We start from the raw sequence: 288,358 nt of genomic DNA, 5'->3' as shown, positions 1-288,358 counted from the left end.
CTGATTTTAGTGCTAAAACTTATATGTTCCTTTCCACAGGTTCCCCGGGGGCAATCCTTGGGTCCTGGAAGCGGTCAGAGCCGTCAATGATCCATTTTATTTTCGTACTTCGCTTCCTGATCGATAACCATGAATGAAGAGCTGTCGAATGGCTGGTTTTGGTGCTAAAACTAAAATGTCCCCTTCCACAGGTTTCTCGGAGCCAATCCGTAGATCCTGGAATCGGTCAGAGCCGTCAATGGACCATTTTATAATCATACTTTGCTTCCTGATCGAAAACCATGAAAAAAGAGCCGTCGAACGACCGGTTTTGGTGGTAAAACTAAAATGTCCCCTTCCACAGGTTCCCCGGGGGCAATCCTTGGGTCCTGGAAGCGGTCAGAGCCGTCAATCTTCTTCTTCTTATTGGCATTACATCCCCACAATGGGACAGAGCCGCCTCGCAGCTTAGTGCTCATTAGGCACTTCCACAGTTATTAACTGCGAGGTTTCTAAGCCAGGTTACCATTTTTGCATTCGTATATCATGAGGCTAGCACGATGATACTTGTATGCCCAGGGAAGTCGAGACAATTTCCAATCCGAAAATTGCCTAGACCAGCACCGGGAATCGAACCCAGCCACCCTCAGCATGGTCTTGCTTTGTAGCCGCGCGTCTTACCGCACGGCTAAGGAGGGCCCCTAAGAGCCGTCAATGATCCATTTTATTTTCGTACTTCGCTTCCTGATCGATAACCATGAATGAAGAGCTGTCGAATGGCTGGTTTTGGTGCTAAAACTAAAATGTCCCCTTCCACAGGTTCCCCGGGCCAATCCGTAGATCCTGGAAGCGGTCAGAGCCGACAATGGACCATTTTATATTTATACTTCGCTTCCTGATCGAAAACCATGAAAAAAGAGCCGTCGAACGACCGGTTTTGGTGGTAAAACTAAAATGTCCCCATCAACAGGTTCCCCAGGGGCAATCCTTGGGTCCTGGAAGTGGTCAGAGCCGTCAATGATCCATTTTATTTTCGTACTTCGCTTCCTGATCGATAACCATGAATGAAGAGCTGTCGAATGGCTGGTTTTGGTGCTAAAACTAAAATGTCCCCTTCCACATGTTCCCCGGGGCCAATACGTAGATCAAGAAAGCGGTCAGAGCCATCAATGGACCATTTTATATTCATACTTCGCTTCCTGATCCAAAACCATGAAAAAAGAACCGACGAACGACTGGTTTTGGTGGTAAAACTAAAATGTCACCTTCCACAGGTTCCCCGGGGCCAATCCGTAGGTCCTGGAAGCGGTCAGAACCGTAAATTGACCATTTTCTATTCATACTTCGCTTCCTGATCGAAAACCATGAAAAAAGAGCCGTCGAATAACTGATTTTGGTGGTAAAACTAAAATGTCGTCTTCAACAGGTTCCCCGGGGCCAATCCGTAGATCCTGGAAGCGGTCAGAGCCGTCAATGGATCATTTTATATTCATACTTCGCTTCCTGATCGAAAACCATGAAAAAAGAGCCGTCGAATGACTGATTTTGGTGCTAAGACTTAAATGTCCCCATTCACAGGTTCCCCGGGGACATCCCAGCGACTCCAGGATACGTTTATTCAATTGATTTTTCATTCTGGACACAGTAGAGCCCTTCTAGAATAAAATCATAGTGGCCGATCTATCAAAAAGCGAGATTCAAATGAAGTTGTGGCCTGACCCCTTTGATAAGTATCGATCGGAACCGATTTTAAAGAAATGGCCATATCTCACTTGATTCTGGTCCGATTCCAAATCTCAATATATGGTTCCAATCAGCAAGAGCCCTACTTCATTTGTGGTTACTAATATTATTCAATTTTTACCCACAACTTCTCCTAATATCCACCTCAAATTTACGGTTTTGAACCTACCTCCGAAAAACCCGGAATATCTCCGGAATCCGGTGGCCATAGTCAGTTCCATGGACATACCGTCAAACTGCATTAATTTTCTAGTTCAGGCATGCCTGAATTGTCAAAATCGGATGATAACTAAGATAGTTACAACACATCTAATTTTACCCTAAATTTGCCTATCCTAATTATTTTGTCCATCCCCTGTACATAGCTTCTTCGACAATCACCAGAAAACGGATTTCAATCATTTCCCTTCTACCATAAGTATAAATTATCTAAGCTATAATAAACTATATCGTAGCTATCCCGAACTGTCTAAACATCTATCATGAACATAAACACCGTTTTTATCTCTACAAACATTTCTTTAATAAATAGGTTCCATAGCAGTCGCTAGAGCCGGAAGCGGTCAACAAGCCGCTCTATACTCTCCTCCTCTATCTTCTATTCTCTCACAAGTTTACTACCCTGAAACTGAACTGTTTCGGACCCCTTATGGGTCTGAATCAGAGGACGGGACGCTCGAGCCTACCAGTCAGTAGATGGAAAGGTCCGTTGTGATAAAGGGTCTATCACAAGCCTCGGATAACCTGGAATAAGTTTTCCACGAGTCGAGTTCACATTGATTTCATTAGTTCTATATATTAATCGTCACGTTGAAAATTAAGCCAGCAGTGTAAACGTATTGCCTAATGTCATACAACGTAGATTGGCCACGGCCCGGGGATACGTTGAGTATAACAAGAATATTTACCTTTCCCTCAAAATTTTTTATTCGCTCAATCGATTCTTTATTTAAGGTCAACTCTCCGAAAGAACCCGTTTTAAAATTTAATACAAAAAAAAATAAATATATAGCCCTTTCGTCACACTTCGGTGTACGAGAAAGCCAAAATATCAAATGAATATAAATCGACCTTCGAATTTACAGAGAACCACTCACTGGTATTTGTCATACTTCCCTTTACTATTTACCATACTATTTTTAGCCAAACATTTTAGTTACCTATCCTATTGTCTATTTTATCCCGCCAGCCCTCTATGTAAAATTTATATGAATTTATCTTGTTTCAGAAAAATCCTGTTAAGTCGAGCCACTGCGGAGTAGAAAAAAAGAGAAGCCCTGTAGAACGCGATCGACATCGTAATAGAAGCAGTTCACGCGATCGCTATGAAAGCAAGCGTAATGACAGAGACAAGGATAGACGTGATCGTGATCGCTTGCCGCGGCATCATCGAGACTACGATGACAAGGACAAGGATCGGCGGGATAGATATTCCAGTCGAGGTAGCGCGAGTGGTTACAAGAATGATAGACGAGATAGACGGGACAAGTACGACAGGCACGATCGAAAGGATCGTGACCGCAGTCGCGACCGCAAGGATAAACGGAACTACGATAGAGATCGTAATTACAGAAGATCTTCTTCGCGTGACAGAAAACGCAAATCAAGTGATGATAAGTCAAGAAGATCTCGATCTAGGAGCAAATCTGCACCCAAGATACCTGTATCACCTATTAGTACAGCACCACCCCCACTCATCACGAACACATTACCCACCGGATTTAGTCCCAATGTAAGACCTCCGCCAATTAATCCGGCTTTAATCCCTCCTTTAATGGCCATTAATGTCGGACCAATCGAATTGCCCTCTCGACCGACCACGAGCAGCGAATTGTCGAGCGAGCAACAAAACGATCTCTCTCGTATCTCGTTGATTCGCAGCAAAGCAGCTCAACTGGAGAAGATGGGAATCGATGTTTTACAGCAAAGCAAGAAAGCAGCGGATAGTGTTCCGTTACCTTCGTACTACAATCCAGGCATCGTAAATCCGGTTCGGTACGCCGACCAAGTACAAAAACGAAAACTACTTTGGGGAAACAAGACGGCCGAAAGTAAGGATGTGTCGTCCAACATTAGCAAGTGGGAGCAGGCAAAATTCTCTCAAGATAAAGATGGTAAAATGGCCTCCAAGTTTTTGCGCCTGATGGGTGTTAAGGATCCTCATAAAACTGCAACGGCAGACGATGTCAAACCGGGAACCAGCACCTCTGGAGACAGCATCAATAAGCAGGAAGAACTGTTCTCAACCATGGAACAGCAGTACGAAGTAGCTCGGCAGGTGACGCACACAATGCGTGGCGTTGGCCTTGGGTTTGGTTCGCAACCTCGGACCTTTTGAAGCGTTGAGTGTCGAATGATAGGCATACACAGCTTTGTCTTGTTTCTTTAGCGTTTCATAACCTAAATAGAAATCTTGCGCCAAAATCGTTAAAACGATGCAGGTTTGAAATAATAAGTTTATGAAATCCTGCTGCTAAACCTAGGAATCTTATGTGATAGTGGCGGCATATTTGAGTAGTGTTGTGCATTAGTAGCCACTATTCAGTAATAAGACATGTACCATTGCAAAATGAACATTTACACATGCAATATTGATGTAAAGGTGAAGTTTTCGAAAAATAGATGCATGATTACTGCACTGAATTTTACATAACAAAAATGTAACTATCCGAAATGGATACAAAATAAAACTTAAACAAACCTACAGTACCTACGTTTGAATTTAAAATCCGATTTTTTCAGTTACATATTTCCTCCACCACAATCTATGATTCTTCACTCTCGTCTCGTCTCGTCGTGCTGCCTGTAACCGCATATGTATATCCGTTCCGATGAGTAATTTGCCAACAATGTTTCAAGCAGAAAATACTGGAAATTATTTAGTGCTACTGTTTGCCTACGACGCATCCTTTCTGTCGATTTTTCGGCGCAGTTTGGTTGGAGAAAAGGGGACTTCTTTTGAGAAAACCTGCCTGAAAATGTGATAAAAAATTTCTTTTCCACCTAAACCGGAGATACGCCTAGAGTCTACGGGAAAGTAGTAGCGGATGAAATTTTAAGCCACTTTGCCAAAGACACCTCTTATAGCCTATTCAGATACGAATTTATTGACATGATAAAAAGTATCTTGATGCCAAAGTTAACTCATTTTGTATTCATTTCATTTCTTATTTTCAATTATCATCTCAAATAGGGGAACCCGGGGCAAAAAGGACACCCTTTGATTTCTCTGTAAAATATAATATCATCGATGACTTCTGAACCTTCTTCACAGTCTTATAATGTAATATTCATCATATTTTGTATTGAAAGTGATGATTAAAGCTAAAAATTGCCAAAAAAAATCCTTCTTGGATCTGGTCAAAAATTATAATAATGACATTACACAAAATAAGGATTTTTGAAGGGCATTTTATATTTTTTAGGGTTATTTGGAGTTAAAACCAAATTTACAGTAATTACAAATACAGCAACAGTTCGCTAACTGGGCGCATTTTAACTGGACTGTTTTTGCCTTTTTAACTGGGCGTTCGCTAACTGTAAAACACGATCACAACATTTTATTTATTTATCATCAGACTAAGGTCGGAGTGGCCTGTGCTGCACATAAAAGACTTCTCCATTCAGCTCGGTTCATGGCTGCACTTCGCCAACCACGCAGTCTGCGGAGGGTCCGCAAGTCGTCCTCCACCTGATCGATCCACCTTGCCCGCTGTGCACCTCGCCTTCTTGTTCCCGTCGGATCGTTGTCGAGAACCATTTTCACCGGATTACTGTCCGACATTCTGGCTACGTGCCCGGCCCACCGCAGTCTTCCGATTTTCGCGGTGTGAACGATGGATGGTTCTCCCAACAGCTGATGCAACTCGTGGTTCATTCGCCTCCTCCACGTACCGTCCGCCATCTGCACCCCACCATAGATGGTACGCAGCACTTTCCTTTTGAAAACTCCGAGTGCGCGTTGGTCCTCCACGAGCATCGTCCAGGTCTCGTGTCCGTAGGGAACTACCGGTCTTATAAGCGTTTTGTAGATAGTCAGTTTGGTACGGCGGCGAACTCTATTCGATCGACGCGTCTTGCGGAGTCCAAAGTACGTACGATTTCCAGCCACTATGCGTCTCCGAATTTCTCTGCTGGTATCGTTATCGGCGGTCACCAGTGAGCCCAAGTACACGAATTCTTCAACCACCTCGATTTCGTCACCACCGATAGTATATGACTTCGACATTATTTATAGACCTTCACATAAACGGATTTTTGTTCGAGGTTTCCCTTAGAACAGGAAGTTCCTAAGGAATTAGATGCAGAGGTCATTAAAAGCATCAATTTTAGTAAACATGTTCCTATTGATTATAAAGCTATTGCTGAGAGTACACAAAAGGATGAATTCCTACAAGAGATCAAAGGGTTTATGCTCAAGGGGTGGCTAAGCGCTTCAGCAAAGTTTTTGCAAACCAGCAAGATTTGGAGTCAGTCGACGATTGTCTACTGTACAAAGACAGAGTTATTGTTCCAAAAAACGAACAGTGGGTAATGTCTGTGACATAACCGCTAAGTGGACGTAGGACTTGACTTGACAATGCCTTTAAGATACATAATATGTCCAAATTTCTCACATCAACTATTTTGGATACATAATCGTCGTTGCATACCATTCCTTGGCAAAATCTTCTCATCAAACCGACACAGAAATCAAATCTACCTCGAACAAGAATCATCAAAAAAAAAATTCAGGAAGTATCTGTCCAGTCACGAAATATTAGCCTCGACAGTGGCAACCTTCCCAATGAAGGACTGCCTGAAATAAAACACAAGTTGGCTCAGCAGGGGATGTAGACTGTATCTCAGCCCTTCCACTGAAGAGCCTTCTAATCCGTGCGATAACGACTGAAGGAGAACATTATTTTTAACTCTTAGAGCCTTGAAAAGGCTGTTTGCTCCAGCTAAGTGCAAAAGTAAGAAAACGATCTTTTCAAATAACCGCGAATTTCTAGTGATGGTATAAAAAGACTGAATGCTCTGCGAGCGAATGCATTTTTCTTTTATACCTTATTTTGAATCTTCTCGTCTTCTCAATTGGTGGGCCAATCAGCTAGTGTCTTGTATCCCGCTTCTTTGTCAGCCAAAGCGTCATCATCATCAACGCGTTCGAGAAGGGCTTCTTCTTTTTTACGCTTGTTGCTCGCTGCTGGCGTCTATTTCCTAACGGGACTTTTCGCTAGATACAGGTCAATAAGCCGGGCAAGCGAGCTTAGAATTGCAGTTCAGGTGGGAAGTAGGGACACGGCAGGTATTTTCGTCTGTTCGTCATAGTCTGGAAAACCAATAAAAGAGACGCTTTTTTGTGAAACTCATACGTACCAAATCGTAGGCTCAGGAGAAACGTTCTGCTATAGTGGAGTTCTAGCAAATGTACGTTGCTTTCGTTGGTTTTAGCCCTACGACGATGGACGGAAATACCTGCCGTGTCCCTACGTGTTCTTTTCTGAGACAACATTGTTAGTAGTAGAAGGAAGGAAACACTCGGACATGGGATTTCGGGTGATAAGATTTAGAATTGGTAACATGGGACGATCATTCAGTCACGTTCGCTTTGTGTGCGGTCAGTATCAAACAATGTTTATCTACATATTTTTTTATCAATGCCAAAAAATCCAACATTTGATGAAAAATCGATTGAGAGTTTATTAATGTTTGAGCTGTTATCGGTGTTTTTATCCAAATAAGATTATGTGAAAGATTTGGACATCTTATGAATCTTTAAAGGCATGGTCAAGCGAAGTCCTTCGCCCACTTCATGATTAAATCAGAAAAATTATCCACTGTTAGTTTTGACGCTATTTATGAAAATCACGCATAAAATTTTATCTCTAGAATATTGGATTTGGCACCCAAGTACAATTTCTATCCCGAAAGGTATTGAAAGCATTGATATTGATCTCTATTATTGGCTCTCTGAAGAACCGTTTGTTTTTTGGACATACATGCTGCATCATGTGGCTTTTTTTTCAGCCTGTCTCCGCTCAGCACCGATGCCGGCCGGTCTCGGCTCGACTCTGCTGCTGCTGCCGGTATCTGCTCAGCATTGCTACTTTGTCGGGTCTGTAGGGTGGACTGATGATGTACTGGCTAGGTTTCGGCTGATGATGATAGCTTCGATGGTGTCGAGCCGAAAAAGCGGTCGGTGTAGACTTCATTCCCTGCTAAAAGGTGTGAGTGCTGTTCAATCGATGATGCGGTTGCTTCGCTTGTCCCGGTCAGAATGAAAGGAAAAAATCGCGTTGCGCTATTTTATGGCTATGGTTCATTTTATGTTATTGATTTTAAGCGTGTACCCATTCAAAAAACTCTCTGTCTCTCTTCTCATCTAATTCTGTTCGCTTCTCTTTATCTTCCACTATCGTTCTATTCTCCTATCACGTGCTTAATTGTGCAGTGTGGGCATTCACTTCATAGGGATCGGCTAATAAGCAAATAGCCTCTCACCGCCACGCATCACCAATCAAAATTGGGAGCAGGCAAAACCAAAAGATTCTTCACCAAGCTTGGGAAATTTACTTTCGCATGCGTTTACTTACGGACCATTTGTATTCTTGTTGCCGTTGTACTCTACAACGGGGACGCTGCTGTTGGTTGCTTGCCGGACGATGCTGTTGACCGGTCGACGAAGCGTGCACGCTTAAAATCAATAACACAGAGATATGTTTGCTTCACATAAAACGGACCCAATGCAGAACAACACCTAGATGAGCGACAGTTACACAGCCACAAAAATAGCTCGTGTGGTTTTATTGAAGCTTGGATTTCAATATTTTCAACAGTATTTGGTTCCTCATGAAACAAGGAATCTGTACAAACGTTTACATGTTAAAAACTCAAAGGTGCAGCCCAATCAGGTTGTACGCAGAGGTGGCCAAGATGAATACAGTACTAGGTGCTTCAATCTGCCAAGTTTGTGGAAGAGAAGAAGGCGGGGGTGAAAAATTCATTTTCAGTGCAAAACGAAAACAAACCGGCTGGCTCTCCCATACTAAAATCCAAGATGGCTGAATCATGAATTTGGTAGATTGGAACACCTAGAGGTGTATTCATCTTGATGGTGACGTAGGACTACGTAGCTATTCGAAATTGATGGTATTTGCCATAATAATTTGTGTCGTTTTATTAACATTGAGCAAACTCCTCGGAGGCCAACTGAATCAAGAAGTCGAATAGTTGTTCCCAGTTGGATGGACTTTGAGTCTCTAACCGTGGAATTAACATGACTCATCCACTCATCCAACATGACTCATCCGCTAAGGCCACTCGACTGACTTTCAGTCGGGGACATCACATCCTTACTTTGCCACGTACGCTTACATCGCGGGCGAAAACCAAACGTTGCAAATAAATATATTTGCGTTTGGTTTCACGCCACTTCTGATTCTGCTTATTTCTCCTTTATTTCGGCCATTTTTGAGGACGGTGTCTTCCAAAAAGGTCTTTATACAAGAAGGTTGATCCGACAATCCGATATGAACTTTCTTCAAAGTGCAAAACTCAATAGTAAATAGCAAATTTGATAGCGCGGCGGAGGGAGATGATGCAATTAATTTGAACGGATGGAATCATTAACAGCAACCAAGCTACCACGCTAAACCCGATGCCGCCGAAACAATCCATTTACTCAATTAGGGTAAAGTGCCCAATAGTGGACCCTCCGGACATTTTTTCATTATTACAGCACAATGGAAACATTTTGCAATGAAATTCCATCGGGAGAACCTACCTTACTGTCCTATGATTTGATTACATGCATTGAAAATGCTATGGAAAGTAAAATTAGTTGATTTTTTACAATTCTATAAAAAATAAACACGAGGGTGTCCATTATAAGAATATTTTGGGGGGTCCATAATAGCACATAACATATAGGCATGTTGGCCGTGGAATGTGGTCCTTCGATTATTTTGGAACGCTAGCGAACCTAGCGGTGGAAGTCAAGCTTTACTGAACAACGCACATAAGACAGAGTAGCATCGCATGCTTTGCTTTCTCTTTCTGTCGCCCTGTATATACCGGAGTGCCGTTCGTCGATTGTTGATACACAAAGAGCCTACTTTGAAGTTTGTTCTATGATGTCTATCTGTTTTGTGATAATAGGGAAGAAGAACGTCCCGAAACGAAACATGAAAATCAAATGAAGTGTCGACTATAGGGAAGCAATTTCCTATTATGGACCCCCAGGGGGTCTACTATAGGGCAAACTTAGTCCGACTTTACAATGTTAATTTCAAAGAATAACGTCGAGTATTTGAGCGTTTTATGTATGTATCGTGAAGAGGAGATGCAAAGCTTGATATTAGATATCACGCAAAATTATAAATTTGAAAATTTCCACTCCATATGCCAGGAAGAGCCAAGTTTCGCTACTAGTGGGTCCACTATTGGGCATTTTACCCTAACTCTTTCTTTCCATAAAATGCTGGTCTTGAGAAGAACCAATTTTCTTTTCCCAATGCGTCTTTCCAATAACTAACTGCATCCAAACGCTTGTCAGTACCTTGCGTTGAAATTGTCCGACCGCCACTTGATGATTTTTCGCTAAACCCATTTGGAATCAATTTTCAGCATTGCCACTGCTACCCACGCCTTCGTGCTGCTGTATCCATCCGCTCCACTGCATCAAATTTTGTTGAACCACTCATTCCGCTCTTTCCGCGAAATCCCGATCAAAATGGCTCGCGCGCGCCGGAAAGCAGCTTTCTTATATTCAATAAATTAAGCCCGTTAGACCCGCCCCTTAGGGGCCCTCCTTAGCCGTGCAGTAAGACGCGCGGCTACAAAGCAAGACCATGCTGAGGGTGGCTGGGTTCGATTAAAAAAAACAGCTGGCTAGCGGGACGTGTTTTTTCCTCTCGCATTTTTGACGTAGAACTACGTCTGTCTTTTCTATATTGGGGTACACTTTACGATTGCAAAAAATTGAAAAACGTCACGAAAATATGATAGACTTTGATCGTTAATATCTCAGCCGTTTCTCCATGGATTTCCAATTTTCTTGGACCATTCGATCAAGGATGAGTCAACGCTTCATACCCGATGTACACTGAAGTCGTTTTTTACGCGGTTATTTTTACAGACATCGCTTTTTATGCGATTTTTTTCATTCGAATTTCTGGATTTCCGCGGTTCATTCAGACATATTTTGGGATTTACGCGTTATTTTACGTTGTTTTAATTTACGCGGCCCATTTCCTCCGCGTAAAAACTGACTCTAGTGTGTTATAATATCTATGTATGATAATATTTATTATTAAAAACTTGCTAACAGTTTAGCACTCGGTTTCGGTGAATCAGTCAATCTCGTAAGTGCATCGCAAACTTCTTCTTCCATAGCACTACATTCCAACTGAAACTTGGCCTGCTTTTCAACTATTCTATTAGCAATCTATTAGCATTTCTTTAGTTATTAACTGAAAGCTTCTTATGTCCGCCATTGCAGGGCTTTTAGCTGGTGCAGTTCGTTTCTGCTAACTTAAACGTGCGTTTTCGCTCGAAAGCTTGGGGCGTTTGACGCCAGCTTCTTGCTTACGTATATTGATGCGAATAGAGGAGCTCGGAATCTTCGGATATACCCCGTTAGGCATAAGTACGTTAGGAATAAATACGTTGGGCATAATTATGTTAGGCATGATGGACGTCAGGCATAACATACATTATGCCTAACGTCTGAACGCGAATCTTCTTCGCTGCTGCAGTGAATGCGTTCTGGTAAACTTTCTTTGGCTCGTTTTTGCTGATTCTTAGGTGTCTGCAGGAGTAAACGCTAAGTCCGACGCAACTCACGTGAAGGAATAATAATTATTATCAATAAACTGTCAAACTTCTTTGTCGCGACTCCGACTTCCTGCATAGAATGACCACCAAACGCCGTTGACAGCCCAGCTTTCGCGATGGGCTTTTTTTTGTAATGAGCCACCAGGGGCTTAGACAGACTTAGTGACGGGTGCTTAGTCTCTGTTCCAGTTTGCGTCGGCGAAGGTTGCAGTTGTACACTATCAGCCAGTGTTGTGCTTTTCAAATTTTAAACCAAATGTAATTAAATGTAATACCAATTTAATGTCAGCAATGAAGTTCAATCGGATGTTTGGCATTGTGTTTTGGTGTTATGTAGGAAAATAAGTTCAAAAGTAGCATTTACCAATGCTTCGAATCGAGATACAATTATCGAACGATTCTTACTCTCTAACGAGTTCTTATCAATTGATAACTTGAATATGACGAAATAAAGATCTCTAACACACGTGTTTACTCAACGATAGCTTTATTCAGAATGATAAAAAGGCGGGTAACAGAGTTTCAAGAATGGTGCATATAAAAGGTAGGACAATTTGACATTCGGATTACACTCTAAAACAAACTCAATCAACTATTATTATTTACGCTGCTGTCTGTTTCACAACACCCCCTCTCAGACCAAGCGTGAAGCAATGTTTCTTGAAACAGCTAGCTGGAAGGCTCTTGGTGAACATATCTGCAACCTGCTCCTGCGTCGGTATGTACTGCACTCGTATTTCACCAGATTGAATACACTCACGGATAGGGTGGTATCGTATATCCAAATGCTTCAATCTTTTCTGGTCACATGGTTCGTTGGCGATGTGGATACACGACTGGTTGTCTTCATATAGCTTTGTAGGATTGCGGCAATCGATTCCTAGATTCTTCAATATATTTCTTGTCCATATTGCATCACAGGCGGCGTTACTTAGCGACACGTACTCCGCCTCTGTAGATGACAATGCGACGGTCGTCTGCTTCCTTGTAGTCCACAGTATTGAATTCCCAAACACCTGGAACAAACTTCCGGATGTTGATCTGCGGTCATTGATGTCGCTTCCCCAATCGGCATCGGCGTATCCAACTAGAGGCTCCGGGTTCTCATTGCGTCTGTAGACCTTCGTTCCTTGTAGGTAGCGCAGTGCCCTTTTTAAATGTGTCCAGTGAGTGTCTGTTGCACGGCTTTGGAAACGACTGAGGAAATTTACCGCTGAACTGATATCGGGGCGCGACGAAAGCATGAGGTATGTTAAACATCCGACAAGCTCCCGATATGGATGCTGCGTCACCGGATCTGACATGTTCTTCTCCAACTTGAGGTTGACTTCCAAAGGTGTGGACACCGGTCTACAATTATTCATACCGAATCGCTTCAACAAGGCGCTGATGTACTGAGTCTGGTTTATAGTCAATGTGCCTTTTTCCAAGTTTCTCTCAACTTTCAAACCAAGGAAATGGTTGAGTTCATTCATGTCATCCATTTCAAACTCTTGGGTTAAGCTACGTTTGATCTCTTTCAGTTCGTCCAATGAACTAGTTGCCAAAATAATGTCATCGACATACAAAATCAGATAGGAGACCAAACCATTTTGATTACGAACGTACAGGCAGCTGTCGTGTTGAGAACGATTGAACCCAAGATGTAGCATAAATTTATTAAATATTTCGTTCCAGCTACGAGGTGCCTGTTTTAACCCGCACAGAGATTTGTTTAGCCTACATACTTTTCTCCCCCTCTCAAATCCTGCAGGTAGGCGCATGAAAACGGTTTCAGAGAGGTTACCGTTTAAAAATGCAGTACGCACGTCCATTTGATGTACGTGAAGGAGGGGCACTCCTTAGCCGTGCGGTAAGATGCGCGGCTACAAAGCAAGACCATGCTGAGGGTGGCTGGGTTCGATTCCCGGTGCCGGTCTAGATAATTTTCGGCTTGGAAATTGTCTCGACTTCCCTGGGAATAAAAGGTATCATCGTGCTAGCCTCATGATATACGCATGCAGAAATGGTAACTTGGCTTAGAAACCTCGCGGTTAATAACTGTGGAAGTGCTTAATGAACACTAAGCTGCGAGGCGGCAATGTCCCAGTGGGGGATGTAATGCCAACGAAGAAGAAGAAGAAGGTTCTTTTGAACAGCCACCGCTAATAAAGTACGCACAGTACTTATGCGAACAACTGGTGCGTACGTTTCTTGGTAATCAAAACCATGGCGTTGGGAGCAGCCTTTTGCCACTAAACGGGCCTTGTATCTATCAATACTTCCATCGGCTTGTATTTGATTTTAAATACCCACTTACTTGGAATGACACGCTTCCCAGCAGGAAGGTCCACAAGGTCCCACGTGTGGTTCTTTTCCAACGACTGCATCTCGTCCTTGATCGCCATTTTCCATTCTTCCCAATCCTCTCGCTTACGCAATTCTTCAATGTTGTCCGGCAACTCTTCCACGTAGTTTTCAGCATTCAACGCGAATGCTACGCACACTTCATATTCTGAAAGATGTTTCGGAGGCCTGCGTTGTCGATCACTTCTTCTCAATGGTTCACTTTCTTCCTCCGCACTTTCGTATTCTTCATGTTGATCTTGTTCTTCCTCAGAGTCTTGATCACTTCGGTTCTTCGTTTCGTCCACGACTTCAAACCTTTGTCCAGATTCCGGTTCCGGTAGGCGGTCGGAAACCAAATTATCGTTCGTGTACACTTCCGGGTGAATGCTTCGCTTCACTGGAAGCTCTTCTACCACAACATCACGACAAACTATAACTTTTCGCTGTTCCGGGTCCCACGCACGGTAACCGTGAAAACCATAACCGATCAAATAGCACACGCGACTTTTGACGTCCAATTTGGAACGTTTTTCTTTCGGGATATGACAAAACATTTTGCTTCCGAACACTCGTAGTCTTGATACATTTGGCTTCCGTCCGTACCACATTTCATACGGCGTTTTCATAACCGCTAGCGCACCAGTCGGGGTCCGATTAATGACGTGAACCGCCGCCTGTACCGCTTCCGACCACAACATTCGATTAATGCCCGATTCATCCAACATTGCACGCGCGCGTTCGAGAATCGTTCTGTTCATATGCTCCGCAACACCGTTTTGTTGCGGCGTATAAATACACTTGGTTCCATTACGATTCCTGATTCACTGCAATACGTCATCAGTTCTTCGTTTATATACTCGGTTCCGTTGTCACTACGAAGTCTCGCGATCTTCCGCTCAAAATGTGCAGTAGCCATCGCGGCATACTTTTTGAACGCACTTACCACATCACTTTTTGCTTTTAGCACGTACACTGCCGTAAAGTGCGTGTAATCGTCTATAAATGTCACAAAAATCTTCTTTGCGTCCCAAGACTCCGGCTTGAACGGACCACATACGTCCGTGTGAATTAACTCCAAGGGACGAGACGAACGAGCTCTAACACACTCATCGAAAGGTAGCTTCGACTGCTTACCCATCATACACGGTTCACAGATTTTCACATTGTCAGTAGCTTGCAAATTTCCTTCGATCCCTTCGATCATATCATTTCGGATCAGTTTCATTAGGCCAGACTTACCAATGTGACCGAACCTACGATGCCATAATGAAAGTCGACTTTCTGAATCACCGATCATGGCAGAAGACACTTTCATAACATCCACTTTAGCTCGTACAATCGACCCTTTCGTTCCGCAGTACACAACACTTTTCCGTTCTTCATGATTCGCGCACTATCTCTTCCGAAAACCACCTCCATTCCGCGTTCCGCAATCTTTTTTTACGGAGAACAAGTTGGTATACAAGCCAGGAACAAACAAAACGTCGTACACTGTGCAGCATAGCTGCTTCCCGTTCACCGTTGCACTCATTTTGACGTCGCCGACTGTGCGACTAACCAGTGACACACTCGACTTAGCAATATTTATCACTGTCGGTACTCCCGAGTTTCGCATATTTATGAGACAGCTTCTGTCATTTACCATGTGCTCCGAAGCACCGCTGTCGAGCACCCAACGAAAATCACTACCAGCACTATGTAAAGCATCTTGTTCTAGGCTCGCGACAAAAGCGATATCATCGTTTTCCACTTCAGCCCTGTGCGCTCCAGGCCTATTCTTCTTCTTCACTTGTTTGCGATCATTACATTCTCGATCCGGCCATTTATTTTCAGGACAGTCCACTCGCTTATGACCCGGTTTTCCGCATGAATGACACTTGAATGGGAACTTAGACCCTCTTCCGACAAAAGCCGTTCCCGGATCCAAAACTTTTGAATTTCCACTTAACTGCCGTTCACTGAGCAGTCTCGATTTAACAAAATCCATAGAGCACTGTTGCACCGGAAGCGTTTCCAGTACGGTAATCAACTGTTCGTACGACTTTGGCATTGATTGCAGCAAGAAAAATACCAGAACCGGCTCATCAAACTTAATGTTTGCCGATTCCAACTCCCGCACAACTTTCTCAAACGACAAAATGTGCTCTTCCATAGAACGACCATCACTGTACTTTGCACCGGTCAACTGCTTCAACAAGAAAAACACTCCCGAAACACCTTTTTGCTCGAATGTTTGCTTCAGCACTGCCCAAATAGCCTTTGGTGACGTTTTTCCACGAATATATTCCAGTTGTGAATCCGCAATTTTGTGAATTAACACCGATTTACACTTTGCGTCTTCTTTCTTCCGTTTTTCTCGCTTATCTTCTTTTCCGCTTTCACTGCCGCAGAATCAGTCGGATCATCCGGATAAAACACTTCCTCTTCTAGTCGCTTTTTCGATACAATGCAACAACCCCAACTCTTCCAGGTATGCCTGCATACGAAAGCTCCACGTCGAGTAATTTCTACCGTCGAACAAATACACTCGCTGTGTACGTTCATCTTCCATTTTGCCGAACGAAAACAAAATGGCGTCGTAATCAGCAAATACTACCGTCGAACCGTTTCCACCGAAAATTTTCGCCCGCGTTCTTGATTCCACTTGCGACCGAAAGCACTTTTATTTTCCGCTACTTTTTCGCGCATCGATTTTCCAATCGAAAAGATTATGGAAAAATTCTCGTGACTGAGGCCATAACCTGACGAAATAAAGATCTCTAACACACGTGTTTACTCAACGATAGCTTTATTCAGAATGATAAAAAGGCGGGTAACAGAGTTTCAAGAATGGTGCACATAAAAGGTAGGACAATTTGACATTCGGCTTACACTCTAAAACAAACTCAATCAACTATTATTATTGTCGGCGTAGCACCAACTTAGAATTCGGAAGTCGGGACTTCCAAACCGAACTTTCTTCCGAAGTTTTATCTGTCAAACTAATTGATGCGTTGTATAGTGCATCTTTAGGCGAATCCAGCGCACTATATCCGAAGTTGGGAAAGTTGCCTGTATCTGGAGAAAAATCCAACTTCGGTATAAAAAGCGGTATAAATTTATTCCGGATACACAATATTTACGCTGCTGTCTGTTTCACAACAGAATATGTGAACGCTTTGATCGTGAACGTGTTGTTCATCCTCGATTATTTGAAAATTTTATTTTTATCTTCCTTTTCAAATGTTGGTCCAAAAATTATAAACATCACCGCAGTTTTCGTAATGCTCACTCAATCTCAGCTCATAGGATAAAAAACAAAAGCAGATTGAAAAACGCTTGGTTTGGTCTCATCGCATAGAATAGTCGAAAACCTGTACATTACATACAGCTACGTAGTTCAACGTCACCTTTGCGTACAACCCGATTGGGCTGCACCTTTGAGTTTTTCCAAGTGTTTTTTCTCGTTCGTTCGCTGTTTACGTTTTCGCTTCGTCGCGTTGGCGTTATTTTCTCCCGGACCCGTCATGGGAGACTCGGTGGCCGATTCTAAAAGTGCCTAAGCGCACAGCTCTTGGAGGCGCGGGTAACCCCTCCAAGCAGCTTTTGCAGAGTAACGTGTTCTCGCCGTTGCAGCTTGATGACGCCGGCAATCCGCCGAAAAAGAGGAAGAAGCAGGAATCTCAGCTGCCGCAGGTGCAACCGGAGTGGAAGGAGAAGTGCCCGCCCGTGTTTGTGAAGGACGTCCGCCGGATTTACGCCCAAAAATTCGCCAACTGATCGCTAAGGGGCTGAAATGTACTTTACGGCTCTGCAGCGAGGGCGTGAAAGTGATGCCGGCAAACAAGGAACATCATCAATCCGTCGTGGAGTTCCTCGAGGTCCACAAGTATGAATACTACACTCATGACCACTCCGGCACGAAGCCGCTGAAAGTTGTGGATTGAAACCGGTGGCCGTGCACAAGATCGCTCGTCACGACAAGACGAGGAGATATCGCGACCAGCTTTACCTGGTCCACCTGGAGCACGGCTCCACCACGTGGAAGAACCTGAAGCTGGTCGGCGTTATAAATTACACCGTCGTTAACTGGGAGCGATATCGGCTAGTGCACCGCGACGTCACGCAGTGCACCAACTGCTTCAATTTCGGGCACGGCACCAGGTACTGCCGCATGAAGCCGCGCTGCAACAAATGTGGCGAGCTCCATCCGACCGATGAGTGCGACAAGATGGAGGTTGCTGATCCCTAATGCACCAACTGTGGCGACAAGCATCGGGCTACAACCAAGGACTGTCCAAAGCGGGCGGCGTTTTTGGAAATCAGGAAGAGGCCTCCACCAGGTCCCTGCCGAAAAAGAACCGAGTTCCTGCTCTCAACGAGGTGAACTTTCCGGCATCCCGGCTCCCCGGCGAGCGATACCAATTCTTTCACCTTTGCAGCCACACAAACGGCTGGCGGCTGCTGCAGCATCAGTTCAAGCTCCAACACCATCCACCAGCGAATGGCCCCCGCTTCCTCCCCCTGGATTCCGTCGTCAGGATAATAAGCCCTTCCGGCCGAGGGAGACCCACCGCTCTACACATCGGAGCAGCTAGTTCCGATTTTCACCCAACTGGCAACGCGACTACGCGGTTGCAAAACTCGCTTCGACCAGATCTTCACCCTGGGCATGTTCGTCATTGAAAATGGCTGCTAGGGTGGGTCTGGTCAATTGGAACGCTTGCTCACTAAAGTGCAAAATCATCGAGCTCAGCGATTTCCTTCAGGAGAAGGAGATTGACGCGGCTTTCATCACCGAAACCCACCTGAAGCCCGAGGTAAGTGTAACAATTCCGGGTTTTAGGCTGGTGAGGTTCGATCGAACAAGCTCCAGAGGGGGAGGAGTGGCAATCGACTTGCAAAGCAACATCGCCTGCCGCTTGCTGCCGGACTTCAAGATCAAACTCATCGAAGCCGTCAGAGTGGAAGTCACCACTTCCGTCGGAGTCGTCACTCTCATCGTGGCTTATTGTCCCACACAAGCCAAAGTCAACGATGGCACGTCGGCCGAGCTACGAAGGGATATAGTCAAGCTCACTCGGCGGCAGGGGCAGTTCATCATCGCCGGAGACCTGAACGCAAAGCACCAATCGTGGGGAAACACCGTCTCCAACCGGAACGGAGTCGTCTGGTCCAACGACGAACTAGAGAGCCACTACACCTTCCTGAGCCCTGACAGCCCTACCCGGTTGACACGGTCCGGGGCCCATGCTACGCTCGACATCTACATCACGAACATGTACGATCACGTTTCCCAGCCGGTCGTCTTCCAAGAACTCAGCTCGGACCACTATTCGGTGGTGGCTGAGGTTGGAACTTCAGTAAATCGGCACGAGCTAACAAGGCGAAACTACCACCGAGTGAACTGGCAGCGGTTCCAGCAGTGCGTCGACAACTTTGTCGATTACGAGGTGCGTCCGGAGACGCCGGAAAGTATCGACCGCCAGCTGTGCGCCAGGCAATGCGAAGAGGCAATCTCGGTGGCCCGGGAGCAGCATGTCCCGAAGGCTCGGCAGGTAAGCAACTCCTTAAACATCGATACACTCACCAAAGATTTGATTCGATTGCGGAATGTCACTCGCAGGCAGTTTCAGCGTACTGGACTGCCTGAGCTTAAGGCACGCTGCAATCGAATCACAAAAATTATCAAGGCCAGAATGGTGGACTTCAAAAATAGCGACTCATCGAATAAGATCCGCACTCTCCCAGATTATGCTAAGCCGTTCTGGAAAATGACCAAAATTCTAAAATCCAAGCCTCGGCCCATTCCACCTTTGATCCCACTAGACAATAATGGCTCTAAGGATCGCTTGATAACTCCTGCAGAGAAGGTCGCTGAAATAGGTCGTCACTTCGTCAGCTCACACAATCTTGGGCAGAACATCGTCAGTCCACACGAAGCAGCCGTCAACGAGCATGCTAACAACATCCATTTGATTCCCAACGACTTCTCGGAGGAGTTGGAGAATTGACGGCCTATATCAAATCGTCGAAGAACATGAACGCCCCAGGCTTCGACAGAATCCTGAATCTCAAGCTCAAACACATGAGTGCTCCGTTCTTTGAGCACCTCTCGCTGATCTTTAATCAGTGTCTCCAGCTCAGCTACTTCCCAACGTCCTGGAAGTCAGCGAAAGTCATCCCCATCGTGAAGCCTGGGAAGGATCCTTCCTCTCCCAAAAGTTATCGACCCATCAGCCTTCTCTTAGGGTTATCCAAGCTATTCGAAAAAGCTATTCATCACCGATTACTTGAGTCTGCCGAAAATCTCAACATCTTGCTCGAGGTACAGTTTGATTTCCGACGCGGTCGGTCAACTGTACACCAACTGAGTAAGAACAAACATTACAAATTCAGCAATATAAATTCAAAATCAAATTATACATCACTTTACTAAAAAAAACTATTATTTAATTATACTATAGCATTACAAAAACAAACATATATATGTATGTGTACTAGTCTACGTTGGTTGACGAAATAAAATAAATAAAACTCAAAGGTGCAGCCCAATCGGGTTGTACGCAAAGGTGACGTTGAACTACGTAGCTGTATGTAATGTACAGGTTTTCGACTATTCTATGCGATGAGACCAAACCAAGCGTTTTTCAATCTGCTTTTGTTTTTTATCCTATGAGCTGAGATTGAGTGAGCATTACGAAAACTGCGGTGATGTATATAATTTTTGGACCAACATTTGAAAAGGAAGATAAAAATAAAATTTTCAAATAATCGAGGATGAACAACACGTTCACGATCAAAGCGTTCACATATTCTGTTGTGAAACAGACAGCAGCGTAAATAATAATAGTTGATTGAGTTTGTTTTAGAGTGTAAGCCGAATGTCAAATTGTCCTACCTTTTATGTGCACCATTCTTGAAACTCTGTTACTTACTTACTTATGGATCCTGTACACCTCCGGTGGTGCAAAGGGCCGACTTGAAAGATCTCCATCCTGAGCGATGCCCGGCTATCGCTTTAACCTGTTGCCAGGTTAGATTTCGGTCGACTTCTTTTATTTCTTTATTGAGGCTTCGCCGCCATGAGCCTCTGGGTCTGCCTCTGCTGCGATGTCCCGCTGGGTTTCCAGTCTAATGCTTGCTTACAGATTTCGTTTCCGCCCTACGTAGAGTGTGGCCGACCCAGCCCCACTTCCGATCCCGAATTTCTGTTGCTATCGGCCTCTGGTGACAACGACGATGCAGCTCGTTGTTTGAGATCCAGTTGTGAGGCCACCAGGCCCGGAATTATATACAGCAGGCATCTGTTAATGAACACCTGCAGCCGTTGAGTGTTCTCCACTGATACACACCATGTTTCGCTAGCGTATAACAGCACAGATTTCACGTTAGAGTTGAAAATTCGTATTTTGGTGCGTTCACTTATCTGCCTGTTTTTCCAGATATTTCTTAAACTCGCAAAGGCAGCCCTTGCTTTCTTGATCCGTGCGCCTATGTCGATCTTGGTACCGCCGTCTGACGCCATTTGGCTACCAAGATATTGGAAGCTTTCAACATTCTCCACTGGTTGCCCGGCTACTGTGAAACTGGAAGGAGTCACCGTGTTTACATCCAACGATTTGGTTTTGTTGACGTTGATGACTAAACCTGCCGAGGAGGAGCCGTCGGCAAGGTCCGTGAGCTTTCCCCTCCAATCAGAGCGCCGTTGCGCGAGTAGTGCAACGTCATCCGCCAATTCGAAGTCGTTTAGGTGCTCCATGGTTATAGGCTGCCATAACAGCCCGCGGTTTGGTTCACGGTCAATCGCATCTACCAGAATCTCATCGATTACGATGAGGAACAGTAACGGTGATAGAATACATCCTTGCCTCACACCAGCTACGACCCGGATAGGGTCGGACAGGACCCCATTGTGCAGCACTCTACACGAAAAGGCCTCGTACTGTGCTTCGATGAGGCCGATGATTTTCTCAGGAACTCCCTTGCGTCTCAGGGCGCCCCACATATTCTCGTGATTGAGACGGTCGAAAGCTTTTTTTTCGAATACCAAGTAAAGGGACTCTTGGAATTCGTTGACCTGCTCCAGAATGATGCGGAGCGTGACAATATGGTCCACACAGGATCTTCCGGCACGGAATCCGGCTTGCTGCCGCCGGAGAGTCGCATCGATCTTCTCCTGAATCCGGGCTAGGATAATTTTGCACAGAACTTTGAGAACGGTACACAGCAACATAATGCCTCGCCAGTTATCGCATACAGTCAGGTCACCCTTTTTGGGCACCTTCACTAAGATACCTTGCATCCAGTCGACCGGGAAAGTTGCGGTGTCCCAGATATTACGAAATAAACGATGCAGTAGTTGAGCGGATGTCATGGGGTCAGCTTTGAGCATCTCGGCTGATATGCGGTCGACCCCTGGGGCTTTATTCGATTTCATGCTTTGGATGGCTGTTTGAATCTCTAGCAGTGATGGAGCTTCGGTATTGACACGTGTTATACGTCGGATCCTAGGCAGATCATGCCGAGGTGGTGATGGCCTGGTTGGCACTTGAAAAAGTTGTTCGAAGTGCTCGAACCAGCGTTTCAGCTGGTCAGTTGGGTCGGTCAATAACTGATCATTCGTGAAACTCTGTTACCCGCCTTTTTATCATTCTGAATAAAGCTATCGTTGAGTAAACACGTGTGTTAGAGATCTTTATTTCGTCAGGTTATGGCCTCAGTCACGAGAATTTTTCCATAATCTTTTCGATTGGAAAATCGATGCGCGAAAAGTAGCGGAAAATAAAAGTGCTTTCGGTCGCAAGTGGAATCAAGAACGCGGGCGAAAATTTTTCGGTGGAAACGGTTCGGCGGTAGTATTTGCTGATTACGACGCCATTTTGTTTTCGTTCGGCAAAATGGAAGATGAACGTACACAGCGAGTGTATTTGTTCGACGGTAGAAATTACTCGACGTGGAGCTTTCGTATGCAGGCATACCTGGAAGAGTTGGGGTTGTTGCATTGTATCGAAAAGCGACTGGAAGAGGAAGTGTTTTATCCGGATGATCCGACTGATTCTGCGGCAGTGAAAGCGGAAAAAGAAGATAAGCGAGAAAAACGGAAGAAAGAAGACGCAAAGTGTAAATCGGTGTTAATTCACAAAATTGCGGATTCACAACTGGAATATATTCGTGGAAAAACGTCACCAAAGGCTATTTGGGCAGTGCTGAAGCAAACATTCGAGCAAAAAGGTGTTTCGGGAGTGTTTTTCTTGTTGAAGCAGTTGACCGGTGCAAAGTACAGTGATGGTCGTTCTATGGAAGAGCACATTTTGTCGTTTGAGAAAGTTGTGCGGAGTTGGAATCGGCAAACATTAAGTTTGATGAGCCGGTTCTGGTATTTTCTTGCTGCAATCAATGCCAAAGTCGTACGAACAGTTGATTACCGTACTGGAAACGCTTCCGGTGCAACAGTGCTCTATGGATTTTGTTAAATCGAGACTGCTCAGTGAACGGCAGTTAAGTGGAAATTCAAAAGTTTTGGATCCGGGAACGGCTTTTTGTCGGAAGAGGGTCTAAGTTCCCATTCAAGTGTCATTCATGCGGAAAACCGGGTCATAAGCGAGTGGACTGTCCTGAAAATAAATGGCCGGATCGAGAATGTAATGATCGCAAACCAGTGAAGCAGAAGAATAGGCCGGGAGCGCACCGGGCCGAAGTGGAAAACGATGAGATCGCTTTTGTCGCGAGCCTAGAACAAGATGCTTTACATAGTGCTGGTAGTGATTTTCGTTGGGTGCTCGACAGCGGTGCTTCGGAGCACATGGTAAATGACAGAAGCTGTCTCATAAATATGCGAAACTCGGGAGTACCGACAGTGATAAATATTGCTAAGTCGAGTGTGTCACTGGTTAGTCGCACAGTCGGCGACGTCAAAATGAGTGCAACGGTGAACGGGAAGCAGCTATGCTGCACAGTGTACGACGTTTTGTTTGTTCCTGGCTTGTATACCAACTTGTTCTCCGTAAAAAAAAGATTGCGGAACGCGGAATGGAGGTGGTTTTCGGAAGAGATAGTGCGCGAATCATGAAGAACGGAAAAGTGTTGTGTACTGCGGAACGAAAGGGTCGATTGTACGAGCTAAAAGTGGATGTTATGAAAGTGTCTTCTGCCATGATCGGTGATTCAGAAAGTCGACTTTCATTATGGCATCGTAGGTTCGGTCACATTGGTAAGTCTGGCCTAATGAAACTGATCCGAAATGATATGATCGAAGGGATCGAAGGAAATTTGCAAGCTACTGACAATGTAAAAATCTGTGAACCGTGTATGATGGGTAAGCAGTCGAAGCTACCTTTCGATGAGTGTGTTAGAGCTCGTTCGTCTCGTCCCTTGGAGTTAATTCACACGGACGTATGTGGTCCGTTCAAGCCGGAGTCTTGGGACGCAAAGAAGATTTTTGTGACATTTATAGACGATTACACGCACTTTACGGCAGTGTACGTGCTAAAAGCAAAAAGTGATGTGGTAAGTGCGTTCAAAAAGTATGCCGCGATGGCTACTGCACATTTTGAGCGGAAGATCGCGAGACTTCGTAGTGACAACGGAACCGAGTATATAAACGAAGAACTGATGACGTATTGCAGTGAATCAGGAATCGTAATGGAACCAAGTGTACCTTATACGCCGCAACAAAACGGTGTTGCGGAGCATATGAACAGAACGATTCTCGAACGCGCGCGTGCAATGTTGGATGAATCGGGCATTAATCGAATGTTGTGGTCGGAAGCGGTACAGGCGGCGGTTCACGTCATTAATCGGACCCCGACTGGTGCGCTAGCGGTTATGAAAACGCCGTATGAAATGTGGTACGGACGGAAGCCAAATGTATCAAGACTACGAGTGTTCGGAAGCAAAATGTTTTGTCATATCCCGAAAGAAAAACGTTCCAAATTGGACGTCAAAAGTCGCGTGTGCTATTTGATCGGTTATGGTTTTCACGGTTACCGTGCGTGGGACCCGGAACAGCGAAAAGTTATAGTTTGTCGTGATGTTGTGGTAGAAGAGCTTCCAGTGAAGCGAAGCATTCACCCGGAAGTGTACACGAACGATAATTTGGTTTCCGACCGCCTACCGGAACCGGAATCTGGACAAAGGTTTGAAGTCGTGGACGAAACGAAGAACCGAAGTGATCAAGACTCTGAGGAAGAACAAGATCAACATGAAGAATACGAAAGTGCGGAGGAAGAAAGTGAACCATTGAGAAGAAGTGATCGACAACGCAGGCCTCCGAAACATCTTTTCAGAATATGAAGTGTGCGTAGCATTCGCGTTGAATGCTGAAAACTACGTGGAAGAGTTGCCGGACAACATTGAAGAATTGCGTAAGCGAGAGGATTGGGAAGAATGGAAAATGGCGATCAAGGACGAGATGCAGTCGTTGGAAAAGAACCACACGTGGGACCTTGTGGACCTTCCTGCTGGGAAGCGTGTCATTCCAAGTAAGTGGGTATTTAAAATCAAATACAAGCCGATGGAAGTATTGATAGATACAAGGCCCGTTTAGTGGCAAAAGGCTGCTCCCAACGCCATGGTTTTGATTACCAAGAAACGTACGCACCAGTTGTTCGCATAAGTACTGTGCGTACTTTATTAGCGGTGGCTGTTCAAAAGAACCTTCTTCTTCTTCTTCGTTGGCATTACATCCCCCACTGGGACATTGCCGCCTCGCAGCTTAGTGTTCATTAAGCACTTCCACAGTTATTAACCGCGAGGTTTCTAAGCCAAGTTACCATTTCTGCATGCGTATATCATGAGGCTAGCACGATGATACTTTTATGCCCAGGGAAGTCGAGACAATTTCCAAGCCGAAAATTATCTAGACCGGCACCGGGAATCGAACCCAGCCACCCTCAGCATGGTCTTGCTTTGTAGCCGCGCATCTTACCGCACGGCTAAGGAGGGCCCCCTCCTTCACGTACATCAAATGGACGTGCGTACTGCATTTTTAAACGGTAACCTCTCTGAAACCGTTTTCATGCGCCTACCTGCAGGATTTGAGAGGGGGAGAAAAGTATGTAGGCTAAACAAATCTCTGTGCGGGTTAAAACAGGCACCTCGTAGCTGGAACGAAAGATTTAATAAATTTATGCTACATCTTGGGTTCAATCGTTCTCAACACGACAGCTGCCTGTACGTTCGTAATCAAAATGGTTTGGTCTCCTATCTGATTTTGTATGTCGATGACATTATTTTGGCAACTAGTTCATTGGACGAACTGAAAGAGATCAAACGTAGCTTAACCCAAGAGTTTGAAATGGATGACATGAATAGAACTCAACCATTTCCTTGGTTTGAAAGTTGAGAGAAACTTGGAAAAGGCACATTGACTATAAACCAGACTCAGTACATCAGCGCCTTGTTGAAGCGATTCGGTATGAATAATTGTAGACCGGTGTCCACACCTTTGGAAGTCAACCTCAAGTTGGAGAAGAACATGTCAGATCCGGTGACGCAGCATCCATATCGGGAGCTTGTCGGATGTTTAACATACCTCATGCTTTCGTCGCGCCCCGATATCAGTTCAGCGGTAAATTTCCTCAGTCGTTTCCAAAGCCGTGCAACAGACACTCACTGGACACATTTAAAAAGGGTACTGCGCTACCTACAAGGAACGAAGGACTACAGTTTGGTCTACAGACGCAATGAGAACCCGGAGTCTCTAGTTAGATACGCCGATGCCGATTGAGGAAGCGACATCAATGACCGCAGATCAACATCCGGAAGTTTGTTCCAGGTGTTTGGGAATTCAATACTGTGGACTACAAGGAAGCAGACGACCGTCGCATTGTCATCTACAGAGGCGGAGTACGTGTCGCTAAGTAACGCCGCCTGTGATGCAATATGGACAAGAAATATATTGAAGAATCTAGGAATCGATTGCCGCAATCCTACAAAGCTATATGAAGACAACCAGTCGTGTATCCACATCGCCAACGAACCATGTGACCAGAAAAGATTGAAGCATTTGGATATACGATACCACCCTATCCGTGAGTGTATTCAATCTGGTGAAATACGAGTGCAGTACATACCGACGCAGGAGCAGGTTGCAGATATGTTCACCAAGAGCCTTCCAGCTAGCTGTTTCAAGAAACATTGCTTCACGCTTGGTCTGAGAGGGGGTGTTGTGAAACAGACAGCAGCGTAAATAATAATAGTTGATTGAGTTTGTTTTAGAGTGTAATCCGAATGTCAAATTGTCCTACCTTTTATATGCACCATTCTTGAAACTCTGTTACCCGCCTTTTTATCATTCTGAATAAAGCTATCGTTGAGTAAACACGTGTGTTAGAGATCTTTATTTCGTCATATTCAAGTTATCAATTGATAAGAACTCGTTAGAGAGTAAGAATCGTTCGATAATTGTATCTCGATTCGAAGCATTGGTAAATGCTACTTTTGAACTTATTTTCCTACATAACACCAAAACACAATGCCAAACATCCGATTGAACTTCATTGCTGACATTAAATTGGTATTACATTTAATTACATTTGGTTTAAAATTTGAAAAGCACAACACTGGCTGATAGTGTACAACTGCAACCTTCGCCGACGCAAACTGGAACAGAGACTAAGCACCCGTCACTAAGTCTGTCTAAGCCCCTGGTGGCTCATTACAAAAACCCCATCGCGAAAGCTGGGCTGTCAACGGCGTTTGGTGATCATTCTATGCAGGAAGTCGGAGTACGACAAAGAAGTTTGAGAGTTTATTGATAATAATTATTATTCCTTTACGTGAGTTGGACTTAGCGTTTACTCCGGCAGACACCTACGAATCAGCAAAAACGAGCCAAAGAAAGTTTACCAGAACGCATTCACTGCAGCAGCGAAGAAGATTCGCGTCTGCGACGTTAGGCATAATGTATGTTATGCCTGACGTCCATCATGCCTAACATAATTATGCCCAACGTATTTATTCCTAACGTACTTATGCCTAACGGGGTATATCCGAAGATTCCGAGCTCCTCTATTCGCATCAATATACGTAAGCAAGAAGCTGGCGTCAAACGCCCCAAGATTTCGAGCGAAAACGCACGTTTAAGTTAGCAGAAACGAACTGCACCAGCTAAAAGCCCTGCAATGGCGGACATAAGAAGCTTTCAGTTAATAACTAAAGAAATGCTAATAGATTGCTAATAGAATAGTTGAAAAGCAGGCCAAGTTTCAGTTGGAATGTAGTGCTATGGAAGAAGAAGTTTGCGATGCACTTACGAGATTGACTGATTCACCGAAACCGAGTGCTAAACTGTTAGCAAGTTTTTAATAATAAATATTATCATACATAGATATTATAACACACTAGAGTCAGTTTTTACGCGGAGGAAGTGGGCCGCGTAAATTAAAACAACGTAAAAAGAACGCGTAAATCCAAAAATATGTCTGAATGAACCGCGAAATCCAGAAATTGAATGAAAAAAATCGCATAAAAAGCGATGTCTGTAAAAATAACCGCGTAAAAACGACTTCAGTGTACATCGGGTATGAAGCGTTGACTCTTCCTTGATCGAATGGTCCAAGAATATTGGAAATCCATTGAGAAACGGCTCAAAGTCTATCATATTTTCGTGACGTTTTTCGATTTTTTGCAATTGTAAAATGTACCCCAATGTAGAAAAGACAGACGTAGTTCTACGTCAAAACAGAATCGGATAGGCAGCCCCCACAGAAAAATGGCGATTCTCGCTTTGTTTTCACTTCTTTCGTGTTGGTTACTGCACACCTGTGTAAAACAAGTTGAAATGCATCATCACACTACTAAAAATCCACACATATTTATTGGCAAAAATCCATAGATTTAACTTATGATGTATATCAGCGTACACATAACCATTCTCCACGCGAACTACTAATAAAATATATATCCAAATAAACTTTATGTGTGGTCTCGAATTAGCAATTATATAATTTATGTGTGGTTCTATATCGATTATATTAGGGTGGAGCCATTGCAAAAATTTACAACGGCGACACGTATATCTTATATAGATATTTTTGGCAGTGCAGAGACAGTGCTCCCCGCATTTGGAGCTTTCTAAAAGAAAGCTGATTCTCCCGAATCAGTTCTCTATCATGACAGCTTGCGAAAAAAAGTCTCTAGCAGTATGCTACATATCGTATATGTATACAGAGATCATAAGTGAGAGCCTTGTTTTTTCTCTTTAGGATTCAATCCCTGTACTTGAGACATAATTAAACAATTTTCAAATCGCAGTGTTACCAGAACACCAACGGTACTCCAAACTATTCTTGAAGGTCTAGAAGACCAACAGAGTGATTGATACGTTCGTGCGCTTGTGTGTTAGTTGTAGAATCCCCATGGGACGTCAGAATATCTACGGTACTCCAAACCAGAGTTTGAGTTCAGATCTTGGAGGTCTACAAGATCAACAGAGTAATTCATAGGTTCCCGAGCTTGTTTGTTAGTTGGAGAAGTCCCATGGAACATCATTACATCACTATATGAAAAATTTAACATTCCCCGAATAGCTATGGTACTCCAAACCATTCTTGAGTTCAGATATTCAAGGTCTACAACACCAACAGAGTGATTCATAGGGTCATTCCACCACTATATGGCATTATTGCACATCGTTGTTTGCGTGTTGGCTGATTGTTCGGATTGAATGAAGTTCCATTTCACTGATTGCGCCAGTGAATTTGTGTCTTCCGACTTTTATTACATTCACAATACGGTCGACAAATTCTCTCACTTCAAATTTTGGAAAGCAGTTTACGACAGTTTTTGGACGGGAAGTGATTTAATTGGTAGTCATAATTGAAGAAAAATGTGAAACTCGCTAGTGAATAATTTTTAGGAGTGACAAAGCGGCTACAAAGCAAGACCATGCTGAGGTTGGCTGGGTTCGATTCCCGGTGCCGGTCTAGGCAATTTTCGGATTGGAAATTGTCTCGACTTCCCTGGGCATAAAAGTATCATCGTGCTAGCCTCATGATATACAAATGCAAAAATGGTAACCTGGCTTAGAAACCTCGCAGTTAATAACTGTGGAAGTGCTTAATGAACACTAAGCTGCGAGGCGGCTCTGTCCCAGTGTGGGGATGTAATGCCAATAAGAAGAAGAAGAAGAAGAAGAAGAAGAAGAGAATCTAGCAAACAGTGGGAAAAGATCAAAGGAAAAATTAAGTGGGTGTGTGTTTGATCCAAACGTTCGGAGTTAGTATGCGTTCGATGAACATACGAATGTCACCCTAGGAAAAAAAACAGTTTTCAGAGTTTTTCCAGGATTCCTCAGTAATTGTTAGTTTAGATAAGTGAAAAAATAATATGAAAATGCAATAAATATGCAATGATGGAGGTGAATCGGTAAATAGCCCCAAAATATTGAATTTAGTTCAAAACTGCATTAGTATTAGTGTGGATTCGAATAAAATCATCGTCATTATTGGATTGATTACGGTTTACAGAGCCTTCAATCATTTCAAAAATATCAAACCAAACCGAACGACGAAAAGAAGAAAAAAGTGAAACCACCTGACGATCAAAGATATACAGGAGGAATTCCCGGAGGAAGGAAAAGATATACACAGTGGGGCAACTGCAAGCAGAAGATAAACAGTGCATCGCGGGTTTGCTTAGTTCGAGCAATCGCAATCGAAACCATTTAGCAACCGATAGTATGTGTGTGACCCTAAGGGTCTGTCTCATTTGGATAGTTAAACTTAAAAGTGACAGTTCGAAAATTAGAAAATAACCCAGACATAAGAATGGCTGGTGCTACCCAGCAATTTCAATAAGACATCGATGTAAAATGATTCGATATCTGTCAAAAGTAATCTTGTTCTGCGAGCAGGGTTATTTGATAACTACCCAAGTAACCACCAAGCATTAATTATTGCATGTACATAATCACAGATCAGCATAATAAATGCTATTTGCATTAGATCAGTTTTAACAATTTAAAGATGCATTTATTCATCAACTATCAAGCAACGATACAGTAGTTCAGCATCACGAATGCAGCGATGCATTACTTATGTTTTACTTCAACATGTCAAGGTAATGAAGCATTATTTCGGTCGTAAAAGGGCCTTTTTCCACTTTAAGGCAACTTTAATGGCTGTATTATTTGCAAGCGTATATAGCTCCATGGTTACTTGGGTATTGAAATGTCACTTTTAAGTTTAATTTCAGTTTAATTCTCCAAATGAGACAGACCCTAAATGGCCGGAACGTAGTTATGACCAGAGTGTAAAACAATCGAAATTTTTTGGTGAAGTCAACCTTTCTTCATTTGTCAGTTCACTTCCAGACACATTCATAGTCGGCTCTGGACTGTCAATATTCGGTTGAATATTAGTCATTGAATAGTTATGCATATTTTACAAATTGATAAGTTATCTGAAATCTGAACACGTTTCAAATGAGTAAAGTAATTTATCACATAGAACTGAATTTGATTTTCGTCCGTGAGGCACTTTCAACGGTAAACATCAACAAAAAAATGCTAACTATATTTTATTCGGCACATGATAAGTATAGACACTATAGGTTCCATAGACGAGCGGAGGCACGGTTGAGTCATTTCGATTTTGTGTGTTTTTCCGTTTTTTCACAGTGTACCACGCGAATTTGACGTTACACGCTCCATTGCTTAGATTGCATTTGTGACGTCATGCTCGTTTGGCTACACTAACTGACAGTTCGTTTGGCTACACTCGCCTTCGCCTCAGCTCGTCTATGGAATCTATAGTGTCTATAATGATAAGCACACTCAATGACAGTCGAATTGACACGCTGATGTGTGATTCTATTAAGGTGCTTATACAATAAAGCCAGGAATCGGCCATTTTGTAAACCACGTGCTTTCACAATATGTTTTTCAAGAGCACGAGATAAAAGAACCATAACGCGTATAGGGCTGAAATAATGGTAGATCGTTTGCTTAGTTATGCTGAACAATCATTATTTGAGTTTCGGCACTGTACGAAAACTATTACGCCATTTTATAATTTTTTTTTTTGGAAATTAACGTAGATAAACGTGTGGCGAATTTGAAATTCACCACGGGCTTCATTCTATAATCACCTTAACATACGCTGAAAGCATTTTACTCAAACCCCACAGTTTCCTTCTTCTCTTATTAAAAACGCAAAAAAAATCTAGCAATGCTTGTTCCGCTCCAGGGTTATTTAAATGAGACGAAGGTGAACATCGGTTGCAATTGACCAACCGGTTAACTCAATTGAAAACTGCAAACAAAATGAACTTGACTCAACATCATGGTTTTGATACCAGAACAATGATTCAGAGTGTGGGTTCCCAAACTATGGGTCGCGAAAGATAAAACGTGATTCATACTTTCGTTGGATGATTAGAGAACAACAAATTTACGAGACCAATGGCTTTCTTTTGTTTGTCAAATACAATGGCAATTTCTTCCAAAAAACATTCCAAGTCTTACTCAAAATGCAATACAAAACTAAGCGGTGTTGAGCTTCATTACTAATAAGATTTAAGACCAACCTAATAAAAATAAGAAAATCCATGATAATCCAAATTCAATCCAAATCAAATCAAATGAAAATTCAATCCAAATCTAATTCAAATCCAATCTAAATGCAATCCAGTTCAATCCAATCTAAACTCAATCCAAATCCAATCCAAACTCAATTCAAATCGAATCCAAATCCAATCCAAATTCAATCCAAACCCAATCCAAATCCAATCCAAAATCCAATCCATATCCATATAATCCAACTTTTAGTTTCGCGTATAGTACACTGTAGGAAGTAACTAGAAGAAATATAAAAAAAATGACAATATACTTCTATGTTGAGCCATACATGAAAAATCCAATAATTTAGTGTCTAAACGATATGCTATGTTGATAATATTAATGTTAAAGTATTTCAATAGCGTAGCGCACGCCGTGATTCGTATTCGAGAGCTTAAGATACATAACTGAGCGGAGAGCGGAGAGGTGCTCCATTTCATCATGCAGGGAATACGAGAGCCTCAGTTTTGTGACGATTAGTGTTGAGAACGGACGGGTGTAAAAAAAGTGAAATAAAAAAAATACGAATTTGAAAAAAATGGAAGCCTACAATAAAAAAACAAATTTAAAGAAAAGAATGTGATTTTGAGTTTGGTGTTTTAGTGTATATGAAATGAAACCCCGACAATGGCATGGTCGGTAGAAGTTGTGCGCTCCCTGTTGACGTGCCATTTTGTGATTTTTTGTGGAAGTGGTGAAATTGGTGCAGCAGTGAAAATAGATGCACTGCCCATATCATCCATATTCCATTTGATGCTTTCGCACATTTTTCAGCGAAGTTAAGTTTATGCGACATTCGATGATACACGTAAGTTGATATTTATTAATTTATTTTATTGTGTCACGCCAGGAGAAACCATGATATTTTGGCAAGTCGTGTTTTGTTTTTCGTTCGATTTTCCGTTTTGAATAGTTGTCGAGTTGGTAGCCAATACTGAAAGTTAAACATCAGGCGGTACAAGAATAGTTATCGAATTGGTATTCTTGAATTTAGAAAATAATCAGAAATAAGTAAAAAGCGATTCATTATTTCGCGATTTGTAATGATTCTTATTATGTTATTTTGAAGTTGCAATACACTTGTATTTTCATTTGGATAAGTGTGTCATGTTTTGTAAATGGACGCGCAGTACAGGGTTGGTAAGGATTATCATTGAACATAGCCTAAATCGGAGGGCAGTTTGAGACCGCAATTTACCGCATTTTTTGTTTTTAAAATTATTGAATCACAACTGTAATATAGAACATATGTGTCTTAATTATATTATATTTGCAATAGTACTGCCCAAATATAATCGATTGGTGAGAACAGATCATATTACAGAAATCCTATCTCTGAGTGGGTAGGTGCGTCCCTGAGAGGACATGAGAGATATGTGAGGACGTTTAACAAGAATGGATTCAACTTCCGAGTTAATTCAACTTCCGAGTTGGTTGGTGCGTCTCTGTGAGGACGTTCGATCCGTGAGGATCATATGGAAGAAATCCAATCTCTGAGTGGGTTGGTGCGTCTCTAAGAGGACGTTCGATCCGGGTGGATCATGTGAGAGAAATCCAAACTCTGAGTGCTTTGGTGCGTCTCTGAGTGGACGTTCGATCCGGGTGGATCACACGTAACAAAATCCACCCTACGAGTGGGTTGGTGCGTCTATGTGAGGACGTTTAACAAGAATGGATTCTATCTAAGCTAATTAAATCTCTGAGCAACAAAATCAACAATAAATGGTTTGTGTATAGAGTTTGAAAGTGTAAACTGAGAATTTTGTTGATTTTTCTGATTTTGATGCAAGATTGATATTCAAAAGCCTGGTAAGCTCTATCCATGACTGCATGACCAAGATCAGCGACTGCCTTATGTAAAGAGTTAGAAAGTGTAAACTGAGTTGAACTGAGAATTTTGTTGATATTTTTTTGATTTTGATGCAAGATTGAACTTCAAAAACTTGGTAAGCTCTATCCATGACTGCATGACCAAGATCAGCGACTGCCTTGTGTAAAGAGTTAGAAAGTGTAAACTGAGTTGAATTGCGAATTTTGTTGATACTTTCTGGTTTTTATGCAAGATTGATATTCAAAAGCCTGGTAAGCTTTATCCATGACTGCATGACCAAGATCAGTGACTGCCTTGTGTAAAGAGTTAGAAAGTGTAAACTGAGTTGAACTGAGAATATTGTTGATACTTTTCTGATTTTGATGCAAGATTGATATTCAAAAGCCTGGTAAGCTCTGTCCATGACTGCATGACCAAGATCAGTGACTGCCTTGTGTAAAGAGTTAGAAAGTGTAAACTGAGTTGAATTGAGAATTTCGTTGATACTTTTCTGATTTTGATGCAAGATTGATATTCAAAAGTCTGGTAAGCTCTATCCATGACTGCATGACCAAGATCAGCGACTGTCTTGTGTACAGAGTTAGAAAGTGTAAACTGAGTTGAACTGAGAATATTGTTGATACTTTTCTGATTTTGATGCAAGATTGATATTCAAAAGCCTGGTAAGCTTTATCCATGACTGCATGACCAAGATCAGTGACTGCCTTGTGTAAAGAGTTAGAAAGTGTAAACTGAGTTGAACTGAGAATATTGTTGATACTTTTCTGATTTTTATGCAAGATTGATATTCAAAAGCCTGGTAGGCTCTGTCCATGACTGCATGACCAAGATCAGTGACTGCCTTGTGTTAAGAGTTAGAAAGTGTAAACAGAGTTGAATTGAGAATGTCGTTGATACTTTTCTGATTTTGATGCAAGATTGATATTCAAAAGCCTGGTAAGCTCTATCCATGACTGCATGACCAAGATCAGCGACTGCCTTGTGTAAAGAGTTAGAAAGTGTAAACTGAGTTGAACTGAGAATTTTGTTGATATTTTTCTGATTTTGATGCAAGATTGATATTCAAGAGCCTGGTAAGCCCTAAGCATGACTGCATGACCAAGATCAGCGACTGCCTTGTGTAAAGAGTTAGAAAGTGTAAACTGAGTTGAACTGAGAATTTTGTTAATACTTTTCTGATTTTGATGCAAGATTGATATTCAAGAGCCTGGTAAGCTCTATCCATGACTGCATGACCAAGATCAGCGACTGCCTTGTGTACAGAGTTAGAAAGTGTAAACTGAGTTGAACTGAGAATTTTGTTGATATTTTCTGATTTTGATGCAAGATTGATATTCAAGAGCCTGGTAAGCCCTAAGCATGACTGCATGACCAAGATCAGCGACTGCCTTGTGTAAAGAGTTAGAAAGTGTAAACTGAGTTGAACTGAGAATTTTGTTAATACTTTTCTGATTTTGATGCAAGATTGATATTCAAGAGCCTGGTAAGCTCTATCCATGACTGCATGACCAAGATCAGCGACTGTCTTGTGTACAGAGTTAGAAAGTGTAAACTGAGTTGAACTGAGAATATTGTTGATACTTTTCTGATTTTGATGCAAGATTGATATTCAAAAGCCTGGTAAGCTTTATCCATGACTGCATGACCAAGATCAGTGACTGCCTTGTGTAAAGAGTTAGAAAGTGTAAACTGAGTTGAACTGAGAATATTGTTGATACTTTTCTGATTTTTATGCAAGATTGATATTCAAAAGCCTGGTAAGCTCTGTCCATGACTGCATGACCAAGATCAGTGACTGCCTTGTGTAAAGAGTTAGAAAGTGTAAACAGAATTGAATTGAGAATGTCGTTGATACTTTTCTGATTTTGATGCAAGATTGATATTCAAAAGCCTGGTAAGCTCTATCCATGACTGCATGACCAAGATCAGCGACTGCCTTGTGTAAAGAGTTAGAAAGTGTAAACTGAGTTGAACTGAGAATTTTGTTAATACTTTTCTGATTTTGATGCAAGATTGATATTCAAGAGCCTGGTAAGCTCTATCCATGACTGCATGACCAAGATCAGCGACTGCCTTGTGTAAAGAGTTAGAAAATGTAAACTGAGAATATTGTTGATATATTTCTGAATTTGATGCAAGATTAATGTGTAGAAACTTAGGGAACTCTACCCTAGCAGCACACATGTACCACGTAGGTTACTGCAACTCATATGTGACCAGATTTGGTCACAATCAAGTTGCTGCAACCATTTATGTCTGACTTGTGCTGCTCGGGTATCCAGACTGCATACCATGATCAAATGATTCCTCATGTATACCATTAGCAGTTGGACACAATTTAATTCAACCTCCGAGTTGGTTGGTGCGTCGCTGTGAGGACGTGTTTTCCTGGAGGATCATGTGGAAGAAATCGAATCTCTGAGTGGGTTGGTGCGTCTCTAAGAAGGCGTTCGATCCGGGTGGATCATGTGAGAGAAATCCAAACTCTGAGTGGTTTGGTGCGTCTCTGAGTGGACGTTCGATCCGGGTGGATCACACGTAACAAAATCCACCCTACGAGTGGGTTGGTGCGTCTATGTGAGGAGGACGTTTAACAAGAATGGATTCTATCTAAGCTAATTAAATCTCTGAGCAACAAAATCAACAAGAAATGGTTTGTGTATAGAGTTAGAAAGTGTAAATGAGAATTTTGATGATATTTTCTGATTTTGATGCACGATTGATATTCAAAAGCCTTATAAGCTCTATCCATGACTGCATGACCAAGATCAGCGACTGCCTTGTGTACAAAATTAGAAAGTGTAAACTGAGTCGAACTGAAAATTTTGTTGATATTTTTCTGATTTTGATGCAAGATTCATATTCAAAAGCCTGGTAAGCTCTATCCATGACTGCATGACCAAGATCAGCGACTGCCTTGTGTAAGAGATAGAAAGTGTAAACTGAGTTGAACTGAGAATATTGTTGATTCTTTCCTGATTCTGCGGCAACATCGATCTTCCACAGCCCGGCGCGCTCTAGCCCTGACTGCATGACCAAGATCAGCGACTGCCTTGTGTAAAGAGTTAGAAAGTGTAAACTGAGTCGAACTGAAAATTTTGTTGATATTTTCTGATTTTGATGCAAGATTGATATTCAAAAGCCTGGTAAGCTCTATCCATGACTGCATGACCAAGATCAGCGACTGCCTTGTGTATAGAGTTAGAAAGTGTAAACTGAGAAATTTGTTGATATTTGTCTGATTTTGATGCACGATTGATATTCAAAAGCCTTATAAGCTCTATCCATGACTGCATGACCAAGATCAGCGACTGCCTTGTGTAAAGAGTTAGAAAGTGTAAACTGAGTTGAACTGAGAATATTGTTGATACTTTTCTGATTTTGATGCAAGATTGATATTCAAAAGCCTGGTAAGCTCTATCCATGACTGCATGACCAAGATCAGCGACTGCCTTGTGTAAAGAGTTAGAAAGTGTAAACTGAGTTGAATTGAGAATTTTGTCGATACTTTTCTGATTTTGATGCAAGATTGATATTCAAAAGCCTGGTAAGCTCTATCCATGACTGCATGACCAAGATCAGCGACTGCCTTGTGTACAGAGTTAGAAAGTGTAAACTGAGTTGAACTGAGAATTTTGTTAATACTTTTCTGATTTTGATGCAAGATTGATATTCAAGAGCCTGGTAAGCTCTATCCATGACTGCATGACCAAGATCAGCGACTGCCTTGTGTAAAGAGTTAGAAAGTGTAAACTGAGTTGAACTGAGAATTTTGTTGATAATTTTCTGATTTTGATGCAAGATTGATATTCAAAAGCCTGGTAAGCTCTATCCATTACTGCATGACCAAGATCAGCGACTGCCTTGTGTAAAGAGTTAGAAAGTGTAAACTGAGTTGAAATGAGAATTTTGTCGATACTTTTCTGATTTTGATGCAAGATTGATATTCAAAAGCCTGGTAAGCTCTATCCATGACTGCATGACCAAGATCAGCGACTGCCTTGTGTAAAGAGTTAGAAAGTGTAAACTGAGTTGAATTGAGAATTTCGTTGATACTTTTCTGATTTTGATGCAAGATTGATATTCAAAAGCCTGGTAAGCTCTATCCATGACTGCATGACCAAGATCAGCGACTGCCTTGTGTAAAGAGTTAGAAAGTGTAAACTGAGTCGAACTGAAAATTTTGTTAATACTTTTCTGATTTTGATGCAAGATTGATATTCAAGAGCCTGGTAAGCTCTATCCATGACTGCATGACCAAGATCAGCGACTGCCTTGTGTAAAGAGTTAGAAAATGTAAACTGAGAGAAAATTGTTGATATATTTCTGATTTTGATGCAAGATTAATGTGTAGAAACTTAGTGAACTCTATCCAGACTGCATAACATGATCAAATGATTCCTTATGTATACCATTAGCAGTTGAATACAAGTTAATTCAACCTCCGAGTTGGTTGGTGCGTCTCTGTGAGGACGTTTGATCCTTGAGGATCATTTGGAAGAAATCAATCTCTGAGTGGGTTGGTGCGTCTCTAAGAAGACGTTCGATCCGGGTGGATCATGTGAGAGAAATCCAAACTCTGAGTGGTTTGGTGCGTCTCTGAGTGGACGTTCGATCCGGGTGGATCACACGTAACAAAATCCACCCTAGGAGTGGGGTGGTGCGTCTATGGCAGGACGTTTAACAAGAATTGATTCTATCTAAGCTAATTAAATCTCTGAGCAACAAAATCAACAATAAATGGTTTGTGTATAGAGGTTAGAAAGTGTAAACTGAGAATTTTATTGATATTTTTCTGATTTTGATGCACGATTGATATTCAAAAGCCTTATAAGCTCTATCCATGACTGCATGACCAAGATCAGCGACTGCCTTGTGTACAAAATTAGAAAGTATAAACTGAGTCGAACTGAGAATTTTGTTGATATTTTTCTGATTTTGATGCAAGATTGACATTCAAAAGCTTGGTAAGCTCTATCCATGACTGCATGACCAAGATCAGCGACTGCCTTGTGTAAAGAGTTAGAAAGTGTAAACTGAGTTGAACTGAGAATATTGTTGATACTTTTCTGATTTTGATGCAAGATTGATATTCAAGAGCCTGGTAAGCCCTAATCATGACTGCATGACCAAAATCAGCGACTGCCTTGTTTAAAGAGTTAGAAACTGTAAACTGAGTTGAACTGAGAATATTGTTGATACTTTTCTGATTTTGATGCAAGATTGATATTCAAAAGCCTGGTAAGCCCTATCCATGACTGCATGACCAAGATCAGCGACTGCCTTGTGTAAAGAGTTAGAAAGTGTAAACTGAGTTGAACTTTGTCGATACTTTTCTGATTTTGTCGCAAGATTGATATTCAAAAGCCTGGTAAGCCCTATCCATGACTGCATGACCAAGATCAGCGACTGCCTTGTGTAAAGAGTTAGAAAATGTAAACTGAAAATATTGTTGATATATTTCTGATTTTGATGCAAGATTAATGTGTAGAAACTTAGTGAACTCTATCCAGACTGCATGCCGTGATCAAATGATTCCTAATGTATAGCATTAGCAGTTGAATACAAGTTAATTCAACTTCCGAGTTGGTTGGTGCGTCTCTGTGAGGACGTTTGATCCGATCCGTGAGGATCATATGGAAAATCAATCTCTGAGTGGGTTGGTGCGTCTCTAAGAGGACGTTCGATCCGGGTGGATCATGTGAGAGAAATCCAAACTCTGAGTGGTTTGGTGCGTCTCTGAGTGGACGTTCGATCCGGGTGGATCACACGTAACAAAATCCACCCTACGAGTGGGTTGGTGCGTCTATGTGAGGACGTTTAACAAGAATGGATTCTATCTAAGCTAATTAAATCTCTGAGCAACAAAATCAACAATAAATGGTTTGTGTATAGAGTTTGAAAGTGTAAACTGAAATTTTATTGATATTTTCTGATTTTGATGCACGATTGATATTCAAAACCCTTATAAGCTCTATCCATGACTGCATGACCAAGATCAGCGACTGCCTTGTGTACAAAATTAGAAAGTGTAAACTAAGTCGAACTGAGAATTTTGTTGATATTTTCTGATTTTGATGCAAGAATGACATTCAAAAAGCTTGGTAAGCTCTATCCATGACTGCATGACCAAGATCAGCGACTGCCTTGTGTACAAAAATTAGAAAGTGTAAACTGAGTCGAACTGAAAATTTTGTTGATATTTTCTGATTTTGATGCAAGATTGACATTCAAAAGCCTGGTAAGCTCTATCCATGACTGCATGACCAAGATCAGCGACTGCCTTGTGTACAGAGTTAAAAAGTGTAAACTGAGTTGAACTGAGAATTTTGTTGATACTTTTCTGATTTTGATGCAAGATTGATATTCAAAAGCTTGGTAAGCTCTGTCCATGACTGCATGACCAAGATCAGCGACTGCCTTGTGTAAAGAGTTAGAAAGTGTAAACTGAGAATATTGTTGATACTTTTCTGATTTTGATGCAAGATTGATATTCAAGAGCCTGGTAAGCCTAATCATGACTGCATGACCAAAATCAGCGACTGCCTTGTGTAAAGAGTTAGAAACTGTAAACTGACTTGAACTGAGAATTTTGTCGATACTTTTCTGATTTTGATGCAAGATTGATATTCAAAAGCCTGTTAAGCTCTATCCATGACTGCATGACCAAGATCAGCGACTGTCTTGTGTAAAGAGTTAGAAAGTGTAAACTGAGTTGAACTGAGAATATTGTTGATACTTTTCTGATTTTGATGCATTTGATGATATTCAAGAGCCTGGTAAGCCCTAATCATGACTGCATGACCAAGATCAGCGACTGTCTTGTGTAAAGAGTTAGAAAATGTAAACTGAGAATATTGTTGATATATTTCTGAATTTGATTTAAGATTAATGTGTAGAAACTTAGTGAACTCTATCCGGACTGCATACCATGATCAAATGATTCCTTATGTATACCATTAGCAGTTGAATACAAGTTAATTCAACCTCCGAGTTGGTCGGTGCGTCTCTGTGAGGACGTTTGATCCTTGAGGATCATTTGGAAGAAATCCAATCTCTGAGTGGGTTGGTGCGTCTCTAAGAAGACGTTCGATCCGGGTGGATCATGTGAGAGAAATCCAAACTCTGAGTGGTTTGGTGCGTCTCTGGTGGACGTTCGATCCGGGTGGATCACACGTAACAAAATCCACCCTACGAGTGGGTTGGTGCGTCTATGTGAGGACGTGTAACAAGAATGGATTCTATCTAAGCTAATTAAATCTCTGAGCAACAAAATCAACAATAAATGTTTTGTGTATAGAGTTAGAAAGTGTAAACTGAGAATTTTGTTGATATTTTCTGATTTTGATGCAAGATTGATATTCAAGAGCCTGGTAAGCCCTAATCATGAATGCATTACCAAGATCAGCGACTGCCTTGTGTAAAGAGTTAGAAAGTGTAAACTGAGTTGAACTGAGAATATTGTTGATACTTTTCTGATTTTGATGCAAGATTGATATTCAAAAGCCTGGTAAGCTCTATCGATGAGTGCATGACCAAGATCAGCGACTGCCTTGTGTAAAAAGAGTTAGAAAGTTGAGTTGAACTGAGAATTTTGTTGATATTTTTTTTCTGATTTTGATGCAAGATTTATATTCAAGAGCCTGGTAAGTTCTATCCATGACTGCATAACCAAGATCAGCGACTGCCTTGTGTAAAGAGTTAGAAAGTGTAAACTGAGTTGAACTGAGAATATTATTGATAATTTTCAGATTCTGATGCAAGATTGATAATTAAGAGCCTGGTTAGTTCTATACTTGATTGCATGACAATAAAGCTATAGTATTGTGTTAAAAGTTATAACATGAATGCAATGATTATTGTTATTTTTTTATTAGTTTTGACGTTTCTTTATTAAAAAAAAACATATTGTAACTTGTAGCAAGGTAAGCATCGTTCAATATTTATTTATTATATGTGATATTAACATTTTTTCTCTTTTCAGAAACAATAAAATATTATAGTTATGACGTTGATCAGGTTTTTTTTTTCTTTTAAATTATTAGTTGTCTTAGTTTGTAGAGCTTTGGGATTTTTTCATAAAATATATGATAAATTTGAAATGCTGAGAGTAGTGGAGAGGAAAGATGTAGGAAGTAACTAGAAGAAATATAAAAAAATGATAATATACTTCTATGTTGAACCATACTTGAAAAACCCAATAATATAGTGTCTAAACGATATGCTATGTTGATAATATTAATGTTAAAGTATTTCAATAGCGTAGCGCACGCCGTGATTCGTATTCGAGAGCTTAAGATACATAACTGAGCGGAGAGCGGAGAGGTGCTCCATTTCATCATGCAGGGAATACGAGAGCCTCAGTTTTGTGACGATTAGTGTTGAGAACGGACGGGTGTAAAAAAAGTGAAATAAAAAAAATACGAATTTGAAAAAAATGGAAGCCTACAATAAAAAAACAAATTTAAAGAAAAGAATGTGATTTTGAGTTTGGTGTTTTAGTGTATATGAAATGAACCAGCAACCATTTGCCATCAACTATGTAGTACTGATAGCCAATAACTCCAAACTAATCTTACGCGTAATAAATTCGAACTTCCGAATAGTTTTGTAAAATCCGGTAACCTTATAAACTTTTCAAATTCCAAGAAATCTGCTCCTACAGGTGATCCCGCTATGGCTACTAAGGCTCTGTCTCAATTGGATAATTAAAATGAAATTAAACTTAAAAGTGACATTTCAATAATTATCAAATAACCCTGCTCGCAGAGCAAGATTACTTTTGACAGATATCGAATCATTTTCCATCGATGTCCTATTGGAATTGCTGGGTAGCACCAGCCATTCTTATAACGGGGTGATTTTTTAATTTTCGAATTGTCACTTTTAAGTTTAATTCTCCAAATGAGACAGACCTAAGTCAGTAAATTTCTAGATATGTATACGTAAAGGCTATAGCCAGGAACTAATAACCCTAGTATCAGTCCCTGCTATAGTCATGATGACTCCAAAACTAAGCCTTTAATAGAAGGCTCGGAGACTCATAGTGTTATATACCAATCGACTCAGCTCGACGAATTGAAGTGATGTTTGTTTGTATGTGTATGTATATATGTGTGTATGTGTACAAAATTTTGTAGACACACTTTTTAGAACTTGGCATTGACCGAATTACTCGCAACAAGTTCCATTCGACTGAGAATCCTGTCCCATTGTTTACTATTGAAATTGGCCAGATTGGACTATGGGATCAGAAGTTATGGCCAAAATACTATTTTCAATGCGCAAAATACGCTAAAAACCACTCACTCTTATTTGTTTATTTTTTTTTGCACGAGAAAGGCATCAACACCGCTAGGTGGATTAATCAGGTTTTTTTTTTGGTAAATAAGGTAGTTTAAGATCATCATTGTTGGTGTTTTCAATAAAGAAATAAAGAAAGAAGAAGTCAAAAAAATACCCTGATTAAGGGGTGAGGGAAGGGTTTTCCGTTAAAAAAGCACGTGGTACCACTCTCTGAGAGAGACAACTGCTTTAGAATTTGCGGTAACCGGAGAACAATAGGAATTGGCAACAATTGGGAAGAAATGTATCACTCATGCAGTGGATCGGCGAGAGAACAGCAGCAACGCCAACCAAACACGCAATGAGGAGATCAAAATAAACAAACTCCAGCTGGTTTTGGAAAATGAAAACATGAGCCGTTTCTAGAACAACATTAGAAAATATCGTGAGAGGATTTCTGTACAAGGTTTCCACACAAGCTTTGAAAAGGATTTGGGTAATAACAGTGGTGCTGGTGTGAATAAGACAAATGAGACAAATAAGACAAATAATATAGATAAGACAAAGAAGACAAATCAAGTAAGTTCCTCCAGGAATTCCTCTGGAAGTTCCTACGGAAGTTCCTCCAGGAATTCTTCCGGAAGTTCCTCCAGTAGTTCCTCCAGGAATTCCTCCGGAAGTTCCTCCAGGAATTCCTCCGGAAGTTCTTTCAGGAATTCCTCTGGAAGTTCTTTCAGGAATTCCTCTGGAAGTTCCTCCAGGAATTCGTCTAGAAGTTCCTCCGGAAGTTTCTCCAGGATTTCCTCCGGAAGTTCCTCCAGGAATTTCTTTGTAAGTTCCTCCAGGAATTCCTTCGGAAGTTCCTACAGGAATTCCTTTGAATGTTCCTCTAGAAATTCCTTCGAAAGTTCCTGAAATTCATCCGAAAGTAATCCTCCGGTAATCCTTCGAATAGTTTTGTAAAATCCGGGAATTCCTTATAAACTTTCCTCCAAAGTTCCTCCGGGTGATTCCTCGGAAGTTCTCCGAGTTCCTCGGATAGTTCCTCCGAAGTTCCTCGACAGTTCCTCCGGAAGTAATCCTCGAAATAACCCTCCGGAAGTTCCTCCGGGAATTCCTCCGGAAGTTCCTCCGAGAATTCCTCCGGAATCGAATACGCGGAGGAATCGAATATCAAGCAAGGCGTTTATAATTCAATTACCCAATAGCACCGATAATGCTAAGCTATGCAATTTTGAATATCGATCACTCCAGTCGTCTTCTTTTTACCATAACATATTATTCGTAATGTATACAAATTATTGAACCCAGAAGGGTATAAATACTTCTAAGCGAATGAGAAATAAATGATTCTGATTCTGAAGCTACTGGATTACTCCAGTTAAGCATTCGACATCTTTGGAAATCAAGTGTTTTCTCTAGTGACCCTACTGGTTGACTCCAGTTAGGCAATCACTCCCAAAGAGAAAGTCCTAAGTGCCGCTCTTATGTCTCGCCGCGTGATCGAGTAAAGTGTTTTGGTGAATAATAAGTTAGCCTGGTGGATAGCACACGGGACCAGGTTAAAGGAAGTTCCTCCGGGAATTCCTCCGGAAGTTCCTCCGGGAATTCCTCCGGAAGTTCCTCCGGGAATTCCTCCGGAAGTTCCTCGCTCAGGAATTCCTCCGGAAGTTCCTGCAAGGAGATCAAAATCTCCGGAAGTTCCTCGAATTCCTCCGGAACATTCCGGGAATATCCTCCGGAAGTTCCTCCGGGAATTCCTCCGGAAGTTCCTCCGGGAATTCCTCCGGAAGTTCCTCGAATTCCTCAGGAATTCCTCGGAAGTTCCTCCGGGAATTCCTGGAAGTTCCTCGGAAGTTCCTCCGGAATTCCTTCCAGAATTCCTCCGGAGTTCCTCCAGGAATTCCTCCGGAAGTTCCTCCAAATTCCTCCGGAAGTTCCTCAGGAATTCCTCCGGAAGTTCCTCCGGAATTCCTCCGGAAGTTCCTCCAGAATTCCTCCGGAAGTTCCTCCGGGAATTCCTCCGGAAGTTCCTCCAGGAATTTCCTGTAAGTTCCTCCGGAATTCCTCGGAAGTTCCTCAGGAATTCCTCCGGAAGTTCCTCCAGGAATTCCTCGTTCCTCGAAGTTCCTCCGGAATTCCTCCGAAAGTTCCTCGGAAGTTCCTCGGAAGTTCCTCCAGGAATCCCTCTCAAAGTTCCTTCGGAAGTTCCTCGGGAATTCCTCCGGAAGTTCCTCCGGGAATTCCTCCGGAAGTTCCTCCGGGAATTCCTCCGGAAGTTCCTCGAAATTCCTCCGGAAGTTCCTCCAGAATTCCTCCGGAAGTTCCTCCGAATACCTCGGAGAATCGAATATCCTCAGGCGTTTATAATTCGAATTACCCAATAGCACCGATAATGTTCCTCAGGAATTCCTCGGAAGTTCCTCAGGAATTCACTCCGGAAGTCTTCTTTTACCATAACATATTCTCCGGAATTCACTACAAGGAATTCCTCCGGAATATCCTCCGGAATAAATGTTTCAGGATTCCTCGGAAGTTCCTCCAGTTAAGCATTCCTCGGAAGTTCCTCAAATTCCTCCGGAAGTTCCTCCGGGAATTCCTCCGGAAGTTCCTCGGAAGTTCCTCGAATTCCTCCGGAAGTTCTCCGGGAATTCCTCCGGAAGTTCCTCCGGGAATTCCTCCGGAAGTTCCTCCGGGAATTCCTCCGGAAGTACCTCCGGAATTCCTCGGAAGTTCCTCCGGGAATTCCTCCGGTAGTTCCTCCGGGAATTTCTCCGAAAGTTCCTCCGGGAATTCCTCGGAAGTTCCTCCAAATTCCTCCGGAAGTTCCTCCGGAATTCCTCCGGAATTCCCTCCGGGAATTCCTCCGGAAGTTCCTCCGGGAATTCCTCCGGAAGTTCCTCCGGGAATTCCTCGGGAAGTTCCTCCGGGAATCCTCCCGGAAGTTCCCCCGGGAATCCCTCCGGAAGTTCCTCCAAATTCCTCGGAAGTTCCTCCGAATTCCTCCGAAGTTCCTCCGGGAATTCCTCGGAAGTTCCTCCGGGAATTCCTCCGGAAGTTCCTTCCGGGAATTCCTCCGGAAGTTCCTCCAGGAATTCCTCCGGAAGTTCCTCCAGGAATTCCTCCGGAAGTTCCTCCAGGAATTCCTCGGAAGTTCCTCCGAATTCCTCCGGAAGTTCCTCCGGGAATTCCTCCGGAAGTTCCTCCGGGAATTCCTCCGGAAGTTCCTCCGGGAATTCCTCCGGAAGTTCCTCCGGGAATTCCTCCGGAAGTTCCTCCGGGAATTCCTCCGGAAATTCCTCCGGAAGTTCCTCCGGGAATTCCTCCGGAAGTTCCTCCGGGAATTCCTCCGGAAGTTCCTCCGGGAATTCCTCCGGAAGTTCCTCCGGGAATTCCTCCGGAAGTTCCTCCGGGAATTCCTCCGGAAGTTCCTCCGGGAATTCCTCCGGAAGTTCCTCCGGAAGTTCCTCAGGAATTCCTCGGAAGTTCCTCCGGGAATTCCTCGGAAGTTCCTCCGGGAATTCCTCCGGAAGTTCCTCCGGGAATTCCTCCGGAAGTTCCTCGAAATTCCTCCGGAAGTTCCTCCAGGAATTCCTCCGGAAGTTCCTCAGGAATTCCTCCAGAAGTTCCTCCGGAATTCCTCCAGAAGTTCCTTCCGGAATTCCTTCGGAAGTTCCTCCAGGAATTCCTCCGGAAGTTCCTCCAGGAATTCCTCCGGAAGTTCCTCCAGGAATTCCTCCGGAAGTTCCTCCGGTAATTTCTCCGGAAGTTCCCCCGGAAATTTCTCCGGAAGTTCCCCCGGAAATTTCTCCGGAAGTTCCCCCGGAAATTTCTCCGGAAGTTCCCCCGGGAATTCCTCCAGAAGTTCCCCCGGGAATTTCTCCAGAAGTTCCCCCGGGAATTTCTCCGGAAGTTCCCCCGGGAATTCTTCCGGAAGTTTCCCCGGGAATTCCCCCGGAAAGTTCCCCCGGGAATTCCTCCGCAAGTTCCCCCGGGAATTCCTCCGGAAGTTCCCCCCGAAATGCTTCCGGAAGTTCCCCCCGGGAATTTCTCCGGAAGTTCCCCCGGAAATTCCTCCGAGGTTCCTCCAGAATTCCTCCGGAAGTTCCTCCGGGAATTCCTCCGGAAGTTCCTCCGGAATTCCTCGGAAGTTCCTCCGGAATTCCTCCGGAAGTTCCTCCAGGAATTCCTCCGGAAGTTCCTCCAGGAATTCCTCCGGAAGTTCCTCCGGGAATTCCTCCGGAAGTTCCTCAAAATTCCTCCGGAAGTTCTCAGAATTCCTCCGGAAGTTCCTCAGAATTCCTCCGGAAGTTCCTCAGGGAATTCCTCCGGAAGTTCCTCCGGGAATTCCTCGAAGTTCCTCAGGAATTCCTCCGGAAGTTCCTCCGGAATTCCTCCGGAAGTTCCTCCGGGAATTCCTCCGGAAGTTCCTCCAGGAATTCCTCGGAAGTTCCTCCGAATTCCTCCGGAAGTTCCTCCAGAATTCCTCCGAAAGTTCCTCCGAAGTTCCTCCGGGAATTCCTCCGGAAGTTCCTCCGGGAATTCCTCCGGAAGTTCCTCCTCCGGAAGTTCCTCCAGGAATTCCTCCGGAAGTTCCTCCAAATTCCTCTGAAGTTCCTCAGGAATTCCTCCGAAGTTCCTCCGGGAATTCCTCCGGAAGTTCCTCGATTCCTCGAAGTTCCTCAGGAATTCCTCAGAATTCCTCGGAAGTTCCTCCGGGAATTCCTCCGGGAAGTTCCTCGGAAGTTCCTCCAGGGTCCTCCGGAAGTTCCTGCGGGGATTCCTCCGGAAGTTCCTCCGGGAATTCCTCCGGAAGTTCACTCCCAGGAATTCCTCGGTTCCTCCGGGAATTCCTCCGGAAGTTCCTCCGAAATTCCTCCAGAGTTCCTCCGGGAATTCCTCCGGAAGTTCCTCCGAGGAATTCCTCCGGAAGTTCCTCCGGGAATTCCTCGGAAGTTCCTCCGGGAATTCCTCCGGAAGTTCCTCCGAAATTCCTCCGGAAGTTCCTCGGGAATTCCTCGGAAGTTCCTCGAAGTTCCTCGGAGTTCACTCGAATTCCTCCGGAATTCCTCCGGAATTCCTCCGGGAATTCCTCGGAAGTTCCTCCGGGAATTCCTCCAGGAAGTTCCTCCGGGAATTCCTCCGGAAGTTCCTCCGGGAATTCCTCCGGAAGTTCCTCAGGAATTCCTCCGGAAGTTCCTCCGGGAATTCCTCCGGAAGTTCCTCCAGGAATTCCTCCGGAAGTTCCTCCGAATTCCTCCGGAAGTTCCTCCGGAATTCCTCCAGAAGTTCCTTCGATGATTCCTCCGGAAGTTCCTTCAGGAATTCCTCCAGAGTTCCTCCAGAATTCCTCGGAAGTTCCTCCGGGAGTTCCTCCGGGAATTCCTCGGGAATTCCTCCGGAAGTTCCTCCAGAATTCCTCCGGGAAGTTCACTCAGGAATTCCTCGGAAGTTCCTCGGGAATTCCTCCGGAAGTTCCTCAGGAATTCCTCCGGAAGCTCCTTCAGAATTCCTCCGGAAGTTCCTCCAGGAATTCCTCCGGAAGTTCCTCCGGGAATTCCTCCGGAAGTTCCTCCAGAATTCCTCAGGAAGTTCCTCCAGAATTCCTCCGAGTTCTCGAATTCCTCCGGACGTTCCTCCAGGAATTCCTCCGGAAGTTCCTCCGGGAATTCCTCCGGAAGTTCCTCCGGGAATTCCTCCGGAGTTCCTCCGGGAATTCCTCCGGAAGTTCCTCAGGGTCCTCCGGAAGTTCCTCGGGAATTCCTCGGAAGTTCCTCCAAGAATTCCTCCGAATTCCTCCAGGAAGTTCCTCCGGAATTCCTCGGAAGTTCCTCAGAATTTCCTCCGGAGATTCCTCCAGAATTCCTCGGAAGTTCCTCGGGAATTCCTCGGAAGTTCCTCGGGAATTCCTCCGAGCTAGAGTTCCTCGAGGAATTCCTCCAGGAAGTTCCTCGAATTCCTCCGAATTCCTCCGGGAATTCCTCGGAAGTTCCTCAGGGAATTCCTCCGGAAGTTCCTCCGGGAATTCCTCCGGAAGTTCCTCGGGAAGTTCCTCCAGGAATTCCTCGAAATTCCTCCGGAAGCTCCTCCGCGAATTCCTCCGGAAGTTCCTCCAGGAATTCCTCCGGAAGTTCCTCCGGGAAGTTCCTCCGGAAGTTCCTCCGGGAAGTTCCTCCAGGAATTCCTCCGGGAATTCCTCGATTCCTCGGAAGTTCCTCCGGGAATTCCTCCAGGAATTCACTCGAGAATTCCTCCGGAAGTTCCTCCAGGAATTCCTCCGGAAGTTCCTCCAGGAATTCCTCCGCGGAATTCCTCCTGAAGTTCCTCAGATTCCTCCAGAAGTTCCTCCAGGAATTCCTCCACAAGTTTCCTCATTCCTCGAATGTCTTCCTCCGGAGAGGAGTTCCTCCGGAAGTTCCTCTATTCCTCAGAATTCCTCGATCCTCTGAAGTTCCTCAGGAATTCCTCCAGGGGTTCCGGAAATTTCCTCAGGAATTCCTCCAGAAGTTCCTCCAGGAATTCCTTCAGAAGTTCCTCCAGGAATTCCTTTTGTGTCACGCTACACAAAGTTGACGGACTTTCTATCGCTCTCATCCGCTTCAGTAAAGGTGTGGGCCAAAGTGTCTCAAGTCTGTATTAGTCGAAAAAATAACGTTAACATTGCCACCCACAGTGGGTGGGCCGAGTGAAACGTCACGTCTGTTACGAAAAATGTACTGAGTATGCCCGACGTGACGTCACATTCGGTCATCTTTGGCAACCCACGATTTCTCTCTCAAACTCAAAAGCGCGAACGTTCGTTGAACAAATACTACTTGAGGGTTTGGACCACACCTGTAGTAAAGCACATCGGCTCTCATCACTCCTTTCCTGCGTTTACTGCAGTGCGCCACAAGAAAATAAGGTGTTGACTACCCTCTCGAAATGGTAAACTAGCCCACGGCCAAGCTGGCGGCTATTGCCACTCGCGGAAAACGGGATAATAACGTTGTAGCAATCATCGACTGGTAAACAATTACACTTAGACTATGTGGGCTACAACAGAAAGCACGTTTACTTATAAGTTACCTATAGGTCGTTTACACATACCACAGACAAACAGACGAAATACTGAAGAAATTACAATCGACCATAACATCAATGATCAATTTGAATTTAATTGATTGCGTGTTTCGCCCTGAGATGTTTCACCTACTGGATTGTTTCGTGTAACATGCTCGAAAGATGGTGGTAGAGGAGTTGAGCGATGGATTATTTTGAAAAATGTTTAAGCTATTACGTCTGTTTGTCTGTGCACGTACTATAAGGTTTGTTGACGTTTAATCATCTTTCTCTTTCAAGCGCATAGGAAAGATAGGATTTAAATATTTCCATTGTCCTTTAATATTTGCGCTTTTAAGAGAAAGATGATAAAGCGTCAGCAAGCTCTATTGGCGATTGAAGGTTGCATGAAAAAGAAGAAGTCGAATGATGATATTTGAAAAAAACAAAATGCACGGGGAAGCACACCGGATTTTTTTTTAACTCTTGTAAAAAATTCTAGGAACAATTTAATTAAAAACGGAAAGCAGTACGGTGTTGGACTTCCCTTATGCTACGTTTAGACAAGGCAAGTGAATTGAGCAAGTCGCTTGAATCGCACGCGAATGGAACGTGTAAACATCTTAATTCAATTCACTTGAACGAAAAGAAAGTTGAACATGTTCAACTTTTGGCAAATCAATTGAATTCAACTGAGTTGTTCAACTCACTTGCCCTGTCAAAACCGTAGCATTATGCTACTTTTTGACAGGGCAAAGTGAATTGAACAACTCAGTTCAATTCAATTGACATGCCAAAAGTTGAACATGTTCAACTTTCTTTTCGTTCAAGTGAATTGAATTAAGGTGTTTACCCGTTTCATTCGCGTTCGATTCAAGCGACTTGCTCAAGTCACTTGCCTTGTCTAAACGTAGCATTATACTGTGTATCAAATTTGAAATAAAATAAAATGCGTTTGTTATGCAGTAGAAGGGAAGTCCAACCTCGTACTGCTAACCGTTTTTAATTAAATTGCACCTAGAATTTTAGAGAAGAGTTTAAAAAAAGCCGGTATGCTTCCCCGTGCATTTTTTTTCAAATAGGGGTGATCCGGGCAATATGGGCCACCTAAGGAAATCGTTCCGAAAAGCGCTGAAAAGCTCAAAAAATTATCAATCAAATTTAATTGACTTATTCTAGGGAGTGTAACCTTTCATATTACGTCGATGAATGACGAAAAATGCTTTTGGAAATTGTTGGAATGCACTTTTGAAAATATATTGATTTCAATGTTGTTCCCGACTATACGGGGCAATATGAGCCACCATTTGGGGCAGTATGGACCACCCATCCAAAACGTATTTTTAGTCAAAAATTATCGTAATATGGAAGAATATGATATTCCTTCAACAGTTTGGAGTATTCCATACCAAATAAAAATAATAAACCGCAAAACAGCGGACTGAATTGGTTGCCACATTTCTATTGGTCAATGGTCATTTTTTTTATTCCGATCGCAGTAAGGCGGTGTTGTAATTTTTCCGTAATGAATCTTACATAGATGATAATATTCTTGTATTTGGTAACTGAAATTTGAACTTGTTGGCATATTAAGGCCTGATGTCTTGCTCTGTGTAGGTATGCCCATATTGCCCCATAGAGACTGGTTTTGGAAAAAAACAAATGTTATGATAAATTCAGATTTGTATCAGTACAAACATGTGTGCACAATATTCAATTATAATAGATCTTTTGATGTTGATTCATTTTTAACCTCTATTTTAATCAGTTTTGTGTCAAAACCTTATTTACAAACATCAAATCTTATAATAATTCTGCCCATGCAGCAAAAATTTTCGCTTTCAAGTGTATTTTCATGTTTGAATTTAATTTTAATGCGGTTTTCATGTTGAGGCATTCTCTTAAAGATCGTATAACTTTTACATGATAAAACTTGTCAATAAGCTCAAAATGAGGGTGGCTCATATTGCCCCGTATGTTCATATTGCCCCTACTGCCGCTATCATCCTTCGACTTCTTCTTCTTCATGCAACCTTTTTTCGCCATATATGTACTTCGTCTCAGTGTTAAGCACAAGTAAATTTGGCGGTCTCTGAGAATAGTAATTATTTCGATTTTATAGTTGCAACGGTTCTAATTTAAAAAAAAAATGAGGCGCGAAGTTATGGCGCTAGCGAAATAAGGGCGCATAACGATATTCGCATAGGGATAGCAAAAATTCAGTGGTTGCTTGAATAAATGGAGGTTTCTTTCTGAAATAGACGAGAATAAAACTATTTTAACAGTATTCATAGTCATCAATATTTAATATTGCTTCAACCAAGTCACATTTGACACGTAACAGAAGTAAACTAATAATAAGAATAAGCAGTTATTAGTGATCATGAGTAATACGACAAATAACGGGAATTACGTAATATTTAATTACAACTGATATAATAACGGTAATCTAACCAAAACAACATTTTAAAGGTGAAACGTAATAAATTCCATATTAAATAGTGGATGAAAATAATGAAACGTAATAAAAACAAAACATCCGACAAGATATAAGTATAACGAAAGTTGTGTGTACGTGAGTTTTGAGTAGTTTAAATTAAATAAAGTTTATATTTTTAAGTTTATTAATATCAAAAGGAAACGGATTCATCATTTTGACTGACTTTTACCGTTATCCAATACTTCGAAATCGGAATCTTATCGTCACTGCCAAGATGATACGCCTAATTGAATTACCATATCTATATAACTTAGTTTGCACGTTTATTTACTACATCGATTATATAGCAAAGGCCGTTTTCGCATATTTCTACCACTAATAAATCGGAATGTTTCGTCATTTACATGCACAACTGTTTTTCTACGATCATTTTAGACATTTTTCATCTGACTGATTAATCTAGTAGTTCGCTTAACACATTAATAAAGCTAATGTTGACACTAAAACGCTACAGCAAGATAACCATCTTGCATTTATTATTTAATTCGCATGAACCATCACTATGCAGTTATTAAAAGTATCATTTTTTTATATACAGAATAATAACAAATTACTTCTTATGAGAGAATGTATGGAGAATTTGATTGATGAGCTTTAAAACGAAGCGTTTAGAAATAGTATCTAGCTAGAGGAAAAAAATCATTTTTCAAAGCTTAGTATTACCTAGCTTGTTATCATCAGCATAATGCATAACAAAACTAATATACAAACGAATTAAAGGCGCACAGCAGTTGGGGTAGAAAGAACAGATCTTGGACCGTTTTCAACGGATATAGCGATATCTTCTGCGTTGGCATCCGCGATGAATGGAACGTCATCATGATTGTTGGGTGCAATCTAATTACCAGAAGGCAACGAGAAGTTGAATAATTTACCTAGAAATGCATAAAAAATAAATTAATCCTTCTAGTCATGATAGCTATAAATTTTGTGTATTAGAACAAAAGATATTTTAGTTACTAGATAAAGATTGTCGCTGTCGTCGCTGTCCGGAACATCTTTTGCTGGCGAGGATAGGGGAGCTAAATGTCAAAGATGGAAAATCCATACGATTTGACAGGTATGTACCACACATGTTTCGGACAGCAGAACAAAGGGAACAGTAGCGACAATCTTTATCTAGTAACTAAAATATCTTTTATTAAAACCCAGATTAATCCACAAAGAGTTGGTGGCGCCTTTCTCGCATTTAGTTAAGACACCAACCTTATATGGGCTTACATGGTTCGATATACCATTTTCTTCCACTGTGGGGCAAAACGTCCTACAGATGACCAACCAACGCAGAGAAGAGTTCGCTGCAGACTTCGGCACGAGTTGTCGTTACGGCGGCGCCTCCGGTCTACAGTACCACATGCTTTACATAATTCTTTGTTTGCACAGAAGAAGTGACTGACAATTTATTCGTTAGGACGAGAGAAGGAGAAGGTGAAGCTGAAGAGAAGAAAGATTATGAGATGGTTTCCTCTCTCGAAGGAAAAGGACGAACAATTCTGAATTTCATTTCAATTAGTTGTAAATCAAAATTTTAAACACATACTCCCTGACACGAATGCACCCATGGCGGTGTGAAGTGTCTCTAATAAACAAACAAACAAACAAACAACCATTTTCTTCACAACTTTTAAACGCAATGATCGTTATCAAATTCAATAGTGATCAACAAGGCTTTGTCCCCTGTTGAATAAAACTTGTTGCGAGAATATCGTTAAAGGATTACTATGAGAAAAGTTGGCAAAAGCAAAAAGGTATCATAGGGTATATGCACAAAACAGATAGGCATGATAGAATAAACTGCAATTTTCAAAGTAGGCTCTTTGCGTATCAACAATCGACGAACGGCACTCCCGTACATCCAAAGTGAAAGAAAGAGACATCGAAGCATGCGATGCTGCTCTGTCTTATGCACGTTGTTCAGTAAAGTTTGACTTCCACCGCTAGGTTCGCTAGCGTTTCAAAATCATGGAAGGACCACATTCCATGGCGAAGATGCCTATATGTTATGTGGTATATGGCTCAAACCTTGGCCTACCGCCTAATATGCTGCGGTTGAGCACAATCTTAATACTGCCGTGAATCGCATATTTGTCCCATATGAATAGGAAACCCTGCAAAGATGGGACAAATATGCAATTCACGGCAGCATATATGTACAGTCTTACCTCGATAAAACGTAACTCAATTTTAATTTTCGTTACGTTATTATTATCATTATTTTTATTTTTGACATAAAATTTGGAGGAGGGAAAAACCCCTTTGAGTAAATTCCTAATGAAATACTTCTCAAAGGGAACATCCACAAATTTCGTAACGCTTAGAGGGGGGAGGGGGGTTTGAAGGAAGTGTGACGATCCATACAAAATTTTCGGAAGCTTCATACAAAAAGTGTGACATAGGGGGGAGGGGGTGTTGAAAAAGTCCAATTTTAGCGTTACGTAATTAATGGATCTTCTCAAAAAGGCACAAAACCTCCTCATCTTTTCAAAAAAACGTTACAAATAAAAAAAAAACTAAAGGCTCATGCGGGATTCATCCATTAAGGAGCCAGATTCTTGATGAAAAACAGTAACAAGAGAAAACATCAATCATAGGGGCCTTCTTCAATGCTGCAAAGAAAATAAAAAGGAGGCAGAATCAAACAATATAACACATTTCATTTAAAAAACGAAATAGAAGTTCCAATATAGAGATGAGTGACGTTTAGCGCTCGCACACTAATGTGCAATTTGGCATGTGCACGGAAGAAATAAACTACCCAATAGTGAGTTTAATTCACCTAACCTCGAACATCCGTACGGGAAGCCAAAATTGAGTAAGGGTCTGTCTCATTTGGAGAATTAAACTTAAAAGTGACAGTTCGAAAATTAAAAAATCACCCCGTTATAAGAATGGCTGGTGCTACCCAGCAATTCCAATAGGACATCGATGGAAAATGATTCGATATCTGTCAAAAGTAATCTTGCTCTGCGAGCAGGGTTATTTGGTAATTATTGAGATGTCACTTTTAAGTTTAATTTCAGTTTAATTATCCAATTGAGTTGAGACAGAGCCTAAGTAGGGTCGAAGTAGTTTGCCTTTACTCCCATGTTAAAAAAGTACCCAACGGAAAATTTATTTACCCAAATATAAGGTTAAATCACTCAATTTCGACCTCAGGTAATAAAACTCAAAATTGGCTTCCCGTATTGAACTGGCGTCGTTGGATTGTTTGGCTCTTTTGTTGTTGACAACAAAAGAAAGAGTGGATGAAAGAGAAGAGAAAAAATAGCTCAAAAGTAAGTTTAAAAATACTCAATTTTGGGTACTTCTTTTCTTCCGTGTGTAAATACATGTTTGTTTTCCTTCTCCTCATAACCTCAAAATTGATCGGGTCATCACAATGATTGCAAAGGAGTCAAAAAATATATGGAAATATACTTATTCTAACCTATAGATAGTAGAATCTATAGATGAGCGAAAGCATGGCTGAGTTGATTTTTTTGCCCGTGCACACGCGCATATGACGTCACAGCCCTTAACGTTTCCATTGAAATCGTGACGTCATGCTCGTTTAGAGACACGTTTGACAGTTCGTTTGGAGACAGAGGATTTATCTTCGCTCATCTATATATTCCACTATAGATAGTAGAATCTATAGATGAGCGAAAGCATGGCTGAGTTGATTTTTTTGCCCGTGCACACGCGCATATGACGTCACAGCCCTTAACGTTTCCATTGAAATCGTGACGTCATGCTCGTTTGGAGACACGTTTGACAGTTCGTTTGGAGACAGAGGATTTATCTTCGCTCATCTATATATTCCACTATCTATATTCTAACCTAAACTTCGCTGAGTTGCACCATCTAGGAGTGTTTGTTTTCCTTTTATCGCCACTCACACATTTGGACTTGAGAATCTCAATAGGAAGATATTTTCTTCCTAAAATATCTCGAACCGATTTAGGTAATTGACGATCTAATTTTAATAGGGTTTCTTACCCCATTTCCGGCCTAACATGCGTACAACTGCATTAGGCCGTTTCAAATATTTAATTAACTTTTTGTCCTACTGGTCTCCGAAAGGTCAAGGGGGGGGGGATAATAAAAAATAAATAATAAAATAATAATAAAATAATCTCTCAACATCTTACTCTCATTCTCTCTCTTGGGACGGTAGAAAATGCAACGCAAACAAAAATATGCACGTTCCACGACAACGTGATGCCAGATGGTATTATTCATAATAATTTAATTTTAATTTGTTTGAGATATATTCACTCATCCAAACTTTCTCCAAACACTTGAAAACATTTTTGACATCGAGATAATTATAAATAACAGGAAAGCGTCAACGTATTAGACAGTTTTCCTATAGACGAATCCAAGTAAAAATAAGAAGAAGACACACGACGGTGTTAACTTTGACAAATCCTACAGTGCAGCATAGGAAGATCATTTTAAAATGTTTATAATAAATTATGGACAAATTGTAATTAAAATCTGATTGATGTACGATACGGAAAAAGTTTCGAAGTTTATGATAGATACATTTTTGGAAAATATACAAAAAAATGAGATAAGCTTCCAAATAAGTACCTGAGAACTTTTTCCGTATCGTACATCAATCAGATTTTAATTACAATTTGTCCAGAATTTATTATAAACATTTTAAAATGATCTTCCTATGCTGCGCTGTAGGATCTGTCAAAGTTAACACCGTCGTGTGTCTTCTTCTTGTTTTTACTTGGATTCGTTTATTAACGATGAAGGATTATCTTCATACTAAAATAAGACTCCTGACATTTCGGCAGCACTGTACGGCTAGAAGTTCTTGGGCTGAGGTGATTTTTTGTTCGGTTTGATGATACATTTTCAAATGTATTCTAAGGGCATCCTTAGTAGAGTTATAAATCGTATGGGAGTTAGGAAATGAAATTGAAACTGTAAAAATGCCATCTTCAACAGACGTTATAGTTTTAATTTAAAACTTTTAAAAATTCGAACAGTTTCGTCGGGAAATTTATAACTGGAATACTGCTCAGTTGTATTTTTGCACGAATTTGCAACAGAATTTACTCGAGTTTTATTTCATTCAAAACAATACAAGATGACGCCATCAGCTACAAAAAATACTATTTCATCGACATCATAACATTTTGACATTTGAATTGGCCTCGGAAGATTATTTTTTCGTTTTCCAGTATTAAACATGTGCAGCATATAATCACAGACAAACAGACATAACACATAGAACATTCACTCATCAAATTCATCGTCATTTCAACACTGACGACATCTGTTGATTTCAGTTAGTTGGGCAAATCACGAACCAGATGGCGGTAGTGAGCAAATGTCAAACTCGAGCAAATCCGATGCGCACGCCACTAGTGACCGATTGGCCAACTAATGGTTATTTGAATTTGCCAGTAAATCGATGAACGATGGAAATTTGACGAGTGTTATGTCTGTTTGTCTGTGATATAACTGCTACTGAAGATGCATTTCTTGTTTTATGTCTTTGACAGTTATAAAATGTAAAACTCGGGAAATAAATATAACTATAACTGTAACATTACTAAAGATGCCCATAGTGTATATAACACTATAAGTATCTGAGCCTTCTATGAAAAGTCGACTCAGATCGACGAACTGAGTAAATGTCTGTCTGTCCGTGTGTAATTTTAAACCGATTCTCTCACAACAAGTTTCATTCGACAGAGAATAAAGCGTAGTTGATAACTATTGAGTTTCATAGCGATTGCGCATTAAAAAAACCTAAATATTAAAATAGTTATTAAACATAGTAATTAAGCTATAGCGCTATAGCATTAGCATTGAGCAATTCACACAAATTCGTAGGTGGAACAAGCCAAGACTATTGTATGAGAGTAGCATCACTTTCATCCGTTACCACAGATATTGATTTTGAACTAATCACTATCTCTTAGATGGAAGCAATGAACTCTCCAATAGTCGAGATCAATCCTGGTCACGTCCTTGCGAATGCTGAGGAAGGGGAAGGATGGTTAGTTGGACACCTACTTAAGAAAGATGCAGAGAACTCTACGACCTCTAATAGGTGCCACGGGAGGTTTTGGAATTGTGTGGGAGGTTATAACAGTAGGAATCGTTTTGGTAGAACGTGAAACACAGAAAGAATTAAGATAGAAATACAAAGTAGGAAAGGGACCTGGAATTGAACCCACGACCTCCTGCTTATAAGGCAGAAGCGGTAGCCACTAGACCAACGAGCTTGTCTCACATACACGTAAAAAAATAACCTTATATGTTGTGGCAAAAAATTATTCGAAAATATTTATACTCTACATTATGCTACCTAATGAATGATCCCTTATCAAAAAGCTAATAACATTCATAAGTTAAAAGTATAAGTTTCCGAATGTATGTGACTCATTCGATGTCATTAAGCGCCTGCTTTGGAAAAAAGTATTAGAAATATTAATAATAAACAACATTAATTTTTTTACGTGTAGTAACTAAGCTATCCAGTTTTCCGCGAGCGGTAATGGCCGCCAGCTTGCCTGCGGGTTAGTCTCTGATTTGACATTTCTGGAGGTCAACTGCACCCACCACCAAGGATGTTATCGATCATTTAGGGTCTGTCTCATTTGGAGAATTAAACTTAAAAGTGACAGTTCGAAAATAAAAAAATCACCCCGTTATAAGAATGGCTGGTGCTACCCAGCAATTCCAATAGGACATCGATGGAAAATGATTCGATATCTGTCAAAAGTAATCCTGCTCTGCGAGCAGGGTTATTCGATAATTATTGAAATGTCACTTTTAAGTTTAATTTCAGTTTAATTATCCAATTGAGACAGACCCTTAGTAATTCGCGTTCGATCATTTTGTAGTTTGTCAATAACTCATTCCAGAAGCTGAATTTCAAAATGTGTTGTATGGACTTCTAGTGCGAAGGTTTTTCTACAACTCTGCCTAATGGTTCGTTGTTAGAATTCAACTAATAACGGAGTTAGAGCGCTAGTTGTAGTAACGTAAACTAAATGATTGAAATTTTGGTATCATTTAGTCTAAGTTACTGAAACTATAGTTATAACTCCGTTATTAGTGGAAGTCAAACAACGAACCCTAAGGCAGAGTTGCAGATAAACCTTCGCACTTGAAGTCCACCATACAACAAGGATGATCGATAACATCCTTGCCCACCACTCCGAGCATTCTGACCAATGTGGCATAAAAGAAGGTGTTGATTAAGTGAATTCAAGCCTTTTAATATACCACATTGATCAAAATGCTCGAACGGTGGGTGCAGTTGACCTCCAGAAATGTCAAATCAGAGACTAACCCGCAGTCAAGGTGGCGGCCATTACCGCTCGCGGAAAACTGGATAGCATGCCATAAAATCGAAAATTTAAAATCACCCTGTTATAAGCCTGGGAAAATTTAAAATCACCCTGTTATAAGAATGGCTGGTGCTACCCAACAATTCCAATAGGACATCGATGGAAAGTGATTCGATATCTGTCAAAAGTAATCTTGCTCTGCGAGCAGGGTTATTCGATAATTATGGAAATGTCACTTCTAAGGGTCTGTCTCATTTGGAGAATTAAACTTAAAAGTGACAGTTCGAAAATTAAAAAATCACCCCGTTATAAGAATGGCTGGTGCTACCAAGCAATTTCAATAGGACATCGATGGAAAATGATTCGATATCTGTCAAAAGTAATCTTGCTCTGCGAGCAGGGTTCTTCTTCTTCTTCTTCTTCTTATTGGCATTACATCCCCACACTGGGACAGAGCCGCCTCGCAGCTTAGTGTTCATTAAGCACTTCCACAGTTATTAACTGCGAGGTTTCTAAGCCAGGTTACCATTTTTGCATTTGTATATCATGAGGCTAGCACGATGATACTTTTATGCCCAGGGAAGTCGAGACAATTTCCAATCCGAAAATTGCCTAGACCGGCACCAGGAATCGAACCCAGCCACCCTCAGCATGGTCTGCTTTGTAGACGCGCGTCTTACCGCACGGCTAAGGAGGGCCCCAGGGTTATTTGATAATTATTGAAATGTCGCTTTCATGTTTAATGTCAGTTTAATTATCCAATTGAGACAGACCCTAAGTTTAATTTCAGTTTAATTATCCAATTGAGAAAGACCCTGAAGGAATGTATTCACTTGTCATAAGACAAGTTTGTACTACAGTAATATCCCGATTTTATCACCCTCTTGGTGAATTTTGTGGTGATAAAATAGGGAAAGTGAAAAAATCGGAAAAACAATTATTTCCTTTTTGCCTTTCTCATACAACATAGTTGTACCGAAAGGCTATATGATCACTCCAAGAACGAACTTTTGATAGGAGCTCCGGAGACCCATAGTGTTATATACAAATCGACTCAGCTCGACGAACTGAGGTGATGTCTGTATGTGTGTGTGTGTATACAAATGTTGTAGACACACTATTAGGAACTTAGCCTTGTTCGATTTACTTGCAACAAATTTCGACGGAGAGTCTTGCCCCATTGTTTGCTATTAAAAATTGGCCAGATCGGACTATGGGATCAGAAGTTATGCCCAAAACACGCTTAAAAATACTCATTTATATTTTTTAGAAGTTTTTGCACGAGAAAGGCACCAACACCCACCCAGCGGTCATTAATCAGAGTTTTTAATTCATTTAACAAATATTAATCAATGTATGCCTTGGAAAGGCTTAAAAATCCTTAGCAAGTACTCACAAATTATTTATAATAAACCACACTGCCCCTATTCGCATAAGCGTCCCATGTCAGTTTTCTTCAACTTGAGAAATAGCCATTGAATTTTTCAAACTCGTTTTACATGGAGAAATTAAAAAAATCTAATAAATCGATAAAACCAGCAATCTTTCTGTAAATTTGGCATAACATTCTTTATCTGTAAACATTGCTATGGAACTTTTTAAAGGACGATAATTACATTGATGTTTTGTGCGAGAGTGTATCAAAATCTAGAACGTGACTGTTATGCGAATAAATAGCAAGATGGGACAACACAAGTGGTTTTTGATTTTCAAATTTCTACAACAAAGCCCATTATTTTATCAGTTTTTCTTAAAAATAAGTTCATTTTAAGCTTATTTCTGAAGAAAAATCAAAATCGTCAAAAATCGACATGGGACTCTTATGCGAATCGCGGCAGCACAGGCGGTGAAAGTTATTTCATGAAAATCGTTGATTTTTGCGGTATTATCTACAAAACTAAAAAGAACAACTAAAACTTTCAAAAAAATTTGAGGTGAGAAAATCGGGTCGAAAACGTGACAAAATCGGGACGTGATAAAATTGGGTCGGAAGCGTGACAAAATCGTGTAGTGATAAAATCGGGTCGACACTGTATTCCATTGATTTCAACTACCGTCATCGGGGATGACAATGTGTCAAATGGGGGTGAGAATGGGTCACTGTTTCAACTACTTAGAGTGCTTGTAGAATAGATTGAATGTGTATCTGAGGGCATCTTTTGAACGATTTTGCTCTACGACCTCCAGACTGCTGGTGAGAGCGATGACCAATTCTCACCCCCAGACCCATTGTTACCACCACCGATGGCGGTACTTTATTGTACCTTTGACAGATACGTATTTCGACCTCAAGAGTAAAACCGTCTTCAGTGTCTCGTAATAAGTCGAGTCAAGTACTGGACACTGAAGACGGCCTTACTGTTGAGGTCGAAATGCGTATCTGTCAGGAAGTCATGGTATGGGTTTCATTGGTGATGAAATAAGATAATATTTTTAGAAAAACTCCATGCAGTCGGAATAATATGGAACCATAGGCATTTTTATGGGTGTTCCACGAAAGGCTAAATCACATAAGGCTAAAAACTTATAAGGCTTAACACGAAAGGCTGAAAAGTAAAAATCTCACATAAGGCTGAAATAACAAAAGGCTGAAAATTCGTGAGAAACCAATTTTAGTGGAAGAATTCACATTTGATGTTAATAGGAGCACAAACCAAAATGATTCGCTACCTTCTTGCAACTTCTTGTTGTCTTTCAATTTTTATACGGAATTCTTATTTTTTAGTCTACACAGCTCAAAAAATGTTGAGGTAACATAGAAAGGAACAAGACTTTTTTGTTCTTGGTTATTGTACATATTTGGTTTTTGATTCTTGCCAAGATTACTTTTTTATTTTTCATTCTTTATTCTTCTTTCTTCTCCCTTCTTAATTTTGCTTCTTTATTCTCCCTTCTTTCTTCCTACTTCCTTTTTCTTTTCTTTTTTCTTCTAGTTTCAATTTTCTGTTTCTTTCTTGCTTCTTCGTTCTACTTTTCTTCTTAGTTCTTCCTTCTTACTTCTGCCTTTCTTGTTCCTATTTCCTTCTTTCTTCTTCTGCCTTCCTTGTTCCTTCCTGCTTCTTTCTTTTTTCTGGTTTCTTCTTCCTTCATTTTTCTTTGTTCTTCTTCTTCCTTCTTCATTCATTCATTTTTCTTTGTTCTTCTGCTTCCTTCTTTATTCATTCCTTTTGCTTTCTTATTTCTCCTTCTTCCTTTTCCTTGTTTTTTCTTTTTCTTCCTTCTTCCTTCTTTCATTACCTTGTTTTTCCTCCCTTTCTGTCTTCTTTCCTCTACCTACTTCCTTTTCCAAATTTATTCTTCCTTATTCTTTTTTGTCTATTCTTTATTCATTCTATCTTCTTCTTTCTTCTTACTTACTTCTTTCTACATTTTCTTCCTTTTCTTTTCTTTCGTCCTTTCTTCTTCTTTCTTTTTTCCTTCTTCCTTGTCCCTTTTTTTCTACTTTCGTCCTGTTGTCTTTCTTAATTTTCCTTCCTTTTCCCTTTTTTCCTCCTTTTTTTCTTTTATCTTCTTCATTCTTGTTCCTTCTTCTTTGTTCCATCTTTCTTGTATCTTCTTGCCTCATCATTATTCCTCCTTCCATCTTTATCTTACTTTTTCCTTCTTCTTTATTCTATGTTTTTTCTTCAATCTTTCATCCTTTTTCCTTCTTCTTCCGTCTTCTCTCTCTCTCTCTTCTTCCATTTTCTTCCTCCTTTTTCCTTCTTCCTTGTTTCTTCTTGCTTCATCATTATTCCTTCTTCCATCTGTATCTTACTTTTTCCCTCGTCCTTCTTCTATGTTGTTTCTTCAATCTTTCATCTTTTTTCCGCCTTCTTTCTCTCTTCTTCCGTCTTCTTCTCCTATTTATTAGTTATTTTTATTCTCTATTCTCCATTCTTTATTCTTTATTCTTTATTATTTATTCTTTATTCGTTTATCTTTGTTTTTTACTCATTATTCACTATCCAACAAGTTGGTACAACATATCATATGGTTGGAATTCATTTCATTCCATCAATTTCAGCCTTTCGATATATTTCAGCCTTTTGAGACTTTCAGCCTTTCGGGATTTCAGCCTTTTGAGTTCAGCCTTATGAGTGTTCAGCCTTAAGTGTTTCAGCCTTTCGTAGGACACCCATTTTTATCTAGGGATTTCGGTAACTCTTAAGTCATATTTGCTTCACTAGAATTGTAATTGGGAAAATAATTGATTGCAGAAGAATGTCAGTGTTTATTGCGGATTTTGCTTCTTTTCTTATAATATATTTTAATCAATTACAGAGTATGATTGTTTGCCTTTCTCGTACATTAAGTACGAGAAAGGCTATATATTCGCTCTTAAAACAAACTTTTTTTCATTACTCTTCTACTTCCAATGGCGTTTGGTAGATGTTCGTACCAAACCTCATGAGAGTTGCATTTTGTTGACCCAACTATGTGCATAATGGAACGTACATACGGTCAAGCAGTTGAGTACACCTCTTGTTTATTAAAAAATTCATCAAGTTTTACCAACAGCGGCACGAACAATCAATTAATTCGACCAACAATATCACACACGAACGACCGAAGCGCCAACTTGAGCACCAACTATCAAAAAATATATAGGGGTTTGTGGAACTTCACAACAAATGCTTAAACATGTTCGGCGAAACTTGACTCCACCCCCAACAACTCAAACCAAAATCAAACCGTTTTAATTTTTCTCCAACCGAGCCGCCAACTGTCAAATGGTTCACGCTAACTTTCACCTACTCAGTGACTGAGTAAAATTGTATTGCCGTCTCTCTTCTTCCCACGGAAATTTTACTCAATTTCCGTCAAAAGCAGGATTACTCATAGTTTTGAGTTGTCCTGCTTTTGACGGAAATTGAGTAAAATTTCTGTGGGATAGAAAGAGAGAGCAATACAATTTTACTCAGTCACTGAGTAGGTGAAAGTTAGCGTGTTGTTCGATCAACTTCACACACGTTCAAACAAAGCAGCAACCGAAAGGTTTTCGTGGGGGCGGAATCAATGTTCGTCTGCTTGACTGGTGTGTACGTTGCAAGTGCCTCCAAATCACCAACAGACCCAATCCCAGAGCTGGATTTTCCGTGATTCGAATAGATTTGATAGTGATTTCATCCACCAACCAATCAAACCATTTGATCCTACAAGGTCTAATGCAACGTACACACCAGTCAAGCAGTTTGACGAACATTGACTCCGCCCCCAAGAAAACGCTTCGGTTGCTGCTTTGTTTGAGCGTGTGTGAAGTTGTTCGAACAACCATTTGACAGTTGGCGGCTCGGTTGGAAAAATTAAAACGGTTTGATTTTGGTTTGAGTTGTCGGGGTGGAGTCAAGGTTCGCCGAACATGTTTGAGCATTTGTAGTGAAGTTGCACAAACCCTGATATATTGCTCGAGTTGGCGCTTCGGTCGTTCGTGTGTGATATTGTTGGTCGAATAAATTGATTGTTCGTGTCGCTGTTGGTAAAACTTTATGGATGTTTGAACAAACGAGAGGTGGAGTCAATGTTATCAAATCAGCTTGACCGTGTGTACGTTCCATAATGCAACGTACACACCAGTCAAGCAGTTTGACGAACATTGACTCCGCCCCCAAGAAAACGCTTCGGTTGCTGCTTTGTTTGAGCGTGTGTGAAGTTGTTCGAACAACCATTTGACAGTTGGCGGCTCGGTTGAAAAAAAAAAGTTTGATTTTGGTTTGAGTTGTCGGGGGTGGAGTCAAGGTTCGCCGAACATGTTTGAGCATTTGTAGTGAAGTTGCACAAACCCCCATATATTTTTTGATGGTTGGTGCTCGAGTTGGTGCTTCGGTCGTTCGTGTGTGATATTGTTGGTCGAATAAATTGATTGTTCGTGTCGCTGTTGGTAAAACTTTATGGATGTTTGAATAAACGAGAGGTGGAGTCAATGTTGGTCAAACGGCTTGACCGTGTGTACGTTCCATAAAAGCCGTTTCGATTCCATATTTGGTTTTAACGGACCACACTAAGTTCGTTTGTACCGTCAAACCACCTAGCTCTGCCAGGTTAAGATTTTGGATTCCGATTGGGATTCCGGATATTTATTTTGCTTCAGATTTGCATTTCATTTAAACTACGTCTAGTGGGATCTCTAAACCATCTAAAGATTTACTCCAGAGTTGAATTTTCTTGATCGAAATAGATGCTATGGCGATTTCGGCTTTTAATCAACTCACTTCAAAGCAGCATTTTTTTAAAATGATGTTTATGATGCTGACAATCAACCTACTCACCCCAGAGTGGGATTTTATCAATCTTATCAGGTTCAGTAGTGATTCCAAATCATCGTCAGACCCACCATAAAGGTAGATTTGTCTCAATCCGAATAGGTCCCATAGTGATTCCGTACGGTTCTATACTATTCCCCAGAAAATCGTTCCCCAGAAAACCATGCCCCAGAATTCCATTTCCCATAATGTACCATTCTCCAGAAAAACAATCGCCAGAATGTACCATTCCCCAGAATGTACCGTTCCCCAGAAAACCATTCCCCAGAATGTACCGTTCCCCAGAAAAAAATGTTGACAAAAAGAAGCGACGAATTTGGTGCCGTATTTCTTTGTTTATCGATGAGATGGATATATGTACAGTGAGATGGAGATCGGGACATTTCCCCTAATTAAAATCATTTGTCTTGATGAGTTGGATGTACAATTGTCATTGTTTTAATTATTAGAAACTATAGTTACAAATACAATGTGCCTTTTGGCATAATGACCATAAGGTGCCCGCCAGAGTAAGGTTCCTGCCAGAGTAGACGCGCCTACGCGACGTCGCGCGAAAATTGCACGCAAAGGAATAACAATCAATAATAAGGAGCTGTCAAATCGTATGGACGCTTCGCTTCGCATTACACTTCGCGTCTACTCTGGCCACATCCTAATCGTGATGTGCGATGCGACGCGACGCGACTCACGCAAAAGAATAACAATTGGGTTGTTGAGAAGAGAAAAATATGAGGTTTTTTATAGTTTAACATAAGGAGCATGCTTTTCTGATCTCCAACATATTTTTATTTTGTTTGTAAACCTTTTATTTTCATTTTTGTATAGCAAACAATAAACCACTTTAATTGATAGAATGACACTAACATTCATAGAATGACACTAACATTCATAGAATGACAGTTGGCCCATGCAGCATAAGAACAAATTTTTAGTCCCATATAAATTTAAAATGCAAATTAAAAATAGTTCCGGAGCTCCAAAAAAATCTGAAAAATTTGGGTTAGGCTCAATTTTTTATGCAGATTCAGAATATGTAAAAACATGTATACCCCTAAACAACCCAATTATTATCAATGAACTGTCAAACTGCACTGTCGCGTCACGTCGCATACCAAGGTCACGTCTATTCTGGCTTAGCATAGTATATGGTCACGTCTATTCTGACTTCACCCCAAAACAGAAAAAAAAATCTTCCTATTTTGAAGCATGCCTTGATTGAGGAATCACGTCACGTCTATTCTGGCTTAACATAGTATATGGTCACGTCTATTCTGACTTCACCCCAAAACAGAAAAAAAATCTTCCTATTTTGAAGCATGCCTTGATTGAGGAATCAAACAGGGACCCACGCATTTGCCTGGAATAAGGCAATTAAGTCAATGATTCCTTCTTTTGAAACGCGCATTTTCCCTGTATATGGTGTCTTTAGGGTCTGTCTCATTTGGAGAATTAAACTGAAACTAAACTTAAAAGTGACATTTCAATAATTATCAAATAACCCTGCTCGCAGAGCAAGATTACTTTTGACAGATATCGAATCATTTTGCAACGATGTCTTATTGGAATTGCTGGGTAGCACCAGCCATTCACATGACTGGGTTATTTGCTAATTTTCGAACTGTCACTTTTAAGTTTAATTCTCCAAATGAGACAGAGCCTTAATATGTTTGTGCTACACACGCGTTTGTCCATAATAAGGCACAAGAATATAAAAATGAATGAATAATTCCTTCTTTAAAGGCACGAATATGCCCGAAATAAGGTTAACGAATGATTCCTTCTTTTAAAATGCGCATTTGCTCGGAAAAAGGGCAATGAGTGATACATTCTTTAGACTCACACATTTTCCTGAAATACGCCTTCTTTCAAATCACGCGTTTACACGGAGTATAGCAAACAAGTGGATGATGCCTTCTTTTGAAATATGAATTTACCCGCACTAATAAAAATTTACAGTTTCATTAAACGAATTAAAAAAAATACAAATACTGCCGTTACATGCATAACTGTCCCATGTTCATAGCAGAGACGTTGTTTATAGATAGAGACCCGCGCAGAGTGAAGCCGAAAGTACCAAACGAACCGTCAAACGCGGTACCAAACGAGCAAAGTAAACAAACATTACCAATCGGTGCTAAATGCGAGATAAGTATTGTAATCAACATTATAGAAAATATGAAAAAGTTTTAAAAGTTAAGTAAATTAAGCTGTTTTTAGAGTTGTTATACCAAGTTTATTATTGCCTTTCATCATATTTGTCGTTGCATTATATGGCAATGGTGCTAAACGGGGCAGGATATTTGTTTGAAGCAAACGAAATAACTGCCCATACTGAGAGTCACTTCAAGTTCTCACAAATTTGTATGTTGCCAATCGCGCAGGATATTTTTGTCTGCTGGCCGTGAAACCAGAATTGCTTTTATTCTCTCCGCGTGTCTCTATATAATAACATCGTCTCTGGTTCATAGGAATGCCCGTTTACTAGAAGCATTTGCCGGAAATAAGGTGAATTATAATTGAACGCTTCTAGAATATTATAAGGTCATTTTTTTTCAATGACTGATTTAGGCTTATAACGGGTGGCAACTAAAACATTGGAATGACTTCAATACTTTTCTATTACAATAAAAATGCTTTCACCGAAATATTACTTTATGTGAATGTTATAACATGCTGTCGAAACAGGAAGTATTGCGGCGCGCATTGTATACTTTATCAAGTGAACCAAGACCATGGGAAAAGTACATGGTCGAACATGTTTCGAAAACTGTCATAGCATTTTTTGGTCAACTAAGCTCCATTGTATGTAAAGGTAATTGTAAGGCCAAAATCACCAAGAAACTCATAAGCAGGATCAGAAGCAGTATTTCGAAATTCGATGTGGCAAAGCCTTCCAGCGGTCATGTCATACCAGCAAGACTAAGCTGCGCCGCACGGCGAACCATGGACCATATGCTAATATTCATTAGTTTAAGTTTGAAGACTAAGGGCATCTCTTTGTATAACATAATCTATTATATCGGATGTACTTCTTTGTAGTTTTTTTTCCGAGCCGTTCTTTTTATTCCAGTTTTTTAGCTGCCAAAATATTTTTTCTTCATTACAGGAATCTTTTCAAAGGTATGTAAAAAATTCTGGGATATGGTGCATTCTGGGGAATGGTTTTCGGGGAAATGTTTCATTCTGGGAAATGGTTTTCTGGGGAACGGTTTTCTAGGGAATGGTTTTCTGGGGTATGGTTTTCTGGGGAATGTTATAGAATCCTATTCCTCAGAAAACCGTTCCCCAGAAAACCATACCCCAGAAGTCCATTTCCCAGAATGTACCATTCCCCAGAAAACCAATTGCCAGAATGTACCATTCCCCAGAAAATCAATCCCCAGAATGCACTGTTCCCCAGAAAACCATTCCCCAGAATGTACCGTTCCCAAGAAAACAAAATACATATTGGCGCTTTGATGTTGCATAAAGAAAAAGAAGCAGAAAGATGATAATCGAAAAAATCTCCACGGGAAACCATACGAAGAAGTTTTTAAAAACTCTTCTCAAAAAATTCTAGAAGCAATTTAATTAAAAACGGCAAGCAGTACGGGGTTGGACTTTTTTTCTACTGTGTATTAAGTGTAATATCACAAAATAAAATTTCGAACAGTAATATTGTGTTTATTACACAGTAGAAGAAAAGTCCAACCCCGTACTGCTTACTGTTTTTAATTTAATTGCTTCTAGAATTTTTGGGAAGAGTTTTAAAAACTTCGTCGTATGGTTTCCCGTGGTGATTTTTTCGATTATCATCTTTCTGCTTCTTCTTCTTCATGCAACATCAAAGCGCCCCTAAGACGCTCTAAAATAATTAATCAATTAATCATGATTTCATTTTTTTGTTTTCTTACAAACATCATCGCAAGACCATAATTAAAATCATTTGTCTTGATGAGTTGTATGTGCAATGGCCATTGTGGTAATTATTAGAAACTCTAGTTTCAAATACAATGTGCCTTTTGGCATAATGACCATAAGGTGCTCGCCAGAGTAAGGTTCCTGTCAGAGTAGACGCGCCTACGCGACGTCGCGCGAAGATTGTACGCAAAGGAATAACAATCAATAATAAGGAGCTGTCAAATCGCATGGACGCTTCGTTTCGCATTGCATTTCGCGTCTACTCTGGCCACACCCTAATCGTGATGTGCGATGCGACGCGACGCGACTCACGCAAAGGAATAACAATTATTATCAATGAACTGTCAAACTGCACTGTCGCGTCACGTCGCATAGCATGGTCACGTCTACTCTGGCTTAGCATAGCATATGGTCATGTCTATTTTGACTTCACCCCAAAACAGAAAAAAAAAATTCTTCTTATTTTGAAGCATGCCTTGATTGAGGAATCAAATAGAGACCCACGCATTTGCCCGGAATAAGGCAATTAAGTCTTTTGACTCATACATTTGCCTGAAATACGCCTTCTTTCAAATCACGCGTTTGCACGGAGTGTAGCATACAAGTGGATGATGCCTTCTTTTGAAATATGAATTCACCCGCACTAATAAAAATTTACAGTTTTATTGAACAAAAATAAAAAAAAAAACAAATACTGCCGTTACACGCAGAACTGTCTCATGTGCATAGGAATGCCAGTTTACTAAAAGCATTTGCCGGAAATAAGGTGAATCATAATTAAACGCTTCTAGAAAAGCACACATTTAAATATAATACGGTAATTTTTTTCAATGACTGATTTAGGCTCACGATAATAATGCTTTCACCGAAATATTACTTTATGTGAATGAATCCTTACAACATGGAACATCGAAACAGGAAGTATTGCGGCGCGCATTGTACACCTTATCAAGCGAACCAAGACCATGGGAAAAGTACACGGTCGAACATTTTAAGCGTGAAAATGTTTCGAAAACTGTCATAGCATTTTCTGGTCAACTAAGTTCTATTGTATGCAAAGGTAATTGTAAGGCCAAAATCACGAAGCAACTCATAAGCAGGATCAGAAGCAGTTTTTCGGAATTCGATGTGGCAGAGCCTTCCAGCGGTCATGTCATACCAGCAAGACTATGCTGCGCCGCGCTTCGAACCATGGACCATATGCTAATATTCATTAGTCTAAGTTTGAAGACTAAGGGCAACTCTTTGTATAAAATAATATATTATATCAGATTTAACTATACTTCTTTGTAGTTTTTTCCCGAGCCGTTCTTTTTATTCCAAGTTTTTAGATGCCAAAATCTTTTTTCTTCATTGCAGGAATCTTTTTAAAGGTATGAAAAAAATTCTGGGATATGGTGCATTCTGGGGAATGGTTTTCGGGGGAATGTTTCGTTCTGGGAAATGGTTTTCTGGGGTATGGTTTTCTGGGGAATGTTATAGAATCGGTATGAAGGATCTCAAGCTAAAAAGCAATATTTCAACCATAAAATAATATTGCAAGTACACTAGCGCCGCCTATTTGTAAATTTCCTAATTATTTTTTCCGTCACATGACAGCCCATTTCCACCAGACGAACTTTGTTTAAGACGTCATATTTACAAATTTCAAATTCGTGCTATAAGAATATTTACAATGAGGAAAATTCCGTGAATCGGAATTACTTGAGTAGTCTAAAATAATGAATTCAAATATACCACCACCTAGCGGCCAAGCTCTAAACTAATCAATACCTCATGTCAAAGCACACGCCTTCCTGCATAACCTTTTTGAAAAGGTGCATGGGTAGGATTTTCACATATTAGTAATACAAGCATGAAAAATCACTGTACCCTTTTTCACGAAAACCCCTCCCCGCGATGTAACCGCCCACATATAGTCAATCTTTGGTAACGATTAAATTATCTTCTAAAACAGTTCCAAAAATTGACCAAACAATAAAAAAGTTATAGTAATTTCAATTTGACCCCAGAGCACAGCCAACGTTTTTTGAAAAAAGTACACAGTACACAGATTTTTCAAGCGAATTTGCACCTAGGAGACAGATCTCGAAGAGTTTTACCAAACTACCAAAAATTAGGAGAAGCGGTTGAAAACTAAAAAAATGGCAGCCACTCAAAGTGGCCTGGGGTCATATTGACTCCAGAGCACAGACAAAAAGTTAAACATGTTCAACTTTTGGCAAGCCAATTGAATTCAACTGAGTTGTCAACGCCTTGAAATGTTGTACAACTGTTGTACGACTCCCCCAGCTAATTTGGTTCGGTCGGGCAAAGTCGAACCGTCTATGGGTAATTGGGCATGTTGTACAAATGTTGGACAGTACAACAGACGGTCCAACTTTACTCCGACCGAACCAAATTTATTTTAACTTACCGTGAAGTACCCTAATTTCGCGCACTTAAGATCTGACAAAGTTAAAACGTTCATTAAAAAACATGTAGTGGCCATTTGGAAACATTTGCTACTGCATCACATAGTAGAAGGATTCTAGGTTCTCAAAAAATGTTACTTGCAAATTTTGCTGCTATTTAAAAAATTGGAGTATGAATCCGAGACCGTTAGATGATCCTTATTTTGCGCAAGAAAATAGGATAGTTCCTAATTTCGCGCAAAAGTGTTCCTAACTTCGCTCATGTTTGGAATTGAATATCGTTATTGGTTTGATGAAATATAATCAATTAACCAATAGAAGCATGCATCCATTGTTCAAAATATGCAGATAATGGTATCAGACAGCCGTCAGTGACCCATTCTTTAATCGAAATGGTATGTGCCTATATTTCGACCCTGGAGCTTTGCTTAGATTTTACTTCATGCATTTTAGTTGACACAAGTCATAACTCCTAAAATATCGTTTGCTTATGAAATATGTACCATATTTTAAGAAAAAAGGCATTGTGTAAGCAATGTTCAGCTGGTGTATGAAAAAGTTTAAATTTTCGAGACGTCATGAAAGAACTTCTTAAATTCCGCTATCTCTTACATAGGACATCTTCAAAATGTGTTTTATTCAAGACATTTTCAATATAATATACATTATCGAAAAAGCTGCTGTAATTTTATCTTAAGTTTAGCATCATTTTACACATCGCACATTTTAGCATCATTTCACACATCGGATTAGATAGCTATTGCAGGCACTGATCTATGAGATTTTTCAAGTCAACATGTCGGTGGTTATCCGCCTGAAAATTAGATAAAAAGCGTATGGGAATGAACTTTTCGGGTTCTATTCAGTGTGAAACTGTTCTGTGTATTATATTGCTTTTGTTTAATTAGAATGTTGCAAATGAAACTACGCAACAACAATAAACGAAATTAGGCACCATAATTACTCTCATATACCTAATTTCGTTCACAAAGCGAAAGTCTAAATAAACACAAAATACATAAAATTTTACACTTTTCAATAGTAATGACGAATAAACATATCTAACAGAGCATAATGGATACAAATATTTCCAAAAGTAGCCAGTTTTGTACAATAAAATCATTTGCTTACTCGGGTCATGTTCTTCGTCGCTGTGCTAAGCACAAGCAAATATGGCGGTCGATGGGAGGATCAAATTGAAATAATTTTATTTGGTGTACTAAACCAAGTTTGTTTTTCAAATTTTTTCGTAAAAAACATTCGACAACAATGATATTTTGTAATCCTCCAGATTTTTCAATTTTGACTGGCACCTAAAATTTGAAAAAAATAAATGATTTTATAATGCGCGAAGTTAGGGCGCGCGCGAAATTAGGGCACATCACGGTACACTCTTCTATAGGGAACAACTAAAAATTAAAAAAACCAGATTAATCCACCTAGCGGTGATGGTGCCTTTCTCGTTCGTTCAAAAGGTTTGGAAAAATCTCAAATAACACCAATATGTGGATTGGTCTTATTTTTCATATTTGTTTATATGCATAAAAAAAATTCTCACCATACGCAATGTGTTGCCAGCAAATCGGATGAGCATAAGAGCAAAAAATGGCATTTAATTTTGTAGTTTTAAAATTAGTATTTTCGCCATAACTTTTGACCCAATTGTACGATCCGGCCAAGTTTTTATAGGAAACAATGAGACAAGATTCTGCGTCGAATGCAATTTGTTGCGAGCGACCTGAGAAGCAATACATATTGCACATCAATCACAGTAACTTATATATGACCGGATTCAGTCACAATATGGTTACTGCAACCATATTTGTTGAACTTGTGTTGCTTGGGGAATAGATGAAGTCTAAGTGCTAAACAAGAGAGCTAGACTTTTTTGAACTCTTTTTCACAATAAATCTTCTATATCTATATAATAAAAATGAGTTGAGATTTCCTTCCTGACGATTTAACACGGCGAACGGGATTACCAATTTGCAAGATTTTTTCTCTAATCGATTCGTTTTGGGATCCGCAAGGTTTGGATATACAAAAAGTTGGTGATTTAATGTAAAAAATCAATAGAATATAATTTTGGGTCAGCTGTTAAGGAAAACAAAACAAATACACGGAAATTTATCTAGAGTACTGTGCTGCAAATAGTTCATTGTTACATTTGCAACACCCGGGCAAAGCTGGGTTTGTTTCGCTAGTAGTAATATAAATAGTAATAACATCTAAGCCCATAGTCCGATCTGGCCAATTTTCAATAAGAAAATATGAGACATTCTGCGTCGAATGCAATTTAATGCGAGCAAATCGGTTGAGGAAAAGTGGCTGAAAAATGAGTGAGTTTTTTTTAGCGATTTTTCCATAAAAAAATGGTATAATTTTCGATCCCATAGTCCGATATGGACAATTTTCAATAGGAAACAACGGGACAGGATTCTACGTCGAATGCAACTTGTTGTGAGCAAATCGGTTAAGGATATGTGCTCGAAAAATGAGTGAAATTTTTTACGCGAGTTTTTCGTATGAATTTGTCTTTTGGCCATAACCTTCGATTCCATAGTTCGATCTGGCCAACTTCAAATAGGAAACAATGGGACAGGATTCTGCGTCGAATGTAACTTGTTGCGAGCAAATCGGTTGAGGATAAGTGCCCGAAAAATGAGTGACATTTTTTACGCGATTTTTTCGTATGAATTTGTATTTTGGCCATAACTCTCGATCCCATAGTCCGATCTGGCCAATTTCAAATAGAAAACAATAAGACAGGATTCTGCGTCGATTGCTACCTGTTGCGAGCAAATCGGTTGAGGATAAGTGCCCGAAAAATGAGGGACATTTTTTACGCGATTTTTTCGTATGAATTTGTCTTTTGGCCATAACTTTCGATCCCATAGTCCGATCAATTCCAAATAGGAAACAATGGGACAGGATTCTGCGTTGAATGCAACTTGCTCCGAGCAAATCGGTGTAGGATAAGTGCCCGAAAAATGAGTGACATTTTTTGAGTAGCCTGCACACACACACACACACACACACACACACACACACACACACACACACACACACACACACACACACACACACACACACACACACACACACACACACACACACACACACACACACACACACACACACACACACACACACACACACACGGGTTCCGAGCCCGAGGACGGAAAGGGGTCCTCGTCAAAAGGACGATGGGCTTGGCGGCAATGGAAACGGTTTAGCTGGTCGGGGATGCAGCCCTGCCTCCCTCATTGGAGGTGGCCCCTAACCCAGCACTTCCTGGTCAACCCAGGATGTCTGTTGAGCAGATCCCCCCTCCATTGTTTAGGAAGAAAAAACACACACACACACACACACACACACATTAGGGGAGAGGGTAACTCAAGTAACCTTCTGTTACTTGGGTGGGTTTAGTGGGTCCGGCGGTTTGGCCTTCTGCCTAACGCGTCAACCCCACTCCCTGAGTGATAATTTCAGGTGTCTGTATGCAGATTTGCCTTCATCCCTCTATAAAAAAAAAAAAAAAAAAAAACACACACACACACACATGGGGGCAGCAGGGACTTTGTCCAAGGGCTTGACGACCCCTCCCCATGGCCACTGCGAGTTAGACCGGGACCATCGTCCCTAACCCCTAATCCCAAGGCGTCAAGCGACCCGTGCCGAGGGGATGCATGGCCATGTACCTGGGCACCCCCCACAGTAATTGTCCCTTACCGCGTCATGCTGGGCTCTGGCGTGGTGAACCTCTTTTCCCGAGCAACTCGTGGGATCAAAATGGAAAACCAAGACAATTCTTCAACTAGTGGTAGTAGTGTAGGCGACAACCCCTTCGCAAGAGGTGGGTTGTTCAGGTCTCCGCCTAGGAGGCCAGAGGCAATAGTCGGCAGCTCAGTGCGCAGCGCCAGCGTGGGTCACTTAACCTTCCTCTCGGCTAAAAAAACGCCGGTAGAGGTTATTGACGGCCCATGGCTTGTGGAGGCGATGAACCGCAAACGCGATGGGCTTTCGGCCTTCGAGGTGGCGACGGAACAGCTGGACGCCATCATCGACTTTGCGTCATCGAAGCATAATATCAGTAAGGACCTCAAGAGGAGCTTGCTGAAACTTCGAAAGTCGATGTTGGACGCCAAGCTGGAAACGGCGGTCGGGACGGCCAAGTGCGAACCCGTGAAATCCATGGAGTCGAGGTCTACCCAGACTAGGGCCCACGAATTCGCGGATTTGGGCAAGGTCGAATCGACCGAGGGCGTGCCAGCGAAGACGGTGTTGCCAAAGTCTACCCAGACTGAGGCTCAAGTATTCGCGGGCACGTCGGGGGTGGCTGCTCCAACGGAGCAGACACAAAAACGGGGGAGACAGTCTCCAGGGGATGAGCTCCCTGGGGGCCGTCCCAAAACGCGGAGGGTTACTACCCCGAACAAAGGTAGTGGGGCTGGGAAGCTGAACCCCGGCCAGGTACCTCCAAAACTGGGGAGGAAGGACCTGGAAAGGTCCGTCCACCCAGGAAAGACGGTGGTAGGTTACGGCAGGCTGAGAGCTCTCAGCCGCCCTAGACCAGGGAAATAGAGGGGATGACGCCTCCTGGACCTTGGTCAAGAACAAGAGGAAACCGAAGACGTCAAGGGCCGAAAAGAAGGCCCAGGCGAATGAGGGTAGCAAGAAGTCTAGGGTAGGCGCCAAGGGCGATGCCCTAGTCATCAAAATGGACGAGGCTAAGTACTCGGACGTCTTGAAGGCGATGAGGAGTGACGTCAAGCTCGGTGAACTTTGGCGCCGACGTACGTCGAATAAGACGTACCCGGATGGGCGAGATGATCCTCGAGCTAAAGCGGGGCGTCTCGCAAAAGGGCGCCGCCTACAAGAAGTTGGCGGAGGAAGTCCTAGGCGAGACGGTCAAGGTGAGGGCACTCACGACGGAGGTGAATTTAAGGGTTAAAGACCTGGACGAGATCACCGAAGTCGAAGAGCTCGTCACGGCACTGCGGCGACAGTGCGAAGTGGAGGCGTCCACCGCAGCCGTTCGGCTACGGAAAGGTCCGGCAGGGACACAGGTAGCATTGGTTCGGCTACCTGCAGCGAACGCCTCCAAGGTAGTCGAGTTAGGGAGCGTCAAGGTGGGGTGGTCGGTATGCCCTGTGGGCATATATGAGCAACCCGAAGTTTGCTTCAAGTGCCTGAACCCGGGGCACAAGCAATGGGACTGCAAAGGCCCTGACAGAAGCAAGCTCTGTCGACGCTGCGGATTGGAGGGACATAAGGCACAATGCTGCACGAACCCTCCCAACTGTTTGATCTGTTCCAGCAAAGCTGCGAACTGCAAGCACCCCATGGGGGTTCTGAAGTGCCTGGCGTTTAAGCGTGCTGCAAAATCACAGTGCAGGTAACGCAGCTAAACCTGAACCATCAGGATGCAGCCCAGCAACTGCTGTGTCAGACAGTTGCTGAATGGGGAACGGATATCGCCATCATAGCAGATCCTTACCGGGTACCCGCCAGGAACGATAATTGGGTCACCGATGGGTCTAAAATGGCGGCGATATGGACAACGGGGAAATACCCAGTCCAAGAGTTGGTGTCTTCGACACACGAGGGCTTCGTCATTGCCAAAATCAACGGGGTCTTCTTCTGCAGCTGCTATGCGCCTCCTCGATGGTCGATCGAGCAGTTCGGTCGAATGCTAGATTGTTTGACGGCTAACTTTATGGGGCGTAGGCCGGTGGTGATAGCGGGGGACTTCAACGCTTGGGCCGTGGAATGGGGAAGCCGATCAACGAACCAACGGGGGCAGATCCTGCTGGAATCACTGGCCATGTTGGATGTGGACTTGGCTAATGTCGGTACCAAAAGTACCTACAGCTGGAACGGCGCCGAGTCGATTATCGACGTTACGTTCTGGAGCCCTGGCCAAAGTAGTTCGAACTGGAGGGAAGATGATGGCTACACTCACAACGACCACCTGGCGGTTCGCTACAGTATCGACTATACGACCAGCATTCAGCGGACGGAAGAAGGGGCGAGGCCTAGTCCTCGTATGTGGAAGACATCATACTTCGACGACGAGGTGTTTAAGGAAGCGCTCCGCCGCGAGCACAATACTCGGTCTGAGCGGCGAGCAGCTGGTAACAGTACTCTCGCGTGCATGCGATGCCACCATGCCCAGGGAAAGTCCACCCTAGGAATGGGAGACCACCTGCTTACTGGTGGACTCAAGCAATTGCGAACCTGCGCCACGCCTGCCTACGGGCAAGGAGGCGGATGCAGCGAGCACGCACAGAAGAGGAGCGTGTTGAACGACGGGTGGCGTTCGTGGCTGCTAGAGCCGCTCTGAAGACTGAGATTAGATCAAGCAAAAAAGCCTGCTTCGAGGGCCTGTGTCAAAGTGCCAACGCGAATCCATGGGTGATGCCTATAGGGTCGTAATGGCAAAGACACGTGGGGCGATGGCCCCTACAGAGCGGTCTCCAGAGATGCTGGAGAGGATCATGGCGGGGCTCTTCCCACGTAACGACCCAAGTCCCTGGCCTCCCTTTGTGGAGCTGCCACGGGCCAGGGTGGCCGACGAAGGAAGAGTAACGGTGGCGGAACTTGTGGGGATTGCACAGTCCCTTAGTGTAGGTAAGGCGCCAGGACCGGATGGTATTCCGAACCTGGCCATCAAAGCGGCCATTGCCGAGGCTCCCGAGATTTTCAGATCTGTTATGCAGAGATGCCTGGACGAGGGAGTCTTCCCTGAAGCATGGAAAAGGCAGAGCTTGGTCCTATTGCCAAAAGCGGGAAAAACCACCGGGGGATCCGTCGGCATATAGACCAATATGCCTGCTTGATACGGCGGGGAAGGTGCTCGAGAAGATCATCCTCAACAGGTTGTTGATACGCATGGAGGGTGCGGATGGTCTATCGAGTAACCAGTTTGGCTTTCGAAAGGGTAAGTCGACCGTAGACGCTATCTTGTCAGTTACCAACCGCGGAGATAGCTATCCAGCGTAAGAGGAGGGGAGTTCGCTATTGTGCAGTAGTGACTCGACGTGAGGAATGCTTTCAATAGTGCCAGTTGAGCAGCTATTGCAGATGCGCCCTGCGTCTTGAATTCCTGAGAACCTGTACAAGATTCTCGGAAGCTACTTCCAGAATCGAGTACTGGTATACGACACGGAGGCGGGTCGGAAGTGCGTTGACATAACCTCAGGGGTTCCGCAAGGTTCCATACTGGGTCCGGTGTTATGGAGCGTCATGTACGACGGTGTCTTGAGGTTGAAGTTCCTGGTGGCGTGGCAATCGTCGGCTTCGCTGACGATATTACGCTGGAGGTCTACGGCGAATCGATCGAAGAGGTGGAATTGACTGCAGCCCACTCGATCGCAATTGTGGAGGAGTGGATGAGTTCCATGAAGTTATAACTGGCTCACCACAAGACTGAGGTGGTTGTTGTTAACAACCGAAAGTCGGAGCAACAAGCGGTGATAAGGGCAGGCAATTGCACGGTCACCTCTGAACGCTCCATCAAACTCTTGGGGGTAATGATCGACGATAAGCTCACCTTTGGTAGCCACGTCAATTACGCCTGCAAGCGTGCCTCCACAGCTATAGCGGCATTGTCCCGGATGATGTCCAATAGTCTGCGGTTTATGCCAGCAAGCGCAAGCTTCTGGCTAGCGTTGCTCTGTCCATACTGAGGTATGGGGGGCAGCTTGGGGCACGGCCCTGCGTATTAACTGCTACAGAACGAAGTTAGAAAGTACGTATAGGCTCATGTGCCTAAGAGTTGCGAGCGCGTACCGTACTGTGTCGCACGATGCACTTTGCGTCATCACCGGTATGATGCCTATTGACATCGTTATCGGTGAAGACATAGAGTGCTTCGAAATGCGCGGCACGAGAGGCATCCGTAGGACTGTCAGGTTGGCCTCAATGGTCAAATGGCAGCGTGCGTGGGACAGTTCCACTAAGGGTAGATGGACACATAGGTTGATACCGGAGATAGGTACGTGGGTCACGAGGCGCCATGGGGAAATCACTTTCCACCTGACCCAGGTCCTTACAGGCCATGGTTGTTTCAGACAGTATCTACACCGGTTCGGACACTCGGCCTCGCCCGAATGTCCGGTGTGCGTAGGTTTAGAGGAAACGGCGGAACACGTGTTGTTCGTGTGCCCGCGTTTTCGCACAATGCGTGACCACATGCTTGCCACATGTGGTCTGGACACTACCCCGGACAACCTAGTCCGGAGGATGTGTAAAGATGAAGTTGGCTGGAACGCCGTTTTATCGGCTATCGTCCAAATCGTCTCGGAGCTACACAGAAGGTGGCGCGTGGACTCGAGGAATGGCTAGTTCAGGCGCAAATAAGAGATGGTCCAAGGGTTCGGAGTCGGCTTCATGGGTCATACCGGTGCCCTGTGGTCGAACTCGATCCTTTTATCGAACAAGTGGCCGCGTGAAGAACAACATGGTATCGTCGCTTTCGCGGCGTCGGTCAACCGGGCGGGTTCCAAGGGCTTGACGACCCCTCCCCATGGCCACTGCGAGTCAGACCGGGACCATTGTCCCTAACCCCTAATCCCAAGGCGTCAAGCGACCCGTGCCGAGGGGATGCATGGCCAGGGGGTGAAATAATAAGCTAGGCCTTTAACGGAGCCTGTGGGGTACCTGGGCACCCTCCACAGTAATTGTCCCTTACCGCGTCATGCTGGGCTCTGGCGTGGTGGACCTCTTTTCCCGAGCAACTTGTGGGACCAAAATGGAAAACCAAGGCAATTCTTAAACTAGTGGTAGTAGTGTAGGCGACAACCCCTTCGCAAGAGGTGGGTTGTTCAGGTCTCCGCCTAGGAGGGGAGTTGCAATAGTCGGCAGCTCAGTGCGCAGCGCCAGTGTGGGTCACTTAACCTTCCTCTCGGCTAAAAAAACGCCGGCAGAGGTTATTGACGGCCCATGGCTTGTGGAGGCGATGAACCGCAAACGCGGTGGGCTTTCGGCCTTCGAGGTGGCGACGGAACAGCTGGACGCCATCATCGACTTTGCGTCATCGAAGCATAATATCAGTAAGGACCTCAAGAGGAGCTTGCAGAAACTTCGAAAGTCGATGTTGGACGCCAAGCTGGAAACGGCGGTCGGGACGGCCAAGTGCGAACCCGTGAAATCCATGGAGTCAAGGTCTACCCAGACTGAGGCCCAAGAATTCGCGGATTTGGGCAAGGTCGAATCGACCGAGGACGTGCCAGCGAAGACGGTGGTGCCAAAGTCTACCCAGACCGAGGCTCAAGTATTCGCGGGCACGTCGGGGTGGCTGCTTCAACGGAGCAGACACAAAAACGGGGGAGACAGTCTCCAGGGGATGAGCTCCCTGGGGGCCGCCCCAAAACGTGGAGGGTTACTACCCCGAACAAGGGTAGTGGGGCTGGGAAGCTGAACCCCGGCCAGGTACCTCCAAAACTGGGGAGGAAGGACCTGGAAAGGTCCGTCCACCCAGGAAAGACGGTGGTAAGGAGTTACGACAGGCTGAGTGCTCTCAGCCGCACCAGACCAGGAAAATAGAGGGGGATGACGCCTCCTGGAGCCTGGTCAAGAACAAGAGGAAACCGAAGGGCCGAAAAGAAGGCCCAGGCAAATGAGGGAAGCAAGAAGTCTAGGGTAGGCGCCAATCGCTCCAGAGGCGATGCCGTAGTCATAAAAACGGACGAGGCTAAGTACTCGGACGTCTTGAAGGCGATGAGGAGTGACGTTAAGCTCGGTGAACTCGGCGCCGACGACGTATCCGGACGGGCGAGATGATCCTTGAACTGAGGCGGGGCGTCTCGCAAAAGGGCGCCAAAGGGCCGCCAAGAAGTTGGCGGAGGAAGTCCTAGGCGAGACGGTCAAGGTGAGGGTACTCACGACGGAGGTAAATCTAAGGGTTGAAGACCTGGACGAGATCACCGACGTCGAAGAGCTCGTCACGGCACTGCGGCGACAGTGTGAAGTGGAGGCGTCCACCGCAGCCGTTCGGCTACGGAAAGGTCCAGCAGGGACACAGGTAGCATTGGTTCGGCTACCTGCAGCTGACGCCTCCAAGGTAGTCGAGTTAGGGAGCGTCAAGGTGGGGTGGTCGGTATGCCCTGTGGGCATATACGAGCAACCCGAAGTTTGCTTCAAGTGCCTGGAACCGGGGCACAAGCAATGGGACTGCAAAGGGACATAAGGACATAAGGACATAAGGGACATAAGGCACAATGCTGCACGAACCCTCCCAACTGTTTGATCTGTTCCAGCAAAGCTGCGAACAGCAAGCACCCCATGGGGGGTTCGAAGTACCCGGCGTTTAAGCGTGTTGCAAAATCACAGTGCAGGTAACGCAGCTAAACCTGAACCATCAGGATGCACCCCAGCAACTGCTGTGTCAGACAGTTGCTGAATGGGGGACGGATATCGCCATCATAGCAGATCCTTACCGGGTACCCGCCAGGAACGGTAATTGGGTCACCGATGGGTCTCAAATGGCAGCGATATGGACAACGGGGAAATACCCAGTTCAAGAGTTGGTGTCTTCGACACACGAGGGCTTCGTCATTGCCAAAATCAACGGGGTCTTCTTCTGCAGCTGCTATGCGCCTCCTCGATGGTCGATCGAGCAGTTCGGTCGAATGCTAGATTGTTTGACGGCTAACTTGATGGGGCGTAGGCCGGTGGTGATAGCGGGGACTTCAACGCTTGGGCCGTGGAATGGGGAAGCCGATCCACGAATCAACGGGGCAGATTCTGCTGGAATCACTGGCCATGTTGGATGTGGACTTGGCTAAAGTCGGTACCAAAAGTACCTACCGCTGAAACGGGGCCGAGTCGATCATCGACGTTACATTCTGGAGCCCTGGCCAAACGAGTAGTTCGAACTGGAGGGTAGATGATGGCTATACTCACAGCGACCACCTGGCGGTTCGCTACAGTATCGACTATACGACCAGCATTTAGCGGACGGAAGAAGGAGGGAGGGCTAGCCCTCGTATGTGGAAGACATCGTACTTCGACGACGAGGTGTTTAAGGAAGCGCTCCGCCGCGAGCACAATACTCTCGGTCTGAGCGGCGAGCAACTGGTAACAGTACTCTCGCGTGCATGCGATGCCACCATGCCTAGTCCACCCTAGGAATGGGAGACCACCGGCTTACTGGTGGACTCAAGCAATTGCGAACCTGCGCTGCGCCTGCCTACGGGCAAGGAGGCAGATGCAGCGAGCACGCACAGAAGAGGAGCGTGTTGAACGACGGGTGGCGTTCGTGGCTGCTAGAGCCGCTCTGAAGACTGAGATTAGATCAAGCAAAAAAGCCTGCTTCGAGGGCCTGACGCCTATAGGGTCGTAATGGCTAAGACACGTGGGGCGATGGCCCCTACAGAGCGGTCTCCAGAGATGCTGGAGAGGATCATCGCGGGGCTCTTCCCACGTCACGACCCAAGTCCCTGGCCTCCCTTTGTGGAGCTGCCAGGGTGGCCGACGAGGGAAGAGTAACTGTGGCGGAACTTGCGGGGATTGCACAGTCCCTTAGTGTAGGTAAGGCGCCAGGACCGGATGGTATTCCGAACCTGGCCATCAAAGCGGCCATTGCTGAGGCTCCCGAGATGTTCAGATCTGTCATGCAGAGATGCCTGGACGAGGGAGTCTTCCCTGAAGCATGGAAAAGGCAGAGCTTGGTCCTATTGCCAAAGGCGGGAAAACCACTGGGGGATCCGTCGGCATATAGACCAATATGCCTGCTTGATACGGCGGGGAAGGTGCTCGAGAAGATCATCCTCAACAGGTTGTTGATACGCACGGAGGGTGCGGATAGTCTATCGAGTAACCAGTTTGGCTTCCGAAAGGGTAAGTCGACCGTAGACGCTATCTTGTCGGTTACCAAATCCGCGGAGATAGCTATCCAGCGTAAGAGGAGGGGAGTTCGCTATTGTGCAGTAGTGACTCTCGACGTGAGGAATGCTTTCAATAGTGCCAGTTGGGCAGCTATTGCAGATGCGCCCTGCGTCTTGAATTTCGAGTAAGGCACTTAAGATACCATAGGCTTCCAGACCGAGTACTCGGTCTGCCCGATACATGTCTGAAGCGAGGTGTCAGCCGGACTTCACTCGACCCAGGTTATGGGTGCCCACTGTTCGACACTGGCCCCCTTGAAGCATTACTAGGGCCTGCCCCTGGTACTGAAATGTCATCGGTTCACGCAAAATTTTCTACGGTCGAATATTGGTTGCACCAGTCACATAAAGTGTCAGTTGAGACACGGCCACACACACACACACACACACACACACTGGGTGTTATGCCATATCATCATCCAGCTCAGAATCATCAGACTTCATCGCTATCATCATTGTTTCACACAGGCTTGAGTTCTGCACCATCGCAGCCTGTTGACGGGATCTTTCTGCAACCAGATTTTAACACCACTCTGGATCGACGTATTTCAGCCGAACTCGGATTGTATATAAACACTATGGGTCTCCGGGCCTTCTATAAAAAGTTTGTTTTTGGAGCGATCATATAGCCTTTACCGTATACTTAGTATACGAGAAAGGCAAAAATGCATGTCCAAACAAAAATAAAAGCCACTTTGGCATATCCATTGCTAACTATATCGTGCTGCCAAATTTACCTGAAGCATTTTCAATATGATAATAAAAACAAACTTTTTATAGAAGGCCCGGAGACCCATAGTGTTATATACCAATCGACTCAGTTCGACGAATTGAGGTGATGTCCGTGTGTGTGTGTGTGTTTTTTTTTTTTTCACAATGGTTAAAGGCCATCAAAAATCTGCGCGACAGACACCTCGAGCATCCACACTATGCTCGAAGGCGAACAGGGATGGGCTCCTCCCGACCTGCTAAAAATGTGCCTCCCGGATAAACCGGGTCCCTTATCCTCCTTGCCTCGATCCCCCCGGGACCACGGGATGCTGCGACTACTTCGGGGGGGGGGGGGCTGTGCTCATGCACTTCTTCTAAAATTCCGGCCCCTAGCTTAGGCTAGTTCGCCGACTGGCTTACTGAGATCCACTGCTACGTTGTCTCGATCCCTCGGCGGTCGTACCGCAAACTTCCTTACTCGAATCCTCCTGACTTCCCCCGGCGTCGAGGGTGGTCCACCAGTTCCGGTGAAGGAAACTTCCGCACTGATGGTGCCCCGACTACCGGCGGCTATCGCAGGGGACGCTTTCGCGCATTGCGCCGTCTTCGTCTTCGGGTTGCAGAGGTGGTCCGACAGTTCCGGTGGTGGATAACGTCCGCACTGGCGGTGCCCTACATACCCGAAGCACTTCCTTCTTCTTTCTTCTTTCTTCAGTTCTTCAGTAGGTTGGCAATTCAAGTGCCGAGGTCGGTCCAACGATTCCGGTTGGCAGAAGACTTCCGGTTCGCTGGCGCCCCGACGACCCGAAACCAAACACTGCTCACTGTGCTGGATTTCGCTCCAAACCGACGCTTATTTGCTGGTCCCTTCTCCATTGACGCTGCAGCTCTGACAGTATTTGCGTCACGACTCTGCTTACTGCATTCCACGTACCCTCATCGCGACACATTCGCTCTGCGATGTTGTCCGCCCGTAGGGCAGGCATTCCTCTACGTACTTCCGCAAACCTTGGGCAATCGAATACCACGTGTTCTGGAGTCTCCTCTATGTTGATACACGCCGGGTAGAATGGCGATGACGCATGGCCACACCGATGCAGATAGTGACGGAAACAGCCATGTCCGGAAAGGAACTGTGTGAGGTAAAAGTTCACCTCTCCATGCTCCCTATACACCCACGTCGACACATTGGGGATGAGCCGGTGGGTCCACCTTCCATTATCCGCATTGTCCCACTCCTGCTGCCACTTCACCATAGAGTCTAGTCTCACCGTCTTCCTCACATTTCTGGTATCTCTCCGTTGGTAACACTCGATATCCTCTGCTAGGGTTATGCAGATTGGAATCATCCCTGCGATAACGCAAACTGCCTCCGAGGAAATGGTTCGGTACGCACTCGCGACTCGAACGGCCATTAGGCGAAACACGCTGTTCAACTTTCTGAGGTTACGTTTCGTCTTGAGCGCAGATTTTCGGATTCGCGGATGATGTCGTTCTAACGATAACCGGAGAGTCGCTGGAAGAGGTAGAAATGCTGGTGGCGGAGACGACCGACGCAGTTGAAAACTGGATGAATGGAGTCAAACTGCAGCTTGCTCACCACAAAACAGAAGTGATGCTGGTTAGCAACTGCCGCGAGATCCAGCGGATCCAGCTTACCATAGGAGGGCACAACATACCGTCCGTGCGGGCCTTGAGGCATCTAGGAGTGATGATCGACGACCGGTTGAATTTCAACACCCATGTAGACTATTCCTGCGAAAAGGCATCTAAAATGGTCAGTGCGTTTGCAAGGATCATGCCGAACGTGGGTGGCCCTAAAAGCAGCAGTAGACGTCTTCTGGCAGCAGTAGCATCCTCGATACTGAGGTACGGAGCTCCAGCCTGTGTGTGTGTGTGTGTGTGTGTGTGTGTGTGTGTCTTTTTTTTTTCTTCCTAAACAATGGAGGGGGAATCTGCTCAACAGACATCCTGGGTTGACCAAGAAGTGCTGGGTTAGGGGCCACCTCCAATGAGGGAGGCAGGACTGCATCCCCGACCAGCTAAACCGTTTCCATTGCCGTCAAGCCCATCGTCCCTTCGGTACAACCAGAAAGTAATGCTTCAAAGGGGGGCCAGTGCATAACGCACCCTCGAGGTTAGCTGCGTGTCCTTGCAGCATCGAACATCGTGACTCGCTTTTTTAGAAAAACACCATGGTATCGTGCCAGCGCATTGTCGGCTTTCCAGGTGGCCTTACCACGCCCTATGTCCTCGGAAGGTGGGCAGGGTCGACTTCGCGCCTGCTTCCCTCTGCACGACTGGTATCAAGAATGATGATGCCGCGTGCACCCCAAATTGACCTTTCTGCGATAGGGCCTATTCGCCAGCACACAGAGGGATTTGCCGACGCGGTGCCTACGCCAGCCCCAGCCTTGACGAAGACCCCTTTCCGTCCTCGGGCTCGGAACCCGCCCGGTTGACCGACGCCGCGAAAGCGACGATACCATGTTGTTCTTCACGCGGCCACTTGTTCGATAAAAGGATCGAGTTCGACCACAGGGCACCGGTATGACCCATGAAGCCGACTCCGAACCCTTGGACCACCTCTTATTTGCGCCTGAACTTGCCATTCTCGAGTCCACGCGCCACCTTCTGTGTAGCCTGAGACGATTTGGACGATAGCCGATTCAACGGCGTTCCAGCCAACTTCATCTTTACACATCCTCCGAACTAGGTTGTCCGGGGTAGTGTCCAGACCACATGTGGCAAGCATGTGGTCACGCATTGTGCGAAAACGCGGGCACACGAACAACACGTGTTCCGCCGTTTCCTCTAAACCAACGCACACCGGACACTCGGGCGAGGCCGAGTGTCCGAACCGGTGTAGGTACTGTCTGAAGCAACCATGGCCTGTAAGGACCTGGGTCAGGTGGAAAGTGATTTCCATGGCGCCTCTTGACCCACGTACCTACCCCCGGTATCACCCTATGTGTCCATCTCCCCCTAGTGGAACTGCCCCACGCACGCTGCCATCTGACCATTGAGGCCAACCTCACAGTCCTGCGGATGCCTCTCGTGCCGCGCATTTCAAAGCACTCTATGTCTTCACCGATAACGATGTGAATAGGCATCATACCGGTGATGACGCAGAGTGCATCGTGCGACACGGTACGGTACGCGCTCGCAACTCTTAGGCACATGAGCCTATACGTACCATCTAACTTCGTTCTGTAGCAGTTAATACGCAGGGCCGTGCCCTGTTGGCCCCCCATACCTCAGTATGGACAGAGAAACGCTAGCCAGAAGCTTGCGCTTGCTGGCATAAACCGCAGAGCTATTGGACATCATCCGGGACAATGCCACTATAGCTGTGGAGGCACGCTTGCAGGCGTAATTGACGTGGCTACCAAAGGTGAGCTTTTCGTCGATTTCGGTTGTTAACAACAACCACCTCAGTCTTGTGGTGAGCCAGCTCTAACTTCCTGGAACTCATCCACTCCTCCACAATTGCGATCGAGTGGGCTGCAGTCAACTCCACCTCTTCGATCGATTCGCCGTAGACCTCCAGCGTAATATCGTCAGCGAAGCCGACGATTACCACGCCCACCGGGAACTTCAACCTCAAGACACCGTCGTACATGACGTTCCATAGCACCGGACCCAGTATGGAACCTTGCGGAACCCCTGAGGTTATGGTAACGCACTTCCGACCCGCCTCCGTGTCGTATACCAGTACTCGATTCTGGAAGTAGCTTCCGAGAATCTTGTACAGACCCGGTTTATCCGGGAGGCATAAGGGACCCGGTTTATCCGGGAGGCACATTTTTAGCAGGTCGGGAGGAGCCCATCCCTGTTCGCCTTCGAGCATAGTGTGGATGCTCGAGGTGTCTGTCGCGCAGATTTTTGATGGCCTTTAACCATTGTGGAAAAAAAACACACACACACACACACACACACACACACACACACACACACACACACACACACACACACACACACACACACACACACACACACACACACACACGGACATCACCTCAATTCGTCGAACTGAGTCGATTGGTATATAACACTATGGGTCTCCGGGCCTTCTATAAAAAGTTTGTTTTTGGAGCGATCATATAGCCTTTACCGTATACTTAGTATACGAGAAAGGCAAAAATGCATGTCCAAACAAAAATAAAAGCCACTTTGGCATATCCATTGCTAACTATATCGTGCTGCCAAATTTACCTGAAGCATTTTCAATATGATAATAAATCCTCGAATATATATATATATATATATATATATATATATATATATATATATATATATATATATATATATATATTTGTCCCATGTTTGCTGGGATTTCCTATGTACATGGGATAGTTATGCGTATAACGGCAGTATACACCTAATATGTTGACGTAATGTTGTTATTTCTAATTGTTTCAAATTCAAAAGGACATTGATTTACGCAAAAGTCGGAGTGCAGGACTGTGGATTCGTCAAGGCGAAATAAAACGAGGCCATAATTATGCAGAAAGTACTTAAATTTGGCTTATTCATTATTGACTCACCTAGCGTAGATGCGCCGAGGCCACGAACGGGGCCGGTGAGCGCCGGGGCTAACTTCTACATAATCGTACACATTTTCTTTAGTTCATTCTCGCTCTCGTCGAAATCAGCCAAATGTTCCGGAGGAATCTGTTTTCCGTCCACTTTCGGCAAGTAAGGATCATAGTCCAGATCGCGTCGTTCGTAGAACAACAAATACGCTGTACTGGGATCGATCTTTGGTCGACTGGGAATCTCCCGACAGGAGCTATCGTTGTAACAATACCACGAACCGTTTGGGTTGGCCGCGTACGAAATGTAGTGTCCACCATTTAACATTCCAGAATGGCACTAGATTGTTCGATGAAAACATTAGAAATCGTACGAGTAGAAAGTTTCAATCATACTTACTACAGCAGCATACAGTTGATATTTCAAATCGAGTCGGTCCCGCTCTGGTTTAAGGTGGTGTTTGTGGAAATCTGTAAACTGCCCATCGATGACTGGCGTTTTTGTTAAGCTAGACGAAACCAGTCGTTTTCGCTGTCCTTTGGATTTTATACTTAAACGTCCTCTACCTTTGTTGGGACTGCCATCTCCGGAAGCACCATCTTGTCGTGTTATTGTTACTGGTTGACTACCGATAACAGCTGGCGTAATACCATTGATGTCATCTTGCATATCTTTCACATCTTCTCCGTCACTGTCTTCTCTGACTTCGCCCGTTATCGAGGAGATGGATACTTCGTCACTCACCTCATCGATCATCGACATTTCTCGATCAAATTCAACAATTTCTTCGTGACAGTCGTGATTTCGGACATCGTAGGTTCCTCCTCCGTCCAAAAGTTCCTTGTGTCGTAGGATAGTTTCCTGAGGTACCGAAGCTAGGTATGGTGTAGGATCAAAATCGTCGTAAGGGAAGTTGACCACCTTTTGTGACTTGACCCATTTATTGTTCACGAAGTTGAAACGCTTCAGGTGAACAATCTACAAAACAATATTAATAGTTATTGACTGTCAATTTTATGCTGAGGACTAAAACCAAACGAAACACTTACCAACACTGGTGGAAGTTTCCAAATCTGCAATTTCTTGGTAGCAGGTTTCTTTTGCTTACAATGCGAGCAGTGATACCATTGTTCTAATTTTTCCTCCGATGTAAATGCACGAAGACAGTGGTCTAGATCAACGGGTTCAGTTTGTTGCTTTCGGCAAATAGCCACAGATTCATGTTCTGTCCATAGCTAAAAAATAAAAAAATATATATTCAATATTTCTTTTTTGTTTTGTCGAACAGGTAGAATTAAACTAACGTTGGGGGGTCGCGACCTCCTTCCATAAGATTTACATAGACTGGGGGAGGGGGGTTCGCGACCCACTATAATCTAGCTAGACTATTAGTTGGTAATATTAAAGTATTTGATTTCATCAAAATATTCCAGGAATCTCATTTCAAAGGGAATGTGATAAATAATCGAAGGTTTTCCTAAAAAAAAGTTCTGTTACAGAGAGAAAGATAAAAGTTTTTCGGGACCCGATAGTTCAGTACATTTTTTTTAAATAGTAGCGGAATGAAAGTTTAGGAGCTATATTTTTACGTAGTTTAAAGGTGGTCAAAGTGTTGACAAAGCTTGTTTTTGCCTTTCTCGTATACTAATTATACGTAAAGGCTATATGATCGCTCCAAAAACTAACTTTTTATAGAAGACCAGGGACCCATTGTGTTATATACCGATCGACGAATTGAGGTGATGTCTGTGTGCGCGTGTGTTTTTTTTTTTCTTGATAAGCAATGGAGGGGGAATCTGCTCAACAGACATCCTGGGTTGGACGTCCAGGAAGTGCGGGATTAGGGACCACCTCCATCAGCAAACGAGGGAGGCAGGACTATATCCCCGACCCGTTAAACCATTTCCATTGCCGACAAGCCCATCGTCTCTTCAATACAACCAGAAAGTAATGCTTCAAAGGGGGGGCCAGTGCACAACGCACCCTCGAGGTTAGCTGCATGTCCTTGCAGCACCGAACATCGTGACTCGCTTTTTTAGAAGAACACCATGGTATCGTGCCAGCGCATTGACGGCTTTCCAGGTGGCCTTACCACGCCCTATGACCTCGGAAGGTGGGAATGGTCGACTTCGCGCCTGCTTCCCTCTGCACGGCTGGTATCAAGAATGATGATGCGCGTGCACCCCAAATTGACCTCTCTGCGATAGGGTCAATTCGCCAACACAAGGAGGGACTTGCCGACGCGGTACCTACGCCTGCCCCAGTCTTGACGAGGACCCCTTTCCGTTCCGGACTAGGAACCCGCTCGGTTGACCGACGCCGCGAAAGCGACGATACCATGTTGTTCTTCGCGCGGCCACTTGTTCGATAAAGGGATCGAGTTCGACCAGATGGCACCGGTATGACCCATGAAGCCGACTCCGAACCCTTGGACCACCTCTTATTTGCCTGAACCAGCCGTTCCTCGAGTCCACGCGCCACCCTCTGTGTCCGAACCGGTGTAGATGCTGTCTGAAGCAACCATGGCCTGTAAGGACCTGGGTCAGGTGAAAAGTGATTTCCCCATGGCGCCTCTTGACTTGACCCACGTACCTATCTCCGGTATCAACCTATGTGTCCATCTACCCTTAGTGGAACTGTCCCACGCACGCTGCCATTTGACCATTAGAGTAGAGTGGGGCAAGAGTACGCACTAAGTTTTCAATCGATCATGTGGCCCTTATGAAGCAAGCTTCTGCATATTAAATCAATATCGATGATTCATATACTCTTCCTATATGTTACCCAGCGGAAAAAAATATTGAAATTATTGAAATTCGTTTTAGTAGAAACCTTATTGCAAGACAAGTGAAAAACGCACTCTTACCCCACCGGTGGGGTAAGAGTGCGCATCGGGTGGGGTAAGAGTACGCATTTATCCAATCATGTACTTTAAGTATATATTAACACAAATAAGAGTTAATAACATTTAATTGATATATGTGAACTTACGTATTCTGCTTCTATATCTCATATATTTTTCATGATTTAATTTGAGTATTGCAAATCAAAAAGCTTTCATGTTTTCTGCTGATTGCGCTATTCAAATTAATTCATGAAAAAATGTTACTTAGGTCCTTTTGAAAGTTGTTATCAATTTTTTATTGCACAGTTCTGTTTTCTCATTGCGTCCAGAACAGAACTGCGAAAACAGAACTGTGCAATAAAAATCCTATTCGACTAAATGCTGATGTCATATTAGAAATTTGGAGACAGTACTCGTCGATAGCAAATCCTTCCGCACGCGATGGCATATGAGCAAGTCAAACCACCTTCCTTTTGCCAGTGGAGATATATCAGCTTCCACACTGATATTCTTCCCTCCCCTTCATACGGGAGCTTGGCAGAAGGAAGGTCGTGCGATATGTGCCATCACAAATATTGCCCTCCGCTCGCTTTCAAATCGACTTCTATAAAAACATTCTTCATGCCTGCCGTATCCTAACGGAACTATCAATTCTATACTTTCGCCTCTAATGCTATCATGAACATGTACGTCCAAGTTTGGAAGATGATATTAGCATTTCCATATCATTGTAAATCGTTTAACTTCACGCAGAAGTAACACACACGAAATCATTAATTTAGTGTACTACCCTTGGTGGGGGCATCCATCAACCCAGCTGTTATTGGTCGACGGTACAGCAGCAGTGCCTTTCTGCTTTGTTCTCTCCGAGGCAGCTAAGTTGATTGCGACGAGACGGACGCAATGGGAAAACAGAACTGTGCAATAAAAATCCTATTCGACTAAATGCTGATGTCGTATTAGAAATTTGGAGACAGTACTCGATAGCAAATCCTTCCGCACGCGATGGCATATGAGCAAGTCAAACCACCTTCCTTTTGCCAGTGGAGATATATCAGCTTCCACACTGATATTCTTCCCTCCCCCTTCATACGGGAGCTTGGCAGAAGGAAGGTCGTGCGATATGTGCCATCACAAATATTGCCCTCCGCTCGCTTTCAAATCGACTTCTATAAAAAACATTCTTCATGCCTGCCGTATCCTAACGGAACTATCAATTCTATACTTTCGCCTCTAATGCTATCATGAACATGTACGTCCAAGTTTGGAAGATGATATTAGCATTTCCATATCATTGTAAATCGTTTAACTTCACGCAGAAGTAACACACACGAAATCATTAATTTAGTGTACTACCCTTGGTGGGGGCATCCATCTACCCAGCTGTTATTGGTCGACGGTACAGCAGCAGTGCCTTTCTCTGCTTTGTTCTCTCCGAGGCAGCCAAGTTGGTTGCGACGAGACGGACGCAATGAGAAAACAGAACTGTGCAATAAAAATCCTATTCGACTAAATGCTGATGTCATATTAGAAATTTGGAGACAGTACTCGTCGATAGCAAATCCTTCCGCACGCGATGGCATATGAGCAAGTCAAACCACCTTCCTTTTGCCAGTGGAGATATATCAGCTTCCACACTGATATTCTTCCCTCCCCCTTCATACGGGAGCTTGGCAGAAGGAAGGTCGTGCGATATGTGCCATCACAAATATTGCCCTCCGCTCGCTTTCAAATTGACTTCTATAAAAAACATTCTTCATGCCTGCCGTATCCTAACGGAACTATCAATTCTATACTTTCGCCTCTAATACTATCATGAACATGTACGTCCAAGTTTGGAAGATGATATTAGCATTTCCATATCATTGTAAATCAGGGGGAGAAGGTGGAGCACTGAATCCCTACCCCAACATGTGCGACATCTGGATTTGGTTCTAAACTGTAAACAACAGTGTTAATTCTCTACCACCTTTTTGTTATGGCGAGGCAATTTTTATGCACACTTTTGTTTTCGATATTTTAACAAAATTAAACACTCAATCATGCAGCATTATAACGATGTGGTATGCTTAAGATACCTGCTTGATTATAGGGACTCGAAAAAGAATTTATTTGCAGTAACTAACCGAATATAAAAATGTTCGCATTAACGATTGCGCCCTAACACCGGTTCTAAGCTTCGATGCAGAGTACACGAGCTTTGTTCGCCAGTGACAGGCGTATGAGGCCCTTGTTGTAAATCGTTTAACTTCACGCAGAAGTAACACACACGAAATCATTAATTTAATTGATGTTTAATAAACATATATTATGGAATGTTTAAAGATTACGTAACTCTTAAAGGGGGAGAGGGCCCTAGAAATGTACACTTTCATACGAAAATCCATTGTTTTTTAATATACTACAGAGGTAAAATATATAAGGTTTCGCGTGGCGTAAACAAACACGTAACGTAAAATTTGGATATTTCATCCCCCCTCTTACACTTTTTGCATGAATGAATGTATGTATTAAAAATTATATGGATCGTCATACATCTCGCAACCCCTCCAGCTAAGCGTTGTGTAATTTATGGATGTTTCTTTTGATTAAATGAAATTATCATTTAGATGAAATTGTGTTTTCGTACTATGTTAGGATTGTTAGTACTATGTTACGTACAACCGTATAACAAGTCCTGATACAATTTCATTATTTCGCTTCAGTGCTTTGTTCGCTAAGTCCTTTCTAACACCAAATTACTTCAGCTTTCTTGAGGGATTGCAAATTCGGCCGGGAATATGAAATAATAAACGAAACACTGCGTTTTACAAAGCGAATACAAAAACGTGTTTATTCATGTTCAGAAACAAAACGATAATGAAACAAATTCATTGACAACTGTCTTTTCTCTCCTTTTCTCTCCGCGCGCACCGCTGCATGGGCGCATCACTAACGATGGGGGTTGCTTCGTCGCATAGTGGTTTCAGTGCAGATATTGTCGCTCAATAAGCTTATCCTTAAAACTTGTGATAATTTTCGATTCCTGTCCTTTTTTCTTATATATCTTTACGCTTTGGAAGTAGTCTTGTTTCGGCCGGAGATACGGGTTTAACATCACTCTTGCCCCACCCGTTCCTGCGTACTTTTACCCCACAGTTCCAAAATTTATTCAAGTAATGGTTTTGACTTCTTGGAAAACCAACCGGATTGGTGTTCTGCACCATAAAGTACTCTATACAATAGGTTATCGAAATGGTATAATGTTCAACTGATTGAACGTATATATGGTAATGAAATACTAGTTGCGAAAACACAATTATTTTTAGCAAAACGACCAAAAAATTATCTAGCTTCATATCTCCTTTGTTGTTTATTCAAATCGTTCACAATTACACATGATAATAGTTGGCCAGAATACCTGTCAAACTGATGCGGTGCTGCTAGTTTATCTTTTTTATTACTTCAAAAAATCGAAAACGTACTCTTACCCCACGCGCACTCTTGCCCCACTCTACTCTAAGGCCAACCTGACAGTCCTACGGATGCCTCTCGTGCCGCGCATTTCGAAGCACTCTACTGCCGTTCTACGCATAATTGTCCCTTGTTACCATCGATGAAAAATCTCAAAATCGAGTTAATTTGTTCTACTGAAAAAATGAAGTTGTTGTTTGATGATAATAGAAGCAGAAAACCGTTTAAATAAGTAGTGATTTGTTTTATGTCCACGAAAAGTGTTGCGTACGCTCATAACATCCCAAAATTGTTCATAAAATTTTAAGATCCAATCGATTCTAAAATTCGTGGGACAAATTGACTCGGATTTGGATTTTTTCATCAAAGGTAACATTGGGACACTAAGGCGTAGAACGGCGGTCTATGTATTCACCGATAACGATGTGAATAGGCATCATACCGGTGATGACGCAAAGAGCATCGTGCCACACGGTGTGGTACGCGCTCACAACTCTTAGGCACAAGAGCCTATACGTACTTTCTAACTTCGTTCTGTACCAGTTAATACGCAGGGCCTTGCCCCAAGCTGGCCCCCATACCTCAGTATGGGTAGAGCGACACTAACCAGAAGCTTGCGCTTGCTGGCATAAACCGCAGAGTTATTAGACATAATCCGGGACAATGCCACTATAGCTGTGGAGGCACGCTTGCAGGCGTAATTGACGTGGCTACCAAAGGTGAGCTTATCGTCGATTATTACCCCCAAGAATTTGATGGAGCGTTCAGAGGTGACCGCGCAGTTGCCTGCCCTTATCACCGCTTGTTGCTCCAACTTTCGGTTGTTAACAACAACCACCTCAGTCTTGTGGTGAACCAGTTCTAACTTCCTGGAACTCATCCACTCCTCCACGAATGCGATCGAGTGGGCTGCAGTCAACTCCACCTCTTCGATCAAATTGCCGTAGACCTCCAGCGTAATATCGTCAGCGAAGCCGACGATTACCACGCCCACCAGGAACTTCAACCTCAAGACACCTTCGTACATGACGTTCCATAACACCGGACCCAGTATGGAACCTTGCGGAACCTCTGAGGTTATGTCAACGACAACGCACAGTACTCGATTCTGAAAGTAGCTTCCGAGAATCTTGCACAGGTACTCGGGAATTCCAAGACGCAGGAGCGCATCTGCAAAAGCTGCCCAACTGGCATTATTGAATGGATTCCTCACGTCGAGAGTCACTACTGCATAATAACGAACTCACCTCCTCTTACGCTGGATAGCTATCTCCGCGGATTTTGTAATCGACAAGATAGCGTCTACGGTCGACTTACCCTTTCGGAAGCCAAACTGGTTACTCAATAGGCCATCCGGACCCTCCGTGCGTATCAAAAACCTGTTGAGGATGATCTTCTCGAGCACCTTCCCTGCCGTATCAAGCAAGCATATTGGTCTATATGCCGACGAATCCCCCGGTGGATTTCCCGCCTTTGGTAATAGAACCAAGCTCTGCCTTTTCCATGCTTCAGGGAAGACTCCCTCGTCCAGGTATCTCTGCATGACAGATCTGCTGGTCGTATAGTCGATACTGTAGCGGACTGCCAGGTAATCGCTGTGAGTGTAGCAAACATCTACCCTCCAGTTTGAACTACTCGTTTGGCCAGGGCTCCAAAACGTAACGTCTATAATCGACTCGGCCCCGTTCCAGCTTAGGTACTTTTGGTACCAACATTGGCCAAATCCACATCCAACATGGCCAGTGATTCCAACAGGAGCTGCCCCCGTTGATTCGTGGAACAGCTTCCCCATTCCACGGTCCAAGCGTTGAACTCCCCCGCTATCACCACCGGTCAACGCCCCATCAAGTTAGCCGTCAATCCAGCATACAACCGAGCTGCTCGATCGACCATCGAGGAGGCGCATTGCAGCTGCAGAAGAAGACCCCGTTGACTTTGGCAATGAAGAAACCCTCGTGTGTCGAAGACACCAACTCTTGGACTGGGTATTTCCCCGTTGTCCATATCGCCGCCATTTTAGACCCATCGGTGACCCAATTACCGGCACACCGACCATCAAACCCTCACGCTCCCTAGCTTGACTACCTTGGAGGCGTCCGCTGCAGATAGCCGGACCAATGCTACCTGCTGGACCTTTCCGTAGCCGAACGGCTGCGGTGGGCGTTACCACTTCACACAGTCGCCGCAGTGCCGTGACGAGCTCTTCGACTTCGCTAATCTCGTCCAGGTCTTTAACCCTTAGATTCACCTCCGTCGTGAGTGCCCTAACCTTGACCGTCTCGCCTAGGACTTCCTCCGCCAACTTCTTGTAGGGGGCGCCCTTTTGCGAGATGCCCCGCTTCAGCTCAAGGATCATCTCACCCATCCGGGTACGTCTTATTCGACGTACGTCGGCGCCGAGTCCGTCTTGATGACTAGGGCATCGCCCTTGGTGCGATTGGCGCTTACTCTAAAATTCTTGCTACCCTCATTCGCCTGGGCCTTCTTTTCGCCCTTGACGTCTTCGGTTTCCTCTTGTTCTTTACCAGGGTCCAGGAGGCGTCATCCTCCTCTCTTTCCCTGGTCAGGGGAGGCTGAGAGCTCTCAGCCTTCCGTAACCCCTTACCACCGTCTTTCATGGGTAGACGGACCTTTCCAGGTCCTTCCTCCCCAGGTTTTGGAGGTACCTGGCCGGGGTTCAGCTTCCCAGCCCCACTACCCTTGTTCGCGTTTTGAAGCGGACCCCAGAGAGCTCATCCCCTGGAGACTGTTTCCTCCGGTTTTGTGTCACCCCGACGTGCCCACGAATACTTGAGCCTCATTGGCACCACCGTCTTCGCTGGCACGCCCTCGGTCGATTCGACCTTGCCCGAGTCCGCGAATCCTTGGGCCTCAGTCTGGGTAGACCTCGACTCCACGGATTTCACCGATTTGCACTTGGCCGTCTCGACCGCCCTCTCCAGCTTGGCGTCCAACATCAACGCCAGGTTTCAGCAAGCTCCCCTTGAGGTCCATACTGATATTATGCTTCGATGCCCAAGTAACATTTCAAGTTTTATTCCACTCTAGATTTGGTTTTCAAGATCAAATTATAAGAATAATCAATAAAACCCACTATTACATGACAGCCTTTCGATGACTGCTATAAGAGTAAAATTTGACCAAGTGGCCCATTCTCGAAAACTACTATACAGCTATAATAAGAGTATTTAGAAAACCGTTTTAAGGTACCCGCAAAAAGGGGAATTTGACTGCGGCATTGACAGTTGCTGCTTTAAAGAAAAAGAGAAAAAACTTTGCAAGTAAATAATAACAAAATGGATTTTTCATTAGAATTACGATGAGGATGACATATGAAAATATTATATTTTTTCAGGTGTTTTTTTTCGATGTACTGCCATCGAAATGAGGTGCGCGTTGGATTTTGTGGTGAAAGTTAGTGACAAACTAAGATTAGAAACATGCGCCGGCAAAACAATGTAGTTCTGGGAAATACATTGGAAATAGTTATTGCCACAGTATCGTAAATGTCCACTAAATCGATTGGAACTTAGCCCAAATTATTTATAATTTGTTAATGGTATCCGAAAAGGTGTGGTAAACGTCGTAAATATATTCCGAAAAGGAACTTCAGTGATAAATTTCACTGATTTGGAAACTCTTCTCCGTTTCCACCATATCATTGATTTCTATGAGAAAAATGTTGCTCTTATTGAACACCATTATAGACTCTTTGCAATGCAAATATACTTATTGGGGTAATTCATTTGACCACATTATGATCAAAAATTGTGGCTTTATTCGAGCGTTGAAAATTAGATTTATTATGCTCTTCAGCACAACCATGTATCTGCATATGAATTGATTAGGCATTTGACGTTTGAAGCTTTTTCAGCATATTTATGAGAGGTTTATTGATAGCAAAAGAGCGCTAATAAAACTGAGCAACTAGCTATGATGATTGCTGTCATAAATCCTCAATAAGAATTAAATAAATCCAAGAAGCGTGGACAATGTTACTTGGGTGACGCAAAGTCGATGATGGCGTCCAGCTGTTCTGTCGCCACCTCGAAGGCCGAAAGCCCATCGCGTTTGCGCTTCATCGCCCTCACAAGCTATGGGCCGTCTATAACCTCTACCGGCGTAGCCGGAGAGAAGGTTAAGTGGCCCACGCTGGCGCTGCGCACCGAGCTGCCGACTATTGCCTCTGGCCTCCTAGGTGGAGACCTGGCCAACGCACCTCTTGCGAAGGGGTTGTCGCCTACACTACCACCACTAATTGAAGAATTGACTTGGTTTTCCATTTTGATCCCACGAGTTGCTCGGAAAATGAGGTCCACCACGCCAGAGCCCAGCATGATGCGGTAAGGGACAATGTGGAGGGTGTCCAGGTACCCCACAGGCTCCCTTAATAACCTAGCTCATTATTTCACCTCCTGGCCATGCATTCCCTCGGCACGGGTCGCTTAACGCCTTGGGATTAGGGGTTCGGGACGATGATCCGCTTGGTCGCACCCCCTCACTCTAACTGATGTCAGAAGGACAACAGTGCCCAGGCTACACTACCAGCTAAGTCGATTGTCATCGGAATACCCGTGGAAGCGTGAGATTGGAACTTGTGAGGACTAGAGCTGTGCAGGTCACTCGTTCCCAGATGTCAACTCACCATTTCGCAACCCTGTGTGTGTGTGTTTTTTTACAAGGGTTTAAGGCTTAAGAAAAATCTGCACGACAGACACCTGAGCATCCACACTAAGCTCGAAGGCGAACAGGGCTGGGTTCCTACCCAACCTGCTAAAAATGAGCCTCCCGGATGAATCCGGGTCCCTAATCCTACTTGTCTCAATCTCCCTGGGACCACGGAATGCTGCGACTATTTCCCTCCAAACCAACACTTATTTGCTAATACCTTCCTCATCGACGCTGCAGCTGCAGTATTTGCGTCACGACTCTGCTTACCACATGTCCGGACAGGAACTGTGTGAGGTAAAAGTTCACCTCTCTGTCCCACTCCTGCTGCCACTTCACCATAGAGTCCACTATCACCGTCTTCCTCACATTTCTGGTATCTCTTCGTTGGCAACACTCGATATCCTCTGCTAGGGTTATGCAGATTGGAATCATCCCTGCGATAACGCAAACTGCCTCCGAGGAAATGGTTCGATACGCACTTGCAACTCGAACGGCCATTAGGCAAAACACGCTGTTCAACTTTCTACGGTTACGTTTCGTCTTGAGCGCAGCTCCCCAGGCTGGACCGCACTGACCATTTAAGCCGCCTTTTCGCAGGAATAGTCCACATGGGTATTGAAATTCAACCGGTCGTCGATCATCACACCTAGATGCCTCAAAGCCCGCACAGACGGTATGTTGTGCCCTCCTACGGTAATCTGCATCCGCTGGATCTCTCGGCAGTTGCTGACCAGCATCACTTCTGTTTTGTGGTGAGCAAGCTGCAGCTTGACTCCACTCATCCAGTTTTCAACTACGACGGTCGTTTCCGCCACCAGCATTTCTACTTTTTCCAACGACTCTCCTGTTATTGTAAGGACGACATCGTCCGCGAATCCGAAGATCTTCACGCCTTTGGGCAACTTCAGTTTTAGAACTCCGTTGTACATAATGTTCCACAGCGTTGGGCCTAGTAAGTAGGGAACCTTGCGGAACACCTGCCGTAACCCTAATCGACTTCTGCCCCGAATTCGTTTAGTAAATCAGGATCTGGTTCTGGAAGTAACTTTCAAGGATACACAAGTAGTCAGGAACCCGCATACCGCGCAGCGCTGCGGCGATGGCCTCCCAGCTGGCACTGTTAAAACCGTTTTTGACGTCAATCGTTACTACAGCGCAGAATCGATTGCCGCACCTCTTCTTCTTGGCTGCTCTCTTTGAAACTTCAATGACCGTCCTGATTGCATCCACCGTCGATCTGCCTTTTCGGAATCCGAACTGCTTTTTCGATATGCCGGTCTCACCCTCAGTGAACTGCGTCAGACTAATAAGGATAATCATTTCCAGAAGCTTCCCCAGTGTATCCAGCAGGCATATGGGCCTATACGATACTGGATTCCCCGGCAGTTTCCCTGGTTTCGGCAGCAGCACTAGTTTCTGGATCTTCCACCTATCCGGAAAGTTACCATCTACTAGGCATTTCTACAGCACCATACTGAACAAATCTGGAAACGCCAGTATCGCAGTTTTTAGAGCCACGTTTGGAATTCCATCCGGACCCGGAGCTTTCTTCATTTTCAGACCTTTCGCCACTGATGACGGCTCGTCGTTGGAGACTTGCATACCTGCAATGGTTACTCCGTCTTCATCTGCGTACGGTGTAGGCGGCCACATCGTAGAATCATGCTGCGGGAAGAGACCGTCAACGATGATCTTCAGCTTGTCAGGACACATTTCAGCTGGCGTCGCTGGACCCCTGATCCTCGCTGTTACGACCCGATCAGCGTCAGCTTCCCGGCACAACTCCTTGAAGCAGTTGGATTGGCTGACTCTAATCTCCCGTTTGAAGGCCGATCTAGTTTCACGGAAGATTATCTTACGCTCCTTTCTGACTGTTTCAGACCTTGCTCTCTGAAAGCGTCTTCTGGCTCTGAGACACGCAGCAGACTAGCAAGAGTTTCGTTCCACCAGTAATTTAGCCGCCGGTTGGCTCGTCTCCTTGGCATCGTCGCATCGCATGCCCTCGCAAAAGTTTCTGTCAGCTCATCTGTATCGAGATTTGTAGCGCCGCTGTCTGCTCCAAGTGCTTCGATAAAAAGATACTTGTCGAAGTCCTTCGTCTTCCATTTTTACCCGCTATTCCTGATCCTCGCCGTACCAGGTCCTTCCTCCCCCGGTTTTGTTGGGTTCAGCTTCCCAGCCCCACTATCCTTGTTCAGGGTAGTAACCCTCCGCGTTTTGGAGCGGCCCCCAGGGAGCTCATCCCTTGGAGACTGTCTCCCCCGTTTTTGTGTCTGCTCCGTTGGAGCAGTCATCCCCGACGTGCCCGCGAATACTTGAGCCTCAGTCTGGGTAGACTTTGGCACCACCGTCTACGCTGGCACGCCCTCGGTCGATTCGACCTTGCCCGAGTCCGCGAATCCTTGGGCCTCAGTCTGGGTAGATCTCGACTCCACGGATTTCACGGGTTTACACTTGGCCGTCCCGACCGCCCTCTCCGGCTTGGCGTCCAACATCGACTTTCGAAGTTTCAGCAAGCTCCTCTTAAGGTCCTTACTGATATTATGCTTCGATGACGCAAAGTCGATGATGGCGTCCAGCTGTTCCGTCGCCACCTCGAAGGCCGAAAGCCCATCGCGTTTGCGGTTCATCGCCCCCACAAGCCATGAGCCGTCCATAGCCTCTACCGGCGTAGCCGAGGAGAAGGTTAAGTGACCCACGCTAGCGCTGCGCACCGAGCTGCCGACTATTTCCTCTGGCCTCCTAGGCGGAACCCTGAACAACCCACCTCTTGCTAAGGGGTTGCCGCCTACACTACTACCACTAATTGAAGAACAGGGCTGGCATACTCCTCAGAGTAGTCGAAATGTGCGTGTCTTTCGCACTCCTCAAAAAGACCGGAGAGAGTGTGTTTCAATTATCGCTCATTTTTTCTCTTCCTCAACGCAATGAGGCTTCTTTGTGTTTTTACTCTGCAGCGAATGCATTTGTCAGACACGAAGAGTTGAGGATGAATGATGAAATAAACACACCATGTTCCTCAATGAGTATTGATAGAACGGTGAATCAAACGGAATAAAAGTAAACATTGCTAAAGTTAAACGTAGTTGTTGATACTATTTATGCGTAATAAGATATGGATGAAATATTTTTGCTAAAAATGATAAGATGAATGTATTACTGCTGCGTGAAGTTAAACGCTTTTTACAATTATATGGAAATGCTAATACTATCTTCCAAACTTAACTACATTATATTTTTGGTTTAGCTGTTTGGAATGTTATTCCCCCCACTGAACGTCACTTTAGGTGAACGACCACTAACCGCTTTTATCTAAATTGCTTCTAGAATTTTTGAGCGTTTTCAAAATTTCACCGTTTGCTTTCCCATGCCATTTCTTTTCAAATATCATATTTTGGCTTCTTTTTCTTCTTTATGCAACATTTGACAATGTTATACTTTTTAGCTTGGAGCGCCAAACTTCATTGAAACCCCGCCGAAATATATTTGTGTTCCAAAGTATTTCTGCGAGCATCATGGAAAACAATATAATTTTTAAGAATATAGCACCAAGTGGCACAACTTTGTTTTGGTCCAACTCTCACCGGAATAATTCTGTCACTCTTCGTCTTCGTCCTCACTCATCGTGTTGGCTTTGTTACACGATGAGGATCAGCGTCACTCTATGTGGTGTGTATTAAAGCAAATATATTATATTAACAATATGGTTCACTTCGAGCTTTTCCATATTGTAGATCCAGTTGAAAACCGAAATGAGCTCTCGCGGCAATCGCATTTTCCCCCATTTCCAGATGTCGCAACTGCATCTTGAGTAGTGCGCATCTATGCCATAGTCGTGCGCCATCATGCGCACCACTCGCGATGCAGTTGCGACATTCGGAAATGGGAGAAAATACGATTGTCGCGAGAGCTCATTTCGGTTTTTAACTGGATCTACAATACAACAAAATGGCGAACCATTTGCCGGTGATAACAACATCATCTAGCGAGCAAAAAGGAATCTAAACGTGTTTTCTTCTTGTTTATTCTAGCTAATCTTCCTGCCAATTTACAGTGACAGTCATACTGTTGAAAAGTTTTCATACGACAGTGCAGGGATGTCCATACTTTTCTGAATAAATCGATCATCAACAGATCGATTTTTTTTCTTTTACACTTTCGATAATACAGAAAAATAAATTGTGATCCGACTGCTTCAATAGTAGCTGTTCCGCATACAAGAAAATCTTGTGGGGCGTTAGAAAATATTGATTCAATTTCTTTTGGGTCGAAAATAGCAAGCATTAGCTAGTTTTTCGCAAGATTTTTTATCCATAGTTGCCAGCATCCAGGTGCTAACAGCAAAGCAATGTTTAGTTTTTAGTAAACCACCAGAAATTTGCATCACATACGGGTGTTCTCAACAGTTCTTACTTTTCTCGAAAAATGTATTTGATGTTAGTTAAGCAGGAAAGTATTCGCAACTTCACCTGCCAAATATTTTTTGCCAAATTTGTTTCATTTTAATAATATAATCAATATATGTTATCGTAATATTGATTCCAGAACTAATATTTCTAGTGCCTTTCATTTAAATGCCTAAATTTCCTTTTGAGTTGGAATTTCAGTTTTATATCTATGGATGGATGGTTTTGATGTTAACTAAATAAATGAAATCTATGGATGGGCTGCAAAATGGTGGGTTGACATCAAGTCCCTATCTCACGCTTCCACGGGTCGTCCGATGACAAAAGACCGCCAGCTAAGGGTTGTGTACTTAGCTGGTAGTGCAGCCTGGGCACTGTTGTCCTTCTGACATCAGCTAGAGTGAGAAGGTACGCCTCGAGCGTCTGTTCACCAGGAGGTGCGGCTCAAACAGCGTCTGCCTGGTACCCAGCGGCTGATTAACGAAATGCTGTATCGCATCAGCTATACCTAAGGTGGCAGCCCCATCATCGCGATGTAGGTAACGCGACCCCGGTAAGGTAGCTTACTGAAGCCTCTCAAATACCACGAAAAATGGAGATAGAAGAAAAAGAGAACGTTATTTTTGGCAACCGACCCGGCAACGAAATAAGGACTATGATTGGAAACTCGGTACCTGGAATGTCAGGACCCTAAATGAACCTGGACGAGTGAGCCTTCTGGCTCGTGAACTGCAGAAGGTTGGAGTGAACGTGGCTGCTATTCAAGAAGTCCGTTGGACTAGATCCGGAGAACGTGAATTCCGAGCCGTGGACCCCACGACCAATACTGCATTCAAGTATAACATCTATCACAGCGGCGGTGAAAAAGCAGAGCATGGAGTTGGTTTCGTAGTGATGGGCAAGCAGATGAAGCGAGTGATGCGGTGGAAACCCATTAGCGAACGAATCTGTGTGTTGAGGATACGGGGCAAATTCTTCAATTACAGCCTAATCAACGTGTACGCACCGACAAACGATAAACCCGACGACGTGAAGGACACGTTTTATGAATGTCTTGATAAAACCTATGGAGAGTGCCCAAAGCATGACGTGAAAATTGTTATCGGAGACGCTAACGCTCAGGTCGGTAGAGAGGACTTTTTCCGTCCCATAATCGGTAGGGAGAACCTTCACTCCGCTACCAATGACAACGGCCTACGGCTAGTAAATTTTGCTGCTGCCAGAGGGATGGCCATCAGTAGCACCTACTTTGCACGAAAGAACATCCGAAAGCACACCTGGAGACACCCAAATGGTGAAACTTGCAATTAGATAGACCATGTTTTGGTGGATGGGCGCCATTTCTCGGATGTTATCGATGTGCGGACATTCAGAGGTCCGAACATTGACTCTGATCACTACCTCGTTGTCAGTAAAATTCGATCACGGTTGTCAACTGTATCGAACGAAAGATCACAGCGAACGTTACAATATCCAGCGATTGTCGGCGGAAGGAGTATCGGCTGAGTACCGCCAGAAGCTCGACGAACGGATAAGTGCAATCAACGTTAGCGACAACATCAACGATCTATGGGAGTCGATCCATGGAGCGGTGAGCACAACAGCACGAGAAGTGGTAGGCACTGCACAGAGGCGACCCAGGACGGGTTGGTTCGATGTGGAGTGCCAGAGAGTGACAGACGAGAAGAACGTTGCCAGAAGCGGGAGGTTGGTGTCAGGTACCCGATCGAATAGAGATCGGTACAAGGAAGCAAGAGCAGCCGAAAAACGAACCCACCGCAGGAAGAAAAAAGAGTACGAAGAACAAGTGATTAGTGAGGCGCAGGAAAGAATGGAGCAGAACGATATGCGGAGGTTTTATGAGTCTGTCAATGGCGTGCGGAGAAAGACAGCGCCATCTCCCGTCATGTGCAACGACCAACAAGGGAATTTGCTGACAGATAAAACTGAAGTGGCTGCCAGGTGGAAGCAACACTTCGAGACTTTGTTGAATGGAGGAAGTGACGGTGCATCGGAGAACAGAATAAATATTAGCGACGATGGACAAGCTGTGGAGTCACCTACACTAGATGAGGTTAAAAAAGCTGTCAAAGAGCTGAAAAACAATAAGGCTTCGGAGAAGGACCAGCTCCCGGCTGAACTTCTCAAACATGGCAGTGAGCAGCTTTATGAAGTTCTGCACCATATTATGTCGAAAATATGGGAAGACGAGGAAATGCCTGCTAGCTGGTTGGACGGCCACATTTGCCCTCTCTTTAAGAAAGGGCACAGACTGGAGTGCGCCAATTACCGAGGAATAACCCTCTTTAATTCGGCGTACAAAATTATGTCCCGTATTCTGTTCAACAGATTGAGACCGCTTGAAGAGTCCTTCGTCGGCAAATACCAATCAGGTTTTCGTGAGTGCCGATCAACGACGGATCAAATGTTTACCCTGAGACAAATCCTTGATAAATTCCGGGAGTACAACTTGCAGACACATCATCTGTTTATTGATATCAAGGCGGCGTACGATTCAGTGAAACGGAATGAATTATGGCAAATTATGCTTGAACATGGTTTTCCGGCGAAACTGATACGGCTGATTCGTATAACGTTGGACGGATCGAAATCAAGTGTAAGGGTTGCGGATGAAATATCGACGTCATTTGTTACCTTAGATGGATTAAAGCAGGGTGATGCACTCTCGAACCTACTGTTCAATATTGCGCTCGAGGGAGCGATTAGGAGAGCTGGTGTGCAAAGAAGCGGTACCATTATCACAAAATCGCATATGCTCCTGGGATTCGCGGACGATATCGATATTATCAGAATTGATCGCCGTGCCGTGGAAGAGGCTTTTGCGCCTTTTAAGAGGGAGACAGCGAGGATTGGACTCACGATCAATACCAGCAAAACGAAGTACATGGTCGCTGGCAATCAACGTGGGTTCATTAGTGGTGGTGGTAGCGAAATAGTGCTGGATGGTGAAAAATTTGAAGTGGTAGAAGAATTTGTGTATCTTGGAACATTAGTGACGTGCGATAATGATGTTACCCGCGAGGTGAAAAGGCGTATTGCAGCTGCAAATAGGGCTTATTACGGACTTCGTAACCAGCTTAAGTCCCGTAGTCTGCAAACGAAAACAAAACTCGCGCTGTATACTACTCTGATTCTTCCGGTGGCTTTATACGGCCATGAAACATGGACGTTAAAGGAGGCTGATCGGAGAGCTCTCGGAGTGTTTGAGCGTAAGGTGCTGCGGACAATACTCGGCGGTAAACAGGAGAACAGTATCTGGCGGCGTCGCATGAATCACAAATTGTACCAGGTGTATAAAGGGCTGGATATTATTAAGCTTATACAACACGGCAGACTACGGTGGGCTGGTCACGTTGTTCGTATGCCGGAAGAACGACAAGCGAAGACAATATTTAGTAGAGAACCCGGAAGAGGCCGCAGGCTTCGTGGAAGGCCGCGTACACGATGGCGTTTTGCAGTTGAAGAGGACCTGAGGGCGCTCAATGTTCAGGGCGACTGGAAGCGATTGGCCCAGGATCGAGTCCAGTGGAGAAGGATACTCCATTCGGCGTAGGTTCATCGAAGAGCTGTAGCCCATCAAGTATCAAGTAAGTAAGTACCTATGGATGGGTTTGTATCCATGCTTTCACCGAAGGCAAAATTAATAAAAAATAGTCGAGCTTTTCTCTGCATCCTCTGCAGTGTTTTAACGGATTTGCAAGATTTTTCGCGATTAATTTGTCACAGGCCTAGCAGCTTCCCAATCATCAATTGGCAGTGAATCCAACAAGAATGTGACTAAAAATCTTGATCTTCTCCGGTATCCAAGGATGTTATCGATCATTTAGTTATATGCGTTTGATCAGTTTGTCAATAACTCATTCCATAGGCTAAATTTCAATATATGTTGGAGTAAGTTATTGACAAACTAATAAGTGATCAAACGCAGCTTACTAAATGATCTATAACATCCTTGCCGGTATTCAGTACTTTGAACATAAATTTTCCAAAACAAGATGAGTTTTCTTTTCGAACCCTGGCAGAACCAAAGAAATCTATTGATATTTCACAGAGTTATGGTCATTTGAATTTTGATAAAGTGTTGCCTCCACCCCCCCCCCCTTTTTGTTCAACTTTTGTATGGCATAATAAAGTGCAGATTTTTTTTTGCAGATAAGATAGCCATATTGATAATGAGATCAGGTCCACAGTATGGCATACCGCAACAAAAGGATGTTATAGCTTTATATTTTGACGTGGTGAACAAATTAGGCCGTTACAAATATTTAATTAACATTTTGTCCTACTGGTCTCCGAAAGGTCAAGGGGAGGGGGGATAATAAAAAATAAATATTAAAATGAAAAACCCAGATTAATCCACCTAGCAGTGATGATGCCTTTCTCGTGCATTATAAAATATATTGAAAAAATTACATTAGAAAGGTCAAAAAAGCTCTTTGGGGGAATAGATCACATTTTTTCGATCATTTTTAATATTTTTGCCTTGCCACCATTCAAAATTTTTTTTTCAAGGGGGACCTTTAGGGAAAAACAATGATTTTTCAATAATTCCGAAAAGCAATGATCGGGCCCATTTTCAAGTTCTGAAAAGTGTGCCTACAAAATTTGCACACATACACAAAAAACAGACGTCCCTTAGTTTGTCGAGCTGAGTCGATCGGTATATAACACTATGGGTCTCCGGGCCTTCTATCAAGTTTTTTTAGCAATCGGCAACGTTTAGCAACGGCGCGTTTTGAAAAATACATATGGATTAGGGTTTTTAGTACTGACCCTTTTTGGTGAGTCCCGGTACTACGGTACTGAACCCCTCAGTACCGGGAGTACCGGGAAAATACCGGTACTGGAAGATTTTTTTTCGAAAATCATTAAAATCAATAAAAATACAGAATTAAATGGTAACGATTCAAACTTTATTCACTGCTTTGTATGTATTCAACACTTGTTTTGGAGCTTGTCCTTTTCCTTGAAATATGCTTTCAAAACGCACAGCATATGCAATGTTTCGTCAGACATAAGGGATCGTATTTTAGTAGCGAAGCTTCCAGAAACAGAGAAAGCTCTTTCTGAGGGTCTGTCTCATTTGGAGAATTAAACGGAAATTAAACTTAAAAGTGACATTTCAATAATTATCAAATAACCCTGCTCGCAGAGCAAGATTACTTTTGACAGATATCGAATCATTTTGCATCGATGTCTTATTGGAATTGCTGGGTAGCACCAGCCATTCTTATGACCGGGTTTTTAGCTAATTTTCGAACTGTCACTTTTAAGTTTAATTCTCCAAATGAGACAGACCCTGAGTCTACAGAAGTAGGGCGAACTGTTGCTATTGAATCATGAAGCATTAACAAGTATTTTCCTTTCAGCTTTTTCTGAGTCGTTGTAAGTTAACTTTTGTCTTACAATCTTTACGAATCCTGGTGCAGTAATCGAACTTACAGGAACACTCTTGCCTCAAGCGGGGACGAATGGAAAAAATACTGATGAAGTGTGACGATTTTTTTGGATGTGACGATGTCGTTGCGGTTTGATTGTCTTGAGGTACGTCATCGGACGCCTGACGTTTGTCCTAACTGATTGTCGCTGTCGTCACTGGCGAAACATCTTTTGCTGGTAAGGATAGGGCACTAAATGTCAACGAAGGAATAATTAGTACGTTTTGACAGATAGGTAGCCAACATGTTTGGGGACGATAACAAAAAGAACCGCAGCGACAATCGTCCTCTATAGTTTATTACCTCTATTGTCAGGTGTTTGAAATTTTAGAAAAAAAAAATATATCTTTCTTACTAGCTGCTGCATTCAAAAATGAGGTTTTAACCATCGGAAGTTTTAACCAAAACTTTTTCCTTAGTACCGAAAATACCGGTACTTTCATTAAGCCAGTACCGGTATTTCGGTACCGAAAATTGGGCGGTATTCCCGGGAATTCCGGTACCGGTACTCCCGGTACTAAAACCCTAATATGGATTAACTTTCCAGACGCGCTGATGCGCCTATGGCACGGCAAATGCTGGGTAAAGCGTACCATTGGTACTTCGCGTACCTGAAGGAATAAAATAGACCCCATCTCGCGGTCCTTAGCCTCTTACCCAGCAACTCCTATCCCTACCTCCCCGCGGTGCTGGCCGGGATACGAGCAACCTTAGGGAAGATCGGGTAACCAACCCCGGTGGGAACTATGGTCGTATGCTGACAGGGAAGGGGGGTTTGCTCCTCTCCGGAGGTGCAAATCTTATTGAGCGTCTGTTCTCCATGTCAGGATCGGCTCACAACAGCGTCTGTTCTCCATGTTAGGGGCGGCTGATCATCGTCCGAGTGCCAGCGAGGGACTCTAAGTGAAACTGTGCACCATGGTCCACCGGAAATAAGGAGGAATGGTCCTCCGGAAATTTAGGGGTTTGGTGTCAGGCCCTGCAAGCCAGCCTTTAAAAATCATAAGCAACGAACAATCAACAAGAGAGTACGGACCGGAACCATCGGCGAAGACCACTGCGACGAAAAGGGACTAGCGATTGGAAACTCGGTTCGTGGAACTGCAAATCTCTCAACTTCATCGGGAGCACACGCATACTCGCCGATGTGCTCAAGGACCGTGGATTCGGCATCGTAGCGCTGCAGGAGGTTTGTTGGAAGGGATCAATGGTGCGAACGTTTAGAGGTAATCATACCATCTACCAGAGCTGCGGCAGCACACACGAGCTGGGAACAGCTTTCATAGTGATGGGCGATATGCAAAGGCGCGTGATCGGGTGGTGGCCGATCAACGAGAGAATGTGCAGGTTGAGGATCAAAGGCCGGTTCTTCAACTTCAGCATAATCAACGTCCATAGCCCACACTCCGGAAGCACTGATGATGATAAGGACGCATTCTACGCGCAGCTGGAACGTGAGTACGACAGCTGCCCAAGCCACGACGTCAAAATCATCATAGGAGATTTGAACGCTCAGGTTGGCCAAGAGGAGGAGTTTAGACCGACTATTGGAAAGTTCAGCGCTCACCGGCTGACGAACGAAAACGGCCTACGACTAATTGATTTCGCCGCCTCCAAGAATATGGCCATTCGCAGCACCTACTTCCAACACAGCCTCCCGTATCGGTACACCTGGAGATCGCCACTGCAGACAGAATCACAAATCGACCACGTTCTGATTGATGGACGGCACTTCTCCGACATTATCGACGTCAGGACATATCGTGGCGCTAACATCGACTCTGACCACTATCTGGTGATGGTTAAACTGCGCCCAAAACTATCCGTCATCAACAATGTTCGGTACCGACGACCGCCGCGGTACGACCTAGAGCGACTGAAGCAACCTGATGTCGCCACTGCATACGCGCAGCATCTCGAGGCAGCGTTGCCGGAAGAGGGTGAGCTCGATGGGGCCCCTCTTGAGGACTGCTGGAATACAGTCAAAGCAGCCATTAACGACGCAGCGGAGAACAACGTCGGGTATATGGGTCGAAGTCGACGGAACGATTGGTTCGACGAAGAGTGCAGACAGATTCTGGAGGAGAAGGACGCAGCGCGGGCGGTCGCGCTGCAGCAAGGTACCCGGCAGAACGTGGAACGTTATAGACGGAAGCGGAGACAGCAGACCCGCCTTTTTCAGGAGAAGAAACGCCGCCTGGAAGAAGCGGAGTGCGAGGAGATGGAACAGCTGTGCCGTTCTCAAGATACACGCAAGTTCTATCAAAAGCTCAACGCATCCCGCAAAGGCTTTGAGCCGCGAGCCGAAATGTGCCGGGATAAGGATGGGAGCATCTTGACGGACGAACGTGTGGTGATCGAAAGGTGGAAGCAGCACTACGAGGAACATCTGAATGGCGCTGAGAGTACAGGCAATGAAAGTCAAGGCAGCGGAGGAGATGACTACGTCAGTTCAGCGGACGATGGAAGCCAACCAGCCCCCACCTTGAGGGAAGTTAAGGATGCCATTCAACAGCTAAAGACCAATAAAGCAGCTGGTAAGGATGGTATCGGAGCTGAGCTCATCAAGATGGGCCCGGAAAAGCTGGCCACTTGCCTGCACAAACTGATAGTCAGAATCTGGGAAAACGAACAGCTACCGGAGGAGTGGAAGGAAGGGGTTATATGCCCCATCTACAAGAAAGGCGACAAACTGGAGTGTGAGAACTTTCGAGCGATCACCATCCTTAATGCCGCCTACAAAGTGATATCCCAGATCATCTTCCGTCGTCTGTCACCATTAGTGAACGAGTTCGTGGGAAGTTATCAAGCCGGCTTCGTTGACGGCCGCTCGACAACGGACCAGATCTTTACTGTACGGCAAATCCTTCAAAATGCCGTGAATACCAGGTCCCAACGCACCATCTGTTCGTTGATTTCAAGGCGGCATACGACAGTATAGACCGCGTAGAGCTATGGAAAATTATGGACGAGAACAGCTTCCCTGGAAAGCTTACCAGACTGATCAAAGCAACGGTGGATGGTGTGCAAAACTGTGTGAAGATCTCGGGCGAACACTCCAGTTCGTTCGAATCGCGCCGGGGACTAAGACAAGGTGATGGACTTTCGTGCCTGTTGTTCAACATTGCGCTAGAAGGTGTCATGCGGAGAGCCGGGTGTAACAGCCGGGGAACGATTTTCAACAGATCCAGTCAATTTATTTGCTTCGCGGATGACATGGACATTGTCGGCCGAACATTTGCAAAGGTGGCAGAACTGTACACCCGCCTGAAACGTGAAGCAACAAAAGTTGGACTGGTGGTGAATGCGTCAAAGACAAAGTACATGCTTGTGGGTGGAACCGAGCGCGACAGGGTCCGCCTGGGAAGCAGTGTTACGATAGACGGGGATACCTTCGAGGTTGTCGAGGAATTCGTCTACCTCGGATCCTTGCTAACGGCTGACAACAACGTTAGTCGTGAAATACGAAGGCGCATCATCTGTGGAAGTCGGGCCTACTACGGGCTCCAGAAGAAACTGCGGTCGAAAAGATTCGCCACCGCACCAAATGTGTCATGTACAAGACGTTAATAAGACCGGTAGTCCTCTACGGACATGAAACATGGACAATGCTCGAGGAGGACTTGCAAGCACTCGGAGTATTCGAGAGACGGGTGCTTAGGACCATCTTTGGCGGTGTACAAGAAGACGGTGTGTGGCGGCGAAGAATGAACCATGAGCTCGCCCAGCTCTACGGCGAACCCAGTATCCAGAAGGTAGCTAAAGCCGGAAGGGTACGATGGGCAGGGCATGTTGCAAGAATGCCGGACAGCAACCCTGCAAAGATGGTGTTCGCTTCCGATCCGGCAGGTACAAGACGACGTGGAGCGCAGCGAGCGAGATGCGCAGACCAGATGCAGAACGACTTGGCGAGCGTGGGGCGTATTCGAGGATGGAGAGATGCGGCCTCGAACCGTGTATTGTGGCGTCAAATTGTTGATTCAGTGTTATCTGTATAGATGTAGACTAAATAAATGAATGATGCGCCTACAATTGTTTTAGGGCTGATTCCCACGTAGTATTTTTTCACCAATGTAATATTAAAGTTCAATAAAACTAGTTGTATGTCATACATTGATTTTGCATCCCTTTGTGTAATAATTGTACAAGTACATTTGTGAAAATGAAACCAACAATTCACATAAATATAAATGAAAAAAAGCCGCATAATATGGAAATAAGGAGGTGTATGAAAACGAACGTTATGTTCAAATCACCCATATGCCCAAACTACACCATCATTCCACCCAAACCAACCAAACCACCCAAACCAAAAAGCAGTTAGCCTTAATGACACGCCTCTTCTTTCCTTCCAAAGCATGAAACAAAATGGCAGCAAACGTATCGAGCGCACGAGAAAGCATGTAACGTAGGTATGCGATTTTTATTTCCAACGATGAAACTTTTACAGCTGTGTTGATGCGAGCGGATAAAGTCATCGGTTTCGGGTCTCTAGCGCGTGTGTGTTCGTCCATTAGTTTTCGTGTTCCACATTTGAAGCTTTGGAAAACTTTGCTTGAGAGGTTAGCATCATCAATAAAGCACGAAAGAAGCAACACAAACATTCATGCTGTCAGTTATATACACGGTGCGAAATTCATTCACCGCATGCGGAAATGCTACACCCTTAATTTGTTTTACTCAATATTGTGCGGTTACTTGCTAAGTTTTTTTTAAACTTTATTAAAGTGTTATTCTAATCTCCAGATTATGTTCAACACCGTACTTGCTAAATGGACACGGTCGGTTAAAGTAGCTGTTCCTTAAATAGCAATCTGCGGTGTATTGTTCGAAATGAACGTTTATCAGCAATGGACTTTCTGCTGTACTATAGATCTCGCATAATTTATCAAAAGGACCTAAGTAACATTTTTTTCATGAATTAATTTGAGTACTGCAATCAACAGAACAACATGAAAGCTTCTTCTTCTTCTTATTGGCATTACATCCCCACACTGGGACAGAGCCGCCTCGCAGCTTAGTGTTCATTAAGCACTTCCACAGTTATTAACTGCGAGGTTTCTACGCCAAGTTACCATTTTTGCATTTGTATATCATGAGGCTAACACGATGATACTTTTATGCCCAGGGAAGTCGAGACAATTTCCAATCCGAAAATTGCCTAGACCGGCACCGGGAATCGAACCCAGCCACCCTCAGCATGATCTTGCTTTGTAGCCGCGCGTCTTACCTTACTTACTACACTACTAAAAATCCACACATATTTATTGGCAAAAATCCATAGATTTAACTTATGATGTATATCAGCGCACACATAACCATTCTCCACGCGAACTACTAATTAAATATATGTCCAAAAAAACTTTATGTGTGGTATCGAGTTAGTAATTATTTCATTTATGTGTGGTTCTATATCGATTATATTGAGGTGACGCTATTGCAAAAATCTATAACGGCGACACATATATCTTATATAGATATTTTTGGCAGTGTATTGATTGCAGTATTCAAATTAATTCATGAAAAAAAATGTTACTTACGTCCTTTTGAAAAGTTAAGCGAGAATTCATGAAAAAATGTTACTTAGGTCCTTTTGAAAAGTTATGCGAGAAATGTAATAAAATGCGTAAAGCCAAAATAGAACTTTTTGGGAACTTGCAAGTGTTCTGATTGTTTAAGTTGACTTTTTGTAAATTTATTGGTCAATATTTAAGAGGTGCTGTAAAAATGGGCTGAATAGATCATTTCGGTGAAAAAACGGGACAAACGCAATTGCAAAACGGGTCATATCAAAAAACCTTGGAGTGTGGAAACTTCAAATTTTATGGGCTTAATTTTCATTTTCCGTGTAAGAAGTTAGAGAAAAATTTAGAATGAATTACCGTGGAGGCACCATATTTGACGCAGTTAAGAAAATTTAAAAAAGAATCATTATTTCAAAAATAATTGTAAAATGGATTTGCCTAATTTTCTGCATAACGAGCTCTCTACTATTATAGAATGTCTACAAATAATGAAACTTCGAAATATAAGTTTATTTCTTAGTTTTTTAATCTGTTTTTATGTGGTACTTGAGGTGCCTAACTTGACGCACTAATTTTACCATGTTCCTTATTTGACGCAAAGTTGTTCCTAATTTGACGCACTTTTAAACTATGTTAAAACTCGATCAATTAAATGTCTTATTTTTTATAATATAATGACAGTGTAATATAACTTTGTACGATATAAAATAACAAGTTAATTCATTATACAAAGTGGATTTTTATTTATTTCTGTTCAGTTGTTCTGCAAGTTATATGCTATGTGGCATGTAGTTTCATTTAACCTGCACATCAAATGCTTCTCAATTAGGTGTAAGAATCATGTCAAAGCATATTTTAACGAGAGAATTAACTTTGGCATTTCATAACGTAACCAGCCTAGCGTGATCTGTTGTATTTGTAATAAAAACACCACTTTCTTTGGTAAACTGCATTTTTGAATCTATAAACTGAAGAGGATACAGAAAATGCAACTTGTATATGAACCTTTTTAGAACCACATTGAAGCTACCAATATGCAAATGTTACGTGACCAGCAGATATATCTCAAAAATATGAGCTGCCCATTTATATACATTTTTTCAATAAACTATTAACAAAAACTGAAGCTCATATAAGAAAGCCAGTCATATTTTTGTTTGATTTCATATTCAGGGTTGACCGACTAGTAGCTTGGATAGCGACAGAGTAACAAATTAAAAATGTGTTAATTTTTTTTGGCTTGTTAGAATTTCGTACGAAGAATGTAAATTGAATTATATGAGACTAATTTATTATATAATATTTTTTTGTGTGTCTTTATTAAAGAGATTTTCAGCCCTAGGCTGGCTCGTCTCCGGTATATAATATTATTTTCTCGCAAGAATTTCAAATCCAGCAAAGAAAAACTGCATAGTTACCAAACACCGTGTAAGAAAGCGTCAAAAACGCATCAAAATTGAAGACAGCATAAGGCATACTATCATGGGCTGGACACTTAGTGGAATAATCCAGTGTTGACTAATATTCTAAGTAGTAGTTGAAACTAAATGAATACATATTGCTTTTCTTGAGAGAATTATTGAGGTTTATAAACACTGCCTTGTATATTCCTCTGATAAGATTATTTAGGAACATCACAATGCATTGTGAGCCTTATTTGACGCAGAACATTTTGGGTTAAAAAATGCGTTCGAATGTTGCAATGTTCAGCTTAAAAGGGAAATCTTACTCATAATGCTCAGCTGTCGGGTGGTAGGCGTCAAATATGCTCACAAAAGTAATTTTGCGCGAAAAAATGATCATTCGATCCTTAGCATTGTGGCTAAGAAAGCGAAAATTTGACGCATTATGAGTATGACCTCCATATATTTCAATCGGGTACGTTGATTCTTCATCAATAATATGCTTTTTATGCCATTGATGCAAAGAAGAAGAGCAAATAAAGCAATTTAGCTTAATTCGTTGATATATTTTTGTCGAAAAAAAGTTTTATGAATCATGCGATATGAAAGTGCGCCAAGTTTGGACCTGCGTCAAATATGGTGCTTCCACGGTATTCAACATCATAACCTTCTATTGCATTAAGTTAGTTGTGTAAAAATACTAAACTAAAAATATTTCACTTCTCGAAGGGGCGCGAAAAAACACGCATTACGCATTTTTCGAAATAATAATATTTTAAGAATAACAAGAATCTCAGCAAGTAAAGAATATCAATAAAAAAATCATTATTATTGTGAATTTTGATATTTTAATCTGTTCTTTACTCATTAATAAAATGTAATTTTTATTTTCTCCATGAATATGGTTGGAGCATGTTAATAAATGCCAAATCTTATTAATTCACAGTCCTTTTCGATCGAAATTGATGTGAATAACGCTGAAAGTAGCCTCACTTCGCGGGAATCTTGTGTCATTGATTGTGCTTCCAAAAAAGCAATTTCGTCGCGAAAGGCAAAACAAATCCTAGCTAGCTTATATGCTGGCTTATAGCACTCTTGGAGATTTCTACCGGATTGTTTTTCAAATCGGACCGAAAATCTAATTTTCCTCAAAGGAATTCGCCCACACATATGGAATCAAAATTCGCAGACAAGCTCCTGATCTGTGAACTAGCTTTAAACTACGTGAGGATCGAAATCCGAACAAATTTTATCTTAGTTTAAAACTGCCTTAAACACGATTTTTTTTAATGTCGTCGTTGTTTTTCACAGTGGATAATTTCGGAATAGGGTGGGTGTACCAATTGTCGCCATACATAAGAACAACTATTTTTTTAAAAATAAGTAAAAGGCAGGTGGATGAACTTTATATATCAAGGGAAAGGTTTTACCTCCTGCTCCTTAGAGCAGCTGTGAAAACCACAATAAAATTTGTTATTATCTTCCAAATTAATTAATCCATAACAGGAACGCATGCACCAGTTGTGGCACTATTCTTAATTTTGGTTCCTTATTTGGCAAATCCCATTGCTTTCTTAGGGATTGGCCAAATAGGGACCACTAGTGCGACAACTGGTGCAAAGGACGTCAAAATTTAAGCAAAATCTATTTTTACAATTATGCTTTGCTTGTTTTGGAGGATATCAAAGGTGTTATCGTATCATATGAATATGCTTTATCGATATGAACTTGGTTTGCGGTGATTTGATTGGCCATTTGGCATATAAAGGACTAGTGCGACAACAGGTGCTATAGCCACAACTGGTACACCTAGCCTATTCAGAATTATTCAGAAATACTTTGAAATACTTTGTTTCGAAAAGATTTAATCAATTAAAAAATAAGTGGTACAGCAGATTTGGAATAAATAGAGTTACCTACTTCGCAAGAAAAAAAATCGAAAAAGAACTTAATCTGGAAATTAAAATGTCTGTCCCTACGCTTCATTTTATTGACCAGAATTTTAGTATACTCTTGCCTACTAAGTTATCGATTCCGTTGAATCCACTGATGAAATTGGCTAAATTTTAATGTCTTCGAAATAAGCGGAAAAAAGTCATTGAAATGAAACTATATGAAAAAATCTTCTGTTGTCATCATTATTCATTAACTATAAAAAACCTTAAGAAAAGTCGATCCATGCAAAATACATAACGGCATAAATAGCATTCTTTTAAAAGCAACACTAATAACATAACATCTCATATTTTTTATGGGTTTCGTCCACTTTCTTTTGTATTTGATTTTAGATTCTTCCCTTTAATGTTGATTTTTTTTAAATAATATTTATTTTGGAGCTCTTTGGAAGAATCAATGATAAAACGGGACAAATTGAGCATTTTTAAATTTACGACGGGACAGCACAATAAGGTCTAAAAAACGGGACTGTCCCGTTAAATACGGTACGTATGGTCAGCCTATGTAAAAAGAAAAGTGCATACTTAGTTTTTCCAAATTTGATTCAGACTATCTTTTGAAAAGGGTTAAACTTGTTTTTACTGATTTTTTCAAATGGATATTATCGAAAAACGACCCGTCCTACAAAAAAGTGTTGTATGGGTGACTATCGCAAAATCAGTCAAACTTTCTAATAAAACTTTTTGAAAAACTCAAAATTGAACCCTACACTAAAAAAAATCGATTTAAAAAATTAAAAGTCAATTTGCAAAAAAAAAACGCCCTTTTCGATTTGGACGAAATTTTGTCTCGAGATAGGTGATTATGTTCCCCACCAACCGTCCATACATCGCAAGCTGGGCACTTTGAAGGGAAAAAATTTTTCTAACAAAAACTTTTTCTTGACGGAATTGATTTTTTCAGTGTATTTAAGGGGTGGATTTAACATATGTATACACATATACTCATATTAAGTATTCCTGTACAGTCAGGTAGAGTACAATGTTTTGGTCGTTACTGGGCGCAACTAAAGAAGCTAATAATGGAATATAATATCTTTTTGAAGATATAAACCCCTTTTTAATATTACTCTTAATTTAAAAACAAACTATATTTAGTGACTAAATTAGACAATGTATCATAAAAATAGATTTGCTTGGGGTTCTATAACGATGGCTTTTATTGGTTTAGTTTCAGATGAAAATACACTGAAAATAATTCCGACAAGAAAAAGTTTTTGTTAGAAAAACTTTTTTTCCTTAAGAGTGCCCAGCTTGCGATGTATGGACGGTTGGTAGGGAACATAATCACCTATCTTGAGACAAAATTTCATTTAAATAAAAAAGGGCGTTTTTTCGCAAATCGACTTTAAAATTTTTAAACTGATTTTTTTCAGTGTAGGGCTCAATTTGGATTGTTTCCTATATTTTCACTAGAAAGTTTGACAGATTTTGCGATGGTCACCCATAGAGTAGAGTGGGGCAAGAGTGCGCGTGGGGTAAGAGTACGTTTTCGATTTTTTGAAGTAATGAAAAAAGATAAACTAGCAGCACTGCATCAGTTTGATAGGTTTTCTGGCCAACTATTATCATGTGTAATTGTAAACGATTTGAATAAACAACAAGGGAGATATGGAGTTAGATAACTTTTTGATCATTTTTCTAAAAATAATTGGATTTCCGCAACTAGTATTTCATTACCATAAATACGTTCAATCAGGTGAACATTATACCATTTCGATAACCTATTGTATAGAGTACTTTATGCTACAGAACACCAATCCGGTTGGTTTTCCAAGAAGTCAAAACCATTACTTGAAAAACTTTTGGGACTGTGGGGTAAAAGTACGCAGGAGCCGGTGGGGCAAGAGTACGCATATGAATCTTCAAGTTATGATGTCAAACCCGTATCTCGGGCCGAAATAAGACTTCTTCCAAAGCGTAAAGATCCACAACTAAGAAAAAAGGGACAGAATTTGAAATTATCACAAGTTTTTAGGATAAGTTGAAGTAATTCGGTGTTAGAAAGGACTTGGCGAACAAAGCACTGAAGCGAAATAATGAAATTGTATTAGGACTTGTTGTACACCTAAACATAGTACGAAAACACAATTTCATCTAAATGATAATTTCATTTAATCAAAAGTAGCATTCATAAATTACGCAACGTTTAACTGGGAGGGGTTGCGAGATGTGTGAGGATCCATATAATTTTTAGAGGATTCATACAAATAGTGTAAGATAGGGGGGGAGGGGTGATGAAATAGCCAAATTTTACGTTACGTGATTGGTGGACTTTCTTTAAGGAAAATGCCTTTGTATACGCCACGCGTAACCTGATATATATATTTTTACCTCTGTAGTTTTTTGTATATATGAAAAACAATGGTTTTTCGTATGACAGTGCACATTTTTAGGACCCCCTCCCCCTTTAAGAGTTACGTAATCTTTAAACATTCCCTAATATATGTCCATTAAACATCAATTAAATGTTATTAACTCTTATTTGTGTTAATATATACTTTGAGCACATGATTGGAAAAATGCGTACTCTTACCCCACCCGATGCGCATTTTTACCCCACCGGTGGGGTAAGAGTGCGTTTTTCACTTGTCTTAAAATAAGGGAAAAGAAATGGCAGAAATGACGCTTAACTTTTAAAAAGAACATATGTCACCTTTTTTTCATGAATTAATTTGTGTACTGCAATCAAAAGCTATCATATTGGTCGCAATATTAAAATTCATTCATGAAAATATGTTTCTTAGGTCATTTTGAAAAAATAAACGAGAATTTTCAGTGTATACATGAAATCTTAAAATAGGTACTTTTTAACTCATTAATGGGTTTCTATGTTTCTTTGTGAAGTTTTTTCTTCCGTGTAAGCTGTGTATTCTATGCTGTCAGTGTGCCGGAATTCGAATAAATTGTGTCTTGGGAGAACATAACCTAGAAAATCGATAGCTTATTTGTTACGAAATAATGATGTTTCATAACTCTTTGAATATTTACTATTTTTGAGACGTGCCATCATTATGAAATTCAATAGCGAACAAGAAGAAAACATTCCCCATCGAATGCAACTTGTTGTAGCAAAATCGATTCAGGTTTAGTACTAGAAAAATTGTTTAATGTTTCAATGTGCACACACATACGCACACACACACGGACACACACACGGACAGACAGACATTTGCTCAGTTTGTCGAGCTGAATCGAATGGTATATAATACTATGGGTCTACAAGCGCTCTATAAAAAGTACGTTTTGGGAGTGAAATGAAAGCCTTTCTGGTACAACTTTGTTGTACGAGAAAGGCAAAAATGTATATTTTTTGTCTTTAAAAAAGCGATACTCGGATGGCTTGTTTTCATAAGAAATTGTAGACATTTTTAAATGTAGTGCCATATTTGCGGCTACAAATCAAGATCATGCTGAGGGTGGCTGGGTTCGATTCCCGGTCCGGTCTAGGAAATTTTCGGGTTGGACATTGTCGCGATTTCTCTGGGCATAAAAGTATCATCGTGTTAGCCTCATGATATACGAATGCAAAAATGGTAACTAGACTTAGAAACCTCGCCGTTAATATATGTGGAAGTGCTTAATGAACACTAAGCCCATGTCTCAGTGGAGGATATAGCGCCAATGAAGAGAGAGAGAGCTAACCGCGATGGAAGTTGGTACTATAGGATTCTGAATGTTTTTCCGCAAACGTGACCTTTAAGTGGTCTTGTTGTGTGGGGGTTGTCGTGTCCGGAGGAGACGGCTGCATCCGAATCAGCCGTCTCCATCTACTGCTCGATCCTCAGCAGCTCGGAAGCGCTACTACTTCCCGCGAAATACATCACAAAACTGAAATCTTACTCCATTCATCTGTCACTTTCGCATCTGGCACTCATGACTAATGTATATGCCCTCTTATTCAATTCAATTTATATATTTGATGATACCCATATCAATCCCTACATCTTCCCCCTGGTCTACTCTATTACAATATATTATTATTATTATTTACTCTACTATATAATACCTAAGAACATTAATCTACTACAGAAATCAAAATATAAAATTATAAACAATATGCAACGCAAATCTTTGCTGATAAGGTCTCACTCTTAGTTTACATTTTCTAACACTGAACTCAATTCAACCACTGATCTCGGAATGTATAGAGATAGAGCTTACCAGGCCCTAGAACATCAATCTTGCATCAGAAGCAGACAAAAGTAATCAACAACATTCAAATCTGATAATTTGTATTGTTGTTTATATCTGTGAAAATAATCGGATCGTTTATTGTTTTGCAAAATCTGATTAAATTGATCACAATTAAATATCTTAAAGATAAATCGTCTAGCTCAAACCTTTGTAGGGGTATGTGGCGGGACCATCATCATCATCATCATCATCATCTCAAATCTCTCCTTACTTGTTCTCACTCTTTGTTTACATTTTCTAACACTGAACTCAAGTCAGGATAGAGCTTACCAGGCTCTAGATCATCAATCTTGCATCAAAATCAGACAAAAGTCATCTACAAAATTCTAAGCAACCCTTTCCTTACTTATTTTCACTCTTTGTTTACATTTTCTAAGACTGAACTCAAGTCATCCACTGATCTCGGAATGCAGTCATGGATAGAGCTTATCAGGCTCTAGAACATCAATCTTCAATCAAAATCGGAAAAAATATCAATAATATTCTACCTAACTCTTTGCATACATGTTCTACATAGATACCCTCTCGGGGGAATGATTGTTTACCCTATCAGGGATACCCTCTCTGGGGAATGATAGTTTTCTTCATCAAAAATACCCTCTCGGGGGGAATAATTGTTTACCCTATCAGGGATACCCTCTCGGGGGAATGATTGTTTACCCTATCAGGGATACCCTCTCGGGGAATGATTGTTTACCCTATCAGGGATACCCTCTCGGGGCAAGGATTGTTTTCTTCATCAAATATCCAGCTTTTTACGAGTCGGTGCCATAATACTTTGAATCACCCCTTTTGACACATGCTGTGTCCACTATAATATTTATAGATGGGTCTTAACCATCGGTGATTCGTTGAATTTTTTGTAAACATTATTCATTTGTCATAATTCTACTTGGACTTCGAGCACATCTTCAAAACTTGGTTTAACATTTTGTCCACCAAAATATATTATTAATTTGCACTTCTGTTAGGTATCCGATAATATAAACTTGGCTGGCGTTTGGATTAATGTTTATTGAGCTAACCTCAAGGCTTCCCTGCATTATTTTTATAATAAAGGACACGAGCGTTCTACGCCAGTGTTATATTAAATAACTATCAATGTTTTGTAAAATCTATGATTTTGGGGCTTCAAAATGTTACTCGAGTATCGCGATGCTAATTCATCTATCGCACAGATTGGTAAATGACATCATTGTTATAGTTATCTCATCTAACATACAAAGTGCCTACCTGAATGATCGTCTTGAAGCCTCGCGTCTCCAAGCTTAATTAACTGACAAAATGCAATATGCAATATGCTCTTATGTGCGATGAGTGGTCGATTAACAAAAGAATTACCGAATGAATCATCTTACACCTCAGTCGTAAGATACTAGCAATTTTGAAATAAATCACGTAATTTGAAACTTAATTAATCGTAGAATTTCAGGAGAATTAATCTTTAATTTAAGCTCGGAAGCTTCAACTATGATTAGGATTAAGATTAAAATATAAATAGCTGCAAAGGGCCTCGTCGTAAAGAGCCGACTCGGGAGTTTCGGCTTGTTCCTAGAGTCAAAGAAGACGTTTTATGGCACAGCCCAACCAGACGAGCTCTGAATTTTGAACTACAAAGTTGATACCAAAGAAATTTCGTAACCGTTTTTGACACCATTCAGCGTGGCTTTAATGCTATTCATAAAAGAAATCCCTAAAATAGAAAATTGATTAGCAAAATATATAGGTATCAAAGAAAATTAATTTCCTTGTTGTTTAAAAATAAACAACATGCAAAATCTCGATGGTAACGGGGAGATCAAAACTCTACTTCAAGGCTACCAAGATATTATTCAAATTTAAGTTCACAGCATATGTCAAATTCGATTCACCCCTTGTTAGTTTATGGCTAGCGTAAAAATCTGGATACCCTCTCTGGGGAATGATTGTTTTCTTCATCAAATGCCGAGCTTGTCATTTTGAGAGCGCCACTAATCACAATGTACCGACTTGGCCATTGTCGTGTCCGGAGCAGACGGCTGCATCCGAATCTGCCGTCTCCAGCTGCTGCTCGATCCGCAGCAGCTCGGAAGCACTACTACTTCCCGCGAAATACTGACTCCGTTCATCTGTTACTCTCGCATCTGGTACTCATGGCTAATGTATATGCCCTCTTATTCAATTCAATCTATATATTCGATTATACCCATGATACCCATCTCAATCCCTACATGGGTTATCACGCCTATCTAGAGAGTAGGAGGTTGAGGGAACGAGTCCCTCCAAGACACGATTCTTTTTCGCAAATTACATATCAAATTTGTCCATTTCGAAACATGTGCTGTGCATATACACAGCCAAGATATTTAACAAAAAAAATATATTGCACGTTAGTGCTGGTTTAAACATTGGTTTCTTTCGGCATCAGACTATTATACTGCCGTGAATCGCATATTTGTCCCATATGAATAGGAAACCCAGCAAAGATGGGACAGATATGCGATTCACGGCAGTATATGCATTATATGCTAACATATTGAGTCACGTGATTGGATAAATTTGAACCGCTAGGAGCAAAAATGCAAAAAAGTATACCAATCGACTCAGCTTGACGAACTGAGGTGATGTTATAATTTTGTAGACGCACTTTTTGGAACTTTACATTGTCCAAATTCCTCGCAACAGGTTCCATTCGTCGGGGAATTCTGTCCTGTTGTTTGAATTGAATAGATCGGACTATGGGATCGGAAGTTTGGGCCAAAATAACATTTTTGCAATTCCTGATCATAATACCTAGTTTACATTCCATCTTTGAGTGATAAAACGGCCTACTTTTCCATATCAACGAAATGGGTTCTTTGATGACTATTATGCAACTCAAATAATTTGCATAAAATCCATTATAGCACTCATTTGGGTGCTGCAATTAAAAACCAACATAAGAACAGTAGTTACATAACTATATTTCGCTGAACTAGCTTGAGTAAGTGTTCAAATAGTGTATTCTCTGCGTCACGCATTGAATGAAATAGTTTAATGGACATAGTTTAAAGGACAAATTTTCCAAATGAAGTTCATCTATCGCTTCATGGTTTGGAGAGCTGTGGTACGATAACATGGAATCTGATAGTTCTCAGTAGCAACGTGATTTATTCGCAAGAATCATCATATGGAGTAAATTAGACTGTAAAATTTTGTACTGATAGGGGCAGTAGGGGCAATATGAACATACGCTGCAATATGAGCCACCCTCTTTTTGAGCTTATTGACAAGTTTTACCATGTAAAAGTTATATGATCTTTAGGAGAATGCTCCACATATGCCTCAACGTGAAAACCGCATAAAAATTCAATTCAAACATGAAAATACACTTGAAAATGTACATTTTCGCAGCATGTGCACAATTATTATAAAATTTAAAGTTTATAAATAAGGTTTTGCCACAAAACTAATTGAAATACAGATCAATACATACATCACAATCAAAAGATCTATTATAATTGAATATTGTGCACAAATGTTTGTACTGATACAAATATGAATTTATCAAAAAAAATTTTTTTTTTCCAAAACCAGTCTCTATGGGGCAATATAGGCATACCTGCACAGAGCAAGGTATGAGGCCTGAATATGCGAACAAGTTCAAATTTCAGTTGCCAAATACAAGAATATTATCATCTATATAAGATTCATTACGGAAAAATAACAACACCGCGTTACTGCGATCGAAACAGAAAAATGACTATTGATCAGTGGAAATATGGCTATTCAAACGGTGAAGAGTGGCAAATCGGTTCGGTCCGCTGTTGTGCGGTTTAATAATTTGATTTGGTATGGAATACTCAAAACTGTTGTAGGAATATCATATTCTTCCAGATTACCACACTTTTCTTTCTCAAAAAAAAAAAAACGATTTGGATGGGTGGCCCATACTGCCCCAAATGGTGGCTCATATTGCCCCGTTTAGTCGGGAACACACATTGAAATCAATACATTTTCAAAAGTGCATTCCAACAATTTCAAAACACATTTTTCACCATTCATCGACGTAATATGAAAGGTAACACTCCCTACTATAAGTCAACTACATTTGAATGATGGTTTTTTAAAGTTTTCAGCGCTTTTCGGAACGATTTCCTTAGGTGGCCCATATTGCCCCGATCACCCCTATAACATACTGAAGCCCATTTTATGTCATTGCAAAAAATAGCGTGTGCAACTCGTTGCAAAACTCGATTTCTTCAACACTAGTAGTATTTATCCAACTCGGCAAGCCTCGTTGGATAAACGTACAACTCGTACTGAAAAAAATATCTGTTAGCAACTAGTTGCACAAACTACTATTTTACACCCAAAAGACGTTAAAAAATACTCATTTATATTTTTTAGTATTTTTTTGCACTATAAAGACACCAACACCGTTAGGTCGATTATTCAGGGTTTTCCATACTAATCTCCATATAAACCAATCGAACCCATATTTTGTACAGCTGAATGGGGTCTTAGTCTCAGGAGAAAGACAGTGTTGGCTAACGGTTGTGGCATGTAACAATGAGTGGGTTTCTATACATAAATACAACTGCGCCCCACTATGCTATCCAGCGTCACGGGTTAACGTTATTTGAATTTTGAAAAAGTTAAAAACTTACCCGTTCACGAGTGCTTTGATACCGTAGATGTAGCGCCGTTGGATCCCAATCGATGGCAATCTGTATATTGTTGGTGTTGATGGATCGTAGCGAAGGTGTGGGAGACGATTGCACACCATCTAGTGACGATGTTGTTGAGTTTCCGTACGTTTTCCGCCGGAATGTCGGTGTCTGCTCACGTGAGGAAAGATTTGGTGTTGAGTTGTTACCTACGGATATAGGTAGAAAGAATAGTTTTATATAAGGATAAGAAAAAAAGCAAGATGGCTTACTTGAATATCGCCCTGAAGAGGTTAGGCCCTGAAGAAGTGGCTCATCATTGCAAGGGATTTCACAGCCACGACAAAACCGTGACCACGGACAAAGAGCACAAATGCGACCTCCGCTGGCCACTGCTCTCAATATAAATGGAAAGTCATATCCCAAGCTATCATCACTAGAATAAATGAATTTTAATGCAAATGACACTGAAGAGATATTTTAACTGTTGTTTGACTAACCAGTCAGTTGCATGATTCGATTGATCCGGCGGTGTTGGTGGTAGAGGACTCAACAACCTTGCTACTTGTAGCCAAACTGAACAATATAGTTCCTTATTGGTCACACCCTCGTAACACGGTATTAGCAGAGGTACCCCGAACAAACCCGGTCGGGATTTATGATGTGAGAGGAAATACGTGTCTTGCCTGCTTAGTTTCCGATGAACTGCTATCAGATAGTTGCCTTTTTGTTGATGGTACATTCCGCTTACATTTCCACTGCCTGCACTCGGTGGTCGTTTAATTGCACTTAAAATGTATGAATCTCCGGATTGATGCTGTTGAGATTTGTGGGGGTGTTGCTGAAGATAGGTGTTTACGTCGGCGTATGAATTCATGGTCCCATGTCCGTTATAGATAATATCACAATCATTGCAGGGCATTTCCTGCTCGTCATGTCCTGTTGCGGATGCATTCCAACTACTGTCGACATTGTTCAACAGGTTCGTCGTCGATACAGTTTTACGGCTTTGGTCCTTGTATTGCGTGTACTGGGTGGTTTCACTGAAGATAAAGGTACTATCCGGACTGGCACTAATTTCGGGGATGTGCTGAAACATTCCGTTAAACTTATTGTTTAGTCAAATAATGTATCGTGCCACAGCATTAGTTGCTTAAGTAGAGCAAAAAATTGAACTAAAAGAACATTGTATGCCTTCAATTAAATAAGTTTCCGCAATAGCGAGCGAATTATGTAAAATTAACTAAGCGTACAACTCCCACTAGGTAGTTTTACTACTATTACGGATTAATCAATCAACTTTGTATTAGTGTATAAGCATGGTAAAAATTTCAAATGTGTGCTTCAATTTCGTCGCCGAATCGTCGGTGCTTCAATGTTTCTTTATTTATGAAATTTACAAACAATGTAAGATGGGCACGTGGTTGTGTAATTCAACCTCAATTTTCTATTTCATACTAAGCTTGTTCATCCATAGGTAACAATCGATACAAATAGGTATATGGGAGAAAAACTAAACTTATCTTATGTAATATGCATTATTTTGAAAATCTAAATAGAAAAAACAAATTAAAATTGACCACATTTTCCAAAAATCATAAGTATCAAAACGATTACAACAAAACTTTTTAATCACATCTATTTGTTGGAATACTAGATAGTTGGGCTTATTCTACGAGTCGAGTGACGTGAGGTGAGTCGATTTTAGCAATTCTCACTTGAGGTGACCATGTTGTTCAAATGGGGCACGTCAATCGAGCAATCTCACGTCACTCCACTCGTAGAATAAGCCCAAGTGTGGGACACCACCATGAATACGAAACAGGAACCGGTTAATTGTATTTGCGCTTTGGTATAGATTAAGGAGACATTGTTGTTGTTATTAGTGTTGTCCTACACTCTGTGCAAAAAAAAATTTTCGATTTTACTCCATCTAAACGATTTCATAATTTTAACTAAATAAGTGCAACAAATAAAAAGCTATTTGAATTTTCTAAACGTCATGTCAAAAAATGCACGATAGAGCCACAGGAGCACGCGCGCTGAAAATATAAACTTCAGTGAAAACACTTCAGTGTATTTTCAGTGCGCGCGCTCCTGTGACTCTGGCGTGCATTTTTTGATAGTTTGACATAACACTTAGAAAATTCAAATATCCTTCTATTAGTTGCACTTATATAATTGAGATTATAAAATTGTTTAGATGAAGTAAGCAGAATTTTTTGACCAGAGTGTAGGACAACACTGGTTGTTATAAATATTATATAGGTACCTATTGAACCGATCGGCATGGACATTTGTATGTAGAGGTTTTTGGAAACGGGGAAGGTTCTTATGGTGGTTTTGGACCCCTCCCTTTTTGGAAAGGGGGACTTCCATATACATGAAGTACAAATTTCTGCTTAAATCGAGATTTAAACTAGAAAATGGAATCCAAATTTGTCAATTTCGAATACTTAACCGTCTTCCAAATAAATTGCAAATGTAAAAAATATAGAATTAATCAATTTTAAGTGAAACGAGGTTTGCCAGTTCTGCTGGTATAGTATATTAACAATATATTTCACCTCGTGAGTCTTCATATATTAGATAATGGGCAGCACTGTCATATCCAGCAGCTAGAGCCACCCCATTCATACACTACGTTTCACAGTTGAATAATAGATAATACCCTAGAAGTAGGCAATAAATAGTGTATGTTTGCTGGAAAACCCAAATATTGTTGAGGGTGCCAACAACTGTCGCACCCTGCCGATGCCGTATTCTACCCTATCAACTTTTTTTTTTAATTTGTTCCCCTGCGGGAACAGCTGATACACGATAGTTTTATTTTTCAAAAACTGCTGATTCAGTTTTAAAAAAAAATTAAACTGTCATTGATTTTATGTTACAGAATCACTTTACCATGCCACGAAAATACAAGAAACCAACAGGAAGTCGCATGTATGCTAAATTTTCAAAGGAAACTTTAATAAAGGCAGCGGTAGAGGTAAAAAAAACAAATTGTCCATCCGGGAAGCCGCTCGGCGGTACGATTTGTCCCCAAAACAATTTTACTAAGAAAACTAAGACTTACGGTGGTCAAACGGTGTTTAATCCCCAAGAAGATTCAACACTGGTGGATGGTTTGCTGTTTGCTGCGGAGTGGGAAATGCTTTTTCAAAAAAAAAAATGATCCTAAAATAATCGTGGAAATTTGGATGGCGAAAAAAAAAGAATTATCGCGGAAAGGATCCAAGGAATAACTGATGATGCACACCTTTCTTAAACCGACATAAAGCACTTTCAAACCGACGACCTGAAAATATCAATTCATTCGTTGAAATCTTAAAAATGAGGGGAGGGGGCTCGATGGGTCTAGGCAATTTTCGTTTTGGAAATTATATCGACTTCCCTGGGCATAAAAGTATCATCGTGTTATCCTTATGATATACGAATACAAGAATGGTAACTTGGCTTAGAAACCTCACGGTTGATAACCGTGGAAGAGCTGAGTGCACACTAAGGGAAGATCCATAAAGTACGTCACGCAAAATTTGGCTATTTTCAACCCCCCCTCCCCCCTTCGTCTCACTTTTTGTATTAAACCTCTAAAATTTTTGTATGAGTCGTCACGCTGTTCGGAACCCCCCCTCCCCCCTAGAAGCGTGACGTACTTTGTGGATGGTCCCTAAGCAACGAGGCGGCAATGTCCGTCCCAGTGGGGGATGTAATGCCAATAAGAAAAAGAAGAAGAAAATTTATCTGATTATATGTCTTATCACTAATATTAGGACACATTACAAGTTTCATATACTAGTAGTATGAATAAACCTTTTAATAAAGAATTATTGAGAGAGACTTGAAAAGTGTTGCAAGTTACCCCGTTTGACAGTAATAAAAAAAAAGTTGTCCGAAATTGGTTGAGTATGAATGATATTCGGCAGTTCGCCAAATGCCACTATTCGGTGCCTCTCAGGGATTGATTATCTGAGTACATAGTGGTACATTTTGGGGTAGAATTAGTTTCAAGTATCAGCATAGTTAATCAATTATTATTCATTTATACATAAGATAATAATAATAAGACACGCCAATAAAGAATGATAAAATTAAACGCTAATCTAAAATCTACAAAACTTATATACACAACCATACCTTGAAGCACAACATATTCGGAGGCATGCAGAGTGTGTTGCCAAAGCACCGGCTTACCTTCGATGCCGCCGCTGTCGATGCGGATGCTTTACGATTGTTACTGCCAATGATGGCCGTTCCGCCAGAACCGACACCAAGTTTCGCTGGATTGTCAGGACCGGATCGACGACCAGTTATGGCTACCGTATCGTCCACTGTTGTTGACGACGAGTTGGACGACGAAGAAATTGTCGTGTTTACGGACGTGGTCGTCAAATGGTTCGGTTCTATCGATGGTAGTAGAAGAGCTTTTTATGGTGAGCGATTCAGGATATGGTTGAGCAGACGAGTGCCGTGAGGGACATGATGATGATGATGATCGAGTAAAGACCACAATTCAAGATGAGATATATAAGGCGATAGATTTTTTAGGGAAAAGAGATGGATAACAAGAAACAAAAAAATGTTATACATTAATCAGATGGTAACAAAAGTATAGGATTGTCTCTTTTGACGCAAATCAAATTATAGAATTTGTGTCAAAAAGGATAATCATCAAACATAAACAAAACAACACACAGTGGTAGTGTGAAAATAGTAGTAAGAACTATGATCAAACAATGCGAAATAATGCATTAACAATATGTATATTTCAAAAAAATTCACTAGTTGATTGTCCAGTTTGTCGTAACGCTTATGTACAGAACACCAGAGACGACTTTGCTGTTATGGTTCAATTACTTATTTGTAAAGTTACAATCAAGTAGTGAAATTAAACGCAATTGCACTAGCTCGTCTTATGGACAGAAGATGACATTAAAGGATTCTTACCTGGCGTTCGCTGAATGTCTTTTAGGCCCTTCTCGATGTTGATGGCCAATTCCGAGCCGGCCCGAGATCGTACCAGGATATTGTCGAATTTAGGTAATTCGTACACGTATAATTCACAAGCCGTACTGGGTTCTATTTTCTTCTCGTTGGCCAGGATACATCGTATTTGTGAATTGGATAACTCACAGATGAGCATCAACTCCGGATCGAGGGCGCAGAGTTCACTCAATTGATTTTTCAAATCCCAATACTTCATCTCCGAGTTCAGTCTTAAGCCGTACTTTACCGGTACAGATCCATCCAACATCATAACTAGAAAAGAAATAGGTTTATTTGTTAAACTAATACTTCACAGTTCAAAGGTAGGGGGTCGTACACTAACTACGTAAGCACTTATGGGGGAGGGGGTCTGCCATTTTCTTACACTCCATATAAATAAAAAATGATTTGTATGGGAAAAATCTTACATAACATAAGGGGAGGGGGGTTGAAAAACCCAGAAAAATTGCGTAATAATAAAATAAACGTAATAATAAAAAAACGTAATTAGTGTACGGGCCCTAGCTGCCTTAACGCTGTCATATTCATTAAATAAAACCAATGAAATTTAAGCCAAATAATGTCGAAAGTTTGATGAATATGGTGTTTATTGATATGTTTTGAAACAAGATAGAAGTAGCGTAGGTACGATGTCAGGCCATTTGGCCGAATGTCGTTTGGCCGAAAAGTTGAATTTGACCTCAGATTATGAGTAGTGAATAGTGAGTAATGAACGAAAAGTGAACTGAAAACTGAGAACAGAGAACTATGGTTTTCCATTGTCCTTCTTCATTCGCCCTTTTCCTTTCTTCCTTCACCCTCCCCCTTTTTCCTTCTTTCTTCCTTCTTCCTTCTGCCTTCTGCGTTTTTCCTTTTTCCTTCTTCCTTCGTCCTTATTTCATATTCCGTCTTCCTTATTTTTTCTTCCTTCTTATTTTTCTTACTTCTATCTTCCTTCGTCTTTCTACTTTTTCCATGTATTTCTTCTTCTGCGTTTTTTCTTTTTCCTTCTCTCTTCCTTCTTTCTTCATTATTCTTCCTTCTTGTTTTTCTTTCTTCTATCTTCCTTCTTTCTTCTTTTCTCCATCTTTTTCTTACTTCTTCCTCCTTCCTTCCTTCCTTTCTTCCTTCTACCTTCTTCCTCATTTCTTCTTCCTTCGTCCTTCTCTCTTCTTCCTTCTTCGTTCGTCCTTCTTCGTTCGTCCTTCTTCCTTCTTCCATGTTTCTTCTTCCTATTTCCTGCTTCCTTCTTCTGTCTTCCTTAATGCTTCTTCTGTCTTCCTTCTTCCTTCTTCATTATTCCTTCTCCCTTCTTCTCTTTTCCTTTTTTTCTTCTTCTTCCTTTCTCTTCTTTGTTAATTCTTCATTCAGAGATAATCTTCCTTCGTATTGCTTGCCAATCGCTATCTCACTTATCACTTATCACTTCTTGCTTCCCACTACAAACCCTTCTTGTTTCTCAACACTCACTTCACACACTTAATCAGGAACCGTATTTCAACTATTCGGCCAAACGGCATTCGGGCAAATGACCCTTTAGGCCAAATGGCATTCGGCCAAATAACCCTAAACCGAAGGGACATGGAATGGTTTTCTTTTGTCTCCTCCTTCACTGGTATCCCATTCCAGAACTGAGGGAATGACAAAGTAAAGACATAAATTACATACTATGAAAATTTTATTTATTAAGGCTCTTTAAAACGTAATCAATCCGATAACGACGATGATTTTATTCGAATCCGCACTAATACTAATGCAGTTTTGAATTAAATTAAATTTTTTGGGGCTATTTACCGACTTACCCTCCATCATTGCATATTCATGGCATTTTCATATTAATTTTTAGCTTAACTAAACTTACAATTACTTATTACTTTTTTTCCCCACTGTAGTGTTGAATATATCACTCCTAAACACTATTCACTAACATTTTTCTTTCATCCTTAACACCAATTATTTCACTTCACGTCCAAAAACTGTTGAAAACTGCCTTCAAAATTTCGAAATGAGAGGCAAATTTGTCAACCGTATTGTGAAAGTAATAAAATGCGGAAGACTAAAATCCACTAGCGCAATAAGTGAAATGGTGAGTTCGGTGAGTTCAAAAACTACGCGATGCAACTTTATTCAATTTGAACAATACAACGTATAAGCCAACAAAGGTGTGCATACACAAGAAAATAATTATCTCTTTACCGTCGCCAGATTTTTTTTATTGGAAAAATCATTGCTGTTTGTCAGATTGAACAAAAAAAAATTAAACATGTTATGTAAGCTTCTGGTAAATGCCAAGTGGTGTATAAATAATTTTAAAACTATACATACCTATGTATTAGATACACCGTGAACATGTATTATGATATAAAATAAACAACTCGGCAAGTCTGTCAACATTACGTATCAACTGGCATATTTTTAACATCCCTATTGTCATCTTCCAAACTTAGACGCACATGTTCATGATAGAATTAGAGGCGAAGGTATAGAATTGATAGTTCCGTTAGGTTACGGCAGGCATGAAGAATGTTTTTATAGAAGTCGATTTGAAAGCGAGCGGAGGGCAATATTTGTGATGGCACATATCACACGACCTTCCTTCTGCCAAGCTCCCGTATGAAGGGGGAGGGAAGAATGTGATATGTGCCATCACAAATATTGCCCTCCGCTCGCTTTCAAATCGACTTCTATAAAAACATTCTTCATGCCTGCCATATCCTAACGGAACTATCAATTCTATACTTTCGCCTCTAATTCTATCATGAACATGTGCGTCTAAGTTTGGAAGATGATATTAGCATTTCCATATCATTGTAAATCGTTTAACTTCACGTAGAAGTAACACACACAAAAATCATTAATTTAGTGTACTACCCTTGGTGGGGGCATCCATCAATTCAGCTGTTATTGGTCGACGGTACAGCAGCAGTGCCTTTCTCTGCTTTGTTCTCTCCGAGGCAGCCAAGTTGGTTGCGACGAGACGGACGCAATGAGAAAACAGAACTGTGCAATAAAATCCTATTCGACTAAATGCTGATGTCATATTAAAAATTTGGAGACAACACTCGTCGATAGAAAATCCTTCGCAAGCGATGGCATATGAGAAAATCAAACCACCTTCCTTTTGCCAGTGGAGATATATCAGCTTCCACCAATCCACACTGATATTCTTCCCTCCCCCTTCATACGGGAGCTCGGCAGAAGGAAGGTCGTGTGATATGTGCCATCACAAATATTGCCCTCCGCTCGCTTTCAAATCGACTTCTATAAAAACATTCTTCATGCCTGCCGTATCCTAACGGAACTATCAATTCTATACTTTCGCCTCTAATTCTTTCATGAACATGTGCGTCTAAGTTTGGAAGATCATTAATTTTATCCCTATAGGTCATTGCGCGCGGCAAACCTAACCTCACTATTTTGACAGGTACTGGTCCTGTTGTTTACGTTTCGGACTTAGAATTTTTTTTATTCAAATTAAATCTGCATATTGCACGATGTTGAAGACATTCTGTACATTCCGCATTCAAATATTGGTAATTATCGATAAGTTTAGGTAATTATCGATCAGAAAATCCAAAGAATCATAGAAGAATCTCAAAATTAAAATAAAGTCGTCTGTAACAAGAGGACCAGTACCTGTCAAAAGTCGTGCGTGACGTCACTGTGCAATGGAGTATTGTTTTAGGGTCTGTCTCATTTGGAGAATTAAACTTAAAAGTGACAGTTCGAAAATTAAAAAATCACCCCGTTATAAGAATGGCTGGTGCTACCCAGCAATTCCAATAGGACATCGATGGAAAATGATTCGATATCTGTCAAAAGTAATCTTGCTCTGCGAGCAGGGTTATTTGGTAATTATTGAGATGTCACTTTTAAGTTTAATTTCAGTTTAATTATCCAATTGAGACAGAGCCTTATTAGTTTTTCTTAAAGCTGATTTTATTTTATGCATACACTGTAAACTCGGCATTACTCATTAATGTGCAAAAAATACACATTTTTTGATGACATACGAAGCTGTCAAAATAATGGGTATTTTGAAATTTTGTATAATGCGTGAATTGTGCCCACTTTCATACTCCAAGCATTTACCCATTAATGGGTGAAAAATGAATTGAGCTGTTTGTGATTCCATCATCGGAAGTGACAGGCGTTATTTCATCAAGTTCTTGGTTTTACAAAACGTAAGTCAGTAAGTTATACTATCGAAAATGAACTCCCGCGGGAATTTGCCTCGACGGACTCTGCTGTGGGTATTTAAATGCTGGACAAATATCGCAGCGCTCCCACAGCGGATTTCAACACGACGACATTCAGACGTATTTGCTGGAAGCAGAGACCTAGGCGGACGGCCACTAACGAATCTGAGACTGGGCGCTTGTCTCAAATCAACCTACAGCTGCTCCTCGTATTTAAAGGATGAGGACTTTGATTGACGGCCACTCATGGATGTGGCTCTGGGGTGATCACCTCAAACCAAACTACAGTTGCTCGGTGCTCCGCGTATATGCAGCGAGCAGAATCCTTGGCGAACGGCCACTTACGGATCCGGGTCTGGGCGGCTTGCTTCAAACCAAACATGAATGAATTCACCTTGCTTCACGCTCTTTTTGAACGTTAAAAAGTGCATCAGAATCCTTGAGATATATGCTGTATATTTTAATATATACTGAATACATTGAAATAAAAATGTGAACATTCCAGGGAAAATTCCTAAATATACTTATAGATGTTTTTATTACATACAAATTCAAAGAAAACGAAAATCCAAATATTCCATCGTCGTAATGCCAAAATGGGTATTATTTACTCCTTTCTCCAGACAAAAAATTTACGATAATGAGTAAAATTTACCCTTGATTTTGACGTACAAGCCGTTTACCCATTAATGAGTAAACGCTGTTTACTCTTTTAATGAGTTGAACTATTTAACTTCATAGTGGGAACTTTTTTACCCATTAAAGAGTACTTTACTGGCACAGTGTACTTTTGGAAGAAAATCAAAATCGTTTAAAATCGACGTGGGACTCTTATGCGAATCGTGGCGGTATAGAGAAAGTATCATACACCTGTGTTCAGAATAATAGCAGCGGAGGCCGTTCATACAAAATGTTTTACTTTGACAAGCTGACCTCAACAGTAAGGTCATCTTTAGTGTCTCGTACTTGACTTGACTACGAAACACTGAAGACTGCCTTACTGTTAAGGTCGAAATAAGTATCTGTCAAAGGTCCAATAAAGTAGTGGAATTAAATGGAATAGTACAAACTCGTCTTATAACAAGTGAATTATTCCACTAAAAGCTTAAAATAACTTTCTTATGTAATTTTGTTCTCCGATGACCGATTGAGCTGATATTTTGGCAGTGAATTATGATATAAAATAAACATTTCGGCGAGTCTGGCAGCATTATGTATCAGCTGGCATATTTTTAACACACCTATTGTATATGTTGAAATTATTATATGTTCAGTATCATTTTTTCCTTACCACTCGTTAAAAAATTATACCAAATTTTCAAAATTATTGCAGGTTTTGTTTTGGAAATATCTGAGAAACAATTGGTTGAAATGTTATTAACTTGTACATATGTAGGTACCTTCTGAGAGACACTACGTAGATTAAATGAATAATATGAAATGTGGAATATGACATTTGAATTTCCCAATATCTCCAAAACAAAAACTGTTAATATTTTGAACAATTTGATCTAGTGTGTATTTTTTTAACGAGTGGTTTGATAAAAGATATTTTAGTTACTAGATAAAGATTGTCGCTGTCGTCGCTGTCCGGAACATCTTTTGCTGGCGAGGATAAGGGATCTAAATGTCAATGAAGGAAAAATACATACGATTTGACAGTTTGATACCACACATGTTTCGGACAGCAGAACAAAGGGAACCGAAGCGACAATCTTTATCTAGCAACTAAAATATCTTTTGGATTGATACTTTATATGTGAAAAAATCAACATAAGGCACAGTGGGCAAGTAGGTAAAGGAAATCGTAAGCTATCAGTAAACTGTTCGTCCTAATGACAAATATTTGTCAAGTCAGCCTGATATCCATGTCGATTTCTAATCGGTTTGATAGATGTCCAGAAAAACTTGACAACTTGTCATTATGACAAACAGTGGACTGTGGGCTGTATAGTTCTGGTTCAAGTCATAAAAGTTAAATGTAATATGTATAAAAATTCACACTACGAATCATCTATCCAATATTTATGTGCCTGCAAACAAGATTTTTGGAAAACACTTTTAGGAAAAAAAATTGTGTAGCCAAAAAATCTGTTTGATTTTTTCACTAGGGGTAAACAAAAAAATAATGTTGAAAGAGGATTTTTCAATATAAAAGTACATTTTCTGTTCATGTATTCAATGCGAACAATAATTATATTGAATAGAACATAATGGTGATCATTTGTGATGCTATTTTATACTTCACTGGGTGTGCCTCCATTAAATGGTTTTTATTTTTTAGTTGTCTTCACTTTAAGGACATAGTTGGAAGAGTACCACGATGGCAGTCAATATGGCACCGGACCTTCCACGGGTCAACCCCACACCTCCCGCACTCCTCTCCCACCAACATTCGAATGCATCGAACAGCATCGAACAAAAGTTTAATATTCAGATTACTAACCTGTTCACAGTATCTTTATGTACTTCCCGTGATAATTAACATGTTTCTTCAAAGAGTCCTATGCATTTCGGCTCTAAATATAGCATAAACCAGCAGTTGCGTGCCAATTTAACAGCCGTCCGCGGTTTGGTGGGTTATCACTGTACTCCACTTCTTCTCAAAGGGCATTGAAAAAAATAATTTTTTACACACTTCTCCGCTTATGAGCAGCCCGAAATGTTGATGGAATGCAAATTAAACTTCACTTTTTAGATTAAGTCACTTGTTTGAAGAAAACTTAATATAAACTGCAATTTTTTCCCGAAGAAAACTATTAAGAACTGATCGCGGAGCGAATGTAAACACCGGTACCGATAGCAGCAAACTAATAAACAGGGTGGTTCAAAACTGATTTTGCTCCGCCACGCTCAGTCGATTATGTTTCATATTTTGGGTGTCTTTCGCTGGTTTCGGTCGGTTTGAATAGGGGATTACCGTGCACAGGTCGTTTCAGGTTTGTATGGCAGTTGATATGGCGAGGTTGATTTTTACATTATTCTGATTGTGGCACTCCGTGATTGGGCGCTGGCGAGGGAAGACCATATGACTGGATGAAATTTGAATATTCAAGAGCTTTAACTCCAACAATGCATATTGAATGGACGTTCCAATAGTTGGGAGTCGATTTTAATCGAGGTTGCAAATCTTTAGCATGATAATAAAGCCCCAAATACAATGTCGGTGGAACAGAAACGGAAACGGCAAATTTGACAGTTAGCCCATATATTTTCTGTCAAATTTTCCGTTTCCGTTCCGCTGACATTGTGTATGTGTAATTGTGTAATTCAACAAAATAGCCAGATTTTTTCTGTGTATCTATCGCACCAGGAGCAGATACTACATACAAAAAGTGTGCCATGGGGGTGAGCGGAGTATAAAATGCTATTTCAACGGATCTTTCCTAATGAGCGTTCAGTGAAGTCTCTGGAATGTTGCTTTCAGCTATGTGGGTTCTCATTTCGCCAGCGTTTGGAGGGGAGTCGCTGTAGCCAGTTTAGTTTAGTCATAATAGTTTTCATACAAACTTGAACCGGCTTGTTCTCAATCAGTTTTTGTTCAAATCGGCTTTTGGAGGACACTCGGAGCATGGGACGGAATCAAATGAGCGTGGGTCGTTTTTTGAACCACCCTACTAATATTCTTTGTTTTTCATAAATACGACACCAATACTACTACAGTATTTGAAAGTTTGTATTGCACCAATACTTTCAAAGGTTTGTTTTGGCACTCAACCCACCTTCACCTTAAAAAATCAGTTTTTATTCTGCTATCGCACACGGCAGACGCGTTCTGGTTTGTTATCTCTCGCTAACGTGAAAACAATGAACAATACGCAGGAATCAACACTAGTAGTGGATTTCATGCGGATATGCGGATGTCAAAAGCATCCAATTGCATAACACCCGCAATCGTGTTCTTATAGGGTTGATAGACAAAAAAGTTGCTTTGCGCTATCAATTAGAACACAACTGCAAGCGATCAATTGTATGTGAAGGAAAGTCATACAAGATACCAATTTATATGGATAGTGATGCAGTAATCGTTAGAGTTCACGACCTACCCGCATGCTCAAGTATGGAGAAGTTATTTCTATTCGGAACGAGTCATGGAAGCATTACTTTCCAGGGACTCCGAACGGTGTACTAGTTCTGCGTATGACCTTACTCCAACACATTCCGTCTTTCATATCAATTGGCGAGTACACCTCTATGGTAACTTACTGTAACCAGCCGAAAATATGTCGCCGGTGTAATAAACCAGCGCATCCAAACGAAACTTGTGAACAGTCAAATGGAAATATTGCGGCAGTTCCATCAACACTTCCCTCAGAAGACACAAATCAAAATTGATCAACGCCTCCTAAAACAGCAGCAGAAGGACGACCGCAAAACGATGACGAGTGGACTGACATCGAAGACAATGCATCTAATTCATCGTCCGAATATAATGAAGTAACGAAATAACGCCGGCGGTCAAAGCGAAGCAGAGATATGGATGCAAAAAAGCTTGTACGGGTCAGTGTTTCCTCAACGCGGATCAGATGGAAATTGTTGAGAAGGTTCAACAAATTTTGGGAAATAAAAATGGGAAGGGTTGTAATACTAAGTAGTATTAGATGAATATCGGCTCTGTTAAGCTGGATGCGGCGAGTGAGCCTTAAATAAACGGAACGAAAAAAAACCTCTTTAAAATCGTTTGTGTCTACCATTATTTTCCATAGCAATTGATGCTTGGTGATAGTGTTTTTTACGCACAAAGAAATAATCCTTGAAATATTTATCAATCATAAGGGTTAATGCGGGTTATTCTTCATTAATAATTCCCTTAGGAATTCAGTCCAAGAACAACAAAAGCTAAATTTTGTCATTGCTGATTTCATCATTTTGAGGTTACCTTTGAGTTAATTTGTTTATCAAAAATGTATAATTTTAGTCTTTAAGATCTGTCTTAGGCTTTGGTCCGAGTCGCGAATTAAAAGCAAATTAAACTTAAAAATTAAAGTTGAATAATTTTCTAATAACCCTGCTCGCAGAGCAAGATTACTTTTGACAGATATTGAATTATTTTTGATAGATGTTTTGTTGGTCTTGCTGGGAAGCACCAGCCATTCTTATGACAGGGTTATTTGCTGTTAATATGTGAATGTGTGTGTGTGCTTTTGTGTGGGTGCGTGCATGTTCAAATAAATTTACAGTTTATCAAAACCTTACCTCTCCTCAATTATTCTGACGCTGCACATGTTTGAGCATTTTCATAAGCTTGATCGCAATATTAGCAAGGGCATTGCCCTTGTTAACAATCGATCAGCTCTTGCATGCACGAACACGCGCGTCTTCAGGATCTGTAGCACTTTATATACACTACACAGCCGACCACGGTCACTGCGGTTCTATTGTTCTTCTTTTAAGCGAATCACTGCACAAAAGTAGAGCGCAAAAACCAACCGCACTGAACACGCAGAGGAAATCTACCTTTTTGAACTAAAAAATAAAATTATTGAAATATTTTTTAAACTCAAATATTTTATTTTTAAAATCAAAACTGAAATATATTTAATTGAAAAATTTTCATTGTTGTTTCTACTGCAATCCAGTATAAATAAAACAATATATTCAGCCTTCGCAACCTAGCGGCTACTGAATCTCGAGCTCGTTCAGTAGCCGCTAGGTTTGCGAAGGCCGACGGAGGTCCTTCGTAGCTTAGTTGGTTAAAGCACCAGTCTAGCGTACTGTAGGGTCATGGGTTCGAGTCCCATCGAAGGGAAAGTGGTTACCTCCAATACATTTTCCAAATCAATATCTTCCACATAACGTACATATTCACATATGAGTTTTCATAACATTGTAAATTAACGTCCAAGTCGGGTGGTTTAATCCCCGGAAATAGGCAATTAACTTTGATTGAACTGATTTAAAATCTATTTTGTCTTCCCCCCCTCGGATGTTTTTTGCCAACAAATATTTTGAGGGGGCAACAAAATAAAATTCTGATAATTTTGAGGATTTTCAAAACATTCTTTAACAAATCCGAGGAGTTTTTTGATTTTTTTTTTTCATTTTGATATTTATTTTTTATTATAACCCCCCTTGACCTTTCGGAGACCAGTAGGACAAAAAGTTAATTAAATATTTGTAACGGCCTAATTGATAATCACAAGAAATTTAATATAACATTTAAAATACATTTTTGATTACAATATTTTTTTTTAATTTAAGAAAAATAATATTGAAAGCAAAAATTTTTCTTTTTGGTTTACAAATATTTTTTGTACAAACAAAAAAAATATATTGTAAATTCAACAATTTTTATTTTGAGTGCTGTTTTGAAACATTGTAGAAACAACAATATTTTTCGTCTAATCAAATCTGTTTTTTTGATGTAATTATTTTTGTTGTTTTTATACTTAATATCGTTGAGTTTAAAAAACAATTCTCTGTGTGAATAACGGTCGAGACGAGACTCGCAAAAGAGTAGATTATCCTTACTTTAAAAAACCCAATTATGTATTCGGAGTAAGGTGAATAGTGTATGATTCCTCTTGATTTTAAAAGTAAGCATTTGACCGAAATAAGGCAAAAGAGTAAATGACTCCTTCTTTAAAAGTACCCATTTGCCCCGAATACGGCAAAAGAGAAGATGGCTCCTTCCTCAAAGGTTTACATTTACCCGGAATAAGGCAAAAGAGAAGAAGACCGCCTATTTAAAAATACACATTATTCCGGAATAAGGCAAGAGTAGATAACCCCTTTTTTAAAGTACGCCCAGAATAAGGCAAAAGAGCAGATTACCCGTTTTTTAAAAGTAGGCATTAACCCGGAATAAGGCAAAAGAGTAAATAACCCCTTATTTGAAAGTATGCATTTGTCCGGAAAAAAGGCATAAGGGTAGATGACCTTTTTTTTCAAAAGTACGCATTCTCCCGAAAGAAGGCAGAAGACTACATGACTCACTCTTCGAAAGAACGCATTTGCCCGGGAAAAGTCGAAGCGTTTCTTTTCTTCGCGTACGATCGGAATAAGACAAATAAGCAGGTGATTCCATCTTTAAATAGATTATTCTAATATTCGAAGCACGCATTGTTCCGTAAAATGGCAAGAAAAGGTCACATTAGTAAATTATTTCTTCTTTCAAATCACGAATTTACTCGGAATTAGGAATTAGAAAGAGTAAATTAGTTCTTAAAACACGAAAATGCTCAGAATAAGGCACTAAATCAGATGACTTTTGTAAAGCACGCGTCTGCCTAAAGTTTTCATAATACTTTTAATTTTTATGACAAATGGTAATTATGCCATATGTTCGTTATTGCCAATCCCGGGTAGAGGTGAATAACAAACAAATAACATAACAATTGCAAATTTTGCTGTGATATTAGATTTTGTTATTCTTATGTTATTCATAAATAACATAAAATAGCATCCGAACAACAAGTTTAGTTATAATAGTAAAATTTGTCATTCATATGTTATTGTAAAAAAGCGCAGAACAACAAATGAAGAACACATTTTGCAATCATAGCAAAGTTTATTTTTCATTTATCATTTGCTTTTTCAACATCAATAATAACTGATTTTGATATTTTCTTTTCTTCGAATATTTTGCTATTGGTTTGTTATTATAATAGCAAAATGAGTTATTTATGAGTTATTTGCTAGAGCAATGTCTGTTATTATTTTTGCTATTTTAGCAACTATATCAAACAAACTAATATCATATTTTGCTATTTAGTAATTCATATATTAATAGTAAAATTTGATATTATTTTGCTGTTTTCTTCTACCCGGGATGGCCCTAAAATCATTGTTTTTTTAATATGACAAACGGTTCTTATGCCAAGTGGTCTTTATGACAAATGGTCCCTGGCTATTCAACTCGTTATGCCAAATGATATTAATCCAAACGACTTTATGTCTTGTGAGGTAGCCTCGTTGAGAGGGATTAAGGCTTTTTTAGAGGTAGCGGTAAGATCGCTGAGCAACAGAATGATTCATGACTACTAGACAACAAGAAAACATGCATCTGGTCGATCTAAGGCAAGGGGATATATTTTTCATAGACGAAGGTAGAATCACGAAAATCAGAATTTCATTAGGCTGTTTGAACTTAGACGGACATCCGTCTAAGTTAAAACAGCCCAAAGCAATTCTGCCTTTTGTGATTCCTCCTCTCGTGTTTCTGCCTTTCGTATTCCGCATTATGTGCTTTCCGCCTATGAGTATGGCAAACAGAGTATGGCAAAAGAATACTATTCAATGTGGCATTTGCCTTAATAAGGAGAAATGCGTGCCTTAAAAGAAGGAATCATCTATTAATTTGCCTTATTCCGTAGGATCTAAAACAAAAGTCATTAATGAAAAGATATTTTAGTTACTAGATAAAGATTGTCGCTGTCGTCGCTGTCCGGAACATCTTTTGCTGGCGAGGATAGGGGAGCTAAATGTCAAAGATGGAAAATCCATACGATTTGACAGGTATGTACCACACATGTTTCGGACAGCAGAACAAAGGGAACAGTAGCGACAATCTTTATCTAGTAACTAAAATATCTTTTCATTAATGATTAACCGTAAATCAGGTAGTTCCGTAAAAAGGGATTCAATCCACCAAATGGCATTCCGTATTTTGGCATACAACCATTTTCAGCATCAAAACAACTATGACTACCATTTGAAAAATGAGGAAATTGATATGAGCAGGGTTTCGACTTTTCGTTTCAATGAGACCAAAGCAAGCGTTTTTCGGGCCAAGGGAGAATCTTTTTTCGTTGTTTATGTTGAGGATCATCTTTCACCCATCAATCTTTTCTCTAGAATCAGCCTTGGAAGATAAACGAAAATCTTGCTTATTAGATGAAAATCCTTTTTCGTTTCATTACTTTTACCGCTCACTCACTTTTCGGGAGAATTATCGCAGAACAATTATAAAATTGTATGGCCGCGCCGGGATTCGAACCCAGAATAGTAACAATAATAGCTGTAGGAATGCGCTTACTCTAGCCACACCACCACGCTATCTGTATGGAAGTGATAAGTTATTTGTTCCACATAAGCTACTACCATTTGCACTTATGATGCCACGAAAGGACTCGAATGTGAAAGAAAAAGAGCAAACCAACGTTTGGCGGCAATCGAAGTGAGCGATAAATGGTTATCACTCTCCAGGCAGTTTTTCTTTTCCGAAAAGCGATTTCTTGCCGAAAATTTTCGTGAGGGAGCATCCTGTGCTCCTGAGATTGAGTGAGCATTATGAACCCTGGATATGAGGATAACGCTCATCGTCTTTATGCATGGTCTAGAGCAGATCTTGAAATGATAAAAATACACAATGCAGTTGACGGACTTGACCATGCGGTTGCCCAAAATAGATGCAAAAGAGATTTCATGAGTGAAAAAAAATATTTCCTGTTGGAGGGTGCGATATCACACATTGTATAAAATAAGAGCAATTTTATATATGGGCACTGAAATATCGACGTTTCGTAAAAGAATTTAAAATCAAACTAGAATACAAAAAAATACTCACCTAAAACTTCACAGTAGGTATAGTTCTCCACTGGCAGTGGTAAACTGAGCAAACTGAACGGATCAAACCGAACGGAATCGCGACCGCAACCCGTACAAGTCACCTTTGACTTTAGCTGACCGTAGAACAGATCCACAATAATACTTTGATTTCGCGCATGGTGTTGATTCCAAGCCTCAGCGGCAACCACAACATCCGCTCGGCCATCCGAGTCCTTCAATTCGCTGTACGGTTTTTCCATAACTCGGTTCAGATCCTCGTGAAGGGCGTCCAGTAGCCAATCCAATAGTTCCTGTGAATCGTGTTGACCTCCACCAGAAAACTGCGGGGCATGTTTGGTGACACAGAAGCGTAGTTTTAATGGTGCAATCGATCGCTGAGATGCTGTCCACACTTCTCGAAGTAGTTCGGCATACCGCATTGCAAGTTGTCCCTTAGTGCCAAGTTTATTGGCCATATTTAGTTCGAACATATGCATCCGTCTAATAAAATACTGAGTTAAGGGCTGTGTGTTGAATAGAACTTGCAGAGCTGCGTTCATAAAGCACGTGTTTCCTAAGTTATGCAGGCCGGTAGCACCCGGTGGATGTTGAGATTGGATAGAAGCAATAGTGCCACGTCGTTCCAGATTGTTATGGCTGTTGCTGTGAGCAATTGTGAGAGAGCCGAGTTCCTCAGGCCATGTAAGGTCTTTGTTACGGATTTCTAGTAGCAGCTGATCGTTATCTCCGATGGAAAGTTCTTGTAGTGTGTTATTGTCTTCTTCCAAAAGGTATGGAAATTCAGTTACACCGGTTGGGATGGGCGCCAAATGCCAGAGCCGGATATCTTCCACTCGTAGTTTTAGTCTTTGGCACAGAAATTCAGCAACTTGTTTGACAGTGGCAAGCCTACTAAATGCTGCTGTATAAGCGAGATATTTTTTTGGTGGCTGTAGAGCATTTGTAACAGATGTGCTCGAGTAGCTACCGCTCGTTAGTGCACCGTATCCGCCGGAAATATTATTCCAAGCACTGTTGTTATTCTGTTGTTGCTGAGGAGGTGGAATCTGATGACGAAGTATTCTTAAGTTTAAGGGATACAGTTCCAATTCTACATCACCTGTGTTGAGCGGTTGAATAACCTGTCTCGGTAAAGGTAGAGGGCCGCTATACCACTGGGAAAGAGCCTTCCATAGAGAATCCGGGACTAATTCGAAATCTCTATGTTGAACGAGGGTCAAGTCCCGTTTCAATCTACCACCTTCTCCCGTCAACGTAGGAATTTGTTTGTATAAAATAGGTGCAATCAAGCTTTGGTTGTCTATCATTCCGGGTGGACTACCCGGGTGTCTACCACATGAAATTCCGCTACTTCCCGAACCCAGACTAGACGAATCGCCAGTATTAAGTAAATCTCCCATGCTTTCCGTCGAGTTAGATGTAAAACTTTCATCGCATATTATTGCTTCATCAACTCCTGCTACTGAAGAAGCTGCATTGTTTCTATTAATCGCATAGCTCGATGCAATTTTACAATGTACACATGAAGAGTTCGCCGACGGTTGAATATATTGCGACCAATGATGCCACCAATCTGACGATATCAAGTACCAAAACTGACCAACTTTGTAACCCCTACGCACCTCTCGGGCCAACCAACCTTTAACAATATCACCTTCTAAATGTTTGCATTGTGGTCGTAATCCCAACACGATATGACAAACTTCAAACAGAAGATCTAGGAACGGTTGAACCAGGTTCGTGGTACTCTCTATACTCCATATCAGGAAATCCTCTTGTGTAAACTTAAACTCCGGAAATGGATCAGTAATCGCTGGACATTCTCGAACAGTTCCATTACTTCCCATGCATAGCTCTTTGGTTCGTTGATACAACTCCTCCATAATTTGCTTTCGAGTCAAGTTTTTGTAACACGACGCATTTGTTTCTTTAGCTACAAACAATAAAATGTCCACCATTTTACCAACCTCCCCAAAATTTAGAACTCCATCACGATCGATATCGAATACTTTAAAACAAAACTTGCTCCTTTCCACATTCGGTCCTCGACAAGCTGCACTCACACCGCAGCACAGCTCTTTGAAATCAATGTGACCATCGTGGTTTTCATCGAACGCTAGAAATACCCCTCCAAGTGCAGCTTTCGGAACGGGGGGGCTGATTAGTGGACCAAGTGATTCTAAGTCCAACTGCCCGGTAAATGCCAACCCTTTTAACAACCAAAATACTTTCTCCAAGTCCCCTATATCTTGCTCCTCCAAATGAGTAACTCCAGCCAAACTCTGATAAAAGGTGGGTGTTTCCAGTTCCGAGCTGAGATTGACACACGCATCCTGAAGAAGCCATTTTGATAGTACTGTCGCACCTTTGTATATTTGGATCCACGATTTGAACTGTTCGAAGGTGACCCGATCGCTTAGTCCGAACAATGCAACTGTATATTTGGGTAAGCTGTTGGTTTTGCTCACTTGATTGTTGTTGTTGTTGCTAACGATTGTGCTGTTGCTACTATTGCAAATACTACTATTGCTGGTGGTCGTCGTATTCAGTACGTTGCTTTGGTACGTGGTTTCGATTTGAATGGCCTTCAGGAAATCTTGTTTTATGATGTGAGTGCCTGGTTCATTGCAGTACAAATTCCATAGGAATCTGAAACAAAAGTAAAATTTTCTTTTTATTTTTTGATGTGCTGGGCAGTGTTGTAAAATGTCATTTGCATTCGTTTGTATAATTCTCCCAGAACTTTTTTCAACTAAATTCTGTCGCGAACTCTTACCATCTGTTCATTGATTTCAAACCAATATATGACTAAGTGGAAAGAAATGAGATGTGGCAGATAATATCTGAAGATGGCTTTCCGGAGAAACTAAATTAGCAGATAAGTGCAACGATTGATGGTTCGAAATTAGATATTTGGATTGCAGACGAAGTGTCACCCCCGTTTGTGACCTTAGATGGATTCATGCAGGGTGTCGCACTTCGTCGCAGTTCTGGCGTGCAAAGGAACTGTACTATCGTCACAGGGTCGCATATGCTCCTGGGATTTGTGGACAACATCGACCTCATTGGAATCGATCACAGGACTGTAGTGAAGGTTTTGGGAGACGATGAGAATAAGCTTAACCATTGACTTTACGTACATGGTTGCGGGTAGAGATATAGGTAGACCTAGTGGTCTTGGTGCTGAGGTAGTGCTTGATGGGAATGTTTTTTTTAGTTGAAACGCTTGTGACATGTGACCAAGACGTTTCCAGTGAAATGAAAAGACGTATTTCTGCTGCGAATAGAGCCTTCTACGGCAAACATAAACGGCTTAGTTCCCGCAACATGCAAACGGAAAGGAAATTTGCTGCGTATACAACTGTGTGGTCAACCTAAAGCGTGGTCATTCAAGAAGAAACCAGAAAGCTTTAGGGTATTTTGAGCAGAAAGTGCTGAGAACAATACTTCGTAGGAAACTAGAAAATGGTATATGACGCGGACGCATGAATCACGAGCTGCATAAAGTGTACAAAGGAGAAAATTTTGTGAGTCCCATAAAACACGGCAGACTTTAGTGCGAATGTCGGAAGGAAGAAGAGCGAAAACAATATTCAGCTTCATGCACGCTGGTTACACGCGAAGGAATCGGAACTGCGGACCCTAAACGCACGGGGAAACTAGAGGAACATCTCCAAAAACGGAGATAATGAAACTCTACAATATGCCAGGCATAGATGTATCGACGCTGTAGCCAACCAGGTATACAGGTAGATATGTCGTCGAGCTATCGAGCTCTACTCGAGCAGCGTGCGCTATCAAAATATTATCAAAATGATAGCAAATTGAGTTTTTGATATCACTCACACCTATAACATATTTTGATATAGAATTGCAGAGTACTCTAGCAAATATCATATTTTGATATTATTTTGATAACTGAAAATAATAATAGAGTCCGTATTCTATAAACCGCATGAAAACATATTTGAGGCCGTACACTTATTACGTGACAGCTTAAAGAGGGAGGAGGGGTACCAAATCCGCGAATGCAAATTTTAAACTATTAATGATTTTTGTAATTGCCTAAAATGACAAAACCTGTACATAATATATTTTTTGGATATTTGTACAACTGGGTGATTGTTCCCCGTTCTATATTTTAGGATCATACCATTTGCACTTCCATAAGGAAATAAAGAAGAATTCTAAAATGCTCCAAAGTTTCGCGCGCATGTTACTTTTTTATAATTTACAGATCGCCGACTTGAACAAAGGTATATCCTGCACTCGGTACTCATGTTCTGATCAAAGTGTTTGAACACGAGCACAGTGTTCGTGTTCAAAATTATGAGATTGTTTGATCACAGTACACTGTTCAACGCGAAGCAATTCTCTCTATCATCCGTTGCATTTGGGAAGCCAGTTCTTTGTTATTTGTTGATGAAAGTCAAAAAAAAAAAAATCTAGCTTGTTATGGCACAGACAAAGTTAAGGTGTGGTGTGATATAAACTTATTCCCAGTTGGATAATCATACGGAAATGTCTGGCAACAAAAAAAGATAAGATGCGAAGAGTCTTTAACGAAGAGGCTTTAACAATCATAAACTCTCAATTCTAACAAGTAACATGAAGCGTCGCTTGATACTCATGCATATAGCGCAGTCTTCGCGAAAGAATTGGATCTTTGTGAAGAATCAACCATGCCGAAGAACTTAGTTCAAATCGATAGGATTTTTTTTTTCGAAACCCTATGTGTCAAGATGGTAATCGCCGAAGGGTTCACTTTCAACGTTTTTGAAAAACCTGGTATTGAAGATATCTATCTATCGGAACAATATTATCGAGAAGCTGGATTGCGTAGAAGAAGGGAGGCTTTTGTTGCTCAAGGCTGATTCAGCAACTCACAGAGGCAGGAGTGTAACTGTCACGGGGCTACCCCAAATGGCATAATGCCATTTGGCATAACGAGTAGAACAGCCAGGGGTCATTTGGCATAAAGACTATTTGGCATAATAAAGAAAAATAGTCATGATTTTAGAGCCATTTGGCATACAAATTTAATTTTGATTTCCTTATATTGATATCATCTCAAATAAATTTAAACAAAATAGGAACTGAATTAGATATTTTTCTGGTATCAAGACTTATAAAAAATAACTAAATAATAACTAATCTAGTTTATAAATCTTGATATCGCATAATATGTGTTCGATCAAACGAGTAACTAAATAAGATATCAGTATTTTGATATCACTATATGATCCATGAATCAAAATAATATCAAATTGAAGTATTTTTTTCTGTTTTTGCTCGATACAGTCAATATTATAATGAAAACTCATTATGTAAACCGTAGAAAAATGCCCGATATTAAAATAAGTTTTTTTTTTGTTTTCCGTGATATCAAAAATTGTTATCACTTTGTTTATTTGGATACAATATTTAGTTCTCAACTTTTGATGTGATTACTACTAACTCGACCACAGGGTCACCAAAATTTGTTATTGCAAGTGAAAGTATCAAAATATCAAAATAAGTTTTCAGTTTGTTTTCATTCTCTGCTCGGGTACCAAATACAATTTATTGTTAAAAAAACTTTTTAGTTCAGCAATATCTTCGAAAGGTTTAATTTTATTCACGTTGAATGTTTCGTCTTACGTCTTACCTCGTTTAATTAACAGGTTGAGGGTTTGGGTAAACTCCGCTTAAGAGTTAAGCGAAGGTGAAGAAATATTTTAATGGTCTGATCATTCTGAAGCCTAAGAATCAATCGTAGCCTAACTATAATAGTATGTGTCGTGGTCAGCTATCCGATTCACTATACAGTGGTAAAGTCGCTCCTGTTTCCTGTCTATTGGTGAAAAATTACCGAGAGTGAAGCCGCTGTAATATTATTTGTACACTTGGGACGTTTTTTACACGGATGGATTTAGTCAATTTCTTGTTCTCCCTCAATTTCCTCATCATTTTAAATAGCACCAGGTTTTTCTTCGTTTTTTGTGGGGTCAACGACCCAGTGTATACCATTGTTATAATTTATGATTTTTATCACAGCTCCTCAAAGTGTTTTTTTTTTCTTTGAGCAAGGGTAAACGGAAATCTGCACCCAGACGCCTAAGGTGGTTAACTCAGGTAACGTGGAGATGGGTAAATCATGTAACTCTTACCCGTCCCAATAAAACCAAAACCCTCGCACCAGTCCTTATCCCCCAGCCCGCAATTGAGCAATACATCAGGAGGGCACTATCGAGAACGCACACGCTTATGCTAACGCATTGAAGCACACTACATCGACTTCAAGAGTGATAACCCCTGCTGCTTGTACAAGACGCCACCCTCGCTGCAGTTCCGACATGATCTGTAGAGATGCCGTGTGCACCGTATTCCATATAACTTTTTCCCGACACATCCTCTCGACGAGGTTGTCCGGGGTTGTACCTATGCCGCTGACAAGCAGCATGGCATTGCGTTCTATTTCGAATCGCGGGCATGCAAACATCATATGCTTTGCCGACTCTACCTCACCTACAAATTCTGGGCACTCCGCAGAATCTACGAAGCCAAACCAGTGTTAGGTGGAAGTTGACCTGACCATGCCACCCAATTCGATACGTCCGGAATTAGTCTGTGGGCCCAACAACCTTTGACTGCGGTGTCCCATGCTCTCTGCCATTTAAGCAACGAGGCTGCTCTCTTGACACGTCGCACTTGCAACGAACTCCTTTCATTAAAGCACTCCACATCTTCCTCTGGGAGTATGTCAATTGGCATCATCCCAGCTATAACGCACATCGCCTCATATGATATGGTGCGATATGCGCTTGCGACTCGAAGGCACATCAGCCGATGTACTCTGTCTGTATGCAGATTTGCCTTCATCCCTCTATTAGAAAAAGTTCCCTTACGTTGTATTCGGCATTTAGTGCTACGGCCCATTTTGGTGCGCCATAGCGGATGATAGACAATGCTTCCCCCGCTATCAACCTACGCACCTGACTATGTACCGCCGATCTGCTGGACATAATTCGACATAAGCATGCTTGGTAGTCATATGGCTAATGGCTACCGCTTCTGACATATACGCAGGAGGTTGTGGGCTCAATCCAAGGCCCGTTCTATTCCTCCTTCTTTGTATCTTTTCATATACCGTGATGTGCCCTAATTTCGCGCGCGCCCTAACTTTGCGCATTATAAAATCATTTATTTTTTTTCAATTTTTAGGTACCAGTCAAAATTGAAAAATCTGGAGGATTACAAAATATCATTGTTGTTGAATGTTTTTCACGAAAAAATTTGAACAACAAACTTGGTTTAGTACACCAAATAAAAATATTTCAATTTGATCCTCCCTGAGAGAGAGAAGCCAGCTCACTGACAGATCGTTTATTTACTATGTCTTCTTCTTATTTATTTGTGTGGAAACCGTGACATCAAAGTAACATTTCATAACGTCGGAAGCATCATTTTTCACTCCAATAAAAACTTGTTCGAATTAGCTGATTTTAATGATTATGAACTTCCTAACGTAGAACAAAACCTATATCTCATAATACGGGAGCATTCACATGGATAATTACGGATTCAATTCACTGTAACAGATACCGTGGACCCTCGATAATTTGAACAGTACCTCATTCAAATTAACGGGGGTCATTTTTAATTTGAACTTCTGGTTACTCTATTTGCATTAGAAAAACTGGTTTCTGGCTGCTCTCTTGGCTGGTTTGTTTTGATTCTGCATTCCGTTTCACGATGTTCCATTTTTCTTTTCTCTATTCCACGTGTTAAATGACGTTTGAACCATTTTTAATTTGAACGATGTTCAAACGAACGGGGTTCAAATTAAAAAGTGTTCAGATTAAAAGCGGTCATATTACCGGGGGTCCACGGTATAAGAAAAGTTGCGAACATAAATTGACAAATACATAATTTTGGTTACGACCATTTGAAGTTCCATCGCAGCCCCATAAAACATTTGACAGATGGAAAATTTCCTGATACACCGACGAAGTCGGGTGCCGAGGAAAACAACTGTTTTTATCTCCGACGAAATCGGGTGCCAATCCAGGTGTCGACGAAGTCAACTGTTTTATTCACCGACGTAATCGGGTGTAGTGAAAATCAACCATCATGAATGCCAACTAAATCTGTTGCTGACTAAATCATATGTATGGACAACCTATTTAGTCGGGTGGCTCTTAGACATTATTTAGATCGACGTATCAATCGATGGATCAAGTAGAATAATAGTTGATAAATTACGTTTGTTTAGTGGTATTGTTTACAAGTGAAGCAGTTGAGATCTTTGTCAAAATATAATTATTAAAATTAGTTAAAAAGAGAATATCTAACACGTAAGTTGCAAAATGCGTAGTTCAGTACGATGGCAAGTATGTGTGTGCGCAAAAAGTATCGCCCATTTTTGGCACTTATCGTTAACTAAGCAATAAATTCCGACGGAAATTTTTGGTTTCCATTGAAAATTGGTCGGACCGGACTATTGACTAAAGGTCAATTTCTTCACCCCCGCTTAGTCACTAAACCAAATTTAAGCGGGGTAAACACGGGGTAAGTTTAAACGGAGGTGAACAAATTGGCCCTAAGAGTCTATGGTCAAAATACATTCTTTTAAATTACTTTATTGTAAAATTTGTAATAAACCAGTTCTTTACTACATGTTTGGTCACTTATCTTCAACTGATTTGTTTGCTTTGGCTTGCTTGCATTCAAGAGGAATTCTATCCCACTGTTTCCCATGGTGATTTTCAGCCCTGGGCTGGCTCGCCTCGTAACCCATGGTGAAATGATCGGATCAGATTATGAACTCTGAAGCTATGACCAAATACATTTTTTATTCCCCCCCCCCCCTTGGAAATGAACGCAAATAAATGTGAATTGATGAAAATATCTGAATCTATCTCCCTAAAGTGCAATTTTGGCCTCTCTTGTGTGCTTCTGTTGTTACATTTTATAATACACGAGAAAGGCACCATCACCGCTATAGATGGATTATTCTGGGTTTTTCAAGTTCAAGTCTTCAAAACTCTAAACTATCCACCTAGCGGTAATGGTGCTTTTCTCATAGTTCTGATCCAGCCCATAATCAATAGAAGTAGGACAGGATTCCTCTTCAAATGCAACCTGTTGCAAGGATAAGTATCTAAAAGGTGAACTGAACTTTTAACGCGTTTTTTAAATATTCAAATATTTTTAAACTAACTATTTCTAGTTGCCTTCATTTTCCAATACATAGCCTATTTCCTCACGAATGACAGCCATCAACTCCAGGAAGATAACTCCTGGGCCCTACATATCGTATACCCATCAACACATGGGCCGGGATCTACGGCTTTTCTTGCTTTCTGAAGGAAGATGCTCTCAAATTATTTTTTATACTCTATTTCATAGTGATTTAATATATATATATATTTATATATATATACCTATATTCATTTGGAGTTTTTGAAAGGAAAGTGCTGCGTACCATCTAGGGTGGGATGCAAATGGGGGACAATGCGTGGAGGAGACGAATGAACCACGAGTTGCAACAGCTGTTGGGAGAACCATCCATCGTTCGCACTGCAAAAATCGGAGCTGATGACTTGCAGACCCTCCGTAGACTGCGTGGTTGGCGACGTGTAGCCATGGACCGAGCCGAATATAGACGACTTTTATGTGTACTGCAAAGGCCACTTTGGCCTTAGCCTATATAAATAATAAATAAATTTATTTTCATAATAAGTTCATCACTTACTAAATCAGATAATATCGATCAAATAAATAAAAATAAATCACCCTATTTCGTCGGGTTATGCTTGCTTTCGGTTTTAAATATCCGATTAATAACTTATTTTGGTAGACCAAAAACAACCGATTTCGTCGGGAATCGTCTACTGTCCATTAGAATACAATTATACTAATCGAGCAATTTACTTGCTTTTAATCAGCCGATTTCGTCGGCTGTATTTCATTATTTGATTGAATCAGTTGATTAATCATCCAATTCTTCAGATTTTCATCGGTCGATTTCATCGGTTTTATTGCTTTTCTGCCGTCGAATACGCTAGCCGATTAGTCTACCTACTAAATTGCTTCAAATCTTTTGATTTAGTTGGCCGATTTAATGTGTTGTTTAATCGCTAAACGCCCCTGTAAAGCTCCCATAAGCGTCTGTGCAACAAACAACCGATTAGTCGGATGCAAAGTAGGCCGATCCGACCGACGAAAACCAACTAAGTCGGGGGAAAAGTCGGTAGGATGTTTTATGGGGCAGTCACTGCGAACCGAAAAAGTAAACACTATGGATCGCGGTGACATTAGGATGAACGTAAATAAAGCGAGCTGTCTTCTCTCTCTCAGGGTCCTCCCATCGATCGCCATATTTGCTTGTGCTTAGCACAGCGACGAAGAACATGACCCAAGTAAACAAATTACTGTACAAAACTGACTACTTTTTGGAAATATTTGTATCCATTATGCTCTGTTGGATATGTTTATTCGTCATTACTATTGAAAAGTGTAAAATTTTATGTATTTTGTGTTTATTTAGACTTTCGCTTTGTGAGCGAAATTAGGTATATGAGAGTAATTATGGTGCCTAATTTCGTTTATTGTTGTTGCGTAGTTTCATTTGCAACATTCTAATGAAACAAAAACAATATAATACACAGGACAGTTTCACCCTGAATAGAACCCGAAACGCTTTTTTATCTAATTTTCAGGCGGATAACCACCGACATCGACTAATGTTGACTTGAAAAATCTTATAGATCAGTGCCTGCAATAGCTACCAAATCCGATGAGTAAAATGATGCTATGATGTGCGATGTGTAAAATGATGCTAAACTTAAGATAAAACTACAGCAGCTTTTTCGATCATGTATATAATATTGAAGATGTCTTGAATAAAACACATATTTGAAGATGTCCTATGTAAGAGATAGCGGAATTTAAGACTTTCTTTCATGACGTCTCGAAAATTTGAACATTTTTTTATACACCAGCTAAACATTGCTCATACAATGCCTTTTTTCTTAAAATATGGTTTATATTTCAGAAGCAAACGATATTTTAGGAATTATGACTTGTGTCAACTAAAGTGCATGAAGTAAAATCTAAGCAAAGCTCCAGGGTCGAAATATAGGCACATACCATTTCGACTAAAGAATGGGTCACTGACGGCTGTCTGATAACGTTATCTGCATATTTTGAACAATGGATGCATGCTTCTATTGGTTAATTGATTATATTCCATCAAACCAATAACGATATTCAATTCCAAACATGAGCGAAGTTAGGAACACTTTTGCGCGAAATTAGGAACTACCGTGCTGTACCCCTATTCCGTTCACCTAAGACAATGCGCTATGTCTAAAAGCTCTAAAAAATAGCCGTTCAGTATTTTGAAGCTGCAATTTCGCTACATAGTGCCATTTGCTATATACAATTGAAAAGAAAATATGTTGGGATGCATTCATAGACTTAGGCTCCACTAGTGAAAAAAACATTGACAAACTATGTGGTCCTAATTCCAATCATCTGAAATGGCATTGTTCCTAATTCCGTTCATTCGTGTTCCTAATTCCAATCACCCGAAAAACATTTGATTTCTTGAAGATGCTGATACCAGGCATCATTTTTCTCACAAATCCATCTTTTCATTTATTATAATATTGCAAATAAAAAGCTTAAAATGTTATTTCCTTCCAAATTTGAAATACAATGAATGATTTTCCTTAGTATAGCCAAGTTGACTGTTTTTTCGTTTGTTTCACTTACCATTCGAGATATATTCAACATGAACATTGATGCTAGCTGCCCAGTTGCATCAGGTACCACAGAGAAGGCCAGATACTATTCCTTATCAAAGTTTTACACCTTATCCTCAACGTAATTTTGACTAGAGCCTGGATACTAGGCCTTTAATTTTGACCTGAACCTTCCAAAACAATGTCTCTGTTTGTTTGGAATTGTTCGTACCACTGTTTCGTTGAAATTGAATATTCTTTAAAGTTCCGGTTCTTTATAGTACCGGATAACCCTACTTCTACGAAGTATTCACGAATTTCGGTAAAACATAACCTTATTTGCAGCTCAGAGAGGGCAGTGTTTTTTTATAGAAATTTGCCAAGAAATTTCCGGATAAAGCTTTTATACAAGAACGCCACAACTATGGATTGTGCTGTTTAAAACTGTCCGTATTCTCCGAAAACCCTTTCTTAACATTGTCCAGCATTCGCTTTATAAATCATCATTAAATCATTAACTGAAAAAACTGTATTTTCCCGGCACGAGTTGAAAAAGGTCCCATAACCTGTCGTTAACGGAATTCCTTTCGGTCTGCCTGCTTGCGGGATAGAATTTCAAATGTTCACCATTCACCACTCATATGGCTTCATGTACGATGTACCTTTTTTTGCTCATAGATTAGATTCTCAAACACAAAACTTTCGGAATCCATCCTCCAAACCCAATGAACGGAATAAGGAACGAGTAGATTTAGATGTACCCTTATTCCGGTCAAGATATTTTTCACTTTTCAGCATTTTCTATCGGGAAAATACAGGCAACAATTTGGTAATACGCTATAATGTTACCTTTTTTGTCTTGTTATGCTGCTGTTTTTGAAATTCAGGACAAATTTTCACTTAAAAATGCTTAAATATTATGACAGACGTTCTTGGCAAGTGGGTTAATGAAAACAGTCAAAATGGCGCTCGTAGTGACGACCAACACATTTTGTTTAAATTTTCACTATTAATTGCTAAAAATGACGCTGGTTTTCATTTCATTTCATGCATACATAACCATAGAAAAGTATAAGGATATTTTTCTGCTGTTTGTAGACAAAAACTCTTTATTATTTATCATTTTGTCTTGCGTGAACGGAATTAGGCGCTGATTGGAATAAGGGCACAGCACGGTATCCTATTTTCTTGCGCGAAATAAGGAGCATACAACGGTGTCGGATTCATACTCCATTTTTTTTTAAATGCCAGCAAATTTTTCAAGTAACATTTTTTTGAGAACCTAGAATCCACCTACTACGTGATGCAGTAGCAAATGTTCCCAAATGGCCACTACATGTTTTTTAATGGACGTTTTAAATTTGTCAGATCTTAAGTGCGCGAAATTAGGGTACTTCACGGTATTTCTCATGTTTTAGCAATCGGTGGAAATGGGCTTTCAAACTGTTCCCATCTTCTATCCCTATACATACAACTTAATTGAAATGAGCAAAAAAGCTCGTTTCGGCATCCAATTAGAATATTACCACATTTTCATTCCTATCACATTTGGCAACCCGTTAACGCACCTCTGCCATAGAACCTAATCCCTAGATTTCAACAAAATTCCGCAGGAACTCGTGGCGAGTGCAGAGGTGTTCTCGGCTTGCAGTTTAAGAGTGATTGCATCATCAATTCCTTCCCATCCCTGATAGACCGTGAGGACGTGGCCAGCGCGTTATCGACCATTCAGAATATTACAGTTCTCGGACTGTGCACATTGAGGTTGGAGAGCAAATCCCATGCTTCCATCCATTGATTCCTTGTGCAATTGCGATTGTTCTGGTCAATCACGGAGTAGCAACTACGAAATGCACGGTCATCATGCTCATGCTAAATTATGGCTCGTGAAATTGAGTTTATCGTCGATGATCACGCCCAGATGCTTTAATGACCTCACGGAATTAACTGTGGTTCCTATTCGTATCCTGCAACCAATGGCGGTTATCCACCACCACGACCTCGATCTTGTGATGTGCAATGGATTCCAATGGCGCCATTCCTCAACTCTGCCAATCGCATTTGAAGCCTTTATTCGGGCACAAAAACTATCAAATTAGTAGGTTTTATTAGAGAACCATCTTTTATGTATGTTTATATATTGCATGATCAGAGGACCAAATAAAATATCCACATTTATCATACGTGACACCGATTTAGATTTATTAACAATGAATTCTTCCACATTCTAAATTCTGGAACATTGTATTCGAGAGTTTCTTCTATAGAACTAACAAAACTATACTATGTGCAGAAGCTCCTCAAAAAAAAATACTTCTGGGAAGAATCTTTAGAAATTTTTAGAGTTATTTCACGAAAATAATCTAACGTTCAACCTGTTAGTAAGGTGACTGGGAATTGCCACAGATTTCGAGTAGTTCCTAGAAATTGCTTCTGGGACTCCTTTAGCGTACTGAGATGATGTGATCACTTATGTGTTACATGTCGTGGCAAAATATTCGGGGGAAATTGATCCCTCTCCAAGAACTTGCTTTGATAAAATTAGAAAGGTGCCTTCAGTTTTTTTTTTAATTATTTTTCCTTCAAAATACGCGGAATTTTTGAATTGCTGTGCGTATACATGAAAGATTTTTGTTATTGAACTCGACAGCGCATACAATTTTAAAATTTGAAGAGACTTGATCCCCTTCCTATGATATCCACGTAATTAAAAAAAAAATCCTACCAGCCCTTCATCAAATATGTCAAATCTACAAAAAAATAGAAGCCTGAGAACAGATTTATATTTTTTCGTTCTGCTGTCCGAAACAAGAGAAAACCCGCACTGAACTGATTAACTTTATTACCGGCCGCGCAATGCAGAACACAATATTCCGCAGATCGCGCGATCGTTCCCGTATTTCGACCTTACTGTTGAGGTCGAAAAACGTATCTGTCAAGGTACCATCAAACTCATCTTATGACAAGTAAAGACATTGAACTGAAAAGCTCAACACAATTTTCTTAACAACATTTTAAGCTTTTTATTTGCAATAATAATGAATGAAGAGATGAATTTGTGAGAAAAATAATGTCTGGTATTAAAATCTCCGGAACGGAATAAGGGCACAGCATGGTGTGTTTGATTCAAACGTAGTGTCTGTTTGCAAACAAATATGTATATTTTTGATTTAAGTGGATGAAATTTGTATCCGTGAGTATTATATTTTTTCATAAAACTTAACAAACAGAATTAACATATTTTGTTAGCACATTCAAAGTTAATTGCCTATATGCCGGGTATTAAGCCACCCGGTGTGGAAATTAATTACTATGTCTGAAACTTGATTATGCATATGTACAACATGTGATGGATTTAGTTCGGAAAAGGTATTGGAGGGTAACCGCCCCTTCGGTGGGGTTTGATCCCACGACCCCAGTTCGCATGACAGGTACTTTCCCTACTAAGCTGTCATGCGAACTGGGGTCGTGGGATCAAACCCCACCGAAGGGGCGGTTACCCTCCAATACCTTTTCCGAACTAAATCCATCACATGTTGTACATATGCATAATCAAGTTTCAGACATAGTAAATATTTTGTTAGACAAACTTTGATAAATTTTTTAAATTCATCCGATTTTTCTCAAACAAAATAATGTGAATAATTTATTTTCGATACAGTCCTTAGTGTATCTATTGTACTTGTCACACAAGATACATACTCATGCAATGGCTAGCATAGAAAGACTTTCAATTAATAACTGAGAAAATGCTAATAGAATACTAAGTTGAAAAGCAGGCCAAGTTCCAGTTGGAATGTAGAGCCATAGAAGAAGAAGAAGCGAACGGAAAAAATGCCACGCTGATTCGCGCCGCCACCGTCAGCTAAAAGAGCTTTACCCCATCTTCCAATAAACGAATTTGCAAAAAGTGTTAAAATAACACCTAAATTCTTTATAATAACATTCAGTTACTTACTAACCATTATTTTGCCGATAAAAATAACGCGTTACTGTGTATTGCGTGATTGTAATTGACATAGCGTTACCAGAGTTAATGTTAGTCCTGGATGTTACATTGGCTCATCACGCAAATTAATCAATGTTTCAGCGATAATACGTCGATTTGTAGATAGATATTTACCACTGCTTATTTAAATAAAAACCCTGAACAATCCACCTAGTAGTGATGGTATCTTTCTCGTGCAAATAAAAAAAAATGTATTTCGACCAAAACTTCTGAGTCCATAGTCCGATTTGACCAATTTTCAATAGGAAACAATGTGACATGATTCTGCGTCGAATCTAACTTGTTGCAAGTAAGTGTCTGAAAATGAGTGATAATTTTTTACTCGATTTTTTATAAGAAATGGTATTTTGGCCATAACTAGATCTGGCCAATTTTCAATAGGAAACAATGGGATAGAAGTCTGCGACGAATGCAATTTTCGAGCAAATCGGATGAGGAGCGTGTTGAACGGGTGGCGTTCGTGGCTGCTAGAGCCGCTCTGAAGACTGATATTAGATCAAGCAAAAAAGCCTGCTTCGAGGGCCTGTGTCAAAGTGCCAACGCGAATCCATGGGGTGACGCCTATAGGGTCGTAATGGCCAAGACACGTGGGGCGATGGCCCCTACAGAGCGGTCTCCAGAGATGCTGGAGAGGATCATCGCGGGGCTCTTCCCACGTCACGATCCAAGTCCCTGGCCTCCCTTTGTGGAGCTGCCAGGAACCAGGGTGGCCGACGAGGGAAGAGTAACTGTGGCGTAACTTGCGGGGATTGCACAGTCCCTTAGTGTAGGTAAGGCGCCAGGACCGGATGGTATTCCGAACCTGGCCATCAAAGCGGCTCCCGAGATGTTCAGATCTGTCATGCAGAGATGCCTGGACGAGGGTTTCTTCCCTGAAGCATGGAAAAGGCAGAGCTTGGTCCTATTGCGGGAAAACCACCGGGGGATCTGTCGGTATATAGACCAATATGCCTGCTTGATACGGCGGGGAAGGTGCCCGAGAAGATCATCCTCAACAGGTTGTTGATACGCACGGAGGGTGCGGATGGTATATCGAGTAACCAGTTTGGCTTCCGAAAGGGTAAGTCGACCGTACATGCTATCTTGTCGGTTACCAAGTCCGCGGAGATAGCTATCCAGCCTAAGAGGAGGGGAGTTCGCTATTGTGCAGTAGTGACTCTCGACGTGAGGAATGCTTTCAATAGTGCCAGTTGGGCAGCTATTGCAGATGCGCTCCTGCGTCTTGGAATTCCCGAGTACCTGTACAAGATTCTAGGGAGCTACTTCCAGAATCGAGTACTGGTATACGACACGGAGGCGGATCGGAAGTGCGTTGACATAATCTCAGGGGTTCCGCATGGTTCCATACTGTGTCCGGGGTTATGGAACGTCATGTACGACGGTGTCTTGAGGTTGAAGTTCCTGGTGGGCGTGGTGATCGTTGGCAATTGTGGAGGAGTGAGTGAGTTCCAGGAAGTTAGAACTGGCTTACCACAAGACTGAGGTGTTTGTTGTTAACAACCGAAAGTCGGAGCAACAAGCGGTGATAAGAGCAGGCAACTGCGCAGTCACCTCTGAACGCTCCATCGAACTCTTGGGGGTAATGATCGACGATAAGCTCACACACTTAGAATAAATCGCCGAATTCGGTAAAATTTTACCGAAACCTCAACAGCAGAACTGTTCGGTAAATAATTTTACTGATTTTCGGTGATTTTGACAGTTGAACAATGGAAAAAATTACAAAAAATCTGTAAAATAATTACCGAACAGTTCTGCTGTTGAGATTTCGGTAAAATTTACCGAATACGGGTTTTTTCAGTAGGGTGGGAATCTGCATCTAGACACCGGTGGGCTACCGGCGAACGGGGTTTAGCTACTGCCGACCCGCTAAAACCACCCTGTTCACAGACCCTGAGTCTCCCCGAACAGTCTTTTCGGCATTACTTCTGGGAGGGGTCCGTGCGACTACGCACGCCCACATACTAGCTACCCACTAGCTTCAAATCACAACTAGCTACCCACTAGTTCATCTACCTCATAACTAGCTACCCACTAGTTCCTCTACTACTTAACTAACTACCCGCAGGTACCTCGCCTTTGAGACTAGCTACCCACTAGTCGGCGCTATCCGACTGCTGCTCGGCAGTCTATCGTCGATCAGCACTCCGAGGAGCTTCACCTCCCGCTTGGAAATGATCTCACAGTCGCCCACGCGAACCACTGCCTCCTGTACCGACTTACGGTTGTTAACAACAACCCACTCCGTTTTGTGATGAGCTAGCCCCAGCTGCCTTGAGCTCATCCATTCCTCTACTATAGCGATCGCGTGGGCCGCCGTAAGTTCAACCTCCTCAATCGACTCTCCGTAAACCTCCAGCGTTATGTCGTCGGCGAAGCCAACGATCTTAACACCTGGGGGGAACTTCAGTCTTAAAACACTATCGTACAGATAGAAGCCTGCGGTGATAGAAGCACTACCCTCCCCTGCATCGGTCTCGTATAATAGAACGCGATTCTGGAAATAGCTTTCCAAAATGTTGTACAGGCCCACCGGAATGCCCAACCGGAGTAACGAGAGCGCGATGGCATCCCAGCTTGCGCTGTTAAGTGCGTTCTTGACGTCGAGCGTCACTATCGCACAGAATCGAGTTCCCCTCCGCTTGCGTTGTATCGCTACTTCCGCAGTTTTCACAACCGAGTTGATAGCATCCACCGTGGACCCTCACGAAACCCAAACTGTACGGGGTAAGCCTGTTGAGGATAATCCTCTCAAGCAACTTCCCTGTGGTGTTCAGTAGGCAGATTGGTATGTACGCCGATGGGTAACCTGGTGGTTTCCCGGGCTTCGGCAACAACACCAGCTTCTGTCTCTTCCACCTATCGGGGAAACTGCGCTCGTCCAGGCATCTCTGCATGGCTGTCCTGTACATGTCCGGGTTAGCCATGATCGCTGCCTTCAGAGCGAGGTTTGGAGCTCCGTCGGGCCCCGGAGCTTTGTCCATATCAAGGGTTCGGGCCACCGCAAGCAACTCATCGTTCGTCACCGCTGCCACTTCAGCCACTTCAGCACTCGCGTTCTGTGCTGGGGGTGGCCAAGGGCTTGTGGCATGGGACGGGAAGAGAACCTCGATAATGCGATTCAACCTTTTCGGCGAACGTTCTGGAGGCGCCAGCCCCTCTGTTCTTCGCCATTACTATCCTGTAGGCATCGCCCCAAGGATTAGCATTGGCGTTCAGGCATGGGTTGTCGAAACACTTCCTTTTACTGCTACTGATTGCCTTGTTAAGGGCAAACTTCGCAGCTTTGAACGTCAAGCGGCGTTCATCTCTCGACTGCTCAGAGCGAGCTCTCTGCATCCTTCGCCTAGCCCTAAGGCAGGTTGACCGAAGGTCTGCGATTGCTGCACTCCACCAGTATGCTGGAGGTCTATCGTTCTTCGGTGGTGCCCTCCTCTGCATGCTGGCATCGCATGCACGTGACAGGACAGCTGTCAGTGCGTCCCCTGTAAGACTGTCAGTGTTACCCTCCAGTCCCAGCGCCGCGGTGAAAACTTCGCTGTCGAAGCTTTGGGCCTTCCACCCACGGACCTGACGGGGATTCCTCAACCTCGACTGCTGCACACCACAGCTGATCACGTAGCGGATGGCTAGGTGGTCGCTGTGGGTGTAGCCCTCGTCGACCCTCCAGTTCAGTCCCCCGGCTAGGCCGGGGCTACAGAACGTAACATCAATGAACGACTCCACCCCATTCCTATGGAACTCGCTGGTTGAGCCGTCATTGGCTAGCACGACCTCCAACTTTGCTAGAGCCTCTAACAAAGCTTGATCTCTCTGATTGGTGCAGCGGCTTCCCCACTCCACCGCCCATTGAAGTTCCCCGCTATGACAACCGGCTTCCGACCTACAAGGTCGGACGATAGCCTATCGACCATCCGGGTGAATTGCTCTATTGGCCACCGTGGTGAGGCATAGCAGCTACAATATAACACCTCGTTGATCTTAGCTATGGCGACACCTTCAACAGGTGTGTGTACGACCTCTTGGACCGGAAACCGGCCCGCTGTGCAGATCGCCGCCATCTTGGAGTCGTCCGCGACCCAGTTTACGTTATTGGCAGGGACACGGTACGGATCTGCAAGAATAGCGACGTCGGTCTCTGACTCAGAGATCGACTGCCTCAGCAGCTGCTGGGCAGTAACACAATGGTTAAGATTCAGCTGTGCTACCCGCACAGCGATTTCTTATTGCCACCACCGAAGGGACAAATAGGTCCACCCATAACATGGTTACGGTCTTGCTTCCTACTAGTTCAGATAAAGCACCTTGGTGCTTTATCGCAGGCCTGCGCAAAATGTCCCTCCTCTCCACAACGACGACAGAGGTTACTTCGGTCCGGCCCCTTGCACTCCCATGACTTGTGACCAGATTCGAAGCACCTAAAACACTTTTCGACTAAAGGTGGCTGGAATATGCTTACTGGGCATATGGACCATCCAACCTTCAGTTTCCCGACCGCCAGGACCTTTTTGGCGTCCGCTACCGGTAACTTGAGCCAAGTTACCTGCGTGCCAAAGGGCCCACCTCTAAGACGAATAGAAGACCGCTCGACTTCTATATCGCACTGCAACTTTAACGACGAAATGAGGTCCTCGGCCTCGGTGACTTCGTCCAGCTGTTTACACCGGAGGGTCACCGCGGTGCCCAGAGACCTCACTTCCACTCCCTCACCCTCCCTCACTTCCTGGGCCAACCTCTTATAGACGGTACCGCTCGCCTTTGCTCCACGCTTCAGCACCAAGATCAGTTCACCTGTCTTGGTGCGTCTGACGCTTCGCACGTCCTCACCCAGTGTCGAAAACTTTTCGGCACCTCGCATGGTCTTAAGAACGTCGGCGCACCTCTCTTTGTCGGTCTTGACCAACAAGGCTTCGTCTCTGTCCCTAAATTTCCTTGTGGGGTGAGGACCCTCTTCCCTCCTCTTAGCTCTGCTAACGAGCTTCCAGGGATTTCCGGTCCGCTGAGCAGTCGTCGCAGATTGGCTACCATCACCCTTGGGTTTAGTAGCCTGGGCCGCACCGTTGCCCTTCCCTCGTGGTTTCGCCTGATTGGGTGCCCTCTCTCGATGATCGGGCGCCCTATCGGACTCGACCATACCGCTGTCCGTAACAGTAAGGCGCCGCTTAACGTTACCGGACCGACCCTCTGACTGCTGCCGAGCGCGTTTGGAGCGCCGCAGTCCCTCCCTCACCGAAACTCGGGGTGGTGCCAATCACCTCTTGCGTCGAGACCTTCCCTCCAAGGAAGGAGAAGGGTCCTGCCGGAGTACGTGTCTCCCCCTTCTCGCTTCCAACCTCCCTCCTGGCGAGCGTGCCATGTTCGCGTTTTACCGCTTGAACCGACTGTCGAAGTACCAGAAGTTTCTGTTTCAGATCCTTGCTGATATTATTTCGACCGCTCGTGAACTCGATGATCTCATCGAGCTGCTTGGCGACTAACCGGATACCGGTTAGAGGCTCGCCTGGTGTGTTGACTGCCTGAGCATCGCTCTAGCTGTCAACCCCTCCCGCTAGGGTAGTGCTAGTCCCGTGCAAACTAGCTACTGCCTCAACACAATTCTTCTCCCTAGTGGGAGGAGACCTCGCTAAACCCCTATTTGCGAAGAGGTCTCCCGCTGCGCCTACGGCGCCCCTACCTCTCGTGAATACGGTGCGAATACGGTGAATTGAGTTAAGTGTGCACCTTTGGTAGCCACGTCAATTACGCTTGCAAGCGTCCCTCCACAGCTATAGTGGCATTGGCCCGGATGATGTCCAATAGCTCTGCGGTTTTTGCCAGCAAGCGCAAGCTTCTGGCTAGTGTCGCTCTGTCCATACTGAGGTATGGGGCCAGCTTGGGGCACGGCCCTGCGTGTTAACAGCTACAGAACAAAGTTAGAAAGTACGTATACTATACTAGGTATAGGCTCATGTGCCTAAGAGTTGCGAGCGCGTACCGTACCGTGTCGCACGATGCACTTGCGTCATCACCGGTATGATGCCTATTGAAATCGTTATCGGTGAAGACATAGAGTGCTTCGAAATGCGCGGCACGATAGGAATTCGTAGGACTGTCAGGTTGGCCTCAATGATCAAATGGCAGCGCGCGTGGGACAGTTCCACTAAGGGTAGATGGACACATAGGTTGATACCGGAGATAGGTACGTGGATCAAGAGGCGCCATGGGGAAATCACTTTCCACCTGACCCAGATCCTTACAGCCCATGGTTGCTTCAGACAGTTTCTACACCGGCCTCGCCCGAGTGTCCGGTGTGCGCAGGTTTAGAGGAAACGGCGGATCACGTGTTGTTCGTATGCCCACGTTTTCGCACAATGCGTGACCACATGCTTGCCACATGTGGTCTGGACACTACCCCGGACAAGCTAGTCCGGAGGATGTGTAAAGATGAAGTTGGCTGGAACGCCGTTTTATCGGCTATCGTCCAAATCGTCTCGGAACTACACAGAAGATGGCGCGAGGAATGGCTAGTTCAGGCGCAAATAAGAGGTGATCCAAGGGTTTGGAGTCGGCTTCATGGGTCATACCGGTGCCTTTTGATATATTTTGGTACGTGGGTTTTTTCCACACATTTTTATTGGCAAAAATCTAATGAAATTAACAAGTAAATTAATTGTGTGTGTTAATAAACACCCGCTTTGAAAGAATCCACATAAAGGTCATTAGTTAAGAAGTGTTATGTGTGTTTCCACATATATGCTATGCGAATTCACATAGCCGTTGTGCAGGAAATGCTGTAGTCAAAATTTATGTGTGCCACACATAATAAATATAATTGGATTTTTATCAATGAGGCTGAAAGCTGCGGATAGAATATCCGATGCTTGCGATTAGGTTGCGGAGAATCTTTGTAAAAACAGGTTAATCCACTCAGCGGTTAAGTTTCATTCCACACCAAGTCCCTAGTAACGCTTCATATATGGTAAGGTTCTGAAATTTATTTAGTCCTTAACGCTCAGACGGGTGTTTGTCCACAACCTAAAACGTTATGTAATTCGTAAATGGGCCCTTATGATGCTTTTTTCGAATCTCGTTACAATCGTTTTCTTTCGCCGTACATACCAAAAATAATTGCCTACCTTACGGCTTTCACAAACCCGATTCAAGCACACGCGATTTAAGCTTCAATCCTTCATGGTTCGATTCATCATTTCCTTCAAAATTTTGCAAATAAATGATTCTTTTAGTGTATGAATTCAACAAACATCATATTCTCCGCCCCTTATATTCAGTTTTATCAGCATTCGCACCAATCGTACGAACATTTTCTCATATAATAATCAAAAGATACAATGGATCGTATGTTTCATTAGATGAAGTTCCAACATCATTTCATGTGAATAATTTCAAGTCGAATTAGACAAATACCTTCATTATAATTTAGATCTATTATTGCTTGCACAAAGTATTTTGATCTGTAATATGTTTTTCTTCCAACTCAACTTCAACTTTTCAACTCACCACGCACCAATCCTGAAACTTCAATGCAAGCATCGTTGAAAACAAGAATCCAATCAAGGGCTGTCCATATACCACGTGGACAGTTTAGGGGGATGGAGAGTATGTCGATTGTTCACGGTCCATACACATTTTTGAAAATGCATGTGATCAAATGTCCACGCTGGGGGAGGAGGTATCTAAAGCTGTCCAAAACTGGTCCACGTGTAATATGGACAGCCCCTCATTGTATTTATTAATGATGACCTAATAATATCAGATAGTAGGCAGAGTTCCACCTCCTCAATCGACTCTCCGTAAACCTCCAGCGTTATGTCGTCGGCGAAGCCAACGATCTTAACACCTGGGGGGAACTTCAGTCTTAAAACACTATCGTACAGATAGAAGCCTGCGGTGATAGAAGCACTACCCTCCCCTGCATCGGTCTCGTATAATAGAACGCGATTCTGGAAATAGCTTTCCAAAATGTTGTACAGGCCCACCGGAATGCCCAACCGGAGTAACGAGAGCGCGATGCCATCCCAGCTTGCGCTGTTAAGTGCGTTCTTGACGTCGAGCGTCACTATCGCACAGAATCGAGTTCCCCTCCGCTTGCGTTGTATCGCTACTTCCGCAGTTTTCACAACCGAGTTGATAGCATCCACCGTGGACCCTCACGAAACCCAAACTGTACGGGGTAAGCCTGTTGAGGATAATCCTCTCAAGCAACTTCCCTGTGGTGTTCAGTAGGCAGATTGGTATGTACGCCGATGGGTAACCTGGTGGTTTCCCGGGCTTCGGCAACAACACCAGCTTCTGTCTCTTCCACCTATCGGGGAAACTGCGCTCGTCCAGGCATCTCTGCATGGCTGTCCTGTACATGTCCGGGTTAGCCATGATCGCTGCCTTCAGAGCGAGGTTTGGAGCTCCGTCGGGCCCCGGAGCTTTGTCCATATCAAGGGTTCGGGCCACCGCAAGCAACTCATCGTTCGTCACCGCTGCCACTTCAGCCACTTCAGCACTCGCGTTCTGTGCTGGGGGTGGCCAAGGGCTTGTGGCATGGGACGGGAAGAGAACCTCGATAATGCGATTCAACCTTTCCGGCGAACGTTCTGGAGGCGCCAGCCCCCCTCTGTTCTTCGCCATTACTATCCTGTAGGCATCGCCCCAAGGATTAGCATTGGCGTTCAGGCATGGGTTGTCGAAACACTTCCTTTTACTGCTACTGATTGCCTTGTTAAGGGCAAACTTCGCAGCTTTGAACGTCAAGCGGCGTTCATCTCTCGACTGCTCAGAGCGAGCTCTCTGCATCCTTCGCCTAGCCCTAAGGCAGGTTGACCGAAGGTCTGCGATTGCTGCACTCCACCAGTATGCTGGAGGTCTATCGTTCTTCGGTGGTGCCCTCCTCTGCATGCTGGCATCGCATGCACGTGACAGGACAGCTGTCAGTGCGTCCCCTGTAAGACTGTCAGTGTTACCCTCCAGTCCCAGCGCCGCGGTGAAAACTTCGCTGTCGAAGCTTTGGGCCTTCCACCCACGGACCTGACGGGGATTCCTCAACCTCGACTGCTGCACACCACAGCTGATCACGTAGCGGATGGCTAGGTGGTCGCTGTGGGTGTAGCCCTCGTCGACCCTCCAGTTCAGTCCCCCGGCTAGGCCGGGGCTACAGAACGTAACATCAATGAACGACTCCACCCCATTCCTATGGAACTCGCTGGTTGAGCCGTCATTGGCTAGCACGACCTCCAACTTTGCTAGAGCCTCTAACAAAGCTTGATCTCTCTGATTGGTGCAGCGGCTTCCCCACTCCACCGCCCATTGAAGTCCCCCGCTATGACAACCGGCTTCCGACCTACAAGGTCGGACGATAGCCTATCGACCATCCGGGTGAATTGCTCTATTGGCCACCGTGGTGAGGCATAGCAGCTACAATATAACACCTCGTTGATCTTAGCTATGGCGACACCTTCAACAGGTGTGTGTACGACCTCTTGGACCGGAAACCGGCCCGCTGTGCAGATCGCCGCCATCTTGGAGTCGTCCGCGACCCAGTTTACGTTATTGGCAGGGACACGGTACGGATCTGCAAGAATAGCGACGTCGGTCTCTGACTCAGAGATCGACTGCCTCAGCAGCTGCTGGGCAGTAACACAATGGTTAAGATTCAGCTGTGCTACCCGCACAGCGATTTCTTATTGCCACCACCGAAGGGACAAATAGGTCCACCCATAACATGGTTACGGTCTTGCTTCCTACTAGTTCAGATAAAGCACCTTGGTGCTTTATCGCAGGCCTGCGCAAAATGTCCCTCCTCTCCACAACGACGACAGAGGTTACTTCGGTCCGGCCCCTTGCACTCCCATGACTTGTGACCAGATTCGAAGCACCTAAAACACTTTTCGACTAAAGGTGGCTGGAATATGCTTACTGGGCATATGGACCATCCAACCTTCAGTTTCCCGACCGCCAGGACCTTTTTGGCGTCCGCTACCGGTAACTTGAGCCAAGTTACCTGCGTGCCAAAGGGCCCACCTCTAAGACGAATAGAAGACCGCTCGACTTCTATATCGCACTGCAACTTTAACGACGAAATGAGGTCCTCGGCCTCGGTGACTTCGTCCAGCTGTTTACACCGGAGGGTCACCGCGGTGCCCAGAGACCTCACTTCCACTCCCTCACCCTCCCTCACTTCCTGGGCCAACCTCTTATAGACGGTACCGCTCGCCTTTGCTCCACGCTTCAGCACCAAGATCAGTTCACCTGTCTTGGTGCGTCTGACGCTTCGCACGTCCTCACCCAGTGTCGAAAACTTTTCGGCACCTCGCATGGTCTTAAGAACGTCGGCGTACCTCTCTTTGTCGGTCTTGACCAACAAGGCTTCGTCTCTGTCCCTAAATTTCCTTGTGGGGTGAGGACCCTCTTCCCTCCTCTTAGCTCTGCTAACGAGCTTCCAGGGATTTCCGGTCCGCTGAGCAGTCGTCGCAGATTGGCTACCATCACCCTTGGGTTTAGTAGCCTGGGCCGCACCGTTGCCCTTCCCTCGTGGTTTCGCCTGATTGGGTGCCCTCTCTCGATGATCGGGCGCCCTATCGGACTCGACCATACCGCTGTCCGTAACAGTAAGGCGCCGCTTAACGTTACCGGACCGACCCTCTGACTGCTGCCGAGCGCGTTTGGAGCGCCGCAGTCCCTCCCTCACCGAAACTCGGGGTGGTGCCAATCACCTCTTGCGTCGAGACCTTCCCTCCAAGGAAGGAGAAGGGTTCTGCCGGAGTACGTGTCTCCCCCTTCTCGCTTCCAACCTCCCTCCTGGCGAGCGTGCCATGTTCGCGTTTTACCGCTTGAACCGACTGTCGAAGTACCAGAAGTTTCTGTTTCAGATCCTTGCTGATATTATTTCGACCGCTCGTGAACTCGATGATCTCATCGAGCTGCTTGGCGACTAACCGGATACCGGTTAGAGGCTCGCCTGGTGTGTTGACTGCCTGAGCATCGCTCTGGCTGTCAACCCCTCCCGCTGGGGTAGTGCTAGTCCCGTGCAAACTAGCTACTGCCTCAACACAATTCTTCTCCCTAGTGGGAGGAGACCTCGCTAAACCCCTATTTGCGAAGAGGTCTCCCGCTGCGCCTACGGCGCCCCTACCTCTCGTGAATACGGTGCGAATACGGTGAATTGAGTTAAGTGTGCACCTTTGGTAGCCACGTCAATTACGCTTGCAAGCGTCCCTCCACAGCTATAGTGGCATTGGCCCGGATGATGTCCAATAGCTCTGCGGTTTTTGCCAGCAAGCGCAAGCTTCTGGCTAGTGTCGCTCTGTCCATACTGAGGTATGGGGCCAGCTTGGGGCACGGCCCTGCGTGTTAACAGCTACAGAACAAAGTTAGAAAGTACGTATACTATACTAGGTATAGGCTCATGTGCCTAAGAGTTGCGAGCGCGTACCGTACCGTATCGCACGATGCACTTGCGTCATCACCGGTATGATGCCTATTGAAATCGTTATCGGTGAAGACATAGAGTGCTTCGAAATGCGCGGCACGATAGGAATTCGTAGGACTGTCAGGTTGGCCTCAATGATCAAATGGCAGCGCGCGTGGGACAGTTCCACTAAGGGTAGATGGACACATAGGTTGATACCGGAGATAGGTACGTGGATCAAGAGGCGCCATGGAAATCACTTTCCACCTGACCCAGATCCTTACAGCCCATGGTTGCTTCAGACAGTTTCTACACCGGCCTCGCCCGAGTGTCCGGTGTGCGCAGGTTTAGAGGAAACGGCGGATCACGTGTTGTTCGTATGCCCACGTTTTCGCACAATGCGTGACCACATGCTTGCCACATGTGGTCTGGACACTACCCCGGACAAGCTAGTCCGGAGGATGTGTAAAGATGAAGTTGGCTGGAACGCCGTTTTATCGGCTATCGTCCAAATCGTCTCGGAACTACACAGAAGATGGCGCGAGGAATGGCTAGTTCAGGCGCAAATAAGAGGTGATCCAAGGGTTTGGAGTCGGCTTCATGGGTCATACCGGTGCCTTTTGATATATTTTGGTACGTGGGTTTTTTCCACAGGGGCCATCCAGAAACCACGTGGTCATATTTTTAAAGATTTTTAACCCCCCCTCCCCCCATGTGGCTTATCGTGGTCATTCGGCAGACCCCCCCTCCCCCTCCCCTTTGACCACGTGGTTTTTTTTAAGTAAATTTTTTTTAAAAAAAAACCTTATATAACTAAAACATATGGTTAATCCGATCAATTTTGAAGATGGACAATTTTAACTGATTCAAAATCAAACTAAACCCAGCATGGAAATTATAAATTTTCATGAATTCGAACATTTTGATTATGTTATCAAGTTGTAATGTGTATCAGGTATTAGTATATCTAGAACTCGCACACCTTCGATGCATCAGGAGGAAACAAAAAAATGTGGACTCGCGAATATGTTATAAAAATTTGTAATGGTTTAGAAATATTCCAAAATATCCCTATATATTTTTTTTTATGTCTTTATTGGTGATTTTTTTAAAATAATTATGAAGTTCAACACTGAATATCCCTAAGGGCCAATTTCTTCACCTCCGCTTAGTGCTTAAACCAGGTTTAAACGTATGGGTAAGCATCGCTTAAGAGTTAAGCGGAGGTGAAGAAAACGACCCTAAGAGTATTTAGGATATTCCGTAGCTCTGGAGGTACTGGAAATTCTTAAGATATATTAACCTCAGCGAAGCATCTGAACTGAACGGAAGGTTTTCTAAGGGCATACAAGTTTTATTCAGAATATCAAAACTCTCTTCATTATGCCAAGATTCTATTATTCTAATCAGAACCGTAACACAGTGTCCTTAATATTCCTTTGCCTGAATTATACAGCTTTGGCTTAAAATGCAAGTTTTCATTTTAAATCTACAGTCTTTAAGATCTTTGGGTTCCTTTTGGTATTCTAGAATTTATTGTCATATTTTGGTATTTAACCCTCTCAGGACGATTTTTTAATTTTGGATTTAACGTACATATTTAGGGGTTTCCACTCGATCTTGCCAAAACTAGTATAGAAAGAACTAAAAAGTCGTACTTTTTTCGGGTGTCATAGGCCAAACTGCTCTGAAGTACATATCCTCGAAAGTTTAAAAATCATGACAAGAAACAAAATGTCCTAAGACATGATATTATGGAGTTTTGAAACGACCGATCAACCAAGTTCTGAACGATGTATCCGTGCATCGCTAAGCATCCAAGCAGGTCCATTGAGCCAATGCGATTTCATTTATTACTTTCAAGACCTTCCATGAGTCGATGTTCTAAGATACGATATCGACTAAAATGAAAACTCAGCCTAAATTTTTTTTAAAAAATTCCATAACAATTAGGAAATTTCCAATAAAGAAATCATGGAATTAGCAATAAAAAAATATCAAATTTTCTACAAATAATGCAAAATTTCCATAAACAATTAAGAATTTTCCACAAAACAAAAATAAATTAACACTTTTAAAACCAAAAATTACAAACATAAAAAAAGAATTTTCCATAAAGAAATCAAAATGTTCCACGGAAAAAATACAAACATTCCATAAATAAATCAATATTAGAAAAAAATATTACAAAATTTTCAACAAAATAGTAGTTTGTGCAACTAGTTGCAAAAAGATGATTTTTCAGCACGAGTTGTACGTTTATCCAACGAGGCTTGCCGAGTTGGATAAATACTACGAGTGCTGAGAAAATCGAGTTTTTCATCGAGATGCAGACGCTATTTTTGCAATGATGAAAAATGGGCTTTAATATGATAAATCTGTACCAAAATTGTATAGTTTAGTTTAATCCTCATGACCATTCTTATTAACAAATCATGTAGCTGCAGAGAGCAATCAGATTTCATGTTATCGTGCCACATTGCATAGTTCGACAAGCCAAGAAGCAAAGTTGAACTTGCTTTTGAAAAATTTTGATGTCATGTTCATCAAACTATTTAATTTATTACGAGGCACCGAAAATACACTATTTGAGCACTTACCCAAGCTAATTCAGCAAAATGTAGTCATGTAATTACTGTTCTGATGTTGGTTTCCCATTATAGCACCCAAATGAGTGCTATAATGAAGTTTATGCAACTCATTTGAGTTGCATAATGTTCATTAAAGCACCGATATCGTTGGTATGGAAAAGTAGGCCGTTTTATCACTCAAAGACGAACTGTCAACCAGGTATTATGATCAGGAATTGCAAAATAAATATTTTTTTAACCAAAAAATAAAACCTTTCCATGAAAAAATCAATAGTGAGCATTGAAAAAAAGGAAATTTTCTATCAAAGAATATAAAAAGCAATAACATTAAGCATTTTTCCATAGATTAACCCTTCTTTAAAAGCGTTTGAAGTTCATGGAAAATTTTATCAGTTTGGTTGCTTTTCTTTATTATTTGCTTATTTTTTATTGCTCTTTATTGATGCGAAAGAAACCCAGCATTGCCCAGGTGTTGCAAATGTCACAATGAACTATTTGCAGCACCGCACTCTAGATCAATTTCCGTGCATTTGTTTTCTTTTCCTCAACAGCTGACCAAAAATTGTATTTTAATGACTTTTCACATTTCCCTGTTAAATTCACTAACTTTTTGTATATACAAACATTGCGGATCCCAAAATGAATCAATTAGGGGAAAATCTTGCAAATCGGTTAACCGGTTCGCGAGTTAAATCGTCAAGAAGGAAATCTCAACTCATTTTTATTATATAGAGATTATGTGTAGATAAAATATTTATTTTGTGAAAATTTTGTAATTGTTCATTGCTAATATTGATTTATTCATGAAAATTTTGTATTTTTTCGTGGAACATTTTGATTTCTTTATGGAAAATTCTTATTTCACAATTGCAGTTTTTGCTCTCAAAAGTGCTAATTTATTATAGTTGAATTTTTTTTCGGAATTTACGCTGGAGTTGTTTTGTTTTCATTAACAATTTGTAGCAAAATTTCCAAGCAAAATTTTTCACAGAGAATTGTTCAAAAATCATTCGGAATGCCAGCACTTTATCAGGATTGTATGAAGTAAAGTCAAAGTTTTTACAGGCAATTTCTTTACTGGATTTTCCTGATTATCCACAAGAAATTCTTTTGAAGTTTTTTTCTTGGATTATTGTAAAAACATGAATATTTTTCAAAATTGTAGCTGCAGTCCGCTAATGCAAAAGTGTCAGCGGCGTGATGCCAAAAACCATCTGCGGCGGTGGAGCGGCGGATTTTTTCTTTATATTTTCCCATTTTTTCTTTCCAATTTTTTAATCGCAACCTGTTTTTTCGTTTATTTTTTTTTTATGGGAATGGGCTAAGGCTAAGATGGTCAAATAACGCAGATACGCATCGACGTTGCGACCGACGCTGCGTTACCGGTTATTTTCGATGCACACCTACGTCTTTTCAACGCTGAGTTGAAAAGACGCTACTTGGGCATCGGTTCTAAGATACGCTTTGCGTTAATGATTTGTATTTTTTACATCGCTATTGTTAATCACCAAAAACTTTTCGTATAAAAAAAGACCACGTGGTTCGAGAGCAACACCCCCCCTCCCCCCATGTGGCTTATCGTGGTCATTTTGCAAACCCCCCCTCCCCCCTTATATGACCACGTGGTTTCTGGACGGCCCCACACATTTTTATTGGCAAAAATCTAATGAAATTAACAAATAAATTAATTGTGTGTGTTAATAAACACCCGCTTTGAAAGAATCCACATAAAGGTCATTAGTTAAGAAGTGTTATGTGTGTTTCCACATATATGCTATGCGAATTCACATAGCCGTTGTGCAGGAAATGCTGTAGTCAAAATTTATGTGTGCCACACATAATAAATATAATTGGATTTTTATCAATGAGGCTGAAAGCTGCGGATAGAATATCCGATGCTTGCGATTAGGTTGCGGAGAATCTTTGTAAAAACAGGTTAATCCACTCAGCGGTTAAGTTTCATTCCACACCAAGTCCCTAGTAACGCTTCATATATGGTAAGGTTCTGAAATTTATTTAGTCCTTAACGCTCAGACGGGTGTTTGTCCACAACCTAAAACGTTATGTAATTCGTAAATGGGCCCTTATGATGCTTTTTTCGAATCTCGTTACAATCGTTTTCTTTCGCCGTACATACCAAAAATAATTGCCTACCTTACGGCTTTCACAAACCCGATTCAAGCACACGCGATTTAAGCTTCAATCCTTCATGGTTCGATTCATCATTTCCTTCAAAATTTTGCAAATAAATGATTCTTTTAGTGTATGAATTCAACAAACATCATATTCTCCGCCCCTTATATTCAGTTTTATCAGCATTCGCACCAATCGTACGAACATTTTCTCATATAATAATCAAAAGATACAATGGATCGTATGTTTCATTAGATGAAGTTCCAACATCATTTCATGTGAATAATTTCAAGTCGAATTAGACAAATACCTTCATTATAATTTAGATCTATTATTGCTTGCACAAAGTATTTTGATCTGTAATATGTTTTTCTTCCAACTCAACTTCAACTTTTCAACTCACCACGCACCAATCCTGAAACTTCAATGCAAGCATCGTTGAAAACAAGAATCCAATCAAGGGCTGTCCATATACCACGTGGACAGTTTAGGGGGATGGAGAGTATGTCGATTGTTCACGGTCCATACACATTTTTGAAAATGCATGTGATCAAATGTCCACGCTGGGGGAGGAGGTATCTAAAGCTGTCCAAAACTGGTCCACGTGTAATATGGACAGCCCCTCATTGTATTTATTAATGATGACCTAATAATATCAGATAGTAGGCAGAGTTCTAACCGTTTTATGCAAAATACCAGGCAAGAAATTGCCTAGCCAGGGACGAGAATGGTTGACATTTATTTTTACCATCCATTCTTCCATGCAAAAAAATAAAAACAAAACCACGGCCGCCGCAGCAACAGCCACGCCAAGCAGATGACAGTCAGCACATGCTTTTTTCTATTTTCTCTCCCCACGATTAATGTTTTCGTACAATAATTTCACAACGTATAACCGTTTTTGGTGGGAAAAAATCATTTCATTACTCCTTGCTCATTTTAGAGATAAGGACGAATAAATCGGTACCAACGGATAGCACTCCTTCTAGGCTTTGCGCCACAGGTAATTAAACTCGATTCTGTGCTGTTTGCGCTGCGCACGTGCAGAAACTCGAAAAATCTCATGCAAACGCTGACCGCACGCCGGCACGACTCTAACGTAGCAGCAAACAGTTTGCTTCATCGGAAAAAAAATGTCACGATGTTGCGTACATTTTTTTGCAAACTGGTTCAGCTTGTTTGGTGCATGAAATTTGACTGAATAAAATGTGAATATTCACATAATCAGAGTGGTTTAACGTACATTTCCCAACACTGGCCTAGACTAAGTTTTATAAGTAGCTTTCTTCAGTAGTGCGTTATGCATCATCCCCACCTAAAGCATTGTTTACGTTTTGGAAAACAAATTTCTTTGAGAGTATCACGCTGCGAGAGCAACACAACTGCCATGGTTTCAACTAGCAGTAAATCTCAAAATTACGCGGCAGTCAATTTAACATGTGCAATTTGTTTGAAAGCACAAAATGAGGGCTAGAACAAGTAACCTTTTTGCAATTGCAGTTTTTAATTCAGTTTGCATTTTTCTAAACTTCTTCACTTGCAAATATGGTAAATATTTGGAAAATAAATTAATCATATAATAGTATTTTCAATCATCATATTAATCATATACAGGGTGTTCAATAAGTTCGAATACACTTTCAAAAAATGTTTAAAAATTGAGATTAAATTATTTCTTTTCCCGGTTTCATTTCATTGAAAGTATTGTTTATAAGGAACGTTTGTAACATTTGTTTTAGAATGACCTCTATTTTGTACTTCTTCACGAGCTTCAAACGTTTCTAAAACCCATCGCAAGCGGCACGCACGGTCTGCATGGGTATTTCGTTCCAGATTTTGAGAATTACGTCTTGAACTGGTCCAAGTTACTGGCCTTGTATTCGTAAAGCATTAACAAAATAAAGGATCAAACAAGAAAAAGAGCGTTCAAATCCGGGAAGCTGGGAGGTCGCAAAGTTTTGTCCATAAAGTCGATGAAATTGTCCCCATATAAGGCTTAAATCGCATTTTCCGTTTATAAAGGGTTATCGTCCTACTGGAACACGTAGGGCTGATCTCCGTCTTATCACCGGGACACTGGGGGTATCAATCATCCCCAAAACCTCAGTTTTGTAGTACACCGCAATGATTTTGACCTTCAAAAACGGCTATTTACGATGCCCCAATCCATTTTCAACGAGCGTAAACAACAAACAACAAGTGACAGAATATCAACACCACACACATCCGATAGCGTATATATAACGCTAACGCAGACACCAATACTAATACAGAATATGTATATTGGGCTTACAAACACAATGATCAAACATTTGTATTCGAACTTATTGAACACCCTGTAATAGTATTAGCATGTCCCTGGTAAGCGTGCTATTGGGGGCATCTAAAATGCACTCTCACAGTCAGTGTGATAGCTGGTAGTGTAGCCTGGGCACTGTTGTCCTTCTGACATCAGCTAGAGTGAGAGGGTGCGTCCTGAGGGGTCTGCCTAGGATGAGGTGGGGTTCGACAGTGGGCTCTGTTGAACTTCTATAAAAAGCTGCACGTGTCCCCAAGCAGGCCCTATCAAAGCGACCGTGTGCCACTCAAAGCGCACTAGCCTAGTCCTGGTGTTGGGTGGGACTTTAATCAAATTTGACCCGTCCCATCACCATTAATCAAATTTGAGCGTCTGTTCACCAAGGAGGTGCGGCTCCAACAGCGTCTGTTTTGGCATCCAGAGGCTGAGTATGTAATGCTATGCCCCGGAAGCTATACCTAAGATGGCAGCCCCATCCCGGTGGATAGGGAACCTTGGGCCAACAACCTACTGTTCCCGAAACATCAATTTGTTCGAGAATCCGAAAGAATACGGACTGATTTTACGGCGACGACTCTTAGCGCGAAACAACGGACACGAATAGGAACATGGAACGTTTTAATTCTAGCCCAGCAGGGTAAATTGGCACAACTTGCCAATGAGGCACGCCGCATGAAGCTTGAGATCCTGGGACTGAGTGAAGTCCGTTGGCCAAACTTTGGAGAACACAGAATGCCGTCGGGACAAGTTCTGCTATACTCTGGTTTACGAGGTGAACACGCTCCCCGGCATCGCGGAGTTGCCTTCCTACTAAGCGCTCAGGCACACTCTGCGCATATGAAGTGGGAACCTATAAGTGAAAGGATAATCGTTGCCAGATTTAGAACACGGGTCCGAAACTTTACTATAATCAAATATACTATATTAACAATATGATTCACTCTCACGAAATTTTGGCGACCCCGCATGTGGCGCCATCCGTGCCCAAAAGGATCGATACACGCTGAAATGAAACTACCTAAAACATGAGGATTGTTAAACACACACACACTTCAAAATGTAATCACAAAAAAATAGGGATACCTACCTGATGTTTTTTGTGCACATAATCGATTAAAGTTAATCGAATGTCAACGGAAAATCAAATGGTTAGCAAAATTGTAGTAGACATGTTTTTGCTAATATGTTTAATAAATTTGAACCGCCGGTGCACCATATCGAAAATGACACACACACTAAGCAAGGACTTCGCTGTTCGGTAATTATTTTTATAGTTTTAGTTCGGTAAATTATGATTTTACTGTGTTAATTGTAAAAGTACTGTCAAAATTGATATTTTTACCGATGACTCAGTAAATGGAAACAAATATCACTGAACATCGTAAAGAAATTACTGACTTTTTCGGCAATTCATTTGTTTATCGGCTTTACGGTAATTAAATACTGGTACGGACAGTAAAAAATATAACTTTACCGAACATTCCATCAAATATGTTTAAAAAAAATTACCGGTGACAACTGTTAACAAACAATTGAGACTAAATAGAAAAAAAAAAACAGTCGCCATTTGCATTATTCTTTGATAGTAGTTGCATTATTCGCGATTTTGCTTCAGGGTGGTTTTGTATGAGTTCACAAATTCAAAGTTTTTAGTTTTTATTTATCATTTACTTCATTGTCGTGTGCTGTCGTGATAAGCATAGTGGTCTCATATCGTTTTATACGATGGAATTCTTTTTTTGCTGCCGATATCGAAGTTGTTTTTCCCAAACGAGTTATTTTGCTATTGGACTTCATTCATTCTTGTCGTGAAGTCTACTAATGAATAATTTTGTTAACCGCCAGTATATCAAGAAATCCATCGCACAAAAATTACATGGGATAACTGTGCTTGAGACGACAATTGAAAATTTAAATAGTTCGTTAAACTGATACCAAGATGGAGAAAAAAGACTTTCAGGATTTAGGAAATGTTTTCCCTCACTTTGTAAATGTAACAAAAATATCGAAAATAAGAATACATACTTCCAATTTATGTTTGGAGAGAAAAAGTAACTCATAAATTCTAAAATATCGCAATGTATTTTTTGTCTTCTTTCTTACATTCATTTCTCTTTTCTAAAAAAAATATTTTTTATCTATTTTACTGATTGATCCGTAAAACGAATGAAATTTTACCGAAAGAAATGTTAACGTTTTACCGACGTCCTGTAATTTTACTGACATATCCGGTGGTTAAATTACTGAACACGTCGTCAATTTTTTGCAGAGCAAACTGCAATTTGTGACAGTTCAGGATAATGTTTGTTCACTGAGCGTTCGGTAATCCGAAAAATTACCGGGCTCATTACCGAACGTTCAGCTGTTTGAAAACTCGGTAAAATTTTACCTACTCCAGTAATCTGAGTTTACTGTGCACGGTGAAGCTTTTGGCAAGCTAAGAGGTTGCTGTTGAAGATAATAATCTTTATTCACATCTCGCTTTATAATCGCTCTCTGTTCTCACACTTTTTTACTGTTTGCCGGTTTTCATTTCATCCTACATTGGGCTAATTTTGCAGCTCGTTTTATTTTATTTTTTTGTTTAAATTAAAAAAAAATATTTAGAGGCATCAAATGATATGATTCTTTTGGAAATTTGACAATAAATTAATCAAATATTCGACTGAGACAAAAAAAACAAGGTTATACTTTTGGGAAGTATCAATTTGAAAAAGATTTTTATACACATATCGTACTGGAGTTCATGCATTTTAACTATTTATATAGTTAAACATTTAGTTCAGATTACGAGCTTGTGACATGTCTTTGTATTTTCCTGCTGACATTTCACGTGTCGAAAACCAAATTTTCAAACTTCTGACAAAGGTAGTGTTATCAAGATAGTCGAATAACATGCTGTCTACACGACTTATCATCCGTTTATCAGCTCCCGGTGAACATTTTGGTTAGGTTAGTAACAAGATATTAAAATAATTATTTATTATTACTTTTTATTGAGAAACAATGATCCCACAGTCTGAAAATACTTAATAAATTTACAAATGTGAAACATTTTGAATCTATTTATTCATCCGTTTATCCACAAAATCATTTGAAACACCCTTTAACTTACATTTCAAGGATTGTTTTTCTGATTGAATCATGGTAGGATATGAGCACGACAAAATACAACAGCCGTGAAAAAACCAACACAATCGCACTCAAATTTATATAGAATGTGGCAGTAATCCAGCTGAAATTTAACAGTGGGACAGTAAAACCTAAATAAAAATTTTGAGTAAAGACGGGTTCATGAAACTAACGAGGCTAGATCTAAAACGCGCTAAAATTCGGAATTTGGTTGAGTGCAAACTAGCTATTCAGTTTGCAGTCAACCAAATTGATCGCACGGTTGAAACATTTACGAACGTAGCACGAAAATACTTGAAGTACTTCTGGGGGATACGTGAATGAATCACATTGATTTTGATATACATCATTGTAGGATACCACACTATTATTGGGCATATTAACTCAATTTTCAAGGAATATTATCAAATTGAAATGTTTTTACCAATTCATGTTCAACCTATGCCCAAAAAAACTGCACTTCATTATGCCATACATGGGGTTGGACAGAATGATCGGGACAGGCAACACTTTATCAAAATTCAAATGATTATAACTCTGTGAAATATAAACCGATTTTTTTTTGGTTCTGCCAAGGTTCGAAAAGAAAACTCATCTAGTTTTGGAAAATTTATGTTCAGAGTACTGGATACCTGAGATAATCAAGATTTTTAGTCGCATTCTTGTTGGATTTCCCTCTGAATTGTCACACGCTCGAAATAAAAACATGGCATAGGGTAGGAAATTGTATTTTAAATTGGTTTTTATTCAAACAAAGTTTGGTCCGTTGGGTTGGGGATATAATTTGAAGAACTGTCGTAAGACCCCGCCATTTCGACACTGTCCAATGTGATTATATAACAAAGCCAAAATAGCTTATCTTGGAAACCATGTGTTTTTCTTGTACTTTTTCAAGAGCACAAGCTGAGGGACTGAGATTTCGGCTTTTGGATCTTTGGGTAGAAAACAAGTTGTAAATTTGAAATGCCGACGATTTTCGTACCGGTGCTAATTGATGATTAGGAAGCTGCTAGGCCTGTGACAAATTCATCGCGAACAATCTTGCAAATCGGTCAAATCACTACAGAGGATACAGAAAGCTTGACGAATTTTTATTAATTTTGCCTTCGGTGAAAGCATGGATACAAACCCATAGATATAAAACTGAAACTCTAACTCAAAAAGAATATTGATGCATTTAAATGAAAGGCACTAGAAATATTTGTTCTGGAATCAATATTATGATAAAATATATTAATTATATTATTAAAATCAAACAAATTTATCAAAACATATTTGGTAGGTGAAGTTGCGAATGTCTTCCTGCTTAACTAACATCAAATACTTTTTTCAAGAAAAGTACGAACTGTTGAGAACACCCGCGTGTGATGCTTTTGCCATGTAAATTTCTGGTGGTTTACTAAACGTTGCTTTCTTTTCTTGTATGCGGAACAGCTTCTGTTGGAGCAGTCGGATCACAGTTTATTTTACTCAATACCATCGAAATACGTTTGAAATATAAAAAATCGATCTGTTGATGATCGATTTATTCAGAAAAGTATGGACATCCATGAACTGTCGTATGACAACTTTTCCACAGTATGACTGTCACTGTAAATTAGCAGGAAGATTTGCTACACCCAACCAGCGGATGGCAGATTTTAATACAGTTCTGCATAAGAACCTTACAGAAACTGTATAATAATTGGGCATATACAATTTTTGGAAGATTTTAATACAATATGCCAATATGCCCGGTTTTATACAATAATTGTAAGATCTGTTTTTTGGGTGTAGAATAAACAAGAAGAAAACACATTTATATTCCTCCTCTCTCGCTAGATGGTGTTGTTATCACCGGCAAATGGTTCGCCATTTCGTTGTATGGAAAAACTCGAAGTGAACCATATTGTTAATATAATATATGTGCTATAATCCAATGTTATGCGCCAAGCCAACGGATGCTGCCGATCTGCAAGACAAAGAGAACTTCTACAGTCAACTCAATGCCGTCGTAGATAGAATTCCGAAGGGTGATATCAAGATCTGTTTGGGCGACTTCAATGCGAAGATCGGATCCGACAACTCGAACCATGAGCGCATTATGGGACGCCATGAAATGAGCGAAAACGGAGAGCTGTTTGCAGAATTTTGTGGTAATAACGACATGGAGATCGGGGGATCGCTCTTCCTTCATCGACCGGTTCACAAGGTCTCGACCACATCTGCATCAGCCGAAAATGGAAACGGAGCCTTCTTGATGTACGGAATAAACGTAGTGCCGATATCGCGTCTGATCAACACCTCCCTACCGGCAAAATACGCCTGCGCATTGCGCGGATTCGTCGGCAGGAGGAAAGAGTTGGACGACGATTCAACACACGCCGACTGGAAGATGCCACGGTGAAACGGTCCTTCGTTGAAGAACTGGAGACGCGTGCTGCAGATATTCCGGAAGGTGACAGCATGGAAGACCAATGGACCGCCATCAAGAATACCTTCATCGTCACCAGCGAGAATAATCTGGGCGAACTGCACACCCAGAGAAAACAATGGATCACCTGGAGGAAGATAGAGGGGCCAAGAGAAGCCAAAACCGCGATAGTGCGATCAAAAACCAGAAGAGCCAAAGTCTTAGCCCGTCAACGATACGCGGCCCTTGAGAAGGAGGTAAAAAGCTCATGTCGACGGGACAAGCGAGCGTGGGCAGACTCTCTGGTCGACGAAGGAGAGAGAGAGCCGCCGCAACCGGAGACATTCGCCTCCTCTACGATATCTCACGACGCTTAAGCTGGGCGAAGATGAATGCAATGCAATGCCTGTGAAAGACGCGAATGATCAGTTCTTGATCGACTCAACTGACCAGCTGAAACCCTGGTTCAAGCACTTCGAACAACTTTTTCAAGTGCCAGCCAGGCCATCACCACCTCGGCATGATCTGCCTAGGATCCGACGTATAACACGCGTCAATACCGAAGCTCCATCACTGCTAGAGATTCAAACAGCCATCCAAAGCAACTACTGCATCGTTTATTTCGTAATTAATATCTGGGACACCGCAACTTTCCCGGTCGACTGGATGCAATGTATCTTAGTGAAGGTGCCCAAAAAGGGTGACCTGACTGTATGCGATAACTGGCGAGGCATCATGTTGCATGTTGTACCGTTCTCAAAGTTCTATGCAAAATTATCCTAGCCTGGATTCAGGAGAAGATCGATGCGACTCTCCGGCGGCAGCAGGCCGGATTCCGTGCCGGAAGATCCTGTGTGGACCATATCGTCACGCTCCGCATCATTATGGAGCAGGTCAACGAATTCCAAGAGTCCCTTTACTTGGTATTCATTGACTACCAAAAAGCTTTCGACCGTGTCAATCACGAGAATATGTGGGGCGCCCTGAGACGCAAGGGGGTTCCTGAGAAAATCATCGGCTTCATCGAAGCACAGTACGAGGCCTTTTCGTGTAGAGTGCTGCACAATGGGGTCCTGTCCGACCCTATACGGGTCGTAGCTGGTGTGAGGCAAGGATGTATTCTATCACCGTTACTGTTCCTCATCGTAATCGACGAGATTCTGGTATATGCGATTGACCGTGAACCAAACCGCGGGCTGTTATGGGAGCCTATAACCATGGAGCACCTAAACGACTTCGAATTGGCTGATGACGTTGCACTCCTCGCCCAACGGCGCTCTGATATGCAGAGTAAGCTCAACGACCTTGCCGAGCGCTCCTCTCGGCAGGTTTATTCATCAACGCCAACAAAACCAAATCATTGGATGTAAACACGGTGACTCCTTCTAGTTTCACAGTAGCCGGGCAACCAGTGAAGAATGTTGAAAGCTGACAATATCTTGGTAGCCAAATGGCGTCAGACGGCGGTACCAAGATCGACATAGGCGCACGGATCAAGAAAGCAAGGGCTGCCTTTGCGAGTTTACGAAATACAGTAATATCCCGATTTTATCACCCCCCTGGTGAATTTTGGGGTGATAAAACAGGGTATGTGACAAAATTGGAAAAAAAATTTCTTCATTTTTTTTAATTCATTCCACAAATATGAATCATTTTATGCCTTTGAAAGGCCAAATGTTTGAACGGTACCCGTTATTTCTTGTCGAAATTGCTTACAGAATATTTCCCAGGTACTCAGAAGTCGTTCGTAATAAACTACAGGCGGTGAAAGTTATTTCATGAAAATCAATGTTGTTTTTGGTATCATTTACGAAAATAAAAAGAATGACAAATTTTTTTGGGGTGACAAAATCGGGTCGAAAACGTGACAAAATCGGGACGTGATAAAATCGGGTCGAAAACGTGATAAAATCGGGGGTAGACAAAATCGGGGGTAGACAAAATCGGGGAGTGACAAAATCGGGTCAACACTGTATCTGGAAAAACAGGCAGATAAGAGAACGCACCAAAAAACGAATTTTCAACTCTAACGTGAAATCTAGCTAGCTAGCGAAACATGGTGTGTATCGGTGGAGAACACTCAACGCCTGCACTGCTGTGAATCGCATATTTGTCCCATATGAATAGGAAACCCAGCAAAGATGGGACAGATATTCGATTCACTGCAGTGCAGGTGTTCATTAACAGATGCCTGGCGGTATAAAATTCGGGCCTCACAACTGAATCTCAAACAACGAGCTCCATCGTCGTTCTCACCAGAGGCCGATAGCAACAGAAATTCGGGTTCGGAAGTGGGGCTGGGTCGGCCACACTCTACGTAGGGGCGGAAACGAAATCTGTAAACAAGCATTAGACTGGAACCCAGCGGGACATCGCAGCAGAGGCAAACCCAGAGGCTCATGGCGGCGAAGCCTCAATAAAGAAATAAAAGAAGTCGACCGAAATCTAACCTGGCAACAGGTTAAAGCGATAGCTAGCCAGTAAGTAAGTAAGTAAGTTACAATGCGTTATGCTTAAACGTATACATCACTGAAAATCTCAGTACCGCCATCGGGGGTGACAATGGGTCTGGGGGGTGAGAATGGGTCATCGCTCTCACCGGCAGTCTGGAGGTCGTAGAACAAAATCGTTCAAAAAGGTCTTTTATATTTCAGTCTTCTTGCCCTCAGATACATTCAATCTATTCTACAAGCATTCTAAGTGGTTGAAACAGTGACCCATTCTCACCTCCATTTGAGCCATTGTCACCTCCGACGACGGTACGCACACACTAAGTTTTTGTCGAAATTATGTATTTAAAATGCAGGAATCTTCTCATTGATGCATGCCAATCGAAAAATAAGACTGCTACGGCTCAATTTACCAGGGTAAATTAGAAATTCGACTTTGGAGAGACTAAATTGGGGGCGTCTAAAATGTGTACATTTGGGGGTACAAAATATATCGCACTATCCAAAACGAAGCATATTTTCATTTCAGAAAGTTACAATTCTTATCTTTTTATCGATAAATGTGATCAATAAATTGTGTGATTTCTGCTTATACATGGATTGCAGAAAACGCTCTCAATAGATAACGAACAACGATAAAAGAGAGGCAAAAACCTCTTCGAATCCTAACAAGCCATGAAAACAAAACTATCGCACTTGTATACAAGTTGAAAAAAAAACTGATTCAGATAGGCGGCTCCCACCGAGGGGGTTTGATAAAACGCTTTGTTCTCGCTCATTTCATGTTGAAGACCATATTTGTTTCGCACAGCTGTGTAAAACAAGTTGAAATGCATCATCAGAACCAGTGAACCCCGCAATTGGGGTTTATTAAAAGAAATTTATCATGGGTTGTAGCCCCCAGAATCAGTTCATTATCGTAACAGCTACCGAAAAACGTCTCTCACTGTATGCTACATATCGAGAGTGTATACGGACATGATAAGTGAGAGATTTTCTCATTCTCCTTTGGATTCAAACCCTGCGCTTATATCAAACGTGGCATTTGATACATATAAGCAGATATCGGCACTTCCAAAATGGAACATTTACCCTATTGAAATTGCAAAAACAATCGTTTAAGCGCAAGGGAGCGAAAAGTTCAAAATTTGAATAACTCTAGTGGACATTCATCGTTGTTTTTTGCTGTTTGGCGTCAATACCAAAAGTAAGTAAGCTTGTTGGTGGAATAATTCTGGTTGAAAATGCAATATATAAAGATTTCTAACGATAAATGTGCTCAACGGTAGCATAGGGATCAGTACAAAAGGCCGAATCACAAAAGGCCGAATCACAAAAGGCCGAACCACAGAAGGCCGAATCACAAAAGGCCGAAAATGTTCTAGCATACCACAAAAGGCCGAAACCCCAAAAGGCCGAACCACGAAAGGCCGAATGATACAAAAGGCCGAATCTCAAAAGGCCGAATAACACAAAAGGCCGAATCATTACAAAAGTTACAATCTTTCAACCAAGAGAACATAGAATACTCACAAATTTACGTTTACTTTTATTATGGTGCCCCATTAATAAAAACTCGTCCACGTGTTTTGTAACTACTAGCAGCGGCTCTGTCCCAGTGTGGGGATGTAATTCCAATAAGAAGAAGAAGAAGAAGCAGCGATCTCAGCTGAGGTATTTAGCGTCAGTTCAACGTCGAAGCTCAATCTTTCAATTATTGAAAGAAGTTGTATGACGGTGTTTACAGAGTCAATTTGAATCCTTATTATATTCCATAATAGATCAATCTTCATTGCAGTAATGAAAGGATGAACATAATTGAACACTGTATACGTATAAATATTAGCACTTTAAAGTAACGGAGTAATCCAAGAGCTCTCTTTTTTCTTCCTTTGGTGATGTAGTAATCATTATCAGTAGTATTGGGAAAAGTTAAATTCCTAAATCTAATGCAAGAGCCCAAGTTGAATTCCACCGGATTCATGGCTCACAGAATCGAATTGTCGATTTGCATTAATGTAGGAGTTGTGCGCTTAATAATGAATAGTTGTGCTAATGATGCGCACTACTCATGATCTAATTGCGACATCAGAATCTGAACAAAATCAAAATTTCAAATTATTATGCTTTTAACTAAAAGCTGTATAACTTACGGTAACGCGGTGTTCTTAAATGTATTTCATTTTCTCCCAATTTAAGAGAAACTGACTTCACAAGACTTTAGTGAGAAATCACAAAATAATTCGAATATTCTAAATTATATTAAGTACTAGTTGACCCGGCAGACGTTGTCCTGCATAGTAGGCGAGAATGTGCATTCTGAACTGCCCATGCAAAGTTCGCATAGGAATCACAATTTTAGTTTTTCACGATTTGCTCAACTTTACTCGTAATTTTCGCATTAGGAAATATCATATAAACCCGTCGGAAACTATAACGAATGTTTCTGCTGAAGAAATGAAAAAAATCCATCCAGCCGTTTTCGAGTTATGCGGATACGAACACAGACCATTTCATTTTTATATATATAAGATTTTAATAAAAAAAAGTTTGAATGAAAACGGCAGACCAACAAAGTGGACCGGAGCGAGCGCGCGCTCGCTCCGGTCCACTTTGTTGGTCTGCCGATTTCATTCGGCCTTTCGTGGTTTCGGGCTTTTGTGATTCGGCCTTATGTGATTTCGGCCTTTTGTGGTTTCGGCCTTTTGTGCATTCGGCCTTTTTTGCTTTCGGCCTTTTGTAATTCGGCCATTCGTGATTCGGCCTTTCGTAGTAGACCCGTAGCATATTGGGCCAAGGTTTGAGCCGTATACCCTAACACATAACCATTGATCTGTTATATTCTACCTAAGCGCATAGAATTACCTTATTTTTTCCTCTTGGGTTCCTCTTGTGAGCAGCACTAGCCCACAGAGCAGTTCCTTAAAGGTGATCCCTTTTGTTGTACCGCCACAAGCCGCGTAAAGCCAATCGGCCACCACCGACGGAACACCATCGCCGAGGACATCCTGCACGAAGGCGCTTTTACTGAGAACCGTACCGCTAGTGCCAGCTGATCTTTTGAAGGCGTCCTTGATTCGTCGCAACTCTGGATCCGTGACTACGAATATAATAGGAGAAAAAACAAACAATGTTAAGATAGCGGTTTTAATATTATCGTGCTTTCATAGTCATTGTCGTCGTTACTGATCTTATCAAATTTGTCGACACTGGTAGGCTGTTTACTATCTACAAAGCTAATAATAACATATGTGTGCAGTTTTATCACCGGTGTTATTATCAACTTCAATTTTATCATAGTGGTTGGTGAAATTGAGCATGTTGTTTATTTCTCAAATCATTATTAGGTGAAGGCGACAATTTATTGGTCACAATAGATAGGCTAGGTGTACCAGTTGGGGCTATAGCACCAGTTGTCGCACTAGTGCTTTATATGCCAAATGCCCAATCAAATCACCGCAAACCAAGTTCATATCGATATAGCATATTCATATGACACGATAACATCTTTGATTTCCTCCAAAACAAGCAAAGCATATGCGGAGACGAGCCAGCCTCGGGCTGAAAGTCTCCTTAATAAAGACACAAAAAAAAGCAAAGCATAATTCAAGACAAAATTTTCAAAACGACTTATCTGCTTTTGTAAACAAAAATTCAAACGACGATTTGACGAATCTGATAGCTCTCCCACGCAAACCAATACCATCAACAAGTAGCGGAAACCTTCAACTACCTATTCATGGTGTTGAGCTATCAGATTCATCAAATCATCGTTTGAATCTTTGTTTACAAAAGCAGATAAGTCGTTTTGAAAATTTTGTCTTGAATTGTAAAAATTTATTTTGCTTAATTTTTCACGTCCTTTGCACCAGTTATCGCACTAGTGGTCCCTATTTGGCCAGTCCCATAAGAAAACAATGGGTTTTGTCAAATAAGGAATCAAAATTAAGTGCCACAACTGGTGCATGGGTTCCTTTTATGGATTAATCAATTTTGAGGATAATAACAAATTTATTGTGGTTTTCACAGCTGTTCTGAGGAGCAGGAAGTAAAACCTTTCGCTTGATATATAAAGTCCACCCGCATGCCTATTACTTTTTTTTTTAAATAGTTGTTCTTATGTATGGCGACCAGTGTTGTAAAATGTCATTTGCATTCGTTTGTATAATTTTCACAGAACTTTTTTCAGAAGTTAGCTATTGATTCTGGATGTATGACGAACTTATAGCGCATAAATGTGCCTACAACTTTGTCTAACAAGACATTGCTGTAAATATGTAATCTGGGGCGTGGGAGGCAAAATGTCATTCAAATGACATTATGTCAAATGACACGTGACATTTTGGAGAGTTTTCACTCTCCAGCCTTAGATGTTATATTTAGAGCAATGTACCCTTGAACAAAAATTTAGCACTACTCAAGCGTTATGAGTACATCTAAAATTATGATGTGAATTTTATTTCTAAAGAAAGCTATTAACAAATTAGTCAAATGACATGCAGATGACATTTTACAAGCCTGATGGCGACAATTGGTACACCGACCCTAGTCGCTTAATGATTACGACTGGTTGAAGTTAGTTTTTCTGGATGATTATTGAAAAACCAGTGTGCGGAACCGAACGATTAGTTTTGTTCTTGATATTTTGTTTTTATTATCTTTGAAATTATTCCCCAATTGAATTCCAATGTTGCATATTTTGTTAACCCCAAGCCCTTTGCATTTGATTAATAAAGAAGTTTCTTAATATTATTTCCCATCATAAAACGGTTCTATACTATTCTTCAGAAAACCGTTCCCCAGAAAACCAATCTCCAGAATGTACCATTCCCCAGAATATACCGTTCCCCAGAAAACAGGATATATAGATGAACAAGATTTTATTTTCATTTCCCTTATTAAAAATCATCGCAAGACCATACAATTATACTAAAATCACCAAATTTTTCTTGGGCCAATCCAGGACACCTTATGCATTATATGTATATTTTGGCAGTGAATCAAATCGTTTCAATAACGATTTTTCTCCTATCAACCTACAACACCCAGTATGATGCAAACTACACGGTTTTATAGCAACAAATACCCCAAAACCTTTGAAATTTTCGAATATTTTTGAAATAAGTAATGTTTTACAATCTAGAACTTGTGGCCGCTAACCGCATGCGCTGGTTGTCTGAGCGTATTGTGTAGTATCAGTTCGATTCCCGATCCAGTCGTAGAAACTCTTCGATGAGCGAAACATTTTTCACTCGGTTTACTCGGTATTGTCTGTTGTCTTATATGAGGGTTCAGTCTGAACAGCCATTTGTTGCAAACGGTAAAATTTTTTAAGTGGTTAACTGCCGCGATTCGCATAAGAGTCCCATGTCGATTTTTGACGATTTTGATTTTCTTCCAGGAATAAGCTTAAAATAACATCTTTTTTTAGAAAAACTGCTAAAATAATAGGCTTTGTACTAGAAATTTGAAAATCGAAATCCACTTGTGTTGTCCCATCTTGTAATTCTTGTTATACTCAACGTATCCCCGGGCCGTGGCCAATCTACGTTGTATGACACTAGGCAATACGTTTACACTGCTGGCTTAAATTTTCAACGTGACGATTAATATATAGAACTCATGAAGTCAATGTGAACTCGACTCGTGGAAAACTTATTCCAGGTTATCCGAGGCTTGTGATAGACCCTTTATCACAACGGACCTTTCCATCCACTGATTGGTAGGTTCGAGCGTCCCGTCCTCTGATTCAGACCCATAGAGAGAATAGAAGATAGGAGGATAGGAGAATGTGGAACGGCTTGTTGACCGTTTCCGGCTCTAGCGACTGCTATAGAACCTATTTATTAGAGAATTGTTTGTAGAGATAGAAACAATTGTGTTTATGTTCATGATAGATGTTTTAGACAGTTCGGGATCGCTACGATAGAGTTTGTTATAGCTTAGATGATTTATACTTATGGTAGATGGGGAAGTGATTGAAATCCGTTTTCTGGTGATTGTCGAAGAAGCTATGTAGATTGATATGATAGAGGTACGTGCAGTTTGGGATTAGAATGATCACGTTGTTTGTTTGGAAACATAAAATAGAAAAGGAGGGAGCAGGGAGGGGTGGAGGAACAAATAACTAACCATTTGACGCTGAAAGATTAAAATAATTAAACTGAATTAAAATAAATCAATTAAATTTTACTCTTTTGGTCGAACTTGAGTTAAAAATGTGTTCCAAGCGTGCCCACCGTATTAAGTATATTACGAGTACTGATAACCTATGCTACTAATAAACTGCCGCTAACCGCAAGTCGAGCACATCTGAATTTTTGACAGTTTTGAGTTATTATCATTTTTTACTTTATTTTCACATGTACTATGCGTTAAGCTATTCCATGCGAGATGTTTGTTCTAGAAAAGTGGCAAAAAATACCAAGTCAAATTGTCCCATATGGTAAGGTAACCGCAAGTCAGTCACATCGAGTAAAAGAATATTCCCTTTAAAATGTCATACATATTGTTCATATTTGTTCAATACATGTGCTCAGAACACTTCTTAAAAAAACAACAAATCATTTCAAAAGAAAAATGCGGAAGAAAATTGTGAAAACATTTAAAATTTAAGCTGATGTTGTGGTTGGAAGTTAGGTTGAATTTGAAGATGAATGAAGATTGATGCATAGAGCACACTTAAAAGACTATTTTCATCTCGGTAAAATAAATTGACGAACATGGTCGTAAAACCTTATTTTTACTGATATCTCGTCAATAAATATGACGTCTACATAAGTTACTGAAACTCGGCAGTCAAGTTTGCCATCGTCATCGGTAGTTCTAAGTTTGACTGAGTTTCGGCAAACCCATCTGTCAAAGATTGAAGCTCTAGCGTGCTCTGTAAAAAAAACGTGAAGAAGCAAGGGCAATGGAAAAATAGAATTTTCATCTTTAAATTTTTTTTGTAAGTATTCATTCTGATTTCAATTTCTTGTACGGTCAGGACACTATAATCTGTTGAAAATTCACACAACATTTTACGTCGATTTTAACATTGGAAATAATGAAAGTCATGTCTGTATTCATTTCAGCTCCAGCTCTAATTCAAACAAAAAATAACAGAGATACGAAGGAGGTTACAAATAAAAACGTTAAACATCGTTGGAATGAACAGGAACCTACTGACTGGTCCTGTCTCGGATCCTGTTTTATATGGAATCGTGGAACAATAACATGCAATGGCTGCCAGAGAGAATAGAAATCCTGTTCACTTTGGTAGGCAAATCAGGTTTCATTTAGCATTTCCATATATCATTTTTCACACAAAAACGATCAAAAATAAAATCTACTTCCGTATTGATAAACGCTTTTTATTTTTGTTTTGATTCATCTGAAAATAAATAAGAATAATTATTCACGGAATTTCGGCAAATCCTTTTACCGAATTGATCGGCAACCCCGAATAAAATGAAATTATACAACTATTTTTCAACTTATCGTTTTTGAAGTATAGAAAATTATTGTTGAATGTCTTATGCAATCATACGAAAAACCGTACGTTAATTATAGCATGAATGATATTTACGATAGCCCTTATAATATTTGGGTTTTGGATGATACATTGAATGGGTTGTTAAGTATCGTTACCATTCAAAAACATCAACTTTTCCATGTATTTTTGCAAAGCAATTTTACCATGAATAATTAGTTTATCTTCAATTTTGTTTCATGCGATCATTCGGTGTTTGATAATATTCTACAAAAACGATCAATAGTACGATTTTTTGACGATTCGACTGTTAATCCAAATCAAACGCTGTACGATAATCATTTAATTATACGATTACTGTATTATACTATGTATATTATTTAACCACTCTCTATGGTGTAAATTTTACATTTGCGTTCTTTTTTCAGTTAAAAAGTCAATAATAAGCCAACACTATAAATATGTTCTATTATTTTTCATTTATTTTCGTTTATTGCCTTATATAGCTTCTCTACACTCACAGAAAAGTCCGCATTATATTCATGAGTTCACACATGGATTTTTGCAATGGGGGTAGCGAAATGGATTCCATAGTTTCGACACATATATTCCATGCGCCCACATGCATTGCATGAGTGTTTACACATACTATCCATGTGGGTCATAGTATCCATGTGTGTATTTAAATGCAATTAAGTATGTGCCGACACATGATATGCATATTTCAAAATACATGGATTTTTGCCATAAAGTATGTGTCGATTTTCCTGAGTGTACGATCTTTTAAGATTATTTATATATTTTCTCAAAATAATTGAGGAATTCATTAATAGCAGTCAAGAACAATATTCGTCTAATAGTACCTAGAGTGAACGGATGATCTTGTCACGGTCTCCTCCATTATCGAAGGTGGAAGGTGGGATACTTTGATACGCGTTTTCAGGATCATTTTAGTGTACGGATGTACAGTTAACAACTTTACCTGTGAATTATATTTAAAGAATTAATCCATTTAGTGGGAATATAATGGGAATCATGAATCATGATATATTCGCGATAATGCTTTCTTCTTGTTCTACCATAATAGGAGTACAAATTCGACTGATTTAGTGGCAGATGAAATAATACTGTACATAAATTTCAATTGGTCTGTTTAGTCGCAGTCTGGGGCGCAGCTGATGGATATCTATTCTTAACATTCTTTTGTTTTTCAAGATATGCACCACTCTTGCTCTCATGTGAAGTACCTAGTAAAAAGTTATTTAAAATATACCAAAGATTATGAGCAGAATGGAGGTATGGATAACATCTAAGGGACCAATCACTACCAACTGACATCGGTCCAATAATTGGAAGCGATAGGTCATGCCGCAATACAAGGATGCGTTTGATAGATTTCTGTCAAACGCAACGCAACCGTATCCTTCGTGCGGAAATCTCCATCCGGCATCCTGACACAATCTTTAGCATACTGTTCAATCAATGCTTTAGATCGACGATAAGAACCAAGTAAAATGGATACGTTTGCGTATGTTTAGAAAGTATTTCCATGCGAAAACAGTCAAAACGTACGCAGACGTTTCCGTTCTGCTTGCCGTTTCTGAGTCTTAAAGTTCTACACGCGGAACACCGAAGGTTGTTACAGATTCTTACCTTCCCAAGATTCACAAGCGCTCTTCGAAGTGGTGTATTACCGGCATACTAGGCGGTGAAATTACTGTTAAGTCTTCCCGCGTATTCGATGAAACTCGATGATTCTGGAAATAAACATAAATGGGAGAAATTTAATAAAAGATTCCCTTTTCTTTTTATATAGATATAATAAAGCTACTACTTACATGCATTGGCTGTTTAAGTTTTGGGTTCCCCTGCAAGATCTTCACCGGCATCGAAAGAAAACTGTTTTGGCAAAAATGTCACACAAATTTATTACACTGAAAATCAAAAAACCTCGGAAAAACTTCATTGTATGCAGTCGGGTAATGAAATTATATCATGTATGATTTTTTTCCCACAGATTATTTTTCATTTCCCATTCTGGTAATCATCACTATCACATGTATGATCTGTCAATAATTATATATGATTAGGTCGATAAAAATATTAATGATATTATTGTACACGAATCGTACAGCTTATAATGATCACATGCCGAATGGAAAACTTATAATTTTACCCATTCAGTCTACAATTTATTTCTATGCGGGACGCACTACCGAACTGCACGGTAAATTTTGACAGCTGGGTAGTGTCGAACATTTTACGACCAATCGGTAATTCGAACTTTCACCGAGATTTTTACCGAGATATCAGCTGTTGGATTCTCGGCAATTTATTTTGCCGGCCTCGGCGAAAAAAAATAAGTGTGAGGAATATACGTTGCACTAAGTATGCTATCTCCATCGTTTCACTGTCGCATCAGTGATTTCCAATTAAACGTGTTGAAACTTGCACGCTACATATAGCAAACGTTCTTTTGAATAAGTTTTGGTTATGAAATTAAAGAAAAATATATATAAAGCTCTTTTAGTGGAATGTATTCAACCGTCTAAGACGAATTAAGTACTCTCCATTTAATTCCACCAGTTAATTTTCGATATCTTTGCAAAGATATCAAAAATTAACTGGTGGAATTAAATGGAGAGTACTTAATTCGTCTTAGAGACGGTATGAAATTAAAGATTTTTTAAGGTGATGTTTACTTCCTATTTTACTTAATAAACAACAAACTTACTATTGTGAAATCATTCTAATTTCTCACCCAGATAATGAGTTGGATTTCGAACTGATTTACTTCAATGCTTTGGTATATTTACGCGTTGTTTGTTATCACTTGCCCAATAAAATTGGATGATGAGAATAAGGCGCAATAATCCTTTTTTCGAATGTTATTCATATGAGTCGCGATGCTATCCTTTAAAATCGCAAATGAGTTTGCTCGGTGAGCACAATTTGAAATCTGAGAATGATTTTATCAACAGATTGATCAGCTAATAAAATCATTTACAATAAAATAACTACTATTTGTATTCTCAGCTTCTCATGAATGCGAAAACCAATGAAAGCCGTGCTTACAGACGCGTCAACGTGCCAAAACATGGGTGGGACAAAATGACAACTAGCGGAAATGACATGGCGGGATTCCTAAGAAGCATGAGGTACATCCTTCAGACTATTATCATGAAGCAGAGAAAATCAAAGCAGCTATTTTCAAGAAATGATCATTAACTTTCAGAAATCCTCATAAATGTATATGGATCGTTACGCTTAGAGATCTTATGACCGTTCAAGAATGCTCTATTGTTCCGGGTCTTATTTCGGACAAGATATGTGGACTTATGGATGATTTTGGTTTTACATTTTATCATTTATATAGAATTTCAAACACTCTTTCGAGATTCCAGTAATATTTTTAAAAGAAGCTATTGCGTACTTCCTGAAAATATTCAATAACTTTAAGGCCCAAATTACCGTAATCCAGTAATTGACAAGAAAACAGCCACGTGCTGTACCACCCCCAGGAAAAAAATCCGCCCACTGAGGAGGAAAATGCATTCCCCAGCTGAATCGGGAAAGCACTCTTGTTTTTAAACTACATCAACATATAGTGGTGACTTCAATACATCCGTGGGATGCTTCATTTGGATGAATTTCGTAATATTATTTGAAAAAACTGCCTTTTGCAGAAAATATTGCAAAGTTGAAAAAATATTTTTCCAGGAGGGGAAACCGTCGATTTACTCTCACGCTCTCTTATACTTTGCAGATACTCGAAAATCATCGTTCAGTGTTGCGTGTTGATTTGTTCTATATGTTATGCTTGTTTTCTCGAATATGTACGTAAACATCAAGCAATAATCTATGAAAATGATGCTTTTCATGCTATATATTGACACTAAATATTAGATGTGAGCTAGAACTGTAAAAACGCAAGCATTCATAAGCAACGCAGGTTTTAATTTTTTCATAATTCAAGTGTTGATAATGTAATGTAATGCTAAAATAATAATGTAATGCTAAAACGGCATCACTTTTCATGTACACAGAGAGAAGACCGATCATATGGTCATGTAAACAATCCATTGAATCTGGACGAACATTTGACAAGGTAGTCAACTGCATCATAATTTTACATTCATGAAAAATGCATGTAGGAAATTGTGTAATTAGGAGAAGGATGCACAACAAATCAAGCTCAGATGCATGTTTGAGGTTGTTTATGCGTATCACTGTAATCTGTGCGCTGTACAGGTATTGAAAAGGACGTTTATATTTTGTGGAAATATATAGAGTTTGATACCTTTTGAAATGTTTGTGTACTTTGTACAAAATCAGATCTGAGCGAATGAGTAGGCTCTCCGCAATAAAAAAGAAGCGAACAGCAAGAAAAAGAAGTCGATTTGATGTATGACATTTGAACCTTAAGGAACCCTATAAAATCATCAAAACATTTAATTTCCTGGAAAGCCTCTAAACATTCTTTATTCTTGAGCCTCTAAACAATCTTGGATTATAAATCCTTCCGGACTGTCAGTAGCCTTTTTGGAAAAGAATACTTTCTTTAAAATCACGGAAACCTCAACGATTATCAGTTAGACCTTAATTTAATTTTGAAATAATTAGTTTGAATAACTTTGTTACTAGTAAAACTTTGTAGAAAAGTTTTCGGTATGTAGCATATAAGTTTTCCTTCATTTTTAAGCGGAAAATAAAACACTTTCATATTGTTGCGGAAAGAAATACTTGTTGAGTTTTGATATCGATACTACATTACCGACATTATATTATGCCTATAACAGACTACCATCACGATATCAGGAAAATCTGCGATGTGGATTTTATAAGCAACCAAGAGTTTCAAAATATTCAGATTGCATGCTTCACCGTGTTTGATGTTAGAGCATTATATTTTTTTACAAATTTAAGCTTTGCTCGACGGAATGTGACTGACTTGCGGTTACTTTTCTTATTAAGATGAAAAGTAATAGCAAGTCAATCACATTGCGATTTCCAACACGGCAAATGAATTTTTCACTTCCTAGCCACTATGATCCATTAAATATTCAAACAATCTTTGGTCTGTGACGTTTAGAGCTTATCAAAATTGCTTATACACAATTTTTGACGCAAAAAATTACAAAAACTTTGCAAGCATTTTTCTCATTTGCACGTTTTTACAGATTTGCTCGACTTGCGGTTAGCGGCAGTAAAGCTCGTGATTAAAAAATGGAGGTTGGCATTGTTATTGCACATCAAAATATAATATTATTCTAGATATTCTCTTAAGTATGAAAACTAAATCCTAACTGTCCCGAAACTGCTTTCACCATACTGCAACCCCGAGCACAGCCGCCTCTGCCACTCATAGGCAATATTCCTCCCACCGCCTTGACAGTCTCCAGAAGTATCTACCACAAGATTTGAGAACTAGAATGAATTATTAACATGACCAGCCATTATATAAAATGATTTGTTCAAGCCAAGCCATCATAGGTGCGGGAACGACACCGCCATAAACGACAGGGGACAATCATGCTCCACACGACAGTGCAACAATGCACCGAATCGGGGACATCCTAAACTGTTCTATTTATGCAACGCAGAGTTTTACCCTCTCTTGCGTTATGTGATGCTGAACATAAGCTCCTAATCATTTGATGGCAAAAATAAAAATAAAATAAAAACAATCAAACAAAATAAAATATTCTAGCTAAATTTTACTATTTTGGTCGAGCATTGGTTAGCCGCCTGACACCCGCGTTGAAAAATATGTTCCATGCGTGCCCCCTACATAAAATAATAACGTGTGCTAATCACTACTGATACTAAAGGATTTAAATGGAATTATGTATTATTCCCGCTTATCATTTTAGCACCGCCAGGGGGAACTTGGCCGGTACCCACTGCACTTTTCTTTCCCTTTCCACAAACAATTACCATCATTTGTGATATTTCAACGGAATCTTATTGAGAATTCTGAAAAGGGAGACAATCAATGCAGTTAGATTGCCAGGTAATACGTGCACATCGTAGCACTGGTGATGCCAAGATTTTTTTTATGTACAGGTTATCCGACTTGTCAATATCCCCAACTCAGTCATCTTGGATTTTTGTATGGAATTTATGCTCGTTTGTTTACATTTTGCACTGAAAATGTATGTTTCCCCCCCGCGCTGGTTATTCCCATCTACTGACGAAGTCGAAAAACCTGTACTTAAAAAAATCTTGGGTGATGCATCACAATCGTATATATACAGGAACAGGAGTACATGCACTATATGATGACATTGACCGGAAGATTAGATAAGTATTTCCACCCCGCTATTTGAAAATCGAAACCCACTTGTGTTGTCCCATCTTGCTATTTATTCGCATAACAGTCACATTCCAGACTTTGATACACTTTTGCACAAAAAATAAAAATAATTATGGTCCATTTAATAGTTCCATAGCAAAGTATAGAGATAAAGAATATTATGCCAAATTTGTAGGAAGATTCGAGGTTTTATCGATTTATTAGATTTTTTGTATTTCTCCATGTAAAACGAGTTTGAAAAATTCAACGGCATATTACTCAAGTTGAAGAAAACCGACATGGGACGCTTATGCGAAAAGGGCAGTTAAGAACTTAAAATATTTTAGGCCCTGTCTTATTTGGAGAATTAAACTTAAAAGTGACAGTTCGAAAATTAGCAAATAACCCAATCATAAGAATGGTTGGTGCTACCCAGCAATTCCAATAAGACATCGATGCAAAATGATTTGATATCTGTCAAAAGTAATCTTGCTCTGCGAGCAGGGTTATTTGATAATAATTGAAATGTCACTTTTAAGTTTAATTTCAGTTTAATTGTCCAAATGAGACAGAGCCTTAACCCTCTCTTTCCCACGACTTTTTTCAAAGATTTCGATGGGAAGGAATCGCCTTTGAAAAAAATGCTAGAACAAAAGATGTTTGGCATAGCTAAAATTTGTGGAAAACGAAAAAAAAAGTTTTTGATTGTAAATCAATAGTTACTTGATTGTTTTCAATAGTTTCACTATTTTTACACAAAATTGATTATATTTGTAGCCTAATGAAATCATAAAGTTGTGCTAAATACTGCTTTTTGTTGTTGAAATAATTCGATGAATGTTGGAAGATGCAAAATTTGATGGAGCTCTACCATGGGAAGGAAAGGGTTAAACTTCGTTTTTCTGATTTTACATATTTAACAATGCTCCAGATTTTATACTACCATTTTTCCATTATCCCATTTTTGCCCTTCTCGTATACTAAGTATACGTAAAGGCTATATGCTCACTCCAAAACCAAACTTTTGATAGAAGGCTCGGAGACCCATAGTGTTAAATACCAATCGATTCAGCTCGACGAATTGAGGTGATGTCTGTTTGTGTGTATGTTTGCATGTGTGTTTTTTTTTTCTTCCTAAGCAATGGAGGGGGAATCTGCTCAACAGACATCCTGGGTTGTTCAGGAAGTGCGGGGTTAGGGACCACCTCCAACAGCAAACGAGGGAGGCAGGACTACATCCCCGACCCGCTATACCGTTTCCATTGCCGCCAAGCCCATAGTCCCTTCGGTCCAACCAGAAAGTAATGCTTCAAAGAGGGGCCAGTGCACAACGCACCCTCGAGGTTAGCTGCGTATCCTTGCAGCACCGAACATCGTGACTCGCTTTTTTAGAAGAACATCATGGTATCGTGCCAGCGCATTGCCGGCTTTCCAGGTGGCCTTACCACGCCCTATGTCCTCGGAAAGTGGGAAGGGTCGACTTCGCGCCTGCTTCCCTCTGCACGACTGGTATCAAGAATGATAATGCCGCGTGCACCCCAAATTGACCTCTCTGCGACAGGGCCTATTCGCCAACACAGAGGGACTTGCCAACGCGGTGCCTACGCCTGCCCCAGCCTTGACGAGGACCCCTTTCCGTCCTCGGGCTCGGAACCCGCCCGGTTGACCGACGCCGCGAAAGCGACGATACCATGTCGTTCTTCCCGCGACCACTTGTTCGATAAAAGGATCGAGTTCGACCACAGAGCATGACCACCGGTATGACCCATGAAGCCGACTCCGATCTCTTGGACCACCTCTTATTTGCGCCTGAACTAGCCATCCTTGAGTTCACGCGCCACCTTCTGTGTAGCTTCGAGACGATTTGGGCGATAGCCGATAAAACGGCGTTCCAGCCAACTTCATCTTCACACATCCTCCGAACTAGGTTGTCCGGGGTAGTGTCCAGGCCACATGTGGCAAGCATGTGGTCACGCATTTCGCGAAAACGTGGGCACACGAACAACACGTGTTCCGCCGTTTCCTCTAAACCTGCGCACACCAAACACTCGGGCGAGGTCGAGCAAGCCAGCTGCATTACCTGCACTGTGATTTTGCAGCCTCACGCTTAAACGCCGGGCACATCGAACCCCCCATGGGGTGCTTGCTGTTCACAGCTTTGCTGGAACAAATCAAATAATTGGGAGGGTTTGTGCAGCATTGTGCTTTTATGTCGTTCCAATCCGCAGCGTCGGCAGAGATTGCTTCTGTCAGGGCCTTTGCAGTCCCATTGCTTGTGCCCCGGTTCCAGGCACTTGAAGCAAACTTCGGTTTGCTCGTATATGCCCACAGGGCATACCGCCCATCCCACCTTGACGCTCCCTAACTTGACTACCTTGGAGGCGTCCGCTGCAGATAGCCGAACCAATGCTACCTGTGTCCCTGCCGGACGGCTGCGATGGGCGTCTCCACTTCACACTGTCGCCGCAGTGCCGTGACGAGCTCTTCGACTTCGTTAATCTCGTCCAGGTCTTTAACCCTTAGATTCACCTCCGTCGTGAGTGCCCTCACCTTGACCGTCTCGCCTAGGACTTCCTCCGCCAACTTCTTGTAGGCGGCGCCTTTTTGCGAGACGCTTCAGCTCGAGGATCATCTCGCCCATCCGGGTACGTCTTATTGCGCCGAGTTCACCGAGCTTGACGTCACTCCTCATCGTCGTCACTCCGTCATTTCCAGGTCCTTCCTCCCCCGGTTTTGGAGGTACCTGGCCGGGGTTCAGCTTCCCAGCCCCACTACCCTTGTTCAGGGTAGTAACCCTTCGCGTTTTGGAGCGGCCTCAGGGAGCTCATCCCCTGGAGACTGTCTCCCCCGTTTTTGTGTCTGCTCCGTTAGAGCAGTCACCCCCGACGTGCCCGCAAATACTTGAGCCTCAGTCTGGGTAGACTTTGGCAACACCGTATTCGCTGGCACACCCTCGGTCGATTCGACCTTGCCCGAGTCCGCGAATCCTTGGGCCTCAGTCTGGGTAGACCTCGACTCCACGGATTTCACGGGTTTACAGTTGGCCGTCCCGACCGCCCTCTCCAGCTTGGCGTCCAGCATCGACTTTTGAAGTTTCAGCAAGCTCCTCTTGAGTTCCTTCAGGGGCGTCGCGTGGCATCATTGAGTACCTGTTCAACTTTTTTTTATTTCAAGAGTATTTATTAAACGACATTATTATCTTAAACCTACTTATACAACAAAGGAATTCTTCTCTCACATTTTTTCGCAAATGCATTCGTTACGTCATCATAAAACATTGGGTGTTTGCTTATGTCTTTCAAGAGCTCACTTTCCACGGCTATCAGCATGAGAGAAAACAATCGTTTTTGTCCCATTGTCGATCTAAGATAATTCTTTACACGACGCAAAACCGAGAACGATCGTTCCACAGAAGCTGTTGTGTTGGGTATCGTTAAGATCAGTTTGGCCAATCTCAAGCATTCTGAGAAAGTTTGGCTCAAACTTTTCTCAACGATCATCAAAATTATTTCTTTAATGTTCAGTCCTCTGAGCTCCGCGCGAGAATACAACACTGTCAGCTCATTGCACAATTTTGCTTCATCGAAGGAATGTTGCTGAATAAGCATCTTAACCATTTTAGTCGGGAAACTTGCATTAAAACACTCAAACTTTTGGTAGTTCAATAGTCCAAGATACTCATACTCGCCTAAACCATCAAATCTATTGGACATTTCATCAGAAACCTTCTCGATGACGGCATCATACAGCTGACGACACGATGACATGTCAACTTTCTTCTCAGCAGTCACTATTGTTGCCTCTTTTGAAATACTGCTGAAATGATCTTCTTTGATGGAAGTTTGACATACCTTGACATTTCTGACACATTCTACAATATCAAGCTCCTTCGTTTGAAGAATCTGAACATCAGTGTGCGAAAAAAATTTGGCAAAAATCTTCAGCAAAAAAACTGTGTTAAATTCCATCAAAAATCCGTGGAGACCTCTAGCTGCAGTGTAGGAATCGGCATCAAATTCATTTTCTCCCATGTAAATCTCCAACAAACAGGCGCATATCGCATCATAGTTTATGTCAACCACCTTGATCATACGAGAATTGTATGACCATTTAGTTTTACAAACACTTGGAAGTTTTGTTTCCATGAACTCCTGCAACTTACTATTTCTCTTTGGTGACTGGGAGAAGAAAGACGCAAGAGATGAAATCGTATTGAAAAATCTGGCAGTCCTCTTATTATTAGATCAAGAATGGAGGAGTACCAAATTCAAAACATGGGCACGACAATGGATAAATCCTGCCTTCGGGAACCGTTGTTTGACTAGCCGTTGTACGCCGTGCTTATCACCAGACATGACAGCAGCCCCATCATATGTATGTGCTACTAATTTGTCAGCAGTAAGACCAAAGGAAGAAGCGATTTCATCAACTTGTGCGGCCAGAGCTGTTGCTGTTTTGTCATTACTGACATCCACCAGCCCAACGAGTCGTTCAACCGGTGTTTCTGTTAAGTTATTTTGTTTAGGTTAAGCATTTTATTATACACTATAGTTTCATATTTACTATCAGACTTGACGTAGCACAAGGCACATGAAAGTTGAGATAATCGTGCAGAGTCAGTGAACTTATTAGCATTATTGATCCAAAATCTGCTTCAATTACCTCCTTTTTAATCACATTAAGCATATTTTCTCCGATACAGTCAATTAATTCATTCTGAATGCCTCCAGATGTTCCACTGAATACCTTGCTGTCAATGAATTCTTTAAATGCAGGGTCCTTGATAGCGATAATACTACAAAAATATTTGTAGTTTCCTCTGTTCACCGAATCAGCTGTCTCGTCGTGTCCACAGAACGCCAAACCATGTGACCTAAGAAAACATGTCACCTCCAAAAGAGTTTTCATCCCATTCCACAATGGTCGGATTCGTCAAATTTCACGACATAAATCGTTAACTCGAAAACCATCAGTGCTAGAGTTCTGACGTCTTCAGAAGAAATGATCTACAAGAAGAGATCTATTTTTGGTGTGAGTTGTCATTAGGGTGGCCCTTCGGTGATTTTTTTAAAAAAAATTATTTTTTTACCCTTTTAAGTTAGGAGTTCATATAATTCTACAAAGTTGTAGAAAATTTAATTCTGAGCATTTTTGCTTAATAAACATTTATTTTATCTCATATAGGTGATGTTTTATGACAAAATTACTAAATTTAGATAGGGTGGCCCCGAAAAAAATAGTTTTTAGCTTCCACTTTCACCAATTCAGAATATTTTCAAAAACTGTCTTAGCATCGCTTCACGGTCTTTGGATGGCGCATCTTTTGGTTACATAAGATGGTTGATAGCTTCATTTTCAAGCATATTATAAGCGTTTTTTCATGAAAAAGTGATATTTTTCTGAGCATTCTACTGCAGCTAGTAGCAAATATTAGCAAAAATTTCAATCGTAATCTGAAAGTATACATGCAGGCCCATCAAATCCATGGTATTTCATTTGTCCATCTTTGTCCACTTTTGTTTGATGGTAGTATTATTTTTGTACGAAAAATTAGGGTGAATAAAAGACAGAGAATAAGTAGAATAAAAGACAAGAACACCGTCTTCGACCAGGGGTCGTACAGACTGAACACTTAACACCTAGACAACTGACAGGACACATAATACCCAGTGGACCGGTGGAGAATTTTTCGATCACGAAAAGTTTCCTTCTTACCGAGGCGGAAATCGAGCCCACGCTCCATAGTCCATGCCTCTAGACTATTGACGGCGGTAACTGCACGGCCACAAAGCCCACAAAGAATCGTTCTTTATCTAAAATATTTAAATCAACTCGTGTAAAAAAGAAGTCGAAAAAATCATTTCGACATTTTAACTACTGGAACGATTTTCAAGGTGTTCTCATGAAATAAATGCTCAAGAGCGCTACTTTTGGAGCGAAATACAAAATCATAAAATTCAAGTTGGTTTTTCATGGCTTATTCGCAGAATAATTTCATTTTCACAATTTCTTAGTGAGGGTTGCAAATGACTACATGAGATTCCATGAACGTTGATATTTGGTCCAGTAGTTCAAAAATTATGTTTTGAAAAAATATTTTTTTCAAAAATGTTGATTTTTTCGACCACCCTGGATCGAAATCGGACAAAATTAAAAAGTGAGTTTATTTATTTTCGAAAAAGAATGATTCTACCGAATATTGCGAAAATCAGAGATACGGTATATGTGTTTCCCATCGAATAGCTGATTTTTCATACAAAAACTAATATGTTTATCAAACAAAAGTGGACAAAGATGGACAAATGAAATACCATGGATTTGATGGGCCTGCATGTATACTTTCAGATTACGATTGAAATTTTTGCTAATATTTGCTACTAGCTGAAGTCGAATGCTCAGAAAAATATCACTTTTTCATGAAAAAACGCTTATAATATGCTTGAAAATGAAGCTATCAACCATCTTATGTAACCAAAAGATGCGCCATCCAAAGACCGTGAAGCGATGCTAAGACAGTTTTTGAAAATATTCTGAATTGATGAAAGTGGAAGCTAAAAACTATTTTTTTCGGGACCACCCTATCTAAATTTAGTAATTTTGTCATAAAACATCACCTATATGAGATAAAATAAATGTTTATTAAGCAAAAATGCTCAGAATTAAATTTTCTACAACTTTGTAGAATTATATGAACTCCTAACTCAAAAGGGTAAAAAAATACATTTCCAAAAAATTTCACCGAAGGGCCACCCTAATGGCAACTTACACCAAAAATAGATCTCTTCTTGTAGATCATTTCTTCTGAAGACGTCAAAACTCTAGCACTGATGGTTTTCGAGTTATCGATTTATGTCGTGAAATTTGACGAATCCGACCATTGTGCATTCCTGTTCTTCGTTACCTCTTCATTATGCCGGTTTGGCCAAATGGCGACAATGATCGAGAGCTTCATCAATTCTTTGCTGCCCATACGTTGTCAAAGCAAAAGCACTGTTGATATGATCCTTTGAAGATGAATGTGTTTTAATGGATGCAGTGAGGTGATTCAGATCATTATAACCGTTTTTCGACCATACGCCTTTGTCATTAGCATTCCGAAATAGTAAACATGGCCAACAAAACAGCTTATTCAATTTTGTGGAACCGCAAAGCCATAGGTGATCATATGACGACACATTCAAATTTCGCGTCATTACTTTTCCCTTCAGTTTGTATGTCAACTTCAACATTTCCATAGATGGACGAGGAACTGGGCATTTTACAAGAAACATTCTTTCTTCAGCCGTGCGAGAAGCAAATGGCCGTTGCAAAATTTCATCTACCAAACAATGTTCTGCAGCCATCTGTGAGTTCCAATGAATATAAAATAAAAATAAAACTCTATGTGCTAACAAATTTACTTACGATTTTAGGGCAACCTAAAACTGTTTTCTTCGAATTCCGAAGACTTATGAAACAAATTCAATTTTTTAGATTGCAAGCAAAGTTCTCCAACTGCATGAAATAAAAGAAAACCGTCAATGACCAAATTCATTCAAATAGAAGAGCAGTGGAAGCAGTATCGCCATGAAATCTACTGGCACACTAACACTGTTTCGATTCGACACATAAATGTGAAGGGAATGAAACTACGTTCAACCACCACCCTGAAATGAGATGTGGCTCTTGGAGCCTTCTACCGATTGGGTGGCGCTAGTGTTACCTTTCCTATTTTAAGCTCCGTTCATACCGCCGCGAGAGCATTGACGATTGGCGCTTTGATGTTGCATGAAGAAAAAGAAGCAGAAAGATGATAATCAAAAATATTCGCACGGGAAAACATACGAAGAAATTTTTGAAACACTTCTTCAAAATTCTAGAAGCAATTTAATTAAAAACGATAAGCAGTACGGAGTTAGTCTTGTTTTGTACTGCACAATAAACACAATATTTCAATTTCAATTTTTATTCCGTGATATCATAATTAATACACAGTATAAGAAAAGTCCCTCCTTAGCCGTGCGGTAAGACGCGCGGCTACAAAGCAAGACCATGCTGAGGGTGGCTGGGTTCGATTCCCGGTGCCGGTCTAGGCAATTTTCGGATTGGAAATTGTCTCGACTTCCCTGGGCATTAAAGTATCATCGTGCTAGCCTCATGATATACGAATGCAAAAATGGTAACCTGGCTTAGAAATCTCGCGGTTAATAAATGTGGAAGTGCTTAATGAACACTACGCTGCGAGGCGGCTCTGTCCCAGTGTGGGGATGTAATGCCAATAAAGAAGAAGATAAGAAAAGTCCTACCCCGTACTGTTCACCGTTTTTAATTAAATTGCCTCTAGAATTTCAGAGAAGTGTTTCAAAAATATCCTCGTATGTTTTACCGTGCGATTTTTTTTTAATATCATCTTTCTGCTTTATGCAACAACAAAGCGCCAATTATAAACGACGAAAATTGCTGCAATACATCTCGTTGAATATAATTTAAATAACAATGCAACACATGCCGCTTTCGCATCCGACTGTTCTGACTTCGTGTGTTTATTGCTCAACCGGCAATGTTTACATCCAGCACCATGTTTTTGGCTTCAGGCGAGTTGTTCGTGGATGACAGCCGTTTCATGGGGGTGCGTTCCAATGAGCTAGACTTTACTAAGGTGGCGCAGATCAGCGCAGCTCGCCACTAGTTGACTCTTTCTTTCTCCCGTTGTTCTTATGCAACGCAAATAGTGACGTCACTATTTGCGTTGCATAAGATCAGCGGGAGAGTAAAAGAGAGAACTAGTGGCACGCAGCGCTGATCTGCGCCACCTTAGTAAAGTCTAGCCCCTTGGGTGCGTTCAACCAAATGTGTTGAACCGAAAAGCCATTCATGTCGTGCATCTCCCTATACGGACCAAATGAAATTAGAGAGCCTACAATGTGTGTGTGAATAAGTGTTTGCTTCATTCATGTTCCGCTTCAGAACAATACTTGCTCGTTCAAATTTTGCAGCTGAACGAGTTGGGATGCAATGTGAGACGGCGACGCTGTTGTATGCAAGATTTTATTTTTATGTACAGGTTATCCGACTTCGTCAGTAGATGGGAATAACCAGCACGGGGGGGAAACATAAATTTTCAGTGCAAAGCGTAAACAAACGAGCATAAATTCCATACAAAAATCCAAGATGGCTGAGTCGCCACTGAGTTCCTTACTGATATTATGCTTCGATGACGCAAAGTCGATGATGGCGTCCAGCTGTTCCGTCGCCACCTCGAAGGCCGAAAGCCCATCGCGTTTGCGGTTAATTGCCTTCACAAGCCATGGGCCGTCTATAACCTCTACCGGCGGAGTCTGGGAGATGGTTAAGTGACCCACGCTGGCGCTGCGACTATTGCCTCTGGCCTCCTAGGCGGACACCTGAACAACCCACCCAAACCCTTGCGAAGGGGTTGTCGCCTACACTACTACCACTAATTGAAGAATTGACTTGGTTTTCCATTTTGATCCCACGAGTTGCTGGGGAAAAGAGGTCCACCACGCCAGAGCCCAGCATGACGCGGGACAATTACTGTGGAGGGTGCCCAGCTACCCCACAGGCTCCGTTAAAGGCCTAGATCATTATTTCACCCCCCGGCCATGCATCCCCTCGGCACGGGTAATTGTCTCGATTTTCCTGGGTATAAACGTATCATCGTGTTAGCCTCATGATATACAAATGCGAAAATGGTACCTTGGCTTATAAACTTTGCAGTTAATTACTGTAGAAGTGCTGAATGAAAGCTGCGAGGCGGCAATGTCCTAGTGGGGAGTGTAATGCCAATAAGAAGAGAAGAAGAGGAGCATACAATTGTACATAAAATCATTTGTCTTGATGAAACTATAGTTTCAAATACAATGGGCCTTTTGGCATATAGGGACCCACGGATTTTCCCGGAATAAGGCAAGTATGTCGATGATTTCTTCGTTTAAAAAGCGCATTTTCCCGGTATAAAACGAATGAGTTTATGATTTTGTTGTGCTACGCACGCGTTTGTATAAAATAAGGCACAATAATAGATGACTTTTTCTTTTTACGGTATTGGCTCGGAATAAGGCAACAAGGTATATTACTCCTTTTTTTGAAGCGTGCGTGCTCGAAAAATTAAAAATGAGTAAATGATGAGAAGCACGAATTTGCCTGAAATAAAGTTAACGAATAGATGATTCCTTCTTTTAAAACACGCATTTGCTCGGAAAAGAGGCAAATAACTGGTACATTCTTCAAACTTACGCATTTTCCTGAAACACGCCTTCAAATCACGTGTTTGCCAGGAGTATGGCAAACAAGTGGATGATGAAAAGATATTTTAGTTACTAGATAAAGATTGTCGCTGTCGTCGCTGTCCGGAACATCTTTTGCTGGCGAGGATAGGGGAGCTAAATGTCAAAGAAGGAAAATCCATACGATTTGACAGGTATGTACCACACATGTTTCGGACAGCAGAACAAAGGGAACCGAAGCGACAATCTTTATCTAGTAACTAAAATATTTTTTGGATGATGCTTTCTTTTTAAATAAGAATTCACCCGCACTAATTAAAATCCACATTTAAAAAAAACATTTAAACAAATTTAAAAATACTGCCATTATACGCATAACTGTTCAATGATTGCAGTATAGAATCCGCATAAAGGTTACCTTAAGCATTTGCCGAGAATAAGGCGAATCGTAAATTAACGCCTCCAGGGAAGCATACATTTGTTCAAACTGACATTTTAAACTAAGCGTTTAGTTACGTGCTCACAAGTTCCAATACTCACGCTTCCACGGGTCTTCCGCCAGCTAAGGGTAGCGCACTTAGCTGTTAATGCAGAGTACGCACTGCAGTCCTTCTGACATCAGCTAGAGTGAGAGGGTGCGTCCTGTGGGGTCTGCCTAGGATGTGGTGGGGTTCGACAGTGGGCTCTGTTGAACTTCTATAAAAAAGCTGCATGTGTCCCCAAGCAGGCCCTATCAAAGCGACCGTGTGCCGCTCAAAGCACACTAACCTAGTCCTGATGTTGGGTGGGACTTTAAACAAATTTGACCCGACTGACCGAGCGTTTGTTCACCAAGGAGGTGCGGCTCCAACAGCGTCTGTTCTGGCATCCAGCGGCTGAGTATGAAATGCTATTCCCCGGAAGCAAGGATGTTAACGATCATTCAGTAATTTGCGTTCGATCATGTAGTAGTTTGTCAACAACACATTCCAGAGACTGAATTTCAAAATAGGTTGTATGGTGGACTTCTGGTGCGAAGGCTTTTCCATAACTTTGCCTAATGGTTCGTTATAAGAATTCAACTATTAACGGTGTTAGAGCGCTAGTTGCAGTAACTCAAACTAAATGATTGGAATTTTGTTATCATTTAGTCTAAGTTACTGAAACTATAACTATAACTCCGTTACTAGTGGAATTTAAAAAATGAACCATTAGGCAGAGTTGTAGAGAAACCTTCGCACTAGAAGTCCACCATACAACATATTTTGAAATTCAGCTTCTGGAATGAGTTATTGACAAACTACTAAATGATCGTTAACATCCTTGCCCGGAAGCTATACCTAAGATGGCAGCCCCATCCCGGTGGATAGGGAACCTTGGGCCAACAACCTACTGTTCCCGAAAAAATCAGTTTGTTCGAGAATCCGATAATGAAAGAATACGGACTGATTTTACGGCGACGACTCTTAGCGCGAAACAACGGACACGAATAGGAACATGGAACGTTTTAAGCCTAGCCCAGTGTGTGGGGAGAGACAGCCCTGTTATATACCACTCTACATTATATACTGTTAATGCCGTCTTGGTGTTGATGATGAGCAAGTAACCAAGCATCGCTCTCCCTTCAGTCAGAGTCCAACAGTGATCCGAGTAAGGCGATACCTCCGCCAAGTGCAATGAAAGCAGTGGGTGATTTCCTGGTGCAGTAGCAAGTTACACACCCAGCAGGGTAAAGACTGAGTGAAGTCCGTTGGCCAAACTTTGGAGAACACAGAACGCCGTCGGGACAAGCTTTGCTATACTCTGGTTTACGAGGGGAACACGCTCCACGGCATCGCGAAGTCGGCTTCCTACTAAGCGCTCAGGCACACTCTGCGCTAATGAAGTGGGAACCTATAAGTGAAAGGATAATCGTTGCCAGATTTAGAACACGGGTCCGAAACCTTACTATAATCCAATGTTATGCTCCAACCGATGCTGCCGATCTGCAAGACAAAGAGAACTTCTACAGTCAACTCATTGCCGTCGTAGATAGAATTCCGAAGGGTGATATCAAGATTTGTTTGGGCGACTTCAATGCGAAGATCGGATCCGACAACTCGAACCATGAGCGCATTATGGGACGCCATGGTCTCGGAGAAATGAGCGAAAAAGGAGAGCTGTTCGCAGAGTTTTGTGGTAATAACGACATGGTGATCGGGGGATCACTCTTCCCTCATCGACCGGTTCACAAGGTCACGTGGGTCTCCCGTGTCGGCTTTACAGGAAATCAAATCGACCACATCTGCATCAGCCGAAAATGGAAACGGAGCCTTCTTGATGTACGGAATAAACGTAGTGCCGCGCGTCTGATCAATACGCCTGCGCATTGCGCGGATTCGTCGGCAGGAGGAAAGAGTTGGACGACGATTCAACACACGCCGACTGGAAGATGCCACGGTGAAACGGTCCTTCGTTGAAGAACTGGAGACGCGTGCTGCAGATATCCCGGAAGGTGGCAGCGTGGAAGACCAATGGACCGCCATCAAGAATGCCTTCATCACCACCAGCGAGAAAATCTGGGCGAACTACGCACCCAGAGAAAACAATGGATCACCGATGAGACCTGGAGAAAGATAGAGGAGCGAAGAGAAGCCAAAGCCGCGATAGTGCGATCAAAAACCAGAGGAGCCAAAGTCGTAGCCCGTCAACGATACGCGGCTCTTGAGAAGGAAGTAAAACGCTCATGTCGACGGGACAAGCGAGCTTGGGCAGACTCTCTGGCCGACGAAGGAGAGAGAGAGCCGCCGCAACCGGGGACATTCGCCTCCTCTACGATATCTCACGACGCTTAAGCGGGGCGAAGATGAATGCAACGATGCCTGTGAAAGACGCGAATGATCAGTTATTGACCGATCCAACTGACCAGCTGAAACGCTGGTTCGAGCACTTCGAACAACTTTTTCAAGTGCCAGCCAGGCCATCCCCACCTCGGCATGATCTGCCTAGGATCCGACGTATAACACGCGTCAATACCGAAGCTCCATCACTGCTAGAGATTCAAACAGCCATCCAAAGCATGAAATCGAATAAAGCCCCAGAGGTCGACCGTATATCAGCCGAGATGCTCAAAGCTGACCCCATGACATCCGCTCAACTACTGCATCGTTTATTTCGTAATATCTGGGACACCGCAACTTTCCCGGTCGACTGGATGCAAGGTATCTCAGTGAAGGTGCCCAAAAAGGGTGACCTGACTGTATGCGATAACTGGCGAGGCATTATGTTGCTGTGTACCGTTCTCAAAGTTCTATGCAAAATTATCCTAGCCTGGATTCAGGAGAAGATCGATGCGACTCTCCGGCGGCAGCAGGCCGGATTCCGTGCCGAAAGATCCTGTGTGGACCATATTGTCACGCTCCGCATAATCCTGGAGCAGGTCAACGAATTCCAAGAGTCCCTTTACTTGGTATTCATTGACCACAAAAAGGCTTTCGACCGTCTCAATCACGAGAATATGTGGGGCGCCCTGAGACGCAAGGGGGTTCCTGAGAAAATCATCGACCTCATCGAAGCACAGTACGAGGCCTTTTCGTGTAGAGTGCTGCACAATGGGGTCCTATCCGACCCTATCCGGGTCGTAGCTGGTGTGAGGCAAGGATGTATTCTATCACCGTTACTGTTCCTCATCGTAATCGATGAGATTCTGGTAGATGCGATTGACCGTGAACCAAACCGCGGGCTGTTATGGCAGCCTATAACCATGGAGCACCTAAACGACTTCAAATTGGCTGATGACGTTGCACTCCTCGCGTAACGGCGCTCTGATATGCAGAGTAAGCTCAACGACCTTGCCGAGCGCTCCTCTTCGGCAGGTTTAGTCATCAACGTCAACAAAACCAAATCGTTGGATGTAAACACGGTTACTCCTTCCAGTTTCACAGTAGCCGGGCAACCAGTGGAGAATGTTGAAAGCTTCCAATATCTTGGTAGCTAAATGGCGTCAGACGGCGGTACCAAGATCGACATAGGCGCACGGGTCAAGAAAGCAAGGGCTGCCTTTGCGAGTTTAAGAAATATTTGGAAAAACAGGCAGATAAGTGAACGCACCAAAATACGAATTTTCAACTCTAACGTGAAATCTGTGCTGCTATACGCTAGCGAAACATGGTGTGTATCAGTGGAGAACACTCAACGGCTGCAGGTGTTCATTAACAGATGCCTGCGGTATATAATTCGGGGTCTACTACGAAAGGCCGAATCACGAATGGCCGAATTACAAAAGGCCGAAAGCAAAAAAGGCCGAATGCACAAAAGGCCGAAACCACAAAAGGCCGAAATCACATAAGGCCGAATCACAAAAGCCCGAAACCACGAAAGGCCGAATGAAATCGGCAGACCAACAAAGTGGACCGGAGCGAGCGCGCGCTCGCTCCGGTCCACTTTGTTGGTCTGCCGTTTTAATTCAAACTTTTTTTTATTAAAATCTTATATATATAAAAATGAAATGGTCTGTGTTCGTATCCGCATAACTCGAAAACGGCTGGATGGATTTTTTTCATTTCTTCAGCAGAAACATTCGTTATAGTTTCCGACGGGTTTATATGATATTTCCTAATGCGAAAATTACGAGTAAAGTTGAGCAAATCGTGAAAAACTAAAATTGTGATTCCTATGCGAACTTTGCATGGGCAGTTCAGAATGCACATTCTCGCCTACTATGCAGGACAACGTCTGCCGGGTCAACTAGTACTTAATATAATTTAGAATATTCGAATTATTTTGTGATTTCTCACTAAAGTCTTGTGAAGTCAGTTTCTCTTAAATTGGGAGAAAATGAAATACATTTAAGAACACCGCGTTACCGTAAGTTATACAGCTTTTAGTTAAAAGCATAATAATTTGAAATTTTGATTTTGTTCAGATTCTGATGTCGCAATTAGATCATGAGTAGTGCGCATCATTAGCACAACTATGCGTCATTAAGCGCACAACTCCTACATTAATGCAAATCGACAATTCGATTCTGTGAGCCATGAATCCGGTGGAATTCAACTTGGGCTCTTGCATTAGATTTAGGAATTTAACTTTTCCCAATACTACTGATAATGATTACTACATCACCAAAGGAAGAAAAAAGAGAGCTCTTGGATTACTCCGTTACTTTAAAGTGCTAATATTTATACGTATACAGTGTTCAATTATGTTCATCCTTTCATTACTGCAATGAAGATTGATCTATTATGGAATATAATAAGGATTCAAATTGACTCTGTAAACACCGTCATACAACTTCTTTCAATAATTGAAAGATTGAGCTTCGACGTTGAACTGACGCTAAATACCTCAGCTGAATAAGATTGATTAGATCGCTGCTTCTTCTTCTTCTTCTTATTGGAATTACATCCCCACACTGGGACAGAGCCGCTGCTAGTAGTTACAAAACACGTGGACGAGTTTTTCTTAATGGGGCACCATAATAAAAGTAAACGTAAATTTGTGAGTATTCTATGTTCTCTTGGTTGAAAGATTGTAACTTTTGTAATGATTCGGCCTTTTGTGTTATTCGGCCTTTTGAGATTCGGCCTTTCGTGGTTCGGCCTTTTGGGGTTTCGGCCTTTTGTGGTATGCTAGAACATTTTCGGCCTTTTGTGATTCGGCCTTTTGTACTGATCCCATAATGGGCCTGGTGGCCTCACAACTGGATCTCAAACAACGAGCTCCATCGTCGTTGTCACCAGAGGCCGATAGCAACAGAAATTCGGGATCGGAAGTGGGGCTGGATCGGCCACACTCTACGTAGGGGCGGAAACGAAATCTGTAAACAAGCATTAGACTGGAACCCAGCGGGACATCGCAGCAGAGGCAGACCCAGAGGCTCATGGCGGCGAAGCCTCAATAAAGAAATAAAAGAAGACGACCGAAATCTAACCTGGCAACAGGTTAAAGCGATAGCCGGGCAACGCTCAGTATGGAGATCTTTCAAGGCGGCCCTTTGCACCACCGGAGGTGTACAGGATCCATAAGTAAGTAAGTAAAACAGCGAGCGGGCGGAGTGAAACGTCACGTCTGCTATAAAATTTGTACTGAGTATGCCAGACGTGACATCACATTCGGTCGCCTTCGGCCATCTTCGCCAACCCAGCTGAGAGTTTCTCTCTCAAAAGAGCGAATTTTAGTTGAACAAATACTACTTGAGGGGTTGGCCCACACCTCTAGTCAAGCACATCGAATGCTAATGCTAATGATAGCAAATATATATGGAAAAATGCTACGCACTCACACAAAAATACTCTCAGTACCACAGCTGCCAGCACACCTATAAGAAGAGTACCGTTATGTGCTATGTTTGATTGGTCTCCTGTTCGTTTTGAACGCACATTTGTTTGGAACTGATAGGGTAAGACACCCAGAAATCGCCTTCCCCCCAGTTTTCGCCCACCTATTTTAAAACCTTCATTTCTCGAAAACTAGTTGTTGGAAACAGTTAAAGTTCAGGGTTTTTCATGATTGATTGATGCTTGTATGGAAAAACCTTAACTGTAACTGTTTTCAACTACTAGTTTACGAGAAATGAAGATTTTAAAATGGGTGGGCGAAAACTGGGGGGAGGGCGATTTCTGGGTGTCTTACCCTAGATGATTCTGTTCCATTTCTGACACTTGACGGCACTGTTATTATAGTCATTGTAACCTTCAGCATCTTTTCACGGTGTTACACTCTATCATTTTATTGTACCCCAAGCTTCACACCTGCACTTTATTTATGTATAAATGGCGTCATTCCCCAGAAATGAGAAAAATAAAGATAATACTTTAATATCCCAAGAATACTCTTACCTCGTTTGACCGCTTCTTCATAGCTGATGCAAGATGGTTTAGAATCCTTCGCTCCCATTTTTCTGCGTTGCAATGCCGCAAATGTGGCCCTTTGTTTTATGTTGCTTCGCTACTGCAGCACTGCTAAATGATCTCCATTGAAACTTGGACGTTAAACTTCAAACGCGATTTTTTGTAGATCTTGTTTTTTACTTAGTTTTGCAACTTACAAACTGTGAAAATAATCATCACATTTGCAAACAACGATACCCATTAACACTACTCCATCATCACACTTTCACGTTATTCTGATAATATCTTCTAGACTGCTTATCAACTGTAACAATGCAACATTTGATTAACCGATTGACACTCCATTACTACTATTCGTTGAGTAATATTACTTTAGTATCCTATGCTTAATATTTTGCTTTACTGAGGTTTAGCACATGTGCTACATTTCTCCCTTCGGTTATTAATTGCACCTTTGGTTCTTCATGTTTGTTTTCACTGTTCTCATTAACCTGTACAACAGAGGAGTGAGTTATGGTTCCAGTTAAAAATCGAATTCCGTACTCGCGAAAATCGATTTTATTCGCTTTCAGCTCATGTCGCATTATTGCGCATCTAGTGCGCCTTGTTTGCAACCAGATGCGCTAAACAGCGCACCAGATGCGCAATAATGAAACATGCCTGCGACTATTGGGCGAAAAATCTATTTTCACGAATACAAAAATTCAGTTTTGAACTGCACAGAGAATACTATCGAAAGCATTTGAATTAGCAACTTGGAGGCTGGATGTGCATTCTCTCTGACTGCTGCTACTGCTACTAGCTCTAATGCTGCTATATTCTGCTTGTTTCATAATGTGTTTTACAGTGATTTTATAGCAGCCTTCAAAACTAGTAGTTAAATACACCAAAAACAAGAAAAATCGCTATAGGTTCGTCACTGCTTTAGGCATTTTTTTCTAATAATTATTCTTATTGGCATTACATCCCCCACTGGGACATTACCGCCTCGCAGCTTAGTGTTCATTGTGCACTTCCACAAATTATTAACTGCGAGGCAGAGATGTCCTCCTACACAGTTGGCAAAAAAACTGCTCTTTTATTTTTCACAATTTTTAACAATCAAATAAAATTTATTCAGTGAGTGCAACTAATAGATGGATATTTGAGTTTTCGAAACTTTGATCTGTCAAAATAATACATACCGAAGCCACGTGGGCGCGCGCACAGCAAATACACTGGCGTGTAATACACGCCAGTGTATTTGCTGTGCATGCGCTCGCGTGTATTTGGTGAGCACCATTTTGTTAGATTGAAGTGACATTTCGAAAACTCAAATATCCAGCTATTAGTTGCACTTACTAAATAAATTGTATATGATTGTTAAAAATGGTAAAAAATAAAAGAGCAGATTTTTGCCAACTGTGCAGGACATCTCTGCTGCGAGATTGGAGCTATACAGCTTGAATTCAAATATACCACTACACATATTCAATATTGGGTTTTGTGATTTTGAAATTCCCTGACTTTCCCTCATATTCCAGGTCAAATTTGAAATTCCCTGACTTTCCAGGGTTTAACAGGTATAGGGGAAAGTGGGGCAAGATGGCCATACTAAGCGGTAACCCTTGTAAAATGGTGACACTGCTTCAAATTCTGCTGATTTCTCCATGAAACACCTTTATGATGACCCGTCTTTGACATAAGTATCAATAAACACTGATTAATAAAGTTTCAGTATCTTATAAACTGGTTTTAAAAAGGCTGTTTTTATGATGCCTATATTTACCATATGGGGCAATATGACCACCCCCTCGGGGCAAGACGAGCCTGGACCAAAAACTATATCAAAAGTGTGCTAAATTTATTTAGAATAGGGGACACATTTCTTGCACTTCTATGGATTATGTTCAAATGATGCTTCGTTTAAAAATGTCGTATTTCATGTTCATTTCTTGACAACTGGCACTACGACAATATCAGAATTTGCCTAAAACTAATTTCTACTGTTAAAACCATATCCTTTGTTTTAAATCATCTCTGATTCACGCAGAAACTATTTTGATCGTTTTATAAATGCATTTAAGTGTTAGGCGACGCTTAATCCTGGAGATGACCTTGTTCCTATACAGTTGGCAATACCGCCCCAAGCCGACGTGTATCCAAAGATTTATATCCTATCGAACCTAATTACTGTGAATCTCCTCAAATTATTATTGTATATATGCTATAGTTAGATAAAAGCTTCGGTAAAAATCAATTTGTCCTGAAAAATGAGTAATTTAGGCTTCAATTGTTAAATTATGTAACTAGAAAATTATAAGAAAATTCGAATTTCAACTAAACCATCTTCAAATCAATATTACAAGAACAAGTGAGGTTGTCAAAGTGCATTTTTCAGTTGTATAGCCCTTTTACATTATTGTGAACCATCCCTTGTAATAATAATGTGAATATAATGCTCACTTAAGGCATAATTAACGTTGGCTGTCTTGCCCCATATGGCCATCTTACCCCACTTTCCCCTACATTGATAACAAAACCAGTCCATCCAGCAAAGAGTGGACCCTCTACCCACATTTGCATAATTACAGCATAATTTAAACATTTTTCTTTGGAATTCCAGGTAGAACTAAAATTGATTGACTAATGATTTGATTACATGCCTTGGAAATGCCATAGAGCGGTTCTCAACCTTTTCCTTGATAGGTACCCCTTCAAATTTTTACATTCATTGAGGTAGGGGAAACCGCCAAATGTTGAACGGCTAATTTTGTCGCCTATTGTTGAACTCCCATAAGAAATGCACGTGCGTTCAACAATAGGCGAAGAAATTAACCGTTCAAAATTTGGCGAGTTACCCCACCCCCTATTGTTTTTTTGTAAATGAAAATAACCTCATAAGATATGAACCGGTGCCAGCGAAAGCGGTACATAAACCATTTTTGTCAATTTTGAGTTTTTTACACCAACTGCTTCTATTTGCAAAGATCTAGTAAGGGAATAACGAAAAAGTGATTTTTGGCAACTAAATCTGGAGATATGCAAATTTTATTTTCTGGTATATATCACAATGGCCATTTCGTTGCCAGAAAAAGTGGTACATGTACAGTAGACTGGCCCAGGAAACAAAAAGTTGTCAAATTCCACGGGGCACCCCCCAGGATTGTGTCTTTGGATGAGAAAATCAATCTCTGAAAATTTCAGCTCAATCGCTTGTTGCATAAGCTGGCGCATTTGATTTGAAGTTTGTATGGGGATTTCAGCCAAAATGTAGAGGAAAATACACCTCCGTCACTTATTCGATCTGGAAATTGGTTCTGATTGCTCGATTGACCTCAGAATTGCAAATACGGCAGTTGGTATGCTACAGAACAATTTCACAGAACATTGTATGATGATTAAATGAACTTGTATATAGGTTTCGGCTGATGCGATTCGATCAAAAAACTCAAAAATACACAAATCAGCTCCTAATAAATCAGCCGAAAATTATATCAAAGTTCATTTAATCATCATGCAATGTTCTGTGAAATTGTTCTGTAGCATACCAACTGCCGTTTTTGCAATTCTGAGGTCAATCGAGCAATCTGAACCAATTTCCATATCGAATGAGTGACGGAGGTGTATTTTCCTATACATTTTGGCTGAAATCCCCATACAAACTTCAAATCAAATGCGCCAGCTTATGCAACAAGCGATTGAGCTGAAATTTTCAGAGATTGATTTTCTCACCCAAAGACACAATTCTGGGGGGTGCCCCGTGGAATTCCACAACTTTTTTTCCCCCCATAGTAATCTGGGCCAGTCTAATGTACAGTTCCACCCACTAAAATCAGCTTATTTAAAAGAAAATTTGGCAACATGACTGTTTTCACAACAGATTTTAATCCTATTTTGAATTTCAAGATAGTTTAGAGCCGTTTAGAATGATTACTGTCAACGTTTTTCGGGTTCTGTTTCCTTTTGTTCCCATTAATAGTGGTACATGTGCAATTCGCTCCAATAAACTTGAAATTTGTCATAAACTTCGCTTATTTTTTACTACTATCTTTAGGTACATCAGTCATAACATGTTCGTATAGTTTAGTTGCAAAAAATTGCAAATAAGAATTTTTTATTCGATGTTTTTGGAAAAATGCGTCTCCTGAAAAATTTACTCAATGTAACATGTACCACTTTCGATGGCACCGGTTCATATATGGAAAACGGACCTGAAAATTAACTCAATATATGGCTCTTCAAAATGTTGTATGAAATTTTCGTTATTCTGTAAAACTTTGCTATTCAAATTAAATTTACACATCAAGGTCGTTCAATAATGATGTCACAGGTTTTAGGGGGAGGGGGTCTAAGATTTTGTGACAGTGCATATACTAGGTATACAAAAAAGCGTGACAGAGGGGGGAGAGGAGAACTAGAAACCTCAAAAAGTAGTGGACGTCATATTTGAATCATCCCTAAGACTTGATGACCATTGTAGGCTTCCGAGCTTCTTCAAAGTAAGCTTGAAAGGAGGCTTCCGAGCCTCTCAAAAGGAGGCTTCCAAGCATCTTGAAAGGAGGCTTCAATACCTCTTGACAGGAGGTTTCCAAGCTTTCTGAAAGAAGGTTTCCGAGCCTCTTGAAAGTAGGTTTCCAAACCTCTTGAAACGAGGTTTCCAAACCTCTTAAAAGAAGGTTTCCAAACCTCTACAAAGGAGGCTTCCGAACCTCTTCAAAAGAGGCTTCCGAGCCTCTTGAAATGAGGCTTCCGAGCCTCTTAAAAGGAGCCTTCCGAGCCTCTTGAAAGGAGGCTTCCAAGCTTACGAGTTATCAACGAAGTTACTGAGCCTTCACGCCTCTCAAATAGAGGTTTTCAGACCTCTTAGTTTTAGATTTGTCGTTAAAATTTTTGTTCTTTTAATCTTTTGTTGCACAGACCATCATACACTATGCAGGTTGTAGTGGGCAGGATTCGATAGGTTTTGATTTGCTGACCGCCATGCATAATACAATACAAAGTTTTGAAATCTAAAAATACATAAATATTAAAACAATATCAATAAGTTTTATTGGAATTGTAATACATCCGCCATTACGCATTTTGGTCCGAGGTACCCCCTGGGGCCGGCAAAGGTACCCCCAGGGGTACATGTACCCCAGGTTGAGAACCGCTAGAATGTAAAAATAGTTTATTCTTTATAAATTATGGGAAATAAACATGAGTGCCCATTATAGAATAGCATTCAGATAAAAATACAAAAATACAGAATATATTGGGGGTCCATAATAGGAAAGAAGAAGAGAGGGTCCCTCTTAGCCTAGCGGTAAGACGCGCGGCTACAAAGCAAGACCATGTTGAGGGTGACTGGGTTCGATTCCCGGCGCCGATCTAGGCAATTTTTGAATTGGAAGTCTATCCCCACACTACCTGAATTAACCTCCTCAGGTGTCTGTTTGCAGATTTCCGTTTACCCTTGCTCAAGTAAAAAAAAATATAACACCCAAAGGTGTGTACCTAGCGTTACGGGGAGAATAGAGCTTGCCGCTGTACCAAACTGAGTATCTACAAAACGCTCATTAGACCGGTAGTTCTCTACGGACATAAAACCTGAACGGTGTTCGTGGAGGACGCGCAATTGGAGCTTTCGAAATGAGACTTCAAAACTTGAAATTTCTTCATCAAAATATTGGTAAAAAGAGTTTAAAGATTCAACATCAATGAAATCTATGTGTATTATATAGAATCGCGTTTTAGTGTCATGCTTCTTTAAAAAAAATGTTTCGTTTACTTTTGTTAGATCAGAAAGACAAGTTGTGCTAGAAATAATCGAATGAAATTAGTTAATTCGGCACCAACACTTCAAAAGGGCGAAACTGCTTTTGTAAACAAGAGCTTCTCACGTCTATAGTTGGCTTATTTGTGCTCACCCAGGCAAACCAGCACCATTAAATGAAAGAAGAGGATCCGATGCTTCCATCAGTGGTATTGGATTGCGTGGGTGGGTTCAAATTAACCCACCAGCGACGTGAGAAGCTTTTGTTTTCAAAAGCAGTTACGCCCTTTTGAATTGTTGGTGCCGAATTATTGGTCAAACGAGTTTACTGGCTATATGTACCTAAAATACTCTAGCCGGGCTTACTTATTCAATTTACAACCTGGCCTCACTGGAATTATTCAGCGACCAATGACAAAACGATGATTAGCCTTTATCATCATTTGATGGTAGTACGGACAAACATCGAAGTAAAACAAGTAAAACGGACAAGTAATCCGGGCCCTGGACAGCAGCTGGAACAGCGAACCTGCAGGGCACTTAAAAAAAGCAAGCAGTAGCAGCATACAGAAAGAGGGGGAACGTGGTGTATGTTCCTTAGGACAAAATTGCAATGCACACACCACAATCCGTGAGCTTGTGGTATCAGGTGATTATGTAGAAATTACAATATTATCTTTGTCGTCGTCATCGACGAACTACAGAAACCATAGGTAGGTATATCCAATTAACTTTAATGGACACTTTTTCATTATCTAAGCAATTATTTCTAAGTTTTTGGCAATTCCAATCTACATCGGCCAAAAATTATTCTTCACAAAAAAAATATGATTTAGGATTCACTATTGTTTTTGAGTCTTCTTTTCCATAGCACTTCTTTTCACTGTTGCGTAGAATTTTTCTCCACTGGCACTGTTTACGCAATTCGGCTGGTTTTTCGCTATTTTCATGACTTGAGCGAAATTACTAACCACGAATTGAAACATGAATTAAACGACCGTATTTGACAATGAAAAATTAAAATATTACAAAACGGTGGCGGATGGCATTTGCGAATGAGATGAAAATTTAATGCAAAAATTTCACTATCAGCTCGTCTACAATATCACAAAATCACCACTTCAACAGAAAATTCCTTCGCGAGTCGATTTCTGACAACAGTCTACACGGGTAGATCAAACAACCCAAAATTTGAGTTGTTTTCGATCTGGCATCTCTTTCATTCCATCGATTCCATCCTTTGATGTCAAAAACGTCAAAAACAGACCATACACTGAAAATAGTCTTGTAGTAAAAATAACTACATGAATGATTTTAAATCAACCATTTCAAGAAATAGTAAAAATAACTACAGGGATTGTCATGATAACTGAACTGTCAACAGTAAAACTAACCACTTCATTGCAGACGGCGTTCATTTTGTCCCTGTAAAATGTGTGCTTCAGATAGAGGATTAAAATATCTTTTTTCTGTGTTTACACAGTGAGATCTAATTTGCCAACAACTAATACCAAATAATGGAAACTAATTCTGGTAAGTTGATTGTCCAAAGCACACTTTGTAAGATTGTAAATATATATATTTTTTCTAATGTTTCAGAATTCAAACATCGGCAGCAAGGGCCTTCAACAGAATGATTTCTCGTCTAAAACTACGATGTGCTTGAGTGCAGCTATTAATGCACGATTTTTACCAATGAGCTAGACTTTACTAAGGTGGCGCAGATCAGCGCAGCTCGCCACTAGTTGACTCTTTCTTTCTCCCGTTGTTCTTATGCAACGCAAATAGTGACGTCACTATTTGCGTTGCATAAGATCAGCGGGAGAGTAAAAGAGAGAACTAGTGGCACGCAGCGCTGATCTGCGCCACCTTAGTAAAGTCTAGCCCCTTGGATTTTTACCGGGTGGGGGAAAGCCAACGCTACACGCTTAGATGAGTTTACCTATAAATGGGTAACTGATTCACCCATATTTGGGTATCTTACACAGCAAAAAAATTTGTTGAATATTACATCGAAAATCGATGCAACCCATTGATATAGACCTGGGAGGGAGCTCTCGATACTACACATCAAATAAACAAATATGCTACGTTTAGACCAGGCAAGTGAATTGAGCAAATCGCTTGAATTGAACGCGAATGGAACGTGTAAACACCTTAATTCAATTCACTTGAACGAAAAGAAAGTTGAACATGTTCAACTTTTGGCAAGTCAATTGAATTCAACTGAGTTGTTCAACTGACTTGCTCTGTCAAAACGTAGCAATACTGTCGTCAGGCAACAAGCTAATTTTCTGCAAGAATAAACAATCAACGTAGGCGCCACTTAAAAGACCAAATTTTGTTTTGTGTGTTATTGATGTTATATTGCCTTAGAAAATTTTCTTGTCCAGAGTTTTGTTCTCGGCTCGCACTGACATGTCATGACAGCTAGATTTCGGCTCGGCTTGACACACACATTTTTTGAATCTGTTTCTCCCTCCCAGATATAGACGATTGCACGAGCCAAAAACTCCATATAAAAAAATGTAAACATTGCCCTCATGAAACTTCACTCGCCATTTGAACACGGGTAAAAAAAATTGTCGATGACGTCATGATGCAATGGTCCACACGGAAGTTTGGGAATACCCATTAAAGGAGGCAAATTCACCCATTTTTTGAAACTGTACTGAGATGTCATAAAATGGGCATTTTTTTTCATGATCAAAAAAGAGTAATTTTACCCCACTCCCAAGTATCGTTTCCAAAAGGCTAGATGGGTAAATTAGACGCATTTCAAATATTTGAAAGGTACAGTCGCCATTTTTCTATTTTTAGTTTTCAAGTTGAAAATTCATTTTTGTTTCAAAGACGAGTCGAGAAAAACTGGTCATTACGGCAGCAAAAGAACTATAGGGCACTGCACAGACTGCTTTGTCCCTTTCTCGCTGCAAAAAAAATAGAAAACAACAAGGCCAGTAAACGTCAAAATGTATGAAGAACAAAAGAGAAAGAGATGTTTCCGTGCAGTGCCCTATAGAAAATAATCTATACTCTTCTGAAGCATGAGGTAAGCTAAATTAATTTAAGTTTTGGCTGTGAATTTTCGCGCGAACGAAGAAAACAAGTATCCGTCATACACAAGTGAAAATAAAAGAAAATTTGTTTTTCAGTGAAAAAGTTCCCGCTAAATAATGCCTTACAGCCGTAGCCTAGCGTCACTGACCATCACCCTTAAGTTACGAGCTGGATGACGAGCGGGAAAAAGCATCGTGTTTTGAATTCCGTTTCCCCATCCGACAGTAGGGCAATCCAGGTCTCGATCGAGGTAGCAATGGAAGTGAAACGAGTATCGCAATGTATACAGAATTTCATTCCGGATCCGGAGAATGGCCTGTCTCATCGTCGAAGGATGGTCACTGCAGCGGCTCTAATGGTAAGGCATCATCCAGGTTGCCTAACAACATGTACCAGGAGCAACAGTCAAAGGTGGCCTAACTCGAAGCCTCCGAACCGGATTTGTTTGAGGAAAGGAACAAGGAGGTTGAGCACTTGAATGTATAGAATGTATAGTTATCCATTTGTTGATTTTGGAAATTGCGATATAAATAAAAAATGAACAATTTCATGTATTTTAAAATAAAATCAGAATATTTTCATTTGGATTCAATCTAATTCATCCTAACCTCAATCATTTTGTTTTGATAAAATGAGGACATTTTACCCTTTTTCTAAAGAATAGTCAAGAGTCATAAAAACCCATTTTTTGAAGTTCGGAGCACGTACTCATTAATGAGTAAAAGCGATTTACCCATTAAATGAGTTATGCCGCTTTTGTTTGAAATGGGTACGAAAATACCCATTAATGGGTACTTGAATGCTACCGTGCATAGTGTTTTGGCTGGTATACATAAAAAATCCGCGTTTGTAGAATTTTACTCAGTCTCTGAATAGAATGAAACGAGCGTGTAGCATCTTGCTTATCACGCTCATTTGAATCTACTCAAAAGTGAGTCAAAATGACTCACTTTAGCATTTTGATGGAAATGTCAAAAAGTGAGTAAGATTTTATTTGGCAAGTGAGTCAATTTTCACTCACTTCTCAGAGTTTTAGGCTTTACTCACTATTGCGTTATATTGTTTTCGAACCGTCAAACAGTTTGAAAAATATTCGCGAAAAAGTCTCGTATTTTTAAAAAGTTTTTCAGTTTTGTTGTTAATTTGATGTGGTGCGCAGAGCAGATGCACAGAGCTGGTGGTGGTAATCTGGTTGTGCATGTCCCCAAGAATTCTCGCAGAACTGGCAGTTCCGCTGCACGATCGATCCGGACTAGTTGGTTCGAAAAATGTAATGCCGGAATCGATGATTTCTCCTATTCGCGATATGGTGTTGATGGAATAAGGAACTAATGATGTATGTATTACTTGACTTTTGCCTAAGGGGTCCGCGGTGTCAACAAACATGGTGGATATGTGCCCTAAATGTAAGATCTTGCGATCCAAGCACCAAGACCGGAATGTGCCAGTACTGCGACAGATGTACATTAAATATCCATGCCTGAACTGCGCCTGCAACGGGCAGGTGGTTCAGCAGAAGCGGGTGACCATCCCAGTGCCGGCTGGCGTTGATGATGGACAGACGGTACGAAGCAAGGAGCTGTCCATTACATTCAAGTAAGTTTCTAGGAACTGGGCTGGTTGCTGATACTTTCCAATTGTGGATGCATGGTAGTGGAAGCATGCATTGATGTCGTATTTGTTGTTGTTCTCAACTATACGATGAGTTTGTAATCGTTAAATGGATGCAGGATCGAATGCGTTGTATCATTTATAAGGCGTTATTAAGTTATCTATGTTTTAATTTTATATTCACAGCGTATGGAAGAGTCGCTACTTCCGCCGACACGTTTCATCTAATTCTTCAACAAATTCCACATCATCGTAACTCTCCAGGTCTTCATCGTGCACATCGAAATCAACGTCTCCTTTTTCAGTGAGGATAAGTTTGCTTAGCGCCCGAAAGATGATTGTTCTAGCGACTTAACCACACGATGAAACCGGTTCTCAGATCAGATTATAAGAAAGATCAACTCGGAGGATCGAAGTTATATTTCATCCTCGGCGTTGCACGGGTCTTCGTATGGTACGTGTATTACACCAGAAAATTCCCCACCAGCTGCAACTAGAACGAAATACATCACTGAAGAGGCAGAGACGAGCAGCTCAAACTCAACGACCTCAGAAGAACTCTTTCGACGACGCTTAAAACGTGTATGGTTACCGGAAATTGATATTACAACTATATTTTCAACTATGCTAACTAATGTGTTGTTTAGTCTAGGAATGCAAGGAACGGTTGTTGATGATTATTTGAATGCAATGTTAGAGCGAAACAAAAATGTGCTGTACCTAACCCATCCCCGCCAAGATCTTACTAATAAATTAATAAATAAAATGAGCAGGATAGCTTCTTTTTCTAATATTTAAAATGCCATTCCTTTATCAATCTAAATGCGCCCAGAATTTCCAAAAAGTGAGTAAGATCTACTCACTTTTTGTTGCAAACAAGTGAGTAAGTCTTATGCTACGTTTAGACAAGGCAAGTGAATTGAGCAAGTCGCTTGAATCGAACGCGAACTGAACGTGTAAACACCTTAATTCAATTCACTTGAACGAAAAGAAAGTTGAACATGTTCAACTTTTGGCAAGTCAATTGATTTCAACTGAGTTGTTCAACTCACTTGCCCTGTCAAAACGTAGCATTACTCTAATTTTGACATGATGCTGCATTACTCATAAGTGAGTAAACATACGGTTACTCAAAAGTGAGCTGTTCCACTTTTTTTCAAAGTGAGTCAAATTTGACTCACTTTTGAGTAGATCCAAATGAGCGTGTATGCCTTCCGTGCACCCGGTAAAAATCGTTTACTCATTAATGGGTACTTTTTCTCTGCTATCTCTTTCTCTCTGCTGAAAAATTCACCCATTTTGGAAGAATAAGTGGATTTACTCATTTAAATGAGTAGATCCACTTATTCTCCCAAAATGGGTAAATTTTTCAGCAGAGAGACAGAGATAGCAAAGAAAAAGTACCCATTAATCAAGGGGCTAGACTTTACTAAGGTGGCGCAGATCAGCGCTGCGTGCCACTAGTTCTCTCTTTTACTCTCCCGCTGATCTTATGCAACGCAAATAGTGACGTCACTATTTGCGTTGCATAAGAACAACGGGAGAGAGAAAGAGTCAACTAGTGGCGAGCTGCGCTGATCTGCGCCACCTTAGTAAAGTCTAGCTCATTGCCCATTAATGAGTAAACGTGTTTCTCCGTGCACGGCATGCCGAGTTCCCGAGTCGCGAACAAAACGTCAAACACCGCCACTTGCCATCGCCACTCACTGCATGCAATCAGTCGGCAGAATAAGTGAAAAGTGCGGGGATAGTATGTCATAGAAAAAAAAAGGTGTTGAACATTAGTATTTTTCGTTGCCCGTCGTCGTTCGTTCGTCTTATGCCACGGAACGGAACCAGAAGAGTCATCATCGCGGGTCGTCGTCGCAGTGTGTGTTTGGCCTGCCTGCTGCCGTATTTTGTTCTCATTTTGTCTGATTTTAGTTTGCTTGTGCAGATCTGGTGATATAATTAATTTCGCTTGCTATATAGTCTAAAGGAGAGTTTTGCAACAATTGAAATCTGTATGCTAAAAACAAAGAAGTTGTGCAAAAAATACAGTGTAGAAGTGATGAAAAAGCTAATCCTATCGGTGTGTGCGAAAAGAAAAAATAACTTTCCAGACGTGTGCGGGGTGTAGTTGATAAGGGTATGCGCTATTTTATATAATAGCCTATTACATGTAGATAGATAGTTAGAAAAAAGTACCTAATTTTAGGTACTTCTTTTTCTCTTGCATCTCCCTCCCTCTTCCCTTTGTTGTCATAAAATGAAGAGCAAAACCAAGATTTTTTTATGTACAGGTTATCCGACTTCGTCAGTAGATGGGAATAACCAGCGCGGGGGGGAAACATACATTTTCAGTGCAAAACGTAAACAAACGAGCATAAATCGACACTGTTGTTTCATAAGGGCCAATGTCGCAAACGTAAACAATGCCTTTTCCTGCAAATTTCTCAACAACTAGGACCGCTCCCAGCTAACAACCACTTGGAACTGGTGGCGCTCCGCGTCTTCTATCGAATGGAAGTGGAAAACAGCGCCAGAAGTCTCTAATCTTCCTGAAATCAGCAAAAGAAGTCAATGTTTACGTTTGCGACTTTCGCCCTTTTGAAACAACAATGTCGAAATTCCATACAAAAATCCAAGATGGCTGAGTTGGGGATATTGACAAGTCGGATAATCTGTACATAAAAAAAATCTTGAGCAAAACCACTCAACAAGGGCAGTAAAGTGTGGGAACTCAACGTTAAGTAATCTCATGTTTACAAAAGTTGAGTAAAATGTACCTAACTTTTGGTTAGTTTCTATTTAAAATTAAGTATATTTTACTTGATATTAAGTGAATTTTACTTAATTTCACGAAAATATTACTTAATTTTGGTTCCTTCACTAAGTGAAAAGTACCTATCCTATTACAGTTCGGAACTTTTTCCGTACCATACATCAATCAGATTTTAATTAAATTTTGTCTAGAATTTAATATAAGCATTTTAAAATAATCTTCCAAAGCTGTGCTGTAAGATCTGTCAAAGTTAACACCGTCGTGTGTCTTCTTCTTCTTTTTACATGGATTCGTTTATTATATAAATGATATGAGTAGTGCAATAAGACATTTAAATTGGTCAATATATAAAAAACGAGAAAGGCAAAAATCTTCACGATACATACATAAAACACCCAAATACACGACGTTATTCGTTGAACTTATTTTAAAGTCTGATTGAATTTGCATTATATAGTAGACACCCTGGTGGTCTATAATAGTAATTTTAATTGTGTGAAAAGCAAATTAAAGGAAAAAAGCGCCCAAAATGCTGAGCATTAGTATTCTGATTGTACATAACTGGTACCAAATAATTTTTCGAGAAAACTTTTTTTTTGTCTTTATTATCGAGACTTTCAGCCCGAGGCTGGCTCGTCTCGTACAAGCGAGAAAACTTATTTAGATGTGCTTTGGCATAGGTTCAAATTTCTGGTGATTTTGTTCCAGATCATAATACCTTTTTACAGTTCGCATTTAACTTCCGCATCAGTCAAAAGTGCTTGTTTCAATAAACACTATCGTAGCTTTTAAATGAATCGAGTGTTATAAGAATCCTAATAACGCAACTGTTAAGCGATTAGAGCATCATTAATGGGCGCGAGTATTTTGGTCACCTCCGCAGCGCTGTCGTTTTAATAAGTTACTCTTTTTCGTATCGGTCTCTGTTTTCGGCTATCAATTTAGTTGCTGTACATCGTATCTGTGACGTTGACGTTTGACAATCAATAAAATACTGCGGGGGTCTCCAGTAGCCTTGCGAGCAAAGGCGTAGGATTGCCAATCCGGAGATGGCGAGTTCGATTCTCGGTCCGGTTTAGGATGTTTTCGGGTTGGAAACATTCTCGACACCCTGGACATGGTATATCCATTGTACTTGCCATACAAGATACATACTAATGCAATGGCGGGCATAGAACAGCTTTCAATTAATAACTGAGGAAATGAAAAGCAGGCCAAGTTCCAGTTGGAATGTAGAGCCATTGAAGAAGAAGAAGGATCTTTTAAAAATTTCCCATTTTGCGGATTCCGCAAAGTTCTTCCGCAGCTGTCTAAGTTCTACCGCAAGCCTGAAAATCTATAGATTTTCATTGTGTATACACAAAAATACACTGAAACTAAAACCTGATATTAGGCGTTGTCATCTTAGAATGCCATGCCAAACAGTATTGCCTGATTTTCTCAAAATTGCACGCGGCGTACCCTTCAGGAAAGGTACCGCCCAGGTACCGCCACGCTTTCTGCACCCCGTTTACTTGATTCTTATGGGTGAATAGCATTGCGGAGTATCGTTTGGCCGTACCTTTCGACAGTCATTTGCCGCGTGAAGTCATTCGCCGCGTTTAGTATCGAACGGTAAAGTGTCAAGTGATGATACTGCCAAACGACTAGGTGATACTCGTGCCCGTTAATCTCGCTCTTATACCATATGAAATATAAATCGTAATAAAAGATTGGTAACCATTATTTTGTTTTTAACGAATTGTGCATATGGTGATCTAAGAAAAATAGCGAAAAAAAAAACCGGAGTTTAAACAAAGACTAAATTAATATTATATTTATATTAAAGTTTTATATATTTCGTATTATTTTGATTATTTATAAAACATATCATATATCCTTAGCAGTGAGTGATATCAATAGTATAGTTGTTGACGAACAGAAGCATCAGTCCAAGAAGAGCGAAAAAGCGACGAAATAAAAATCATCCATCCATTCATCTGACCCCCGAGGCTAAAAGGCTCCCTACGCAAGAAGCTCAGTGGAAGTAAAAAATACGGAAAACCTGTCTTAGCAGAATATCAGCACCCAAAATAATGGCGAAAACGTACGATTATTTATTCAAGTTGCTGCTGATTGGCGATTCCGGTGTTGGCAAGACCTGCATCCTGTTCCGTTTTTCTGAGGATGCCTTCAACACGACCTTCATCAGCACGATCGGTGAGTCACATTTTAGTCATACTGTTTCAGGGGCTGTCGGAAGAAGTATTTTTTACTTATCATTCGTTTCTCACTTGTTTCTGTATGATGACGTCTTGATAACAGTTTTTTGTTTGCTTCGGTTGGATGTCTTTGTATAGTTTTTCTAACTAAGCTATTCAAGAAGAAAATTGTAATTCGTTGTCAACTTGATAGGATACATTCATTGGTAATCCAATCATTTTGATAAAATCATACATATCAGTTTTTATGCTTGCAACATTTTATGTGTACTGGTGGTATCGAGCAATGGCTTCTGGAATAATGACTTTAGTGATACACGCATTTAAAAATATAGACCAAATAGTGCCTTTCACTTGCCGAAAAAGTGACAAAAAACTCTTCATTTTGATAGTTTGCATGAAATCGAGTAGTGGCATCAACTCTTTGACTACGGCGTTCAGACTATGAGCTATATCACTTGATAAAGAAAATCTTGACATGATATGTGAACGATGATGTCAAGTCAAATTACTCTATATCAAGTGATATTGCTCATAGGGTTACGGGAGGTAATATTGGCATAGGATACAATGTTGGCTCATCATGCAAATAAATCAATCATTTAGCGATAACACATCGTTTTGTATTGAAACATTTATTACCGTTGCGTTGGCAAAGTGTGTTACGTTTCATTTTATCTTACTTGTAAGTGATAAATGTTCAAGTAGGTTTTGTATATTCTGTGTTTGGACCAGAAGATAGGCAATAAAATAGTAAAAGAGAGATTCCCAGACACAGACTATATTGCTGGTGCCACATGGCATAAAATAGTTGAGGGTGCCCAAATAGGATACATTTGCGGGATTTGACTGATGGACCGAAGTCTTATATGAAACCTCGTCATATCCCGTAATGGGCACCACCTTGCCGTCTCTCTTAGGGCACCAAGATTTATTAGTTACTAGTCGACCCGGCAGACGTTGTCCTGCATAGTAGGCGGAAATGCGCGTTGTGAACTGCTAATGCGAAATTTCCATGCGAATCCTAATTTTAGTTTTTCCAGATTTACTCAACTTTACTAATGATTTTTGCATGAGGAAATATCATATAAACACGTCGGTTCGGTGAAATGAAGCAAAATTCACCGAAATCTGTGAAATGATTTAAGTGTGTGGGGCTGTTACAAGTTGGTCGAGCACATCTTAGTTACACTACGCTAGATTTCTGCACTTTTTCAACTGATAAACTGATGAGGAAATCAAAATCATCAGTTCTAGAAGTGTTGTAAAACTGACATTTCTTCCAAATTCGTCAAAAACAAAATGTTCATAGTAATCAGGCGTACACTTTACTAATTCAGGAATAGAGGCACCGCAGCCGATATGTCTACATCCGTGTGCCGCTGGACAAAATTCCAACGTCCCTAAATTAAAAAGCTCTTCTCACGGAAATAAAGGAGATTTTTCCAGTTGAGGTTGTTACTGACTGGGCTGGATTAGCTCGATATAGTGTTTATCAATTTTGCGGACTTCTTAAAACGCTATATTTATTCTACTCAGAAGTTTCGGTACATTTATTAGTCTTTTTCAATTGATTTAAATGATGCACTATACTACCGCTAATCGCAAGTCGAGCACATCTGTATATGGACGCCATATACAGATGTGCTCGACTTGCGGTTAGCGGCAGTACATATAGTTCTTCGGTGTTCCAAATTTCCGCTGCAATTTCAATTTGTGGAGTGACAAATGTTGGTCAGCGACACGCTACGCTGTTGCAAAAATATCGACAGCGGCAACGCACAATGGGAAAAATTGTCCATAACGCGAATAAATTCAATATCTCGGTTCGGTATGGGTGGATTGCGCTGATTGACAAATTGTAGAAATTTCTGGGGAATCGTGCAAAGGTGATTAGGTTCACTACACGAAGCTACAAGACCTCGTTTTATCCTAATGCCCCTTATGTGTTATGAAATTCATCAAGTTCTGAGTTACAAACAATCGACAAAACATAACACATTTGACTTCAAATTTTGTCAAAAATCGTGTTAAGTGAGCTCTGTCTACTGCACGATGTTGGGAATTGAGATCTTGCTGTTTTTTCCCCGTGTTCTCATATTCCTCAAATTGCTTACTAATAACCTCACATTACTAGTCTGATTTAGAATTTTCCAGAGAACCGATTGGAGTTATTTTTGTGACTAAAGAACTCACAACTCTACACGCTTAAAAGATAATGGCCATAACAAGTTTATCGACCATTTCAGATAACAGATGGTGCTGTATTTGCTTCACGTAAAAAAATAACCTTATATGTTATGGCAAAAAACCATTCGAAAATACTTATACTCTTCATCATGCCACCTAATGAATGATCCAATATCAAAAAGCTAATAACATTCATAAGTTAATGAAAAGTATAAGTTTCGGAATGTATGTGACTAATGCGATGTATAAGTTTTTTCTTATACATATCATTAAGCGCCTGCTTCGGCAAAAAAAAATTGGAAATATTAATAATAAATAACATTCTGTTTTTTACGTGTAGTAATTACTTAAGTAATTATTAATTCTGTCTCTATTTCGATGTATGGGGAAGACCGAAGTGACCTGTTAATATAATATATTTGCCTATATTGTTAATATAATATATTTGCATGCACCACAACTCGCAGATGGCCTGGGGAGGGTTCGTCAAGCCCTTGGACATAGTCCCTGCTGCCCTGGAGACAAAATAGATTTTAAATATTTAAAAATTTTTTAGGAATATTTAGGAATACTAAATTAGTTAGGATTTTTTAAAGCAGTTCCTGGAGGAAATTCCAAAGGAATTTTGGGATCAGTTTTCCAAGGAATTATTCAAAGAAATCAATAAAAGAGTGTCCATAAGAATGATTAGCAATTTTCTAAATTATTTCTGAAGGAATTTCCAAGATAAAAATCGAAAAGAATTCCCGGAGCAATTTCTAAACGAATTTCCGGACAATTTTTCTCATGGTTTTTTTAAGAAATTCCCGAAAGGAAACCTGAAGGGATTAAAAAAAAAAGTGTGTAGTCATTTTGGATCTTTGCTAAAGGAATTCTTGAAAGAATAGCCGAAGGATTCCCGAATGGATTTTCCAAATGAGTTTCTAAAGGTATTCTCGAACTATTTCCAAAGAATTCTTAAAAGCAAAATATCCGGAAAAAAACTCCTCCAAGTGTTTTCTAAAGTTTTCCTTAAGATACTTCTGAATAAGTTCCTAAAATAAAGTTCCTACGTTGCATAATATACCCCAAAAACAGCCAACGACATAAGGAAGGTATTATGCCTAACGCCATGGACCCAGCGATCTCATATTTTTGCATCAACACATTTCCTGAAGGAGTTTTCGTAAGAAGTTCTGAAGGATTTCCTGAAGAAATTCCCAAACATATTTCCGGAACATTTCCTTAAGAAGTTTTCTTAAGTTTCTTTAAAAGAAAAACAGCTGAAATAAAATTCAAAGAGATTTCCGATAGAAAACTTAACCAATATCTGAAGAAATCTGCAAAGTATTTTATAGAGGTATTTCCGAGGGATTTTCACAAGACATTTTCGAACAAACACCTAAAGGAACTTAAAAAACCCAGATTAATCCACCTACAGTGAGATTTTGACCCTTCCTTAGTTATAAGGATTTTTTTCCAGACTCCAGCATTTAAAACGAGATAAAACTACTCAGCTTCCCACGGCGATTTACCGTGAAAGTAACAAAATAATTGCCTACCCAAAGGCGGATGTCATGGGTTGAGTGACAACTCAACGAATGATAACGTACTGTACTTCATGCTGCCTATCTATAAGGCGCTCGTCGGATTGAATAACTATTGTGACATGGTTAGTAACTATCGTAACGCTGGTTGCATATAATGTACTCGTAATTTCCAAGGACCTTCATATTAATTAATCCAGAACTAACTAAATCAGTCATTAATCTGAACTAAACTCAATAGCGTTCAATAATAACATATATTTTGCCTTATGGATGTCTAATTTGATAAAACTAAACTTGTTCAATGCCTTAAAAATAAGCTAGATTTTTATGGTAGTAAATTTCAGAATTTGCACACATACGCACACATACATGCATTCAAGTGATCTATTAGTGTCTCAAAACATGCTCACATTTGCTATCTAGCTTCTACTGAAGAAATTTTTGAAATCCCTTTCAATTTTTACGTTTTTGCTTTTCTGAGCAGATTTTTTTGTACATGCTTCTATATGTTCCTCAATTAAAATCATTTGTTTCTTTGAAATAAATTAGAAAAATAGGCATAATTCCATATCATATCATTTGTTATAATTATATTTCCAATATCAAAGTGAATTTGTTTCAAATACCATACATTTTATTTAATAATTCAAGAGATTTCTTGATAGATTAATACGTAACACACCTGCGTAACGCATACAAAGTGAAATTATAGACACTTCCGAAGGAAGGGTCAAAAAATCGTAATGGAATCGCCAAATGTATCTCTAAAGGAATTTCCGAAACATTTCCTTGAGAAGTTTTAGCAAAGAAATTTTCAAATTAAATCTGGAGGATTTTCCGATGGAATCTATGGATAAATTTTTAAAGGAATACCTGGAGGAATTTCCTATGTGATTCCTGAAGGAATTTTGATTGAATGGTTTAAGCAATTTTTGGGTGAACCTGCGAAGGAATTCCTGGAGGAATTTCTTAAGTAATTTACAACATTGTTTTGTGGAGCCACCAAAATATTCTTTAAAATAATGTTTTTCGCAATATTTACTTTTTTGAATTGATCTTTTGCTGCTAAAATATATGGCACGTTTGTTTTTGCCTGAAAATCAATGTAAAGCACCTGGAAAAAACCTGGAAAAGTCAGGAAATTTTGTTTTTACAGATGAGTAGACACCTTGATAAGCATCTATCTTCATTTTCCGTTCACGCTTCTCGAGTATTCTACTTGTTGTATCGATTCATTTGTCTGAAAAAGTAATGAGAAACAATTATTATTATTATTATTTATTCAGACTAAGGCCGAAGTGGCCTGTGCGGTATATAAGAGTCTTCTCCATTCGGCTCGGTCCATGGCTACACGTCGCCAACCACGCAGTCTACGGAGGGTCTGCAAGTCATCTTCCACCTGATCGATCCACCTTGCCCGCTGCGCACCTCGCCTTCTTGTGACCGTCTGATCGTTGTCGAGAACCATTTTCACCGGGTTACTGTCCGACATTCTGGCTACGTGCCCGGCCCACCGCAGTCGTCCGATTTTCGCGGTGTGAACGATGGATGGTTCTCCCAGCAGCTGATGCAACTCGTGGTTCATTCGCCTCCTCCACGTACCGTCCGCCATCTGCACCCCACCATAGATGGTACGCAGCGCTTTCCTTTCCAAAACTCCAAGTGCGCGTTGGTCCTCCACGAGCATCGTCCAGGTCTCGTGTCCGTAGAGGACTACCGGTCTAATGAGCGTTTTGTAGATTGTCAGTTTGGTACGGCGGCGAACTCTATTCGATCGGAGCGTCTTTCGGAGTCCAAAGTACGTACGATTTCCAGCCACTATGCGTCTCCGAATTTCTCTGCTGGTGTCATTTTCGGCAGTCACCAGTGAGCCCAAGTACACAAATTCTTCTACCACCTCGATTTCGTCACCACCGATGCAAACTCGCGGTGGGTGGCTCACATTATCTTCTCTTGAACCTCTTCCTATCATGTACTTCGTCTTCGACGTGTTGATGACTAGTCCGATCCGCTTGGCTTCCCTCTTCAGTCTGATGTAGGCTTCCTCCATCTTCTCAAAGTTACGTGCCATAATATCTATGTCGTCGGCGAAGCCAAATAGCTGGACGGACTTATTGAAAATTGTACCACTCGTATTAATCCCTGCTCTTCGTATTACCCCTTCCAAAGCGATGTTGAATAGCAGACACGAAAGACCATCATCTTGCCGTAACCCTCTGCGGGTTTTGAAGGGACTCGAGAATGCCCCTGAATCTCGAACTACGCACATCACTCGATCCATCGTCGCTTTGATCAACCGTGACAGTTTATCCGGAAAACCGTGTTCATGCATTAGCTGCCATAGCTGGTCCCGATCGATTGTATCATATGCGGCCATGAAGTCGATGAATAGATGATGTGTGGGCACGTTGTATTCGCGGCATTTCTGCAGTACTTGGCGAATGGCGAACACCTGGTCCGTGGTGGAGCGTTCGCCCATAAAACCCGCCTGGTACTGCCCCACGAACTCCCTTGCAGTTGGTGCTAGTCGACGGCATAAAATTTGGGAGAGTACCTTGTAGGCGGCGTTCAGCAATGTGATTGCGCGGTAGTTGCCACAATCCAGTTTATCGCCCTTTTTGTAGATGGGACACACGACACCTTCCATCCACTTCTGCGGCAAAACTTCCTCCTCCCAAACCATGGTAATCACCCAGTGCTGCACTGCTCTAGCCAGTGTCTCACCACCGTGGTCAACCCCAGGGGCTTTGTTGTTCTTCAGCCGGCCAATCTGCTCCTGGATTTCCTGGAAATTCGGAGCCGGTAAGATTAGGTCCTGCTCGCGTTCTCCCAGGTCCATCACCATACCGCCATCTTCGTCTGCCACATTGCCATTCAGGTGTTCTTCGAGAAACAAATCAAGTCAATTAGTTGTAATTATAAGTTGACCTAGTATTTATCATTTTGTATAGTTTGGAGCTTATGAGCAAAAAATATGTTAATTGGTTCGTACTTACGGCAATGCCTTTTCAAATAAAATCTTGGTCCACCAAAGTGTTGACTTTCCTGTGTCACAATTCCTCTTAATATTGGTTCCTGCCATTCGTTTTAATGTGAAACACGAAACTTAGTCAATTAGCAATGAAAAATTAAAAAGGAGACTGTATTAATGTGCAATATATACTTCATTAATCAGCCATGTTGTCAAACGGTTTTTAACAAAAGAAAAACAGCAATTGCTGTTTTTCAGCAATAAATGATTTGCTGTTTTCCATTCACCAATTATTTTTGCTGGTTTTCGGTACTTTTATTGACTGATTGGTAATATTCATCGAAATGACAGCTACATTACTGATTTACAGCAATATGTTTACTGGATGCAAACAGTATTTCTCAATACTGTCATCTAGTAAACTTTCAGAAAAAAATGCTGTATTTCAGCAAACTGAGAATTGCTGATATGCTTTTAGCAAATTATTTTGCTGGATCACAAAAAGAAAATTTGGTGTGTACAGTTGAGGTCGAAATACGTATATGTAAAAGTAATACGAGGTGGTGAAACTTGTTGCGAGCAAATCGATTAAGGATAAGTGCCTAAAAATGAGTGAGAACTTTGTACAGGTTTCTCATGTATAAAAATGAATTTTGGCCATTACTTCGAAACCCATAGTCTGATCTGTCCAATTTTCAATAGGAAACAATGAGACAAGATTCTGCGTCGAATGAAACTTGTTGCGAGCAAATCAGCTAAGAGTAAGTGCCTAGAAAGCTAGAGGGAATTTTTCTAGTTTAAAAATATATTTTGGCCATAACTCCGAAGCCCATTGTCAGATTCGGCCAATTTTCAATACGAAACAATGAGACAAGATTCTGCGTCGAATGCAACAAGAGCAAATCAGCGAGCAAATCGGTTAAGGATAAGTGTCTGAAAAATGAGTGAGATTAGTTTGCACACACACACACGGGCTGCGAAATGGTGAGTTGACGTCTGGGAAGGAGCGACCTATATAGCTCTGGTCCTCACAAATTCCAATCTCACGCTTCCACGGGTCTTCCGATGACAATCGACCGCCAGCTAAGGGTTTTGTACTTAGCTGATAGTGCAGCCAGGGCACTGTTGTCCTTCTGACATCAGCTAGAGTGAGGGGGTGCGACCAAGAGGACCATCGTCCCTAACCCTAATCCCAAGGCGTTACGCGACCCGTGCCGGAAGACGGAAGAGGCTAAGTACTCGCACGTCTTGAAGGCGATGAGAAGTGACGTCAAGATCGATGAACTCGGTGCCGACGTACGTCGAATAAGACGTACCCGGATGGGCGAGATGATCCTCGAGCTAAAGCGGGGCGTCTCGCAAAAGGGCGCTCCCTACAAGAAGTTGGCGGAGGAGTCCTAGGCGAGACGGTCAAGGTGAGGGCACTCACGACGGAGGTGAATCTAAGGGTTAAAGACTTGGACGAGATCACCGAAGTCGAAGAGCTCGTCACGGCACTGCGGCGACAGTGTGAAGTGGAGACGCCCACCATCAATTTTTAATACGACAGATGCGAATCAAGTTTATCTATCTATCTAAGTGCATTTTACGACAAACAGACTCCTCGTTTAAGTGCAATCATCATTTTATTGAAGTAGTATCTTTTACTCAAATTTTGAGTTGTCCCGTTTTTAATGAAAATGAGTCGGATTCGACTCAATTTTGAGTAGTTCATTTTTAGCGTGTATACGAGCAACCCGAAGTTTGCTTCAAGTGCCTGGAACCGGGGCACAAGCAATGGGACTGCAAAGGCCCTGGCAGAAGCAAGCTCTGCCGACGCTGCGGATTGGAGGGACATAAGGCACAATGCTGCACGAACCCTCCCAACTGTTTGATTTGTTCCAGCAAAGCTGCGAACAGCAAGCACCCCATGGGAGGTTCGAAGTGCCCGGCGTTTAAGCGTGCTGCAAAATCACAGTGCAGGTAAGATGGACACATATGTTGATACCGGAGATAGGCACTTGGGTCAAGAGACTCCATGGGAAAATCACTTTCCACCTGACCCAGGCCCTTACAGGCCATGGTTGCTTCAGACAGTATCTACACACTTATCTCATTTCACCGTATTCGGTAAATTTTACCGAAATCTCAACAGCAGAACTGTTCGGTAATTTATTTTACAGATTTTTTGTAATTTTTTCCATTGCTCAACTGTCAAAATCACCGAAAATCAGTTAAATTATTTACCGAACTGTTCTGCTGTTGAGATTTCGGTAAAATTTTACCGAATTCGGCGATTTATTTTAAGTGTGTACACCGGATTGGACACTCGGCCTCGCCCGAGTGTCAGGTGTGCGCAGGTTTAGAGGAAACGACGGAACACGTGTTGTTCTTGTGCCCACGTTTTCGCGCAAGAAAATTATTTTGAGCTTTTTTGTGGAATGTCTTCACTTGTCATCATTGGCCTAAATAAGGGGTGGCTGGGGGGAAGGGGGGGGGGGCTGGCCCCCCCCAGACCTACTTGTGCCCCCCCCCCCCAGAAAATTTTGAAAAGTAATTCCAACTTAGTCAGTTTTTATTTCATTTACATATTTCCTACATATTTCTTAATTTTGATTATGAATTCTATAAACATATTTTTTGTTGCGTTATCACATCTATGACCATTTGTTCAGCAAAGCATCGACATATTTAAGTTGGACCCCCGGGAACATTTTATCGATTTTTAAGCTAAAATCAATGCCGCTTCTAATTCAGTTGCTAGCTTAAAATAATAAATTTGTTCTGCATTTGTTTGACTAGTATCCTGGTCCCAGAAACATAAAAACATAATTGTATTAAGATATAAATATTTCTGTTCTATTAAACTACCATCCGCTTCAAAAAAGACTGAAGCAACTACATCAAAATGAGCACATGTACACAAATCCGATCAATGAAATTTCGAACCACCATTCTTTCGAAAATCTTCGAGTTAATCGCAAGGTATGCCGCAAAACAGTTGATCAAATTCCTATGGAGCTTTTTGCTCTCGCTATATAATTCTGGCACAGAAAGATATAAAATTATAAAACTTAAGAATCTTTATTAGAATGACAGAAAAATCAACTACGCATTCCATTGAAAGTATTAGGACAAAACTTAGGCAACCTTCGCACTCACAACAGAGATAGCATTAAAGAAATATTTTTATAATCCTCAAAAGATCTTGTTCCATTTATTTTTTTGGCGATTTCATAAGGATCATCGGAAAACTCTTTTGTGCCTGCTTTAGTTAGAATTTATTTTTTAGGATAAAAAAAATAGATTTAGAAACCAGTTCGTATCAGAAAACATTTCTTTTGCAGCACAATTCAGATCGATTTGATTGCTTCTGAAGTCTCATGGAATTTATGACTCATAAAAAACACTTTAGGATTAATTATTGATTATGACAATATTTCGTGGAATTTATTCCACATCTAAAGAGTTTCAAAAATTTCAAGTTTCAAAAAAATCGAGATCTTTATGCATTAAGTAATTATGGAAATGCTTGAAAACTTTCAGAAATATACTAATATCGAATTTCATTTATAGATAATTCGAAGAAGATTCTTGAATCTTAGATTACACACTTATCCACATTTAGTAACATGGAGAAGTCAAGTTGACACAGACACAGCGTTTTGGAGCAATCACAGCATCATTGGAAATCAATTGTATTATTCGCGATTTTTTTTATGTTAGTTCTAGGACGAATGAGCGATAAACTAAGTCAAACAATTTCTATTGCAATCCATGCGCACAGTGCTTTAAATCGCCTTTGAAAATTACATCCCACCAGCTGGTGCCATGGCCCCCCTAGACCGAGACTCTAGTTACGCCTATGCTTGTCATAAGACGAGTTTATACCTATATACGAGAGAAAATCTACCTTTTTGAACTAAAAAATAAAATTATTGAAATATGTTTTAAACTCATTGAATTCCACCACTTAATTGTATCTTGACAGATACGTATTTCGACCTCAACAGTAAGGCCGTCTTCAGTGTCTTGTCTTGTAGTCGAGTCAAGTACAAAACACTGAAGACGGCCTTACTGTTGAGGTCGAAATACGTATCTGTCAAGATACAATTAAGTGGTGGAATTCAATGGGATTGTATAAACTCGTCTTATGACAAGTGAGTATTATGTCTGTTTGTCTGTGCTATGGGTCTCCGGGCCTTCTATAAAAAGTTCGTTTTGCCTTTCTCGTATACAAAGTATACGTAAAGGCTATATGTTCGCCCCAAAAACGTTATATACCGATCGACTCAGCTCGACGAATTGAAGTGATGTCTGTGCGTGTGCGTGTGTGCGCAAACAACGACGAAATTTATTTCATAAAAGTTTAAATGGTAAAAAAAATCACGATATGGCCAAAATTTATTTTTTACAAGAAAAATTCTCACTCAGTTTTAGGCACTTACCCTTAGCCGATTCGCTCGCAACAAGTTGCATTCAGAATCGTGTCCCATTGTTTCCTATTGAAAATTGGCCGGATCGGACTATGGGCAGGGTTTGAATCCATCATCAGTTTTGAAACGTTGTGCTGTAAATCTCTGCCGCCCACTTGCGAGAATTTTCCAGCTTTCGGCACTGCAAAGCGAGTTTCCTTCGCACTGGAAACATTCGATTATATTTCCGGTGCACAAAAAGGGAGATAAGCGGAACATTCTCAATTACCGCGGAATCACGTCTCTGCCTGCCTGTTCGAAGTTGTTTGAAATTATCATGCATGACGCTTCATTTGCGTGTTTTAAAAACTACATTGATTTCGATCAACACGGTTTTTATCCGAAGCGGTCGGTTACTACAAACTTGGTTCAATTTACGCCCAGCTGCCTGCGTTGTTTGGATTCCGGATGGCAGGTTGATGCAGCATATATGGATCTGAAAGCCGCTTTCGATACTGTGGACCATGAAATTCTGCTTGCTAAGCTGATGTTACTCGGCGTCTCATCAACGGCTACCGATTGGTTTAGGTCATATTTGCAGAATCGTTCGATGCGTGTGAAAATTGGCACGTCAGAATCAGAAGTTTTCGCAAACAAATCGGGAGTACCTCAAGGCAGCAATCTGGGCCCGCCACTGTTCTCGATCTTTATTAATGATATTTTTATGCTGTTGTCACAAGGCTGCCGCCTCTTCTACGCAGACGATTCAAAAATCTATTACGTTATAAAAAACTTGACAGACTGCAACGAACTGCAAAATATGTTGTATATTTTTGCGGACTGGTGCTCAAGAAATCTCATGGACTTAAGTATTGAAAAATGCAACGTCATTTCATATCACCGGAAAAACGCACCAATCATCTTCGACTATGCCCTGTCTGGACGATCGCTCACTCGCGTTCAGCACATTAAGGATCTTGGCGTTATCCTGGAAAGCGGACTTACATACAGACCTCACTACGATGACATTGTAGCCCGAGCTAATCGTCAATTGGGTTTTATTTTCGAAATTGCCGGTGAATTCCGTGATCCGTTATGCTTTAGGTCACTGGACTGTTCCCTTGTGCGATCAATACTGGAATCATCCGCTGTTGTTTGGTGCCCTTTCCAGACCACATGGATCGCTAGGATCGAAGCCGTTCAACGGAAGTTTCTAAGATACGCTCTTTGATCCCTAAGGTGGCGTGATCCGACGAACTTGCCACCAAACGAGGAGCGGTGCCGGTTGATTAGCATCGAACCACTAGAGTTTAGACGGATCGCCGCTCAAGCTACGTTTGCTGGGAAGCTGCTCACGGGTCACATCGATTGTCCAGCACTACTGTCGCAGTTAAATCTATATGCACTTGAAAGACCTCTTCGTCAACGTCTATTTTTGCTTCTAGAACCACAGACTAGCAACTATGCACAACACGAACCAATTCGATTCATCAGTCGCCGCTTCAACGAATTCTTCGATATTTTTGACTTTAATTCATCAGTTGACGTGTTTCGTCATCGGTTACTAGACTTTTTCCGTACCGCTGACCGTAACCAATTAGTTTAACTAATATTCATTTAGACATTCATTGTCAGTTGAATTATTTTAATAAATAAACAAATAAACAAATAAACAAAGGGTTAAATGGATCATCAGAAATGGTGCCCCCGCAATTGGGGCTTATTAACCCTTTATAACACGAGAGAAAATCTACCTTTTTGAACTAAAAAATAAAATTATTGAAATATGTTTTAAACTCAAATATTTTATTTAAAAAATTAAAACTAAGATATATTTAATTCAAAAATTTTCCTTGTAGTTTCTACAGCAATCCAGTATAAATTAATATAGTATATTATAAACTAGTTTGTAAAGTAATTATTTGAAAAAATACAGATATAATTATTGTGGTTATATTTTCCACACGAAGCCTAACCAAAAATAGAATATTGATAATCACAAGAAATTTTATATAACATTTAAAATAAATTTTTGATTACAACATTTTTTTTTAATTTAAGAAAAATATTGTTGAAAGCAAAACTTTTCTTTTTGATTTAAAAATATTTTTTGTACAACCAAAAAAATATATTGTAAATTCAGCAATTTTTATTTTGAGTGCTGTTTTGGAACATTGTAGAAACAACAATATTTTTATGACTTTTTGTTGAATTCAACAGATAAAATTATTAGCCGGAGAACAATAATTATTTTTGTTGTTTTCATACATAATATCATTGAGTTTAAAAAACATTTCTCTACGTGAAGGCAGTGGCAACTATATTGCCACCAACAAATTATATGTTTTTCTATTTATTAACAAGAGCTCTAATTATTATTTTCTATGTAGTGGCTTTATTGGCTACCTAGTAATCCCCCAGATGAATTTGAGCCATAAAAAAATGAAATGTCAATTTGAGAACAGTTTTTTTTACGAACTAAACGATTAAATGAAAGCGACGTATGTAACAGTGAGACTTCAGAAATAGAAAATTCTACATACGTCGATTCGCAAAAAGATTCAATTAAAGAATTTTAAGATCTAACATCAGTAAAATCGATGCGTATTATATAAAATCGCGAGTGATTGTCATGTTGTTAAAAACCTCGTTTTGTTTACTTTTGTTACATACGTCCTTATGAAAAATTATGCTTGATTTGATATCTGTCAAAAGTAATCTTGCTCTGTGAGCAGGGTTATTCGATAATTATTGAAATGTCACTTTTAAGTTTAATTTTAGTTTAATTCTCCAAATGAAACAGACCCTTAGTGATAGCAATGGTGTTTTAAACAGTGTGATTCAAAATGTGAGTAAACAAGATGATTGTAAGGTACAGTGGGTATAGTCTTATAGAAGTCATAAAAGCTGACTATAATATTGAAATTTATGACATAAAGAATTATATATCTAATTTTTATATGCCTGCAAACAATGGGTCGTATGAATAAAAAGTTGCAAAACTCAACGCTTGTAGTATCTACTCAAAAATAAAGTCCACAGAGAAAACTACATGATTGATATGAATAAAAAAAATTTCGAACTTATGGCATACGCTACATTCGAACTTAGCCTTTACTACAGTTTACTACCATTTATTACATGCAGAAACGTCAAAACAAAATAGACCCCATGATGACTATGATGATTTCATCATTTTTTGCAGCTAATCAACAAAAGACATGTCTGTTTGGTTTGTTTTTCTTAAATTGGACTTCTGTTTTCAAGAACAAAGCCGATTCGCTTCGATTCTGTTGAATAATCTGCATTTGAAACATCAGTAGCAACTTCTTGAGTAGACTACTACAAGAAATCACCCTGTCCAAGGATAAGGGGCTTGACGTTGATATTTCAAGTGTCTTAAAAAGATTTTTATTTTATTTTTATTTTTGTTGTTTAATAGAGTGCTTTTTTCAAACAAAGGTTAAGTTCAACACTAAATTAAAAAATTAAGATATTTTTCCATTTTTTATATCTCCTTCACAAGAATATCGTTATTTTAATGGTAATGGTTTAAAAATAAGCTCCGTAGAGAAACTTTTATCACATCTTACTTAAATAAGGTCAACAGTTATACCAAACACTTGAGGTACCATGCCTCCAAGTTAACTAATGGTTAGTGTCGCACGATCTAATAACAACTGCCTATTGGTAAATTTGGAGGTGCCGGCAGGGCTCAGGGCTCACTAACAAGACCCTGAAACAAACGCTTATCCAAATAGCATCTATTTATACTTGTAGTAGTAGCTAACAATAATTCATTTTGTACCCGTATACTGCCGTCATACGTATATTTGTCCCATGTTTGCTGGGATTTCCTATATACATGGGACAGTTATGCGTATAACGGCAGTATAGCTGAAGTAGAATTTTAGTAGTGAAAAGTAGAATTTGTAGATTTACTAATTTGGCATTGGAGATAGTGAATGTATCTATTATATCTTCTCGATAATCTTTTTATTTTAGTCTCTCTAGCTGCATGGATCAACGCAAAAAAAACTGTTTCTCTCTTCCTTCTATTAGGTTAGTTAGAAAAATTAGCGGATATATAGGGGACATGACTTAGTGTTTCTCGTATTAAGACAAATTCGCTGACCTTTACCTTATAATAAAATAAATGACCGATAGTAAAATAAATGACTGAAATTTAATGATATCAAATAAATAATAAAAAACGAAAATAAATACATGACCATCGGTGGACAGAAAGACAAGATACAGAGTTCTGTTTAGAATAGTTAATTGAGACCATTGCACTCACAAGATAGAGAATAACTAGTACCACTATTATTGCTACAAGACTAATAACTTGACCACTTACGGAAATGAGGATAGACCAAAAGATGCGTTCATCCACTATTATATTGAATATTGTATACCCTGAATCTGAATAACTGAATTTTAGACCTCATTATTTTAATAAATAATAAAGGTTTGAATATTAGAAAAGGGAATAGAACTTGACCAAAAAAAAGCAATTACGGAACAACTGGACAGAAATTTTGTATAATGATCACTATTAGACTACTGAAACTTTAACATATGACATTACTGTGACTGATAGGATACAATTAGCTCGACGACGTATTGACAAACATCCGATACTCAACCGTGTTAAAATAAGGGAAGCTCTTCAATGTGTCCATTTATTACAATAGTACTTAAATTAATCTATTTTGAAACTACCCTACCAGAATGATATCATTACATCTTTATTCGAAATTGTTACTTGGAAATGGCAACAGTACCACCCGTTGTCAACATAGACTACTATTAGGTATTGAATGTCGGCTCCAAGTAACTAATAATTAAATTTACATGTTAACTACTTATTCAGAAAACATCTATGTACATGTTGAGCTTCCATTATTTGTTCGGTTTATAATTGACAGACTGTAGATAGAAAGAATAATGTATCGGTATGATCACAATACAAACCCAGGCCGCAGTGACCTAGTGAGCAACATAGCTTGAGTCGTCTGCTAGTATTGTGTATCACATGGAGAGCCAAGCCGAGATACCAGTCTATTAAGACTACAACTGGTCAACTCTCGAAAAAAAAAAAAAAAGATAACATTCTTGACTTCAAGAAATCAGTAGCAAACTCTCTTTGATTCATACCGAATCAGTTGTTTGTAGTATGTTCGAAATGTGTAGTGTAGTAAAGTATCTTTTATTCATACGAACATGTTCCACAAGTGACGGTTACTACTCAAAATGTAGTAAACTCGAACTTACTACTTTTCATTCATACGACCCAATATCTTTTAGGATACAACATATTTGGAAAACCAAAAAATCCATAGTTTATGTTTCGAAATTTTGATATATATTGTTGAAAACCCAGATAATTCCACTAGCGGTGATGATGTTTTGACGTAGGACTACGTCTGTGTTTTCTATATTGGGGTACACTTTACGATTGCGAAAATCGGGGACCGTCACGAAAATATGATAGACTTTAAACTTAAATATCAAAGCCGTTTCTCGATGGATTTTCAATATTTTTGGACCATTCGATCAAGGATGAGTCAACGCTTCTTTGTATTTATATGAAAATACTGATTTTTAACTATTTATTATCGAAAATTGATTAAAAGCTTAGAAATAGGTCAACCAACCAATCACGTACATCCATCACTAGCACAGACATCAAAAATCAATCACTTGCGGGTTTGCATCTAATCCTCAGTTTGAACAAGATTTTACGCAGAGCAAACGTATCAAAGCGATCGCAGCAGAGCGGACACAGCATCGCGGAGGCGCTAATAACATTTTCAAAGGAAATCCATCGCATTGGTGGTGGTGCTCGATGTGTTGCTGCAGATCATTCAACCTCAACGAACCAGAATTTCATATGAATAAAAGACTCACCATAAAAATAGCACTGTGGCGATCCCGCACCGCCAGTGTCGATGCTGCAAATTTATTACAAATTGTGGTGTCAATTAGTTGAAAAGGAACATTGGGAAAAGAAAATTGGTTCTTCTCAGGACCAACATTTTACGAAAAGAAAGAGTTAATTGCGAAAATGGACTGTTTCGGTGGCATCGGATTTGGAGTGGTAGTTTGGTTGCTGTTAGTGATTCCATCCATTAAAATTCACTACATCATCTCCCTCCGACGCGCTATCAAATTCGCTATTTACGATTGAGTTTTGCACTTTGAAGAAAGTTTATTTCGGATAGTCGGATCAACCTTCTTTTGTATAAAATCAATGGAGATGCCACCTCAGTGGAAACTATCTACAGCAACCACCCATCGATAAACGTCGCTCGGACAGACAGATGCCGAAAGATAATGTTTTGTAATATGAAGAAACTTCGTTTTGAGTCAAATTTCTGTTGTCATTCTTCGCAACAATACGCATCTTAGATAAACAACATCTCATAACCAAATTCAGAATCTTGCGAGAAAGTTCCATTGGATTCTTAGAATTTGTCATTCTCCGAACGGTCCGTTGTCTGTGGAATCCCGATCGAAATGGCTCGCGCGCGCCGAAAAGCAGCTTTCTTATATCTAATGAAGTAATTCCATTAGCTCCGCCCCTTCATTAATAGTTATGAGTGCACATTATATTGACACCCATATCAGATCACAAAGGGGCGGGGCTAACGAGCTTAATTTATAAAATACAAGAAACCTGAATTGCGGCGCGTGCGAGCCATTTTGATCGGGATTCCACAGAGAGCGGTTCGACACTCAATGCAGTGGAGCGGACACAGCAGCACGGAGTGGGTGGCAATGCTGAAAATTTATTCCAACTTTTGGAGGCTGAGCAAAAAATCATCAAGTGGCGGTCGGACAGTTGCAACGCAAGGTTTCGACAGGCGATTGGATGCAGTTAGTTATTGGACAGAAGGCGCATTGGGAAAGGAAAATTGGTTACTTCTCAGGACCAGCATTTTATGGAAAGAGTTAATTGCGAAAATGGACTGTTTCGGTGGTATCGGGTTTGGCGTGGTACTTAAGTTGCTGTTAGTGATTCCATCCGTTCAAATTTACTGCATCATCTCCCTCCGACGCGCTATCAAATTCGCTATTTACGATTGAGTTTTGTACTTTAAAGAAAGTTTTTTTCGGATAGTCGGATCAACCTTCTTTTGTATAAAATCAATGAAGACGCCACCTCTGTGGAAACTATCTACAGCAACCACACATCGGTGAACGTCGCTCGGACAGACAGATGCCAAGAGATAATGTTTGGTAATATGAAGAAACTTCGTCTTGAGTCAAATTTCTGTTGTTACTCTTCGCAACAATACGCATCTTAGATAACCAACAGCTCATAAACAAATTCAGAATCTTGCGAGAAAATTTCATTGGATTCTTAGAATTTATCATTCTCCGAAAGGTCCGTTGTCTGCTGCGGAATCCTGATCAAAATGGCTCGCGCGCGCTAGTAGTAGTAAAATTCTTCTTTATTCAATTGTTGTTCTACAATTATTTTGTTAATACATATACAGTGATCGGCCGGTTTGGCCCTTCAACTTCGATTTGATATTTTTTTATATTGTTATCTGAGTTTTAAAATATAATATGTCATGACGGCCTTTAGGAGGCACTAGTGTGTTTTTTTAAATTTGATAACCTAACTACTATGTACACTAATATTTACAATAAAAATATGATAACCTAGATTGGAACTAGCGCCCTAAGCGCTTCTTGGTCCGAGTGCAAGCAACGGACTCTAAACTTTTCTTTACACTCACCAAAGCGTTCATGTAAGGTTTTTATCCCGGCCAGACGGTGGACCTCGGATGTTCTTGTCCTGGGAGGGGTGTTGAGGATCATCCTCAGGGATTTGTTTTGGACCCGTTGAAGTTTGAGGTGGTGGGTTTTAGTGCAGCTCTCCCAGACCGGCATGCCGTATTCGATCACAGAGAGGATGATTTGCTTATAAACAGCAAGCTTATTTTGCAGGGACAATGAAGACCGGCGGTTAATCAAAGGGTACAGTAGTTTCAACAAAACGTTACACTTTGTCGCCGTTTTGTCAACCTGTTGACTGAAAATAAGCTTGGTGTCGAGGGTCAGGTCAAGGTAGTCGGCCTCATTGGCCCATTCCACAGTCGTGCCATTGAGGATGATTTAACAGTCCCCAGGCGGAACATGTTTGGGGGATTTGGAGTGGGGGAAAATGATGACCTGGGTCTTCGCCGCGTTGATATAGATCTTCCAGCTGGTGAGGTACTCTGTCAGGGCATCCAGGCCTCGTTGGAGTTTTGCCACTAGTGCTCTGATCACTCTACCATTGTAGACGATGGAGGTGTCATCTGCGAACAGAGACAGAATGCCGCCTTCTGGAGGTTCTGGCATGTCGGAGGTGAACAGATTGAATAGTAGGGGCCCGAGGATACTGCCCTGGGGGACGCCTGCGACGTTATTGTGCGCATTGGAACTCGCTCCGCTGATTGAGACCCGGAAAGTCCTTGCCGACAGGTAATTGTTGATGATTTTCACCAGGTAGCTGGGAAGATTGTAGCGTTGTAGTTTGTACACCAGGCCATCATGCCATACATTGTCAAAAGCCTTCTCGACATCGAGTAAGGCCATGGCGGATGTTTTTGAGACAAACTTGTTCCATCTGAGGACGTTGGTAACTCGAGTCAGTTGGTGTACAGTTGACCGACCGCGTCGGAAACCAAACTGAGCAAGATTTTGAGATTTTCGGCAGACTCAAGTAACCGGTGATGAATAGCTTTTTCGAATAGCTTGGATAACCCTGAGAGAAGGCTGATGGGACGATAACTTCAGGGGGAGGAAGGATCCTTCCCAGGCTTCCGGATGGGGATGACTTTCGCTGACTTCCAGGACGATGCAGCGATGGCAGCTTTCTCATATCTAATGAAGTAATTCCATTACCCCATTTTGATCGGGATTCCACAAAGAGCGGTTCGACATTCGATGCAGCGGAGCGGAAACAGCAGCACGAAGGCGGTCGGCGGTCGGAAAATTTCAACGCAAGGTGCTGTCAAGCGTTTGGATGCAGTTAGTTATTGGAAAGACGCATTGCGAAAAGGAAATTGGTTCTTCTCAGGACCAGCATTTTATGGAAAGAAAGAGTTAATTGCGAAAATGGATTGTTTCAGCGACATCGGGTTTAGCGTGGTAGCTTGGTTGCTGTTAGTGATTCCACCCGTTCAAATTAATTGCATCATCTCCCTCCGCAGCGCTATCAAATTTGCTAGTTACGATTGAGTTTTGCACTTTAAGGTCACTCCTGACAGAATCCAAGTTTCAAAGTGCTCGCGTTTTCGGGAGCACATCACTCGATACGGAAGCAACGCATAACTGTCATTTTTATTTTTTCACGACGCAGCAAAGCTAAGTCAACAAAAATGACAGTTGTCCACCGCCTCCGTATCGAGTGGTGTGCCCCCGAAAACGCGAGCACTTTGAAACTTGGATTCTGTCAGGAGTGACCTTAAAGAAAGTTCATATCGGATTGTCGGATCAACCTTCTTTTGTATGCATAAAGACCTTTTTGGAGGACACCATCCTCAAAAAAGGCCGAAATAAAGGAGAAATAAGCAGAACCAGAAGTGGCGTGAAACCAAACGCAAATATATTTATATGCAACGTTTGGTTTTCGCCCGCGATGTAAGCGTTCGTGGCAAAGTAAGGATTGTGATGTCCCCGACTGAAAGCCAGTCGAGTGGCTTCAGCGGCCAATGAGTCATGTTAATTCCACGGTTAGAGACTCAAAGTCCATCAACTGGGAACAAATATTCGACTTCTTGATTGAGTTGGCCTCCGAGCAGTTTGCTCAATGTTAATAAAACGACACAAATTATTATGGCAAATACCATAAATTTCGAATGGCTACGTAGTCCTACGTCACCTTTGCGTACAACCCGATTGGGCTGCCCCTTTGAGTTTTTTGCTAAAATTCTGTGCAATGGTGCCCTAAATGGCTAAATTGATATATCAAGCATTTGTCCGCCATTTTTTTAAATATGTTGAAGCTTGTTTTTTTGAATTTCACTATAAATATTATCAATTCGTTCTTTTTTTATATTTTTATAAATTTGTATGTCGTATTTGATTCGACATCCCGAAAAATCAGTCATCTTTTTTTCTTTTTACCCTTCTTACACCCTAAGAAGGGTATAAAGATCGCTTGAAAAACCGACTTTTTATCCGAGGCTCTGAGACCCAAGTCGTATATACCCATCAACTCAGCTCGACGAACTGAGCACATGTATGTATGTGTGTGTGTGTGTGTGTGCGTTACAAAAATCTCACATCAAGATCTCAGCCGTCCGTGGACCGATTTGCACGATTTTAACACTAAACGAAAGCTATGACTTTGTCATTGTACGAGTTCAATTTTTTTTTGCAATCGGACATTTGGTTCCAGAGATATGTGAAAAATACGAACATGAAGTGCATTTTCAGAAAACTAACAAAATAATGTCACATGAATATCTCAGCCGTCTGTAAACCAATTTGCATGATTTTATCTTTAAACGAAAGCTATGACTTTGCCATTGAACTCATTGTATTTTGTTTTTGCAATTAGACATTGGGTTCCGGAGATATCTCTGAAATACGAACATAAAGCATTAGACGTATCAACTTCACACATTGGTAAAATATGTCCCATTAAGATCTCAGTCGTCCTTGGACCGATTTGTGCGATTTTATCTTTAAACGAAAGCTATGTTTTTGTCATTGGACCCATTCATTTTTTTCTGCAATTGAAAATTCGGTTTCAGAGATATCTGTGAAATACGAATATGAGACATACTTTCAGACTACTAATGAAGAATTGTCACACCAATATCTCAGCCGTCTATGACCCGATTTGAACTCTTTTGGGCTTAAACAGAAGCTATAATATTGCCATTTAAGACGGCAAATCAAATCTGCAGTCTTTTTGTATTTTTTAAAAATTGTTAAATTTTCAGAAATATCCTTTTTACCCTTCATTAGTAGTCTGAAAATTCATACATATTCATGTGACATTATTTTGTTAGTTTTCTGAAAATGCACTTCATGTTCGTATTTCTCACATATCTCTGGAACCAAATGTCCGATTGCAAAAAAATTGAACTCGTACAATGACCAAGTCATAGCTTTCGTTTAGTGTTAAAATCGTGCAAATCGGTCCACGGACGGCTGAGATCTTGATGTGAGATTTTTGTAACGCACACACATACGCACACACGCACACACACACACACATACATACATGTGCTCAGTTCGTCGAGCTGATTTGATTGGTATATACGACTTGGGTCTCCGAGCCTCGGATAAAAAGTCGGTTTTTCAAGCGATCTTTATACCCTTCTTAGGGTGTAAGAAGGGTAATAATACTAGTATGTGCGTAATGGATTTTGTGATTACAGTAGCCGTTCGATAACTGCAAAATGTTTACTTTTCAGTTAACGAATGTCGTTCGATAACTGCAACGCATTCTAGACGTCAAACGGTTGTCAATCGACGTCAGATGCAATAAAAGTGCATCTAAATGTGCAGCGCAATGCAGCTGTCATTGAGTTTGACACCAGTTTGAAGTTTAGCGGTTCGATAACTGCAAAATTGTTGCAACTATCGAATTGCAGTTAAAAAGGTCTACTGTATCAGATTAGTTCGACACACATCTGCTTGGTGCACTAGCTTACATACAACAACTTAATGAGGTTTATATCTTGAGATCTATAAGACTTGGAAAGAGTTAGAAGGTTGCCGTCTTCTACAAAGTTATCCGGATGGTTGGAACAAAAGATATTCTAGTTACCAAATAAAGATTGTCGCTTCGGTTCCCTTTGTTCTGCTGTCCGAAACATGTGTGGTACCTAACTGTCAAATCGTATGTATTTTTCCTTCATTGACATTTAGATCCCTTATCCTCGCCAGCAAAAGATGTTCCGGACAGCAACGACAGCGACAATATTTATCTGATTGATGATAAAAAACCGAACAATTTTTCAGAAGACGGCAGGTTTTTCATTTATGAATTACTTTATTTTTCCGTGTAATGGTTTGGCAACGGTCGGAGCGGGTCGCCAAATTTGCCAACTCGCTATTCACCGAAGGTTGCGTTTACATTTCCCAAACCCGTTTATCAACGACCGGTGCGAGTTCGCGTCATGATAGAGGTTGCTTTTTTGGCTTTATTCACGCACTGGTGGAGATCGTTTAAGCAGACCCCACACGAGGCATATATTGACAATACTTTTTTCGTCAAACTTTTCATCAAACTTTTCTTCAATATTTTCACTGATTAGCCGGCATGGCCGTAGCTGAAGAAAAACTCAATTTTTTCTTGAACTAATACGAATCAAATAGCGGTATAACGCACAAAACACGCACACACTCAACCGTCATCGACTCCTGTGGGCAAACTGCGGGGGGAGATGAGGGGAAATATTGAAAAGAATATCAAACTTTTCTGATTTCCCTCAATATTTACTTCAATATTTTGGGTTCGCACTCACACCATCAATCTTTTTCTTCAATAATCAAGAGTTTGTCAAACTTTTTCCGTCGTGTGGGGTCTGCTTTATGGAAGCAAAAAGTAAACAAGTCTAATTGGAACCGCTTTCGACGGTTCGATTGAAAACAAGATGGCGTCTTCGCCGATCTCTTATTCTAGTATTTCTAGTCGCTACTAAACGTGCTGCTATAACAGTAGCGCGACTGACAGGTGACCAAGTTCGATAGCGCGATAAGAGCGCTGCTATTTGATGAACTGTCAACTGTCAAACGTCACCGGTACGGAATACAGCAACCAAATTGAGAGCCGAAAATAGTGACCGATATGGAAACGAGTGACGAAACTAAAATGAAAGCGCTGCGCGGGTAGGGTGACCATATGAATATTTTCCAAAGGAAGACAGTTCCTCCAAATCATGCCGAAAAGGAGGACATTTGGTTGAAAAAGGAGGACATGGGAAAGAAAATACCAAACACAAAACTTCATGTGTTTGATATTCTCTTTGGTGTGGGGGTAAGAGGTGGGAATAAAAAAAAAGAAAAAAAGATGACTGATTTTTCGGGATGTCGAATCAAATACGACATACAAATTTATAAAAATATAAAAAAAGAACGAATTTATAGTGAAATTCAAAAAAACAAGCTTCAACATATTTAAAAAAAATGGCGGACAAATGCTTGATATATCAATTTAGCCATTTAGGGCACCATTGCACAGAATTTTAGCAAAAAACTCAAAGGGGCAGCCCAATCGGGTTGTACGCAAAGGTGACGTAGGACTACGTAGCCATTCGAAATTTATGGTATTTGCCATAATAATTTGTGTCGTTTTATTAACATTGAGCAAACTGCTCGGAGGCCAACTCAATCAAGAAGTTGAATAGTTGTTCCCAGTTGGATGGACTTTGAGTCTCTAACCGTGGAATTAACATGACTCATTGGCCGCTGAAGCCACTCGACTGGCTTTCAGTCGGGGACATCACAATCCTTACTTTGCCACGAACGCTTACATCGCGGGCGAAAACCAAACGTTGCATATAAAGATATTTGCATTTGGTTTCACGCCACTTCTGATTCTGCTTATTTCTCCTTTATTTCGGCCTTTTTTGAGGATGGTGTCCTCCAAAAAGGTCTTTATGCATACAAAAAAAGGTTGATCCGACAATCCGATATGAACTTTCTTTAAGGTCACTCTTGACAGAATCCAAGTTTCAAAGTGCTCGCGTTTTCGGGGGCACACCACTCGATACGGAGGCGGTGGACAACTGTCATTTTTGTTGATTTAGCTTTGCTGCGATATGAACTTTCTTTAAGGTCACTCCTGACAGAATCCAAGTTTCAAAGTGCTCGCGTTTTCGGGGGCACACCACTCGATACAGAGGCGGTGGACAACTGTCATTTTTGTTGATTTAGCTTTGCTGCGTCGCTGCATGCGTGAAAAAATAAAAATGACAGTTGTGCGTTGCTTCCGTATCGAGTGATGTGCTCCCGAAAACGCGAGCACTTTGAAACTTGGATTCTGTCAGGAGTGACCTTAAAGTGCAAAACTCAATCGTAACTAGCAAATTTGATAGCGCTGCGGGGGGAGATGATGCAATTAATTTAAACGGGTGGAATCACTAACAGCAACCAAGCTACCACGCTAAACCCGATGTCGCTGAAACAATCCAATTTCGCAATTAACTCTTTCTTTTCATAAAATGCTGGTCCTGAGAAGAACCAATTTCCTTTTCCCAATGCGTCTTTCCAATAACTAACTGCATCCAAACGCTTGACAGCACCTTGCGTTGAAAGTTTTCCGACCGCCAACCGCCTTCGTGCTGCTGTGTCCGCTCCGCTGCATCGAATGTCGAATCGCTCTTTGTGGAATCCCGATCAAAATGGCTCGCGCGCGCCGAATAGCAGCTTTCTTGTATTTAATAAATTAAGCCCGTTAGCCCCACCCCTTTGGGTGTAAATAAAATGTACACATAACGATTAATGAAGGGGCGGGGCTAATGGAATTACTTCATTAGATATAAGAAAGCTGCCATCGTCCTGGAAGTCAGCGAAAGTCATCCCCATCCGGAAGCCTGGGAAGGATCCTTCCTCCCCCTGAAGTTATCGTCCCATCAGCCTTCTCTCAGGGTTATCCAAGCTATTCGAAAAAGCTATTCATCACCGGTTACTTGAGTCTGCCGAAAATCTCAACATCTTGCTCAGTTTGGTTTCCGACGTGGTCGGTCAACTGTACACCAACTGACTCGAGTTACCAACGTCCTCAGATGGAACAAGTTTGTCTCAAAAACATCCGCCATGGCCTTACTCGATGTCGAGAAGGCTTTTGACAATGTATGGCATGATGGCCTGGTGTACAAACTACAACGCTACAATCTTCCCAGCTACCTGGTGAAAATCATGAACAATTACCTGTCGGCAAGGACATTCCGGGTCTCAATCAGCGGAGCGAGTTCCAATGCGCACAATAACGTCGCAGGCGTCCCCCAGGGCAGTATCCTCGGGCTCCTGCTATTCAATCTGTTCACCTCCGACATGCCAGAACCTCCAGAAGGCGGCATTCTGTCTCTGTTCGCAGATGACACATCCATCGTCTACAATGGTAGAGTGATCAGAGCACTAGTGGCAAAACTCCAACGAGGCCTGGATGCCCTGACAGTGTACCTCACCAGCTGGAAGATCTATATCAACGCGGCGAAGACCCAGGTCATCATTGTCCCCCACTCCAAATCCCCCAAACATGTTTCGCCTGGGGACTGTAAAATCATCCTCAATGGCACGACTGTGGAATGGGCCAATAAGGCCGACTCCTTGGCTTGACCCTCGACTGCAAGCTTATTTTCAGGCAACAGGTTGACAAAACGGTGACAAAGTGTAACGTTTTGTTGAAACTACTGTACCCTTTGATCAACCGCCGGTCGTCATTGTCCCTGAAAAATAGGCTTGCTGTCTACAAGCAAATCATCCTCCCTGTGATCGAATACGGCATGCCGGTCTGGGAGAGCTGCGCTAAAACCCACCACCTCAAACTTCAACGGGTCCAAAACAAATTCCTGAGGATGATCCTCAACACCCCTCCCAGGACAAGAACATCCGAGGTCCACCGTCTGGCCGGGATAAAAACCTTACATGAACGCTTTGGTGAGTGTAAAGAAAAGTTTAGGGTCCGTTGCTTGCACTCGGACCAAGAAGCGCTTAGGGCGCTAGTTCCAATCTAGGTTATCATATTTTTTATTGTAAATATTAGTGTACATAGTAGTTAGGTTATCAAATTTAAAGAAAACACACTAGTGCCTCCTAAAGGCCGTCATGATATATTATATTTTAAAACTCAGATAACAATATAAAAAAATATCGAATCGAAGTTGAAGGGCCAAACCGGCCGATCACTGTATATGTATTATCAAAATAATTGTAGCACAAAAAATGATTGAATAAAGAAGAATTTTACTACTACTAGCGCGCGCGGGCCATTTTGATCGGGATTCCGCAGCAGACAACGGACCTTTCGGAGAATGACAAATTCTAAGAATCCAATAAAATTATCTCGCAAGATTCTGAATTTGGTTATGAGCTGTTGGTTATCCAAGATGCGTATTGTTGCGAAGAGTAACAACAGAAATTTGACTCAAGACGAAGTTTCTTCATATTACCGAACATTATCTCTTGGCATCTGTCTGTCCGAGCGACGTTCACCGATGGGTGGTTGCTGTAGATAGTTTCCACAAAGGTGGCGTCTTCATTGATTTTATACAAAAGAAGGTTGATCCGACTATCCGAAATAAACTTTCTTTAAAGTACAAAACTCAATCGTAAATAGCGAATTTGATAGCGCGTCGGAGGGAGATGATGCAGTAAATTTGAACGGATGGAATCACTAACAGCAACCAAGGTACCACGCCAAACCCGATGCCACCGAAACAGTTCATTTTCGCAATTAACTCTTTCTTTTCGTAAAATGTTGGTCCTGAGAAGAACCAATTTTCTTTTCCCAATGTTCCTTTTCAACTAACTGACACCACAATTTGTAATAAATTTTCAGCATCGGCACTGGCGGTGCGGGATCGCCACAGTGCTATTTTTATGGTGAACCTTTTCTTCATATGAAATTCTGGTTCGTTGAGGTTGAATGATCTGCAGCAACACATCGAGCACCACCACCAATACGATGGATTTCCTTTGAATATGTTATTAGCGCCTCCGCGATGCTGTGTCCGCTCCGCTGCGATCGCTTTGATGCGTCTGCTCTGCGTAAAATCTTGTTCAAACTGAGGATTAGATGCAAACCCGCAAGTGATTGATTTTTGATGTCTGTGCTAGTGATGGATGTACGTGATTGGTTGGTTGACCTATTTCTAAGCTTTTTATCAATTTTTGATAATAAATAGTTAAAAATCAGTATTTTCATATAAATACAAATAAGCGTTGACTCATCCTTGATCGAATGGTCCAAAAATGTTGAAAATCCATCGAGAAACGGCTTAGATATTAAAGTTTAAAGTCTATCATATTTTCGTGACGGTCCCCGATTTTCGCAATCGTAAAGTGTACCCCAATATAGAAAACACAGACGTAGTCCTACGTCAAAAACTTACATATGATTAATTTTGAATGACTTAACCATCGCATGCAATTCGAAACGATGGTATATCACTTAAGACCTCTAATGGCTCTGCATTTCTTGAATATCAGTAAGTTCATGACATGCGAATGAAGCTAGACGGCTTATGCTGTTAACTGACCACAAGGCTTTCAACAGTTGTTTATAGAAATTAAGCAAATGCTTTCATGGTGGTTACAGCTACGGAGACTTCATGGCGACTTTTAAGCACTGGATCGGTAGTAAGTTCGAGTATCATATTCCCTCTATCCCTAAGAGTATACACAATGAGCTTTCTAATACAGTCCATCTTGAAAGGAGAATAGGCATTTAACTTTCATTCACTTTAAAATATATTCTTGTCATTTCTTTCCTAGCTAATTACTCACAATTTTGGGAAAAGGAGGACATCCGAATTTTATCGAAAAAAGAGGACATGTCCTCCTTTAGGGCCGATGCCCACGTAGCGTTTTTTCAACGCTGCGTGCACGTGGCGTTGAAAAAACGCAGGTGTGCATCGGTGCGGCGACGCTGCGTTACCGCTTTTTCCTGATGCACACATGCGTCCTTTTAACGCCGTGTGCACGCAGCGTTAAAAAAACGCTACGTGGGCATCGGCCCTTAGGATACCATATGGTCACCCTATGCGCGGGTGATTAAAATGCTTGCGAACGATAATGATGCGAAAAACGTGATTAAAAGGTTAACTTTCCGTTTTTTATAACATTTTCTTAGAAAGTTGGCCATTTTGGCCCAGTTTCACCCCCACTGACGGTATATGAATATGTTATGGTAAAAAAACAGGGATATAGCGCAGCTGTCAACCCCACACAGATGCACCGTAGTAAACATGAATTTGACATTTTTGGAAATTTTGACAGTTTTGGGCATTCTGACATTCTCGGTTTGTGCACGCTTAATTCAGTTGACCTTTTTCCATGAGTTTCAACGGGGTTAACTCCTGTGAACGACTCGTTATTTTTTGGCGTGTACGTGAGTGCACTACACGACTCAGAGGAATAAATCATTTTTAAGTCATAAATATGTGTAAGTCAACGAATAAAAGAGTAAACATATTTAGGTATGTATTTTATGTTTGCTTCGGTGATTTTGACTTTTGCTATGGTCCAATGCACCGAATGAACACAATGACGTTTGAGACGGGCGCTGTTTACTAAAAATGAACACTTGCATGAACTCGATGAATGAAAAAGTATTCATTCTTAGTAAACAGCGCCCGTCTCAAACGTCAATGATGAACTCGGTGCATTGGACCATACCCCTGGCAAAAAACCATTCGAAAATAAGGCATTTTATGAGACAGATCGAAACAGCTGTTTTTCTCGTGTTTATCTACTTTGACAATTAGTGGGAGCCCGTTTGTTTGGTAATTTCGCGCCGAACATTCCGATGGGTCCCAGTATCAATTCTGCCTGTTTTACTTTTCGTTTACCAGGGTTTTAGAAGATAGTTTTTCACATGATTCTTAAAATGTATCGTTAGATAATTCATACCATTGCATTCTAAGCATGAAATGCTGAAGAAAACACGAATGAAAAGTAAAACGTTACAAACATTATTTTGTGTTCGGACCTAACGGAATGTTCACGCAGAATCATACCAAATCAAAACATTAGAAGTAAATAAACGGGCCACCGCGAAACGTCTCATAAAATGCCTTATACTTATATGTATAGAGTTACGCAAAGAGGATCTTCTACACTTATTCTGAATCATGCTCTTGTGAAAAATAAACACTGCGGTGAGTGAGAATGTAATGAAACGCACACGGTTTTGATAATGCCAGAAACAACTGTTTCTGCGTAGCACAGAGTTTCTTCTACCAACATAATTATTTATCAGCGTAGCTCGCGTAAGGAATAGAGTGAAAACATTTTAACGGATTTGGTGTATTTTTGTTCGTTGCAATCTTTAATTTAATATGTGCGTTCGACACCACTCTCTTTTGTAAAAACGGTAAACAATACAAATTTTCACAAACACCACGACAATTCCTGATAGTATATGAGCATTTTGACATTGGAGTATAAATTTATGCGCCAAATAAGAGGGTACTGTCATACTTGCCAAACTCCATATGAAAAAAATCCGTTGTCGCCCCTCTGGTTTAGTCACTACAAAGTCTCTTTTTTCGACCTCAAGTCACTTTTTCTCGGGAAAAGTCACTATTTTTAACTATTTTGAAACTTTTAACTATGTTTCGTGAGCAGCGTCGGGGAATGAGAAAAAATGTTGAAAAAATTGAAACTTTATATGACGGACATGAAATGACGAATTTAGAAAAAAATACCACACAGAAAAATATTCCGTGGTAAAAACTACTATTTTGTAGACTACGCTCTGTTTTAAAACGACAGTATACCTCCGCTGATCCGACAACAAATGTATTGCCGGACTATCGGGGTTTCTCTCGTTAATCCGACTGTCAAATCCATACAAATGAACCAAAACAAAATCACAGCACAAATTTGAAAACTGACAGCATAAAGAACCACGAAATTTCAGTAATTAATAAATTTCAGTCAGAATTTCTCTGAAACCATGGTAAAATTTACTGAAATTTCGTGGTAGTTTTAAAAACACAGCGTAGTCTACAAAATAGTAGTTTATACCGCGGATTTTTTTTCTGTGTGGTTTCAGAGAAATTCACCACTGTTTCAGTTCATATGTGACAACATTCCGCATGGTCCACAGTTGATTTTTACTGCCCTCATGGTAAAATCAAACGGGTTTGTTATCTGCTGAAAATCGTCGGTGTATATTCTTAAAATAACCCTAGGAATGGTAGTTTCGACTGCAATATTTTTTTGCGTGCACTTAGTACTTTTTGGCCCAAACGCTGTTCTGATCTTCTCCGTACTCCAGATTCGCTGTGAATCTCGGTGTTGTCATTAGATTTTCAACAGTGATTAATTTAATGGGTTTTGTGTCCCAGTTTATGATTGGGTATATAGTAATGAAAGCAGGAGGGGCACAGCGGATCGAGGATCTAAATATATTCGCAAAGCCAATAGCTGACTCGGCTGATTTTTAAAAACCTCTTTTAAAAGCATCAGCATGAGCATAAGCATTATGACCGCACAATTCGTAGTTGCTACTCCGTGATTGACTGAACTTGCGAAATTGTACAGAGAACACAATGAATGGGGCTTGGGATTAGCTACCCATTCTCAATGTACATATTTCGGGAGCTCAAATATTTAAAGTCAATAACGGCGCCGACCACGTCCTTACGGTCATATAGGAATGGAAGGATTGTTAGTCCGACTCTTGTTGCTACTAGAGACCGAATATACCTCTGCATCTCCACGATTGTCTTGGGATAGGATATCGTTTTAGTTACAAACGATAATTTATCTGGATTCACCTTGGTAAGCGATGCGACCATCCATCGTTCACACCGCGAAAATCGGACGACTGCGGTGAGCCGGGCACGTAGCCAGAATGTCGGACAATAACCCGGTGAAAATGGTTCTCGACAACGATCCGACGAGCACAAGAAGGCGAGGTGCGCAGCGGGCAAGGTGGATCGATCAGGTGGAAGATGACTTGCGGACCCTCCGTAGACTGCGTGGTTGGCGACGTGTAGCCATGGTCCGAGCCGAATGGAGAAGACTCTTATATACCGCACAGGTCACTTCGGCCTTAGTCTGAATAAATAAATAAATAAGCGCCTGCTTTGGCAAAAAAGTATTAGAAATCTTAATAATAAATAACAACGTGCACAGAGCAGAGCACAGACTATACCAAGCCGGAGGCGACCCTAGGTTGGTGGCTCCTATGCCGCTCCTACTTCAGCTACGAGGCAGACCCTTTCATGTCTCCTATTTCTGAGGTGCCGCAGAAGCACAACCCCCCGACACTTCTGCTAGTCATAGCGAGACTTTCGTGTCCCCTACATCTGAGGTGCCGCAGAGGTATCTGCCCCCCGACACTCCTGCCAGGCCTCACCAGACTTCAGTCATTCTAACACTACCGACCATGCGTACCATGCGAGGCTTACTTGTGTGCTCACCCATACACTCGGTCCCTCATTCTGTGGGGGTATACCGAGTAATACCCCCAACTCCCATTCGCTTGCACCACATGTGCACTACTTGGGCGTGTGTGGGTGTACCACCCACTGCCACCCGCTTGCCGCCGAAGCTGCCCTCACTCTGCGGAATCTCCACAGTCTCCGTTAACGACCTGGTTATGTGTCGCGTTTACTCCGGCTTCACCCTAAGTGAATGCTCAACGAGCACGAAGTTTATATGGGAAAATTTCTTTCCTCAAGCATATCAAACAATTATGTACTTTTATTTATCCAAAATATTCTCTTTTTCACTTCCAGGAATTGATTTCAAAATAAGGACCATCGAATTAGACGGCAAAAAAATCAAATTACAGATATGGTAAGCGCTTACAGTTTGCGTTTCCCACAGTTAAAGATTTAACATTTGATATTCCGGAAACACAGGGACACAGCCGGACAGGAACGTTTCCGAACGATTACAACGGCGTATTACCGGGGTGCGATGGGTATCATGCTAGTGTACGACATCACACAGGAAAAGTCATTCGAAAACATTAAAAACTGGATCCGGAATATAGAGGAGAATGCGTCGGCCGATGTAGAAAAGATGCTTCTAGGCAACAAATGCGAGCTAAACGAGAAGCGACAAGTAAGATACTGGAGTTTCTACTTTCAAATATAACGAATATTAACGAACACCTGTCTATCGTAGGTAACCAGGGACCGAGGCGAACAGTTAGCAGTAGAGTATGGTATAAAATTTATGGAAACTTCGGCGAAAGCTAGCATTAATGTAGACGAGGCATTTTTCACGCTTGCCAGAGATATTAAATGTAAAATGGAAAAGCGAATGGTAAGTAATCGTTTATAAAACCGTCTAAGACGAATTAAGTACTGTCCATTTAATTCCACTAGTTAATTTTCGTAATCTTTGCAGATACGTATTTCGACCACAACTGTGTGGTCGTCTTCAGTGTCTTGTACTTGACTCGACTCGACAAGACACTGAAGACGACCACACAGTTGTGGTCAGCTACGTATCTGCAAAGATTACGAAAATTAACTAGTGGAATTAAATGGACAGTACTTAATTCGTCTTAGACGGTTTAATACATTCCACTAAAAGAGCTTAATATATTTTTCTGAATCGTTTATAGTTTTATTTGGGAAGCATGTCAGTGGCAAAGGACACTTTGTTTATTTTGGACTACATTTTTACATAGCTGAATATGATGAGACTATTTGAACAACAGTGATGTTAAGAAAATTATTTTGAGCTTTTTAGTGGAATGTCTTCACTTGTCATAAGACGAGTTAATACAATCCCATTGAATTCCACCACTTAATTGTATCTTGACAGATACGTATTTCGACCTCACAGAAGACGGCCTTACATTTGAGGTCGAAATACGTATCTGTCAAGATACAATTAAGTGGTGGAATTCAATGGGATTGTATTAACTCGTCTTATGACAAGTGAACAGTGATGTATCGATTGTATGATAAATTGCGAAACGCCATTTTGCGGAGCTCCACTATGCGGAAACCTATTTCCCGGAGTTTCATTGAACAAATACTTTCCATTAAAATATTTTTTCTTATTTTTTATATCTTTTGCATTTATTTGTAAGGCTCAGGCGTGTATAACATTTAACAGAGCAGAAACTCTTTATGATATTCACAATCTATATCATTATTATCAACAGTTAGTAACGGGAAGGGGACATAGACCAAGATTCTTCTTCTTCTTATTGGCATTACATCCCCACACTGGGACAGGGCCGCCTCGCAGCTTAGTGTTCATTAAGCACTTCCACAGTTATTAACTGCGAGGTTTCTAAGCCAGGTTACCATTTTTGCATACGTATATCATGAGGCTAGCACGATGATACTTTTATGCCCAGGGAAGTTGAGATAATTTACAATCCGAAAATTGCCTAGACTGGCACCGGATATTGAACCCAGCCACCCTCAGCATGGTCTTGCTTTGTAGCCGCGCGTAGGATGGACCTGATTGCGATTTAGGTTTGGGGTATTTCAACTGTTCATCCGTAGCGTAGCGTCTTGTGCAAATTGAGTTTCATCAGAAAGCTTCTTCCGGATGGCCAGAGCTTTATGCTACACGGAACAATGAGACAGAGACAAAACACTGAGAAAGAAAAAAATAAAGTTTTAGACTTTGATGTCAGACAAGCAAAGAAAAGCATTAGATGGCCTGAATATATTCCAAATCGCGATCCTCGAAAACACCACAAGGGAGGGTATCCAATAGTTGCTCTCTGAGAGTAAAATCAGGAGTGATTCAGTCTCATTCCAAATTTTCGACCACTATTCTAGTTTGAATCTGGAGCAAAATAGAACAAACTCGCTGGTTTCCCCAGCAGTGTTCCATTCATTTTTTTTTTCAAATTTTTAATTAAATAAAATTATTATGTTGCTGCCAATAAAGGCGCCGTAACTGCAAAGTGGATTGATCCGTAGATGAAATTACGCGTTCATACTCCAAAACAACTGAAAAATATTTAAGGGTCTGTCTCATTTGGAGAATTAAACGGAAATTAAACTTAAAAGTGACATTTCAATAATTATCAAATAACCCTGCTCGCAGAGCAAGATTACTTTTGACAGATATCGAATCATTTTGCATCGATGTCTTATTGGAATTGCTGGGTAGCACCAGCCATTCTTATGACCGGGTTTTTAGCTAATTTTCGAACTGTCACTTTTAAGTTTAATTCTCCAAATGAGACAGACCCTAAATCTCGTGATTCAATCGTTATTCAAATCTGCAGAAAATAGAACTGAGCGTTATACCAGTTTTATTTTTTTGACAGTTGACTGGTATAAAAAATGAATCTAGAACAGCTGCTGGAAAACTTAATGTTTCAGATGCATATTCAAACTGTCAGCCCTGAACGATTTGAATCACTGCTGATTTTACTCTGATGCTGCTGTTTCTTCTTTTCTTCAATAATGTTACTTCTAACTCGAAAATCAGGAACAATATAATAATTTAAACGCCTAGTCATCGTTATTTGCACTGATCTGTCAAAACTATTCAGAAATTTAGATTTAAAAACAAAGCAACATTCCCATCATGACTGCTTGAAATGTGACAGGTGATCGGGATCCCGCTATATTTTCATTTGGTCCCTTGAAAATGAAAATGCAACTGTTTTCGCTTTCACATGACGATCACGAAAACAACCAGTACTGCACACAATACCAGTTCATTTGCCAATTTTGAAGCGTACTCTGTCGGACTAATGGGAAAAACTCGTTGTTCGAGATTTGTCTATCATAAACTTCACCTTTCCGTGCGCCCACCTTTGCAAGCGAGTCCGCTTTTTCATTGCCATAGATTAGACAATGGGATGGGACCCATACAAAGGCAATCTTGAATGATTTTTCGACCAAATTACGCATCTCCATCTTATTATTGTAAGAAAGTAAGATGCGTGCTTAACTGGTTTCATTGACCGGAGTGCCTCGATAAAGCTAAGACTATCCTAAGACTATCCGAGAAGATGAAATCTAGAAATGATGAAATCTTTGTCTACATATATAGCAATATATGTAGACGAGGAATCAGAAGGAAGGAATCAGGAGGAATAATTTTGGCTGTTACGCCCTTTTCAAATGTTGCGAAGTTAATTGATGCCAGCTTAGCAACATAAACCGAGCACGGCTCTTGATGTTTTCGGTAGGTTGTCGAATTTTCGTTGAAAACACCGAAGCCAGTGGATCCGTTGATGCCAGACTCATCAGTGAAGTATCTGACTGACATGTTCATATTTTTAAGAAAAAATAGGGCTAATGGAAATATTTCGAAGATAATCTGTTATTCCTTGAATTGCATGTTTCATTTACAGATCGTATTCAATGGAGGAACTTGTGGGGAATATACTGGTCGTGAATTATCCAAATGATTATGGATCAGATTGTTTGATTTTTTTGAAGGTATTTGTTATTTCCTTATAAGAGTGTAAACACAAGGTTCGAAATGAAGGTGGGATTTAAGCTTGCTGTCATCAATTTTGGCGAAAATGGAACGAAAGAGAGCAAAAGCGTCTATCGACAACAAAGAGAATAAGTTAGAGAGAGAAACCGTATTCCCGGTCGAGTCGAAGCGGTATGATAAAAGATATTTTAGTTAGTTAGTTTAGTTTATGCAACGTACACACCAGTCAAGCAGTTCGACGAACATTGACTCCACCCCCAAGAAAACGCTTCGGTTGCTGCTTTGTTGGAACGTGTGTGAAGTTGTTCGAACAACCATTTGACAGTTGGCGGCTCGGTTGGAAAAAATTAAAACGGTTTGATTTTGGTTTGAGTTGTCGGGGGTGGAGTCAAGGTTCGCCGAACATGTTTGAGTATTTGTAGTGAAGTTGCACAAACCCCCATATATTTTTTGATGGTTGATGCTCAAGTTAGCGCTCCGGTCGTTCGTGTGTGATATTGTTGGTCGAATAAATTGATTGTTCGTGCCGCTGTTGGTAGAACTTGATGGATGTTGGAACAAACGAGAGGTGGAGTCAATGTTGGTCAAACTGCTTGACCGTGTGTACGTTCCATTAGGTATGTACCACACATGTTTCGGACAGCAGAACAAAGGGAACCGAAGCGACAATCTTTATCTAGTAACTAAAATATCTTTTGGTATGATGATGAAAATGCGTTTGCGCATCATTCAGTGTTCTATTCTTGAAGCGTGAGGACGTGTTCTACGCTTGTTTTCATCGGTAAAAAAGCAAATCGAATGTCGGATTTGCTTGGCTACGACTGATCCATAATCATTTGGATCGTGCATCGTGCTTTCGTGCTGTGCGGTTCTTTCTCTCTTTGCGGAAGGAAGTTTTTAATACTACCCGAAGCTATTTTAATTTCAACGGTGCTTCTTAGCGCTATTTGTACCCACTGATCCCGTTACGATCTTTGCAAGGACCCGTGCCTTCGTTTTACGTTGGACCCGTTTGCGGAAGTAAAATTCCGACAAGCGGTGGTAATCCTGCAGGGACACCGTTCTGGGAAAAAACCTCTTAGAAGGTCACGTCTCTACGCTCAGCCATGAGCATTAATAAAAACAAGAGGAAGGGGGAGTCTCTGAATTCTCCACTTCCTTCAAAGAAACAAGGTTTCAAGACCATCCTGCCAAAGCGCGGAAAAAATAGAAGGAAGCTGGAGAATTCAGATATTCCTTCTAACTCTAATATCGGAAATAATTCTTCTCCAATCGAACTGAGCAATCAGTTCGATTTGATTAATGATGAAATTGAGCAAATCGAATATACCTCAAGCCCAGGTGATTCGATTCATGCGAAAAAGCAAAGGATTCCGCCAATTGTGGTATCTGTTGCCGAATTTTCTGGCTTCCGGAATGAGATTTTGAGTAACCTTCAGGGGATCAAGGTTTCATTTCAGATTGCTAGGAAGGGTGACTGCCGCGTTTTGCCGGGATCCTTTGACGATCGCAAACGTCTTCTTCAGTATTTAACTGAGAAGCGCCATAAATTCTTCACATACGACGACAAAACTGAGCGATTGTTCAAAGTCGTCTTGAAAGGTCTTCCCAGTGATGATAAATCACTGGATGGAATTAAAATTGAAATTTGTCAATTACTTGGATTTTCACCAGTCCAAGTAATTAAGATGAAAAAGAAATCCCATTCTGGTACTTCCCAGAGGGGCATTTCTCAAGAATTTTATTTAGTTCATTTTAACAAAAGTGAACTAAATAATATGAAAAAAGTTTGGAAAAGGCCTGTATTATGTCCCATGTCCGTGTTACATGGGAACATTTCCACAGGCCTGGAAATTTCCAAAACCCACCCAGTGCCGTAAGTGCCAAAAGTGGGGTCATGGAACCAAACATTGTCACATGGATGCTAAATGCATGATTTGTGGTGGAACCTCTCACGCCAAGGACGCATGTCCTGCGAGAGAAGATTCCAATAAATTTAAATGTGCAAATTGTGGGGGCAATCATAAATCCAATTTCTGGGAATGCCCTTCACGCAAAAAAGTTTTGAATTCCCGTGCAAAATTGATGACGGGAAATTCCAATCGGATCCCAGATTCGACGGGTAGAAATTTTTCAAACGCTCAAATTTCGAAACCAGTTACCGGTCGAGCAATTCATACCCACCACAATTCACAAACAAATTTTGCCGCTCGTCAACGGGTAGCAAGCAATTCAGTAAATTCCAATTTTTCCAATGTACCTACGTATGCAAACATCGCTGCTGGTAGACAAAATTTCTCTTCTCAAAATGAGGTTTATACCCATGTCCCAACGGAAAATAATGGTCATGTTGCGATTCAGGTAGCATGACTGCTTCCGATTTTGATTTTTTAACTGAACAATTGCATCACATGATTGATGCAATATTCAAAGCAAATACCATTCCTGAAGCTGTTCAGGTTGGTATAAAGTACACACAAAAAATTGTTATCGGACTCCGTTTCAATGGATCCAAATAATTGTGTGAAAGTTCTAAATTGGAATGCCCGCTCTCTAAAGGGTAAGGAAGATGAATTATTCAACTTCCTAACAATTCATAATGTGCATATTGCCATTATAACAGAAACTTATTTAAAACCAGGACTCTCCATTAAAAGAGATCCAAATTATTTTATCTACAGAAATGATCGTCTTGACAGCGCCTGTGGTGGGGTCGCCATTGTCATCAATAGACGTATCATAAATTAATTTCTTCGTTTGAAACCAAAGTTTTTGAAACCTTGGGAGTTTCTGTTAAAACAAATTTTGGTCAATTTTCCTTCATTGCAGCCTATTTGCCTTTTCAATGCAATGGGCAGCAAAAGAATTTGTTGAAAGCTGATCTTCAAATTCTGACTCGCAATAAATCAAAATTCTTCGTAATTGGTGACTTCAATGCCAAACACCGTTCATGGAATAATGCTCAAAGCAATTCCAACGGCAACATTTTATTTGAAGATTGTTCTGCGGGATATTATACTATTCAATATCCCAATGGCCCAACTTGTTTTTCATCCACTCGAAATCCTTCGACAATTGATTTGGTTTTAACGGATTCAAGTCAGCTGTGTGGCCAATTGGTAACTCATGCTGACTTTGACTCTGATCACCTTCCTGTGACATTTGAAATCTCACAAGAAGCCATTTATAATCCAATCAGCTCTACTTTCAATTATCATAGAGCTGATTGGGATTTATATAAAACGTATATCGATAGGAATTTTGATGTTGATATTCCTCTCGATACCAAAAGTGATATTGATAATGCTCTCGTATCTTTGACAAATTTAATTGTCGAAGCCAGAGGCATTGCAATTCCTAAATGTGAAATTAAATTCAACTCCATTATTATTGACGACGATCTTCAGCTATTGATCCGTCTTAAAAATGTGAGGCGAAGGCAATACCAAAGAACTCGCGATCCCGCGTTGAAAGTTATTTGGCGAGATTTGCAAAATGAAATTAAAAAACCGCTATTCTGAGAAATACCAACTTTGAGAATAATGTCTCGAAGTTGGATCCCAGTTCGAAACCCTTTTGGAAATTAACGAAAATTCTTAAAAAACCTCAAAAGCCAATTCCAGCGCTTAAAGAGGGAAATAAAATTTTATTAACAAATGGCGAAAAGGCTCAAAAACTTGCTCAGCAGTTCGAGAGTGCCCATAATTTTAGTCTAGGTCTCACTAGTCCAATTGAGGATCAGGTTACACGGAGCTTCGAAGACATTCTCAATCAAGATAATGTTTTTGACCCTTCGTTGGGAACTAATTTGGATGAAGTGAGATCTATTACTAGAAAATTTAAAAATATGAAAGCCCCGGGTGATGATGGTATTTTCTACATACTTATTGAAAAACTTCCTGAGAGCTCTTTGTCCTTTTTGGTTAATTTATTTAATAAATGTTTTCAATTGGCATACTTTCCCGATAAATGGAAAAACGCCAAAGTTGTTCCAATTTTGAAGCCGGACAAAAATCCAGCTGAGGCTTCTAGTTATCGCCCTATCAGTTTGCTTTCTTCAATAAGCAAACTGTTTGAAAAGATTATTTTAAATAGAATGATGGTTCATATTAATGACAATTCTATTTGGCTGATGAGCAATTTGGTTTTCGCCATGGGCATTCAACCACTCATCAGTTATTAAGAGTTACGAACTTAATTCGGCTCAACAAATCTGAAGGATATTCGACTGGAGTTGCTCTTCTTGATATAGAGAAAGCATTTGACAGTGTTTGGCATGAAGGTTTGATTGTAAAATTGATGAATTTTAATTTTCCTGTGTACATTATTAAACTGATCCAAAATTATTTATCAGATCGCTCACTGCAGGTAAACTATCAGTACTCTAAATCTGATAGATTACCTGTAAGAGCTGGTGTTCCCCAAGGCAGCATACTGGGGCCCATTTTGTATAACATTTTTACTTCTGACTTACCTGATTTACCACCAGGGTGTCAAAAATCTTTGTTTGCAGATGACACAGGTCTCTCAGCCAAAGGGCGTACCCTTCGTGTCATTTGTAGTAGATTGCAAAAAAGTTTGGATATTTTCTCCACTTACTTGCAAAAATGGAAAATATCCCCGAATGCTTCCAAAACTCAGCTTATAATTTTCCCACATAAGCCGAGAGCTTCTTATTTGAAACCTTCTAGCAGACATATTGTCACTATGAATGGGGTTCCAATTAATTGGTCTAGCGAAGCTAAATATTTAGGACGTCTGCTAGATCAAAAATTACCTTTTAAAAATCACATTGAAGGCCTTCAAGCCAAATGTAACAAATATATTAAGTGTCTATATCCACTTATAAACAGAAAATCAAAACTTTGTCTTAAGAACAAACTTTTGATTTACAAACAAATTTTTAGACCTGCCATGTTGTATGCTGTGCCAATATGGACTAGTTGCTGCAATACCAGAAAGAAGGCACTTCAGAGGATTCAAAATAAAATTCTGAAAATGATTCTGAAGTTGCCTCCGTGGTATAGTACCAATGAACTTCATAGAATTTCTAATATTGAGACATTGCAACAAATGTCCAACAACATAATTTCCAATTTTAGATAAAAATCGTTGCAATCTTCTATTGCAACGATTAACTCCTTGTACCCTTAGTATAAAATAGGTTAAGATTAGTTTAAGTTGAAAACATTGTAATTCCTACATGGTTCAATTCAACCAGAGGAAAAATTCTAACTGCCAGAGGCAATTGAAATGTATCAATAATAACTAAAAATATAACATAGCAAATAAGGATGATAGTGTTAAGAAAACACGGAACACCTAGTCTAAGAGATGAATGCATGTATTAGATAATTAGCAAATAAAATTAGTTAAAAAAAAGAAAGAAAAAAACAAAATGTTAGATTTTTATGTCAGAAGCACAAAGAAAACTATAAATGGCCTGCATATAGACAACATCACGATCTCCAAAAACACCGCGAACTTCTCTGAAGGGTTGTTTACCTCGGGCCACAAGGGTATCCAATAATTGCTCTCTGGAGGCGTCATTTTCCGAGCAGGACCAAATTACGTGATCGATGTCATCATAACCGGCTCCGCACCTACATAAGTTGCTATCGACAAGGTTTATTCTGTACAGATGTGCGTTTAGTGAATAGTGATTGGACATAAGCCTCGACATCGTGCGAATGAAGCCTCGACTTAAGTCCTCACCTCTGAACCACGCTCGCCCAGAATCTTTTGGAACTATGGAAAATAGCCACCGTCCAAGTTCGTTGTGTGTCCAATTTCTTTGCCAACTTTGAAGAGTACTCTGACGGACTAATGGGAAAAACTCGTTGCTCGAGAATTGTCTATCATAAACCTCACCTTCCTGTCCGCCCACCTTTGCCAGCGAGTCTGCCTTCTCATTGCCGTAGATTGAGCAGTGAGATGGGACCCACACAAAGGTAATCTTGAATGATCTTTCGACCAAAACACGCATCTGCTCTCTTATGTTTGTAAGAAAGTAAGATGCGTGCTTAACAGGTTTCATCGACCGGAGTGCCTCGATAGAACTATGACTATCCGAGAAGATGAAATAATGGTCTACGGGCTGATTGGAAATTATCCCCAAAGCGAAGTTAATTGCTGCCAGCTCAGCAACATAAACCGAACACGGTTCCTGAAGTTTCCGGAAGGTGGTTGAAGTTACATCGAAAACACCGAAGCCAGTGGATCCGTTAATGCGAGAACCATCAGTGAAATATCTGTTGTTGCAATTGACATGTTCATATTTTTCTGAAAAAAGGGTGGGAATAGATATTTGTCGAAGATGATCTGGTATTCCTTGAATAGCATGTTTCATGGACAGATCGTATTCAATCAGCCCCGTGGCAAGAGATGCTTCTCAGCGTAGCGAACATCTTCATGAATATGTCCAGCATACATTTTGGAAAGTACTTCTCCCGAATCGTGCTTTTATAAGCAACTGGATTTCTTCCAAAATATTGTTGGCTACACTTTTTCAATTTGTTCAAAATTAATACCAGCTATTATAGGCATGAAAATATAATCCTAAAACATCTTTCAGCACACCATTTATTTCATTTCAATTTCACTAATGAATGTTGTTCGATTTGCATTCCGGGACTATTTCAACTGTGATGCTCAACACAGTATAAACAATAATAATATCTTTTGTTTGATTCGGAGCAGGAGAACAAGTTACGAAAAATGATTTCGTGTAGCGCTTGATTTCACCTGTAGATTCCCTCCAATTCGTAAGTTTATTATATTTTATCATCAAATAACATACATCCCATGGTCAAAGATGTAAATCTTGCAAAATTATCTTGAAAACAATTTTTAGATTTAACCAAAACAAATAGTAAACAAAACACATGATGTTTATTTTCGTACAATAACAACGGACGGTAATGAGCTACCGTCCGTGGACATGGTGGCTATTGTCAAACCCTTGTGATAGTATAGGACGCCAGGGGGGTGTATTCAATTGAGGAACTGTCGTTGGTGAAGTGAAATCGAGGTGGATTATAACACGGAAGACAAAGATCTGAAGAAATGTAGTTGAGATAGATTCTAAGGAATCTTGAACGACAAGTCAGTTCAAGCATTTTATCGAAGTTATCTAAGACAAGTGTGTTACTTGTTCCACATTTGACGAGTATTCTAAGTGAGAGCTCCCAGTAACGGTGCTTTAAAGGAGTGACTCCAGCAAGCACCTCCAGGCTCATGTTATGCGTTGAATGCATGCAGCCAAGGGCAATACGCAAACAACGATACTGAATTCGTTCCAATTTGATCAGGTGACAATCAGCTGCTGAGAGGAAGCAGAAAGAGCCATACTCTAAAACAGAGAGAATAGTCGTTCTATAGAGTTTGATGAGGTCTTCCGGGTGAGCACCCCACCAGGTTCCGGAGATAGAACGTAGAAAATGGATCCTTTTCCGGCATTTTTGTATCAAATACTCAAAATGAAGTTTCCATGTACATTTAGAATCAAACACGACCTCAAGGTATTTATAAGATAAAGATTGGTTGATGTCATCATTCAACAGTTTTAGTTTCAGTTGAGCTGGGTACCGCTTCCTAGTAAACACAACCAACTGAGTTTTTTGCGGTGAAAACTCGATCCCTAGATGTCTGGCCCAAACAGTCAGATTATCTAGGGTACTTTGCAATGGTCCTTGCAAGACAGCTGCACATGGACCTCTTAGAGAGACCACGGCATCATCTGCAAGTTGTCTGAGCGTGCATTGTCCTTCCAAACAATTGTCAATATCTTTAACATAGAAATTATAAAGCAAGGGACTTAAACATGATCCTTGGGAAGGCCCATGTAGCTATTTCTGGAAGTTGTCAGAGTGCCGAGTGTGAAATTCATTTGTTTTTCTGACAACAAATTATACAAGAAATTGTTCAAAATAACGGGTAATCCACTACTGTGCAGATTGTCTGACAGTACTTCTATGGAAACTGAATCAAAAGCGCCCTTAATATCCAAGAATACTGAAGCCAATTGCTTCTTGTGCGCAAAGGCCAGCTGAATATCTGAAGAGGGCAACGCTAGACAATCGTTTGTTCCTTTACCTTTACGAAATCCAAACTGAGTATTTGAGAGTAATGCATTTTGTTCGACCCAATGGTCGACTCTTGAAAGGATCATTTTCTCTAATAACTTTCTCATGCATGATAGCATGGCAATCGGTCGGTATGAATTGTGATTAGACGCTGATTTCCGAGGCTTTTGAATAGCTATTACTTTGACCTGTCGCCATTCAGGTGGCACAATGTTGTACTCCATGAAACAGTTGTACAGGTCAAGTAATCGTCTTTTTGCGATATCTGGGAGGTTTTTAAGAAGATTGAATTTGATGTTATCGCATCCCGGAGCAGAGTTATTCGATGAAAGAAGAGACATAGAAAGTTCCAGCATTGTGAATGGTCCACCCAAAGAACCGGGATCAGTGACTGATTCTCGAAATAGCGGTTCTGCTGGTACGGAATCTGGGCAGACCTTTTTGCGAAGTTGAATGTCGATCGATTGGAGTATTCTTAACTCTGATTGGTGGAAGTGCGGTTCCGCATGTTGCGAGCCGTTTTCCAAAGTGTTGTGATTGAGGTTTCTCGTGATCGGCCCTCGACAAAGCGTCGTCAGTAGCTACGTTTTTTGCCTTGAGAAGATTTTTGAGTTTTCTTTCGAGCCTCAAATACTCTTCAAAAAGCTCTGACCTTCCGTGTTTAAGGAAGGCATTGAAGGCATCAGATTTCTCAGAATACAACTTAGTACATTCATCATCCCATCCAGGAGTGGCTGGTCTTCTGATGACAGATGTACTTGGAACGCGTCGTTCCTGAGCTTCTAGTGCGCTTTTTTGAATCAACTCAATAAGGAATCGATATTCATCCAAAGGTGGATGTGTATCAGTTGAGTCAATACCAATTTTTACCGCCCATGCAAATTTTTGCCAGTCAATGTTCTTCGTGAGATCGAAAGGAACATTATCTGGCTCAGATTGTTGATAGCCACTCTTAATTGTGGTGACTATCGGCATATGGTCACTACCATGGGGATCTTGAATTACCTTCCACGTGCAATCTAATGATAGTGAATTTGAACATAAAGACAGATCAATACGGCTTTGTTGACCATTTGGTCCTATTCGAGTTACTTCACCAGTGTTCAAAATATTCAAATTGAAATCGTCACACAAATCATAGAAAATAGGCGCTCTATAATCGTCATACGTTTCGCCCCATCCAATACCATGTGCGTTCATATCACCCAATATCAATACTGGAGATGATAGGAGGGAGACTGCGCTCCAAAAATGTCGACGATTAATAGAGACATTTGGAGGAATGTACACTGAAGTTATGCAAAGATCTTTATTCTTTACATTTATTTGGCAAGCGACGATCTCTAGGCCATTAACAGTTGGAATGGGAATTCTGTAGAAGGAGTAGCACTTTTTGATCCCCAAAAGAACGCCACCATAATGATCATTCCGATCTTGGCGAATAATATTAAAATCGTGGAAGTTGATTTCATCTTCAGGAGAAAGCCATGTTTCACAGAGTGCAAATATATCTCAATCGGAATATGCGAATCAAAAACTTGAACACGTCTCATTTATTTTTTAGACTATGACAGTTCCACTGCAGCACAGTGATTGTATCTTGGGTATTGGCCGTATTATCCATCGAAAGATACAATTCCTGCAAGAAGGGGCCATGAAACAGTCAATTGCTTCAGATAACTTTCCACTGTTGGTATAAAAGGTCAATGATAGGCCTCAATGAATTCGGAATATTGAATAAATTCAAAAAACGGTCCACAAGGTCCTTAAAGGAGATCAATCCTCGCTTGTACGGAATACTTTTACTAGAAGTGCGAATTACTTTTTTTCTTTCGTTGATTCTCCTAGCCGGATGTTTCTTCGAAACATCGGATTTTGGCAATGGCGGGAATGTCTTACTGCAACTAGGATTAAAAGAAGCAGTAGGGACAGGTTGCTTCGGGATTTTAAATAAACCCGCATTACCTTCAGATTTTGCCAAGCTTTTATGGATGATTTTTGTTCTCTTGCGGCGTGATCCCGGGGAAGACGGTTGCTTCCTCTTTTCGGGCACGTGTACCTCCGCAGGATCATCCATATCGGCTGCGTCAGAGTCCAATTCATCAATGAATATGGAATCATAATAATCACTTACACGAACGGTGGCTGAAATAGCAGTCGATGCAGTGGCTGTGGCGGATGTGTCTTGCGACTTAACCATTTCCGCATACGACTGCTTGGAGCGCTGTACCAACGAGCGCTTCACTTTTTGGGTGCGCTTTTGTACACCGGGCATTCCTGCAAAACCATGGGGAGGATTCAAACCACAATAAGCACATTTTGTTGCCTGTTGCTGGCAGGACTCCTCCCGATGCCTTTCAGAACATTTGCCACAACGTGGTTTGTTGTCACAAAACTCGGCAGTGTGACCAAGTTGTTTGCATTTGTACAATTAAATGCCCTTGGCACAAAAAGACGCACCCAAAATAGCATGTTTTATATATCTACATTATTTGGGAGCACCCAACCGACGAACGTCACCCAGAGCGAACCTGACTTGGAATATACCTTCTTTCCATCTACCGTGGCTGCTGAATGCAATTCCTTGCAGTCCAGAATATCCACGGTAGACTCCATTGCATTCTTTAGGCGGCCTTTTCCCGCAAGTACATCCTTGCAAGTCAGGCTCGCTGCGTTGATCACACCTTCAATTTCGACCTCCCGCGAGGGGACATAAACCATATATTCAACATTGTACGCCCTGTCGCCAGCAATTTCATTCGCCACCTGGTATGTAGGTGCGGTGATGCGTAGTTTGTTCCTGTTGATCTGGCTAAAATCAAGCTTCGGAAAACGACGCGTCAAATCTCGTTTAATGCCGAGAAAATCTAGGCTTTTTACTTTCTGCCGAAAGTAAACAACCCAAGGCCCAGGCGAAGCCGCATGGTACAATCGAGTGCGCCCTCCATCTTTAGCAGGCACATTGCCTTCTCCAGTCTCCGCCTCCATTCTCACCCCGCAAGGTGGAAGGATAATTTTGCTTATACTAACTTAAAACTAATAGCAAATTAGAAAAAAAAATAATGTGATTAATTCTAAGCAGTCCCACTCTGTAGGGAGAACAATAAAAAGCTTTGCCATTTATCTGCCCCTGCTGCTGTAGGTAGCAGCAGTAACAATAGCCTGCTTCACTGGCGTCGCCAGAAGCAGCTACTTCACTCGCCGACAGCGATCGCCTTGGATCCGTAGGTAGGAGCACCACACAATAGCCTTTTCACTACCGAACACAATCCGCGATGAGACACAGCACACACGTCTGGCTCGTTCGAACTATCGGCACGGAATGGATTAGGCAGAGTTGTAGAAAAACCTTCGCACTAGAAGTCCACCATACAACACATTTTGAAATTCAGCTTCTGGAATGTGTTATTGACAAACTACTAAATGATCGAACGCAAATTACTGAATGATCGTTAACATCCTTGGTATCATGTAATTGCTAAATATTCGAATTATATTCAATTTAAATCACCTAATATTGATTAAAACCTTAGGGTGTCCATATTGCCCCTTGTTCCCCTACTGAGGAAATGCTAATAGAATACTAAGTTGAGAAGCAGGCCAATTTCCAGTTGCAATGTACTGTAGAGCCATTGAAGAAGAAGACAGATACGCATTTCGTCCTCAACAGTAAGGCCGTCTTCAGTCTGGGGAAATCCGAGTGTTTTATTTATTTTTTTCATTTATATATTTTTTTATCCTTCCCTCTTGACATTTCGGAGACCAGTATAGGACATAATTTTAATTCAATATTTGGAACGGCGTACAAGAAAGACCCCACCTTCGCCTAATGGGTAAATCTTTTTTAATATGTTACCTTCATTTATTCGATGAATATAAAGAAAAGTGAATTGATATTTATGCCAGTCCTAATAAACATATTATTTCTATTCTTCTACCTACAGGAAGCAAATAATCCTCCCAAGGGTGGCCACCAGCTGAAAGCTTCAGAACAACCACGGAAGGCACCGAGTTGGTTATCGAAGTGCAATCTATTTTGACCTTGTAATAGTCCTTTAAATTATTGTAACTTTTTTATATAACATACTAACTAAAAAAACGTAAAACTATTATAATTATGTACTGTGTAGAAGGAAAGTAAGATAGAGTGCGCTGAGAGTATTGGGGACAAAAATGAAGAAGAAAACTCTACACCAATTCAAAGGAAAAGACACGCAATCAACCCGACAGCATCCGAGAAGAAATATAACGCGTTTGGTAATTCTTCATGTATGACAAAACGTCCAGGTTAGGAAGGGGAACCACCACCAGCAATTCGATCTCCTCAGATAAATGTAGGTCACACATACACACCGATAGATAGTTTCGTTTCTTTTTCATGTATTATCTTTGTAAAAACGATAAGACATGAAACTATAAAAACAGACAACCATAGGCGACACCTGCATGTTTTGGTAAAATAACTTATACTCGATGTAAATTGGTATTAGTAATAACATTATGCTATGGAACGAGTCGAAAGATCTAAGAATCAAAATCAATAGTTATATGTTACACTACACGAAAGACATTCTCAATGCCCGGATACCACCCTGACAGTAACCATATTTTTGTGTGCTGTTATAACGTACAATTATTCACAATTTCTCGAATAATTACTGAATTGAAAATAATGATATATACATTGTAACGAAGGAAGATATTCAAAACATATCACCTTGTTACTATGAGTTTATTCTACGAGTCGCATGTTGCATGATCCCATTTAAATTACACGTTCGATTCAAGTGAGAATAGAGGTTGCTGACGTTTAATCATCTTTCTCTTTCAAGCGCATAGGAAGGATAGGATTTGTTTTCATCGGGAAACGTTTCCCGATGAAAACAAACCCTATCCTTCGTATGCGCCTGAAAGAGAAAGGTGATTAAACGTCAGCAACCCTTATAGCTTAAAACGTCACTCACGTAATCGACTCATTGCGTGTCACTCTAATCGCAGAATAAGTTCATAGGGATAGAGTGTGATGGATTGACCACCTTGAAGAAAATATAAAAAATAATGGAAATTTTGCAAGAATCGCAGTTTTTTTTGCATGGATAATAAAATGAGATACATATATCTGGTATGATATTTTCATTAGCAGGGTTCGGATTTTTCACTCACTCATGCACCAACAGATTTCTCCACCATCTACTTTATCCAGATAACTTACAGTGCGCTAAACTCTGATATCAGCGATGGTGCAAAAATTTATTACGTAATCCTTCTTCCCATGTTTCGTAAAAATCGTACGCTGTTTTTTTATTAATGTTTTGACTTTGATAGTCAGTTCTTCGCTTTATGCTGCTTAGTTTACCTCTCCAAACTAATTACATCTGACGATGCGGCACGATAGGTAGTAGGTTCAATACTGCTGTTTTTTCTTAGCTTTCAATCAGTTCGTATGGTGGTGTGGTTATAGTGGGCAGTATGAATATTATAAACAGTTGCTTTGGCTTCGAATCTCTTCGCGGCCCTACATTATATGCTTGTAAAAATTATCCCGGGAAGTTACGAGAAGGAGAATTTGGTGATGCAACGTTAAATTATCCGGCGAGCCGGCGATCACGAGTTTATCTCCCGTTTTTATATCCGGAAAAATATTGTGTGAGGATACTTGCTAACATGAGAACATTATATAAATTCTCACTCCGCTGATTGGATCAATCTAGGGTTTTTATTCGAATGAGTGAGAATGCCGCAGCCTGAATATAACAATGCTTCCTTCATTTTGAAAATCCACTCGAAAACTGCGATAACCTTGTGCTTAATCTATGTTTCATATTGAATGATTTGATATGGAGTAGGTCAGGGATGCTCAGAATTTTGGGCGTTTTTTCCTCAATTTGCTTCTCGCACATTAAAAAAAGCTTTTATCATACAAGTTAGTACTTGGACGAAAACTTATACATAATCTATCAGCTGATTGTATTACAAATATAGGTTTTGGGGGCGCTCGTTAGCCGTACGGTAAGATATGTGGCTACAAAGCAAGACTTGCAGTTAATAACACTACGTCGAGGCGGCAATGTCCCGGTGGGGGGATGTAATGAAAATGGAGAAGAAGAAGATTGGTGCAAAAATCACTCCGTACGTCTTGATTTAAGTAAAATTACAGTGCGGCCCGCGGGTCGTATCTTTTTTTGCTTTGATCATTTTGTACGGAGTGATTTTAATTCCAATGTCCGTTTTAATTGAATTTCAAGACCTGAATCACTAACATTAATGTCACTGTGTAGAATGTATAAAATAAAAGAGGGTGGTTGTCCAGTTGCAGCAAAAATATCACAAACCCTTTGATAGGAATACCGTGGAAACACGCACCCTTTTATTCATTTGGAGACGTCAATACCCTCAGCTGATATACATTTTATATTTTATATTTACTCTGCGTCTCGTATGAGGTAATGCGTTTCGAATGAAGTGAATATTATTGCCGATACCTCCCATTTAAATTACACGGTCGTCTCACGGGAGAGGTGATGAATTCGACTATTCTCGAGTCATACGAGACGCAGAATAAGCACAACAATCTTCACCTATATTCTTGTTAGCGTTCGAATGCTCATTCGATCGAAAGCTGATGCGCCTTACTGCTCTTTCGGGGGCATTAAAACGGAGTTCGCCAGGAGATCATATTTAAAAGCTATCGTCCAAGTACCATCTTGTATGGTCAAAGCTTTTTTTGTGTGTGTCTTTATTAAGGAGACTTTCAGCCCTAGGCTGGTCAAAGCTCATTTTTATTGTGTGAAAAGTAAATTAAGGAAAATACGCCAAAATGTTGAGTATCATTGATGTAGGTAGTCAAAATCGGAAATTCTCAAGTCGCTTGTAGAGGCACAACCTAGTAAGACTAACATTACCAGATTTCTAGCTAAAACTATTTCCAATTGGATGCAGAATGGATCGAACTTCTAGAGTTGTTGTAGCAATGAAAGATTTTGTAATTTGCTCTTTCCGGAGCTTCTCCACTATTTGAATCGGTTGTTTGGTGACATAAAATATGATAGACCAAGTTTAGAAGTTTGCTGTGAACCCTTTCTACACCCGAGGACAGAAGAGACATGCTATTGCTTAATGTTACGATTGCAAAAAGAAATAATAATTTCGGAATACAATTGAAACCGTGGTGAAACCCAATTATAATATTACGTGGGAACGAATAAAAATCTTTAGCAAACAAGGGTTCAAAACTGTCGTGAAGATTTTTCTTCACAAAAATATGTCATATTTAATTCATAGAGAAAGATTTTTTTTCTAATTAGCTGATAGTAGTGTTGTCCTACAGTCAGTGCAAAAACTTCTGCTCTTTGATTTTACTCCATCTAATCTTAACTAAGTAAGTGCAACTAATAGAGGGATATTTTAATTTTCTGGCCCCGGCGTGCATTTTTTGACAGTTTGCCATGACATTAAGAAAATTCAAATATCCTTCTATTAGTTGCACTTACTTAGTTAAGACTAAAAAAATAGTTTAGACGGAGTAAAATCAAAGATCAGATTTTTTTGCACTGAGTGTTACAGTAGGACAACACTGACTGACAGGGTACGAGTCAAGTGGATGCATTGCCTAAATGGAAGGCCGCCAATGGAGGCCGCCATTGATACCCTCTCATCCTCACCCCTTCCCCCACAGTTATTTGCTTGATGACTACTGCAAACCAGGGTTGAAATATGTCAAAGTCAATGCAGTGAAAAACATGGATCCAAGGATGGTATCGATCATTTAGTAATTTGCGTTCTATCATTGAGTAGTTTGTCAATAACTCATTCCAAAAGCTGAATTTTAGAATGTGTTGTATGGTGGACTTCTAGTGCGAAGGTTTTTCTACAACCCTGCTTTATGGTTCGTTGTTTGAATTCCCCTAGTAACGGAGTTATAGCAATAATTTCAGTAACTTAGACTAAATGATAACAAAATTCCAATAATTTATTTTAAGTTACTGCAACTAGCGCTATAACTCCGTTATTAGTTGCATTCTAACAACGAACCATTAAGAAGAGTTGTAGAAAAACTAAGGCACTAGAAGTCCAACATACAACCAAGGATGTTATCGATCATTTAGTAATTTGCGTTCGATCATATAGTTTGTCAATAACTCATTCCAGAAGCTGAAATTCAAAATGTGTTGTTTGGTGGACTTCTAGTGCGAAGGTTTTTCTACAACTCCAAATTGTTCGTTTTTTGAATTCCACTAGTAACCAAGTTATAGCTAAAGTATCAGTAACTTAGACTAAATGATAACAAAATTCCAATCATTTAGTTTAAGCTACTGCAACTAGCACTATAACTCCGTTATTAGTGGAATTCTAACAACAATTCATTAGGCAGAGTTGTAGAAAAACCTTAGCTCCAGAAGTCCACCATACAACACATTTTGAAATTCAGCTTCTGTAATGAGTTATTCACAAACTACTAAATGATCGAACGCAAATTACTAAATGAGCGATAACATCTTTGCATA

At 41.2% G+C, this 288,358-nt stretch overlaps 4 protein-coding genes and 1 long non-coding RNA gene across 29 annotated transcripts in view; 3 read left to right on the top strand and 2 right to left on the bottom strand.

Moving 5' to 3' along the window:
- Nucleotides 1-4,426, top strand: part of LOC134224243 (arginine/serine-rich coiled-coil protein 2) — a 125,848-nt gene extending 121,422 nt beyond the window's left edge. For all 3 annotated transcript variants that reach the window (XM_062703569.1, XM_062703567.1, XM_062703568.1), the window contains one exon: nt 2,951-4,426. In XM_062703569.1, the coding sequence (XP_062559553.1) occupies nt 2,951-4,060 (1,110 nt within the window). In that variant the 3' untranslated portion in view covers nt 4,061-4,426. The remainder of the gene's footprint in view (nt 1-2,950) is intronic.
- Nucleotides 4,427-52,863: 48,437 nt separating this feature from the next.
- On the bottom strand, nt 52,864-227,132 carry LOC134220824 (ubiquitin carboxyl-terminal hydrolase 32). 13 transcript variants are annotated; one of them, XM_062699925.1, is made up of 14 exons: nt 226,945-227,127; nt 220,608-220,727; nt 220,225-220,540; nt 192,298-192,532; nt 147,301-149,951; nt 133,555-133,866; nt 132,745-133,031; nt 129,108-129,697; nt 128,880-129,043; nt 128,608-128,816; nt 91,115-91,300; nt 90,465-91,043; nt 90,077-90,404; nt 52,864-53,942 (listed from the first exon to the last, which is right to left on the bottom strand). In XM_062699925.1, the coding sequence occupies exons 3-13, from the start codon at nt 220,280-220,282 to the stop codon at nt 90,132-90,134; spliced, it is 5,544 nt and encodes a 1,847-aa protein (XP_062555909.1). In that variant the 5' UTR covers nt 220,283-220,540; nt 220,608-220,727; nt 226,945-227,127; the 3' UTR covers nt 52,864-53,942; nt 90,077-90,131. The 13 variants fall into 13 exon arrangements, with proteins under 13 accessions (XP_062555909.1, XP_062555911.1, XP_062555912.1 ...); XM_062699927.1 differs by having other exon boundaries at nt 220,689-220,727; XM_062699928.1 differs by having other exon boundaries at nt 227,003-227,112.
- LOC134227772 (uncharacterized) lies at nt 197,408-198,798 on the bottom strand. Its single transcript, XR_009983753.1, has 3 exons — nt 198,745-198,798; nt 198,560-198,663; nt 197,408-197,888 (listed from the first exon to the last, which is right to left on the bottom strand). It is a non-coding gene; the product is annotated as an uncharacterized LOC134227772 (long non-coding RNA).
- A 259-nt stretch (nt 227,133-227,391) lies between the features above and the next one.
- Nucleotides 227,392-231,378, top strand: LOC134220825 (protein tumorous imaginal discs, mitochondrial-like). 3 transcript variants are annotated; one of them, XR_009982070.1, is made up of 4 exons: nt 230,054-230,303; nt 230,397-230,629; nt 230,831-231,226; nt 231,292-231,378. XR_009982070.1 is itself a non-coding variant. In XM_062699938.1 (3 exons), exons 2-3 carry the CDS (start codon nt 230,418-230,420, stop codon nt 230,898-230,900), a joined length of 282 nt encoding a protein of 93 aa, XP_062555922.1. In that variant the 5' UTR covers nt 227,392-227,400; nt 230,397-230,417; the 3' UTR covers nt 230,901-231,375. The 3 variants fall into 3 exon arrangements, 2 of the variants coding, with proteins under 2 accessions (XP_062555922.1, XP_062555921.1); XM_062699938.1 differs by lacking the exon at nt 230,054-230,303 and adding an exon at nt 227,392-227,400 and having other exon boundaries at nt 230,831-231,375; XM_062699937.1 differs by having other exon boundaries at nt 230,831-231,375.
- A 967-nt stretch (nt 231,379-232,345) lies between these two features.
- LOC134223829 (ras-related protein Rab-8A) lies at nt 232,346-287,076 on the top strand. Of its 9 annotated transcripts, none has more exons than XM_062703045.1 (7): nt 232,346-232,512; nt 232,568-232,772; nt 235,292-235,607; nt 268,128-268,188; nt 268,254-268,458; nt 268,522-268,662; nt 283,799-287,076. In XM_062703045.1, exons 3-7 carry the CDS (start codon nt 235,484-235,486, stop codon nt 283,892-283,894), a joined length of 627 nt encoding a protein of 208 aa, XP_062559029.1. In that variant the 5' UTR covers nt 232,346-232,512; nt 232,568-232,772; nt 235,292-235,483; the 3' UTR covers nt 283,895-287,076. The 9 variants fall into 9 exon arrangements, with proteins under 9 accessions (XP_062559029.1, XP_062559035.1, XP_062559030.1 ...); XM_062703051.1 differs by having other exon boundaries at nt 232,346-232,514; nt 232,616-232,715; nt 235,295-235,607; XM_062703046.1 differs by having other exon boundaries at nt 232,346-232,514; nt 232,616-232,772.
- The last annotated feature ends 1,282 nt before the right edge of the window (nt 287,077-288,358 follow it).

This window comes from Armigeres subalbatus, chromosome 3, assembly GCF_024139115.2.
Source record: "Armigeres subalbatus isolate Guangzhou_Male chromosome 3, GZ_Asu_2, whole genome shotgun sequence".
NCBI classification, from domain to species: Eukaryota; Metazoa; Arthropoda; class Insecta; order Diptera; family Culicidae; genus Armigeres; species Armigeres subalbatus.
This window is presented reverse-complemented; position numbering and strand designations above follow the sequence as displayed.

Coding starts and splice junctions, on each gene's coding strand:
- LOC134220825 (XM_062699937.1), top strand. CDS start 230,232: ATGTCCCCAAGAATTCTCGCAGAACTGGCAGTTCCGCTGCACGATCGA. Junction 230,304..230,396: donor GACTAGTTGGTTCGAAAAAT/GTAATGCCGGAA, acceptor CTTTTGCCTAAG/GGGTCCGCGGTGTCAACAAA. Junction 230,630..230,830: donor GAGCTGTCCATTACATTCAA/GTAAGTTTCTAG, acceptor TTATATTCACAG/CGTATGGAAGAGTCGCTACT.
- LOC134220824 (XM_062699923.1), bottom strand. CDS start 220,282: ATGGGAGCGAAGGATTCTAAACCATCTTGCATCAGCTATGAAGAAGCG. Junction 192,533..220,224: donor TGAAGAAGCGGTCAAACGAG/GTAAGAGTATTC, acceptor TTATATTCGTAG/TCACGGATCCAGAGTTGCGA. Junction 133,867..147,300: donor TACCTACTGTGAAGTTTTAG/GTGAGTATTTTT, acceptor TTTCTTTTCTAG/TTATGATGTTGGATGGATCT.
- LOC134223829 (XM_062703045.1), top strand. CDS start 235,484: ATGGCGAAAACGTACGATTATTTATTCAAGTTGCTGCTGATTGGCGAT. Junction 235,608..268,127: donor GACCTTCATCAGCACGATCG/GTGAGTCACATT, acceptor TTTCACTTCCAG/GAATTGATTTCAAAATAAGG. Junction 268,189..268,253: donor AAAATCAAATTACAGATATG/GTAAGCGCTTAC, acceptor CCGGAAACACAG/GGACACAGCCGGACAGGAAC.